A 288,358-nucleotide genomic window follows, 5' to 3' on the forward strand; every position below is an offset into this window, starting at 1 on the left:
ATATAAATGTTATTTGTAGTCGACTCAAAACAGGTAGAAATACTCGACACAGCTTTGGTTCTCTCTTTTTCTAAGCATTGTACAAATGACTTTTAAATTACGAGACAATGTATGGTTATTCTATATTTCCAGAGAGAGAGAGAGAGAGAGAGAGAGAGAGTTCATGGTTTGCCTGTCTTGCAGAGAATGTGGTAGTGGCAGAATTGTCTTCGAAAATGTTCAACCACACATTAAATAGATAAAAGTGCAATAAGTAGAGAATGATTATAATGATTATGCAAGTGTGCGCATTTCATAATAGTGAAATTTGTTGCAACTTCTAACATTTTCAAACTTTGTGTTACAGGTATGCATGTGAAAAGCTGCAACATATTTCCCTTAGTCAGTACATTGCATGTTGCATTGTGAAAACTGCTGCACCTAGCAGCTCATCAAATACAAACTGTCATCAGGATTCAGTTGGAAACACCTTTAGTTATTTCACTTACAAGTAAGCAATTATCTTATTACTATCAAGAATTTAGATTTAACAACTAAAATCTGAAACGCCTTGATAAATGATGGAAAATTAAATACAATTTCATTTAACCTTTATTTTTCGTTGAATCAATGTAATTTTAGTATTAAGTTACGATTCGTCAAATTGCCTGAAATCAATCAAATATTTACACTTGTACCTGTCTTTTTTTCGGAGATTGCAAAACATTTAATTTTCAACCGGAACCTCCACAGTTAAATTAACGACAGAGGGGAGATTTTCCCATTTTTGGCATAGTTCCTTTGGCACCATCTTAGGTATTTATATATTGCACTACTCGTTCGCTATGTGATGTTTGAGATTTTAACGAACAAAACTGGTAAATTATCGAGTCAGGGTTTTTTGACTTAGTTCTTCTACAGACATCATATTTGAAGATGAAAGATTGATTTTGAGTTCAGTTGTACATAAAGAAATGTATTTCAAACGGGAAAGCACAACCTCGTTTTAATGGAGATGTTGTTTACCTTGCCCCAGAAATTCAGAGACGATCCAAGTAAACTTATCGATCCTTTAAATAAACTTATTCTAAAAGGTGACCAATTCAACACTTTATACAGATCGTTCATTTGTATTAATGTTGATTTTGTTATCAGAAAATTTAAATTAAACTAAATATTATTGTTATATACATGATGCAGTTTCATAGATCTACAATCTGTCAACTCCTGTATATTGGCATTGCACAAGTTCATGTTTTCATCTGACTGTTTATGATGTCTTTATACTCAATTCATTGGATGCTGGATGTGTACTAGTTGATAAGTTAGTCTTATTTAAATTGTTTATTTAATCTGTTGTTATTGGCTATGAAGTTACTGCTAGTAACTGCGAGTCCTCTCAGATCTGTACTTAGATTTTTGTTTTTGTTTGGATGTAAAACTACCTGGTCACGTCAAGTCTATTTTTGTTGAATGCATTTCTATTTGTATCCTGTGATCAGTTAAGCCTTTTTCAGCTGACTTTGACAGTTCGTTCTTATGTGTATTGATACATCAATGTCCCAGGTAAGAACAACTTTGTGTATAAATGATCTCAGACATAATTTTTGTGGCTAACTTTAATTGAACAATTGGGCAGATTCAGATTCCATTGGATCGTACCACATACATAGCAAGACGCGAACATATCTTTGAAACATTTATATTCTGATTTGTAACAGCGCGAAACGCTAATAACTATTTTAAAATATCCTGGAAGATAGATGAAGTAACAGAGGCATAATATAGGTATGTTTTGCCGTTTTCTTAAATGTTTCTTGCAACACTGACAATCTAAAATAATATTTATTTTGTTTTCCCTACATTGATAAAACACTTATAATTATTCTTTATTGACATGATTCACGAATATAAGGTATATTTAGAGTAGTTTAATGAGGCAAACATTTTAACATAGACTAAACACATCACTAAAGGAATATTGAATGCGAATGTTAATTTTCTTAAATTTCCTATTTTGAATTAAGCGGGTAGACCGAGGTTTTTTATTCGTGTAACCCATTTCTTCGACGTCAGTCTATTGCTCTTACTGTAGATTATATTATTCATAAAACCATTTTCATGACGTCAGCCTGTTCATTTACCATGGTTTCTTTTTCTAGACTCTTCCTAAATCAGCCGCAGGAATGGACTCAAATTGAGTGTCAAATTTCATTATGTTTGAATTAGCTAATATTACAATAGTCTAAGTATGTAAGAAAATGACAATCCTTTACTTCATTATAAGTACTCGCTTACGCTTTCACTTTTAGGTATAATTCATGGTATATCGCCATCTTGGATTGTACTAGCTCTGTACACAATCAGTCTAGTTATTTGCTAAAATCAGTAAATTTGTAGACAGATATGCAATTTTATCGGTTAGACTGTTTATCTGTTTATTTTTATAAAGAAAACTTGCTGATTTATTGCATTATCCAAAATATTTAAACAAATATCAAACATTTGTGATTATAATTATTTTTTAACGAATTCATTTATTGGGAGATAACTCTTCAACTAAATAAAAAAATACTGGACTGCTTGGGTAATTTATATTTTTTACTCTTTGTCTGAAAACAAGTTCGGTGACACCAATTTTTACTTCTTTATATTCTTAAAACAAATTTTAAAACCTATCTTCTCACAACTTATTTCAAAATTCTATCTCATAGAATTTTTTTATGCACAAGAATGTGTTTGTTTATGATCAATGTTAAAGGGCGTAACTGTCAACGCATGTGAATAATCTGTAGTTATGTCTCACAGATAATTCGCTTTTTTTTCTAATGAAATACTTATATTATGTCTTGGTTTGTTCATGTTCTTTTCAAATTTATTTAAATTGTTTTATTTTAGGCATTTTCTTTTTTATGGAAGCCCATTCTTGATTATAGTTACATGGTAGAAATAATATATTATATAGAGAAAATTTTAATAAAACATTTGTACTTAGAATCAAAGAGAAGAGTTTTTCCCTGCTGTCAGGTTTTAACATTGGTCTATATTTAACATCGTTATAATGAACTGATGAATTGTATCCGATTGTGGCTACTAAAAACTTAAAAAATTTATTCGGGATTTCAGTTATCTTGATCTGTAATATAAATTCGAATCTAATCAGTGAACATGACCAACTTCTTGAAATAAGTTAGACCGTATCCATATGGTCCGTCCGTAGAATAAAGGAATTGTATATATTTAGTAAACTTTCGTGATATTACAACCATCGATATGACCTTTACATTAGTCATGTTTTAACGTTCAAGTATTTTTCCTTTTCATCAAAGCAAATGCTTATAAATGATCCAAATATACATCATATCAACTTTGACTCTTATTTGAATAAAGTGTAATATATAAGCTTCGACCGGAAAACTACCTCTTTGACTGTAAAATCAGAAACAAAATCAACTCCTCTATGTTATAGATAGTGCATATTTTAAAGTATTTCTTGTCGTAGAACAACCTAGGAGTGGCAGGATTGATCAAATGAAAGATCAAACGTAGGGATGTCTTTCTTTGGGCAATCCTGACACCAACTTTTTTTGTACGACGAGAAAAACCTTAAAATATGCATTATCTGACTTATAGACCGTAAACAAAATATTGTTTTCTGCAAAGATTTGCAGTATTAGTATCATATTTTACCGACCACACTAAAGTGGGTATTCCTTTCTGGTGTGTTCAAATTTTTATACGCCCGTATGCCCATTTAGAATGTGAAATAAAACTCACTTATTAATCTAGATATAAACGTTATAAATCATTATCCAAACACAATACAAATACTACTGCAACTGCACGAAGAAAGCCAAACATGAATTGTTACCGCCAAATAACGGTGTGTAAAATATACAAGTTACATTGTAAGTGATTAAGTGTACGTACTAACTTACTTTATTGCAGGGTTGCAATGTTTTGTTTGGTTAGCAGTTTTCTATTTGTAGCGAAATTTTATCGCGAAAAAGTTTTTTTTTAAACTATTTTCAACAAACGAAATATTCCGAAATTTTTTCTTTCGAATTGCAATACATTTTTTTAAAACAGAGAATGAAGATTTAACTCTTTACTCCTCCGACCCCATTGTGAGGTACGATGCTGTTATTTACAAGGATATGAACATATTTTATCAGTAGATCATTCGATAGAGAAAAGATATTTATCGATATAAAAGGTAAAGAACTGAATCTTGATACATGTATACGCAACATGAAAACAAAAATCAAATACATGTAGGTCAGAGTATGATTTCATGATCAGTGTGAAACAATAAGATTTTCAAAATCCTCAACACGAATATGTTCAATCTCGCTTGTTTTTAATAAGTGTTTAATATAAAAAGATTTACGTTAAATTTTATCTAATATATATGACAATGTCCTCTAATCGTAGCAATAAATTGACAAAACATTACGTTTTTTGTTGCCAGAGTAAAAATACGCATCAATGACTATTTATAGTTTAACCTGTCAAAGATGTAACTTCAAAACATAATTTCCTAAATTGGTTACAACAAACTATCAAAAGAATTCAATATTAGAGTAAAATATAGTTTGCATCTTTATCAAGGTAAATAATGACTTCACACAGGTCATTATGTTATGCCTTGCAGCTTTTTTCGTTGAAACTTGGTATCGTCAAGGTTAATTCTTCGAAAGAATGACCTGTCGATCAGAACGGAACACCTACATATAGATATGTACATGAAAATGAAACATAAGATACCTCTAAGATTAAAGCAATATTTTGGTAAGACTAAAGTTACGATGAGAATTTAATTCCTGGTACAAGTTTTGAACTTGTAAGTGTTAATATCACAGTTATGTCTTTTGCTACCAACGATTAAACATCTCGAATGTTAATCTAAACCATCGACATTGTACATATGTAGCAAGGACAATTCCGCTGGCGATTCAGAATGCATACCATATATAGTTCTTGTTTATTGACTAGTTGACGATGAATGCCAAAATGTAATAACGCTAAAATACTCTTAACTTAATGAAAGGGAAACATTTTAAACACAATGCATTATAAGACCTTAATCATCTCAATTAAGCAAGTATTATTACTAATTGTTTAAAGTAACTTCATATTGAGCATCATGCATATGCATAGTAGGATTGTGGTAACTTTGCTGAATTGATATATTTGATGTAGTACGGCTATATCGTTGTTGTTTTTTTGTTTTTTTAACAATTTTAGAAATTATAGAAACACTTTATTTATCCAATATGGATTTTTAGGGTTTTGAATTTCATACGAATAGTAACATTATCTTTTGTTATGACAATGAAAAAAAAATAGAATGCAATAAACACATCAGAAAACTGATTAGTTATTACATGGAAGAGAAAGATATAATTGGAGACAATCCATCAAATAGTACGACATCATTGTTGCCAGTCCGATCTGAGCAGTTAACTGTTAAAAGTTGATGAATACTATATAACTTAATTTCAAAGGTTTCTAAATTTTGGTAGTTAGAACTCTTTAACTGTTCAAGACTAGATGAATAAATAATGTTTATATAACTTTAATAATTTGTAAATTTTAAACATAATTTGAAAAAGTGTATATACAATAATGATATATTGTTTTGAATACACCCTATTTAGGTTATATTAATCTTATGTTAACTTTTCAAATGTCCAAATATAGATGTGAACCGTGTGGATATAATTCTTTCCAACTATGGAATAAAAAAGACAAAATAAGAAATTATTTTATGAAACCCCATTGATCATTAGTTTAAACATATTTATTTATAGTGGATTAGGAAACAAGTTTTGCAACTTATATTAATCCCTTCCCACTTTGCGGGTGCGAGTGCTTTGATCATTATTCACATGAGGGGCCTCGATAATTAACTTGCGACTTCATACGCTCGTTAATTATTGTTTCCGAATCGACTACTTCTCATTAATTAGGTCTTTCCACTTTTCTTTGGAAAGACCTAATGTTTTTCTTCTGATTAGGTCTTTTCACTTTTTTGTGGAAAGACCTATTGATATTCTTCTGATTATTAGGTCTTTCTACTTTTTTGTGGAAAGACCTATTGTATTTGTTCTTATTATAATAAAAACAAATTCCCGCCGCATCTTGAAATTTTTGTTTCGCAATATGTCTCTTATATATTTTTTATAAAGTATCGTACAGTTTATGCGGTTTTAAATTTCACCCTGCTAAGATGAACAATTTTCTTTGTAAGAGTAATCTCCCTATTCACTGTTTATCAAGTGAGTGCATCTCCTTCGTAACAAAAACAGATATCGATAGAATTCTTTTTCTACATTGTTCGTTACATTCTCAGGATTTTTTGGCTAATTTGGATCGAAGCAATTCGATGAAATTTTATAGGAGTTATCTACCTTTACGAAATAAATTTATCGGTTTAATTTTTTAACTCATAAACCTTTGACCGTATAACCCTGGAACCTTTTTATTTGAGATCCCTAGGTCCTAACTAAGAAAGGAAGGTCAAGGTCAAAGGTCAAGGTCAAGTTCTTAATTTGGACTTTTTCATGTTTTTGCATATTCTCCAACATTTTAAAAGATATGTATAAAAGAACAAATGCAAAATGATTGCTAGATGGTAATAAAGATATGTTACATTTAGTCTGATACCATCTAATGACATCTTACAGGAGTAAATGCCCCTGATATATCTGATTATCAGGTTATGTGAATACAACTTCAACTTGGTTCATTATAAAGCCATTTGACCTTCAACAAAAGTCGAGGTGACATATGACCTTGAAAAATGACAACCGGAAGTGACCTTGAGAAAACCGGAAGTAGCCTTTTTGAACTTGTTTCATGTAAAAGTACTGAGAATCCATATATTTTTATATTTTGTAACATCGATACATAAACCTATCCCTTAAGACTAAAAATAACTTTCGATAAACCGGAAGTGGCCAATTATCTCACGTTGTACACATACAAGTATACAGAAACTATATATATTTGGAATCAGTGTGAAAAAAGCTATCATTTGAGACCGGAAGTAATATTTCCTTAACCGGAAGTAACTCATTATCTTCTTTAGTTCACTTTAAAGCATACCAAAACTATGAGTTATAGCATCGGCTTGAGAAACTAGCTTCTTTTCAAAATTTTTTTGATGTGGAAAGACCTTCAATTGTTAGTTGTGAAATGTCGTAACACATACATTTTGATCGCAAGGGTAAGTTGAACGTAAAAGGGAGTTTTTCTCTCCTGCTTGTATTTAGAAATATGCGTATGGTGATATAATTCATTAACCAAATATAACTAAGACCTATGGTCATTTGATAAGAGGTTCTTGATTTATGACCTTGAAGTTGATCTCAAGGTCATAGTTTAATTTGACGTTCTATATTTTGACCTTTGGTTTTACCTCATATGAAAATATGATAAAGGCATTAGACTTTTGGCAAAAGTTATCAAACCATTTAACCTTGAAATAAAAACACGGAAGGAACCTTGTGTAATCCGGAAGTAGCTATTTATTGTACTTTATTAATATTAAAGTATAGAGAACCAGATATTTTTGGAATCAGTGTCAAGTAAATATTCAAATATTATCAGAAATAACATTTTTCAAACCGGAAGTAACAAATGATCTCCCTTATTTAAAGTATATTGTATAGAAACCATATATTTTTTTGGAATCAGCGTGCCATTAGCTATCACTTGACGATTGAAATGACATTCTAATATGACGTCCTTATTTCGCTTTGTAAACAAATCCGTCTTCTAATGAGCATAAAAGATATGTTTGACACATGCGCACGAACTTACTGTGTATATAAACGTTATTTCCATCGTTATCCTTTAAAATGTATACATTTAAGCAGCAGGAATAAAATTTTATTATATATTTTTCATAAAACAACATATATTTACCCTGCTTGTAGTTTTTAAACTTGAAATATGAAATGTAATGCACAGACTTCTCGGGAAAAAAAACCTTCATATTAAAATACATTGGTTTGGTGGAAAGACCTTCAATTGTTCTCTGAACAATTGGTTTTTAATTCTCTACTATGTTTATTTTTCTCTACAACTGAAATTATAGGCACTCATATATCATTTGCCGAAGACGTGTTTTTATTCAACGCTGCATAATATGTGTATATTATATCTTTCTAAAATAAAAGATGGACGAAAACACCAGTTATGCTACACAACTGTGTCTGTTTGCTCATGACCGGTAAAATGTGTAGTACTTACATGTTTTAATGTAATATTGAAATATCATGATTTGTTTTAGCTTAAATGTAAAAAAATAGTTTTAAATTTTCAAATAAAGTCAACAGTGGTGTATCAATATCCGAAAATCATAATCGATAGAGAAAAAAATCTTAAACTGAGGGAAACATCAAATATCAGCAGAAAACACCGAAACAGCAGAAACACTTGTGCAACAAAACAAAACAAACACACACAGAAACGGACTATAAAATAACAGTTGAAACTTTCCTGACTTGGTACAGGACATTTTAAGAAACAATAGTGGGTAAACTTGTTTTTTTGGCTAGCTAAAGAACTCCATAGTTATGCAAATGAAGATCAATAATCTGTTATCATTATATGATATGTCGGGTTTAAAAAGTCCTATGTCGATTTTGTAACTGCTTAAATATGTATTAATGTAATAATTTTACAACAAATACCTCAGTCTAATTTTTATTATGTTTTTGTTATGTTCCGAATAAATCAACGTCTTCTTTGTGTACACGTACACTTTCTATCTAAAAGCTGGACTTTTTGTTTTGTGTTAAATCCGTTCTTATCACAAATTTAAAGGATCTGGTTATAAACGCCTTACTGGTAATGTTAAAAGTTACATACAGTTCATGCCTAAATACCATTTTCTTTAAGTTTACCAACAGATTTTTCGTAACAAATTTTAGTAACCAAAATTCGGGCGTTTTTCATTGTTAAAGTTCTTGCGGTATATAGCTGTTAGTTTCTGAACTACAACGACGACTGAATTAAAAATTCCTGAATGGAAAATGTAAATACATAGTGTAGTGGGGTTAAACAAGTGTGTCGGTTCCAAGCCGTTCTTTTTACTAGGACAGTAGTGTAAAGAACATAACATGTAAAAGTACAGATCTGGGAAAAATCGCATCTACTGATTTATTCGATACCAATAACAATCAATAGACTTTCCATACATGTACTTGTCGGAAAATATAAAACTTATTTCTAAGTGCTTTAGAAACAAGATGAGAAGCAGTGCTTTCCTAATTCTTAGTTTGAAATTTTCCGACATTGTCGATGTATTGTTTTCATCCTGACATTAACACTCTACTCTCGAAACTTAAGTGGATGAAACAAAATCATTGTCTCCATTTTTTTCAATGCTGACTTAGTTAGAATACACAAACGATCCATAAACTGTTTCAAATAAATATCCACATTACCGATTTCTCAACAGTGAAGCAAATATACAGTGGTTCGTATAAGTAAGATGGCTGGTATAATTTGTAGAAACGAAATCCCTGACTAATAAGTCACCGGAAATACATTGATTGTGTTAATCGAATAATTCTAAAAACGTAATATAAAACACGGACATAGCGGACGAGTTGTGGTATTTAAACACCCTTACTTGATGCTAAAGGAACATTTCCATCAAGGAACTGATTAATTTAACATTTATTTTTGGAATCATGGCTCTTATTTGTAAGGTACTCCAGTTTTAATCGTGAAAAACGCTGATAAGTTAAACTGTGAAACTCCATTACTTTCTTATATTATCCCGGAGATGTGTATTTTTTCCTTGTCTCTTTGTTTCAGAAAAGTGAGGAAATGTAAGTTACAGTATCCTGTTTTATTAACTTACAGTAGATCAATATAGGAGCTAGCAATCAACTTTCTACCATTTATCTCGGAAGAAGAATGATTTTCCAAAAAAACAATTATGCAATATTCTTTTTATATGCAGTATGCGAATGTTTTGCATGTTTTGTTAATTCTGATTGAAAAACCCAAACATTTACAAGAATTAAAATTATTTCACATATTGATGTGCATGGCAATTTTTGTATTGACTTGTGTAAGCTAGGAAAATCGGCATACTATTTAAACAGGGTTTGTACCGATAAATACAAAATGAGCGATTATAAATCTGTTCTAGTTAAAAATAACACAGAAGACTGTGATATTATATTATACATATATTCAAAATATGACCCAATATGTTGGATGTCGTCTTCATCTAAAATCTTGAAACCTAACCAGCCCTACCTGCATCGTTCCGAAGATAGATTTAAATTTGAAATTAAATTAATTTGCCAAAAGAATAAGAAAACAGTGGTCGATGTTAAGAAATGGGAAAAGGATTTACACTTCACCATTTTCGATATCAACGATGTGAGAGAAAGTAATTTAGAAGACCATGCATATGAAAAATCAATTTGTATACGGAAACTGAACGTAGACAAAGAAACATCAATAGACGGGGGAAGAAATCTCTATGAAATACTAAAGCTGAATTTTGACGAAATACAAAAGATAAGCAAAGAAAAACAAGATGAGAAAATAAAGCATGCTTTCCATAGAGAAATTCGACGATGGCATTCAGACACAGCTGGTGAACTGGGTGATAATGACATGGCACACGAAGTAATTGTTGCTTACGACGTTCTCAGAGATCGCGAAAAGAGAGCTGAATATCATAACATAGCTAATTACAGTAAAGGTTGGCTTTCAACAGCTAGATGGAAATCAATATTTTTCACAGAATGTGAGACACCCGAACAAAAATCTAAGTACAAAAAGCGATTGGCCATGATGGCGTTATCAATTGGTGTAGGTATAGGTGGATTGACCCTAAGTGTATGTACCGCTGGGTTGGCAGCACCTGCGGTAGTAGGTGTTTGTGGAACTTTAGGGGCAGGCTGTCTTGGAGGAGGCATTCAAAGTTTTTTAAGAACTATTAACAAAAAGAGCATCCAGAAAGGATGTGACGTAAAGGACTTTGCCAAAAGTTTTGGACTAGGATTTGTTGGTGGAGCTATTACAGGCGGAGCTGGTGTTGGAATAACAGCTGGTGTAGTAGGCATAGGCAGTGCTGCAGCCCAGACTTCAGCTGCAACAGTTGGACAGTTGATGGGAATTGGTGCAGCCTCAGCCTCAGTTGGAGGAGTTGCATTTTCTCTTGCTGCAGACGCTGAAAAAAAATTCGTTGATAATGTCGACGTAACATTGAAGCAAGTTGTTGGCCATGCAGTTGTTGGTGCACTTATAGGTGCTGTAACAGGCACAGCTGTTGGAGCAGTGTCTGGCGCTGTTGCTGGTCTTTCATCTGAGGTATCTGCTACTAACATAGAAAGCAGGTTAGTTCCAGGGTTGAGGAGATATGGTGTATCGCTGGCAAGAAATTTGGCAAAAGGTGTCACTAATAAAAGTACAGAGTCTGTCCTAGGTTCAGTATCAGGTTTCATTGAGGAGCGATTAGACGACGATAAGGATAATCGATCATTAAGTGAACATATTAAAGAGAGTGGAACAAATCTTGCAGCAGGCGTACTGACTGATGTAGCTACCGGTGTTGTTTCAACTACGGCCGAACATGTTAGTAATGAAAGCAAAGTAAAGAGTGAAGTGACTAAAAGAAAGGAAATCAAAAAACATAGTACCAATAGAAGTGCAGAAGTAGATGCAACTAAACAAAATGTAAATTTAAATATAGTTGAAAGTTCCACTATCGATAAGCGAGATTCAAAAAGTGTAGAAAGACAAATACGACAAGGAATCAGATTTGACTTAGATCAGAAGTCAAGTTTGACAGTGGGTGAAACAAATGTTAAAGCAACATACAATCCACCGTCTAACAACGATTTAAGTAATATATATTTAGACAGTGTTGATATTATTGTCGAATTAGATAGCGATGAAGATATAACCAGCTTATTAGACAGTGGTGGCGATGAAGAGATAGTTGATTGGATTGATATTTCATGCGAAATACCAGTAACTAGTGCTCGTTTTAAATACATATCAAACGGACTCTGGATATCAAAGATGATCGTAGAATATAGAGTCAATGGAGATTTGAAGACAGAAGAAACATCTGGAAGTGGAAATTCTATAGAAATACCAATTGTTGCAGAGAATGTTAAAGTTTATTTTAAAGTAATGAGATTTATTGCTAAGTGGTGTGACGTGAAAAAGTGGGACAGATTTAGAAAACAAAGCTTTTATGAACCACATGTGTTTACCTATGCACACCCACCAGAACAGAGAACCTTCACTCTCGATGGTTCACTCTATTTTGAACGTGTTACTAACATTACAAATGAAATGCATGATGATGTTGATGACATGTGACTTCTCAAACAGGATTCAAATATTGTTTCAACACAAGTGTTTTTTGTTGCATCGAAATCGTTTATTGTAAATGAATTGTATACAAATGTATGTACATTGTATTGGATTGATTACACAATTACTTTAAATTCGTTAGGTTTTAAGGTCACTTTTCGAATTTATTGTTTGTAGTGAATTATCATGATTCCCCAGTCAAAAACAAAATCTCTAATTGACATGTGAGAAAAACAACGAATATTTCACTCCCCTGGATTTATACAATAATAGGTGTTGTTTGGACAATACATTGATGTCGGATAACAACACATTGTTGATGTGTAGTAAAATTAATTCCATTAAAAAAAAAATGCCAATGTAAAAAAACAACTTATCAGATAATTCAAATATATTCAACTCGTGGCATCATATGGTTGCATGATGATTATTTGCCCTGTGTATCACGTGAAAATTTTTAAAATGTTTGTTTTATTTAGAAGTTAGAATATTCGGTGTGAGTGTCAATGAGACAACTCTCCATCCAAGTCCCAATTTGTTAAAAGTAAACAATTATAATTCGAAATACGGCCTACAACACGACGTTTTGGCCGAAAACATACTTAAGTTTATGTTTTGTGTAGTGCACGTGAGATAACACATCATAATCAACAAGAGTAATTAAAAAGTTGGTCTTTCTAATGGATACTACATATTGTTTTACAAATTTGTGAAATGGACAAGTTTCTGATGCATGATCTTTAATTATGAATTTGTTTTTACTTTTAACTAGCTTTTAGTAACTGCGAGTATTCTCAAACATTACTGACGTGTTAATTAGACCTGTTGATACACTTTGTATTACTTTTTTTAAGTGAATGATACTTATGTAGCTTTAATTCTCATGATTCTCTATTTTTGATATATAAGAGCTATGAAATGTGTTTTTATAGCTGACTATGCGGTATGGGCTTTGCTCATTGTTGAAGGCCGTACGGTGAACTATAGTTGTTAATGTTTGTGTAATTTTTGTCTTTTGTAGATAGTTGTCTCAATGGCAATCATACCACATCTTCTTTTTTATATATTGGTATAACCATTAATTTTCCCTTCTATTCTCGTACTTTGAAAACCAAACTTTTTGTTTTGTGAAACAATATTACCGTATTCTGTAACTACATTTTGTATATACCTTTCAACATTTTTTTTATTTATCTATGAACATTATTTTAGATGGCGGCATATTGTCCAAAGTTAAAGCTGTCTAACTGATATCTTTTAAAATCTCTGCCCTTCTTTTTTTATTGATTTTGTGTTCGCATTGTGCCATTTATTAAATTTATTCGTTTAGCATTTCAGTGTATGTTCACTTGTGTGTTTTAATATTGTTTGATTGATATTTTAAGGTGTTACTTACTATTTTGTGATGTTACACTATCATAATAGGTAAGGATGAAGGTTGATAACTATTTAAACGCTTAAACGCTTGAAGCCGTAGCAATCATTTGCTTCTGTCCTAAGTCAGGTACCTGATGTTCAGTGGTTGCTGTTTGTTTATGTTGTTGATAAATATTTCTCGTTTTTTTTTATATGTTTGAATGCTGTACGGTTACCTATAGTTGTTAATGTTTGTGTCATTTTGGTCTTGTGTGAATATTTGTCTCATTGGTAATCATACCACATCTTCTTTTTTATATTGTATAGATTATATCGTTTTTTTCCGGTTTGATTTAGTTTATACTAGTAGTGTTGAGCCCGTAACTGCTTGCTGTTCGATGTGAGTCAAATCTTTGCGCTGGAGACCATACTTTCACCTGTAATGGTTTACTTTTAACAAATGTTTACCAATGATCGACTCCAACCAATTTCGCAACAGGCATGGCGCACAATATTATGCAGCAACATTAAATCATTGATAGCATCCATGCCATGAAAAGCGTAGTAGCAGTATTAGCAACGATAGTTGGTAATAAACGGTACGTACTTTAATGACATCGAAACCATGCGAAAGTAATTATAATTTTGATATAATAACTTAAATTGATCAATCTTGTGAATAAGCCATCTTCTTTTCAATTGAAACAATTTGAGTGAATATCTGAAGTTAATTATTTTAAAATTTCCATTCTTAACACATGTCCATGTATAAAATTCTTACAAATCCAACATACGTTGTGTTTTTTTGTTTGGAAAGTATAGATGACATTTGGTTTAATATCAACGTAGATGCGACCAAGCTTAACGTCAGTAATTTTGCGTGGATTTTGTTTTATTCATTTAACATAAGTTTATTAGATTTTATTTTTTATTACATCATATCCTTGGTTATTTGAAAGATTTGGATAAAGTTTCATATGCAGGCAATTGTTTCTCAATTTTTTTACACCATGTACACCTTTTCCATTTATTCGTTGTTCTGGACTATTTTCATCATTTATAAATAAAAAGCTGTTTCGAAATAAAATCTGTTCATCAAACATTCTCTATTGCATTTATTTTCATCGATTTCAACATTTATCAACAGGACTGTTCAAAATTGTTTCTTCTTATCATCAATAATTTCATAGTTAATTCTACTTTGTATCCATATTGTTACACATCTAGCGTGACACTTACTGTAAAATAAATCCCATTTTTTTTTTAAATGTCGTAAATGGAAAGATCGAAATAAATGATACAAATACGTAGGCTGTATTCATTAGTTGTATCTTCATTGGATCTTGTAACTTTTATTACTGTTAAAAACAGGATAACTGGAACTAAAGAATTACACTTTATTTGCTTTGATCCTAGCATTTTTAAAGTTTTATAATTTTCTCTAAATGGAAAAAGAGATATTGTATCGTTTAATTCATCGTAGCATTAAAAGATATGTGTTAAAAAATACTATACAATTAATGATATTGATATACATTGTTGTTGACAACTTTGCAATTCATGCACTTTCAACAAAGTATGATCTCACCTTATAAGTCTTTATACTTGTAAAACACTTGACTTTGTTTATAAAGGGAGCTATAAAAAATGCATGCCACGCGTTTTATGAATTCAATGATTGAGTATTGAACTTGGCGGGAATACCTCGCTTTAGACTTTTAACACATTTAAGGTGGTATGGGTGTCTTCTTCCGTCTTGGATTGTAAAAAAAAGAGAACCAATGGTCCAGATTTTCTATCAAGTCAGCAAAATTTGATGCTGAATAAAAAATGCATATTTTTGTGTGAAACTTATATCTTACAGAAATTTCAAATTATTTAACAAAAAACAATCTGTGTTTATCTTTTAAAACAAAAAAATATGGCTTTCTTTTGAAAGCAAAAATACGGCCACAAATCCGAACTTTAAGCAAACTTAATATACAAAATTTCGACCTCATTTAACTCAAAAAGTAGCACATGTAGGTATATTTTTTTCTGACATATTTGATTTAATCAGGCAGAAAATAGCATATATGAAAATGTTGGTCAAACTGTAAATACAGGATCAAAACTGTATCGTATGCCCTTAAATCTGATCACAGTTGTTCTGCACTGGGGACAATTTTCAATTTACGATCGTCATCTTCATTGTATATGTCCTTGGGTTGTGATATCATCGGTATTTAACTGTTTTTATTCTTATTTTGTTAAAAGAAAATTATATGCTTGTATGCATTTTATATCCGCTGATCAAAAGGTATTATAAATATTCTAGAGGTTGGACATTATTGAACTTCACATATGAAAGACAATTGTATTTATTTGGCAACAATTTCAAAAGAAATCTTGACACCTTTTAATATGTAAAGCAGTGTAATTAAAAATAAAAATGTAACATATTGAATACTGAGTATTAACTAATTAATGAAATAAACAAATGAGATTTTAACATGAGCGGAAAATTGCATGAATTAATGCTTTATCTATATATATACGTAAATTAATTGTATGAATTGACCTTTAACGACAACGGATATGTTTCTTTATTAAATATTATGTTTATATTAAAGATCAGCTATAAGTTGAAATTTGTCAGCAAATTAAAAAAAATCAAAATGGCTTTCTTTATATTAAAGTATGAATATGTACAAAAGTCAGATTAATTTTAAAATAAATTTTATATTTTTAAATGTTAAAACAGTTGCAAAAGAATTTTTGTATGATCATGATGATTTACCTGGAAATTACATGCATCCAATAATTCTGGATCTAGTTAGTGCTCCTAAAATAAATAAAATATATTGTTTATAGTAATCTTGTTCGACCTATACTTGTATTAACCTCCTCTAGGTACGATTTAAAATAACAATTTCAATGTAACCATAGCATAGGTATTTCGTAGTCTATTCTTTTAGACAATGAATTAAAATTGGAGAAATCGCACATGCTCTTTCTCACAAAGATGTTTACAGTGTAGTGTAGTACTATTGGGACACATAATTTCAAAATTATAGAAAAGTCTATCAACTCTATCTCAAAATATGCACAATTTAGTTTGACCGTATCAGACATGCTAATTTATGACCTTTTTAACGAAGCCAAATGTATACTTCAGATAAACATTCAGCTCCTTAAATTTTTCAACTTGTATTTCCATACTAAACATTTATTGCATAAAATATCAATAAATCAGTTAGGGAAAGTGTAAAAATAAATTCACCTCAGAAACTAACAAAACCTTTGAATAGACTTATTAAGAAGGGATATGATTACGAAACTGTTGTCAAGTCATTAAAGATTGCATATTTTGGCGTTAATATTGAGTCACTGATAAGGTCTTTGCGTCGGAACTAAACACATTTATTCTAAAAACAGTTGTTGGCATGGCACGGGTTACGTTCTTCTCATATATGTTATGATGGTATGATACTAAACCCCTTACGGGAAGGATTGTGGCTGATGTTCATATGATGAAATCATAATCTTTTAGTCAGTTTAATTGAAGTCTGGAGCTGGCATGTCAGTAAGCTGCTAGTAGTCTGTTGTTATTTATGTATTATTGTCATTTTGTTTATTTTCCTTGCTTACATGTTCTGACATCAGACTCGGACTTCTCTTGAACTGAATTTTAATGTGCGTATTGTTATGCGTTTACTTTTCTACATTGGTTAGAGGTATATGGGAGGGTTGAGATCTCACAAACATGTTTAACCCCGCGTCAATTTTGCGCCTTTCCCAAGTCAGGAGCCTCTGGCCTTTGTAAGTCTTGTATTATTTTAATTTTAGTTTCTTGTGTACAATTTGGAAATTAGTATGGCGTCCATTATCACTGAACTAGTATATATTTGTTTAGGGGCCAGCTGAAGGACGCCTCCGGGTGCGGGAATTTCTCGCTTCATTGAAGACCTGTTGGTGACCTTCTGCTGTTGTTTTTTATTTGGTCGGGTTGTTGTCTCTTTGACACATTCCCCATTTCCATTCTCAATTTTACTTTGTTATTGTCAAGATAAATAATATAAACAGTTCTTTGAGCCTTATTTTGGATAGAAATTTATTTGTAATGAATGCTTCGCGGATTATTCAATGTGAAGAGTCAAAAATTAGTTTTATGGTTCAATAAATTCAAAATAAATAATAATCATTCATTAAATATAATTAATATACTGTTAAAACTTTGAATTTTTCGAAAACTTAGCCGTATTTAGCACAACTTTTTTGATTTTGGATCCACAATGCTCTTCACCTTTGTACTTTTTTGGCTTTATTCATATTTTGATATGAGCGTCACTGATGTGTCTTATGTAGACGAAACGCGCGTCTGGCGTATTAAATTATAATCCTGGTACCTTTGATAACCAATTAAATCATGTATTATCATACTACCTGCTTAGCTTTTGAAAAGAATAATGTCTGAATAATCGATCGGTAAGAGTTGGATATCTTTAACATGTTTAAGCGCAACGATTTTGGCGCCTGTCCCAAAACAGGATTTTCTGGCCTTTGTTAGTCTTGCGATTGTGGCATCCATGTACTAAAGAAACATAAATGTTTTCAACTATTTTGACGTATATATAATCAATATTGTCATGATAATCAAAGACCATGTCATACGACATTAAGATAAGTGAAGGCGAAAGATAAACTAGTCACAGTGACAAGAACTACAATAAAACAAATAATATATATAATGAATATAGACATTTTTTAAGAATACAGATTTATTTGAGATAGTAGAATGTACCAGTTTTGTAAGGCCATAGAATAATAGGGTTATAAATTTGGACGTCTGAAAAAGATAATCAAATAAGATGGATTTCGAAAAGTCAACCCTAACGATCCTCTACATATGTCTAGAAGGGGTTGGGTGGTGGTTGTGATGTACTTCAATACTTAATTGATAGGAATGCCGCTGTTTTGTTACCTTACCATGTTTCATATTTCAAAAATATATACCTTTATTTTTTCCCATATTGATTTTGTTTCATGTGGTTTTATGAAGAAGAGGAATAATTAAGCGCACAAGATAAAAATTGGTTAATAAAGACACAGCGGGAACACCAAAAATATTGACAGTCAAAGAAGTTATCGGAAATGTATTGTCCTTATCATATATAGCTGATAGTTTTCACTTATTTTAAGCTTTTAAAAGTTAACTAGTTCAGAGGCACGTCCTATCACCCTGTAAATGGAAGTGCCCCCTCCAACCCAAACCCCTACCTGAAACATATATTACTACTGTAATGGAAATACATCGACATTTAAAAACACCCTTTAATGCATTTGTATCTATTTATTTTAGATAATCAATATTAAGATTTCTTAGCGCTTTGTATGTGTTCTTGTCTTTATATTATTCTTCTTGTCGCTGATAAGTGAGACATAACCCAGCACTAGATGCACAATCTCTATATATATCAGCGATATCCGGTGTTTTGTTTGTTGATGTTTCAATATTGCTTTTCCTCTTATAATTTACTTTGGAGTTTTTACAATTTGCATCTTAAATTGCCTTTTTGTTGCAACATATTTAAAATAAAATCTTGTAAAATAGAAAACAAATTGCGGTTGCCATGGGCATAGATGTGTTGATAGGGAGAAACATCAGTGAATTTGGCCAGAAATGTGCATTAAATTTTGTAATATTTAAATATTGTACAAGTGTAAAGTTTACTACATGCTGAACAGGTTTAATTTCAAATATAAATATATTAAAGCTGTGTAATAATTATATTTGATGAGTTTAACTCCGCCATTATATTGATTACTAGGCAACAGAATAAACGAGCTAGACCTAAAATTCAATTATTTTCAGAAGGTCTATGATATAGACTTACAACTTGACAAATTAAATGAGATTTGGAAGGTGGGGCCAAAAATTACCCTTTTAGGCCCTAGTCGAGACAATGCATGGTTACTTTATATTTCCGGAGAGAGAGAGTTCATGGGCTAAGTTAACTGTCTTGTTTTGCAGAGACTGTTGCAAGGTCCAAAGGGACAGTCAACCTCAGAAATCGAAAGTAAACTGACAACGCCATGGCTTAAAATGAAACAGACAAACAAACAAACAAAGGCTATACTGTGAAAGTACTTTTATTCGTGGGGTACCAATTTTCGTGGTTTTCGTGGATGACTTTATCCACGAATTTAAGTGTCCAACGAAATAAAACAACCATTGTCAAAATCAAGACATGGAAAGATCCACATCGGTATGTTTGACCACTGATATAATCTAGAGAATATATTGAATAACGCCAAATCTGAGAATACTTTAATAGCAGTCACAGAACTACAACCGCAAGCAGGATTATACCTATTTTATCTTTAATAACTTAAACTGTACAACTTTTGATCCTTTAATTCTCATAAAATATATTTTTGATCGATGAAAGTCAGATTTCCGGTAATGATATGCTAGTATGATAAAGTGTTCATTTTATATCCTCATAGTTCTCGTACACATGTTAAAAAAAAAGTTTCATGCTGGGCTTGATTTTTATAAAAATTATTTGACAATTCAAGATACGTTTATAGCATTTGTTTATGTTACTATTTTCAATAAGTGACATGTTTATGGCCACCTTTGACACCTTTGATGGTTTTTTAATCTGTTGATCACTTTATCATGGGTTAATAAGTGTTATCACTACGATTTACACGGTCAATGTTTACTTTGCAATTTCCTTCAATCCAGACTATTCGAAACCTTTGTTTCTAAAGGCTTTAATTTTTCAATTTTTTTTTTTGGGAAAACAAAAATCCACGAATTCAAAAACCCACGAACATGTAAATATTGCTCAATCCACGAAAATTGATACCCACGAATTAAAGTACTTTCACAGTAATTGAAAAAAGCTTTGAAAATATTCTCCATGTGAACTATCAGGCCATATTGGACCAATCTTAGAGAATAGATGATCCTAATATAATGAGGAGTAAATATAAAAAGAAGATGTGGTATGATTTCCAAATAGACAACTCTCAACAAGAAACCAAATGACGCATAAATTAACATTTATAGTTCCCCGTACGGCCTTCAACGATGATCACAGCCCGTACCGCATAATCAGCTATAAGAGGCCCTGAAATGACAAATGTAATAGCATTCAAACGAGAAAACAAACGGCCTCTTTTATGTACAAATATAAACGAAAAACAAATATGTAACACATCCATAAACGACAACCACTGAATTAAAGACTTGGGACAGACACACAAATTAAGAATGTGGCGGGATTAAACATGTTAGAGGGATCCAAACCTTCCTTCTTAGCATATATGAATAGTGGTTACAAGAACTTGGGGTAAAAATATTTCATAAGGCCTCAATGGGGAGGACGCTTGAAAACTTTGAAAGCATTTAAAACTAACATAGCAATGCAATTAATGTTTGCATCAAGTCTCAGTAGTACATTAAGATTCACTTGTGTACAAATGAAGTTACAGATGTCCACTGGTCTGAGCACTATAAGCTTCATTGCAAATAGTGTTCATTATTCTCTGAAAAAAGATGAATTTGTTTATGCTACAAAATTTACATTTATTGACGACCATTTTGAATTTCCTATCGCTTCAAAAGAGAAAAGTTAAACACTAAGGTTATCGTTTTTATCACATAGCGGTCAGGAGTCTGTAATTAAGTGGTTGTCGTTTGTTGTTTTTCGATTTGTGTTTGTACATAATTGAAACCGCTTTGTTTTTCGTCTGAATTGTCTGAGTTTCTGTTTTTTAATTGAAATATCTAAATCTAGAAAAAGAGAAAAAGTACCCATATGACAATGTATGAGTATCTACAAACTATCGATAAAAGTTATTGCCGAAACGTACATACATGTTGTCAAGGAGGAAATTTACATCGTTATTCATTCGGTAAGTTCATAGAGCATATTAACCTTCTTCTGAATGGACGTTGAATTCAACGAGATCTAATACCCACTTTTAAATTAAAATTCTATCAGAGGTTAAGTTTAGTTTATGGTATCCTTATGTGCAGTCGTGAATACATGGGAGGTGCATGTTTTTATTATATCATTTACACAATGCCATGTACTTTTATACCATTTATTTATGTATTTCTCTGTGCTGCGTCATTCAAATTGTATTTTTAACAGTGCCATTTTGCTAGCTATACATCCAGGTTAAACTCACCATCTTTTCTTATATTATGGCAGTTGGTATCACACTGGTAACGTTTGCTTTTGTTGAATTTTGGGGTTTCTGTTGTTCCGTTGTTTTTCTCTTAAAGGAAATGTGTTTACCTTGTTTTTATCTTGTTGTTGCTTAATCGAATTTTGACTATCTGACAGCGGAATACTGAAAAGAAACAAATCTAGCATAATATATGAATACATATTTTGAATTTCAAAATGGCATTAGGTATTTGAGCAGTCTATATTTCAGAATAGCTGTTGTTTTTGCTTTACATTAACATTTTTAATTTCAATACATGTATTCATATATTATTCTATATTGTGTCATTTTTGGGACTCTCTCTCTGGAATCTTTCCTCTCTCTTTTGTAGCTGACTAAATTAGAATTACTGACGGCATTATGATGACCTATACAGTCCTTGGATGGTGTAAACGTCCAACTTACACCATACACCATTACACCATACACCTTGTACCATTACACCATATACTCTACACATTTGCACCATACACCTTACACATTATACCATACACTATACATCATTATATCTACATGTTCTGAAATTACCCATAATGCAATTAAATTTCAAATATTAATATTATTTTTATTGTTTATGTTTACAATTCGAAAAAAAATCAAATAAAAAGAACTTCATTTTCAGCCAATGAAATGGCGTACAACATCATTCACACCATTCCCGATGGCACGTTACACAATCACACAATTAATCAAACACCATTACACCATTCCACTTACACCATACACCATAGCACAATACACCATAGCACAATACACCATAGCACCATACACCTTACACCATTGCACCCTATGCCATACATCATTACACCATAAATGTTTTGGGGAAGTTTACACCATCCAAGAGCTGTAGCTGTTAATTTCTATGTAATTTAGTTTCTTGGCAATCATAATACATATCCTTTTATAAAATTTATGGTATATATGTCGTAGTTACGTCAAAAACGATGTCGAAATTGCGACATAACGATGTAATTATAACGACATGTTATGTCAAAATGGCAACATAGTGATGTCGTTATCCCGATATGATATGTCGTTAGTACGACATATTTTTTTAATGACCCTTATTGGCTTCTGTATTTATCGATTCAAAATGAAGCATTATTTAGATTCATTTTCAATTTGTTATAACACGTCTACCTATGTATACTGAAGTGAAAGAACAAAATAACTAAAACACATGTTCCTAAAAATATAATCCAAATCCCCCTTTTAGAATATGTTTTGTTGATTGATATTTGCTTTTATCATAACATGGTCTCCGAACAGGCATTGATCATGACGTATGACGTGGCAAATTCTAACTTGACGTCAACGTAACATTCAAGTTAGTTTTTAAAAAAGGGCGTAAAATTCAAATGTTGATTTCACCATCGAAAATCATTGCCAAATAGAGAATAAACTGGCTCTGAATTCCTTATCTGCAAATGTATCATACTGATAATGTGAGAAACATTGTGTTTAATCATTGATCTTTATGTACATTGTATAAAGGATCTCAGACATGGTTTCTGTGGCTTATTTTAATTAAAAAATGGGGCAGATTTAAATTACAATGGATAGTGCTACATGCATAGCCAGACGCGAACATGTCTTTGAAACATTTATATCCTGTTGTTTTGTTAAATCGCTACACGCTAATAAAGTTACTGTATCTAATACTATTGTGTGTTTTTCCGTTTTCTTGAATGTTTCCTGCAACACTGACAATCTAAAATGATATGTTTTTGTCTGTCTTTCTTACATTGATAAAACACTTATCATCATTGTTAATTAACTTTGATTCACCAGTAAAACATATATTTAGAGAAGGTAAATGAGGCAAACATATTTAATGTAAACTAAACATATGACTAAATGAATATTGCCGGTGTATGTTTATTTTATTAAATTTCCTTTTTTGATTTAAGCGGGTAGACCGTACCACGTTTTTTATTCGTGTAACACATTTTTCTGACGTCAGTCTATTGTTGTCACTGTAGAATATATTTTTCATTTAACTATTGTCGAGACGTCACCCTATTCATTTATCTCGCATTTTTTTCTAAACGCATCTTAAATCTGTTGCTGGAATGGATTCTTCGAATGTCGAATTTCGTTATGTTTGAATTTGGCTAAATTTACATTAGTCTAAGTTTGTAAGAGAATGACAATCCCTTACTTTGTGATAAGTATTCGCTAACGCTTGTACTTAGTTATAAACAAAGGGAATATCCACGGTGGGTAAGGTTGTTCTGCGAGAAAAAAATCTGTGCTGGTGATTCGGTCCTGAAGGGTGCTGGTGATCATTGAATATATATAAACAAAGACGGTATTTATGATTTTTTTACATAAAAAATTGAAGGAAACGGATACAAAATTTCAATGTTGTTTCTTATTGGTTCATAGGGAAGCCATTTAAAATATGAACCTCAAATCTAGAACTTAAAAAATAAAACAAAATTTTCCTGGAGTGCGCTTTCTATAACCAAATCCGCACGACAACATTATTTTGTGGAAAACAGTACAATTTATTAAAATTTGGTATTTTCTCTATTTATTGATGTCCTGATACGGTCCTGGTGATTTTTGATAAAAAAGTTTGTGATGTTTGAAACAAATATTACAAAATTATTCAAATTTTGCAGATAATTGTATTCGATCGGATTTGTGACTCCTATTTTTTTTTACTTTTGTGCATCTAGATTTGAGGTTCACATTTTTAATGGTTTGCCTATGAATCCATAAGAAACAACATTGAAATTTTGTTATTATCAACAAAAATGGCAACATACATCCAATCCAATATCAGATGAAAATATATCGAAATATAATGTTTTTATCTAAGATATGAAATGCCCTTATAGTCCAGCAGCTAAGTCCAATATTTTGGGACAATTGATCACTTAATGGTAAAAGCATGAAACTTTGCACAGTGTTAGTTATGATGCTTATAAACATTTTTGGATATGGAGCCATAAAAAAAAAATCCACAATGGCCGCCAATTTCAAAATGGCTGCCAACAGTGATGAAGCTGAGTCCAAAAATATAGTATTATTTATCAATTGAAAATAAAAGCACACCACAATGCATTTTGCTAGTAATGATGGTACTTAATATTTTCTGAATATGGAAAAATAAAAAAAATAATTCTATAATGGCCGCCAATTCAAAATGGCCGCCCACAGTCAAGAGACGGAGTCCAAAAATAAGGTATAATTTATCAATTGAAAATAAAAGCACACCACAATGCATATTGCTAGTAATGATGCTTATTAATCTTTAACAAATATTGAACAATCAAAAATAATCACAAAATGGCCGACAAATTCAAAATGGTGGACAATAGTCATAAGGCAGAATAAAAAAAATTAGTTAAATTGAACATTGAAAATAAAATCACAAAACATTGTATATTGCTAAATATGATGCTAATTTATCTTTTCTGAATATGGAAAACAATTCGATAATGGCCGACAAATTTAAAATGGCCACCACAAGTCTTATTTTTAAACATTATATCGTGTATATCTGGAAAGCCATTAACAATTAACAAATAGTTGAGTTTTGCGAAAATTTCAAGATTTCAGGTCACCATCTTGAATTACATACATTTTGTTAGTCTTTTTGACTTTTTTGATTCAAGCGTCACTGTCATTTGTAGACGAAACACGCGTCTGGCATACAGAAGTTATCCCCAAGGAATATATAAACAAATTTACGATCATAGTTCTTACAACATGGCTACTGAAAAGACATTCCGGGTATCAAATGTAGAATATGACAAACCAACTAAATCAAATAATATTGATTGGGAAAATTGCATCCTATGCCAAGAAATTATATATGAAAAACTGATATGCCCATTTGATTCTAAACGTCTCAATGTTGGGGCTGGTTATCAATCTTTAGCTGACAATATTAAGAAGTTTCATCCATTGCGATTAATGCCTGAAGGCATTAATGTGTGCGTTGAAAACTTAGATGAGGGATCTGGAATAGCTCAGTCTTTTATTGATCACAAGGCATGTTGGCATAAATCTTGCAAATTAAAACTAAACAGGACAAAGTTAAATAGAGCAGAAAAACAAACATCACGTGAGAGTATAGATGAAGCCACCACATCTAAAAAAAAAGACTAGACATAGCTTTTCCGTTCAGTCTATCAGTAACCCGTCGGTGTGCTTTTTCTGTAATGAAAATGGCCAAGAAGTCCTTCATGAGTCCTCAACATTTGGACAAGATACACGTGTGAGAGAATGTGCAGTGAAATTGAACGACACATTGTTGCTTGCAAAATTAAGTGCTGGTGATCTAATTGCACAGGAGGCAAAGTACCTCTCTAAATGTTTAGTTTCCCTATATAATCGTGCATCTCGAATTGAAATGAAAAATGATAATGTCGAATCTAAGAAAGAAAGGCAAATCCATGGCATTGCATTTTCAGAACTTGTCTCTTATATAAATTAGACAAGGTCATGCGATGAGACCATAAGTGTTTACAAATTGTCAGATCTATGTAAACTGTATACGGAAAGAATCACATGTCTAGGTGCAGATGTTTCATCTAGAGTTAATAGTTCACGACTAAAAGACAGAATCGTATCTAATTTCCCAGACTTAGATGCTTACAAACAAGGCCGTGAAAACATTCTTGCTTTTCAAAGATGACATTGGTCCTGTACTGAAGAGAGTCTGCTTAGAAGACTTTGATAATGAGTTTGTCAACATATCTAAAGCAGCTACGTTTGTTCGTAAAGATATTTTCGCATTAAATTCAGAATTCAAAGGAACCTTCCCAAAGGGATGTCAGGAAGCTTCTGTACCCCAGTCATTGCTTTCTGTAATCAGTATGATTCAGTTTGGACCCAACATTCAGGACCGTTCCTATTCTCAGTCGACATTAACAATAGCACAGCTTCTGATGTATAGTTGTACAAAGAAACAATCAAACCGTCACATGAAAGATCATGAACCTCCAGTTTGTGTTTATTTGGGAGTCATGATCCACTGTAAGACTAGAAAACGTGATCTAGTAGAAACTTTCTTCAAACTTGGACTGTCTGTCTCCTACGATCGAGTGTTAGAAATTTCTACTTCAATGGCCAATGATGCTTGTCGTCTTTATGTTCAAGAAGGTATTGTTTGCCCTACCAATCTATTGCAAAATGTATTCACTTCATCTGCTGTAGACAACATTGATCACAATCCAAGCAGTATATCGTCAAAAGACTCATTACATGGTACAGGTATATCTTTATTCCAACATATTTCAGAGGATGCCCAAGGCGTTGTTCAAGCATTGGACCAATCTGAAACTATGTTGAAATGGCAGTCAAAGAGAGTTTCTCTTTTACCAGAGAGTTATTCAAACCTTCCACCAGCTGTACTAAGATTCAACGAACCAGATATTCCATTAGTTGAAGGAGAACTTTCAATTGATATGTTCTCATTCCCAGCTGCATTAAAAGGGGAATTCAAATGGCTGAAACATGTTGCAGAAAATTCAAGTGTTAGGGCTACAGTGGGTACAAATATTTCATGGTCCGCCTATCATGCTGCAGTCCTGCCAGATGGGAATAAATTACCAGCAGTGTCTGCCCTTTTACCTCTGTTTCATGAGCAAGCAAAATTTGTCGCAATGATACGACACTCATTGAACATTATTCGTAGCGCTGTTAGCAAGCTTAATCCTGGCCAAACGCCAGTTGTTGCTTTTGACCAACCCCTTTTCACCGTAGCAAAACTAATACAGTGGAACTGGCCTCAGATATATGGTGAGGATCACTTTGTTATGATGTTCGGTGGCCTACACATAGAGATGGCTGCGTTCAAAGCACTTGGTAGTTGGCTTGAAGATAGTGGATGGACTAGTGTTTTAGTAAATGCACAGGTTACATCACCAGGTACAGCTGATTCATTTCTAAAGGCTTCTCATGTTACAAAAACACGTAGAGCACACCAAGTTACAGCATGCACACTTTACCGTCTATTGTCAAATGCTTACTGTCAATACAAAGATATTGATAGTTTGAGGGATGATGAGGTTAGCTTAGAACTTAAAGAGTGGTGTTTGGAACGATATAAAGAATCTCCTCATTTTAAATTTTGGTATATAACTCTCCGATTTGAATTGACAGTATTAATATTTATAAGGTCTATACGTGAGGCTAAATTTTCATTATATATTGAAGCTCTCTCAAAGATCATTCCTTGGTTTTTTGCCTTGGATCACACCAACTATTCACGATGGCTACCAATTCATCTGCGTGATATGGTTCAGTTACCAAAAACGAACCCAGAAACTCATAGAGCATTCCTTGACGGCAACTTTGTTGTCAACAAGACAGAGGAGAAATTTTCCTGTATGGCTATTGATCAAGCCCACGAACAAAATAATGCTTGTGTTAAAGCAGATGGTGGTGCTGTTGGGTTGACGGAAAATCCAGGGGCGCTTCGTAGATGGATGGTTGCAGGGCCTGAAATGGCTAGGTTGGTAAATGAATTTGAAAATGTCACTGAATGCTTTGTGAACACTAACGCATCTAATAAACTTCATCATGAACAAACATTATCCTTTCAAGAATCTTTCCGAAATGACATTGTGTCTTTGTATGATGTAATTGATGATCTTGGAAATCCGTTTTTAGAGACAAGTAAGGATTTGCTTGTATTAGATTCGAAGAACATTGTTGACATATCAGTTGTTAAAACTGTTAACACAATAGAATCATTGGGACAAGAACAGTTTGAAAAGTATACGAAAGAACGCCTTGTTGATCGAACAACTTCTGTCGTTGATACTATCAAGAGGAATAAGTTACCACTTTTTCAAACACCACCTCCTGCAAAGAAAACGTCTACAACAGATCACAAGCTAATGGCTCTGAAAAGTAATTGCTCTTTATTTTCAAGATTGTATATTGCTTGTCAATCAAGAGATGGAAACCTTGACGATTTCTTCAGACATGAGAATCATGCTTTCCCTCCATCGCTTAGTCAAAATGGTACTATACGTCTAGGAACAAAAACTGACCTTCTTTCAAAATGTCTGGAGAGATTAACCCCTCCAACAGATGTTCAACCTGTAGTGTCTTCTGTTATTCTTGATGGATCTGCAGTTGTTAATATGCTCAAGCCTGTCAATGTCAAATCATTTAATGAATACGCTTTAAAAGTGTTTGTACCGTATATTCAGAATATTGGGAAAAATGTACAAAGAATTGAAATTGTATTTGACACATACATTGACAATAGCTTAAAGGCGTCTACTCGGGGAAAACGTGGGAAAGGTATTCGAAGACGAGTTCAAGATGAAACGAATGTACCAGGAAATTGGCAGGAATTCTTGCGTCTAGATGAAAATAAAATTTAGTTGTTTCATTTTCTCGCTGATAAAATAACCAGTGCTGGTATCGACAATGAGATCGTAGTAACTGACAAGATCAACGCCCTTGGAAATACTGCAGGACACAGCTATGAATTGTTAAGCCCATGTTCACACGAGGAAGCTGATACTAGAATTTTGCTGCATGCCTTAGATGCTTCCCTGAAAGGCCACAACAGAATACTGATCAGAACAGTTGACACAGATGTTGTTGTCTTGTCTGTCTCTTGTTTCAACAGACTGCAAATTGAACAGCTGTGGATAGGTTTTAGCACTGGAAAGAACTTCCGATATATTTCAGTTCATGAATTGTGCCTTGCTCTAGGACCATTGAAATCGAAAGTCTTTCCATGCCTTTACTGGTTGTGACACAGTCTCAGCTTTTTCCGGGAAAGGTAAGAAATCAGCTTGGAACACATGGTCCGTATATGGGGAGTTGTCAGATGCATTTCTGCAGATTATTGAGAATCCAAATGAAGTTGAAAGTTGAAAGTAATAGAACGGTATGTTGTTCTTTTGTATGATCGGTCTAGTACAGCTAATACGGTGAATGAGTTAAGTAAACAGTTATTCACACAAAAGACAAGAACAATAGACAATATTCCTCCAACAAGAGATGCACTTCTTCAACATACGAAACGTGAAGTTTACCAAGGAAGTGTTATTTGGGGAAATTGTTTAGTTGCAAATCCAGGTATGTCATCACCAGATTTATTTGGTTGGCAAAAACTTGATGGTACTTGGGTACCATTCTGGTCTGTGCTTGCTGAAGCTTCAATGTCATGCCAAGAGCTCATCCACTGTGGCTGTAAGAAAGGATGTCGAGGTGCATGTAAATGCGTAAAAGCAGCATTAAAATGCACAGCATTATGCAAATGCTCACCGGACTGTGAAAGAGAAACCGATTGAGTCTGAGCTTTGTTTTGATTTCCCTGCATTTGGATCCATTATTTTTTAATCATTTGTATATCATATTCAAAAACAAACGTCAAATTTTTACATGCTAAACGGCGCCATTTTGAATATTGCCGCCATTTTGAAAGTATTATCTTCGTACCCAGGTAAAAGTGATACATTGTAACCCTTTGTCGATATCAAATGATCAGTTTTACTGCTTTGATAACTTTCTATCACACAATAATGGTGTATAGATTCGAATAATGTAAAACTTAGACATTTTGACGCGCCATTTTGAATTTGGACGCCATTTTCTATGATTTCTGTACCATAAGGTTTAACAACATAATAAATGACATATCTGAATTTTATTTCTTTAAGTTTCTGACATCTTTTGAACTCATTAGATTTGAAAGACTTCATCAAGTGAAAAATGTTATACTTATGGCGGCCATCTTGAATTTGGCGGCCATATTGGATTTTTTTTTCGTGGCTCCATATCTGAATTTTGTTTATACCCTTTAATCTTTCAATTTGCCAAGTTTCATGCTTTTACCATAAAGTGATCAATTATTCTGATATCCGCTGGACTATTAAATTGACGATTCTCTACACAATATGTTGACTAAGGCCGTGTTCACACCAAACGCCGTGTACAGTAAACATGTTTACATTTGGTGTAATGTAATCTAAACTAGTTTCACATAAGATTTGCCCACATCTATACACCTTGTTTAGTTACCTGTACATAAGATGTGTTCACACTTGTTAACTATATGTTATTAAAATGTTCATTACGTAGAACAGAACTCAAATTTTAGATCAACTTTTCTAGCAGTAAGGGGACGAACATTTGACTTAAAAAAAGGGGGATTGATTTTTCCACAATTTGACTGAAAAATAAATCGGGTCGTATAGATGATAAGAATGAAAAAAATAGTCTGAATCCAAAGTTTCCCTATACATTATAGTGTTTAATATTGAATTGGTACCATCGAAAAAAATTGAATATTAACTTTTGCGCGAGAAAAAATGCGGACTCTAATTGTATTTTAACGGATCTGAGATTCTACACAAACAAACAATTAACCTCACCCTTTTTCAGTAACGCATTTATGAGTGAATTGTTGTTTGAGTAAAGACCAGTGGAAAATATTTCTGTCAGTGTGTAAGTCCAGTCGATTCGGGAAGACCTTTTCTAAGAAATTATGTGTTCGGCAATGATGATGGATGAGTTTTGATAAGGGGTTAAAAAGGCTACGTAAAGTGTTTTATAACAAATAAATATATCAAGTTTAGACAAATATTTCTGTAAAGAACTTATAAATTATTAAGTGTTATAAGTATCAATTTTATATAAAAATCGTTTCTTTTTTACATATAAAAAGAACATTTACAGTTCGGAATGTCTTGTTTTGTGTACACTGTTCCTACATACGGCCTACATCGACTATCGACTGCATGTAGACAAAACATAATTTAAACTACATGTAAACATTGAGTTTTATCAATGGGAACGTAATTATGTTTAGTTTACGTGTGAGTTATACTAAGGCCGTGTTCACACCAAACGCCGTGTAGAGCAAACATGTTTACAATTAGTTTAGTGTAGTGTACACTGGTTTCACATAACATTTGTTCACATCTATACACCTTGTTTAGCTACCTGTACATAAGATTTGTTCTCACTTATAAACTATATGTCATTTAAATGTTCATTATGAAGAACTGAATTAAAAAAAAATTGACAATTCTTCTAGCGGTAAGGGAACAACCATTTGACTTCAAAAGGGGTGTGAGGGTGGGAATGGAGATATTCCGATCCCCAATTTGATAAAAAAAACAAAAAAAACAATGGTCATACAGATGATAAAAAAAATATTATGAACCAAGAGTTTCCCCATACATTAAAGTGTTAAATATTGAAAAAAAAAGTATTTGATCACCAGCATCGAAAAAAAGGAATAAAAACGTACGCGCGAAAAAAAATCTGACTCAGATAAAAAAAAAAAATAACCCTCCCCCTTTTTTTAAGTTAAGTTGTTGCTACTTTATGAAAGCCATTTTTATAATTTGCAGTAGTTTGAATATACTAGAGATGTCTCGATTACGCATTAGAAAACGTTAGCTGCAGCAGCGTGCTTACAGTCGAAAAAAAGGATAGAGATATTAGGGATAACTACATTTTTATCTTTTCTGTTTGTTTTAAATGGTATTTCTTCTCCAATGAGTATTTAGTAAAAGAATAGGGTAACATTTTTTTATTTATTTTAAATGTTATTTAACGGATCTGAGATACTAGACAAACATATAATCATTTACCTCACACTTTTTTAGTCATGCATTTATGCGTGAATCGTTGTTTGAGTAAAGACCAGTGGCGAATATTTCTGTGTACGTCAAGTCGATTCGGGATGACCTTTTCAAATGAATTAGGCAGCAACTATTTTTCATTTTTTGGGGAGGGGGAGCGGGTAGGGTGTGTGGGCTATTGATTTTTTCAGGACAAATTTTGGTGACAAGTCGAAATCAATTTAAGCATTTTATATAGTGGCAGCTGAGGTTGAAACAAACAAATTTTTTTTTCAGGGCCAAAAACTGGAATTTTTTTGTTTACAAACAAAATCCATAGCTCACCATCCCCCACCCCTTGCCTTTATGTTTTATACTCATCTATAATAGCCCCCTCCCCCGAAAATCAATTAGTTGCTGTCTTATGGGTTCGGCAATGATGCTGCTTTGAGTCTTGATCAGGATTTAATAAAGTACATTAATTTTTTGTAACAAAAAAAAATCTGTAAAATTTAGACAACAATTTCTGTAAAGAACTTTACTAATAATTATCAAAAATATCAATTTTACTCAAAAATAGTTTCCTCCTTAAATATATACACGATAAAACTAATGTCCTAAATACCTAGTTTTGTGTACACTTAACCTACACAAGGCCTACATTGACTATCGACTATGTGTAGATAAAACATGATCTAAACTACATGTAAACATTGAGTTTTATCAATGGGAACGCAATTGTGTTCAGTTTACGTGTGAGTTACACTAACACAACACCGAAAATGTTAATTATTCAAGAATAAATCTGCTTATAATTTTTCCTTTCTTTTTAAGGAATATATTTATGATTGCCACGATTGGAATTTTGTACTTTTCATTGTTTAGGAGTAGTTATTTTTTTTATTAAGTTAAAAGAATATCAGAAATTTAATGGAATGTTGTTTGCATTGTTTGAAATTATTCATATTTATTGTTAAAAAAACAGCATTTATTTTTGCAATTTGTTATTTTAACGGCTTCGATTGTGACAGGAATATAGAAAGTCCGTGATTATGATTAAGTCTTTTAAAAAGAATTTTAATGATTATAAGCATACAAAAAATAAATGTGTTATAAAAAATAGACTACATTTTTTCAATAACTGATCCTTTCATTTTGTTTTTCCCCGAGTATGTTTGGAAAATAATAAAATCGCGATGTTGATACAGTTTCAGAACTCGACGGGTTTGAACATATATTACCTAAATAAAACGAAAAAGACCATTCTTTAATAAAGATATTTTAATTCAGGTTTTATCTGTACATTTATTTTCGTTTCAATTCATGAAACTTTGCACAAAAATTGTTAAACAAAATGTATCATTGAACGTTCCATTTTCACGAGTCGCCATTTTAATTAAATTAAACGAAACTAAGATTCCGTAACTTATATTAGTTTATCATGTGACGTATTCAAGTTCAATCCGTCATCAAGGTCGATCGGTACTATCCGTCCGATCAGTCCGATCAGTCAATTACGTTTCCTATAAGTCTGACGGATTGCTGACGTGAGTTTGACGCGAACTTGACTGATCGGTGACTGATCGATGACCGCTGATTGATCGCTGAAATAGTAACGCCTAAGGTTGCAAGTACTGTATACATGTGCATATTGTTCACATCGAGATATGTGGTGGCCCCTAATTCGAGGTAGGGGCAGTTCAGAATAATTAAGTGTTAGTTTTTAACTCTGAGATATTCAGAGCACGTAAACGTTGAAAATATGCCGCACAACCCTATATTTTGACCTTTGAAAAAAAATGTGGTGCATATGAACTTTCAATTCGAGGATTGGATTTTTTAACTTCATAGTAAAAGTGGTACAGTTTAAGACGTAAAGGGAAATTGCATTGTCAATATTTACAGAAATGCAACCTATAAATTTGTCAATGATAAAGCTAAGTAAATTCAAGAGAGAAAAATTTCCGGCAAAAATTTCAAGGGCTAGTATCTCAAAAACATTATTTCCCCTGAATTCTTTATAAAACCTTTTAATTTTATATAAAACCCTTTAATTCTTTATAAAACCCCTTTAGTTGTTTATAAAAAAAACTTCATTTTGGAATTATAAAAAGCAAAGCTAAAAAAATCTTAGTTCTGTTAGTAAATGTTCCCGATTTCATTTTCTTACAAATTCTATCTGATCTTCCATAACATGATGTTTTAAGTGTTTCATCGAACTTTCGAAAAAAAAATGACAACCATTTAGACAAAAAATTGATGTTGAAACAATCTTAAAGATACAGCAAGTGCTGCTTATAGCTATTACATCCGCATCAAATTATTTCAAAACTATTCCAAGCCGAGTTTCATTTTGTTGAATACAAAGAAAATCATCTACAGTTTCGTACATTTATGATATAGACACAATATTCAGGATGCTTTGGTTACACTGAATTAATTTTCCTAACTCATATATATCATATAAAGGTAAGAAGTGTGCAGGCTCACCTGATTGTTGCCTATTATCATTTTAGTTTATTTAAATATGTTATGAAGTTGAGTATAATGTCAAATCATTGAACTATTTTACATCTGGATGCGGTATTTTTTTCGCTGTGTTGAAAACCTGTTTGTTGCATTCGACTGTTGTCCGCTTTTTGGTCAGGTTGTTGTGTCTAACACATCCCTGTTTCGGTCTTATTAGAAAATTGTCCTTTGTTCTATATTTATGCTTTCTATTTTTATTCCAAAACTTTTACACTTTGCTTTTTTTGGGTCATTGTTGAATGTCGTACGATGACGTTTGGTTATTAACATATACGTCCTTGTTTGTCCTTGTTTGTCCATTGACAAACACATCACATCATCATTTTTATATAGATATTGTATATTTTACACTGTATTTTTGTGATCATGCAAAAGGATCATAATCCCGAAAATCGTTAACATATTTGTATCTTATAAGGAGAGAAGAGGGGCTCTTTTAACAAGTCAATAAATAAGATTACAGTTAACTTAACATAATGATAATCGATAACAGCGTAAAATTCATCTTAAATGAGAAAACAGAAAACAGTTTATGTAAAAATTCGGGTTTTTTCCATGATAACAGTAAACCGATTCACAACAGTGTCAATTTCAAGAAAACAGATTCACAACAGTGTCAATTTCAAAAAAACAGATAACAGCTTATTTGTCAATAACAATTTATCATCAAAGATCTTGAATATAAGCCACTTTAAACAGAAATGTATAGGCAAAGAGCCAGGATATAGGACCACAGAACCAGGACCGTTTTTTAATCACCAGCACATCGTCAGGACAATATCGTTTGGCAAATTTGCGCGAATTCTACAATAAAAAAAATGTTGTTTTATTCTTCGCATGGTACTTATGACGTATCAGAGAGAGATTAAGTAACAAAACGTTTTTTTTTTATTTCCATTCTGATACAATGTAAAAAAAAAAAACAAAAAAAAACACCAGCACAGACTCAGGACCCACGAACACCCGTCAGGACCGAATCACCAGCCCAGAACTTTCTCCCCCAGGACAACCTTACCCACCGTGTTATCATTCCCTGACATATATTTGGACACGATAGAATGGTTATTTCAACTCAATTACAATAACGCGTTCATTTATGATAAATAAACCAAATACTAAGTTTATGTTTAAAGAATTATCCATTGCTTGTGTGAAACTGAATGCACTTACCAAAAGAGGGACGAAAGATACCAAAGGGACAGTCAAACTCGTAAATCTAAAACAAACTGACAACGCAATGGCTAAAAATGAAAAAGACAAACAGAAAAACAATAGTACACATGACACAACATAGAAAACTAAAGAATAAACAACACGAACCCCACCAAAACCTAGGGGTGATCTCAGGTGCTCCGGAAGGGTAAGCAGATCCTGCTCCACATGCGGCACCCGTCGTGTTGCTTATGTGATTACAAATGCGGTAAATAGTCTAATTCGGTAGGTCAAATTCATTAAAGGGAAGGGGATTGTAGTTACGACGTTAGGAACATATCCGATATCATTTGTGAAACGGTTATTCCATAACGGTCAACCAACTCGTGATGGCGTCCGTAAAATTTACGAAGGGATGATTTCAACTTCACCATTTGGAACTCTTGGTTTAATAGCTTCCTTGTGAGCAGTAACCCTCTATCAAGAAAATCATGATAGGAAATGCAAGCACGCGAACATCGTATCAATTGGGAGATATATACCCCGTATGCAGGTGCTGCTGGAATGTTGCTACTTAGAAATGGAAAGTTCACAATTGGAAAGCTGAAATCATCTCTTTTGTCGTAAAGTTTTGTCTTCAACCGACCCTCATTGTCAATTTCTAGATGTAAGTCAAGATATGAAGCCGACTTAACTGCATCTGTAGTATCCTTTATCTCCAATTCGATGGGATAGATGCAATCCACATAGTCACCAAATTTTGAATTGTTTAGTGAAAGAACGTCATCTTTATAGCGGTAAGTGGAGTTAAAGGATATTGCTAATTTCTTATCTTTCTTCCTAAGAAGTTCCTGTATGAAGTCAGCCTCATAATAATAAAGAAACAAGTCAGCAAGTAGAGGGGCACAGTTTGTTCCCATTGGGATGCCGACAGTCTGTTGAAAAGCACGTCCTCCGAACGTAACAAATATGTTGTCAATCAAGCATCTTGATAATACCGGTTTCAGAGAATTTTTTGTTTGAATCAGAATGATTCTTTACAAAGTAGGATTTATCCCTTCCTAAGACAAGATACTTGTATCTGCGTTGGCCATTCTGTTTTATGAAGCAAAAATAATACCAACTCTTTTAATTTGTCTTTTAGTTTGGAATGTGGAATACTTGTGTAAAGAGTAGAAAAGTCAAATGTTTTAATACTGTTACAAGATGAAAGAGAGTTAGATTGTATGTACTCTCAAAGATCTTTGGAATTTTTAAGTATCCACATCTGATTCACGCCACCTCTGGAATAGGCAGTTTCACAATAACTTTGGAGCCCGTCTTTGATTGCTGATAAAAATAGATGTTAATAATTTAGAAAAGGATTTCGTGGAGCACATGGAAGACCCAGCAATATACCGTTGTTTGTAAGGACACTTATGTGGTTTAGATATCCAATACAGTGATGGAAGATCCAGTTCTTCATCTTTGGTTGAAATACCAAAGGAACAAAGACCAGACCTATGATTATCCAGGATTTCCTCTTTGGTAAGTGTCGTGAGGGTATATGTTGGGGTTTCAAGTGAATTGTCTATACCTAATTCGTTTATCAAGCAATTAATGTAATGACTTTTACAGACAAAAACGATGTTATTTGGGGCTTTGTCTGCGGGGACAACAACATATTTATCATGGAGGTCATATAGGTGTTTAGCAACATTTGGATCTTTGAAGATTGACGTAGCATGGGCATTGATGGACCCATTCAGTTTCTTGATTCTGATTTGTATTAACGACCTCACTGCCTTAATCCATTCGGATAGAGTGTCTACGTCTTGCTTCTCGCGCTTAGCCAATTGCCTGGCATAATCCTCGACCGAATCCATCAAAATTTTAAAGTTGTATTTCCAATTGATGGATTTAGGCTCACGATATTTTGGACCTTTCGATAACACGTTTCGTAGAGAATTGTTATTAACAATGTTAAGGTCACCAGTAATAACGTGGCCAGCAGGATTATATGTGAATTGGGAACTAGCACAAGTGCAATCAGGGGGTTTAGACTTGAAGTCGTCAATATCGAGATCCTGCAAAACGCGTTTGTAATTGAAAATTTTAGTTGCAATAGGTTTGGTATAGGTATAAGAAATTATTGGTACAGACTGGTCTTTGAAATAAGGAGGTATTTTCGATTGAACTAATTTATGATGAAGGATATTGCCTAGGTTGACGCCATTGAGAACTTTGTTGGCAAAGGAAAGATTTAGAAAAAATCTTTTCTCTTTTTCATCTTTTCCAATGCGAACTGGCTTGAAAAGTCTGTGACTGGCAATATCCGAAATTATAGCTTGCAGTTTGTATTGGTTTGAATGAGGGTTTGTAACAGTGGATTCCAAACATAAATTGAACAGAGAATGAAGTTTTGAAAGGGGTAATGAATAAAGTTTCGTGCGAATGTGATGAATACCTAACGGTTTTTGTATGCATGGCAGCAAGTCATTAATAGATACATCATGCAGAGAGGGTGATGTATAATGACGATGGCCATGACTACGTCTACGTCGAGGAGTCGAGTTGAAAATATTCATCACATTCACCGAGTTACAAAAAGGACTAGACAGAACACCTATACCATCAATTTTGTCATTGCAGCCATACGGTGTTGCAGTTCCCAATTGTATAATCCAGTAGTCTTCTTTTTGTCTATGGAAAGTCGTTGAAAGATTAGGATTGTTCGAGCTATGGTATTTTTTTTTCGATAATTCAAACTATCAGAAACGATGGAATGATCGGGCTGATTGAAATGCTGGTATAGAATGTCGTTAGCATTGAGGTTAATGTCTGATCTTTGACCGCACATACGTTTGTTTAGCCTTCCTTTCGTTTCACCGACGTATACCAATCCGCAAAGGTTGCATTCTAATCCGTAGACGACATTTATCGATGTACAATTCAGATCATCGCAACTTCTGGTAAAATATGACTTCTTGGTCAAAGCTAGTGAATTCAGCATCTGTAATTAAAATAGCACAAGTTTTGCAGTCTTTGGTCTCACATTTTGAAATGCGACAGTGTTGTACTGTGTCATCAAAAACCAAAATATCTTTAAGGAGAACGGGAAAAGGCTGTATATGTGTAATATTGATGTTGTCACTAGGACGATGATCTGAATGAGTCGTGTTTGGGATATTTGTCATGTCTGGTGATGAGGGGACACCTGCCGTATCAGACGACACCGTGTCCATGATGACGTCTGTTTCGGAACTTTTTATACTGAACGACGTCCGAGCCAGTTTCCTGTTAGTTCTTCGTGAGTCCATGCAATTGTAGTTTTGCTACTGGGCGGATGATGTCCTCGGGGACAAAATGTCCACCAGCAGAGACATCGACCCAGTGGTAATAAAAGAGGGACGAAAGATACCAAAGGGACAGTCAAACTCGTAAATCTAAAACAAACTGACAACGCCATGGCTAAAAATGAAAAAGACAAACAGAAAAACAATAGTACACATGACACAACATAGAAAACTAAAGAATAAACAACACGAACCCAAACAAAAACTAGGGGTGATCTCAGGTGCTCTGGAAGGGTAAGCAGATTACCAATGTTCATGGTCTCTTCAAATTTATTGAAATTGTTTTATTTTAGGCGTCAATTTAGTTCTACATTTGACCATTTTTTAGTATAGTTAATTAGCAGTATAACATATAAAAAGACTAGAGAAAAAATATTTGTCTTTAAAAAGAGTTTTACCCAGCTGTCAGGATTTCAGGATTTTAAACATCGTTAAAATGAAATGATGAATCTGTCTACAATTATGGCTACACATCAGTTTTACAAACTATAGAATCAAGGAATACTATATATTAGAAACATCGATATCTCCATTACATTTTTCACTTTTTTTAACCCACACGGATATTTTCCTTTTTATCAAAGCAAATGCTTAATTATAAATGTATGTTATTTAGTCTTATAGATTGCATTTCTGCAAATATATTTCAAAGGTCAAATTATAGGGCTGTGCAGCATATTTTCAACGTTTATATGCAATGAACTTTTTAGAGTTTAAACTAACACTTATTTTCTTAACTACCCCTATCTCGAATGAAGAGTTACCTAATATTTCTATGTAAATAATATGTCTCTATGAGATGGAACACGGAGAGCATAACTGGGAACCAGTATGTGAACAAAATAAATTTATTATAAATATTCTTAATCTCCCCAAAAAGAGGCGTGGTTTGAGAAACAGCTGTATTTACAAAGTGCAACCTATAGTGTTAGCAAACTGCACATAATGTTCCTTTGTTCGATTATAAATGATCCAAATATACATCATATCAACTTAAAACGGACCCTTATTTGAATAAAGTGTGATACACAAGCTACGACAGGAAAACTACCTTTTCGACTGTTAAATCGGAAACAAAATCAATTCTTTTCTTTTATAGATAATGCATATTGTCAGGTTCCTCTTGTCGTAGAACACACCGAAGTGTGTCAGGATTGATCAAATGAAACATCTAACGTAGTAGGGTATTTCTTTGGGCAATTCTGACACCCAGAGGTGTGTTTTACGACAAGAAAAACGTTAAAATATGCATTATCTGACTTATAAATAGTCAACAAAATATTACTTTTCTGCAAACATGTGCAGAATTAGCAGCATATTTTAACAAAAAAAAAACAAAAGCGGGATATTCCTTTCTGATGTGTCCATATTTTAATACACCCTACGCCTAATTAAAAATGTGAAATAAAACCCAGTTACTTATCTAGATATAAACGTTAGAAACCATTATTCAAACACAATAAAAATATTACTGTAACTGCACGAAGAAAGCCACAAATGAATTTTTTCGCCCGATAACGGTGTGTGCAACATACAATTTACATTGTAAGTAATTAAGTATACGTACTAACTTAGTATAGAAGGGGTGCAATGTTTGTTTTGTTTGCAGTTTTTCTTTTTGTTATGACATTTTTATCGCAAGAAAGTGATTTTTCGAAACTATTTTTAACAAGCGAACTATTCCGAACATTTTCCTTTTTAAATGGCAATACATTTTTATTAAACAGAGAATCAGGATTTAATTCTTTACGCCCCCGACTTATTGATGTAAAATTGAATCTTGATACGTGTACACGCAACACGAAAACAAATACCAATACAAGTAGGTCACAGTATGATTTCATATTCAGTGTGAAACAATAAAATTTTCAAAATCCTACACACGAGTAAGTTTAATCTGACTTGAAAGATTTACGTTAAACTCATCTCCCAGTGTTTAATATGTTAACGGGGTGCTTACATCCTATTTAATTTATATAAAGCTTATGTTCACTTGTCAGATGTCTAAATATAGATGTGAACCGTGCATAATCCTTTCCAAATGTTATGGAATAAAAAAAGAAAAATACGAAATAATTTTTATGAAATCCCATTGATCATTATTATTTCTCAAAACTTTAAACAGACAGTCGTTTAATAGAAATAGAACTGATAGTAGTGGATTCGGAAACGATAATGGGCCTCATTGTGGTGTTTTTGATTATGTGATTGCTTGTCCGTATTTAAAGTGATTTTGTTATAACCAGACCAAATAAATATATTTCATGATTATTTTATTACTTGATAATTTCGGACTGTATTTACGATTATAAGAATATCTTGTTTAAACTCAATTAATGATCGTTTGATTAAATTGGCGGAAAATGTGATTATTTGATTACTTGGACACCCACATGAGGAGCCTTGATAATCTACTTGAAACTTTATTCGCTGTTTGATTATTGTTTCCATATCCACTACTTCTCGTTAATTCTCTTCTATGGTTATTTCATATCTATATACAACTGAAAGTATAGACCTTCATATACAATTTGCGAAAGACGTGTTTTAATTAACCGCTGCATTTTATGTGTATAGTATGTCTAACCAGACTAACAGATGGCTGAAAACACAGTAAGGCTATACTTTGTTATGTTGTTCATGTCCTCATTAGGTGTATCTATGACTGATTAACTGTGTAGTAGTTACATGTTTAAATGTAATATTGAAATGTCATGATCTTATTTTTAGCTTAAATGGAAATAATTAGTTTTATATTATTGTATAAGGGCAACAGTAGTGTACCACTATTCATAAAACGTGAAAAAAAAATCCGTTTAACAAAGTTAAACCGAGGAAAACCCATAAGATATAAGAAGAAAACAACGAAACAGCAAAAACACTCGTGCAACAAAAACAAAAAAAACGACAATGCAACATACACAGACACGGACTATAAGATAACAATTGCCATTGTCCTGACTTGGTACAGGGCATTTTAAGAAAACCTAATGATTTAATCTGTTTTTTTGGCTAGAAAAACCTACCGCTAACTGAATAATTCGAAAGAGATGCACATTAATATCAATAATATGTTATCATTGTAGAATTTGTCGAGATTCTTATGCGACGAATCTCATATATTTCTTGAATAAATGCACATTAAAGAGCTATTTTTATGGTATACATGTAACATAAAAGGGATCATTCAAGAGCACTGTACATTTTTAAAGAATAAACAATCCATATATTTTTTTCTCTCACAAAATTGATTTTTTTGTTTTATGTAAGGTCAACTCCTATCACACATTGAAAGGACGTAGATTTGCAAACGCTTATTTGGGAATGTTCAAAGTCAAATACAGTTCCTTCCTAAATACAATTTTCTTTTAGTTTACCAAAAAACATGTTCGTAACAATTAAGTTCTGCAACTTAATTTGATGAAATCAAAATCATTATCTCTATTTTGTTTTCAGTCAATGTCGTTAAACACTTCCATTTGTTTGAGAGTACTCGCATGTTCTGATTAATTCGATCTCATTAACAACGAAAAGACATTCCATATATGTACATTGTCGGAAAATATAAAACTTATTTGTATGCGCTTTAGAATTAAGCTAAAACGCGCTGCACACTTGTTTCTTATTTTAAATTTTTCTGTCATTGTAAATATATAATTTTCATCCTGAAATTTACACTCAACTTTTGAAATTTATTTTGATAAAATCAAAATCATTATCTCTAATTTTTCAAATACATACTACGTTAAAACAAGGAAATTATCCATTAAATGTTACAAAAGGTTAATATCCACATTACCGCTTTCTCAACATCGAAGCAGAGATACAGGGGGCCGTAAAATAAAGGTCTGTACGATGTGTGGAAACAAAATACCTGACCATTGGGTCACCAGAAATACAAAGATTGTGTTATCCTATAATTCTAAAAACGTCACAAAAGACACATACATAGCGAACGCGTTGCGGTATTTAGACACCATTACTTGGTGCTGAAAAAAACATCACCATCAAGGAATGGATTACTTAAAAAATTATTTTTGGAATAATGGCTAATTTTTAAGGTACTTTTAGTTTTTAAAGTGAAAAACCCCGATAAGCTTAACTGTGATACTCCATGAGTTTCAATATGATGTGTATCTTTAGTCTATTTGTTTTTAGAAAAATGAAGAAATGTAAGTAACAGTGTCCTTATTTATTAACGAACATTACAGTATAACAATATAGTAGCCAGCAATCAACTAACTGCAGTTTATCTCAGAAGAAGAATGATTTTACCTAAAAGCAGTAATGCAATGTCCTATTTATGTCTTGTATGCGAATTAAATATATTAATTTGTGCATGTTTTGTTTCTTCTGATTTAAAAAAAAACAAACAAAAAAATCTATTACAAGCTTTAAAGTTTTCACGCACATATGATGAGCAAGACAATATGTGTTATGACTTATCCTTTAGCTAGGGAAAATCTGCATGCTATTCTAATAGGGTATGTATCGATAATACAAAATGAGCGATTATAAATCTGTTTTAGTTAAAAAAATAATACAGAAACTTTGATATTATATTATAAATATATTCAAACTTTGACCCAATATGTTGGATATCGTCTTCATCTAAAATCTTAAAACCTGGACAGCCCTAACAACTATAGGTCACCATACGGCCTTCAACAATGAACAAAGCCCATATCGCAAAGTCAGCTATAAAGGGCCCGAAATAACAATATAAAAAAAATTAAACGAGAAGACTGATTTATGTAGAAAAATCTGGAGTTCAAACTTTTAGCGTAGATTTTTTTCTTGTGAACAAAGTTTCAGGTTTATTTCATAAAGATTCTCATTAACAAATAATGAGTAACTAGTCAAAAATAAAATCATTTATCGCTTTTGGTATGTGGATCCTAGAACAAGGAAAACAAGGGAATGTGCATTTGAATTTGACAAATGCTTTAAGAATGATTGCTGCATAGTTTCAAAATAAATAACTTGCTATAAAACTAGTATATATTAATAGGGAATAATTGAGGAATCAAAAAAGCAAAACAAATCAAGGGGTCAATATGCCTGTTTTTGTGATAATAGCCATTGGAAATTTTACGGGAAAATGTTCTCTCTTGATTTTTAAAGCCTTATCATTGCCAGGTAAAGTTCTATATAATTTTTACAAATGGCGTATAATTATACATGTAAAAAATTAACAAAAGGAAAAATGGGGGTCCATAGGCAATTGTTTTAGGCATTCAAATGGATTAAACCAGAGGATTTCGAAAATCTGACAAAAAATCCAAAACATGACAAGCAAACACCCTAAAAACAATGACAAAAATAACTTTAAAAGTAAAATTCTTGAAAATCATTGAACATGTATGTATAGGTATTGTTATTTAGTTCAATATGTTTGTTGGGGTGGTAACACATTTATTCTTTTACTGAAATATACAAAGAAAACATGAAAGCATAGGAAATACCTGTTTAAGTCAGTTTTAATCCGTTACATGTTTAGCAATACAATATTTAGTCTTACATCTATATTTTTAACATTTTGATTAACAACACGTTTTAATACAGTAATAAAGGAATGCATCTTTATGTAAGGATATATGATATAACTCGATCCCAATAAGGTATATGTCACTCAAGAAACTATATAAGGTAGATTTTAGCGGTAATTTCTCGCTACATTGAAGACCAGTTGGTGAGCTTCTGCTGTTGTTTTTTATTTGGTCAGGTTGTTGTCTCTTTGACACATTCCCCATTTCCATTCTCAATTTCATTTAGTAGTTATATGTTACATTTCGGCCTTCAACACAGTGAAAAAACCTTAAGTTTGTATATGATAAACATATCAAGGTCCGACATGACAAAATTGACGAAAAAAAGCTTATCAATCGAGAAAACAAACGACTATTATTATTTTGAAAGCCCTTTATTGATTACATCGAAGGTTTTCTAAATATTACTGTTTGTCCATCGAAAATACATTCAGTTAATAATTTTGGACCAAGTGTCATTGTGGAAATATTGAATATTCTTAACATAACGTGTTGTAGAAAAATTAATTAAACAAGATATATCGAACTAAGTATAATATATATAACTTCAAAAGAAACAACTTCATTAAATTCAAACTCACAGTCTTTGTTTGTGATGGCGATATTTGAGGAAAATGCCGGCACCGACCATTATCCAAATACCAATTATTGCGGCCGTTGTTGATCCAGCGATGATTCCATATAAGCAATACTTTTCATTTTCCATCTGCACAGTTTTCAATTCTAAAATAAATTTCTGCAATTATTAAATTGGGAGAATTAGTAAATATACAATTATATTTATTATAACGCTTGCTGCTTAAACCATTTTAAATCAATTTCTGTTGACTTTTAACCTGCTGATGAAAATCTTTTGTTTTGATATCTTACATAGAAATTCTGGAATAAACGAAATAATTGCGAATTGAATGAAATGTGTCTACAAACCACGAATCCTAGCAAACAAAATTATTGTATTTAATCAAATACTGGTGATTAGTAAAGGGACTGAATACATTGCGATGGACATGATTTGTGTACAAAATGAAACATAATTCTGCATTCGCCTGTCTAAATTCAGGAGGAATTAATTTATCGGTTTTTGTTTACTGTATAGCACATTTGTTTTGATTTTATTGTTATAGAATGTTGTGTTTGTTTTCTCTTTTGTTGCTGTATAGCTTAATTTAATGTTGGATGAAGCATGCTTCCTTGAGTCAAACTCTCCCCTAACCTGTGAAACTAGTGCTATGAGAACAACTCCATCGTTTTGGTTGCATTACAAACTAAATAACCAAACGCATTGAATTGACATCTTATCTAATTTTACATCAATATCCCCTTTAGCTGATTTATTATAACATAAGCAACACGACGGGTGCCACATGTGAAGCAGGATCTGCTTACCCTTACGAAGCACCTGAGATCGCCCCTAGATTCTGATGAGGATCGTATTGTTTATTCTTTAGTTTTCTATGTTTTGTCATGTGTACTATAATTGTTTTTCTGTTTGTCTTTTTCATTTTTGGCCATGGTGTTGTCAGTTTATTGTAGATTTATGAGTTTGACTGTCACTTAAGTACATTTTCAAAGAGGGGCGAAAGATATCAGAGGGACAGTCAAACTAAAAGATTGAAAATAAACTGACAACGCATTGGCTTCAAATGAAACAGACAAACAGACAACTAATAGAACACATGGCACAAAATAGAAAACTGTAGACAAAGCAACACGAACCCTATCAGGTGCTCCGGAATGGTCAGCAGATCCTGCCCTACATGTGTCACCCGTCGTTTTGCTAATTTTATTACAAAACCGGTAAATAGTGTAATTCGGTAGGTCACATTCATGAAAGGATAAGGAATTGTAGGTACGACATAAGGAAAATATCCTATATCATCTATGAAACGGTTATTCTATAACGGTCAAATAACTCGTGATGGCGTCCGTGAAATTTACGAAGGGATGATTTCAACTTCACCTCTTGGTTTAAGGTGGTATGGGAGTCTAAAATAAAAATGATGGAATTTTTCCATACTTAGACAAAACGTAGTATCTATTGATATATGTTCAAAAATATAATAAAAATGATAGGTCACGGCGCATTTTCTCAAACCACAGGACGTGACAAATTGACACATTTTGTATGGATTATTCAGGAAAAAACCCTTTTTTGTGATTAGAAACTAAACAAAATGATACAATTGTAAAATACTTAGGGAAAAGATGGCTTTCAGACAATGTTTTGAGAATATCAAAAGAAAAGATATGGTCACCGTACGTTTTTTTCGGCTAAAATACAAAATAGGAAAATTTCATGAAGAATCCTCCAGAAAATGCACTTTTTTAGAGTTACCTCCCCTTAAAATGCCAATTTTGATTAAAAAAAAATTAAAAAAATACTCAACATTTGCAAAAATATGAATATTTATCATGTTTATAAGTTATAATCTTTTAAATTTGTTCTTTTAAATGAAAATTCACAATAAATATCTGCATTCCTGCAACAAAATTTGCTAGCTTGATAGAAAATATGGACCTTTGATTCTCTGTTTTTTTACAATCCAAGATGGAGGAAGACACCTATAACACCTTAATAGCTTTAATAGCTTCCTTGTGAGCAGCAACCTTCAACTTACTCATTATAGGAAAAATAACTGTAAGTTGTTCCGACACTTCAAGCGTATACTAAATTTTACTCTTATTTTTGAAGTTTTGAAGTTTTGAAGCAATACATAAGTCCCTTAATTCCAATGTTCTTCAGATTTTTGAAGTCCCATTATGAGACCAATTTCAAATATTTATTTTTGTCATTTAGTCATTTAATCACTTACACTCTTCTTTTTAACCTTTACTTTTGTATGTTCTTCAACTGCATTTTGAAAATAAGTCTCAAACAAATCTGTCGTGTTTACTATAGATGTTACACACATATGCGATATGACACCATACTACAAAAGGCTATATCAATTTCCTTCAGAGTATATTGTTAACATAAGTCAAACATATTCATTGACAAGTAGTAGAATTCAGACAAAAGAATGAAATTAATGTGTAAATTGACAAAAGATGTTTCGATCCCTAGTTCCGGTCGTATACATACAATTCAATGATCAAAAATGTTCAAATGTAGTAACGGTTGATTGAACCTTGTTTTATAGCTAGATAAACATTTCACTTGTAGGACAGTACCATCAAATTTCATTATATTTACAACGATATTTGCGTCTTAATGGAAATATCACTGTGTTTTTAAATATAAAAGACTTAACATACGTGTAGTTTGCGTTTATTATAAGTTTGCTATTTTCCAACAGCAAACTATCGATTCAGGCACACAGACAATAACTTCAAGTGACCACATAGAATGTTCTAGAAAAGATAATATCCTGTTTTTTTTCTGAATCTTAAAAATTGTCCATGAAATTAAAAAAAAATCTTTGCTTTTACCGTTTCCATTCTGCAAATTATGTATTTTAAATGTACATAAATGTGGTTTCAGTTATTCTGTGGTAATCTGTATATCTTTTTGTAGACCATTAAAATTGAGAATGGAAATGGGGAATGTGTCAAAGAGACAACAACCTGACCATAGAAAAAAACAACAGTAGAAGGTCACCAACAGGTCTTCAATGTAGCGAGAAATTCCGGCACCCGGAGGTGTCCTTCAGCTGGCCCCTAAACAAATATATACTAGTTCAGTGATTATGAACGCCATACTTATTTCCAAATTGTACACAAGAAACTAAAATTAAAATAATACAAGACTAACAAAGACCAGAGGCTCCTGACTTGGGACAGGCGCAAACATGCGGCGGGGTTAAACATGTTTGTGAGATCTCAATCCTCCCCCTATACATCTAGCCAATGTAGAAAAGTAAACGCATAACAATACGCACATTACAATTCAGTTCAAGAGAAGTCCGAGTTTGATGTCAGAAGATGTAACCAAAAAAAAATAAACAAAATGACAATAATACATAAATAACAACAGACTACTAGCAGTTAACTGACATGCCAGCTCCAGACTTCAATTAAACTGACTGAAAGCTTATGATTTCATCATACGTACATCAGGCACAATCCTTCCCGTTAGGAGTTTAGTATCATATCATCATAACATAAATAAGAAGAACATAACCCGTGTCATGCCAACAACTGTTTTTTTAATAAATGTGTTTAGTTCCGATGCAAAGACCCTATAAGTGAATCAATATTAACGCCAAAATATGCAATCTTTAATGGCCTGACAACAGTATCGTAGCTATATCCCTTCTTAATAAGTCTATTCAAAGGTTTTGTAAGTTTCTGAGGTGAATACTGACACCTCTGTGCTTTATAAAGAATATTTCCATAAAAAAATGGATGTGAAATACCTGAACGTATAAGAAGTCTGCATGTTGAACTATATTTACGAATGATGTCCTTATACCGATGATAAAATTTAGTAAATGTTTTGACTAGTTTGTGATATCGAAAACCCTGCTGTAATAATTATTCAGTTAAACACAAATGTCTCACGTTAAAATGTAAAACATTGTTACATACACGAGCGAATCGTACATGTTGAGATATATAAATACCGTAAGATGGTGACAAGGGAACGTCACCATCTAAAAATGGATAATTAACGATAGGAAATGAAAAATCATCTCTTTTATCATATATTTTAGTATTCAGCCTTCTGTTAGTGAAATAAATGTCGAGATCGAGGAAAGGACAGTGGTCATTGTTAGTATTAGCTTTATTAAAAGTAAGTTCAACAGGATAAATTTCTGTAATATACATACTGAAGTCGTCATTATTGTAAAAAATGATATGCATCAAAATATCATCCAAATATCTAAAAGTATTATTACATTTGTTTATCAGATGTTGTTTCGATGGGTCTTTGCTTATTTTTGTCTTAAATTGTAACTCAAAGCAATACAAAAACAGGTCCGCAATAAGTGGTGCACAGTTAGTCCCCATTGGAATTCCGATAATCTGACGATATACGGAATCCCCAAAGCGAACAAAAATGTTATCTAGTAAAAATTCAAGGGCATAATATATAGTATCAAAGCATGTCCAATTAACATAGTTTTTTTATTTATAGCTACTAAAAAATGACCTAAAAGAGTTTAAACATATATATTCACATTCTGACTTTTTAAATGCCCATTTAATTAGGTGTGTGATTTTTTTCTTTATGAGAATGTGAGGCAATGTGGTTTACAAGATAGAAAAATCAAAACTTTGAACAGATTCAAAATCACCAATATAAGCATGCAATTTATCAAGTACTTCCAACGAGTTCTTGACACCCAAAAATAATTAATTCCACTATTTTCGGAGGCCTGATTTGAACAATTTATTATCAGGTTTTTAATTGTACCATGTGTGCTGGTAAGAAGAATAGACAATTTAGAAGTGGAGCAATGGCTTGCAGACGAAATAAATCTGTATTTGTATGGTGTTTGTGTAGCTTCGGGAGCAAGTACATACTTGGAACTTTCATTGTATTTGGCTCTGCTTGTAAAGCGGTAGCTCAAAGGTTATGTTTGTTACAGATGTCGTTACCTGAAAATGGAGTCAGTTGGAATGTTGGTGAATTGGTGATTTCTTTTTTTAGAACTTCAATGTAAAATTTAAGTCAAACAATAATAATATTATTAACAGCTTTGTCGGCCGGGACAAAATCAAATTCCTTGGCTAGTTCTTTTAGTTTATGTTTGATACGAGAAATAGGTTTATTGTGATTATTGTTAATAGTAAAATGTTTTTTAAAATGTTGAATACGTATATCAACTATCTTCATTACTGAATTTAAAGATTTTTTGACAGCGTTTTCCCGTTTTATTCATTTCATGCAGTAAGTATGGAGTGAGTCGTGGTTGATATTTCGACACTCATTCCAATTAATAATTGACGGGGGCGATATTTAGGTCCTTTACTTAGGAATGATTTTAAATCTCGGTCTTGAACGATGTTACGATCTCCAGTTATAACATGGGAAATGGGTACATAAATATATTCGGAGGTACTACAATTACATGAAGTAGGTGTATTTTCACTAATATTAACATCTTTACACAATTGACTATAAATATAAGTATATTTATTGTCAAAATATCCAGGAATTTGTTCTTTAACAGAATGGTCGTTAAATATACCGGCAATATTTTCAAAATCAAAACCTTTATTGACATACTTTATTTTAATAAAATGTTTTTTATGATCTTCAGGGCGATCAATTTTGGGAAAAAGTTTAGAATAACAATATGCCATACTAATTTGAACAATTTCATACTTAGGACTGCTATATGGAATTGTGTTGCAATCCTCCAAAATTTTATTTAACTTGTTAACCGGTAATGAACAGAGTTTTGTTAACAGATAATGTCTGCCGTTGTTTTTTGAAAAAGAAATTAGGTCCGAAATATTGGTATGATTGGTCCGAAATTTTCCTTGATTGGTATTTGTTCTACGACCATGAGAACGTTTTTTTTTCGAACAGTTTTAGAAACTATATCCAAACTGTTAACAGAATCGGTTCTAGATATATTACCAATTCCCATGATATCATCATTAAGACCGAGAGGGTAGACTGTCTGTATTTTTTTAATCCAATTTAATTCAATTATTTTTCGTTTGAATAAGATTCACCAGGCTGCTTATTTACTACTTCTAAAGGTTGAACTGCTAAATATTTAAAAGGATGGTTGTGCTTCTTAAGGTGTTGATAAATGATACTTTTGAATGTATTGGGTCTTTTAAAACGATACAGATGTTCTTGAGTGCGTTAAGCTAAATATGGTCCAGTTTCACCTACGTACTGAATACCACATCCCGGTTTGTTTCATGTGAGTAAATAAAAAATACTGTTTGTTTTTCAAGATATATCAGTATCAAAATTCAAAGAAAATGTGCGACCATTAAACGTGGACCTTACCATTGTTGGTGGAGAGACGGGGGCATGTAAGTCATTTTTTGGCATGACACCTATATAGATAAAAGGGTTACCACGATTTTTATTGTTAAAAATGTTAGCGATTATAGTATGTTTAGATAAACGATTTTGAAGAGTGGGACGTGTAAATACCCTTTGAACACTTTTAGTATTTAATATTTTTCCATTTCTAAGCTTCATAATTGTTTTTTGTTAGTGAATTAAATAATAAAGGAGCAAAGATTAGCGTCCAGAATATGAACCAGCATACAATAATTTAAGTTATGTAAAATTGATAAATCTGTTCGGCCAAAAATGTAAAATGCTATCCGTATTAATTACCCGACTAAATAGTAGAATGGGGCTGAATATTGAAATACTACTTTTTGATAAATATTCCTAAAGTAATGAATTGGAGCAGTTCTCGCTCGGACACACACTCCATAATCTAGCATAAACCTGAAGCACTTGGAGGCACTCTACAGCCTCCACAAGGCACTAAAGACAAACTCTGTAAAAAATAAAATTGACATTGCTTGTCTTAACATTTTGTTGTCTCCCTCTCTCTTAGTCTTAGTCATAATTATGAAGTGACTATTTATATAACTTTGATTTTTAAGCAAATATTGAGATTCTTGATGCCTGGAATACGATTTCATCGTTGTATTTTGATTGTGTGTGTACTGAAAAATTCAATCTACTTGAACAATATACTTTCTTTTCTTTTTTTTTCGTTTCGAATGTCTCTTCTTTTTTTTAGACGAAGCGAGTGTCTGTCATTTATAGTTTTAATCATAGTTTCTACATGATTTTTTTTAACGATAAATTCTGTTGCTTTCATCAATTTAGTTTGAACTGTGTCGCGTTGGAAATCACAACAAATTTCCAATTTGTTATATTTATCGAAGATCTTATTACTGAAATATATAATTGTCATACTTTGACACGCAATCTTTAGTTCTTCGCCGCCATTGGGGCAGTCATCATTAGTATCACACACTACGAATTCAGGTACGCAAGTACCATCGTTACACTCAAACTCATTCTGAGATACTCAACATACTAAAGTAATAAACATAATAATACTATTACTAAGATAATAATCAGCAAGCAAAATTCCTCTCACTGAAACCATATGTCTCGCAGTATCAGCCCATCCTTCCTTAGAACAGGAGATAACCAAAGTTGTAAGTTGGGAAAGTGTTGCTTAGTCTTTTGCTTTCTATGTTGTGTTTTCTATGATCTTGTTTATCTGTTGATCTTTTATTTAAAACCACAGCGTTTTCAGTTTATTTTTGAATTATGAGTTTGAATGTCCATCTGGTATCTTTCGCCTCCTCTTTAAGTATCGGACATCACTTTGAACTCAGAACAGTTTCCGTAGATGTTGTATTCATACAACCAATACGATTTATCATTAACTAACAACTTATTTCAAAAGACTTTCATTATTAAATTTTCAAAGTAGAATTTGGGGATCATACATTTTGATATTCACACAAGTGCATTATATTAAAAAAAACGGCTTAAAAGAGACCATCTTAGATGATGGTCGGAGAAATTTGAACTGTCACTTGGACTGTAACTAGGAAAAGAGGATTAAGTTGACAGGGTACAGAAAACTTGCCTTTCAACAGGCCATCAGCGGACCACTCAAAAAGTTTTTGCATTTGGGATATTTACGTGCAAAGATCATGGCACTCTCCTAACACGAGACATTATATTTAACGTCCCCATGCTGACCGGACGTGGCTGCAAAATCATACATCCCGCACAGTCAAACAGACGTCTCATTTCGGAAAGCGTTTTACTGCCGGTCGGAAGAAAGCCAAGTGACCATATTTCGTTTCTTCAGTCACCCTTGAAATTTAAAAGAAAAATAATTATCGTACCTCTGCAAATTGGATCACGCTCGTCTCCACCATCTTGACAATCTTCATTACCGTCACATAAATAGTACTCAGATATGCAATTCCCATTGGTACACTCATACTCATGTTGAATTATGTCACACGCTAACATGGCAAAATTACAAATAGAAATAATAATATACTCAATAATTAAAAAAGAAAAACAATGCATTGGTCATGTTCAGATAAACAAATGGTCAATTGTTACAAGAATTATCTTAAAACACACAACCTTACATCTTCTTTTTGCTAAAACAGACTTGCATATTATATAACTCTTCCTCTAGCATTGTCTTGATATTGGACATAACTGTTAAGCTTAGAAAAAAATCCGGTGACGTATTTTATCTTTCAACTGTTTATAAACGTTTTATGGTTAACCAAAGATTAAGTCAACAAAATTTAATAATTTGATATTAAGAATGAACCTTGCGAACTTAACATTTTGATATCTAAACAAGCCATTTTATATCTAGAAGCCGTTTTATATATAGAAACCGTTTGGTAGACGCTTGCATTTAAACTTAATATATCAACTAATTTGTACCGCTCTAAATTGGCGCTCTGAACGTCTCATATTAAACTATGACATTGTTGATTATATGAATATGAAATTTATGAACGCTCCTTTTTTCGGATAAACGTTGAAAACTAATGTGTTTCCTTGATGAAAGCAATGTGTGAAATAAGTAGACATTACAAGGTTTGCCTGTCTTGTCAGATTGCTCTTTGACTAATTGCTGATTGACGTTTTTTTTATGGAAATAACTTATTTAGCTAGTAATAAAACCAGGTTTAATACATATTGTGTCTTGCTTTGAACACACATCGTTCTCAATATAATTACAAACGAAATGTGAACCTATTCACTACATTTACATACTTACACGTTACCAGGTAATATACTATGAATGATGTATAGAACAGTTTTACAACACCAGTTTTGTTGTCAAACTTGTCCATTTCACAATATATATATTTCAACAATATAATATTGCAATAATGATAATCATATACCCAGCATTTGTCTTCACACTTCTAGATAGTATTATCTCATGTGTATAATATAAATATTATATGAGCATGCTAAAAGGCAAATTCAAATTACATTAACTTACATCAATGATTTCTGTTATCTATAGGGACTTTTTTTTAATAATTTTTAATTGAATACAAGCTTTCACAGTATGGCTATAAAACAACATTTGTTAAATCATCTCTTAGTATCTATTTATTGTCTAGAATTAAATACTCGGGACGAAGAAAAAAGTCATTAACATTTTTTCAATATTTCAGTCTAAATGGACATTTTAATCTGATCTAATCTTAATCTACTGAACTAAAATTGCCAAAAGCAAAACCTATAAAAACGTAATGCATCCACTTTTCAGTCGCGTTTGTTTACATTGAAGACATTTGTTCAACACTTAGGAAAACCTATAGTTTAAACATATTTATTTAGAGTGGTTTGGGAAACAAGTTTTGCAACTTATATTAATCCCTTTCCACTTTGCGGGTGCGAGTGCTGCCTTGTAGCGGCATAAGCCTACTATTTTTCGAAATCGACAAGGGTGTGTTTAACGTGCAAGAGATATGGTTCTCTCTTAACACGGGTCAGCCATTTATCGTCCCCTTCCGACGGACTATCATCGTTTCCTCAAGACCATACTCGCAAATGGTGTCTAGGGAGAGCTGAAAATTAAGTTCCTGAAATTTTCATCCCGAACGGGAATCGAACCAGGAACCTTTGTGTTAGTAGTCCGATGCACTAACCACCACACCACGGCTCTCAGGAAAACCTATACCACACATAAAATGAATAAAGGTCAAACATGACAAAATGCTAAAAGAAATTTACAAACATTGTAAGCAAGCAAAGTAACGACATACAGTTACAAAAGGATCAAGTGTCTTTAAGGTAAGGTTTGCGTTCACATGGAGATAACTCGAATTCAAATAATTGAAAAAGGAGGGAACCGCCATTTTGAATTGCTTTGATAAACCAATGCAATGTTCGATAACTACAATATTATCGAAAATAAAACACCAACCTCAAAATCGGCGTGTTGATGCAATCTTATCAATATTTGAATCGTACAAGTATAAACGGTATGACCTTTACTTTGTTAGTTTTCATTTATATGACGTCACGTTTAGCCATAACGTCTTTGTGCAAAAACCATTCATGGATTTTCGCGGAGTTTTATTTTATTTCATAAATGTACATATTTATGCCCACTTCGTACCAAAGGGGGCATTGAGTTATATCCTTGTTTGTTTGTACGTCGATCCCAATGTACGTATCATAGTGTCTTCCGTTTTTACAAAATTGATTTCCATTCTCTAACTTTAGTTTTCCTCAATCAACTGATATAAAACTTATGCACAATGTTTTTTGCCACAAAAACACAGAATAGATTTGATGTCGTCACTTTTACAGTGGTAGATTCATGAGGTGTCGGACAGTGGATACCTTTCTCCATTCTCTCCGCGTCCCCTTTCTCTTGTCTCCCGCCATAAACTTAAAAAGAACCTAATGTATGGGAAGCTCATTTCAATAGAAATCAGTCTAATATCTTCTTTCTTGTCCTTTCAAAAGATAGAAATGTTGTTTATTCTGCTTCAAGAACCCCTGTAACATTTGCACTGACTGTTAAGCTGTCTCGTTTATTGAATATGTTAGTCTGATGCACACCGTTCACGATTTTTTGTACAGTATAAATACAATGCCAAATTAAAGAAACGCAGGATTGAATGAAAAACGGCATATTTTTGTGACACTTTTAGTCAATTTAGATTAAAAATTTACATAATGCGACATGTGTTTTACTTATAGAGGATGCATATATATATTCTCAGATATCTTTAATGCATTAGTTTTACGAATGACAGAATGTTGAACTTGAACTTTTCAAATATATAGTTTGTAAGGTTTGTCCGCAAATACGCACACAACCCACAAGTTTACATCATTCGAAATATATTATATTTTATCAATTACCTTTACAACTAATGGAGTGTTCTAATAGTAATTGTTATGGATGCATTACTTTATACTTTAACAGGTAAATGCATGATATGACGGGGGTTAAACTTGTTTTCTGTCGTCAAACCCTGTGAACAAATCAGCCGAGAACCAGCTTATGAACACAATACCGCGAGGCGCGATTAATGTTTAAATTTTTACGATGCAAAATAAAACAAACAAAAAACCAAAATTTGAACAAAAAGTCGACCACCTCCGAAAGAAGGTGTTCGGCATACCCGACCTAAATGCCAAATGGAACACACAGACCTCTCGGGACTCATTACTCTGCTATATGATAATATGGGTAAATTCACAACACATTCCGTTACAAAAGTTACTTTTTGGGGGTTATGTATAAGTTATCTCTCCCTATGTGGCATACAATTTAGTTATATTTGAATACAATTTTTACGTTAAATACGGCTGTAAATATGATAAAATGCATTATTTTCTGAATTTATATGAAAAATATTTCTTATTAGTTAACTACAACATTCGAAATTTGCAAAGTTCAATAAAGATCTAAAACAACTGGTATTTACTTTTTAATAATCCAAGATGGAAGCAGACATCCAAGATAACTTAGTTCTGTTGTTCCAGCAATCGTACCTAAATAAACTCGTCATAGATACCAGGTGCGGTGTTGATTTCGACACCGGAACCATTATATATACATGAGTGTTATGGCATGTTTTGTTGTTACTTCGTCCTCTGAAAAATGTGTTGTTCCTGGTCATGGAATTGTTAAGTGGTTTTTGAATTATAGGATATTAATGCAATAACTATATTTTCATTAACAGATTGTTAGGACAATACATTCAATTATATGTGAGTCAATGTTTCTGGTTGTACTTTCAAAATTAAAAAAGTATCTTAATGTTGAACTAGTGTTTATTCTTATCATGTATTTTGAGCGATACATACAATGAATGTGTAAGACATTCACAAAATACCAACCTATCAGAGTTACTTTATTACTTAAGGATGTACTTAGGTGAGGTTTTGGAAAAAAGTTAAATCACAAAAATGCTGAACTTAGAGGAAAATCTTATTGGAAAGCCCATAATCACATGGCAATCTCAAATAACAAAACACATAAAAAACGAATGGACAACAACTGTCATATGCCTGACTTGGTACAGGCATTTTCAAATGAAGAGTATAGGTGCCAAATGTTCGGACTCCTTGGTGTTTTCCATACAATTCAAGGTAACATATTTTGCCCCATAACACCTATTTGTCTATTAACATAAGACTAAATAGCATATAAAAGGTCATTAGACAAAGATTAAGTAGATTCAAGATTTTCTTTCTTTTGATTTGGTAGCCAAATAATATCAATGCAAATATAAGTCCGATTCAGCCATTTCCTGACATATTTTATAAATCAAATATCTCGATCATTAACAAATACTCTTCAAGCTTAAAATTTGAATATTGAATTATTTGATTTATTTCATTTTACCTCAGATCACCAAAGTACATCCTTTAAGACTATATATAAAAATAAATAAATATGTTTTTTACCCAACTTGCTCATTTTAAGATCACTCAGATATTTATGTCCTTAATACGTATAACTAATGTTTCTTTTTTATAGAACATTTAATCATTACGCGTTACCCCTGAAATCCCAATTTTATCAAATTTCCTGAAATGTTATAAAAGACATTTAACATTTTTTCCTTAAATAATTAGGTAATGAGGATTTTTTTCATTCACACTCATTCGTATTTTCTAATATAAACTTAATCATACACTTTAAAACAAAAACTACAAAAAAATATCCTTAGACTACATCTCAAATCATATATCTTTAAACTGCATCTTTAAAAACCAAATTTTACTAATTTGCGTTTGTTTTGCTCAATTCTCCATGTTGGTTTATGATGGCTAATTTTGAAATTGATATTCATGCGTAATATATAACTCAGGCAAATTTTAAGTAGAAAGCAGACCAAAACAATTTTATTGAAATGTGTGATTTGTAACCCTCATGTTAGAAGTTAAGACATAAATTGGAATGGTATCAACACTTTTGCATTTTAAGATTTCCCGTTTCCGTAGTAATAACCAATGACTTATAAATCACTTATTTGACCTGTATGATCGGATCGGTGCCATTTAGTTTTAGTTTAATATTTCAATATCATTTGGAACATAAAAATCAATTTTAATCTATGCATGCGGTAATACAACAGAAAACCCAATGTTTAATATTTGCTTTTGGTTTCATTTCCTTAAAACAAAACTATTATATTACACACCCTATCTTCTACTTAATTGTGTTACTGTGATATTCAATTTATTAGGTACATGTATTTCAATGGTAAGACCGTACAAAATTATTTTGGAATTGTTAACTCCGCATTTTTCACTTAAACCGCTCATTCACCCTATGCCGGGATTGTAACAGTATTACACATATATTACAGTTTACCCCTGTACATTTTTATTGGTGCAGGTATGTTTTAAACATTTATAATGCAGTATATGTTTCTGTTTATTATTTCTTAATAGTTTGAGTAATCTATTTCAATCCATCTTTTGTTACTTTTCATTTCTTTCCCGTTAATAAAATGTTTTCAGTGAAGTTTTTGTGATGTTTTGTGCTAACATGTGTGTGTGTGACTTTGTTTTTACAGCATATATATATATATATAGAAAAACTTGACCACATAAAAGTTCTAAAAAAGAAAAAAATTGTAATGTGCTGTGGTAGTAATTTAATGGTGTATGTAATAATTCTAAAGTGAGACCGCAAACAATACATTTTAGTATTTGAAGTGTAAACTGCATTATTTTGTATTAAAAATATATTTTTGACGGATGCACGTCATTATTTCCCCTCTTCTAGCCTCTGACATTCTATAGTGATCTGTAAAGCTTTTACCTACGTCATATAGTAATAGGTGTGATAATGACTTTTAATATTTCAACTGGAAATAAAATGTCGTATGGAGTAGAAATTACTTACCCTTCCGTAATATCTGCGATCAACATAAGTTTATGGTTGTTCGTGGTGCTTGGTTTCAATTTTACTATGTTGTGTTTTGTGTACTGTTGTTTGTCTGTTTGTCTTTTTGTGGTTTTTAACCATAGCGTTTTCAGTTTCCTGAATAAATATTTTACCTTTTAGCTTTTTTTGTTTCTAGCGTCACTTCTGAGTCTTATTGAAGACGAATTGCGTGTCTTGGACAAGCATTCAGTTTTACGCCAGGTATATATGATGAGTTTTGTTGGTATATACTCAACTCATACGAGCTGCTGCACAATTGTTTTATCACGCTGCTAACAAATATAGATTACTATTATTTTACAGCGAAGTAAAAAACGATAATTTTAACTATGAAAACAACTCGGTTATTTCACTTATATGACGTCACACAACAATGGATGTTGTAATTTTTTTTATCGATGACGTTGCATCAACGTAACTGTGAATGCTTGAAAAAACGATATAATTTAAATACTAAAATTTGACTAAAATTCTATGGTTAATTATTTTCATATCCCAGGAATAGATTACCTTAGCCGTATGTGGCATACTTTTTTTGGAAATTTTGGTCCTCAATGCTCTTCGTCCTTTTTTTTTTTGCTTTATAACTATTTTCATCCAACCATATCAATGATAGTTCATTCGAACACAAGTGCTGAGTACAGGACTGGTGATACCCTCGGGAGTAATAACTCCACCAGCAGTAACATCGACTCAGTGGGTAGGAATAAACTCATAATAGATACCAGGATATAAGTTTCATATTTGCGCAAGACGCTCGTTTTATCTACTTAAGACTCTGCAGTGACTCTCGAATAAAACAAGTAAAAAAGCCAAACAAAGAAGTTGAAGGCCGTCTTCGCTTTTTTTTGCAATCACAGTAAATGCGTGAAAGTATCTGTCTATCAAAATGTTAATCGAAAGAAACATTTTATTAACTGACAAATACGAATGTAAGTTTTGATGTAATATCCCTTGAGCTTGAAGTTACGACATGAATTAGGGAACTTTCAGCATTCGCATTAAATCGTATTCTTTTTGTGCATGGTAATAAAACAATAAAATATTATTAATTTAGTCTTCTTTACACAAATTGATCTGTATGATCTTATCGTTGTCATAAAAATATTATAAAGACACTAAAGGAAATCAATTATGAATAATGGTTGCGGAAATAAAACGAAATAACCAATGTTTTCTGTTTGTTTTCGGTTTTGTTTTCCGGACGATAAAAATGTTAAGTTAGTTAGAAAGTCTTCTCCTAGGTCATCCTTTTGTCGTACATCAATGCCAAGGTATATAAAAGGTAAGAACTTACAGTATTACACAAACGTCTAATTTTTGAAGTCATAATGTTGAATATGTACATTATTAACATTTAAATCACAAAAATACTGAAAATCGGGGGGAATTTTAAACGGAAAGTCCAATATCAAACGACAAAATCAAATGACAAAAGACACCAAACGAATGGATAACAACTGTCATATTCCTGACTTGGTACATGTATGGGCATAGCCAAATGTAGATTATTGTGGGTCTAACCTTGTTTTAAAGCGTTAAATCCTTTCACTAGCATGACAGTCGCATCAAGTTCCATTTTATTGACAACAATGTGTGAACATAACAAACAGACATACATTGTAATAGGTAAAAACGTAATACATTACACCGTTTTACACTGGTTCGAATGGAACGTTTATGATTAGATTGTTAACTATTGAAAAGTCTAAATTAGTCAATTATTTGACAATTCTTGGCACGTACGACATGCATACAAATTTGTGTTTTATTTAAATATCTTGTATGATGATTACAAACCAATTAAAAATAGGACTATTGGTTTTTAGAATAGAACTTCAAATTATGATGTGATTTGTTTTTTTGGTGTTTAAACGCCATTTTAGTACTGCATTTATGATATTTCGTGGCAGCCAGTTTTATTTGAAGATGAAGCCGGAGTGCCTTGTGAAAACAACCGACCTGCAATAGGAAAACTTATGATACTGGTCAATTAAAATTGGAGTCGAGTGCACACATTCGAGCGGGGTTCGAACTCACAATAGTGTTGAATGGCTACTGATTACAGTAGTAACTACTTAGAACACTCTAATTCGGAATATTATAATATCTTCAATGGCGTGAACCAAAACTGAAAGAAATAAAGTAACTCATTATCGATAATGTACTTTAAATTCATCAGACATTTTGAATTAAATGTATTTAATGCATTTTTATTTTTATGTATATTATTTGTTAACTTCTCTGTAACCTTTGTACATGCACGATTTTATGAGAATAAACTATCTATCTATGCAGGCAATATAAATACGAAGATGGGTAGCATTGGGTTTATTTTGGAAAATTTTAGTAGATAGATTATACATTATATCGTTAGAATTGCAGGTATATGGGCTATTGGTCAAAATTAATTTTACCCTTTTTTACATCTTTGTTGGTATTTTTTCATTCAGATTTTAGACTTTAGTGTTAATTAAAAATTGGTAAGTATGTAAAGACGCATAACTGTTAAAATTACTCATTTAGGTAACTTTGCATATGTGTGAATACAAAGAGGAATTTCTTGATGTCTACTTGTGCTAGGAAACTAAAATAGTTGCGCATGCCTGAAAGGAACAGACGTGTTTTGAGGCTCCGATAAAATAATGTGATTTTCACAAGAAAACAGCTTCAATATGTGACTTTAACATGTTTTAGTGCTTTTAGTTCAGTGTGTGTACGATACGGACATCAACTATATGAATTTTGAATCGCATGTAACTTAATGAACTACGATATGTGAACAGGTATAATGTTTCAATAGAACCATTCGAGTGCACCCTTTAAAAATAAACAAACAAACATTCCGTTGATGGTATAGTCTATGTTACTCGAGCGTCTGTCATTGAAAACCAAACTTGAAATAAAAAACATTTGTGTCCAACAGTTTAATGCAGGGTGATGAATGCAATACACCCGAGTCCATAAATTTAAAAAAGCGAAGACGTAGAAACTCATCCAGACCATCCCCCCAAAACACACAGATTGCCAAAAAGACAAATCTTATTAGAAGTACTGACTTTGATAGCTGTACTGATAGCATGGCTGCGACCAACCAACAAAACATTGTTAGCATTAGTGATAGTGATATCGCTAAAATAGCTATAGCAGTAAAGCAAATTTTGACTGATGATTTTAAAGCCCTTATTGAAGAAAAACAGAGGCCTATTCTATTCGAACTAGCCGAAATAAAACAAAAACAAACTGAATTAGAATTCTCATATGGAGAAGATGTCAAAAACTTCAAAAACCAGATAGACTATCTGAAAATTAAATGTGATGAGCTAGAACAGCACAGCAGGAAGCAGTGTATAAGGCTAAGCGGTGTACCATATACTTTAGGTGAAAATACTAATACACATATTTTAGAAATCGCCAATAAATTAGGTGTTGAAATGCAGCCAAATGACATACTAATTAGTCATCGTACAGGGAGAGCTAAACCTAGACAGATAATAGCTCGAATACCAAACCATGATTTAAAAAAGAAACTACTGAAGGCATCCAAACAACTAAAAGACAGACCTGACCTACAAGGTATTTCTATTAATCAAGACCTTACCGTAGCAAGAAGTGGTCTAGCTTACGAAGCACGACAGTTAGTCAGAAGGAAAAAAATCAAGTCAACTTTTGTGGTAGATGGTAAAATATATATATATGACTTATCAGAAACTAGACATGTTATACGGAATGAAATTGAATTCTCCAAGATGTTAAGTGTATGCCATATCGACACAGACATTTCCGATGATGAATCTACACCCGAAAAACAGCCTGTTAGTGTATCTGATGAAGTAGTGATGGGAAATGGGGACTGATTGTATCCTGAACGTTTTTGTTTTTAGCAAACTGCTATCTTTATATAAAAGATATTACATGTACTAAATCTCAGTCTGAAATAGTAATTTAAAACTGTTCTGAGTAGAAGAATATTATTTTTCATTTTTGAAATATCTGTAACTGTAATATTGGGTCTGTTCGAATGACTTTACTGGACTTATTGTCAAGAACTGGTTCTCTTTCTACATTTTATTATTTTAATTCGAATATGTTAATACAAGTTGTCTCCTTAGACATATGTTTCTATAAGGCAGAAATCAGAAAGTATTATGCACCATGTGCACTGCTAAAACGTTTAAAACGATATTTTCATAAAGTTCATATTATGCTACTTTAAGATGAATGAAAAAATAGACAGATTAAGCCAACATTCAGATTTTTTCTGTATTCCTTGACATTATTATTTTGATTTGAAACATACCAATTACAAGAGCTATAAAATTTCTATTTTGTTTTAAATTCCTTGGGTTTTGTTTCTTTTTATCTCCTGTTTGTTTGTTTATTTTTGTTTGTTCATTTTTGTTTGTTAATTTTTATTTTTATTTAAAAGAATTTTTTTTTTTGGGGGGGGGGGGGGTAATTGATTGCTTGTTTTTTCCCCTCTCTTTTCCATGTTATCATAGATACATCTGCATTTAATACCTTGTTCATACTGATTCAAAAATAAAACTTTTTTTTTTTATGTTTGTGTTGTCCAGTACATTAACTGAAAACATATGGAAAGATCCTATACTAATTTGGATCTTTTTAATTAAAGTCATATCGGAAGGCCTTAACCAACAACTTAACAAAATTTGTGTATATATGTTTATCTTGTTCTTTTTATTTTGTTTTGTTTTATATGCCTGTTCTGTGGTTTGCCATGCTTTATGTCTGCTTATTATTTTGTTGAAGCCCCACCCTTGAACTCTATACCATCATTTATTATTTATAACTTTATATGTCTACTGATGTAACTACTTATAGAATAAGGGTGGGGTTAAATTATACGAGGTCAACTCGACTTCATCATAAAAAATGTATTGATATGAAAACTGTTGTTATTGTATTACTTATGCTTCGATATGGTTATTTAGGGATTACAATTGCTCTATTATGTACTGTTATTTTTGAATTAGATGAACTTCCCATAACACCATTTTCAAGTACACGATTAACTACCAAAGTGTGTAAAGACGTATCAAGATGCCTTTTTGTAAAAACTGAGCTTATTTGTTATTTGATATTTCTTGTAGTTTTTATTATATTGCTTTCTGGTGATATTGAAACAAATCCTGGGCCATCATTTGCAAATGATTTAAGCCTAAATGATTCAGTTTCGAATTTAGATCTTCGCGATTTGATCACATTTACTTGCATTAATATTCAAAGTGTTAAATCAAAACTTGATATTTTGGAGGCAGAGCTTGGGGATAGAGATATAATTATGTTAACAGAATCTTGGTTAAAGCCGAATATATCCGACAATTCAGTTGCATTATCAAACTTTAAGACTCCTTATCGTAACGACAGAGAAGGTGATAAGCTTGGAGGGGGTGTCATGATTTATGTAAAACAAAATATCCCAAGTAAGAGACGAAATGATCTAGAAATCAATACACTCGAATGTTTATGGGTTGAAGTAGTAGTTAAGGATTGTAAAGTTTTGTTTGGCCTATTTTACAGACCTCCGGATTCACCATATCATATTTGGAATCATATAAATCAGTCAATCGAAAATGCAGTAAACAGCGATATAAAAAATATTGTGGTCATGGGCGATTTCAACGAAAACTTACTACTGGCAAACCGTAATAATTTAAAAAACATATTATTAGATAATGGTATGCACCAAGTAATTACCGAGCCAACATTTTATTGTGAGAATTCCTCATCACTCCTCGACCCCCTTATAGGTAATGATATCCATATCCTTGCATATCACGAAGTGAGTGAAAATATTTTAGAAGCAAACACTAGGTTCCATTGTCCAGTAAGTGGAATACTTAATTTGCACAAACCGAAATACATCCAATTTAAACGTAAGGTTTGGGACTTTGAAAAAGGGGACTACGACCGCTACTGCGATGAGTTAAGACAAGTTGACTGGGACACATTACTTGATACAAATTTAAATAATGCAGTCTCCATTGTTACAAAAAAAATTCTAGATGCTGCTAACAAGCATATACCAAGTAAACTAATTGTTGTTCGCACGAAAGATCCTCCTTGGATGACGTCACTTATAAGGAGACAAATTCGTAAACGGAAACGTTCGCACAAAAAAGCAAAAAAATACAATACTGCTGAGTCTTGGGCAAACTTTAAGAAAATTAGGAATGAATGCGTAAACTTGATTAAACTAGCAAAAACCCATTATTTTGAAAAACAATGTGAATCATTACATTCAAACGTAGATTCCATTAAGAATTGGTGGAAAAAATTGCGCAACCTGGCTGGATTTCCTTCCAAATCCTCAGACTACCCCCCTATTTTATTAAACGATATCTACTTAGACGATAATAAGGATAAAGCAAATGCATTTAATCGTTATTTTTGTGATCAATCGAGTGTTGATGACTCATCTGCAAATATCCCAGAACTAAATTTAGATGAAATCATACATACATTAGATAATATAATTATAACGCAAGAGGAAGTTTATGACCAACTTCTCTTGTTAGATGTGTCTAAGGCCACAGGCCCCGATAGCATTAGTCCAAGATTTCTTAAATATGCTGCTTTAGAATTAAGCTATCCCTTGGCTCTGTTGTTCAATAAGTCACTTCAATTATGCACTTATCCGTATGAATGGAAAATAGCAAATGTGATACCAGTTTTTAAGAGTGGTTCTCGAGAAATTTTATCAAACTATAGACCAATCTCTCTGTTATCTATTATTGGTAAAACGATGGAAAAATGTGTTTTTAAATATTTATTTAATTTCCTTTCTTGTTATAAAATTATTACAAACTTGCAATCAGGTTTTATGCCTGGAGATAGTACTGTTAATCAACTTATTTATATTACAAACGATATCGCTAGAGCCCTTGATTTTGGAAAGGAAATAAGAGTTGTGTTTTGTGATATCAGTAAAGCGTTTGACCGGGTCTGGCATGAGGGCCTCCTTCATAAACTAGAAAAATATGGAATAAGAGGAGACTTACTAAAATGGTTTAAAAGTTATTTATCTGAAAGAAGACAAAGGGTTGTCATAGGAGGACAGACCTCTGACGTGTACAGCATTAAAGCAGGTGTCCCCCAGGGCTCAATTTTAGGCCCTGTATTATTTTTATTATTCATAAACGATATTGTATGTGACATATCATGCAACATCAGACTTTTTGCTGACGATACGTCATTATATATAGTTGTTGAGGACGAGTATGCTACATCTGAATTAATGAATTCTGATATAGAAAAAATTCACCAATGGTCTCAACAATGGCTTGTTAATTTTAATCCAAGAAAAACTGAAACCATGACCATATCTAGAAAAAGAGCAAAACCCCATAATCCACCAATATACATGAATGATGCACTGATACAAGAGGTTGAAGAACATAAACACTTAGGGTTAATTTTTCAAGAAAACGGTTGTTGGGAAAGTCATGTAAACTATATTATTGATAAAGCTACGCCTCGCTTAAATCTTATGAGGAGTTTAAAGTTTAAACTATCGCGTAATAATCTACAAGTTATATATATCAGTTTTATCAGGCCTATTCTTGAATATGCGGATACTGTGTGGGATAATATACCAATTTATTTACAGGACAAACTAGAGAGCATTCAAATAGAAGCGGCTCGTATAGTCACAGGTGCCACTAAGCTTTGCTCTAAATCTAATCTTTATAATGATACTGGTTGGGTATCTCTGAGTGAAAGAAGATCCAGACATAAAATTATTAAATTTCACGAAATGTTTCATGATCAAGCTCCCAATTATCTTTGTAGTCTCGTACCTCAACAACTATATCAAGTATATAACTATAATACTAGAAGTGCATCTAATGTCCAAAATATGAACTGTAGAACTACCTTTTATCAAAATTCTTTCCTACCATCTGTTATTCGTGAATGGAACAGGCTTCCACAAGATGTTAGATGTAATCCATCAAAATTTACACTTAAAAATTACATAAATCGAGATGCTAAGAAAGTCCCTTCATATTATAATACTGGTTGTAGAAAAGGCCAAATACTTCACGCCAGACTCCGGTTGAATTGCAGTGGCTTAAATGAGCACCTATTCCAGAAAAATATTGTTCTTTCCAGCCTATGTAATTGTGGGCAAGTTGAGAGCAGCAAACACTATTTGCTAGAATGTCATAATTATAGACTCATCAGGGCACAAACCATTTCTACACTACCAATATATAATGTACAAACATTAGTATCAGGTAGTGAACTCATCAGTGATGAGGAAAACGAAAATATTTTTAAAGTTGTACAAAGATTTATCTTAGAAACAGGGAGATTTGGTCCATAACAATTTTCTTTATATTGATGTCGATTTAGATGTTGAAACTTTGATTTAATGTTATCTCTTTTTTTTTTTTTTTTTTTTTTTCGGAACATTTACATATATCTCATATACATGAACCATAATTATGATAAAAAGAGTTGATCACATTTTTCGATCAAACTGACTTCTAAGTAACTGGCAAACCACAGAATAAACATGTAAAATGTGAATTGAAAATTATATTATACGAGTTTCTCATATACTATGTTCCTAATTTTGTCATTCTTTTTAAAGGGAGACGGATTTATATAAGTTTTTCTTGTTTCCGAATCCCTGTATTTATATTGTATTATTATATTTCATGCACTTTTTCTGAATAAATATTGTTTAAACTAAAAAACTTAGGGGACAAAATGTCAAAAAAGTGCAATTTGGTTACCGTCACGCTTCAGCTATTCAAGAATGCATTTATTCTATCTGTAATCTTTTGTTGTTATTAGTATTCTTGTTTAGGTGACATCACATTTGAACACATGTATTTTATAACATGTTGTTTTACTCATTTGAAATTTTAGAAATTATGGGTTCACTTAATATATAGAAATTATTTTTCTTGTATTGCAGTCAATAGAAATGGCGACCCTTGACATTCTGTTTTTCATGGTAGTTGTAATTTTCATAGCAGATGCTGATGATCCGACTACCGGGAGTCTTCCTTGTAAATTTGATAGCCGTTGCATATGTGTGAATACAAAGAGGAATTTCTTGATGTCTACTTGTGCTAGGAAAAACATAACAACTATTCCTTTTATTCCAAATAATATAGAAAATATATCTTTCACAAATAATGAAATTGAAAACGTTCGAAAAGATGCATTTCAGTACAATTCTATACTTCTTTATTTTTGGCCCAGAGTATAACACTTTGAGAAATCTAACGAGACTAGATATGTCTGGATATTCTGGCCATTGTAAAATGAAAATTCCGACACCCCGGACGTTTGAAAATTTGCCAAATGTTGAACACTTAGATCTTAGTAAATGCCAAATAAATCTCATTTTGAATGGAACTTTCAAATTAAGTAATCTTACATATCTTGATCTCTCTGATAATCGATGCATGGGATTAAGAGCTTTTGTAAATATGACATATGACCTATTCTCAACGTCAATTAAGATTGTACGGATAAATAAAATCCGCCAAACGTTTGCCGTAAATACAGAAATATTAAAATGCCATTTACAACAGCTTCGCAACACAACGATAACTGAGCTATATATGGATAGTAATCGCTTGCAACTATTAGAACCAGGTGCTTTAAATATGCTTCCAAAAACACTGAAAAAGATATCAGCTGGAGACAATCAATTCACATATGGTAGATATATCCTACATTTATCTGTATTGTCAAATGTTCAAGAACTAAATGTATCCTATATGGGAATTTCACACGATTATTTGGATAAGGACGAGGATTGTGATATTGTTTCCTTGGATAATTCATTGTGCGACAAAGATTTTAGACACAATATCAATGACATTAACAAAATGACTATTTCCAGACACCTTCTGATGATGTACCAATACAATTAAGTGTTCCGTATAATTTGAGAATGTTTCACTACAGGCGATGCGATATGAGATATAAGTTACCAGCTATATGTTTATTAAATAATTCATTGGAATATATCGATGCTTCTTTTAATACTCTTTACGATTGGCAAGGACCATTTTATAATCTTCATAATTTGAAATATCTAGATTTATCAAATAATTTTTGCTCTAATGTTTCTAAAACATATTTCAATGGAGCGCCAAATTTGACTTCTTTATTCGTTGGCAATAATTTGCTAGGATTTGTATTGCCCAATGACCACACAGGAGAGACGTTTTCGTCGTTAAGAATATTACAAACTCTCGATTAAGCTTATAATAGAATCGGTAGTTTGCCGATTTCATTATTCAAATCTCAAAAGTATTTACGTACGTTAAATTTGAGTGGCAACATGCTTGAAAATGTAAACTTTGAAATAATGCATATGACAAATCTTTCTTTCGTTAATTTTTCTGACAATAGAATTTCTCTCTTAGACGTTTCATTTACTAACCAAATTGATCATTTGACCAAAAATTTGCCTAATTTGACAATTGATATGTCAGGAAACCCTATCACATGTACCTGCGACTCAATTGCATTTTTTGAATGGCTGTCAATTACAAACGTTCATCTAAATATGCATCAACAAGAATGTTATTCAATGAAAATGTATCAAAATAACTCAAAGGCAGTCTACGACATTCTAAGGAAGAAATGCTCATCTTATGTGACAACCGTTGTCGCCGTGGTATCTTGGATGGTCATGTTTGTAATAATAATAATTGCAGGACTTCTTTATCGCTACAGATGGAAAATTCGTTATTTATATTATATTGTAAAAAGTAAGCATCAAGGTTATATAAAACCTCTGCAAGTGGACAATGATTTTATGTATGACGTGTTTATTTCCTATGCTGACGAGGACGACACGTTTGTACACAGCAAATTTCTTAAACACGTCGAAGAGGATGGAAATATAAGTTGTTGCGTTCATAAACGTGATTTCATACCTGGAAACGATATTGCTTCTAATATAACTTCAGCTATTCATAACAGTCGCAAAACAGTCGTGATAATGTCGCAAAACTTTCTCTCGTCTGACTGGTGCCTGTTTGAATTCAATATGGCAAAAATGGAAAGCATCTATTCCCGAAGTAGTGAGAACATTATTTTTATTGTCTTCATAGTGCAAATGCCATCGAAAGATTTTTCCTTAAACATTTTAGAAATTTTCCAGTCAAAATCATACATAGAATTTCGCAACGACAAATATGGTGATGTCGTATTCTGGGAGAAGGTAAAAGACACATTATCGATGTAGATGGATAGTTCATTGGCAAACAAATGATTATTTCACGACTTCCGCTTAGGTTTAATAACATATCGGCTTATTAAAAAAAAAATCGGTGTCAACACATGTTTTGTAAAAAGTAATACATGATACTACACTCCGTATTGGAATCTTAATAAAGTATTGTTTTATTACGAATAATTTTCAAATAAACATCTGTCAAAAAACAAATACAAAAAGGCATTACCAACTGATATTAGTTCAATTAGTTATCAAAAGTACCAGGGTTAGTACGCCAGACGCGCGTTTCGTCTACATAAGACTCTCATCAGTGACGCTCATATAAAAATATTTTCTAAAGCCAAACAAGTACAAAGTTGAAAAGCATTGAGGAACCAAAATTCCAAAAAAATGTGCCAACAGTTTCCTCCTCAAATGCAGTTTTCGAACCGTTAGTTTCAGTGCAGTAACTTGACATTCAACAACCCATTTTTTTCTTAAAATGTCCTGTACCAAGTAAAGAAAATGACAGTTGTTATCGTATAGTTTGTTTCTGTGTGTATTACATTGTCGTTTGTTCTTGTTGCACTTCGGTATTTTTGTTATTTCGTTAATTTAATCGTATAGATGATGTGTTTCCATCAGAATTACATTTGTAACCCGGACTTGTTTTCTTTCAATCGATATCATTTATGATTTCAAAACAGCGGTACACTACTGATACATTTGTTTAAATTCTTTCAGCATACAGTGGTTCATCTATCTGTTTTGAACCTGCAAAAGCAAAAAGATAGATCATGCTGACGGAGAGACAAGATATAAAACCTTGATTTTTCTGGATACTATGGTTGTTGTATAAGATGTATCAAGAAAATTTAGATCTTAGTTAAATGTTCAACATTTAGATATTAGTAAATGCCGGATCAATCTTATATTTAATGGAACATTCAAAAACTTAAGTCATCTGACATATCTTGTTCTCTCTGATAATCGATGTTTAAAATTAAGACCATTTGAAAATAAGACACATGACCTGTTCTCAACTACGTCAATAAAAATACGGATAATTAAAATGCAAACGTTTACCGTAAGTACAGAAATATTTACATGCAATTTGCAGCTTCTTCTTTGGACATGTGCGACGATTTCGCGCTGTATTTCAGTCAACCACGTTCTCAACACGCTTATTCTGTGACTTCACTACGATTTTCACGATCTAACTACCAAACAAAAATCAAGTCAGAATTTGTAGTAATGTTCCTTTAAGCCAAAGTTCCACTAGACCACGATCGCACCATGCTCACCGTGATCTCAAATAAATTCAGATCGTGGTGATGTCGAAGTTAAGCGGCATGAAAATGTAAACTTTCGTTGCTTTCACGATGATACTGCGTCCTCATTACGCTTATACAACGATCCCGCTACGATTGTACCACGTTCTCACCGCGCTTATTATGCGACCTCACTACGCTTATCAAGATCTTTCTACGCTCATCACGTTCTCACTACGACCATACCCCGAGTTATCCGATTGCAACACGATCGTACAACTCTTCCCCGGCGATTATAGCACGTTCTTACCACGATTATACTACGTTCATACATATTGTACCACGTATTCAGTCATTATATCAAAATCGTGTTCCATACAGTTTCATTCCCACTATTTCTGATTATTACTTGGATTTCCCGGAAACAATAAAGTCATGCAACCAAAATCTACCAGAGCACGTGGGCCTGGTGATAGGGCCTGATTCGGCGGTAAAGAGAGCTCTGATAGTAACGAACCCTGATCTATCAAAGATGTCGGAACAACAACATGAATTACAACCTATTCCTGGGCCTTCAAGCTCAAATGTCGATATTTTTGTGAACGATAGTACAGATGACAGATATGTGTGAATATAAAAAAAGAAAATGAAGATGTGGTATAATTGCCAATGAGACAACTCATCACAAGAGACCAGAGTGACACAGAAATTAACATCTATAGGTCACTGTACGGCCTTCAACAATGAGCAAAGCCCATTCAGAATAGGCATCGAATTGACACTGTAAACTATTCAAACGAGAAAACTAACAACTTTATTTATGTTAAAAAAATGAATAAACATATATGCTACACATTAACAAACGACAAACACTGATTTCCAGGCTCCTGTCTAGGGATAGGCATATACATACACAAATTAATGTAGCATGGTTGAGCAGTTAGAGAAAATGGTCAAGAAGTTCTTATTACTAAGTACTCACAGACAAACAAAACTTTGAGAAATTTATTATATTTTATGTGAAAATGACAATAAGAATGAAAGTCGTAGTATGAACGTACCCAGACAACATGAGTATTGGCACAACGTATATCATTGCATTGGCCCATCGTTGTATTTTAACGTTGGCCCAACGTATAAGTGCAAAGTGGGCCCACGTTGGCCCAACATGATGGCTTCATGTTGGCCCAACGTTGTACGGTTATATGCAATACATAGAGCCAACGTTGGCCCATTGTATGAAAAACGAAATCCATGTTGGCACAACGTTGGACCAACGTAGAAATATATTTTCTTATGTTGGCACTATGTTGGTCCAAGGTAGGTATTTCTCATTTTTATTTTGGCAATACGTTGGTCTATTGTTTCAACCAAATTACAATTGATGCTGCATGAGGAGCTGTATATGATAAATACTCCGGAGCGTATTTGATTTTTTTTTTGTATTCCAAACTGCCAAAGTTTAAGGTAGCAATTCTGTATTTTTGTATTACCCATTGTTGTTACTGTCCTTGTGTTTTCGTGAACTTTGCCTCTTTAATTTGATTTATTGTGTGACGCTAAGATATTTCTTTGGCAATGTTTGATGGATCGACCAGATAAACTCTGTGTCATTTTGTGTCTTGTAAAGAGTTGTTTCAATAGCAATCATACCACATTTTCTTTTTTCATATCAATTTCATTTATTTCTTTAACAGAACAATTGACGTATGGCTTATGGTTAGTCGATCATAAAAATAGTTTTTTCGGAGATGTAATTTTAGTTGTATTGGTTCCAGATCCAGAATGAAAATTAAATAATTCAGAAGATGTAACTTTATTTATTTTAAATTTGATATCATTGGTCGACACCACGAGTAGTGTCCTCCTCAATTTGAACTTCAACAGTGTCATTATTATTTATATATGTTATTCTTTTTTCCCTTCTCTGTTTCTTGCCACCTTCTCTGTCAAGGCTTAAGCACCGCCAATATTTAGCTGCATCATCTATCTCCTTATCCGAAGACTCTTTTCAGCTATGTATTTTTTCTAACCGACTCTGTAATAAAGTTATAAGTAAACTTGAATTGCGTATTTGTCTAATGCATGCGTGCGTAATCCCTTCTAGATATGTAATATAAATTAATGTATATTCTAAATAGTTTAAACACTATTTAATACAAAAGAAAATCTTAAATAACCATTTTTTTGTATTGGTTATTTGTCTAATGGTCAGAAATTCATTAGTATTAAGACGGATTTGTGGGTATGTTCCGGACCATATGAGTATCTGGACCATACGCGTATGGTCATGACCATATGGTTATATACTCATATGGTCCGACCATACGCGTATGGTCGGACCGTACGCGTATGGTCGGGGTAATCAACACGTATACTTTTAAACTCTTCATTAGGTGTGACTCTACTGGATGTTACGTCACTAAAATGTCATTTTTTTACATATTAAAAAAAACTTATAAAAAACATTTTTACACAGTTAATATTACTTACTATTTGTAAGTACAAATATAAGAAGATGTCAAAACATATTGTAAAAGGAATGTTATTGTTTAAAGTAGGTGATATCATCGGCAATGTTCATTATATTTTTTAAAGATCAAGATATTTTTTAAGACATTTTTTATAAGTAAAATATTAAAATTGTATGTTTCTTTATTTTTTTCTATTCTTTATTTCTATACTTCTATTTTAATCTTAATTATAAGACTGGTAGAATATCATGTAAGTGCCATGCAATAGCTACTGCCTTTATTTAATTTGATCTGTGATATTCATTTTACGATATTGGAGATCTAAAGTTTATTAAAAACACCGTAGACACATCGGAATTGTCCGAGTCGATATCAGTGCACGCAGCCAAAACAAGCAATCTCAGAAAAGCTACATGTATGGTACCGTTTGAATGTCATTCTAAATATACAAAAGCATACACGAATACAATTAGCGATAAAAACTAAGATCAACTGGCTGTGGCATCAATATTTAATGTTTATGTAGCTTTTGAAATGTAAAATTAATACGTATTATTTCTATTGTATGTTTGAAAAAATACCTATATGGTCCAAATACTCATATGGTCCGGCCCGTTAATATCCAAACGAGTATAATACTCATATGGTCCGACCATACGCGTACGGTCGGACCATACGCGTATGGTCGGACCATATGAGTATACGCATATGGTCATGACCATACGCGTATGGTCCAAATACTCATATGGTCCGGAACAGGTATAACAAACCCTTATTACTATTATTTCAGAATTCGGTATCATACTTTATATATTCGTAATATACATGATATATAAGGAATAATTTAGATGTGTATTAATGAACAGTTATATATTTGATATATAAAAACACTGTTACATATTCAAGTGTGTATACGATCAGGTTTCACAAATATATTGTGTCTGTTTGCATGCAATTTAAAAATACAATAAAACTAACAAATTCATTTATATTTTAATGAAGTAGAAATCATTATACCACATTTTTGAAACATTACGGAATAAGGTACGTCTTAAAACAATTTTATTCCATTAACTTCAGTAATGATCATACATGTTGTGGTTATAGATTTATATAATTTACCATTTGTTTGAAGATACTAATGTTCAGTGGCAAATATTTCATGATAATTAATAGGATTGAAATGATTTGAAATCTAGAAAATATTTCGCCCGAAACGTATAAATATCAAGATCAGCATTATAAAATGATAGAAATTAATATATGTTTTGATTTTTAACAACATCCCTCAGATTAAAAAATCATATCGTATTTGTCATTCTGAATCGTATATATGTATCAGATTTTTTAAAGTTACAACTTACATGTTACTATCTTTGTCTTTGAATCTCAGATGACAGGATTTTCTCTTTTTGTTTTCTTCGTATCACTGCTTTCTTACAAATACACAACAGGAAATAATCACAAAAGTGACCATCCCATTACATTCAGATTTCCTATAAACTTAATTACCATAGCAACTATCTTTGAAATTTGTCGAACATATGGTCAATCATATCAGAATGGGATTGATTAACAGACTGGCTGTATCAAATATCACTCTGCATATAATTGTTATTATTATGTTTCACAAAGTTAAATGAATAAAGTTATTTTAAATAAGGATTGTAATAAATTTTAATTTTTAACTAGGCAATCTATGTTTACGATATACATTTTTTTTTATTACAGTAATGATATTCCAGTATAAATTTTACCTGACTTATATATAGAGTATAATATATGATCACGCAACGTTTGGCCAGCATTGGCCCAACATAGAGTTGTAAATGTAATTTCAGTTGATAAACACTTTCGGTATAACATTAACTTTATATAAAGCCTGCTGCAATCGAAATTATCCGCCTCCCAAAAGAAATAAAGCGTAAAATATTGTATAATCAATTATATTAACAAAATTTCATATCGGCCCTATGTTGCTACTAGGATACTGCCAACATTTGCCCGATTATTTATAACCAACATGAGATAATAATATGAATTTACAACAACAGACCAACGTTGGGCCAATGTTGTGCAGCCGACACCAACGTGCGACCAATGTACCGACAATTTGCCAACGTTGGGCCAATGTGATACAGCCAACATAAACTTGCGACCATCGGACCGACAATTTGCCAACGTTGGGCCAATGTTGTGAAGCCAACACCAACGGTCGACCAACGGACCGACCATTTGCCAACGTTGGCCCACTGTTAGTCTGCTGACTGGGTAGTCAGGTCGTAAGAAGAGCGTGACGAGTACGTCAATGTCGTGATAGAATCGTATTATAGTCTTTAACAGCGTGGTGTAAACGTGGTTTAGTCGTAGTGGAAGCGTAGTTGGGTCGCGTTGAGAACGTGATGGTCGTAGTGAAGTCGTAATAATGTGGCTGTGAAATCGTAGTATCTCCGAAAAGAATCACACTTTCGCTACGCTCTAGCTACGATGGTACAGCGACCTTTGTGATCTTACCACGATCTTACTGTGCTCTCACTGCGCTTCTACTTCGACCTGATTTTGCAACGACCGCACTACGATTGCTTTGAACATGTTCAAAGTTGGCCACGCTCATCACGATCACCTAGACCTCACCACGACCGCTCTACGACCTTAAGGTGGCTCTTGTGTACAAAAATTTCAGTAAAACATTAAACCTTTTTTTTTATTACAAATTTTATTTATTACACTACTAGTCATTACTTTATGATATGGTACAAAAATCAACCCAAAAACATGAGTCTATTTGGCCCCAGATGACTATTAAAATGTTTATATCATTAAAAAAGCTCCAAATTATCTCCCTTTGGTTCAAAAATGCCATTTTTTGGCATTTAATTGGAAATATCTTTTTTCTTATTGTTTTCAAATAAGCTGTACATAAACTAAATAATTCTTAAATTTAAGCGATTTCTGTCATTTGGTTATTTTTTAAATTCAATATTACCTCTAATTCTCCTATTAGTTCAACGGAAAAAAAGGAATTAATAAAAATGTATACTTCTTCCAGAGGCAGATTGTGAGCTTAAATGAACGGTGACCCCATATTGTTATTTAATTTTTCATTTTAAATATATGATAAAGTTCATTTATAAAAAACATAGCAAAATCCTATATTAGAAAAAAAATTTGATTTATACCCAGTAGCCCCCTTAATGCGATCTGCACGATCGCACTACGATTGCCAAAATTTTCATTTTTTTTCTCCGATCGTAGTGCGATCTTGGCCTATTGGGACTGTGGTATTAAGCCCCAGTCCCACTACACCACGATCGCGCCACGCTCACTGCGATCTAAAATAAATTAAGATCGTGGCGAGGTCGCAGTACAAGCGGCATGAACATGTAAATTTTCGTTGCTTCCACGTTGCTACTTCGTCCTCATTACGCTTCTACAACAATCCCGCTACGATTATAACACGTTCTCACAGCGCTTATTCTGTGACCTCACTACGCTTATCAATATCTTTCTATGCTCGTCACGTTCTCACTGTGACCATACCACGATAGCACGTTCTTACCACGATTATACTGCGATCTTACCACGCTCTCACCAATAACGTCAACATCATGTTCCATATTACAGTTCCATTTCTTCTATTTCTGATTAATACGTAGATATCTCGACAACAATACAGTCATGCCACCAAAACATACTACTACACGTAGGCGTGGTGGTAGGGGTTGATGTAGAGGCAGAGGGAGCTCTGATAGTAACGAATCTTGATTAAGTAGAGATGCCAGACCTACCAATCCGACCTAAATTAAAACCTATTACTGGTCCATAAAGCTGAAATGACGATATTTTAGTGAACGAGAGCAGAGATGACACAGAACAACAAGCTACAAAGTGTCTCTAAAATTACTAATGTAAAACCATTCAAACGAGAAAACATAATCTAAATAAAAAAAACATGGTTGATCCGTTAGGGAAAATGGACAAGAAGATCTAATTACATACAGACAAACAAAACCTGGAGATAATTAATATATTTTAATAATTTTATGTAAAAATTACAATGATAATGATGGTCGTATTATGAACGTAGTCAGGTCATAAGAAGAGCGTCATGCGGACGGCAAGTGCGTGCTAGAATCGTACTTTGTTTGTGAACAGTGTGGTATAGTCGTAGTAGAAGCGTAGTTTGGTCGCAGGGAGAACGTGATGGTCGTAGTGAGGTCGTAATAACGTCGCAATGGGATAGTAGCGCAGTTTCTCCGAATAGAATGACGGTTTCTTTAAGCTCTCGCTACGATGGCACAGCGACATTTGCGATCTTACTACGATCTTACTGCGCTCTCACTACGCTTTTACTACGATCAGATTTCGCCACGACCGCACCACGATTGCTTTGAACATGTTCAAAGTTGGCCACTCTCATCACGATCATGAAATCCTGACCACGACCATGATTCGAACTTACTGCGATCTACAAGAATGTACTGCGATCATCAAAATTTGCATTTTTTTCATAGGTCGTTTTGCGATCGTGTCCTAGTGGGACTGCGGTATTACAAGTTGAAAACACAGGAATTTTGCGGTTTTCTCTCTCTCACTTTACTTTTGCCAAAACAAATGTTATGAAACTTGTAATCAATGTTTTTTTACCCAGAAAGACACATCAAATTGGTATCAAGTTCAAAATAAATCTAATGTTTTTCACAAACTATGTAAATTTAAGCAAAAAATGTTGTAAATTCTGCATACTTTGTCACCAAACTCCCTTTTTTCCCTTTTTCGCATAAACTATGGATCCGACCCTTTTATCAGAGAAGATTGGCCCATTCAAACACCAGGTTTTGAATTGAGATAAGCAAAACATAAGAATTGAACAGATTTTGTTATATAGCATGTCTATCTCAAATTTCATATTTCAAGAAAAAAAAATGTCCTCAAAGTTATCGTTTATATATGCAGGACATTACTTTCTGTATTTTTTTTTTAAAGTAATACTTGGTATATTTACAAAGATAATATAAAAGGTATATGTTACTGATTTATAAGCAAAAACAACAAAATTCCTATAAGCTTTAGAATGTATAAATTAAACTTTGTCAGAGGAACAGGTATAATTGTGAAGGCAAAATTCAGCCTTTTATTGCTCCCCTTGGCTATGAAAAATATAAAATAAACTATCGCACCAACCTTGCACGAAAAAGAATGTTCTGCAGTTTGATACATATATGTCTTGTAAAAATACAAAAAATTTGATGCAAGCATGGTGCTGGAGAAAGGAGAAAGGAAATATTTATTAACGAAAGGATAAAGTTCTAGAACAGAAGTGAAAACGTACCGCCATTTCAATAATTAAATCCTCAATATATTAAACATATGGACATGGTATAACACTAAATAATTAAACATTGAATAACAACATAAAATCTGTTTATTATTGAAAGCCACATGATAACACATTAATATTACTGTGAGCAAGTCACTTACGTTTCCGGAATTTATTCATGTGTAACCGGTAATTTTCTATTTTTATTGTAACCGGAACCACCGTTTTGATGACGTATTAATATGCACTTATGATAACGCTGGAATGAATGAAAGAAACATCTAAAAATAAGCCTTTTTATACCATCTGCAGGTAAATTATTATTGTATTAATTATTCCCTGACCTTGATATTGTTATACATTGCTTTTATTGTTTGTGTAAAGTCTTCAACACATATATATAAACATCATAAACACATCAAAACAAACAATATTCATACGGCAAACCATTGCCGACGTATTTTCATATTTTTGTATCATTATCTGTGTATACAGCAGCACTATAAATTAATAATACTGACAAACATATCATATCATATCTTCTGTAATTATGTGACACATAATTTATGTCACGTAGAATACTATATTATAATTTAGGTTAGTTGTTTTTGTTGCATAAACATTGTATTTTTCATTGTTAAATAATTGTTTTGGTATATTAATCACATGCCTCTATAATGATGGAACAATAACCATCCGTGTTCACTTCTGCAAAGTTTAATTAACATTTATTTTGTACACAAACGAGAGCTATTTGCTATAAAAACTATGGAAAGCCTGTTTAACATTAATGTGTCATGTAATGGAACGCAGGTTTTACAATAATTTCGTTACAGATTCGGGATGCATTCATGACATTCTGCATTCTTCATTTGAGGAATATTGATTGCCTTTAAAAAAAATACTATAACTTCTTTAAAAATATTTTTTTTGATGTACTAGTATGACTATTTCTTGTTATTTTCGTCACTATTATCCAATAGTTTTATTAGTTTGTTCGATAGCTGACATAACGTTTAAGGCACTTAATGATTACCATCCAGGTGACACCGATGGAACGTTCAAGACACAACTGTACCATATCATATATATTACTATAAAGCACATCCCTCGTTTTTTTTTTTTTTTTATAGAAAACTAACATCACATTGCTCAAGTGTTCTGAACTCTATTAAGGAGTAAATTTAAGTTCACATCAGACTACCGTAAAAGAATACAAACTCACAATGACATGGAAAAAATTTAAAAATCCAAACACTCTTAAAACCAGACAAAGAACACTACACGTACCAACAAAAAATAGGTTTGATCACATTTGCTCTGTATTCCAACATCAACTGCACGCGACACAACGTTTTACCCACTTGAGTATGTAGAAGTATATCGGATAAAAAGTTATCTCTATGTATATTTAGACATATCATAGAATGATAATTTGGTAAAATTACCTCAGAATATGTAGGTACACAATAGTACATATATTGTGTACTCCTGTTGCAAAATGTACATGTACATGTATTTAACCTTTTTTAAGCTTAAGAGATATTTTCTGTGAAGGTTTTAAAATTACCATTGTGACATTTATTTGATAAGAGTATAATTTATTCGCTAACATAAAAGAAAAATCGTAAGTCGACGTGAAGCAGTCAAAGTAAGCGCAAACACCAACGAAAAACAAAAAGACTATCGACAGTCAAAAAAACACAACCGATAAATGAAATCTGAGCAACACGAACCACAAAAACACTGGGATGATATTAGGTGCTCTAGAAAATTTAAAATGGTAAGTACTCTATCAAAATCAAAAGCTCAAACAAATAAAACGAATAAAAAATAACTCTGATATTCTTGACTTGGTACAGACATTTTTAATGTAGAAAATAGAAGATGTAGAAGAATAAGAGCGTGCTTCATATATTGCCCAGTCGTGTTGCTCATTAATTATATTTGGGTATAGATATTGTGTTGGTTTGTTGTGTTACACGTTATATATTTGTAAGTTTAGCCTTACTCATCATGTTAATTTTACGCATTTTGTATATGTACCTCACAGATTATTCAAAGTAATGATTATTTAATGAACATGTCTTTGAGTGGATGCCTTTTGGGGAATATGCTTTTAATCCGAAACCAGCATATTAAAAAAACCTGAAAGCAGTGAAGGAAAGATGATATAATAGTTTTTTTTTCTAATTTTGATATAATCAATAAAAATCAAGTAAAAAGATAAGACATACAACAAGGTGAATAAAATCTCAATTTTACGAAATTATACTATTTTTGGGAACATTCCATTTGAGTAGACATTCAGATTGAAAAAAACTAGAACTAAAACCGATAACATTATTTAACAAGAAGTTTATTTTTGTAAAAAAACCATATCTAGTCGAAAGACAAAGTAAATAAGAGCATCACCATCTTTTTACTACTTATTCATGTAATCTCCAACGAAAAAAAACATTCCTAAATAATACGTTTTATCATTATTGTCGATTTTTTTAGAGAGTATCTACCATGGTCAAGTTTAGGCCATCCGCTCCAAAACATTGCCGCTTCATTTTGTGCTGGTCCAGCTAAGTAAGGTCCGTTTAGATTGACAAATGCACAGCCACCGTACCACCACCCACCATGATCTTGTACACCACAGCCGTTTCCAACATTCTTTGTAGTAAACGTTTTGCCACTGTGGTAATGTAAATGATCGGCTGGATATAAAAGGGAAAAAATCATACCATAATAAAACACAACCTTGTTTATTTTTTCCTTAGATATATAATGAACATATTTCGAAACCTAGTATGTTTTATCAAAAAACAAAAGAACTAAATTACGTACATGTATGAAAATACAATTCACACAAATGTTGGTTTCGTCCCTTCCAAAACTGCCATAGTTCAAAGATTTTGTTTAATAAGTTAGAAAGTTAGTTCGTACATGTATGTGTGACAAATATAGTTCATGATTGATTTGATGTTGATTGGAACAGCAGTCCTATCCGTACGTTTTAGTCGTAGTTAAAGTGTTAGGGTCATAAAAGGTCAATCAGTAGAAACTATAGAAAAAACGTTTTTTAGATTGTCATCAGTTAATGAGTTTGAATAATATACCATTCAGTTTCTCATAACAGAAATACGATCGTTACCTTACATGCCTTACTTATATTCTTTTTTCAATTCCTATTACAACAGAGCCGTATCTTACTTATGCATATTGAGAACTTGCCATTAGGTTTTTTACGTTTTACGATCTAACTTTTATAATTAACCGCCCCAACTCGGGTATATTGCTTTCCTTAGATAGTCTGGATATTGTTGTGAGTGGAATGACACATATCCTTTATTAGTCACTTCTGGAATTTGGAGTTTTTAATAATCTGTTCCAATCAGCAAAGACTCAAGGTTCATGTACATTGGGGTAGACATACATTAGTGTTAAGAATAATGTGCGAATTTTGACAAAATTATAAGCAACTGAGCAAAACATATGTTGACCGATTTATGCCCCCCCCCCCCCAGACCTCAATAAAACTGATTTGAAAGATTATGTCTTCATCATTTGAAAATCATAGCACAATTCCTCCCGTTAGGGGTTTAGCACCATACCATCATGAAATATAGGTGAAGAATATAATCCATATCATGCCAACAAAAACGTTCCTTCTTAATGTGTCTGTTTAAAAGTTTAAAACATTTAAACATATATATTCGTTCTCTGAAATACCACAGTCAAGTTCACATCAAAAGCATGATTTCTAAAACGTTCACCCTTCAATAACAAACAATATAAAGGCAACTTATCGTTGTAAAACATATAGATATTCAAAATGTGGATAAACACAAAAGGACATTTTATTTGAATATTTTTCCCGTTGTGACATTTACTAGCATTTGTTGAAAAAAAAATGACTGCCAAAAACAAAAGAATGTTAAAACGTTCTGTTCTTATTTCAAATATCGAATCAATTATTAATTTGCTAAAAGTTTTGACATATTACACCATGATAATAATAAAAAAAATCTCTCAAAGTTGAATACTTTTAAATAAAGTAACAAAAACAAAATATTTTTTTTAAGCAAACACAAACGTTCAATTATAAACACTTTGATAGACGATGATCATTTTTTTCATTTCTATTGATATATTTTTTATTTGAAGGAATACTTATAACTAAGATATAGAACAATATATTACAAACCTAAACCAGATGTCGCGGAAAATAACCCAATAGTTAATTGATACTTTCTATGTTCATCACCAACATGGAAATATGAATAGTTTGCATACTTGAAATCTCCATTGAAATCTTCCAAGTACACGGACAACTTGTGTCCGGTAGTAGTTGAAATAACGTGGATATTTTCATTACCTACAATACCGAATACAATAAATAAATTTCTGGAAGTTTAAAAATTTCGGTTTCAGAAATAAGCATTTGTATTAATTGATTGATTTATTGACTGTTTGATGTCACTGTATTAAAATATTTTTTTTCTTTATAAACTATTACCTCGTGTTTACGTGCTACGGGAATATAATTTTGGTCTAATTACATACTTTCCAAATGTGTGTTAAAAACAATGTGTTCCATGTTTCAATCATTTGCCATTTCGGGGCCGTTTATATCTTACGGTCAGATATGGGCTTTGCTTTTTTTAAGGTGACATATAAATGTTTATGTATGTGTCTTTTGGTCTCTTGTGGAGAGTTGTCTCATTGGCCATTATATTACATCTTATTTCTTTTATATTCTATAATGGTAATCTAAAATGGTATGTAGCGACATCAAACATAGACAAAGTAATTCAAAAGACTAGTCTTAAGATATTTTCATATCAAATGTTTTCTTACTATGAACAAAATGAATTGTACCGTGACAAGCGTTTGGGATCATCCTTAGCTATTGTGGCATTTGTATCGCCCAATCTGTAAGTGTCTAAAAGGGTTTGTTTGAATGCTGTCTTTTTGTGGTTTACTTGTTGTTTGGTTTGTTTTCGGACATAATGATGTCAGTGGCACGTTTACTGAGTATGCGTTGTGGTTGTCATTTTTTGGTATCCCGCTTTTTTTTCTATACTAGTCTTTTTTTTATTATTAAAAGTCAGTACATTGGACATTTTGTATGGATTTTTCCAATTATTGTCCCAATTTTCAAATGTTTCTTTATCTCTGGTATCGTATAATAAGTTTGTTTTGTTCCCAATATATTTTAAGTTGTTTATAAATCTTTTGTGAACTCATTCTCTTAGTTACATAACAAAAAGTGATACAATTTTCTTTTTTTAATTCTTATACCACTTCTCGTTATTTCTGATTTATATATAAGTCAAGAACATGTGCTTGAAAATTAGGCCAACGTAGTAGACTCGTTCATCATGTGAGTGTAAAAGAGATTAATACATACAAAAAAGTAGAGACAATCGATACCAGTTTAGGAGCATCAGACAATTAACAGCATGTCCATTTATATAACCCAATATTAGTACAAAATGTACCTGCTTGAAAATTTTATTTGTGAAATACATTCTACGCAAACTTCAGTTTGTTGAGCATGTTGAGTATACCATTAACACTTTTTATAGAATTATCGTACTTAATTAGAATATATTGCCTGGTCCGTTCCGATCGTTCTTCACGTCATATGCTTTTTTATGAATGAGATTTGCAACGTCAGAACACGATGACGAAATAATATAGTAATTTTACGGGAATAAACACGCTTGTAAAATCGAAAATCATCACAACAAGTAAACGTAAACAAATGGTGCTAAAATGTGTTATAAGCAATAATTAATTTAAGACATAAGTTATAAATCTATATACGTTATTGTAAATAGTTAAGCCATGACGCGAATTCAATTTGCTCCGTTCTTTTACGCCAACTTATAAGTATATTTATTTATGAGTATGGCAAATATTTGCCTCCACCTAACGCGCTTCGATCTAAAATAATTGCCATATTTGTCATATTAGAATCGAAACAATTCATGGGGGCTTTAAAACATCGTGAGTTTACCACGGGTTGGCCCTTTATGCCGTTATTTCACTCCTCGCTTCCGCTTAGGTTAAAATATTTGTCATAAAATGCCAACCCGTGGTAAAATCACGATATATATTAAAGCCCCCTTGAATTATTTCTTAAACAACTTACAAAATTCAACTGAATATATATGTCTCATATAAATATCTCACCGAGCCAGTATTCCCCAGAGGCTTGTCCGAATCCGTTTTTGTAGTTTTCCCAGTCTTGATAAAAATCGACAAATCCATTAAAACGGCGTTGTATCACCTGAATGTAGAAAATTTAGAATTATACCTGTTAATATTGAAGAATTTTTTTAACACATTATACATGTAAATTCCATATAAAAGTGGCACTATGGATAAAAGAACAAGTTGTTTTATAGCTGGAATCGAAAGCTGCTAGTGGCATGCAAGGTCTAGGCTTTATTTCTGTATATTCATAGTTTGATTTGATCGATTAGTAATTTTTATCTATGGCTTAACTTATCAATGTATTCAACAGATCGAGGAACACTTAATATAGCAAAAAATAAATAGTCTGTCAACGTTTCCAAGATATTAAATCTGCACCTCTTTGCAACTGCAACAATATTTTCAGCTGGCAGATAGAACATACCATACTTATTATATCATTTTCGGAAATATCAACTACAAAAGAGTTTCCCTGAACAACTGCATTGCTAAATAATGGATTTGTCGATTTTTTTGTTCTTTTGTCAAGTTGTTATACCCTGATCCCATGCGTGTGTTGTGTGTCTGTCCTTATTAAGAATTGGAATAAAAGTTTATCACTGATTGTTTTTTCCTACTTTGAAATACAAATCAGCCTATGCTGTTTGCTTCTCTCTTTGGTATAACCTTACACCTGTATGTCGTTGTGTTACTCTCTAAAACTTTCTCGATATTCTCAGTCGTTCAATTGCTGTTTCATAGCCATTTAGGTTATTCAGGGTTGTTATCCAACTTATTTTTGTAGATTTAACATGTACAAACACTCATATGTTTTAATTCTTTCTTTATAAATGTTTTTTTTTAACAAATCGGTAAGTTTGGTACATAGACGATTTTATTCAAAAACTCTTTCAACAGATACAGGTCACATGGAACAAACTATGATACAGTATTATTTATTTATAAATTTACTTAACGTTTGTTTATGAGTTTTAATCTATTTCTCGTGTATCACCGTTTTAAGTAACCGTGCATTTCAATAAATCAATGTCTGCTGTATGAATAAGTAAATACATTCTTCATCGATACGATAATTGAAAATCAGAATTTGCACAAGACGCGCGTTTACATTGTAGTCTACAAAAAGAAAATGAAAACATGTTAAAAAAGCAAAATGAAAGTAATATTTTGAACAGCAATAAAGACCAAAAAGATGGCCTTACTCTTTTTGTTTTACAGGGACTTTTGAATTTAAATGACATAACCAGAAATGAAATGGATATCTGTAAACATTTATTTTTTTCCATAATTCTTTTTAAAATAAAAAAGCAAAATTAATTTAAAAATTAGTCTTATAACATGTATAACTCTTTTATTTTCCTTTTGTAATGTAGTTATAATATAAGAGATAAGTTTTGTATTCAACGATACTACATACCGTCCACTTTTCGCTCTTTGTCATTATACAATATACTTGAGTTGGGCGGATACCATCTGGATAAATTGTATAAACACCTGTTGTTGTGTTGGTCAAATCATCACACTCTCTTGGTAAGGTATTATCTTTGTTTTAAAATAAGATTATTGTTTTACTAAATATTGAGATCAGAGATATTTTTTTCTGATTGAGTCACCAATTACATAACATTATCTTGTCATTTTGAATTCATTAACAAGCATTTGTAGACTTAGAAATGACATATTGATTTTCATGTAATGCACAGGTATATAGACATTCACATGTTGTTTAACATATATAACGCCACATACGAAATTAAAACAATTTATATTGTAAGTTGCGGAAATATAAAAAAGTTTAAGATAGGCTTTTAGTGCTTTAATACTCTTATCAGTAGTTCTTTTTCGTTTTGATATGCTGTTGGTCAAACAACACATTTGGTATAAAAAGTTCAAGTTCTCCACGCAGATAAATTTGTGTAACCCTCCATACTAGGTTAAATCCTAAAATGTAGTTCCAAAATAATCTATCTTAATCTCGGGTTTTACACTTTTTTAAAGCGTTACAGAGACCTCCTGTTTTTTTTTTAATTTGTGTATTTTAGTTTCTGGTTGAAAAAAGAAGTTCCCAGACCGCATAGTCAGCTATAAACGGTCCCGAAATGACAATGTAAAACAATTCAAACGAGAAAAATAACAGCCTAATTTATGTTCAAAATATGAAAGAACAACACATATGTAACGCATATGAAACAAACAACAACCACTGAATTACAGGCCCCTTCCTTTGGCCAGGATTATACATACAGAATGTGGCGGGGTTAAACATGTTCCCGAGATCCCAATCCTTAACCTGGGACTGTGGTATAACAGTACACATAAAATTCTCAAATCATCAGATGGATAAACATACAAATACTACAAATACAAGATGACAATGTCTGTTGACAAACAAATGTATTTAGCATATTTAGCAATAATTTAGTATGGCAAAGACTTGAGGGATACAATTGCTGATGATTCAATGCAAATGTGTCATGAAATATATTTTTACGATTTTGTGGTATTAAATATTTTTCTGTCAAGTTTTTTTGTTGTTAATTTTGCATTCACATTAAATAACGGTGTATTAGAATGATTGCTCAAAACATAAGTACAAAGGGATAATATAAATCATACTAGCACTTTGTTCTGTGGACGAGGAATTGGCAACGTTAGTAACGCATGAACTCTTCATATTACAGATGTCTGTGTCATTACAGCACGACTGACATACAATGTGATGACCCTCTGATAGGCTTCTTCCGAACACGGACCCGGAACTACCAGGGACGCAAAGCTACAACAAGTTATGATATTTGAGCTTCTTGTGATTTTTAATTTGTTATTTTGTTAATTCCATTGATTTTTTATTGTAGGATTTTTTTAAGCTGTAAACACTACATTAATTACAAAAACGAAATATTGTTCAACGGTCGTTTTAAATTTTTTTGTGAAAATAAGTAGTTACACATGCACCTTTTAATGAAAGATAGTTTGGTTTTAACTTTAGTTTGGCATATAGAACTTATATATATTGCTAGCAAATCATGTGGCAGGATACCACAATTGAAATGTTGTGCATGAACAACAAACACAGAAGAAAGAGAAGACCACATGCATACTCGTTAGTATTTTTCTAAATTGTAATAATTAATATACAACTAATTAAATACATATTAAAAAGGAAAACGGATGAGGTAAGCTATTCCAGTTTAAGTCAACTTAGGGCCTTATAGCTAGCTATATGCGGTATGGGCTTTGTTGAAGGCCGTACATTGACCTATACTTGTTAATGTTTGTGTCATTGTGATCTTTTGTGGATAAATGTCTCATTGGCAATCATACCACATCTTCTTTTTTATATTAGCATTAGTTACTCTGTGTATATCATTTTACAGACAAATGAGTTGCATGGATACGTGAAATAATAAGAAAGTCAATTCCATTCCGTTTTCATGAGAAATATGGGTGTACAAAATTTTTGATTAAATTTACACAATTGAATTTACAAGGACTTAAAACACAATAAAAATTCTAGTCATACGGTATCACACTTAAGTTTATAGAGATTTGTTATAGCCGATGGAACAATAATACCAAATAATTTTATTTTATAAACATTCTGAGCTGCAAAGATGATTAATTAATGTTATTATCTTATTTACCGTTTGATAAGTACATCCGAAGTCGTACAATTCCGCTTTTGATCCTGTAACATATTTATGTGCAAAGCAAATCTAAAAGAAAAGATGCACACGATTTTGATCGAAATAAAAGTTTAGGGGTCAACTGACAAAATCAAACATTACATTGTAATTATACCAAATAAGTTATAAGCGTAATAAAACCAAAACAAAATGTTTATTTGGATATCAATATGAGATCGATAATCAATAAATTGGAGTCAAAAATTGGACGGAAAAAGGGAAATCTAGAAATTGGAATCTAAATATGGGATTCTTAAAAGGAAATGCATCTGTTTATGATGCTTACCATTCAAGTATTGGGATGCCCTGATATCAAGCTTTATTGTTACGCCCAGCTTACACATCTAACATTAAAACATACAAACAGTTACCACCTAAATATGATTCTAGGTAAATGCATCGATTGTAATGCTTTTTTTTATTTGCAGCCTTACTAAATTATAACAGTTGCATGATGACATGTACTTAATATTAATAAACATTAATCAAAGAGAGATCAATACCTCATTATTCCCGCATCTTTCCAAGTGAGTACAGTCTAATACACTCTCTACACCGCTACATGACAAGCACGTGGTACCACCATCTAAAATAATACAGAGATATATTTTGAGAATGTATTCATACCTCGTTGACGTTGTTTGAGAGTTCCTGGTGAAGATAAAATTTATTCGGAAAGGTGCTTGGGAAGAATTGCCTGTATATGTTCATTTTCTATTACGCAGCTTTCTTCTGGTCTTTCATGCCATTATAATCCTAGTAGTCATTGCTTATGTGTGGGCATGCTTGTTAAGTAACCTTAATCTTAAATGTTCTGACAAAAGAAAAGTATCAACAGACTTAAATTTCCAATTCCTAAAAATAAAAGTGACCAAACATTGATGTGGATATTTGTGTTCTACTGCTTTTCAAGTAAAAAGAAAAAAACACAAAAACACTGACCTTCGAGGAAAATTCAAAAGGAAAATCAAAAATCAAAAGGCAAAATCAAAAGTCCAAACGCATCAAACGAATGGATACAACTGTCATATTCCTGACTTGGTACAGGCATTTTCTAATGTAGAAAATGGTGGATTGAACCTGGTTTTATAGCTAGCTAAACCTCTCACTTGTATGAAAGTCGCATCAAATCCCATTGCATTGTCAACGATGCATGAACAAAACAAACATACTCAAAGAGTAAAAATGTCAAAAATAGGGGTACAGCAGTCAATATTGTGTTATCATCTTAATCACTTTAAAAACAACAAATGTAACGAAGAATCACAAAAAGGCATACATTAAATTTAACATACTCATTTTGCTTATATTATACGACTTTGTTTATCTATGAAAAGTCTACCCGTAAAGGATGGACGGTTTTCAGTACTGGTGCTAACTAGCGCGATTGAAATTCGCACAGGAAGTCATAAAATTATGTTGTCGTTCAAAGTATGACGGCATACATAAATGCAGAGTCACGTAAAGTAGATATAACAAAAAACAGACTTAACAGTAAAAGTAATAATTATAAATAAAATAATTGTGTGGTTCAAAGTATGACCTGATACATAAGTAAAGTTTCACATATCATAAAAAACAGACTTAACAGAAACAGTAGTATTATTGAATAAAATAGTTTTGTCATTCAACGTATGTCAAAATCAATATGTAAAGTAATATAAATGAATAAAATATTTTTTGCGCTCACACTATGATGTTTTACATACGCACAGAGTCACGTCAAATGAATATCTAAAAAAAATGATTTATCAGTAAAAGTAATATTAATAAAGACTAATAAAAGAATACTATAATACGTTATTAAGATGATAACCAACGTCAGTATGCAAAATCTATACTTCAAGACCATCTTGTATTATTTGTGAAGTTGATACGGAATATCTATCAACAAGTTCTTGGTATCTTCCGATGAACTTTTTTAGAAAAAGGACGAGACGTTCTTTGACATACCCCTGGTTCATCAACTTTCTGCTCAGACACTGGTGACGTTTTACAAAGTCTGAAAAGGAGCTGCAAGCTCTTGAATACCGAAAAAGTTGGGAAATGTATATTCCATATGCAGGTGAAGTTGGTATATTACTACTTAGATGGGGGAAATTGATAATTTCAAAATTAAAATCGTCTCGTTTGTCATAGATTCTGGTACTAAGATGACTGTGTATGTCAAATTCGAGCTTTAAATCTAAAAATGAGGCGGAGGAAGCCGTTGGTGTAGTCTCTTTATTTTCTAGTTCTGGTGGGTAAATTAATGGAACCCAATCAGAAAAGTTCGGATTGTTAATAGAAAGAACATCATCAATATTTCTGAAAGTGAAATTAAATAACCTTGCTTCTTTGATCTTCTTGTTTTTGACTAGTGACTGGAGGAACTCCGATTTATATGAAAATAAGAAGAGGTCGGCAAGGAGAGGCACACAGTTCGTTCCCATAGGAATGCCGATAATTTTTTGAAAAAGTCTACCTCCAAATTCAACAAATATGTTTTCAATATATAAAGTAATGACGCAGCATTGTTGTTAATGTTGGCTTGCTCGTACTAATTCAAGATGATTACAGAAAAGAACGATGAATGTACCAAATTAAATACTGTTGTTTTCATATTGTATTTCGACGTGCAATTAAAATGTAGAACCGGTTATTCATTGTAGTATATAATTCTAAAAATTCATCATATTTAACACCTTTGTGACAATATAAACATCACAAACATTGCTTCAGGGAAATGTACTACACTTTCATTTTAAATGCAAGAAAGAAAACAAACATATTTACCAACTTGGTACAAATAACAGACTATCATACAAAGAAACCATAGAAAACCTGAAAAAAGTAAAAAAGAATCATGAAGGATATCCAATAAATATTTGATTAATCGAGTTTTTAATATGCACAAAATACTAGAATGATTGAAACCTTGACGTTCATTCGTTAGTGTTAACATATAATGTTAATACACACAATAGTAATGCAGCATGAACATTTATGGTGTATTATGTTGAATAGATACAACATGTACTTAGAAATGCGTAAAGCAGCATACGATACTACGGTTATATATACATTGTATTCCACTGTAGGTCATGCTCAAATATCTATCAGGTGTAAAGGTAATTATTTTCATGGCAATTTCCTTTTTGCTAATAACTAGCAGGTATATTTTGTACGAGAAATGCAACACTTTTTCAACATGTTCAAAGATGTTTAAAAAAAGAGTAGAATGTAATTCAATTTATTTTAAATTATAGAGAGCAGGACATTATGTATTCTACTGATGTTTTAATGTTCTTGTTTCTTTAAATTCCTGAAAACAAGAATCAGTCGAATATAGTACAGGTTAGATCACATCATGATAGATATTATCCTTTATGTTACCTGATATCAAATGTTATAAAATGAAATATAAGGAAATATGTATACAACACAAATCAATAACAAAATATGTATATGATAATGATCATTTAAGGAAAAACGGAAAGTTGAATAACAAAATGTTTTAAAACTTTTTATTTCATTTCAAACAATTTCATTAATTAAACTTATGAACAGTCACAGAGTTTGCAACATGTACAAGGTTCTTTAGGCAATGATCAAGTCTACCAGATTCTACTACAAATTCCATCATATAGTTTGTCAAATAGAACCTTTCATATCATTTTGATAATTTTATTCCTCGCTTGACCTCAAAAACAAGCATAATCAATCAATTATTAATACATTTTGTGGGTCAAACATAACATCAACGTTCACATTGTGATAGTAAATTTGATGATGAACAAACAACGTTATAATAGTGATTTATTAAAGATGCATCTTGAACAAGACAGACATATAAAAACGACAAGCTCTTTCAAACTTGCTTCTAAATTGGGACAGGCACATAAATCATTTGGTGGGTTGAAAAATATTTGGGAAATAAGACCTGAAATGTTTATAACTGTAATTCAATCCATAATAAAGACATAAGAATATTTGACATACGTGTCACACTATGCTATAAATTGTGACTGCATATTGAAACAATATGATCGAGTATGACGGTACATTATAATGATCGCTCGAACTCGTGTACTAGATTTGGCATTGGTTAATTACTAATTTGACACATCTTTGTGAAATTTTGGGTCATCAATGCTCTTCAACTTTGTACTTGTTTGGCTTTATAACTTTTTTGATTTGAGCGTCACTGATGAGTCTTATGTAGACGAAACGCGCGTATTGCGTACTAAATTATAAACCTGGTACTTTTGATAACTATTGACATGATTAGATTAATAAACTGATGTTTTTTTTATTTAGATACTTGTTATGTCAGATACAGTAACGTATTTGTATATATTTACATGTTGCATTTAGATTTGCTTTAAGTGATATGTATGCACTATTGGCCCTTAGTTAAAAATTAATACTACTATTGATCACAAAACCACATGTAATTCAACGTTATAATTTTATCTTTGAAGTGGATCTTTGTAACATATGATAGATAAAATCGTACACAAAGGTAATTCAGTATAACATATCATTGATGTCCCGTATATTATATTGTTGTGACGTTTTAATTAATTTCGAACAACATGAACAACTCATTTATCCATTTTGAAAAAAAATATTTTTGTTTCCGTTTGAGAAAACAAAGCGGAAACTAAGTTTGAAGAAGAATGTATTGAACAGATGATGTCTTTATAGCTTAGCGGCATTGGAAATGCATTTCTATTTGAAACGTTTAAATTCGAAAATAAAGAGTTTGTTCCTCCTTTTCGCTGATCTAAAATGATAGATGTTCTGCTAATTAAAATGTTTTCGTTTTGCTGATAGTTGTCCTGTTTGATAAATGATGATTGGTTAATAAAAAACATGGTATAACTTTTGTCAACATGGTCGATATAACTGCTTTTATGATTCACTTTAAAATTCACAATTCATTGTTATTTATTTTTTGTATTGACAAATATGTGCTAGAATTTAAAACTTATTATTACACATATTCCTACCTTTCATCTTCTTTAAATAAAATAAGGTACAAGAGAATAATACAGGTGTCTTTCTATACCACTATCTCTTAAATGATAAGGAATTCGAAAATAACTGAACTATATCATAATGACTGCACAATTCATATACTATTTCTATTAAATTTCGGACTATTTCGATATGTTTTGTATAAATTATACGCAAGAGATTGATTAATTGGGGTTTATTGTCAAGTCCGCATAATATTGTGAATATTCATTTTCATTCCTGCTTTGAACCTATGTTCGATAAATTACACGTGCTTTCTTTTAATTGCGCGGCCGTCTTTTTAGTAGTCGTGTAATTTGTGACTGGTCTGTGTGGGTGTTGTATGTTTAACTCATACAAAATAATGTTTAATGTTTATATGATAGAACATTACGTATATCCTTAGTTTTCTTATTAATTTTTAAAATATATTTTATTTTTCTTCAATATTAATATCAGTTTGTTTTCCATGAATTTCACATTTACAATTTTTATCTTTTTATAAGCTGTACTTTCATATACAAATATAGCCTTTGTATGAGGTCGATACAAGGATATATTGACCTGAAAGAAGTATATTGACTGAGGACGAAGTCCGAGGTCGATATACTTCTTTTGGTCGATATATCCTGTATTGACCTCATACAAAGGCTATATTTGTTATATTCTTAATTTCCGACCATGTTTGTATCAAAATCGTTATTTAGGTTTGTTGGAACTTTATAGATATTACATTGTCTCCTTGACAATAACAACATATAAGTTGTTATTTCATTTACTTTTTTTTTGGTTATTTTATGTATTTGAAGATTTTTTTTGTTTCAAAACGTTAAACAATATCCTGAAATTACATGACGTCACGAAGTAGATCGGTTTTTAGATATTCTAAAAATAACCGTGCAATATGCTTTTTGCAGGTCAATATGCTTTTTGCTATCCGCCGTTTTCTCTCTACCTTCGAAAATATAGTTTAACATGTGACTATCCCTAAACGAATCAAATTTTTTAAAATATACGAATTAATAATATTATGTAATATAGCATGTTTAATCATTGTCCTATTACGTTTACGCATAATTATACGGAAGACAACTTCTCTGAGACGGTCCAGTCATAATGATGTCAATGATATGTCTGGGTCAAAATCTATGAAGGTCAGTTTCAAAAATGTGTGACGACACATCGTGATATGCAATATGAATATGAGCTGCACATAGTGATAAAGGCAGTTGGAACACCGAAACAGATAGTTATTTTACCTCTTATGCATTTCTTACAAAGACAAAGCGTGAAGACCCTGTTTATTTCATATAGGATTAGTATGGGGATGTATTTCAACACACAGTAAGCATTGAAGTTACGTCCCTTTGTAAAAACCGTTAAGAAGAATCTCAATGATTTCAACAGACGAGGAAATTGATGATGAACAATTTAAATGAATTAAAAAATCACATTTAAAGCTAACAAGTAGTAAGTGTAAGCATTTGTTTTGTATAAACCAATAGAAGTAGGTTTTTAGTACTAAGATTATATGATTTGATCACTTGACTGTCCTTTGGTGTATTTCTTCCCTCTTTGATATGCCAATAGTTAATATACCACATGTTAAAATGGTCGGTAAAATAAATTCGTTACACAGTGTACAATTCATTAGTGTCCAGTTACGATATACAAAAGGGCAGTAAATTCCATCTAAGGTAAATGAACTCATCATATATACCCGGATTAGATTTTGCATTGTCGGACGCGAGTTTCGTCTAAAAGAGACTCATCAGTGACGCTCTAAGCATGAGCTTCATTTGCTCTTTAAACCAACTAATTTTCGAGAGCGTTTTATTTTTACGCCATTACAAAAATAACATCAAAATTAGTCGTCGCGAATAGGTATAAAATTGATCCATCCCTATTTGCCTACATGACACATTTGTGAAAATCGTGAAATAAAATCGACAGGGAAAGGTTAGTAAAGATTAAACGCAAAACAAAGTAAAGGAGGGTTGAAATATCGTAAGTATGTTTAACCCCGCCGCATTTTTGCGCCTGTCCCCAGTCAGAAGCCTCTGGCCTTTGTTAGTCTTGTATTATTTTTGATTTTAGTTTATTGTGTCCAATTCGGAGTTTAGTATGGCGTTCATTATCACTGAACAAGTATATATATTTGTTTAGGGGCGAGCTGAAGGACGCCTCCGTGTGCATTGAAGACCTGTTGGTGACCCTCTGCTGTTGTCTGTTCTATAGTCAGGTTGTAGTCTCGTTGACACATTCCACATTTCCATTCTCTCTTTTATCTATGAAATTAAGTTGGTTTACAGAATATCGAGTTATGTTTCTTGCACACTATGTTACTAGTAATATGATATTATATATTAAGTCAATTAGCCTATTTTTTTTCCTAAAATCACGGTGATGATCCTTTTGCTTGTTTATTTCGCAGTTTTTTTAAATTGGTAGAGGCCTCAATAACTGTTTTGCCGAATTTTACTTACAATTTACCTTCAATCAAGTGATTTATGTAAAATTTACAATAATGTTGTCTTTTTTCGGTCAGGTATGGGGATGGCGTATAAGGTAATGTCTTACTATTTCCTTTTGCTGCACATCATAATTCTACATTAATGAGGTACGGTAAATTGTATAATACGCCAAGCATTTGATGTCATAAAATAAGACAAACAACACATTAGAAAGCATATGGCACTATCATCCTAAAATTTATTCAAAAGGATATTCTTCGTACTATCATAGATAAACTTCAACATAGGAATAATTTGGTACATGACAATACGACAGATGTTACTAGCAAATCTCTTATCATCCGTCCAAAAACTTTTAAAAACCTCTCAATTATGGAATTGGTAAAATCATTTTCCGAAGATAAACATGGGGGACTAGTTTTTAATTTGTAGCTCGCTAAACGTTTTAGTTGTTTTGTGTTCCGTTGTACTGAGAAAACTATTAAGCAAACTCAAAACCGATATAATAAGTAAATGTCATTTGGATTCAACAGCCGGTACTGTTTTTACAATAATCACATTCTTACAACATATCTAATTAAAAAGATAAAACAAAGACGAAAACGGCAATTAAATTCTTGTGTATCCAATCTGTTTTTATCGAAATAATAAAATAAAAATAAAGATCATAATTAGTGATAAAAAATATCTGGATAGGACCCCTCTTTTCCCTTTGCTTTGAAACTGTCTGAAAATTAATGTACTATAATCTGCAAAAAAACAAAACAAAGTGATAGATAAAGACAAATACTAATATGAATAGATTAAAATATATATGTACATATACATAGAAAGTGCCTAGTTAAAACATTATAAATGATCTTTAACTTCATACTTTGTTTGACCTCAAAACGTAGCAGCTGTTAAACCCAGTTATTCGCATAGTATATTCGATGAGTTATCTAGACCTAATTATTACCCTGACTTTCGCACATTTGTGCACATTTAAATAATGATATAATGCGTTTAATACGTATAGTACTCAATTGAAGATACATTAACTAAGGTGTGTCGTCATGTGTATAAGAATTTTAATAGGTGCATGTAGATCTCTGAGATATTCATGTATTGATTAAAACTTACTGAGGTTAAAAGATGATGTTAAAAATACAAATGATAAGAAATTTAAACTTTGAAAATAATTTGTGAACTAGGAAGTTGATATTTATATATTTTAATTTACATTTGAAGAAGAGTTTCGAATATCAAAATAGTAGACGCGGAAGTATGTGGTGAACTATTTTTGGCAACACACAATTACTAATTAGGAATTATATACCACTGTCTGTTACAACAGAACTCCGTGTCATTGATGGATAAAATCAAAATTAAAGTATATTCTATCAATGCAAACTTTAAAATACAGTATTTCTCGTAAGTCTACGACATAGATAACTAAAACATGTATGTTATTTATAAATAGTATGGTCATTGCGTACTGCGACTTTTTGGACTTATTTGGCCTTGAACAGGAAAGAACAAATTTCATGTAGAATGTTTAATTTGATCACGTGACAATTGTTTACATTTTATAAAATGGAACAGTTATGTGATTGTGATTATGAATATGATTCAGAGGATCAGTATACAATGCCAGAGTTTCACCAGAAGTACAAAGATAAGCTGCCATTGTTAGTGGTGGTATCAGGCGGGTTCAACGGGAAAACAACTTACGACGAAGTATCTACTAACCAGGTATACTTTTTTCTTCGATTATCATGATTACTGATTATTTTTTATTTATTTTATTCATGATTCAAAAATTAAAACAATACGTACACACTCAATTATGTGTGACACAATACACGCTGTAAAAACATTTATAGATTTCAAAACCAATTCTATTCGTTGGTATTCTAAAAAGTAAAACTCCTTATGTAGAATAGGGGATAACATATACCATCTTCTCATACATTTAATATTAAATGTTAATATACGGATAAAAAAGAGGGACGAAAGATACCAGAAGGACAGTAAAAAAAGTGGTACGATTGTCAATGAGAGATCGGTCAAACAAAAACAAAAAAACAGGGGCGTTATCAACTTAATATTCCCCAATGATCATCAAAATCAATTCTTGGTAGTTCGTCAGTGCAAAAGCCGTCTACTTTTTAGTCTAATATAACGTCTGAATCTTCTATATTTGAATGTTTCTCTTCAACATCTATCTTAAATGGCCCTATTTCTATAACGCATGATTTATTTGAAATATGTTAGAAATAAAATACGACTTACTGATTTGAAAGTAGTGTGAATGATTTATTTAACAAAATGACCATTCCATCATAAATACATGCAACAAGAATTAAAAAAGTAATGAACAATAGGTCGACCACTTCTAATTATGCTACGCCGACCGAGTTTGTAATATACTAGAACCGGAATACGACTTCAGGATTTGAAAGAAAATTCGTAATTATATTTAACACAATGCTTATTCCATCATTAACACTTACAAAAATCTGAAATAATTAACTCAAGGTAAACCATATTCTTTCTTCAACGACAAATGAATTCAAAACGAATTGGGAAATAGGAAATATAATTCATGTTGAATATAAATATTTATATTCTAATTCGTCACCTTAAACGTATATAAAGTATTTATAAAATAAAAACAAACATTCGTTTCATCGAAATGCTCGCCAGCATGTGCAGCGTATTGTTATATTTTATTAAATCAAAATATTGAGTCCCGATGTCATGATATCGGCAACAACGCTGCGTAGTACACGACAGCCTAAAAAAACAAAATTAGAAATCATATATACATATAAATCTTAATAATCAAACAAACAATGTCCCACTGACAGTATAAATATCTATCAATCTATGCGTGAAAACATTTCAAATATACAACCATTTAAATCCAGATGGGGGGAGGGGGTCTTTACCTAAACTAAGCTGCCTTACTGAACGGTATATGAGCTTCGACTGACAATATATCTTAAATTACTTAAACAAGACAATTATGTGCGCTTTAAAAATCCCGTGCTATTTACATAACAAATATCATAAAAGTGTTCAATATATTTACGCAATGCGAAAAATATTAACCAATCCGATATATCAGATATTCAAACACAAACACAAACCTGTTTATGTAATATAAACACCAATAGATGACCACTATGCGGACACACAATCACTTGTGATTGTTCACATAATAGAAAACACTTGTATGCTCAACTTTAATAAATACATTTAATTTGATGTCATTTATTTAACAAGGTTATATGGTTCCATCGTGTTTGTAAACAAACAAGGGTATTGGGAAGATTATCAAACCAAGCTGTTCGTCAATATGAAGAATTCATCACTATACCAGTTCACAGCAGTCACATGTTTACTGTGTTTACGAGTTCCAGACATGGTAAGCTATCTTTATTTGTATATGGGCATAGTCCATTGTTGAATGACACACTGTGACCTTTAGTTGTAGATATATGTGTCATTTGATCTCTTGTGAAGAGTTGTCTCATACTACATCTTTTTAAATATCCAATATAAGGATAAAAAAACTACGTACTGTACAATGGTATTGTTAATTAATTATTGAGACTCTTAGAATATAAAAGTTTTGTATAAAGAGACATTGAACTATCTGTTGTATACAAAACTTTATTTTTTTTGAAAAACTAAGGATTTTCTTATCCTAGGCAAAGATTACCTTAGCCGTATTTGACAAAACGTTTTAGAATATTGGATCATCAATGCTCTTCAACTTTGTACTTGTTTGGCTTTATAATTGTTTTGATATGAGCGTCACTGGTGAGTCCTATGTAGACGAAACGCGCGTCTGGCGCACTAAATTAGAACCCTGGAACCTTTGATAACTACTTGCATTACCTCTCAATCCTCAAAATAACAAAAACATTTATTTTTTTTAAGGACATACAAGTGTCTCCGCTGAGATATATTCAGTTTAATTATATCAATATTGCCCGCAAAGTGACTTTACTGCTCTGCATTTGCTTCAATAAAAATGCTTTTACAGTAATGAGTTGTACCATAAATATTTATAATAGAAGGCAACTTACATGTTCAAAAATTTCAGATGAACAAAGCTTATAACATATTACTTGTTCTTGTCTTTTTTAGTCCTTATTCATATTCATATCTATGTTATACTTACATGAGACAAACGACGTGTACAACAATTATGGGAATTTTTAACCATTCAGGCAACCTGAGATTTATGCAGGTTTTGTGTAGTGGTCGTGGAAACAAAGTCTATATATAGTTTTTTAACTGTTTTGTCTGTTTGTCGTTTACCCTTTTTTGCCTCGGCATTAACAGTTTTTCCCCGACTTACCATAATACCTGTCTAGAGCTGTGTTAATGATGAACAATGAAGAAAAAAAAAAGGTGCCAAAAAATTTTCTTAGAACGATAAGAAGAAGTTAATATTATTCTTTAACCTCACGTTCCGCTTTGAAAAAGATTTTCTCACACATAAAATCCATGTCTTTTTTTTTTAAGTATTAATCTTTAGTTCTCTATCATGTCTTTGTAGTGTTTTAGACTTATTCGTTTTTTGTCAGTTTTCATCGACATATTATACGATGTCTCAAAAATAAACTGACAACGCCATGGCTAAAAATGAAAAGGACAAACAGACAAACAATAGTACGCATGAAACAACATAGAAAACTAAAGAATAAACAACAAGAACACCACCAAAAACTAGGTGTGCTCTCAGGTGCTCAGGAAGGGTAAGCAGATCCTGCTACACATGTATCTTATCTATAACGACGTATTATATGAAGTGTGTACATATTGTAGAATCAGATCCAGAGACTTTAGAAGACATACTGACAAAACACAAGTTACCTGTACTAGTACGACTGGCGAGCGAAGCTAACGATTACACCCTGAGAACAGTCAAACGCTACACCATTTTACTCATAAAGACATACACGGAAACATTTCTACAAGGAAACTGTCTGCAAGATGGTAGGTAGCAATTCGCCTTTTCAGAATCTAAAGGATCATGGGTAATTTCATTGTTCGTCTCCTAAAATGAAAATAACTTCACGTCATTGATCGAATTTCAATTGTTTATGATATTTCTAACCAAGCACGACGCTTTGGTGTACACTTTTGAAAATATTACCCAGGATGCATTAGATTCTGAAACGGTCAATTACAATTGTCGCAACACCGTGTGGCCATTAGTGAATTACAACAATAATTGTTAGTAGTTTGTTATATAGCTTTTTATCAGTTTTTGTTCTTTCAAATCTTTGGTTTCACAACCTTAGTTTTTCAAGTATTCAGCTATATTATTAGCGTGCTATTTTAATTTCTAAATATAAATTGCAATTTGGAAAGAGATATAAAATATTTTGAGTGTTTTAATTAATATTTGATAATATAGGCTTGATACCATAAATAAGTCAATTGGTCGAATCGATATCACAAAAAATAGATAAATAAATGTGCTATTACATAATGAAAATTCCACTTCCTTCTATCGAATCATTTCCGGACATGCAGTTATAATATTATATATATATATAAAAATAATTAAACAGGAAGAGAGCAACCCAATGTTTTGAAGCTTATTGAAAACTTGAACCAATTATATCACATGCAACCGTAGTTTTGTCATTCATTCGGTTAGTACTTTTTTTTATAATTATTGATAAAGTGTGCGTTTTCCGTCCCTTTCATACTGCACTTATTTAAAAGAAACGTGTGGGAAGTTAGATTGAGTGTTTCGTATACGTAGTAACATAAAACCATCAAGTTATCTGTCTATAAACTCATAATAGGAACAAATCTTAAAAAATTAAAAGCCAGACGCGCTTTTTACCTTATAAAATCACATCAGTAACGCCCGAAAAAAACCTTGAAGGGGTAAATGAAGTACGTCTTTGATAAGGAAGAACATTGTTCAAGAGTAACTTCGTAATTGCATATTTTCAGATTGGGCTCATGACCTGCATATTTTTGTTTTACTGCAACTTCAGACATTTTTTACAGTTTATAAGCGGTCATAGAACTATTCAAGATCATGTTTTTTCTTAGTGTTGTAAATATATGTTTTGTTATCATTAATTTAGTTCACGCTAAATCATCGCAAACTTAACGCGGCCCTTGATTTGTTACAAAAGAAATACAACTTTGTATTTAGTGTTTCTATATTATTTTTTCATGACTTTAATTTTTTTTTCATTGTATTAGTGATACAGAAACATTAATTGGTGCTACATTGAAAAAGTAGTTAACTTTATTTAATATATACGCATCACATTGATACAGGACATTCTCTTAGAACATACATAGTGGTTATATTCTACTAACCAGGAATACTTTTTTTCTTCCTATTATCCTGATTATTGACTAATTTTCATTTATTTTATCCGGGATTTAAAAATTAAAACAATACATACACACTCAATTATGTGTGACCACCATACATGCCGTAAAAAACTTATAGATTTCAAACCCAAGCGTTTTCGTGGTATTCTAAAAAGTAAAACTCGAATGGAAAACAACTGTCATATCTCTGACTTGTTACAGGGATTCCCTTATGTAGAATAGGGGATAACATATATCATCTTCTCAGTAATGTATGCATCACATTGATACAGCACATTCTCTTAGAACATATTTAGTGGTTATATAATGCAACGTCTTAATGAGACAGAAAATAAGTAACAGTTGCCCATATGAAGCTTTCATGACTATTTGAGGAAGTTCGCTTGTCATGTTTTGGGATTTTTGTCAGATTTCCAGAATCATTTGGTTTTATCCATTTGAATGCATTAAAAAATTAAATCGGTTTTCCAAAAATAAAATACTTACCACTAAGATTTATATTCATATGCAAAATCCTTCTAATTTTGAAAATTACTTAACCATTCTTGATGGATAGTTGTCTGATTATATTTTATGACACAATGCATTTTTGTTGCATAATAAAAAGAACAGCAGTAACCATGGTAACATGATAAAATTCACTCGGAAAGTATTGAATATTTGTTGAAAAGCCACAGCATGGAAATAGTTTTTTTTGGGGAACTATTCTCTTCTAAAAAATGTTCAAACTGATTATTTTCTCGTTTTAGATATACTATTGCCCCCGCCTTTACTCTTGGCAATTTCTCCTGATATATCAGTAGCAATCGCCACTGGGTATGTGAAAAAAACTAAAGACGCATTCAATAGGAAATTAAGACAAATTAGTGAATTTGTGAAGAGAAATGTTGAATTGAAAGAAAAAGAAGGATGCAAAGGTAGGAACAGTCAAAACGTAATTTAAACATTATAACCTTGAAGATTTTAATGCTTCTTTTGTCAATTTATAATAGGGTTGTAGAAGCGTCTGTAAATGTGCACATGGTCAACGCTTTTCCAACCTTGTAGATTTACTACAAGAAGCATCAAATACTTATATAAAAAAGAAGATGTGGTATGATTGCCAATGAGACAACTATCCACAAAAGACCAAAATGACAAAAACATTAACAACTATAGGTCACCGTACGGCCTTCAACAATGAGCAAAGCCCATACCGCATAGTCAGCTTTAAAATGCCCCGATAAGACAATGTAAAACAATTCAAACGAGAAAATTAAGGGCCTTATTTATGTAAAAAAAAAAATGGAAGAAACAATGATTACATTTTTTGGCTAATATCATGAACACATTGCTACCTAGTATGCTTTTTTTTTACCAATGCACTTTATTGTGAAATCGCATGTCATCATTGTTGTGACAATTCATTTTGAAAGGGAGGTTAATTTCAAAATTATCGCTCCAATTAATGTCTTGAATTCTCTAGACAATGAGATACGACCTTTCGAAAATGTCAATGATGAATTATGTTTAGATCATCATTAATAAAATGTCCAGAACGAATGTTAACATAACCTATTGTTTTCAAGACAAAACACAACGAAATAATGAATGAAGGGGGGAAATACCAAGTAAACAATACCAAGTATACATTAGAACTCATATGTTGGAATAAACTTAACACACCATGGAAGTAATTCAGACCAATAAACACTACTCAGATAATAAAAGAACGAAAATACGAACCAAACCATCAATACTAAATTATTCGATGAAAAATAACTGAAAAACACGACATTATACGTCCAACACATTGCAAATTGTAACAATACCCTTGTGTCAGTTTGCGCTTATTGGTGGTATACCTCCGCAACGTTATTTATAAGGACGGAAGTTTATTTTTGAAATGACCGTTTGTGGGGAAATTATAGTTAAAAATCAGTACAGAGTTTAAACCAATAACATAATAAGGTATTGGGATAACAATATTATTTGTTTAACTTTTTCAGAAATAACACTGTTCGATAAACAAGATTCCACAACTGGCACGGGAAATAGCATACCACCAGATCTTTTGCCAAGCTACGACGAGGACTTTATTTATCAAGATATTGTACCGGATTCAAATTGGATACCGCCAATACCACCTAACCCTGGAACGAGACCATCCTTACCGGCGCGACCACCAGACGGTTTACTGTACCAGGAGGATATACCAGTAGAATCAGATAGCCAGTCGAGAGATTTATCAACCGGTAGTGGAAACAATTTGACGGTTTATGACGATGATGAAAGTGGGTACAATTCATCGGCAGGGTCTATTAAATCGCATGTAAGTGACATGTCCGTTGAAGACATCCAGTCTCTCTTAGAAGCTTTGAATTTAACAAAGTATAAAAAGGACTTCCGAAAACATCTTATTGATGGTGCAATGCTAGAGGGCCTCGAAGAAACGATTTTGAGAGAAGATTTTAAATTTAAACATGTCGAAGTTATTAGATTGAAGAAATTCATAAGAGAAGGATACATGCCAAAACAGTAAAGAAAAACAAATATTTTGATAGTCATGTACATATTTCAGTTCGTTATAAAATATAATTGTTATGTTGTGTAAAGTAATCATTCTCACTTTTGACAGAAACACCTAAAGCCTTCTTAATTTAAAAAAAAAACAGCTTTTGGTTGCATCCTTTGGTAATTACCAACGGCTTTATATTTTAACGAAGCCCATCTAAAGTAATGAATTATGGGAACTTTGGTTGATGAATAGCACAGAATTTATAATTAGCTTAACCCAGTCGATTTTTGAACTTGTCGGTAGTGGGAATTTCATCTTTTATAAATCTTTGTAGATAATGTTAGTGAAAATATATATTCATAGGCAAACATCATATTCTTTGTTATCACTATTTTACGAAATTGTCCGTTGATTTAGCTTACTGATAATTTGCTTTCTCAGCGCAGTCGAATGATGTGAAAATTTATCGCTAGTAGCTAAGGGGGCACGTGGCGTTTTCATTGAAATTTACATAAAATTGACAACTTCGTTATAGGTAAAATAGCGATAAACATTTTTTCATTGGTCAGCTCAACTCGTACCGACTCAAGCATACCGTACCGGCTCAAGCGAGAAAATAATTTTTACACGTGTATACCCGTTTGAGAAACCAATGGTGTAAAATTTACTAGGTTTTTTTAATGTTTATCTTTCCTGAGTAGACGAACTGTTACTATTTGCACCGGGGTTCATGCCGTTCAGTCTTCTTTTATGTGTAATTTTATCAGTAACATGTTGCTGACATATTTATTCATGAATTATTTATATATGAATATAAAGTATTGTCTATTGCGAATTAAAATGTGAATATAAAAAAGAAGATGTGGTATGATTGCCAATGAGACAACTATCTACAAAAGACCAAAATGAAACAGATATTAACAACAATAGGTCATCGTATGGCCTTCAACAATGAGCAAAGCCCACACCCTTTTTTGTATAAATACTACTAAGGGAGGTGACCGATTTCAAAGAGCCCCAACTCCTCTGATACCATACAACGTCGGAAATATTTGAGATATGACGTACGATTTAATATATATTTAAGATGATCGGTTTTATCAAAATCGTGCTGTAGATTTGTCAACATTGTTTTAAAGAATGTGCCTGAGACATCTTAGTAGTTCAACTGCTATAATCACTAGTCAGTCAGCAACTAGGCTATGAGTTCGAACCAAACTGGTATTTGGGCACTCGATTCCGATTTTATTTTGACTAGGATTATCATTATTCTTACGAAGGTCGGTGGTTTCCTTGATTCCGGCACATCGGATTCCTCCAGCAATACAATCTGACTGTCATGAAATAGTACAAACAATTAATCTTTAAAGAATAATAACGGATGAGATTTATGATGTTCTCCTCTTCAGATACGTAAGCTTTAAAATATTAGGCTTCATTTCTTGTTTATTCAGATTTTTATTAAGTTTACCTTCAAGCTGTTTCGATTTGAGTGTCATTGGTGGATCTTATATATCAGAAGTGAGTATAAAAAGGGGAAACATATCAAAGAGACAGTCATCCGACCAAAGAGCAGACAAAAGAAACCGTTGTTCTCCCGTTCGAATGGTTTGACACCCGTCTTTTTCTTTGCACTGTATACCCTTCTGTTCAGTGTGAGTCAAGGCTCAGTGTTGAAGACCGTACTTTAACCTATACTGGTTACTTTTACAGATTGTGACTTGGATGGAGATTTGTCTCATTAGCACTTATAACACATTTTCGTATACCTAATTATGATTACTCAATGCGCGTCTTGCATCTACTATCATTGGTATTTTCTATGATATTTACGACCACTGGATCCTGCTCCACATGTGGCACCGTCGTGTTGCTTATGTGATTACAAATCCGGTAAAAAGTCTAATTCGGTAGGTCACATTCATGAAAGGGAAGGGGATTGAAGTTACGACGTAAGGAACATATCCGATATCATTTGCGAAACGGTTATTCCATAACGGTTAACCAACTCGTGATGGCGTCCGTAAAATTTACGAAGGGATGATTTCAACTTCACCATTTGGAACTCTTGGTTTAATAACTTCCTTGTGAGCAGTAACCCTCTATCAAGAAAATCATGATGGGAAATGCAAGCACGGGAATATCGTATCATTTGGGAGATATATACCCCGTATGCAGGTGCTGCTGGAATGTTGCCACTTAGAAATGGAAAGTTCACAATTGGAAAGCTGAAATCATCTCTTTTGTCGTAAAGTTTTATTTTCAACCGACCCTCATTGTCAATTTCTAGATGTAAGTCAAGATATGAAGCCGACTTAACTGTATCTGTAGTATCCTTTATCTCCAATTCGGTGGGATAGATGCGTTCCACATAGTCACCAAGTTTTGAATTGTTTAGTGAAAGAACGTCTTCTATATAGCGGAAAGAAGAGATAAAGGATATTGCTAACTTCTTATCTTTCTTCCTAAGAAGTTCCTGCATGAAATCAGCATCATAATAATAAAGAAACATGTCGGCAAGTACAGGGGCACAGTTTGTTCCCATTGGGATGCCGACAGTCTGTTGAAAAACACGTCCTCCGAACGTAAAAAATATGTTGTCAATCAAGAAATCAAGCATCTTGATAATATCGGTTTCAGAGATTTTTTTGTTTGAATCAGAGTGATTCTTTACAAAGTATGATTTGACCCTCACTAAGACAAGATACTTGTATCTACGTTGTCCATTCTTTTTTATGAAGCAAAGTAATGTCAACTCTTTAAGTTTTTCTTTTATTTGATTTGTCCGCCAAATGCCATTTGTTATGCTGTTGTAGAAAAAGGTAAAACGAAAAGATCAAACACACCAAACAAATGGAAAGCAACTGTCATATTCCTGACTTGGTATAGTCATAATAGTTGGTAAAAATAGTGGATTTGAGCTTGATTTATAGCTAGATTAACCTATAACTTGTATCACAGTTACATAGATATCCATTACATTTATGAGTAAAACAAACAGACATTAAAGGTAAAATTGTCAAATACAGGGACAAAGAAATCAAAATTGTTGTATATCTTAATCTTAATTACTATATTGACAAACAGATATATGAAAGGCAAAATGACATTAAGACAAAGCATATATGCAAAATTAAATGCCAAAAACAAAAATAGAAATGACAATAGGACAATTATACAATAGTGGAATTTATTAATAACAAGCCACGTCAAATGAAAATTACCTGAAAATTGACAAATAAGTAACGGCTTATATTATACAGAAAAAAAAAGTAATGCGCGTCTGTGACACATACGAGACTATAAGCCTGTTATCTTTGATGAGCTTATGAGTTTTATAAATAGTTTCAGTTGATAGAACTTTGCGATATTGTCAAGATTCTTTTGAACAAGATATATAGTTTATCATGTGTGATAATTAATTTCCAGTCACCAAAAATGAAATGGCAACAATATGTGAAAAAAACCCAGACAAAATAGACGTAATAATCCCGGTAACCAGTTTAACTCCGCAACATTCTGTATGAACGTGCCTTTCCAAGGTCAGGAAGCTGTTTTTAGTGGTTGTCGTTTGTTTATGGTTTTCATATGTGTTTTTCGTTCATTTTTTTTACATACATTAGGTCGTTAGTTTTCACGTTTGAATTGTTTTACATTTATCATTTTGAGGGTTATTATAGCTGACTATGCGGTATTGGCTTTGCTCATTGAGGAAAACAAAACGGTGACCTAAAGTTGTTTCTGTCTGTGTACTGTTGGTCACTTGTGGAAAGTTGTCTCATTTACAATTTTACTTGCGTACTAAATTATAATCCTGGTACATTTGATAACTATTTACTGCATCTTCTTTTTTATATAGTAGATAAAAAAAAATGTCACAAATATGGGAACAGGAGTCAACATTGTGTTAAAATCTTAACCAATGTGAAAGCAAACAAATGTTTCAACAAAGAAACAAAGAAAACAAAATGACATATAGACAAAGCATATACATGCATAAACTAAGCACATCAATTTCTACAATTAGCACACCATTGACTAGAATGATCGGTTATTTGAGTTTACTGATAATTATCATGACATGTATGATGTGTAATTAAAAAAAGAGTCATAAATATTTAAAAGCGTCATTACGAAAACTTAATTAGGGAAGCAATGGATCGTGTATATATATTCGACACGGTTTATTGTACAATGTATTGCTATAACATGTCGATCACAGTTGTGTTTTAATACAATATAAATGAAACAACAACCTTTTGAAAGTCGATTAGTCGATTTTAAATTTGATGATATGGAAAATTCATGTAGTTCTAAGTATGTATATGATCCCAAACATCAGTACACCTTACCAGACTTTTATCAGAAGTATGGAAATCAGTTACCATTGTTGGTCATTGTGACAGAAGGATTTAGTGGGAGGACAGCTTACGATGAACTATCTACTAACCAGGTATAATAATATCTCTCTCTCTCTCTCTCTCTCTCTCTCTCTCTCTCTCTGTCTGTCTCTCTCTCTCTCTCTCTCTCTCTCTCTCTCTCTCTCTCTCTCTCTCTCTCTCTCTCTCTCTCTCTCTCTCTCTCTCTCTCTCTCTCTCTCTCTCTCTCTCTCTCTCTCTCTCTTTTGTTGGGTCATTTCCCCACCTGTTTACACTCATATCGTCAATTTTTTGTCAAATTGGTCAATATAATGTGACTGTTGGGAGACTATATCGTAGTAGTTTCGTTTAGATTCTAACCTATCTGGTAATTACAAGTAGATCATTTAATTATTAGATTTAAATATATTTGTTTCACCTATATGTACTCTTTTATAAAGTTTTAATATTTAGTGGTCTAGTCTTTGTTCTTATGTAATCTTGTTTTAAACTAAATATCTGATTAAATGTGTCTGTGTTAATTCTTTCTATTCATTATGATTGCGAATAATGATATTCTCTATGCAAGACCTTTGAAGCGTTATAATCATAATCCAAATGTTAAGCAATACCTATCTTAAATGTAGATGTTAACCTGTAACATTCTGAATAATTATTAAACATTCAACAATGAATCGTATTTTAAAAATTGATATAAATAATGGCGTAAAATGTGTAGATTGTGCCAAATGTATTTAACTACCCTTTAACAAATACTGATTGACACATACTCGCTAAAATATTCCTTCATAAACATATTCTCTGTCATTGTGTGTTGTGTGATTGTTACAAATAGCTAATGCGAACATTATCCTTTCAAGGGAGAACACAAACCTTATTTCTTCATCTGTAGATTTTTTTTTATACAGTAGCACTTTTATTTTTTACTGTTATCTCACACTCAATAAATACTACAGACTTGATCACTGAAGAGTAAGGCTTCCATCCAATTTTTATAAGTCAAAGGGGACTGATCAACTAAGTTTTATTCGCTTGAAAACAACTTTTTTTACTACTACTGCACGACCGTATTTTTGCAGAGTCAATAGTTTTCTGTTTTAATATTCACTTATCTACTAGCTATAATGAGAAAAAAAGACAACAACAGAAGCACTATTACAAAACATACACAAACGTGCATAGAAACGGCCTATAAGATACCAAGCATGTACATTTTTCTGATAGTCAAACTTAAAAAAATTAAATAATAGTTTACCTCCACATGTAAGATTTCTAAAAATGACAACAAAAACAAAAAGAATATTTTATAACTGAATTCAAAGGTGCACGTCTTTGTAATTAGAGGATACGGGAAAATATATACACATATGTAGAGTACTAACTAAACTGAACAAAGAAATAACACGACGGGTGCTGTATACGGTACAGGAAAAGCTTAACTTTCCGGAACACCTGATTTCACCTAAATTTAGAATACAGAAGATATAAATACTAGTGCCGGAGGAATTGCACAGATAGACAGTATCACAGGTCTACCGATTCACGAAAAAAATATAGACCGAATTTGAAGATTAAAAAAAAACACAAAAAGGTATATAGAACTATACCGAACCCTCGTCCAATCTAATTTATCCGCATGTTGAGTAATAACTGGCGATTGTCCGCTAGTGGTTAATATCAAAAACGTAACGCTCGATTATTCATTAAGCATTTATCTATTCTATGTTATATGTTTTATCAAATTCCATCATCTTCACGATAACATGGATAAATCAAAATTTGGTTCTTTTTCAATTATCACTATGAAGGCCATGTATGGTCAACCTCGGCAGGACTGGCATATAAGTGAAAAGTTTCGCTAGCTACAGAACCAGGTACGACAATTAATGTTAATGCAACTTGCAATTTGTCAGGGGACTTTCTGATTTAATTTTCCTCGAAGTTCGATATTTTTGTTATTGTTTAAAGATAAAGGAAGATGTGGAATGAGTGTAAATGAAATAACTCTTCATCCAAGAAACAATTTATTAAAGTTATCCATTATAGGTTACGGCACGGTCTTTAACTTGAAACATTGGCTCATACCGAACAAAAATATGTAAATGGTCCCAAAATTACTAGACATAAGTGTAAAACCATTCAAACGGGAAAACCAACGCTTTTATCTATATAAAAACGAGATTTGCTTTTAAATTTACTAGGTTATATGGTTACATCGTGTCGTTCACCAAATAAGAGCAATAGGACGACTTGCCAACCAAGCCAATCGTAAACACGAAGAATTTGTTAGTATTCCAGTTTGTAGCAGTCATATGTTTTCTGTCGTAAAGAATTTTAGAAACGGTAGGCTTTTTTTATTAAAGTTATTTCAGAATAATATAAGATATATCAATTGTATTTAAAATAACACAATACCAACCTTTTCGATTAGCTTTCATTGAATTAATAAAGTGTGTATTGAGAATCAATTTTGCAACTGTCATACAAGTGACACAACATAAAGAAATGGCTGTATCATGTCAAGTATGATGTGTTTCAGTTTTAGATTTTGCCATTTGATAAGTGACCTACAGTTTCGAATTTTGGAGTATTTTCTTTTTATATGATAGTTATCAAAAGTACCAGGAATATAATTTAGTACGCCAGACGCGCGTTTCGTCTACATATGACTCATCAGTGACGCTCATAACAATTGTATGACAGTTTTTAAATTGATTATAATAACTAACTTCATAATGATCTCGTGTTTATCTTATTCGTACAACATATATATAGTTACTACATGTAATCAGTAATGTCTCTCTACGTCGACAAATTGTAAAAATGTTTTATATAGATACTTCTATTCTGTTTTAAGTATTTTATTTTTCATTTTTTCCAAGTAGAATCATACCCCGAAACGTTGGAACTAATACTGAGTAGAAACAAATTACCCGTTCAAGTAAGACTTGTGACTGGGGATGATGAATTCACAATGAGAACCTTACGGCGCTACAACATGTTAATTCTAAATAAATATACTGAAACTTATTTAAAAGGAAACTGTCTACAAGATGGTAAGTTAAATGCACATTTTTTGTGCTTATATATAGTACATGTAACAACACCGGAACTCAAGTCTATTGGTGAAGTTTACATATGCGTATGTTCATTTACGCGGACTATTAACAAACATTAACTTCTATGTAAACAATAGTGTTTAATTTTTTTTTTTATTATTCGTTATTTTACTTTATGTCCAATTATTCTTTATGACATTCTTTTTCCCCTCTACTTGGTGTTTATGTTCCGGACCATATGAGTATTTGGACCATACGCGTATGTTCATGACCATATGGGTATATACTCATATGGTCCGACCATACGCGTATGGTCCGACCGTACGCGTATGGTCGGGGTGATTAACACTCTGTAACAGTTTACTTTTAATACTACTAATCTCTCATTAAAAAGACGCTATCATATATAAGTAATTTTATTATTATAGACAGACAATATTATAATAAAAAGATGAGCTAAAAAAAATAAGAAGTTTCACATAGTTGATTTTAGTTAATTGTCAAATTTATAAACACATTTTGTACCGATGGTCATTACCGATTTGTTTAATATTACGAGTGAATGGAAATATGTCGACTAAAAAAAATGAATTCCAAAAATTCTTAATGAACTGTTACATAAGAAGTCACTTTAAAGTAACATAATTTTACTTTATTTAAGTTGTGTTGTGAATGTGGTGTATTGCAGTAATTTTTCGATATTTGAGATCTAGAGCATAGACATCAGAATGGCCAAAGACATCGGTATCACTGTACGCAGCTGCAAAAAAGTCATGTTTTTCACTCGCAAACAAAATGTGTAAATGGAAAGGATCGTGCACAAAATTCTTGCAAATGCAAATAAGCTATGATACCGTGTGGAAGTGAATGTCATCCAAGCCTACATGCACAAATGTAACTAGCGATGAAAACTAACTATGGCATCAATATTTAAATTTTAAGCAGTTTTTGGATTATAAAATTTAAAAAAATGTCATGTTTTAAACCATCACTGTTATTTATATAAAGTTTTTGTATCATTAAAACGTTTATATAAATTTAATTTAAAAAAAAATATATACCAATATGGTCCCAATACTCATATGGTCCGGTCCGTTAATAACCAAACGAGTATTATACTCATATGGTCCGACCATACGCGTACGGTCGGACCATACGCGTATGGTCGGACCATATGAGTATACGCATATGGTAATGACCATACGCGTATGGTCCAAATACTCATATGGTCCGGAACATTTATTTTACGGAACATGACAAATAAGCATTACATGGTTAGGTAAACGTCTGTAGTAGCTCATAGTTATAATTCCGTAACATAGCAAAATTTAATCTATTCGTTTGGAAATTGAAATGATAACGTCCCTGCGTTTGGTTCACATTTAATTAACTGCAACGGTGCATTGGGACGCTTAAATGCGCTAAATATATAACTTTAACTTGTGAAAGATAAACGAAAAACGTCAATATGGTTATGCCTCGTGCTTCTGAATCATTGTTATTCCTCCAGATATTTTGACATTAGGTAATATCAGTTACTCGGAGTTTTGTATTTTGTTACTTTACGTTTTGCTAGTTTTTTTTATCGAAAGGCATGTCTTAACTGTTCGTATTCATTGCTATTTCCCTGTTTCTAATTAGAGATCATTATATTCAAAGACGTGGTCCATATTTCACGAAACTCATGCCAATACAATTACCAACGAAAAGATATATATGGAGTCACATAATTAACTCTACCAACATAGTACCTGCGAATATTGTCTTTTAAATTCTCGTATTGTAAAAAGTTTACATGGAACAAATGGTTTTTTAACATAGAATTTCTTCCATTTATGTTTCTTTTATATTTGTAGATATACTGTTGCCTCTTCCGTTACTCTTAGCACTTTCTCCAAATATATCAATTGCTATTGTAACTGGATATAGAGATGGGTCTAAAGAGAATTTCAAGAGAAAAATAGAAAGTTTAAATGCATTTGTAAATACAAATGTTGGGTTAAAAGTAAATGAAGGATGCAAAGGTAAGCAACAAATAGATAAAACTGCACACAACCTATTATATATGAGATCCTAAACATATAGTCCAAAATGTTACTCGTGTACGTCTTTGTATGGAACTTAAGTCGGTTTTATGAACATCTTTTAGAAAATAACTCGCTATTTCAAATATGTTCCGGCATTGCAGTTATGATAGTGGTAGAAATATTGAAACGAGAGTAGTATAAAACACAAGTTCCTTTCGAAACTGGAAAAATTTACATTTAACATGTCTCAAGAAAAAATAATGTGTTAAGATACATCAATGAGTTTTGAATTTGCTTTGACATGTTCAGGTCGATGAGATGTCTCTAGAAATAACCATTCGACTGTCCATGTAAATAACAATAAAAATGTCATGTAACGATTTTGTTCAATTTAAAGCAATGAAAACGGAAACAAGTTACTGTTTCGCGAAATTCAAGATAACATGAAGAAGTTATACAAGTTTATACAAATTATCAAAGGCTATAGTAGTTAAACTATGTTCGATTTAGAAGAGAAAATAATGCTGGCTCGTATTAAAAAAAAGTGTAGTACAAAATAAAATGTATTTCAATTAAAATGTATAGATCATTGTTTTATCAGTCTGTTTTTTGTTGTTGGTGCTGCATCTCTTTTCACTGTCATGCATGACTTTTTTTCAAATATGCAGAAACCGCAAATTAAAAAAAAAACGTACCGTTTCTCATATTAAGTTAAAATATTAAAAATTCCATTAATTATTTAATCTCGATCATATTGAATGTGGGTTTTTTTCTTCAGAAATTACACTTTTTGATAAACAATATTCAACAACTGGCACTGGAAATTGTGTACCAATCCATCTATTGCCAAACTTAGACGAAGTCATTTATCATGAAATTGAAACAGATCCATATTGGATACCGCCAAAACCATGCAAGCGTAGATTGAAACCGCCACTTCCGGCACGACGACCAGAGGGTTGGCCTGACCTAGTTAGATCTCAGAACGAGTCAGAAAAACAATTATCGGAATCAAAAACAATGGGTAACAATGCTGAAAGCGGGCAAAGCTCATCTGCATGTTCAATACAATCATATGTCAGTGACATGTCTGTTAATGACATTCAGCATCTTTTAGAGGCGTTCAATTTATCAAAGTATCAACAAGATTTCAAGAAACATTTAATAGATGGTGCAATGCTAGAGGGACTTGGTGAAGATATACTAAGAGATGACTTTAAATTTAAGCAAGTGGAAGTTGTTAGATTAATGAAATTCATACGGGAAGGTCATATCCCAAAACAACGAAATTAATGAAATTATTGAAAAATGATTTTAACAACTTCGTGCGGTCCCTATAAGAGTTAAAAATAACCTTTGCTTTGTTTTCTTTTTTCTTTTTCTTTTTGCTGTATGCATGGTTGTCTTTTAGTTATAAGAAATCACTTTTATTGTATAACAATTTGATAACAATTTGAAACTGGGTTGTGCTTAGAAAACAGTTTTAGTTGTTTGTTGCAAATAACTTATTACAGATTACAGGACTGTAATTGTGTATTCTATATCGCGTTTTGTCTTCAAGAGATTCATCAGTAATGTTCAAATTGCAAGAGTTAAAACAACGGATTCTCTTACAATTTGTCATCTCACCTAATGAGTACGCTTCCAGTATCTTTTCAATATGATATTATATTGCTAATACAGCAAAGCTAATAGTATAATGATATATATTTGCTGTGTTCAAACAACCACGCCAAAAATTATTTCGACCGGATAGCGTCTTATTTCCAGTACGTATACGTAGACGAACGACCAGATTCAGCTAATATTGTTGATGTACTTTTTATTTGTATGAATTTGTAGAATACAAATGCACACATAACAAGTTTTGATTGTGAGGCATATTTTTTTTACAACCGTTGTAGATTTTATGGAGAAATAAGTTATAACCCAAGGAAAATTATTAACCTTGCCTTGTTTTTGTCTTTACTTCTCATTTAGATGTGCAAACTGTGCAGTAAGAAACGTATAGAAAGAAGGATATATCAATGGAAATTGACAGATTATACACTACGTCGAAAGATTCATAAAAAGATGTATTTCCCATTTTCCTAACTGTTCTGAAATTGAATAAGAAGTTAAAAGAAGGACGAAAGATACCAAAGGGACAGTTACAAGGTGCGATATCATGACATTTTTCTTTTCAAACCTTAATATTTGTATCTCTATTTCATGGACAAATTTTTTTTGATATTGCTTTACGCGTTCAACTTATTCCTATTTTTTCTTAACGGTAAAGAACTGGTTAACTGTATGTCGAACTATCGGACTGCTTGATAGACAGTTTGGATTATTAATTTGGCAACAGATTTAAATGAACTTTTCGTGCAGACAAACATATTTACTTTGAGGACAACAGAAGAAGATAACTTAAGAATAAGAACCAACTATAATTCTTGATGATTTAGATATTTATCTCTTTATTCAATTCCTTACTGATACTCGTTTTTCCTATGATTCATATTTGGTTTCTTCAGCGATGCTCACAAGTACTTCTGTAAAATATAAATGAAAAAATGTAAATGTCATATAACATAGTGTTTAACAAAAATGACTGAGATGAAGTCTTATATAAATATTTACAGATTTGATATTAATACAAAAACAGAAACGTGTCATCAAATATAATAGTCAAAAGATCATATTTGTCGACGTATGTGCTGTACTTTTCAATTCAGAAATAAACTTTTTTTCTTCAAATTAACATCCAAATAAATAGGCAGATGATTATTTTGGGACCTATAAGCAGACGACCTAATCTGCAAGTAGTATTGTCGACACACAGCCCTCGCTGGAACGGCAGTAAAACCAAAAAATGAACTGGTTATCGGTTTGTCACGTTCTGACGTTTCAATGTTTGGCAATAATAAATAGCAATCAAAATGTTTACTCTCTCTCCTTATGGATTCATTGTTGGAACCTTCCAGTTTACAATATTGTATTTAGCTTGTTCTGAATATGAACGAAGTATTATTTGTCTAGTCAGTAGTGAAGGTTAACAAATAGTTAAACTAGTTAAATGTATAAAAAAAAAGGTTTGAGAGATTTTTATATTTACGCAGTCAAATTGCAATAACACGATATTTAGATGTTATATACAGTTGATCATGTTAATCCATAGACGGTTGCAAAATGTGTATGTCATCCGCTTCAAATTCAAAACTAATGGTTTCACCCAAAACACTTTACTTGGAACAGAGTTGTAGTGTAGTGTGTTGTAAAAACAACGATAAATTGTCTCAAAATATAGAATTTACTTAAAATGAGTTCGAAAAAGGATAGAAATATTCTGCATGGTCATGCATTCTACTAGTCAACAACAAAAGCTTTTTTGAGACTATGTATAATTTAGTTATTTGTAAATATCAATGTGTCAACATTACCTTTTCTGGCACACATAATTATTAGAATAATAACATGGTCTATCGTTCCATTTCCAATGACAGATTCGACAATTCTGCATTTCCAAACAGTCCTCCCGTCCGTGTGCATTATCAGGTTGGTTAGGACTAGACCAAGGCTTATACCAGATCTTTTTCCCAGAATTCCATCTCCAGACACCTTCTATTACATCGCGTCCTCCTAGCCAGTAATGAACGCCTACAAAATATGATGCATTACAAAAGAGCTAGTGATTCATTAATATTGCGGCGAAGTATACACCACATAGAAAGTTATAGAATGAGCAACACGAATCCCAACAAAAAACTTAGGATGTTATTATGTGCTCCCGAATATGAGCAGTTTTAGTCTGCTCAACATGTGGCAACCATCTTGTTGCTCGCGATCGTGTGGTTCAAACTCTGTTATAAATCTAATTAGGTAGGACATATTCGTGGCAGAGGGGACTTGGTTTCAGGTACGATAATGTGACAAATTGAACGTTGTCAGTTGTGAAATGGTTATGTGCAGATAGTGTAAATGAATCGTTATGATTACTAAGGGATCAACTATTTAACTTTAAGGGGTGTATGTTGGTTTTTGTTCGTCTAAGTCAGAATTATTTTTTTTTGTTTAAGCTTTTGCAAAATTTAACACTTTAAGGTATGGGGAAAATATTGAATCACAATTTTTTTCATCAAATTGGGGATCAGAATATATTTTTGGGTAAATAAACCATAACCCGGTTGATTTATGTGTGTGAAGTTAGCAGCCGGTTCGTTATTCGATATTCGATATTCAATATCCAACCGGCTGCTAGCAGTCGGTTGAATATTCAAAATTAAGTTAAAAATAAAAAAAGAATAATACTTAATAACATTAAAAGCATGATGATTTTTATAGTAAAAAGAACTGATAAGACACGTAGGAAATAGTTTCATGACCTCTTCAAGCTGTCGCAAATTCTCGTTGTTCTCGAATATTAACCCTTTTCTAATTTGCATATTTGTCTAAATGTAATATAGATTGTTGTCAATAAAAAAAAATCAAAGAGGTACAGTACTTTTACACAGGATTTTTCTTAAAAACAACAACAAAAACCGATTACTCTAGAAAACAATTAGGATTATAAATAGAAATATTTATGGAAAGCCCATAAAAGAAATATACAGTGAAAAGCTACCTGAGACCGCTTAAATGAGGGTGGAACCCCCCTGGTCTTTCAATGTCCACAAAATTTAAGAAAATCATAGACTCCGTATATATAAAGGTTGTATCAGAAGGATTGCCAAGAATAATGTCATATTCGATATCTATGGAGGGCTTGTATTGTCACTTTTCAGCTAAAAATTATCAAAATTTTAGGACAAAGAGTACAGGGCAATAGTGAGAGCCCTCTAATTGCTCAATCTGTCTAATATTTTGCAGACATTTAGTCAATAGGTAAATACACACGTGACTAAAAGGAATTTGGGTAAATTTCCTGTCTTTTATGTTTACGGAGCGCCCAAAGTGCCAGTTGGATATTCAAAATATATAGTGAAAAGCTACCTGAGACCGCTTAAATGAGGGTGAGACCCCCTGGTCTTTCAATGTCCACAAAATTTAAGAAAATCATAGACTCTGTATATATTAAGGTTGTATCAGAATGATTGTCCAGAATAATGTCATATTCGATATCTATGGATGGCTTGTATTGTCACTTTTCAGCTAAAAATTATCAAATCTTTTGGACAAAGGGCACAGGGCAATGGTGAGAACCCCCTAATTGCTCAATCTTTCTAATATTATGCAGACATTTAGTCAATAGGTAGATACACACGTGACTTAAAGGAATTTGGGTAGACTTTCTGTCTTTTATGTTTACGGAGCGCCAAAAGTGCCAGTTTGATATTCAAAATATACAGTGAAAAGCTACCTGAGACCGCTTAAATGAGGATGAGACCCCCCTGGTCTTTCAATGTCCACAAAATTCAAGAAAATCATAGACTCTGTATATATGAAGGTTGTGTCAGAAGGATTGCCAAGAATAATGTCATATTCGATATCTATGGAGGGCTTGTATTGTCACTTTTCAGCTAAAAATTATCAAAATTTTAGGACAAAGGGCACAGGGCAATGGTGAGAGCCCCCTAATTGCTCAATCTTTCTAATATTATGCAGACATTTAGTCAATAGGTAGATACACACGTGACTAAAAGGAATTTGGGTAGACTTCCTGTCTTTTATGTTTACGGAGCGCCCAAAGTGCCAGTTGGATATTCAAAATATATAGTTAAAAGCTACCTGAGACCGCTTAAATGAGGGTGAGATCCCCTGGTCTTTCAATGTCCACATATGTTGGTAAATCATAGACTCTGTATATATAAAGGTTGTATCAGAAGGATTGCCCAGAATAATGTCATATCTATGGAGGGGTTGTATTGTCACTTTTCAGCTAAAAATTTTCAAAATTTTAGGACAAAGGGCACAGGGCAATGGTGAGAGCCCCCTTATTGCTCAATCTTTCTAATATTATGCAGACATTTAGTCAATAGGTAGATACACACGTGACTAAAGGAATTTGGGTAGACTTTCTGTCTTTTATGTTTACGGAGCGCCCAAAGTGCCAGTTGGATATTCAAAATATTTAGTGAAAAGCTACTTGAGACCGCTTTAATGAGGGTGAGACCCCCCTGGTCTTTCAATCTCCATTAAATTCAACCAAAGTATAGATTTTATATATATAAATGATTGTATCAAAAGTGGAATGTTCTTGAACGGACTGTTTGCTACCGATCAGATCAGACCAGAACCCTAGGCCTAGTAGAATCGATGACCTAGTTTCAAATACAAACCGTCACTATAGGTTGAAGGAAAAATATACAGACCTTTATCACGCACCTTCACACAGCTCACACAACCACCCCTTTTGATGTAAAATCCAGGTCCAAATGCATTGTTGATCTCTATTTCACACAGACAACTTAGGGCTCCAACACCTCATGCTGACATGAATTGTGTTCGCCAACATAGGAAGGGCTCGCATTGCCCTTTCCGCTAACATGGATAGGAATCCACTTTCTTTTTGAATGTTTTTCTTCAATTGGTTAGTGCTTTTTCCACTAGAATAATTTTGTAGGAGCTTGGTGATCTTTTCAATCAATCGCGGGGTAAGCAACATCTTGTGTTCACCTTGCAGGTTTGTGTGTGATAAACGAATGGTGACCGGGAAACCTTTTTTGTCTGCTCTCTGTAATATTTAGATTGACCTTTTATAAAGTTCAAACCGTATTTCGATAGACTATTTATTCATGCCTCGCGAAGATGGAAGCGGATGGTGAAATGTTCTCTGCGGAGATTGTGGAGGATCGCCGTCTGGATCGGTGAGGTATGTCTGCATGCGATTGGTGGTTCTCAAGATCACGGGTAAGTACACCATATTTTTGGGGGGTTGTTTGAATGATCTTTACCCCAGGATCGATTGCGGGGCTTCAGATAGTGGACTGTTGGGTGCCGTGTATGTAGCTGCTATTGATGATGCCACTGTTCACCAGGATGATGTTGATTCTTCTGATGCTAACAATGTATTCACCCTCTTTGTAACATGTGTTGCCCGATCAAATGTGTAGAGCTGTCTCTTAAATCCCAATGTGGTGTTCGATTCCTTAAATTGTAGTTGGGGGAGGGGGGTTGAACCGAGTACAAATGCGACTGTCGTTTCCAGAGACAAGGTTGAAAAACCCTTGTTTTTGGTCTGTGTTGTGGACGATTTGCTGCAACAGTGTGGTGTCCATTTATTCATTAAAACACGACGTTCAACTACTGACCGACCGATTCGAACTGGAGGCCTAGGACTCCTACGGAGATTGGAAGTGCAAATGCTTCGGTGTTGGCGGGAACATAACGCTCGAATTCCGCTCGAATCTGGATGTCCGCTCGGACTGATGACTTACATCGATGACAAACAGCGGCTATATGTCAATGAAATCAGAGGGGTTGACACCACCGTTACTGAGGAGGGTGTCAATGTTGTAGAATTTCTTTCTGGAGTCTACATCCTCCTTGAACACTCTGGCAACCTTGTTTTGTGAAAAAAACGGCATTAAAGTCGACGGCTGAGTAGCGTTCACCTTTGAGGGTGACATGGATATTTTGCAATCGACAGCGATTGAACACGGAAGCATTATGGGTTTTGTCATTATCTCTGTCGGTTTGAAAGGCAACGATAATATATCTTGGCTTTTCTTGACCACTATTGGCAGCTAGGCGGCAGTTAAACTGTGAGGCTTGGGGAACGGCTATGAAATCACACTGTCTCATGCAAAATCCACAGAGGATCGGGGATTTTTTCTGGATGGTTTTGTACAGTTGCATCTTGTTTTCGTCTGCAGGAGTGACACTCAAGAGTTGGTAAGTTGGGCGCCGGCTTAAGGTTCGAATTCGTGAAGCTAGTATTAATATTTTTGAAGACTTTCATCGAAGGTCAACCCTTCTGTGATTGTAAGGATGTCAGACATTATGTATTTATTTATAGCATTGGAGGAAGTTGGGATGGTACCGATGCCACGACCAGAGATGAGATTGTTTAACTGGGTTTGGTTGTTGGGCTTTCTGCATTTAACACTGGGCTTGCTGCGTTGGTCAATGGGTTTTCGAGTGCGGGTCACTTTGTCAACGACATGGTTGACGACTACCACCTACCACTCCTATCATGGCTGCATTGGTGGCAGTGCTCATAGGCCTGCTTTTCAATGTCTTGGCAGCAGAGGAGGTGAACATGCGACCAGCGATACCAGCGTCAAAAAAACTTCTACCACCGTATGCATACTTTCGAGCAAAACCTTTCTTAATTGAGGATATTTCGATGGAGTTGCTTATATTCCTTGATGCTGATGTGTTCCCCTTTCTTTATGGCATCGTGGATCGCCATAATCGGGTTGCGCACACCATTGTTTCCAGCACGGTATGCAGTGTTGCACAGATACAAGCGATAGAGGAGCTGGTCAAAGTCGGAGGGTAGAAACACGGTTTGAAGTCCGCTACAATGCTTATTTTGCTGCTTTAGTTGTGAGACACAATCTTCGTCCACTTTTAGATCTTTATCGCCTTAGGGTTCTCGAGAGGGTTAATTGCCTTGATACATGGCACCGGAACTGGGACAACATCCCTAATGCGCCTTGAAATGAGGAACTCAAAAGTCACGTGTAAAGCAAAAATCTCCGTGTAGTGATATTGGACATGTTTCTATTTTTAGCAAGTGACTGAACTTAATTATTTGTGGTGATTAGAAAAGTAGAGGAACATAGAATAAATGTATAAATACTATGGAGCTATTGAATGTGTTCAAAGTATTAAATTTTCAAAGAACTTATTGTGTTAAAAATGGGATATTTTACCACAAGGAGCCGCATCACAAAAGGATGTTCGGGGTTTGCTAATTTACGGAAAAAGTAATCTCACTTCGTACCCCGAAAATTTAACCACATGTGTGAAAATGTCACAGCTTCGAAACGAGCTATCATACATATCCAATTGCAAGTTAATGGATATGGACTGAGCTACAGGAAAAAACGTTACCATTACCGCCTATGTAAAAACAATTTAAGATTTTGACCCAACTGTTCAGGATCTCTGGATAGTCGACAAGGTCTTTACGAGGCGATGCTGCATGTTATTGGCTTGAATCTTCCGCTTGATCTCTTGCAACTCCCAGGCGAGCGCCTCACACTGTTTAGGGTCTGTAATCTTTATAAACGTTCATTTATTCAAAGCGTTGACGTGAACCTTCCTAAGTGAAGGGTTGAATACCTGTAAGCGTTTGTTTGAACGCCCCTAAGCGTTGGTTTGAACAGTTGTACCTTTCCTGAAATTATAGGCATATATCTATCGAAAGGTTAAAAAAACACACATGCATTTTTGCTCGTTTTTCCATAAATTGAATTGAAAAGGTCGAGCGATAAATATTTGTTGATAAACACTACAATAATTTATGGACCTATGGGTGGTACGGATAGAAAAAATACGGACTGTCAAACAGATAAATACCATATAAAACATGCTAAAAACAATCTAAATGTTCATATAACCCCACTAAGGATGCTATATTATTCTTCAATTATCTAAAAATCTACTAAGTATTTCATTGTACAAAAACTTTCATATTTAAAAAAGTCACCATGGCCATAATGCGACACTAAACTTCTAACTGTGTATTACTACAGAACCTTATCGTTTTTTGTTTCAACCTTATCTGTAAATCAAAGCACTCAAAGTCCGCGTACACTACGAAAGGGACTCTCATCGGGTGGGTGTTGTTGACAAAAGTCAGCTGGTATGTCCCTTCTTTTGGCAGCTCTGATTATGACTGCCTTGTGGTTGACGCAACACTCTTTGTTGGTTTCCAGAACTTCCTTGCTATAAACGTGGTTCAAGCACATGCAGCCTTCGATCAGCAGTAAGTTGGGTTCTCTATCCCTCTGTTCACCAACGTTTGAAATGTGCAGCGGGTATACTTCACTATCATCTATTCTAAATACACTAACCGCCAGGGTGGAATTGGTCTTCTCAACTTAATTAATATCCTTAAGGCTTACCAGATTGAGCTCTGTGTAACACTGTCCGTTTTCTTTTTTGGTCTACCTGCAAGGCCGAAAGTATGGCCCACTTGAAACACTCCTCGTCGTTATTTTTCACATTGATTACAGCCTTCTTGGATTTGATCCATGCTGGCTAATCAATGTACTGTGACCTACCCAGCGGTCGTTGGTAATATTGACTTGAAATTTTACAAATGTCCAGTCACTTTTTTCAGAGGTCCACTGTGCAATCTTCTCTCCGATATTTTCATCCATCTTCTCAGGGTTTCAAGCAAGTCCGTGGTTGAGGGGAAAATCTGGTTTCCCGAGTGAAATATCCCACGTTCTCATCATTCATCTTACCTGTTGGGTTAATCTTCACAGTGCAGCATCACATTGACTTGTTATCCTTTCAATGACCAATCGTCTATAAGTTCCACCCTTGACATCTGACAGACCTCAAGGAAGGTCTGCACATCCATCTTTCAGGTAGTAAATACATCTTTAAAGGCTTTATTCAGTTGATGTACCTCAATTTTATCCCCAATGATTTCCTATCTTCTCTGATCTGTTCCTGTAACTTCTCCAGTAGTCGATCTTTCGACATCCTGCTAACCTCTATCAACTCATGCTGTTTGGATTGGGTGATAATATCCTTCTTAGTATAGGGTTGGGACAACGCTAAAAAAATGTTGGTCTTCGTGACGATCAACTGATCCAACTGATCCTTCCTCATCCGGGAGTACCATCGGCGGTGGTTCATTTTGACAATACCACTCAGGGCTTTGACGTTTTCAACAACTAATTCCAGCTGTTAATAGCTATTGGATCGATGTCTTAATCTTTATAACAATCCAAAATAAAATCAATTTGTTTCACCCAAAACTAATATCCACGATTAAATGGTTTTTAGTCCCAGCTTTTGATCTTTCGATCCTATCGTCCATATCAAAATATATAAAATTCGTGGTAATCATAACCGGTGCGCCTGGTTTTTTTCATCCCATAGCTCACAATTTGCCGAGCTCAATCGGTCTCTCTTTTTGTCAAGACGGTGGTCAGCTGCTTGTTTAATCTCTCACAACCTCAAGTGGGGATAGTTGCCCCCTTCCAACATCAGGTTATAATGTCTGCCTACCTATTTACTAAATGTCTGCTTAGTAATACAATGATTGAGAGATTATAGGGCCATCACCATTGCCCTGTGCCCTTTGTCCTAAAATTCTGATTATTTCGGCTAAAAAGTGACAATATAAGCCCTCCATATATATCGAATATGAGAATATTCTGGGAAATCCTTCTAATACAACCTTCATATATACATAGTCTATGATTTAATTAAATTTTATAGACATTGAAAGACCAGGGGGTCTCAACCTCATTTTAGCGGTCTCGGGTAGGTTTTCGCTATATATTTTGAATACGTTTGTATCTACCTATTGACTAAATGTCTGTTAAATATTAGAAAGATTGAGAGATCAGGGGGCTCTCACCATCACCCTGTGCCCTTTGTCCTAAAATTTTGACATTTTTTGACTGAAAAGTGACAATCTTAGCCCTCCGTAGATATTGAAGATGACGTTTTTCTAAAAAATCCATCGAATACAATCTTTATATATACAGGGTCAATGATTTGGTTGAGTTTTATGGACATTAAAAGACTAAGGGGGTCTCAACCTCATTTTAGCGGTCTCGGGTAGGTTTTCGCTATATATTTTGAATATCCAACTGGCACTTTGGGCGCTCCGTAAACATAGAAGACCGGAAGTGTACCTAAAGTCCTTTTAGTCACGTTTGTATCTACCTATTGACTAAATGTCTGTTAAATATTAGAAAGATTGAGAGATCAGGGGGCTCTCACCATCACCCTGTGCCCTTTGTCCTAAAATTTTGACATTTTTTGACTGAAAAGTGACAATCTTAGCCCTCAGTAGATATTGAAGATGACGTTTTTCTGAAAAATCCATCGAATACAATCTTTATATATACAGGGTCAATGATTTGGTTGAGTTTTATGGACATTAAAAGACCAAGGGGGTCTCAACCTCATTTTAGCGGTCTCGGGTAGGTTTTCGCTATATATTTTGAATATCCAACTGGCACTTTGGGCGCTCCGTAAACATAGAAGACCGGAAGTGTACCTAAAGTCCTTTTAGTCACGTTTGTATCTACCTATTGACTAAATGTCTGTTAAATATTAGAAAGATTGAGAGATCAGGGGGCTCTCACCATCACCCTGTGCCCTTTGTCCTAAATTTTGACATTTTTTGACTGAAAAGTGACAATCTTAGCCCTCCGTAGATATTGAAGATGACGTTTTTCTGAAAAAATCCATCTAATACAATCTTTATATATACAGGGTCAATGATTTGATTGAGTTTTATGGACATTAAAAGACCAAGGGAGTCTCAAAACTTCATTTTAGCGGTCTCGGGTAGGTTTTCGCTATATATTTTGAATATCCAACTGGCACTTTGGGCGCTCCGTAAACATAGAAGACCGGAAGTGTACCTAAAGTACTTTTAGTCACGTTTGTATCTACCTATTGACTAAATGTCTGTTAAATATTAGAAAGATTGAGAGATCAGGGGGCTCTCACCATCACCCTGTGCCCTTTGGCATAAAATTTTGACATTTTTTGACTGAAAAGTGACAATCTTAGCCCTCCGTAGATATTGAAGATGACGTTTTTCTGAAAAATCCATCTAATACAATCTTTATATATACAAGGTCAATGATTTGGTTGAGTTTTATGGACATTAAAAGACCAAGGGGGTATCAACCTCATTTTAGCGGTCTCGGTTAGGTTTTCGCTATATATTTTGAATATCCAACTGGCACTTTGGGCGCTCCGTAAACATAGAAGACCGGAAGTGTACCTAAAGTACTTTTAGTCACGTTTGTATCTACCTATTGACTAAATGTCTGTTAAATATTAGAAAGATTGAGAGATCAGGGGGCTCTCACCATCACCCTGTGCCCTTTGGCCTAAAATTTTGACATTTTTTGACTGAAAAGTGACAATCTTAGCCCTCCGTAGATATTGAAGATGACGTTTTTCTGAAAAATCCATCTAATACAATCTTTATATATACAGGGTCAATGATTTGATTGAGTTTTATGGACATTAAAAGACCAAGGGAGTCTCAACCTCATTTTAGCGGTCTCGGGTAGGTTTTCGCTATATATTTTGAATATCCAACTGGCACTTTGGGCGCTCCGTAAACATAGAAGACCGAAAGTGTACCTAAAGTACTTTTAGTCACGTTTGTATCTACCTATTGACTAAATGTCTGTTAAATATTAGAAAGATTGAGAGATCAGGGGGCTCTCACCATCACCCTGTGCCCTTTGGCATAAAATTTTGACATTTTTTGACTGAAAAGTGACAATCTTAGCCCTCCGTAGATATTGAAGATGACGTTTTTCTGAAAAATCCATCTAATACAATCTTTATATATACAAGGTCAATGATTTGGTTGAGTTTTATGGACATTAAAAGACCAAGGGGGTATCAACCTCATTTTAGCGGTCTCGGGTAGGTTTTCGCTATATATTTTGAATATCCAACTGGCACTTTGGGCGCTCCGTAAACATAGAAGACCGGAAGTGTACCTAAAGTACTTTTGGTCACGTTTGTATCTACCTATTGACTAAATGTCTGTTAAATATTAGAAAGATTGAGAGATCAGGGGGCTCTCACCATCACCTTGTGCCCTTTGGCCTAAAATTTTGACATTTTTTGACTGAAAAGTGACAATCTTAGCCCTCCGTAGATATTGAAGATGACGTTTTTCTGAAAAATCCATCTAATACAATCTTTATATATACAAGGTCAATAATTTGGTTGAGTTTTATGGACATTAAAAGACCAAGGGGGTCTCAACCTCATTTTAGCGGTCTCGGGTAGGTTTTCGCTATATATTTTGAATATCCAACTGGCACTTTGGGCGCTCCGTAAACATAGAAGACCGGAAGTGTACCTAAAGTCCTTTTAGTCACGTTTGTATCTACCTATTGACTAAATGTCTGTTAAATATTAGAAAGATTGAGAGATCAGGGGGCTCTCACCATCACCCTGTGCCCTTTGAAATTTTGTTTTTTTGGCTTTCCATATATATTTCTATTTATAGTTATAAATATTTCTGGAGTTATTGGTTTTTCTTTTTGTCGTAAGAAATATTATACACAAAAGTACATCTTTGAAGTCGTTTTTGTGACAAAACTCTATGATACATACAGACAAATAAGTCGCACGGAAAAGGGTTTATATACAACGAGAAATTACGACAGCTTGAAAAGGTCATTTTATGATTCCTACGTATCTAATCAGTCCTTTTTACTATGAAAATCATGCGTTTTATGATATCAAGTATTTAATTTTCTTATGATTTTTCACTTAATTTTGAATATCAAACTGGCTGCTAGCAGCCGGTTGGATATTGAATATCGAATAACGAATAACGAACCGGCTGCTAACTTCACATACATGGTTGAAGTGCACACATAGAAATCAAAACTTAAATATTCTCAGGTTTGATTGTTTTAGATTCTGTGTGTCATGTATTTGTGTGTGGAACAAAATTCTTTGTGACAACAGATTTTCTCTGTGTATGTGAGTGTTACAAGAAACAATAACTGCTTAGTGTGCATTAGTTTGTGACAAGAGACTGTTTTCTAGACTCTATGTATCTACTGGAGACAAGAATTGAGTTTTGCGGAATGAAAAGCATAGCAACACATGAAAATAAATAGTCAATTTGAATAATAATCCTTCAACACCCCCTCACCCTTGGCCAATATGATATTGTAGTCCCTTTCAATGGGTAATACTGCAAAAACGAATCAAACATTTGGCATTAGTGGATGCTGTTTTCTTTTTTACACCTATAGTCAGTATTGTTAACATTATTGACACTGACGAAGCCTATTTGTTCAGCCGACATATTTTTCACCACGATTTAATAACAACATGTTTGTATAATGCCATCTTATTATTTTCATTGAAGTACCGTTTTGCAAAAATTGTTTCCTATACCTTTGTTAATTTTATTGGCCATCTTGATCAAGTAGTCCGTGTGATCTTTATTAATAGGTTCAGCAAGTTTTGCATTATATCCTCTGCATTCTCTCTGAAAATTTGAAAACGTCGTTAGAAACAAGACAGAACAAATATAGTCCATTTTAACTGAACTATAAACTAAAGTACACATTTTTGCATGGGCCAGCTGAAAACACATTTGTGTGCGGGATAAAATCATTGTATCGCTATGACGAAGACCCATTGGTGAACTTTGGTTGTTTCTTTATTTGGTCGGTTTGTTATTCTTTTACACATTATCCATTCCCCGTTTCAAATTTTTCTATTAGATTTACAGGTAATGTGATTCTAACTCGAGTGGCAAACAAGTCTAGCTAACCGATACAAATAAGTCTAGCTAACCGATACAAACAAGTCTAGCTAACCGATGAAAGATTTACTAGATTAATTAAACCGCAAGTTATTTTAAGAACGTCTATCGTAAGTACCTCACAGTTTGTGATTATCGTCAAGATTGAAAAGCAAACACGGCCGTCTTGTATAAAATACGAGATCTGTTCTTTTGCTGTGCCTTTTTAGTATTTAAAAATTTGAGACAATCTGACAAAACAGAAATTGTCAGTACAATATTACTGTACATACCCTGGCTGTCTCCCAATTACCTCTACCAGAACTGAACAGGTAACAGTAGTCGTCGTAATAAAGCCATCCAGATGGACACTCACGTTTTCTTTCTGAAATATATATGAAACAATATCTGAAAAAGTCTAATTTTTGGCAATAAGAAAAAAAAATTATTTTAGACCCGGTATTTAAATAGCACAAATCGAAGATCACACATTGAGGATCTAGAAATTGCTGTCTGTAATTCAAACAATTATTTGATGTGGGAACAATGTTTTTAAAAATGCCACAAAAAAATTTAGTTCTTTCCTGTTACCAAAGTGAATCAATTTTAGAAAGTTTTTAATGGGAATGAGGAAAACTTGAAGGCACTATTTTTGATTTACTAGTATATACTGCAGTAGTTTATCAAATGCCAAATATTAGTTTAGCATGTGCAAAACGAATGGTTTAGAAATATACTAAAAGATGTGTCGGTAACATGAAAGAATCTTGAGTAACAGGACAGAGTTGGTAACAGAAAGGATTTTTGTTCTCAAAATATATATGTATATGTATGTGTGTGTGTTTAAACGTATTGTACTAGTTGATCACTATGAGAATATGATCATGTTTTTCAATATCAATTGATCAAACAATAAACAAACGTGTTCACTTTCACTTTAGACTTGAATATAAAATACTTGCCACTAAACGTTAAGCAACTAGCAATCAATTAAAGTTAAGAAAATGAGTACAATTTTGTTATGCTTTCTATAGACTGCCTTATTATCGAGGTTCATTATTTGTCCTTTATTTACCATTTTTCTTCGACTGAACGTTTTTAATTGTGCCTTCGGTATCCTCTGTCTTTACGGGTTTGTCTTCTCGTATAGTTTTACTTTTAGTATGTTACAGATGCTTGTATTATTTGACTTATGGTTACTGTATTGTCCACATGGTTTCGCATCTTTCTTTTTGTATTTAAGGTAGCAGCTACGAAAGAGCTTCGTAACTTGTTTATATCACGGCAAGACGTGAAATTTTGCATGGAAACTCGCTCTTGGGAAATGTACATGAATCACGATAACTTTTTATACTTTCTAGTATAAGTTCAGCAATTTGAAAAATGAATAAATTTGTTGTACAGTAAAACCTGACTAAACCGAAACATATTCTTAAGCACTGGCATATCAAAATGTATGAGCTGGTAACCTGATAAAACCAAACATCGGCAAATACCGAACACAATATTAAGTCAAAGAGAGGTTCCGTTTAAACAGGTTTCACTGTATATATGTATTCACCATTTCTTTCATATTCTGTTCCTTCGATGTTTCCCATATGTGATTTACATAATTTTGTCAATAGATCTTTTTGTTCTATTCCAAGTGTTGAACACTCGTCCCTTCCTACAGCAATTTCAAAGGTCAAGCTGATAACTATTAACAGGTACAATGATTGTATAAACATTTTCCCTATAATAAAAGTTATACAATGTCATAACATGTCTTCTCTCTTTTAACTCAACAAATGTTGATATGAATAACACATACACTTTTAGAAAGGGGCGACGGATATCAGAGGGACAGTCAAACTCACAGATCGAAAATAAACTGACAAAGCCATGGCTAAAGAAAAAAAGACAAACAGACAATTACTAGTACACAAGACACAACAAAGAAAACTAGACTTTTAAGAATAAGCAACACGAACCCCATCAAAAACAAAGGGTGGTATCAGGTGCTTTTAAATATACAATATACAATTTTGAAATAATATCAGTAGCAAAAAAAGGATCGTTACCTACTCCTTTAAAAGATAGCAAAAAAGATATATTTCTGTTATGATATTTGCTTTATACAATGTATTCACCCATTTTGCATGGCAGATAGTGCCCGGAATTAATTTATAACTGAAGCTGTGTAAATTCTCCTGTCCAGAAAAGGAGGCTGATGAAACAAAGGATTGATGTCAATAAGGAATGGGAGTTTCTATAAAAGGCCTTATGATAACCTGTGGTATCTTACCGACCGTGCAACGGCTGTATAGGTCAAGGTCGTTAAAAACTTCCACTTGTTGTGGTATCTTACATCCATGTCAATCAGAATTGATGCTAATGTTATCGAGTTTTGCAATTTTGCTACATTTCCTTAATTTTTAAATGAAGTCTTTCTTTTGATCTTTTTTTTTATTAACTACTTCATTCAATAATATCAACATTTTATCATTTAATTTTTGTTTTTAGAATATATGAATTACTTACCGTTGTATTCATTAGTTAACTTTTAAAGTTCTCTCAAAGTATTGATTTCCAAAAAGATCAGCTGATGTCGATCGTTTTGTTTCTAAACGTTCTGAAACACCGAAGCATGTGATATTGAAATTTAAGTATACTGACTTTTAGAAAAAAATCGGTTTTGAAATATACCACAAGGTAACACGTGTTGATGGTAAAAATATCAAAAAATGTTTATTATATATTTACTCATTATTTTTTTTACATTTCTGATTTTTTTTAAATTTATTTTGTTTGGGGGGATGCCAAGGGTGCTTGGGGAAGGTGTTTATCAAGGGTACTAGGGGAGAAGAGATACCAATGAATAGTCTTTCTGGAAGGGAATCAAACAAGGTACATGTGGAAAGTGAGATACCAATTTAAATACAAACCCATATTTATGATATGTTAAAATGCAACAGTTAAACTGAGAATAAGCATGCCGGCGAGGAATTGAAACTAACACTAGATAAGGTAAAATTGAGGAAGAAAATGGGGAATGTGTCAAAGCGACAACAACAGTCGAAGGCCACCAACGGGTCTTCAATGTAGCGAGAATCCCACGCACCCAGAGGCGTCCTTCAGCTGGTCCCTTAAAAAATATGAATACTAGTTAAGTGATAATTGACGTCATACAAAAGTTGTATGTTTCGGAAGCACTTTTCTGGATTAACCTACATGCATCGAACACTCTCAATACCAAATATTTGAATCTAAAGATGCATAACACAAAAACACGTAAAGAGCTATATTGACAAACGGAACCAGTACATAATAGCCAAAGCCATAAAAATGAAAACGTAATACAATACGCGAATTTTAATAGTCATAAGCTACACCATTTGTACCACTAGTTTGTTTTTTAGGCTTATGCTGCTTAATCGCATGGTTCTTTGTTATTATTTTTATTCAAATTTCACTAAATTGTTCTCTAATTGTGGTCTTAGATTTTTTGTAAATTGTGTAGTTTTTATGATATCTTATGTATGGTACCTGTATCTTCGTCCTGTTGTTTTCGATTGATGAAATTGGTCGGCATCGGTTTTAGTTTGGGTACATGTTGCTCTGCAATTAGCTTTTTGTGTTTAGTTTTATTTACTATTATATGTCTTCTGATCTTTTTTTTTATTTAACATGGAATTTTCATTCTTTTTCCGATTTATAAGTTTGAAACCCTCGTTGATAACTGATCACACCTACGTCCCTTTTACAATAGATATAACAATACAATTGAGAATTGAAATAAGAAATGTGTCAAAGAGACAACAACCCCACCAAAGACCAAAAATCAGCCGAATGCAAACAAACGGGTCTTCAATACAGCTCAAAAATCCTGCACCAGAAGGAGTACTTCAGCTTGATCCTAAACAAAAAGCATCTTTTGTATTGTTAGCTTATATACATATAGTGTATGGTTAAAGCTCTTTAAAAATATTAGAAATTGTTTATAAAGATCAGTGTATGAGAAGTTGATTGTGGCGTACATTCAATGTTTAAGAGGTATCCGTTTGGATGAGTGGAATGATATCAACCGTGGTCGAAACTGGACTTTAATTTTCAAAATGTCTATCAGTTACCAACATAAACAATGTTCCTTCTATTCCAATAGCAGTTTTAGATATCCGACCTTGATCTGATTTAATCATTATAATTATTCTCTACTGTATATTAATAAATCAAATAGTGGTCACTGGACATAAGGCCAACAATAAGCAGTTTATTATATCATGTTGCTGAATTATATTATGAAAAACAGATAATGACAAGTAATATAGAAGTTCTACATTCAATGTTCAATATAGATAAAACCAATGTTTTATTTTCTTTTCTTTTTTACCGATAACATTTGTATTTCCTTCAAACAAAGTATAACTAAGGCGAGTTATTGCTCTTTCAACATTTTAATATTCATATCAGAAAAAACGAAACTGAATGAAATTATTCAAAATAGATCACCATTTTTAGTATTAGATAAATGTAGTATATGCGGTAAAAATCGTGTGTTGTGACGATGCACACGTACCTGTTGAGTTGTTTTTAAGCGGGGAAAATGCTTGACGAGAGTGCAACACGCTTTCTGCTATGCAAATGATTGATTGGTTGATTGATTGATTTATGCTAAACGTTTAATAAAAAATAGTTCATGGATATTGAGAGCGAAATCTGTAATCAGATAATTTTTCCATAAAATATTAAAAGTATCATCGGGGGAAAGCGGCCATCCGTATTTTTTTGTTACGGACAGCCCAATGACCGTACCGATTATATTTTATATTCCCCTTAAACTGTTAAAAACTTTATTGGTTTAGAAAATTGGTAATTGTATATATAATAGGTTGTACAAAATGAATGCCAAGCCGTTACGGTATGTAACTTTGAAGGTACAATGTAGCTGTTCTTAACGTGTATTATTTATCTCAGATGGTGCCATTAAAACAAAATACATATATGGTTTGGCGATATCTGGCCACAGCTTTTATTCATATTAATATATAATATATATACATGTAGATAGATTTGTTGTAGATAGATAGCTAGACCATAGACCATGTACATGTATATGTAGATAGATCTATGGTCGGTTACCCGAAGAAAATACGGCAACCAGGTAGATAGATAGATATATGTGAAGATAGATATATATGAAATGCACCGTGGGATACACTGGTGCTCAAAATTTAAAAAACACCGTGGGATACACAAGTGTAGTCTGTATTATCCAAAAACCTAAAATTTCATAGTTAACATTAAGATTCCATGCAGCGAATTCTGCCATTTACGGGAATATATTTATGATGCTCAAAGTTAAAATAAAAAAAAAAGTCAGTTTTCTCAACAGCAAACGAGTTAACATCATCAGTCAAATCTGTATCACCACTATAACCGACAAAACTTGAAAAATAAAACAAAAGAGCAGTATCTTGTTCAATAAAAAGGAGTTGGAGGGCGGGTTTTCAAGTTTACCGCTTACAATATTTGCTTGCTGCGATGAAATTCTAAAAAGGAATAAATGACGTCACAGAATATAACGTCACTCATGTCGGGTAAATCTAAAACATGAAACACGATCCGTGAGTGGCCCCGGCGATAACCGAATTTAAGTCTATTAACTTAAATTCTATTATATAAAACGGCTGTTTGTAACGTTCAAAGAACAAAACCAAGCACATCAAGTACATGTATTTTGAGGAGAAAAAAAAAATGAAACTGACTTTTTACTACATCAACATAATGAACCGAATCAAAACGTTGAATTGTTATTTGACAAGTACCAAAAGGACATTTTACTAAATAAAACCAGAGTATTGAGAGATCACAGTTGGATTTGGAAAAAAGTTACATAAAACTAAAATGCAAAATATACAGAATCGTCTTTTATTCATATAATAACTTTTCTTATCATCAAGAAATAAATTAGAATAATCCTGCATCTTTTGCTTTTAACTCTTATAAATATTGCTTTTGTTTGAAACATTCGGATACTAGTGGGGCGGCTTAGTACCGAAATTTCACAATATCATGCAAATTGTGATACAAGCAAGGGATTTTGCGTAGACGTTCATTAGGAAGTACTTTATCATATTAGAGGGGTAGCCAACATGTTTTCGATTTTTTTCACGGCGGCCATCTTAAATTCAAAATTAACATAATTTTGCTCCATCGTGGCGAATAAAAAACTGCCCTGTAAAATGATATAAAAATATGTCAAACAGACAATAATTGTAAAAAAAAACCACCACTTCCGGTTTAGGTCGAAAAGTTCGTACACTCGAGTGAAATAATAGAGGTATAGATATACGATAAAAATGTCCGTTTGATATATCGGTAATTATGTTAGACATGCTAGAGGATTGATCAGTGAAAAATCTACGATATTTACGATGTATTCCGTTTTAACAGCTACAGGAACACAATGTTGTACAGGTCAAGTCAGCCTTGTAACACTTACATCTACCAGAACAAGTTTTTTTGGCAGGCAAAACTCCTGGAAAGATGCAGAAATTGCTGCTTATTGTTCAATGAGGAATCTACGTTCCATCTGCGTTCTCCTTAACCCATCCCCAATCACCAGGACTAGGTAGATGTTGATCATGTATGACTGCCTGTCCCCATACATGGCCAAGAGCATGATTAATTTCGTGAATCGGAAGCCATCTCAGGAATTTTACATTTCCAAGGCAACCTAAAGATTTTCTACTTGAAGTGTTTTGAAAAGAGACACCGCAAAAAACCACTGCATCAGTGTCTGAGCTGATTATCAGTGGAGACTATCACCTTTTTTTAGCTGCACTTTTAATATGAACAACTATCTTTGTGTCTGCTTCTTCGTGATTACACGGACTGAGATCATTGTGTTCATCATCAGAATTTATCAGATTGAATCGAGCAAATGTTGTCGCCGAGGAAATAAAACAAATCCGTTTTGTGTTTGTCCACTCGAAGGAAGCTTGACCACACTTTCGGAGTCCTACTGGTGCCGACAACTTTCCTCCTGGATCCAGCATCCCTCGCTTTACGTGTTTTAGACTGTTTTCTATTTAAATATCATAGATAATATCTACTCTGGCATGTTTTGAAGTAAGGTGGATAATTTACGGCAAAATCACACCTTTTGCGTATTCATCAAAAGTGTATGATCAACGCGGTGGTCTTGAATTGACCATAGCCGCACTATGAACAACTACCATGTCTGTCGGAGGTTCTTCTCTTGGTTAATCTCCCTTAGCTTCTAGGATTTTCATTAGCTGTAATTTGACACCAATATTGATTTTTACAATTTGAGATAAAGATGGAGGAAATTTCTGATTTTTGTGGTTGAAAAATTCTTCTAAGTCGCATTGTCTGCTTTGACAGAATATGAAAAGCCTTGAAAACAAACTGCAATCTTCTTGGGCGAGATCAAGCTTGTTTTTGTTTCATGAACATGTCTTTGGTTGGCGAATTAACAACAAAAACTTAATTTTCTTGATAGGCTCATAGATGCTTGCCGTGGTCTGCATTCTGTTTCTGAAGTCAGCATACTGATTGCATACAATTTGTTTAATTTGTTACAGTTTCCCTGTGCCTGCTTGTACAACATCGTTACTGTCTAATTTTGTAAATATCTTCAGAATCCTCAACAAATGGATTTCCATAATCATTCATGACAGTCTTACAACTTCTAACTTTTTCAATGAAATCTTTTTGCATTGACATAGAATTGTTATGATGTCTATCACCTGTTGTCTTTCTTCTTGACGAATATTCCTTCGAACTGGCTTATCAGTCTACTGATTTCTTGCCTGGCTACCATCCACCGTCGCAAAGCGGCGGGAACCTCAACGTATTTAACCACTCATACTCATGAATAGATAATCGTGGTTAAGTATATTAGTAATATCGTTAGGCAGAATGAGAGGTTCGGGTTTTGTTTTAAGATATGCAAATTTCATATTCATACAAGCAGCAGGGAGTTCAGGTGCCTATTTAGATTTTGGTATATGTGTAGGTAATATTAACCCATCCCTTCTTACGCCGATATTATCTTTCATTGGATGTTGAAAAATAAAGATGCCGGTCCCATGAAAAGATGGTTTTGATGTTGTTGAGCTTGGGTTGTGATCTATATTGTCGACTGCAGCAGAGGTAAACACTTTCTGTATAATAAAGGCAGGCATACCACACCTTCATTTAAATAACGTTCAACAACAGCTTCACCAAGTTGAGTTGATATTTCCAGTACCTGATCGTAAGAGATACATAACCCATGTTGAAATAATGTATCTATTAGCTGTCTTTTCCTGGTTCTTGTAAAGAGTAAGAGTCCTAGATACACACAAAATGGTGTCTCACGATCAGCAGAATGTCTTTGATCTACTGTGACCTTTTGGCTGTTTGGGTGATAATTAAACATTAAAAGTTGGGTCAGAGCTAAGTCAGACTTTGTAGAAACGTTGTCTAACTGCGATTTGATATCAGGTCCATGTTCTATCATTTTCACCAACTGTAACAATGGAGGGGGTATGCTATCATTGATATCTTCAGAGACAAAGGATCCAGGAAATGTTGTCTTCGTTGTAGCTAATTGGCAGCAAATTTCGGTCATTATAAGCAAACGCTATAGCTGGTCCTTTATCTTTTTCAAACATCAAAAGTACATCTCTGCACTTTGTGTGTGCTTCTTATTCTGGCATCTTTTGCAATAGTTTATCCTTGAGTCGAGTAGAATGTACATGCGCAGAAGAAGAACCAAGCTGTGCCAATCGTTCTTCGTACATGTTTGCCAGGTCTGCTAATCGAAACACAACCGACTCTTCAGTGTGCCTTTGAGTTTCAAAAATGTATGTCACCAGCGTAGCTAATGCAGTTTCTTTCTTTATAGTTTCTTTCTGTGTGCAACTACTTTCGATCTCTGTTTGTCTCTTCTTTTATCTCTCTCTGTTTTATACAGCTGCGAGACAAGACGGGTGATACTTCATTTCTTGTGCTATAACATCTCCACGACTCAGCTTTGCCAACAGTTGTTTATCCTGAGGAGCTGTTGCACAATCCACTAGCCATTGGTTTAGTTTCATTGTCATTGCCTCTCTTACGACAGATAAAGGTGACTCTTAGTCACAAATGAAACATATATGCACATTTTCTAATGGATTTTTTTGTTTATCTTTAGAACGAGTAGTACAATTAAAAAGTTTAGGATACGTACAATCACTAGGACTTCCAGATGGTATCGGTGATATATTGTGTTTCTGGGCTATCTCAAGTTTAGTATTATTGAACTTTATCATACACAAATTATGGTACATGTCATTTTCTTTTTTCAATACCCTCTCCGTAGTTTAATCGCCGAATATCAAGAAGGATAAGGAGGGCATTTAATTCATAAAAAAGAGGGATATTTTTGCCTGACGTTGTATATCCTCTGTCTGACGATTTCAATAGGTCTGTTGTGACCTCCTGCCACAAACAACATTTTGTCCAATCAGTTTCCCAACTATCTGCTGAAGAAGATGATAATGCGAATTCTTTTCGCAATTTCAAAACCTAAGTAACTATTTTATAAACAAAAGTTATCAACAATGAACTTATAGGACAATAACGCAAATATTATATCAGCAATGAATAAATGCAACAGCAAACAAGGACCGAGTGAAACAAATCAATTATTAGAGAAGTGCACGAAGAGTGTGTGTCTGTAACATGAACAAATTTACGAAACATAGAGAAACGTCACAGGAAAAAATCTAGAAATTGTATAAAATTCAAGATAACTTTCTAATTATGTTATTTGATGTATTAACAACATTTTTATTATAGAATTGTGTTAGTAATAGGGAAATAATTCCTTCAAATCAATATCCATTCAGAATTGCAAGTAAAACTTCGTAACTAAAAATATGAACAGTGGATAGACAAGTACCGAGCCACGTCTTTTAACAATGAGAACACACACTCTCGAAAAAGGTTAACTAGAATAAAATTGCGCCCTCTATTGGCCTATACTTATCGAACCTAATGTAGCAATCGAAGATAAGTCGTAGATTTGTGGAATATAACGAATGACATTATTCGGATTATAAAACAGTCATATTCTGGATATTAATTTAACCAGGAGTGGGTTATCGACCGAAATTTGACCGAAAGTGATACTTTATATTATGTAACAATGATTTACTCCATTTTGTAACATTTTGGATACAATACAAGTAAAATGGGCAATTCATATGAAGTCTTTTTCCTGTGAAGACGTCATTTCGAAAATCCAAGATGGCCGCCATGATTGGATGATTATTTTTCGCGGCTACCCCCCTAATTTGATTACATACACCTAAAGGCATGTTCTCACAAAGTTTCATGCTTGTATCACCATTTGCATGATTTGTGTGGTAAGCTGCTTAACTATACCGAAAATCTTCAATTTTACCTGCGATATCTAGAATATAATGCATATTCTTATGTTAAAACTATGTTAAACTATACTAAATTATGAATTGAATGGTATGGGCTTTCTCATTTTTGAATACGATTACCTATAATTGTTAATTTCTGTGTTATTTGGTCTTTTGTGGAGAGTTGTCTCATTGGCCATCATACAACATCTTTTTTTTTAATATATTTTGCTTGATGTGATTTCGTTTTTGCCTTTTATTTCAATTTCATACACGTTCTCTGTGATGAGGGTGTAAAATTGACGTTTTCCGTGAACAATTTTGATTTTTTTTTTGTGGTATTAAAATAGAAACCTATTTTTTGTTGTCCTTAAACTCTATTTATGAAGGACTGGTACTATTTGAAGCAATGTACGGAAACAAGTCAAGTTTAAAAAGCGAGGAGCTAGTTCCTTGAAGTTTTATCAGGTTTAAGAGTATTATTCTGACTCCGATGTTGCATATGAACATGGATATATGGGACCTTTTTTGACACTCCTATATATAAAAGAAGTTATAGGTAGCGGATGCGGTTACCGAAATAGATGCCTCGGTAACAATAATAAAAAATAAAAACATTTTTTTTGTTTTGCTTCACGGAGTCAAAAAGCGAGACAAAGGTATGCTGTTTCCGACGTCGGCGGCATCAACACTGTATTAGTTTGTGATTATGTCTTGTTTATTGGGAACAACTAGTGGTAGGTCAATGATATTTGGTATGCAGTTGTATTAATATTGTCACATCTCATTACTAAGGAAATAATTTGGTTCTGCACCCTCAATTATGGTCTATTGACTTTGAAATGTTTGCTTAGTTTTTATGTATAAGTTTGTGATTATGTCAGTTTATGGGGAGCCACTAGTGATAATTTGATGACAATTGGTATGCAGTTGTATAAGCTTTGTCATATCTCATTTCCATGGAGATTATTTGGTTCCGTCCCTCAGTTATAGTCTATTGACTTTGAAACTTTTGCTTAGTTTAGATAAAAAAAAAATATAATTTAGTAAGGATTCTCAAAATATCAACACATTTAAATTGAAATCACAATATGAAGTTCCAAAGTTAGAACAGAACATTCAAATAAGTCTATCAAAAAATTGCATTGTAAAATAATGTAAAAGTCATAAAAAAAAATGTAAAATGAATATTAACGGCTTCTTCACAAACTGAATTCTACCGTTAACACCCTACACTATATAACTTTATCGTAATCTCATTTCAATATTAAATTCAAAACCCCAAAATACAAAAACTCTTTAACTCAATTATTACTAGAGCACGCTGTGTGGAATTATACTCTATATTTAGTGGGGCTTTGTATAAAACAGGACACAATAAAGTAAAGAAGAATTATCCTGGGAAATGAAGCATATCGGTTTTACTCAAAACAAGCTGCAGTGTCTTAAAGACATCGTGGTATAATAAACCCGTAAGCCCTTAATAATATGAAATTACTACTGCAGACTTATATATAGACCTTGGTATAATTAATCAAACGATTATCTCTATAGCCCTTGATTTTGGAAAGGAAATAAGAGTGTTTTGTGATATCAGTATCGCGTTTGACTTGGCCTCCTTTATTAACTAGAAACATATCGAATGAGAGGAGACTTATTAAAATGGTTCAAAAGTTTTTTATTTGAAAGAATACAAAGAGTTGTCATAGGAGGACAGACCTCTGATGTGTATAGCATTGAAGCAGGTGTCCCCCATGGCTCAATTTTAGGCCCTGTATTATTTTTAATTTTCATAAACGATATTGTATGTAACATATATCATGCAACATCAGACTTTTTGCTGACGATACGTGATTATATATAGCTGTTGAGGACGAGTATGCTACATCTGATAGAATTGATGAATTCTGATATAGAAAAATTTCACCAATGGTCTCAACAATGGCTTGTTAATTTTAATCCGAGAAAAACTGAAACCATGATCATATCTAGAAAAAGAGCAACACCCCATAATCCACCAATATATATGAATGATACACTGATACAAGAGGTTGAAGAACATAAACATTTAGGGTTAATTTATCAAGAAAACAGTTGTTGGGAAAGTCATGTAAACTATATTATTGATAAAGCTACGCCTCGCTTAAATCTTATGAGAAGTTTAAAGTTTAAGCTATCGCGTAATAATCTACAAGTTATATATATCAGTTTTATCAGGTCTATTCTTGAATATGCGGATACTGTGTGGAATAATATATCAATTTATTTAAAGGACAAACTAGAGAGCATTCAAATAGAAGCGGCTCGTATAGTCACATGTGCCACTAAGCTTTGCTCTAAATCTAATCTTTATAATGATACTGGTTGGGTATCTCTGAGTGAAAGAAGATCCAGACATAAAATTATTAAATTTCACGAAATGTTTCACGATCAAGCTCCTAATTATCTTTGTAGTCTCGTACCTCAACAACTATATCAAGTCTATAACTATAATACTAGAAGTGCATTTAATGTCCAAAATATGAACTGTAGAACTACCTTCTATCAAAACTCTTTCCTACCATCTGTTATTCGTGAATGGAACAGGCTTCCACAAGACGTTAGATGTAATCCATCAAAATTTACACTTAAACATTACATAAATCAAAATACTTAGCAAGTCCCTACATATTATAATATTGGTTGTAAAAAAGGCCAAATACTTCACGCCAAACTCCGGTAGAACTCCAGTGGCTTTAATGAACACCTTTTCCAGAAAAAAATATTGTTTTTCCAGCCTCTGTAAATGTGGGCAAGTTGAGAGCAGCAAACATTATTTGCTAGAATGTCATAATTATAGACTCATCAGGGCACAAACCATTTCTACACTACCAATATATAATGTACAAACATTAGTACCAGGTAGTGAACTCATCAGTGATGAGGAAAACGAAAATATTTTTAAAGTTGTACAAAGATTTATTTTAGAAACAGGGAGATTTGGTCCATAACAAGTATCTTTATGTCGATGTTGCAACTTTGATTTAATGTTACCTTTTTTTCGGAACATTTACATATTTCTCAGATACATGAACCATAATTATAATAAATAGAGTTGATCACATTTTTCGATCAAACTGAAATTCTGAGTAACGGGCAAACCACAGAATAAACATGTTAAATGTGAACTGAAAATTAGATTATACGAGTTTCTTATATACTATGTTCCTAATTTTGTAAAAAAAAATTAAAGGGAGACGGATTTATATAAGTGTTTCTTGTTTCCGAATCCCTGTATTTATATTGTATATTTATATTTCATGCACTTTTTGAATAATTATTGTTTAAACTAAGCGGCAATGATAAAAATAACTGCTTTATATATTTATTAGAAGGCAAAGAAATAACAACTTTAATCAACCGCGTACATCGACACAAACTGGTATATATAAAGGTGCACTCAAAAATGATTTAATCTAAACAGTCATATAATTGATTACTACCCAGAAGCTTTTAAAAAAGTGTTTGAAAAAGGAACGAGATTCACATTCAAATAAGATAGCATATCGTTACTTGAAAACGAAAGTAATTTAAAAATTATAGTTTCCAATAATAATGCTGAGTAACTCTTTAAAACAATGCGTGTACACAAAGAAATTACAAAATGACGATTTCACCTGGTTTGGGCTCTGTCATGTTGGGATAAGTTAACCGTAACATCCCGAATTTTTCAACGGCAATTTTAAAAGCGCTTAGACAATTCCAGTTTACCGTTACGATTCAAATATGATGTTATGGTATACATAGAAAAACCTTGCAGCTGAGTAACTAGTGACAAAAACATGCTACATTTGAGAAAAATGACTGTAAAGATTTTACCTATATCTGCCGTCGCCATATTGAGATAATCGTAATTCAAGTTACGATTACCTCTTTAATACCAGTGAATATGTATACATTGAGCCTGTATTTAAATATCTCCTTGTTTTCCCGCCTTTTTTCAAATTGTCGTATTGCATGAAGGTACAAATTCATAATTGTGTAGGCAAAGATATAAAAAATAAGACAGGCATCCATGATATATAGGCCTAGTTGCTAGTTGAGTTTAAAACAAATGAAGTAATACACATCATTGATATTCATAATCTATGAAATCCACGAAATACTTTAGTACAAACTGTTAATTCATGTGGACTGTCTGTCCGACAATGGTGTACTTTACTCTATTTTATTGTTGTTTTAATGGTAAAATATGACGTGAAATAAAAAGTCAATAATGTCAACCATTGTACAAGGCTCTTAGATTGCCAAATGAAGGTTTTTTTTGTTTTTGTTTTTGTGCTGGTGTTTATACCTTAAAATTTAAAAACATATATGTGACCTTGTTTTCCTGCAATATATTTAACATTGTCTTGTAACATGAAACTGTATATTCATATCTTTCAGGTATATGAGTAGAAATTACGCTTATTAAAACATGCATCACATTTTATAAATGTATGCTATTTTTAATAAGTAAGTTTTAAACGTTTAAACTAATTCACATTCATTGATAATCATATGTATTTATAAACATGTAAGTCATACTATGGAAAATCCAGACAGAAATAATTTCCACTTCTCAAGCTTTCATGTGAAAATGTTATGTATGTCCTATTACTAATAGGTCACGATACTATGAACGTTAAAAGTAATTCACACTCATAAGTAGTCATATCTATTGTTAGTCGTATTTATTGAAAACTTCCGACAGGAAAAACTTTCACTTTTCAAGTGTTCATGTTAAAATGCTATTTATATCCTATTTTTCTAGGGAACTTTAATATTTTAAACGTTTAAAATAATTCACACTCATAAATAGGCGTATGAATAATTATGTATATGTTCCGGACCATATGAGTATTTGGACCATACGCGTATGGTCATGACCATATGGGTATATACTCATATGGTCCGACCATACGCGTACGGTCGGACCATACGCGTATGGTCGGGGTAATTAACACTCTGTAACACTCTATTTCAATTTACTTTTTAAACTTATAAAATATTCATGGTATTACAGTTTGATAAAAAGAAGCTATCATATAGATGATTTTATTATTATATTATAATAAAAAAAAAAAAAGCTAAATAAGAATTAGATGTTACACATAGTTAATTTTATTTTTATATACTATGCGAAAACTAAGATAAACACATTTTATACCAATGGTCATTACCGATTTTTTTTTATTACGCGTGACTTAAAAAAAATATTCTTGAACTGTTACACAAGATTTGATGGCACTGGAAAGTTTTGTGAATATTGTGCATTGCAGTCATGTTACCATATGTTTAAGATTTTTAGCTTTTTTAAAAACACCGTAGACATATCGGAATGACCACCCCAATCCTACATACAAGAATGTAATTAGAGATGAAAGCTAACTATGGCATCAATGTTTAATTTTTACGTAGTATTTGAATTATAACAATAATATACTGTACATGTCATGTAACCATCATTCTTTTTTTAGATAAAGTATTTGCATTATTTAAAATTTTAAATGTAATTAAAAACAATACCTATATGGTCAAAATACTCATATGGTCCGGCCCGTTAATAACCAAACGAGTATTATACTCATATGGTCCGACCATACGCGTACGGTCGGACCATACGCGTATGGTCGGACCATATGAGTATACGCATATGGTCATGACCATACGCGTATGGTCCAAATACTCATATGGTCCGGAACATATATATGGTCGTTAAACAAAGCCATCATCATTAAAGTGTCTGGGTGCATTTAGAGAGGTATGATATTTTTTTTTAATACAACTAGTAAAACTATAGGCTGTTACTAACACTTATTATTTTTTTTTTATTGTAATGTCAGAATAATTCAATTCACCATTTGCATCAAGTCCACCTTGATATTACAATTTTATTTCTCGTGCTTCGTTTTGACCGATTTTTATTTTTCGTGCAACGTTTTTTCGATTTTTATTTCAAATGTTTCAGTGTTCATAGCCCCCTATCGCACCCTCAACTATGTATGATGAATACATTTATTTGAATTATTAATAATGTGTTATGTATATATTTGAATAGATAATCTATTTTATGCATAATCATTATTTTATAATTAGAACTTAAAATGTTCATATTTTGATTCTGTTTTTCTCCGCTTGTTTCATTTGTAATGCCTTTTTAGGTTGATTCACATCTTCACAAATATTGCATATGCCATTACTACATTATATCAATAATGATTAATATTTAAAGAAAATATTCAAAATCTAATCGTGATCGTTTCTACGAAAGCGTATTCAGGTATTAGGGACGTATTTATTTAAAACATAAAATCGACATTGAACATTTTTTGACATTACAAATAATTTTTTATCATTAATTGCGATGATGTCTGGGTTCATTTCACATTTGATTTCCGATCAGATGAAATTTTATTATAAACCGCATGCGGACACGCGCAGAAACTGCCTTTAGATCGACTAGTGTGGATCTAGCCGACGTTAATATTCATGAGGCTAGCCGTCAAAAATATTCATGAGATGAAAACCGCGTTCGAAAAAATGTTTTGGATAGTTATTAGATTGTGACAATAAAATAGCATTTTGCTGTTAATATCCAATATGGTTATGCTATTTATAGCAATATACAGTAATTGAAAAATATTAAGCCAATATGTGTCTTCTGCAAGGTCCGCGTCATTTAAAATGAAAGTAAATGAAAAGTTTAATTGCCTCAGTACACACAAAACAAAACAATAACGATTCATTAAAATTTTGTTATTACTATGTCAATGTAAACTATAATAATTAAAAAAAAATGATTAAATATAGAGGAATTAAAGGGAATTAATTATAATATGGGCGTTCCATATTTAGTTCGTTGTCTACAAATACAAATGTATAGTTCAATCCTAAAACTAAAATATACAAAACATACGATAGTATCATCCATTTAAAAAGATCAGAAAAAAAAACAGAGTTAATTGAAGGAATATAAAAACAGAAAAAAATAGAAACTGTCAATCACTATTTCAATGATAAAATTCTTCAAAATTATGGAGATCAATCAGAGTCTTTAATCTCAACATTACCATTCCATATTCACTGTGTATCATCGCCACCGGAAATTGGGTACTAACGAAGCGGAGAGAAATAGAAAAAAAAGTAAACAAGTTAAGAATTCATTCAATTGAAAGCATTTCCATTCATTTGGTGAGGGTGCTGCTTAAGAAATGATTTTCTGATATATAATTCTTTAAAGTATTAGGGCGATAAGTACAAAATTAATATAAAAATTTGTGTAATACTCCAAAACTTGCCACTTAGTACCTGAAAATTTTGAGGTCGATCGTCCTCTGTCGCCCAATTCTCAAGATATTGAACTGTTTTTCATTATTTTTTCAGACACGTTTTTATATAATAATAGTGTGCATCATATTTACTGAAATTTGTTGTCAAAAACATGTTTTTAAAAGAATATGGACAAAAACATTGTTTGTTTGTTGTACGGCGAATTGCAGGACGTAGTACGGCGAATTGCAAAATAACAACTTTTGTCTGTACGGCATCTTGCAATTTATTATAATGTTATGAGGAAATTAATCACTGTTTGGATGATATCAGGTGACGATATTTAGTTGATATCAAAGCTTTAAAGGCTTACAAATATACAAAATGTCGTAATTATCAAATATTATTAAATATATGCCGTTAACTCAGTTCAGAAGTCCTCATTGCGTACCACTTTTCGATTTTCAACACTGAAAACTCGTACCTTATACATGTTATAGTCGGCTATAAAATTCACCTACCGAAAAATGTGGCAGGACTCAACAAGAAAACTAACGAACCAACTCATAACAATACAATTTATGAAAACAACAAATAAGATAGAGATGAAGCAACGACAACCACCGAAACACAAGAGGGTCCGTTAATATGTTAACAACACCTCGATTTGACAAAAACAGTTAACAACAAATTTTAAATACTGATAAGAGTTAACAGCAACTTTAATTTACCCTTTTTTCCAAACGAACACAAGAGCAATGAAAAGGGGAAGTGCATATCTTCAATGTATTCAAAAGTTTGAAAGCCACTGCACAAAGTCGCAGAAATGCCAAGCACCATAAGGAATCTTTTTATAAAGCTGACTAATTTTCAGAATACACACGCATGTATCATATTTTTTTTATTGACACATGGACAGACAATTGAACGGATGGAAAAACAGACGGAGTGATTGATTCCAAGAAAAAGGACACTACATGTATTTTATAAATAATCGAAAATGCTCCAAACAGCAAAATTTAAGGGATTCTTCTTCTGGTTATGTATATTGTTGAGTAAATGTTTTATGTCAATCAGTCGTAGCCAACTTGGGTTATCGTCAAGACCTAGGAAAGAGTACCAAACAGATAGAATGAGTGAATACTATAGGGCGTGAACGTTATATTTTTTTTTATGGCGGGGGCTCTTATAAATTATGGTTACATCTCAGTTAGGGTATTCATACGACTCATGCTTACATAATTTTATTAAAAGGAATTGCGAAGGTTTACTGATTTTTTTATTTTAACTCATTAAAACTAGTGTATAAATCAGAAAGTAACATGCAAGGTGTCACAAGTTGAAGCACTCTTTCATCTAGATCTCCAAGTCCTAATTAACAACTCTGAGTTGATATATAAAAAGCCTTGGCCCATCTTTACATTTCTGAAGTCTTAGACTAGCAAATTTGACATCAATTTGAGAACCAAGTCCTCATTTTTCGGCCTCTTCTACCAGGCCAAACTGTTCAGTTATTTTACGAATTGCAAATTGAAAAGGTACTTTATTTTTCACAATTCCGTCCAGGTACTCTGGGTCAATATAACTTCTCAAATTTTCCATATACTAAGTACATCTAAATTATTTTCATCATAGGACTGACAAGGGTTTTAGCTGGATAAGAAGTGGCCTTTCCTTTTAGCGTTTTGGATATATTACAAATAGAAGTCAGAAATAACTACATTGGTTAGAGATGTAAAGAGGGGCATGATATATCCCTACGTGTTTAACGCTGCCGCATTTGTTGCACCTGCGTGACCCAACTTGAGTCCGCAACCTTTGCTATATAGTCTTTGTATTTATTTCATTTTTTTAAATTTTGGTTCATTTATATGTTTCAAGAAACAAACATTGAACTTCTACCCCCTTTTTGTAGTTAAATGATTATTCACTTAGGAGACAGCTTCAGGTATACCAATACACAGTTACAAGTTTAGTTTCGCATTATAGCCATGGTAAATTTTCTAAATATGAAAGTTTTTGTACAATTGAATTGATTTTTTAGCATGTTTTATAAGTCATTTTGTATTGTTTTTCAACAAAGATTTGACGCTCGATCTTTTCAATTCAATTTTATGGAAAAAACAGCAAAAATACATATGATTGTGTTTACCTCTTGATAGATATAGAATCATATTCAAAACAGTGTGGTCCTGGCCATTGATTGACGACCTAAATTATCCCATTGACTGTGACAGATTAGGTGAACGTTTGTCGGTTACAATCACTGCTCACTATGTACTTGTTAAAGACACTGAATCTGTGGGATCACCAAAGGTTCTCAACACCTAAATAAAGCAATTCGAAAAACGAATCAGGAATAATACGATGTGTTGATTTATATCAATAATATAAATCAAAACATAAAGGTTATTCCTGAATAATTTTTCGAATTATTTTATTATTAAAGGCGTTAAAAACCTTTGGTGACCCCACAGTTTAAATTCTATAATAAGTAAGAAGTGAGCAATGGTCGTGACAGACAAACGTTCACCTTATCTGTCCCAGTCAATGGGATAATTTAGGTCGTCAATCAATTGTCAGGACCACACTGTTTTGAATATGATTCTATGTCTATGGTTTCAGGAAAGGTATCACTCTTATTGATTAAAATGTTCCTTTAGACCAAGTTTTTGAGATCATTGTGACATGTTCAACCCCCTTTTTTGTCATATTTGGTATCAAATAAATGCTGAATGTTGCCATGGTTACACACAATAAAAAGAGATTATATTTCACCATTATAACTATTGGAAATCAAATCTATGGACGATTCTCTTTCCATAAAAGGACAAAAACGGTTTAACATAAAAGGGACCCCCCCCCCCCTCTTAAATATTTGAACTTAATACTTTATTTTCTTTGAAAGTAAGGTAAATAACTGTTCTAAAATTAGCAAGTTGCCATACAGATAAAAACAAGTTGCCATACAGTAAATTTGTCAACACAAGCAAGTTGCCTTACCCTAGACTTTATTTTTTATGGTCTATATTCTTTAAAATACATCTTTTTGACAACAAATTTCCGTAAATATGATGCCTAAATTTGATAATCTAAAAAATGTGTCTGGAAAAATAATGAAAAAGAGTTTAATATCTTGAGAATGGGGCGACAGAGGACGATAGACCTCGAAATTTTCCGGTACTAAGTGGCAAGTTTTAGAGTATTACACAAAATATTGTATTAATTTTGTACTTATCGGCCTAAAACTTTAAAGAATTATATATCAGAAAATCATTTCTTAGGCGGCACCCTCATCAAATGAATGGAAATGCTTTAAATTGAATGAATTCTTAACTTGTTTACTTTTTTTTTTATTTTTCTCCGCTTCGTTAGTACCCAATTTCCGGTGGCGATATTATTGCCTCTGAAATGGCCCATAGCACGTATGCCCTAGACCCGTACGAGTTGGTCAGGAAAAGAAAAGGGGGTACCCTGGTATATCACAAATTCGAAAATGAACTATTGCCGGCTGGCCAAACGAAGAGATTCTCCACGTGGGCAATGATACCAGAGGAATAGGTACTTATTGCCTTTAACATGGCCCATAGCACTTATACCCTAGACACGTACGAGTTTGTCAGTATAAGGTTAAATGAGGGGATATGGTATCCCGGTATACAACTAATACGAACTAAACTATTGCCGGCTGGCCAAACTAAGAGATTCTCCACATCGACCATAATACCAGAGGTAGGATTTTGGTATTGCCTAAAAAATAGTCCATAGCACTTATGCCCTAGACCCGTACGAGTTAGTCAGGAAATGTTAAGGGGAGGAGGGGTACCCTAGTATATCACACATTCAAAAATGAACTATTGCCGGCTGGCCAAACTAAGATATTCTCCCCGTGGGCAATGATACCAGAGGAAGAGGTACTTATTGCCTTTAAAATGGCCCATAGCACTTATACCCTAGACCCGTACAAGTTCGTCAGTAGAGGGTTAAAAGGGGGTATGGTATCCCGGTATACAACAAATTCGATCTGAACTATTGCCGGCTGGCCAAACTAAGAGATTCTCCACATCGACCATTATACCAGAGGTAGAGGTTGGTATTGATTTTAAAATGGCCTATAGCACTTATAGCCCTAGACCCGTACGATTTTGTCAGGAAAGGATAATGGGGGGGGGGTACCCTGGTATATCGCAAATTCGAAAATGAACTATTGCCGGCCGGGCAAACGAAGAGATTCTCCACACGGGCAATGATACCAGAGGAAGAGATACTTATTGCCTTTAAAATGGCCCATGGCACTTATACCCTAGACCCGTACGAGTTTGTCAGTAGAAGGTTAAAAGGTGTGATATGGTATCCCGGTATGCAACGAATTCGAAATGAACTATTGCCGGCTGGCCAAACTAAGAGATTCTCCACATCGACCATTATACCAGAGGTAGAGGTTGGTATTGCCTAAAAAATGGCCCATAGCACTGATACCCTAGACCCGTACGAGTAAGTCAGGAAAAGTTAAGGGGGTTACCCTAGAATATCACAAATTCGAAAATGAACTTTTGAAGGCTAAGCAAAGGAAGAGATTCTCCCCGTGGGGAATGATACCAGAGGAAGAGGTACTTATTGCCTTTAAAATGGCTCATAGCACTAACACCTAAGACCTGTACGAGTTTGTCAGTAGAGGTTTAAAAGGAGGATATAGTATCCCGGTATACAACGAATTCGAACTGGACTATTGCCGGCTGGCCAAACTAAGATATTTTCCACATCGACCATTAAACCAGAGGTAGAGTTTGGTATTGCCTCTAAAAGTGTCCATGACACTTATGCCCTAGACCCGTAAGAGTTTGCCAGGAAAGGATAAGGGGAGGGGGGTACCCTGGTATATCACAAATTCGAAAATAAACTATTGCCGGCTGGCCAAACGAAGAGATTCTCCACGTGGGCAATGATACCAGAGGAAGAGGTACTTATTGCCTTTAAATAGCCCATAGCACTTATACCCTAGACCCGTTCGAGTTTGTCAGTAGAAGGTTAAAGGGGAGATGTGGGATCCCGGTATACAACGAATTCGAACTGAACTATTGCCGGCTGGCCAAACTAAGATATTCTTGACATCGACCATTATACCAGAGGTAGAGGTTGGTATTGGTTCTAAAATGGCTCACAGCACTTATACCCTAGACCCGTGCGAGTTTGTCAGTAGAGGGTTAAAAGGGGGGATATGGGATCCCGGTATACAACGAATTCGAACTGAACTATTGCCGGCTGGCCAAACTAAGAGATTCTTGACATCGACCATTTAAATAGAGGTAGAGGTTGGTATTGGTTCTAAAATGGCTCAGAGCACTTATGCCCTAGACCCGTACGAGTTTGTCAGTAGAGGGTTAAAAGGGGGGATATGGTATCCCGGTATACAACTAATTCGAACTGAACTATTGCCTGCTGGCCAAATGAAGAGATTCTCAACATGGGCAATGATACCAGAGTAAGAGGTAATTATTGCCTTTAAAATGGTCCATAGCACTTATAGCCTAGACCCGTACGAGATTGTCAGTAGAGGGATTAAACGGGGGATATGGTATTCCGGTATACAACGAATTCGAACTAAACTATTGCCGGCTGGCCAAACTAAGAGATTCTCCTCATCGACCATTATACCAGAGGTAGAATTTGGTATTGCCTCTAAAAGTGTCACTTTAGAGTCCGTACGAGTTAGTCAGGAAAGGATAAGGGAGGGTAACCTGGTATATCACAAATTCGAAAATGAACTATTTGCGGCTGGCCAAACGAAGTGATTCTCCACGAGAGCAATGATACCAGAAGAAGAGGTACTTATTGCCTTTAAAATTGCCCATGGCTCTTATACCTTAGACCCGTACGAGATTGTCAGTAGAGGGATAAAACGGGGGATATGGTATCGCGGAATACAACGAATTCGAACTAAACTACTGCCGGCTGGCCAAACTAAGAGATTCTCCACATCGACCATTATACCAGAGGTAGAGGTTGGTATTGTCTGTAAAATGGCGCATAGCACTTATGCCCTAGACTCGTACCAGTTAGTCAGAAAAGGATAAGAGGGGGTACCCTGGTATATCACAAATTCAAAAATGAACTACTGCCGACTGACCAAACGCAGAGATTGTCCACGTAGGCAATGATACCAGAGGAAGAGGTACTTATTGCCTTCAAAATGGCCCATAGCACTTAAACCTAGACCCGTACGAGTTTGTAAGTAGACGGTTAAAACGGGGGATATGGTATCCCGGTATACAACGAATTTGAACTGAACTATTGCCGGCTGGCCAAACAAAGATATTCTCAACATCGACCATTATACAAGAGGAGAAGGTTGGTATTGCCTCTAAAATGGTTCATAGCACTTATACCCTAGACCCGTACCAGCTAGTCAGGAGAGGATAAGAGGGGGGGGGTGTACCCTGGTGAATAACAAATTCGAAAATCAACTGTTGCCCGCTGGCCAAACGAAGAGATTCTCCACATCGACCATTTAACCAGAGGTAGAAGTTGGTGCCTCTTAAATGGCGCATAGCACTTATGCTCTAGACCCGTACGAGTTAGTCAGGAAAGGATAAGAGGGGGTTCCCTGGTATATCACAAATTCGAAAATGAACTATATATAATTGCTGACTGGCCAAATGCAGAGATTCTCCACGTGGGCATTGATACCAGAAGAAGAGGAACTTATTGCCTTCAAATTGGCTTATAGCACTTATACCCTAGACCCGTACGAGTGTGTTGGTAGAAGGTTAAAACGGGGGATATGGTATCCCGGTATGCAACGAATTCGAACTGAACTATTGCCGGCTGGCAAAACTAAGGGATACTCCACATCGACCATTATACCAGAGGTAGAGATTGGTACTTCTAAAATGGCGCATAGCACTTATGCCCTAGACTCGTACGAGTTAGTCAGGAAAGGATAAGAGAGGGTATCCTGGTATATCACAAATTCGAAAATGAACTATTGCCGGCTGGGCAAACGAAGAGATTCTCCCCGTGGGCAATGATACCAGAGGAAGAGGTACTTATTGTCTTTAAAATGGCTCATAGCACTAACACCTAAGACCTGTACGAGTTTGTCAGTAGAGGTTTAAAAGGAGGATATAGTATCCCGGTACACAACGAATTTGAACTGGACTATTGCCGGCTGGCCAAACTAAGATATTTTCCACATCGACCGTTATACCAGAGGTAGAGTTTGGTATAACCTCTAAAAGTGTCCATGACACTTATGCCCTAGACCCGTACGAGTTTGCCAGGAAAGGATAAGGGGAGGGGGGGGTACCCTGGTATATCACAAATTCGAAAATAAACTATTGCTGGCTGGCCAAACGAAGAGATTCTCCACGTGGGCAATGATACCAGAGGAAGAGGTACTTATTGCCTTTAAATATCCCATAGCACTTATACCCTAGACCCGTTCGAGTTTGTCAGTAGAAGGTTAAAGGGGAGATATGGGATCCCGGTATACAACGAATTCGAACTGAACTATTGCCGGCTGGCCAAACTAAGATATTCTTGACATCGACCATTATACCAGAGGTAGAGGTTGGTATTGCTTCTAAAATGGCTCACAGCACTTATACCCTAGACCCGTTCGAGTTTGTCAGTAGAGGGTTAAAAGGGGGGATATGGGATCCCGATATACAACGAATTCGAACTGAACTATTGCCGGCTGGCCAAACGAAGAGATTCTTGACATCGACCATTAAAATAGAGGTAGAGGTTGGTATTGGTTCTAAAATGGCTCAGAGCACTTATGCCCTAGACCCGTGCGAGTTAGTCAGGAAAGGATAAGAGGGGGTACCCTGGTATATCACAAATTCGAAAATGAACTATTGCCGACTGGCCAAACGAAGAGATTCTCAACGTGGGAAATGATACCAGAGGAAGTGGTAGTTATTGCCTTTAAAATGGTCCATAGCACTTATACCCTAGACCCGTACGAGTTTGTAAGTAGACGGTTAAAACGGGGGATATGGTATCCCGGTATACAACGAATTTGAACTGAACTATTGCCGGCTGGCCAAACTAAGATATTCTCCTCATCGACAATTATACCAGAGGAGGAGGTTGGTATTGCCTCTAAAATGGTCTATAGCACTTATACCCTAGACCCGTACCAGCTAGTCAGGAAAGGATAAGAGGGGGGTGTACCCTGGTGAATAACAAATTCGAAAATGAACTGTTGCCCGCTGGCCAAACGAAGAGATTCTCCACATCGACCATTTAACCAGAGGTAGAAGTTGGTGCTTCTAAAATGGCGCATAGCACTTATGCTCTAGACCCGTACGAGTTAGTCAGGAAAGGATAAGAGGGGGTTCCCTGGTATATCACAAATTCGAAAATGAACTATTGCTGACTGGCCAAATGCAGAGATTCTCCACGTGGGCATTGATACCAGAAGAAGAGGAACTTATTGCCTTCAAATTAGCTTATAGCACTTATACCCTAGACCCGTACGAGTGTGTTGGTAGAAGGTTAAAACGGGGGATATGGTATCCCGGTATACAACGAATTCGAACTGAACTATTGCCGGCTGGCCAAACTAAGAGATACTCCACATCGACCATTATACCAGAGGTAGAGATTGGTACTTCTAAAATGGCGCATAGCACAAATGCCCTAGACTCGTACGAGTTAGTCAGGAAAGGATAAGAGAGGGTATCCTGGTATATCACAAATTCGAAAATGAACTATTGCCGGCTGGGCAAACGAAGAGATTCTCCACGTGGGCAATTATACCAAAGGAAAAGGTACTTATTGCCTTTAAAATGGCCAAAAGCACTTATACCCTAGACCCGTACGAGTTTGTCAGTAGAGGGTTCAAAGGGGGATATGGTCTCCCGGTATACAACGAATTCGATCTGAACTATTGCCGGCTGGCCTAACTAAGAGATTCTCCACATCGACCATTATACCAGAGGTAAAGGTTGATATTGCCTAAAAAATGGCCCATAGCACTTATGCGCTAGACCCTTACGAGTTTGTCAGTAGAGAGTTCAAAGGAGGGATATGGTATTCTCGTTTACAAAGTATGTATTCTCCACATCGACCATTATACCAGAGGAGGAGGTTGGTATTGCCTCTAAAATGGTCTATAGCACTTATACCCTAGACCCGTACCAGCTAGTCAGGAAAGGATAAGGGGGATACCATGGGATATCACAAATTGGACCAGAGGCTCTCAAAAGTCTGTGTCGCACACCTTTGTTTATGTGCATATTAAACAATGGACACAGATAAATGCATAACAAAATTGTGTTTTGATGATGGTGATGTGTTTGTAGATCTTACTTTACTGAACATTCTTGTTGTCACAATTATCTATATCTATAATAAACTTGGCCAAGAAATTACAGTGGAAAATATTTTTTAAAAGTCTACAAAAATTTATGAAAAATGTAAAAAATTGACTATAAAGGGCAATAACTCCTAAAGGGGTCAACTGACCATATCGGTCGTGATGACTTATTTGTAAATCTTATTTTACTGAACATTAATTATTGCTGTTTATTGTTTATCTTTATCTATATTATTATTCAAGATAATAACCCAAAACAGCTATATTTTTTTTAAGTTACCAATTCAGAGGCAGCAAACCAACAACAGGTTATTCGATTCATCTGAAATTTTCAGGGCAGATAGATCTCGACCTGATAAACAAAATAACCTCAGTCAGATTTGCTCTAAATGCTTTGTTTTTTGAGTTATAAGCCAAAAACTGCATTAAAACCTTATGTTCTATTTTTAGCCATGGCGTCCATGCATCTTGAATGGTTGACCGGGTCACCGAACACAATTTGTAAACTAGATACCCCAATAATGATTGTGGCCAAGTTTTGTTGAATTTAACCCAGTAGTTTCAGAGGAGAAGATTTTTGTAAAAGTTAACCGCGACGGACGACGACGACGAAGACGACAGACGCCGTACGCAAAGTGATGGGAAAAGCTCACTTGACCCAAAGCACTCGTGCCCTAGACCCGTACGATTTTGTTAGCAAGGGATTAAAAAGGGGATGTGGTACCTTGTTTACAACGAAGTCGAACTGAACTATGGCCAGCTGGCCAAACTAAGGGCTTCTCCACGTGTGTCATTATACCAGTGGTAGAGGTAGGCATTGCCTCTAAAATGGCCCATGACACTTATACCCTAGATCCGTACGAGTTAGTCAGCAAAATGAACTGTTGCCGGCTGGCAAAATTAAGAGATTCCCCACGTGGACCATTATACCAGATAGAGAAGTGGACCTAGCCCTTAAAATGACATATAGCTTTTATGCCCTAGACCCGTACTATTTTGTCAGCACGGGTTTGAAAGGGGGAGGTGGTACCTCTGTTTACAACGAAGTCGAAATAAGCTATTGCCGGCTGACCAAACTAAGAGATTCTCCATGTGGGCCATTATACCAGTGGTAGAGGTGGGCATTTCCTCTAAAATGGCCCGTAACACTCGTGCCCTAGACCCGTACAAATTTGTCAGCAGACGGTTTAAAGGGGGATATAGTATCACGGTGTACAACGAAGTCAAAATGAAATACTGCCAGCTGACCGAATAAGATATTCTAAACGTGGACCATTTTAGCAGAGGTAGATGTAGTCATTGCCTTTAAGATGGGCCATAGCACTAACCCTGATGGCGTTGTCAAACATATCAGATGTATGGAATAATGTTGCCTCGAAAATTACCCATGGTTTTTATGTCCTAGACCCGTACCTGTCGAACAGCAAAGGGAAGTACTCTTGTATATCACAAAGACCAAAATAAGAGTTTCTCCTTGTGGGCTAATAAAAAGATTAGCGTAGGTGTTTTTTCTAAAAAGGCCCATGTATCGTATATCATAGATCCGTACGTATTGGTAGGAACAGGGCAAGGGAAGTACTCTTGTATATTAAAATATTCAAACATACTTTTACTTGCTGGCCATTTTAAAGGTAATTATTACCTTAACCTCTGTATCATGGTCCATGAGGAGAATCTTTTAGAAAATCTTCTCCTCTGAAACTCCTCGGCCAAATTCAACCAAAGTTGGCCATAATCATCATTGGGGTATCTTGTTTAAAAAATGTGTGCGGTAAATCGGCCAAGAAACCAAGATGAACGCCATGGCTTAAAATAGAACATGGGGGTAAAATGCAGTTTTTGGCTTATAACTCAAAAACAAAAGCATGAAGAGCAAATCTGACAGGAAGTAAAATTGTTGATCAGGTCAAGATCTATCTGCCCTGGAATTTTCAGATGAATCGGATAGTCAGTTGTTAGGTTGCTGCCCCCGAATTGATAATTTTGAAGAAATTTGGCTGTTTTTTTGTTATTATCTTGAATATTATTATAGATAGAGATAAACTGTTAACAGCAATAATGTACAGCTAAGTAAGAACTAAAAATAATTCAACATGACCAACATAATCAATTGAACCCCTAAGGAGTTATTTGCCATTCATAGTTAATTTTTAACAATTTTAATAAAATATGTAGATTTTCACTAACATTTTCCACAGAAGCTACTGCTAACAGGATATCATTTGAACTTGGAATTTTTTTTAATTATAGAATTTGCTTAATTTCTTGTTATTGAAATTTTTAATGAATACAATGTTTATTCTGTACTCTAATGTTCTGTGCTGCGCACAACACTTTTTATTACAAAGAAAATAGTATATTTTCAATAGAATGTACTGTGCCGCGCACAACACTAACTTACCACAATACATTGTATCGAAAGTGTTATGAACCGCTCAAAACATCATAATACCAAATATTGCAAAATAAACATTGAATTTATTGAAAAAAAATAACACAAGAAATTATGCAAAATTATTAACTAAAAATAATTCCAAGTTCAAATAATAGCCTGTTAGTTATAGATAGAGATAATTGTAAGCAGCAAGAATGTTTGGAAAAGTAAGATCTACAAACACATCACCATCACCAAAACACAATTTTGTCATGCATTCATCTGTATCCATTGTTTAATATTCACATAGACCAAGGTGAGCGACACAGGCTCTTTAGAGCCTCTAGTTTTCTGTATTTGTCAATACCGTTAACTAGTTCTGTCTTTTTTAAAGGACACTATCGATGTATTGATCGACGTCAATTCCTCGTGTTAAGAGATTAGTTGGGTTGCATTCGTTTGGGCAATATCTCCATTAATGTTGATTTTGCAGATTTTTTTATTTCTCGCGCTCGATTCACAATAAATCGTTTAAACAGTTTCGATGATTTTAACCAGTGCAATACTATACAGCTATCCGACCAGAAAGCCACGTTTTTACATTCAAAGGTCGATTTTACATGAAAAGCTAGTCTAGTTCCAATAACCGCGGCCATAAGTTCTAGTTGCGGTTATGTAAGGTGTTTCACTTGCGCTAAACTGCTTTTCGCATTCACTAACGTAATTTCGGTTCCGTTGTTCAGATAGTCAGTCGCAAAATACGTGTAGTTCAAGATATTCCGAAGATTAGATGAAGCAAAGAAGAATACAAATGTCGATCAAGTATAAGGCATTGCAACACTAGGAAAAGTTGTGCAAAAACAAACATTGTTTTAGGACTTGAATGAACAAATTCTAAAGTTAACGGAACCGGAATATGCTGTAAATAAGATTATTTCATTCAGATTAAATTTCAGTAAATATGGTAACGAAGATTCGACACGTACGTAAGTTCATACAAAATGTCTAAAATCCTGCAGTCCCGTCACATTGAATCAAATACTAAAGTACTAGAACGCAAACTTTAAATCCAAACACTATACCGTTTGTTTCAACGCACAACATAGCATAGCCACACAACGCACTGTCGTTTGAAAACCAGTTTGCCCAAGCCATTCTCACAATCAACACGCAATAAAGTACATTTCCTGCAGCTTTTAATCAGAGTCACGGCCTACCAAAACTTACGCTTCCAACTTTCGAAGGCACGATTTCAGAATGGCAAACCTTCTAGGAATCACGTGAGTCGGCCGTACATCTGAACTAGTTACTTACAAATATACAAAAGTGTAACTGCTTGAAAGCTCATGAGCTAGAACACGAAGCACTAGATTTAGAAATTCCTTCGCCTTTAAATCAGTAAACAAGCTTACGAAGTTTTTTACGATCAAATTGGAGGTAGCGTCAAGGTCTAGAAACTTTGGGTAAGACACATGAAACATACGGCACACTTCTTCTTCCCATTATGTCAACAAATTACCCGTTGAAGTCAGCAAATATCTCACGCGAGAACATAGAACAAAAACGTTGGTATAACGGACCTCCCTGAAAGCATATTTAAGAATTGAATGCTTCTTTTTGTAAATTTATTGGGGTGTAAAAGCGTTGACCGAAGTACATTTTGTCGGAAGCGCTTCATTCTAAAAATGTACGCACGGTCAACGCTTTTACAACCCTATAAAGTTATAAAAAGAAGCATTCAATACTTATAATTACATTTTTTAGCTAGGATTATAAAAACACGATTTTCATGAAGTTAAATGTTTAAATTCACCTGTGCACTTTATTGTGGGACTTCGTGTCATCATGAATGAAATGTTATTGTCTCAGGCAACTGCTTACGGAATAACATGTGATGTGCAATTAGCCAATCAGAATAACGTATTATAATGAAACATACATCTAATGTAATTATTAGAAGATATCGCTATACCGGACACTGGACAAAAGAGTCGACATCCGAAATTGGTGAAATCTAAATCTTACAAGAATATTGAGACTAGACCTAGCGTTTTCTGTCACGAAATACATCCACCAACTCATTGCAGTAAAATAGCCGACACAGAATACTGTATGAACAAATTTGTTATCTTTAACTACCTTGGTATACACAGACTAAACGAATGTAAATCTAAACACACATTGTAATGAGAAACACCACACAAACTTATGTAATGCACCTCCAAGAAACAACCTAAAACAAGGGAACGAGGTTAGCCATAGAAACAAGGGCAGTAACTCAGCGCATATGAATTTTCGCGCAAAAGATAATCAGAGCAGCAACCCGTTAAAACCACTATCTTCGAATTCGACCAACGTTCAACTCGTGAATGTCATTTATGATACGGAACATAATGCTACTATTTTGTATTCTCAACGGACAGAATTGCAATCAAATATACTCTTGAAAACTTTCGTGGCACAAGTAGGTTCAAAACAGTTCTTTACCGATACGGATATTCTTTTTGACGAAGGAGGGCAAACATCTTTTGAAACGCAGAACTTAGCTAAATTTACAGATAGCGGGAACATAAATATTAATTTATCGGCATTTGGAGGTGCAGAGAAAAACGCGAGACACATAGAAAAGTCAACAATCTATCTGAAAACCGATGCAGGACACTTATTGTCAATCAAAGTACTGATAGTATAGATGATCGGCATGCCTCTACAGAATCACATACGTAATATTGATACACAGAACGGTTATTTGCGTGGTTTAAAGATAGCGCACACGGTGACAAAGCAAGATTCATTCGAGATATCGTTGCTGGTAGGCGCATATCACTACGGGGACATTGTTAAAGATTATATAGTCTTTGTAAACGATCCGACGGCCGTGAAATCCAAGATCGGATAAATGCTTTCGATACTTACATACGGTAAGAAAACAAACACATCGAAGACTAGTATGTTCAATGTTCTAGTATCACACACAGTTGAAAAATACAATCTAGAGAGATTTTGGAATTTAGATTCAATAGGAATAAATAGAAGGGAGATATACGAAGACGACAATGCATATATTTAAGTCTATCAGGACAGATCAATTGAGTTCTGAGAAAACAAATATTTCGCTATGTTACCTTTGAAACGTGATGAATTGCCTATAAATTAAGCAGTCACGAACAGAAGGACAAAAACGTCCTTCAAAGACTTACTCTAAACTCAGATATGTTAAAGAACTACGGAAACATTATACAAGAACAGGAACGAAGAAGATTCATAGAGAAGGTAGATGAAACAGATGAACTTGAGAAAAGTATCACTGCATTCCTAATCATCCTGTACAGAAGGATTCAAGCACTATGCCTATCAGAATTGTTTACGACTGTAGTTGTCGACATCGCATAATTCGCAAAGTTTGAATGACTGATTGGTATGTGGACAAAATTCTGTTAAGTTTACAGAACGAGGATGGGCTGACTATAAGGAAGGGAGAGCAATGATGGAGGAAAGCGGATTCCATCTTCGGTCCTGGACGTCAAACTGTGTGGATATACGTAAGCTAGCTAAAACGGAAAAAGTACTATATGCGGACAAAACACAAAAGTACTTGGTATGTTATGGAATAGCTGATTCGATGATCTGATGTACCAGAAATTAAAACGGCCGCTTTGTGAAAATTGTGCAAATCATGCTACAGGAATAAAATTTGGCATAGACTCAGCTCAGTTGTTACTCTTTTATTTAAGAAAGGGAGGTATTTGAAAAAAAAATGTCTCACATCCGGTAAAAAACTTAAATGGCCGACATCATACTTAAATCATTCAAATATCAGAGGCTAGTGTAAGTGTGTGAAAAGCGGTTTTTATCATGCTGATATAATAATATTTGGTACAAAACTTTGTCATGTACTACTTTTGGATATATTATACAGATTATATGTCTTTTAAAACCCTACTTTCGGTAAAATCCGACATGGCGGACATTGTACTAAAATAAGCTTATTTTTAAGGGAGGGTATTGCTACTGTCATTAAATTGTTCAGGAACCTTTCTTTGATGCTGCTAATGGATACAATAAATAAGACATATGTCTTTAAAAGCATTACTTCCGGTTATATTCAAACTGGCGGACATAAAATATCATTATTTTACTTTAATATTCAACTTTATTTCAAAATGTAAAGAAACTGACTTTTTTTGTGCTGGTCAGTTACCATTTGGTTTTGGCTTTAAGTCATCTTCTAAACCACCTATTGTATTCTATAGATAATGATTCAATACAAAGCTAACACTTCCGGTATATAAAATCAATTTGGAGTAAATTTCAAGGATGAATCCTCAGTCTATATCTTCGATATAGAGTTTTGGATAGATTGATGAAAATAAGATAAAATCACTGTAGTACTTAAACATCCTTAGAATACCAGATTTATGGCCGCAAATATTCACAATCGGAGAGCTGATTTTCCTCATTTACTAAGACAGCGACTGTATTGTTTTTTACATCAATAATGTACAAGCTCCTGATAAGGTGAAGAGGCCTTACAAAGAGTTGTCCAAAAGGGTTCCAATGGTTCATTTTCCCCCGCCATTCATAAGCGTCTGGAACAGTAAGCATAGAAACCAAATCTCAAGCTTGTTACTCATCCATAACCGCCATGGTATATTGCACGTTTTACATGCTGAAAAACATTAGACCGAGTCGTTCAAATATCACCAATAAGTCACATCTTCAAACGCCATCCATGTCAACAACGAAGTTCCCTTTCAAGTAAACGTGCACTTGAAAGGTCATGGATAGATTATATCTAAAGCTTTTCCCACTTCCAACTGCAAGCCAAAGTTCGTCTGCCTCTATGCCACGGAATAACGAAACAGCAATGACAGCAGCATCAGTATCGACTGTTCAAGTCATGAGTCAGTTAAGTCTGTGTATCACTGCATCAGACACATGTTTTTTTGAATATTGATTCTATAGTATAAGCTTATTCATTTTAACTGAGGGCTCATCATGTTGTCAGAAGCTTGCACATTGTGGATGTAAGAAAGGTTGTCGCGGTTGTTTTTATGGGGAAAATCAAGTCTCCCGTGACCTGCGTCGTGTGCATGTGGTGGTAACTCGGAATTTACAAGGTTTTTTTTCCAAATAGTGGTTATTCTTAAAATGTTTAGTACTTAAGTGATTTTATTGTGTTTAAATCAATCTATCCAAAGCTCTACATCGAACATATGGAGTGAGGACTCATCTTTGACATTTACGCCATATTTTTTTTTACCGGAAGTGTTAACTTTGTATTTAAATATCAACTACAGAATATGATAAGTGGTTTAGAGGATAAATTAAAGTCTAAAGTTAATGACCACCACAAAAAAAACACTTTCTTCACATTTTGAAAAGAAGTTAACTATCAAAATGAAAAAATGATATATGTATGTCCTCCATTTTGAATATTACCGGAGGAAAAGGTTTTTAAGACATATATCTTATACATTGTATCCCTTGTAAGCATCAAAGAAAGGTTCCTGTACAATTTATTGATAGTAACAATACGTTAAAACACATTTTAATCACCCTCCCTAAAACATAAGCTTATTTTAGTCAATGTCCGCCATATTGGATTCTACCGAAAGTAGGGTTTTTAAAGACATTTTATCTATAAAATATATCCAAAAGTATTACATAACAAAGGTTTGTACCAAATATTATTATAGCAGCATGATACTAGATCCTTTTCACATACTGTGGATTGATTTTTATTCGTGGGACTAATTTTTCGTGGATTTCGTTGGTACAGGCAAACCACGAAATTTGATGTTCAACGAATGACAAATTTTACAAAGGCTTGTATGCAGACTTCTGTAAAACCACGAAATTAAATATCCACGAATATGTAAGTTTCCCTGAATCAACGAAAATTGGTACCCACGAACATAAATGAATCCGGTTACAATACATGTACCAACAAAGAAGCTCATACAGGATCTATGGAATAGTGGATTGAATTGGGATAAACACGTTTTGAAAAACTTTAAGGATTACTGTAGCAAGCGACTAAGAGAAAGCGACACACAACGTAATTCCGAGATATTATTTCTCCGGTAATTCTACTTCGGAATAGTCTGGTAACAGCGCTTCTATTCTTTAATGGTCGATGTGGAGAATCTCTTAGTTTGGCCAGCCGGCAATAGTTTAGTTCGAGTTCGTTATATACAGGGATACCAAATCCCCCTTTTACCCTCTACTGAGAAACTCGTACGGGTCTATGGTATAAGTGCTATGTGCCATTTCAAAGGCAATAACTACCTCTTCCTCTGGTTTCATTGCCCACGTGGAGAATCTCGTCGTTTGGCCAGCCGGCAAAAGTTCATTTTCGAATTTGTGATATACCAGGGTACCCTCCTTATCCTTTTCTGAATAACACGTACGGGTCTAGGGCATAAGTGCTATGAGCCATTTTAAAGGCAATACCAACCTCTACCTCTTGTATAATGGTCAATGTGGAGAATCTCTTAGTTTGGCCAGCCGGCAATAGTTCATTTTCGAATTTGTGATAGACCAGGGTACCCCCCATTATCCTTTCCTGACTTACTCGAACGGGTCTAGGGCATAAGTTCTATACGCCATTTTAGAGGCAATACCAACCTCTACCTCTGGTATAATATTCGATGTGGAGAATCTCTTAGTTTGTCCAGCCGGCAATAGTTCAGTTCGAATTCGTTGTATACCATATCCCCCCTTTTAACCCTCTACTGACAAACTCGTAAGGGTCTAGGGTATAAGTGCTATGGGCCATTTTAAAAGCAATAAGTACATCTTCCTCTGGTATCATTACCCTCGTAGAGAATCTATTCGTTTGGCCAGCCGGCAATAGTTCAGTTCGAATTCGTTGTATACCATATCCCCCCTTTTTACCCTCTACTGAGAAACTCGTACGGGTCAATGGTATAAGTGCTATGTGCCATTTCAAAGGCAATAACTACCTCTTCCTCTGGTTTCATTGCCCACGTGGAGAATCTCGTCGTTTGGCCAGCCGGCAAAAGTTCATTTTCGAATTTGTGATATACCAGGGTACCCTCCTTATCCTTTTCTGACTAACACGTACGGGTCTAGGGCATAAGCGCTATGAGCCATTTTAAAGGCAATACCAACCTCTACCTCTTGTATAATGGTCAATGTGGAGAATCTCTTAGTTTGGCCAGCCGGCAATAGTTCATTTTCGAATTTGTGATAGACCAGGGTACCCCCCATTATCCTTTCCTGACTTACTCGTACGGGTCTAGGGCATAAGTTCTATACGCCATTTTAGAGGCAATACCAACCTCTACCTCTGGTATAATATTCGATGTGGAGAATCTCTTAGTTTGTCCAGCCGGCAATAGTTCAGTTCGAATTCGTTGTATACCATATCCCCTCTTTTAACCCTCTACTGACAAAATCGTAAGGGTCTAGGGTATAAGTGCTATGGGCCATTTTAAAAGCAATAAGTACATCTTCCTCTGGTATCATTACCCTCGTAGAGAATCTATTCGTTTGGCCAGCCGGCAATAGTTCATTTTCGAATTTGTGATATACCAGGGTACCCTCCTTATCCTTTTCTGACTAACTCGTACAGGTCTAAGGCATAAGTGCCTATGAGCCGTTTTAGAGGCAATTCCAACCTCTACCTCTGGTAGAATGGTCGATGTGGAGAATCTCTCAGTTTGGCCAGCAGGCAATAGTTTATTTTCGAATTTATGATAGACCAGGGTACCTACCCCCTTATCCTGTCCTGACTAACTCGTACGGGTCTAGGGCATGAGTGCTGTGTGCAATTTTAGAGAAAATACCGACCTCTACCTCTGGTATAAGGGTCGATCTGGAGAATCTACTAGTTTGGCCAGCCGGCAATATTTCAGTTCGAATTCGTTGTATACCGGGATACTATATCCCCCTTATAACCCACTAATAACAAACTCGTACGAGTCTAGGGCATAAGTTTTATGAGCTATTTTAGAGGCATTAACAACTTCTACCTCTGGTATAATGGTCGATGTGGAGAATCTCTTAGTTTGGCCAGCCGGCAATAGTTCAGTTCGAATTCCTTGTATACCGAAATTTATTTTTTTAAAACACCCGTTGATTATAGAAAGGGTAACTTTTGCTTTAATGAATTAACTTCCAAAGAAAAAAAATGACAGCCAATCAAAATCGATTTTACAATTGACTAGCATTTCCGGTTTCATCTAGAATTATCGAATTTACGATTTGTGGTTTAATTCACTTGGTCGAGGTTAACTATCATTATTTTCTAAATTCTGTTCGTTCAAACGAACATAAATTATTTATGTACTAGACTATAAAATTTCTATATACATCGGCCCAATCTTTTTCTTATCTCATTCATATATAAATAACTAAAACACTAGTTTTAGAACATGTCAGGCACGATGACCATTCTCGTTTATATTATACCAAATCATTACAATACATGTTTATCAAATGAACAACAAATTACAAATGTTTGTAATTTTGCAAATACAGTCCACATCACAGAATATATATACGTCCTCAATTTAAATAAATTTATAAAGGTTGTCTCAACAATCTACAAAAAAACAAACAAAAATGTTACAAAAAGTACATTTAATACTGTTTTCGAATATATATGTGCTTGGGTTTAACTAACAAAAACTACGTGTGTACATGCAAATGGTCAACGCCCTTATCGATAATTTCAATTCGAGTCCACCGTATTTAAATACACTCGGGTTCATAAAACATGTTACACTTCTATTGTTATATTAATAGAATTATCATACGATAAAATTCTTCCGCCACGTACATAAATATATTTGTCGAAACAATTCACTTTATCAACTGTTAATGCATTATCAAAGAAGTAACTATCATTTTCTGCGCACGAGTCACATTAATTAGACCATCTGTGACGGTCGACCGTAAAGTATACTTTACGCCGTACATCTATAATGGTCGACCGATAATCTATCATTGACCCCGATAAATTGTGATTATCTATTTATGTGGTTCCCGCGTGCCATATTTACGTTATCGCGTCTTTGCGGGGAGGTTCATGGAAGAGCCAACACAATCGCTTTATCCTTATACACATCGGACATAGAAATTACCTTTATTGTCCCAATCAAAATCGAAATAATTGATGCAAGCTGTACTTTATTGTAGTTCACTATAGCTCGGGCAAAAATAATCACGATGCTATTACCTACCCATGTTTAAACTACAATAACGTATAGCTTGCATCAATTATTTCTTAAATAATTTCCCATAATTAATGCATATTGATGGTTTTTCTTTTAAACGAATCGCCCACAGATTTCCCAGTTAATCCAAAAACATCTAGGACATAACCTTTCTTAGTGGGATACTTTAAAACGCCCGTCTGTCCCTTGTTACCAACAATTAGAGCATCTTGTATAAATTCGTAAAATTTTGGAACCCATGCAGCTATTACTCCATCGAAACACAGTGTCACAGTACGATTGAACCTAATCTCCATGGTAATGATAATGCAAAAGGATGAAATGCATAACAGTTAAACATTTTAAGTTAGTTAAACATGTTGTTTAAAGTCATAAGAAACCACAAATTAAAAAAAAAAAAGGTTAAAAAAAATATGTTTTTTTTTAAACTCAATTGATAGTTTTCATTATAAAACTTATGTACATATACTTTTTTCTGAAAAAAAATCTTTAATCTGTTCATATTTAGAAGAAGTTTATTTTATTGTAGTTGCATCCTTTCAGCAATTTCCCGACATATATTGTCCGTAAGCACATTGACCTTAGTGTGACCCATCTCGTAAAAATCCGGTGATTGCAATACGCATGTATGTCCTTAGAATAAACTATTATCCGATTGCACATGTTAAACACGTGCTCAATAATCATGCTTTTTTGGTTGATTGTTGACAAACAGGTGACATTCGTTAAACTTCGGCTTCAAAACACGAACTTTAATTACCTGCCATATTTTCACAACAACACTCACCGATTGAAAAATAAATTGACGATTATACGAAATGTACAAATGATAAAATCGTACACAAAAGACTAAGTTTATGATGTTTGTATGCATTGGTTCAAGAAATGGAATGACATAATTTTTCACCGGTCACTCGTTTCTTATGACTTTAACGTAGACATATTACAATGTATAATGAAAATACAATAATCGATATACGGTGCAATTGAATAGTCAGTCACTGTTGTCATTTAAGGTAGCACAGTACAAAGATTTTTCATTCCCAATCAGACATCTCTAAACTGACGTAACCCCACTCATCTTTCTTTAAATTTTAACTAGAGGCTCAAAAGAGCCTGTGTCGCTCACCTTGGTATATGTATATTAAACAAAGGAAGCAGACAGTTCATGACAAAATTGTGTTTAGGTGATTGTGATGTGTTTGTACATCTTACTTTTCTGAACATTCTTGCTGCTTACAATTATCTCTATCTATAATGAACTTGTCCGTGTAGTTTCAGTGGAAAATGTTAGTAAAATTTTACAAATTTTATGAAAATTGTTAAAGATTGATTATAAAGGACAATAACTTCTTAGGGGGTCAATTGACCATTTTGGTCATTTGACTTATTTTTGAGTCTTAAATTGCTGTACATTATTGCTGTTTACAGTTTATCTCTATCTATAATAATATTCAAGATAATAACCCAAAACAGAAAAAATTCCTTAAAATTACCAATTTAGGGGCAGCAACCTAACAACCAGTTGTCTGATTCATCTGAAAATTTCAGGGCAGATTGATCTTGACCTGATAATCAATTGTACGCCTGTCAGATTTGCTCTAAATGCATGGTTTTTAAGAAATAAGCCAAAACTGCATTTTACCCCTATGTTCTATTTTTAGCCGTAGCAGCCATCTTGGTTGGTTTGCTCAGTCACAAAACACAATTTTTAAACTAGATAGCTTATAATGATTCTGGCTATGTTTGGTAAAATTTGGCCCAGTAGTTTCAGAGAAGAAGTTTTTTGTAAAAGTTAACTAAGATTTACAAAAAAATGGTTAAAAATTGACTATAAAGGGCAATAACTCATAAAGGGGTCAACTGACCATTTTGGTCCTGTTGACTTATTTGTAAATCTTACTTTGCTGAACATTATTGCTGTTTACCAATTCAGGGGCAGCAACCTAACAACGGGTTGTCCCTTTCATCTTAAAATTTCAGGGCAGACAGATCTTGACCAGATAAACAATTTTACCCCTTGTCAGATTTGCTCTAAATGCTTTGGTTTTTGAGTAATAACCAAAAACTGCATTTAACCTCAATGTTCTATTTTTAGCCATGGCGGTCATCTTGGTTGGTTGGCCGGGTAAAAAAACACAAATTTTAAACAAAATACATCAATGATGAGTGTGGCCAAGTTTGGTTCAATTTGGCTCAGCAGTTTCAGAGGAGAAGATTTATGTTAAAGATCATGGAGATTTACGAAAAATGGTTAAAAATTTACTATAAAGGGCAATTACTCCTAAAGGGGTCAACTGACCATTTTGGTCATGTTGACTTATTTGTAAATCTTACTTTGCTGAACAGTATTGCTGTTTACAGTTTATGTTTATCTATAATAATATTCAAGATAATTACCAAAAACAGTAAAATTTCCTTAAAATTACCAATTGAGGGGCAGCAACCCAACAATGGTTCGTCTGATTCATCTGAAAATTTCAGGGCAGATAGATCTTGACCTGATAATCAATTCTACCCCGTCAGATTTGCTCTAAATGCTTTGGTTTTTGAGTTATAAGCCAAACACGCCCGGTGAGCTAAAAATGAGATGCCAAAAGAAAGAAGAAGAATCAATCTTTCTAATTGTGATACTTTCATTATGACATAATCATTCCATAGTTAATGGTTATGTAATAAGTTGCAAAATTGTGAAGTCCATACTTTTGTTTAGTCTTAGAGGCATGATTTTTTTTATACGTTGTTAGTGGTTTTGAACTAGCTGTCAGATAACTGCGAGTACTCTCAGATCTGTTCATTGTGTCTTTTTTTGTCGGGATGTATAAGTACCCGGCCACGTACAAAATGTACACTTGTAATTTTTGTCTATCTGATGAGTTAAGCCTTTTTCAACTAATTTTTATAGTTCGTTATTGTGTTGTTCTGTTATACCACTGTCCCAGGTTAAGGGGAGCATTGTTTAACCCCGCCACATTATTCATGTATGTGCCTGTTCCAATTCAGGAGCCTGTAGTTCAGTGGTTGTCGTTTGTTTATGTGTTACATATTTGTTTTTCGTTCATTTTTTTTACATAAATAAGGCCGTTAGTTTTCTCGTTTAAATTGTTTTACATTGTCTTATCGGGGCCTTTTATAGCTCACTATGCAGTATGGGCTTTGCTCATTGTTGAAGGCCGTATGGTAACTTATAGTTGTTAATGTTTGTGTCATTTTGGTCTTGTGTGGATAGTTGTCTCATTGGCAATCATACCACATCTTCTTTTTTATATTTAATGAATTTAGCTTCTTTGTTATTCATTGCATCCCAAAATATTTTACAGATTGTTGCATCTATATCTATATTTGAAATGTTTATCATAACTAATTATCCCATTTAAAAAATCAATTTTCTCATTTTTAAAAGAATATAAAAGAAAAAAAACAATTATGGTAGATAATATGTTTATGTTTGCATTAAATTATATGTAAAAAACATTCATTCAATTGTTCAGGTTGTGTACTAGTATATCAATAGCTGAAAATTTAGTTTCTTATACACATGTTAATCTTTACAATTAAATGTCGAGATTCTACAGTTGAGACATATAAATAAAGAATATTATACATTTATAGGTCTTTCTAAACCTAGGAGTATGATTGTATTTCTCGAAGTATAAATGTTAAATTCATCTTTTTTTGTTATCTTCACGTGCAACTAGAGCACATCCGCCGTGACTTAATTAACGTACCCAAGCTTTGATTTTAGCCATGACTGTTATATATACTCGTAGTTGGGATATGATCAAGTCTTGATGTTTATAAGACAAATGTAAGATGCAGAGTTTTCTCTGAGTTCAAAATATATAACCGGAAACCAGATGTGACATATATTACTGGAATCACTTTCGGATTTGACCTATAACTTTTTTTATTATTTGTGACATGCATAATGTAGAAAACAACAGAGCCTGGGATGGTCTAAATTTTAAACAACACCATTTGCATATAAATGTTATAAATGAAGTTGAATTCTTTGATCTTCGGTTTTTTTTTTACTTCATGCAGGCTTACAAATTTGTTTTAAAAAATCACTAGCATTCATAAATGTCGTATACCTAGCACTAATCAGTAACTGACACATTGGTTGATCATCAAATGTACCCACGAAACCCACGAAAATTGGTATCTAACGAATAATAATGAATCCACAGCAGTTTGTTTATACAAAGGTTAGACTTGAACTATATTTTTTTGCGAAAGAAAGGTCTAAGATAACAAGATAGACCTGCTTCATCCATTCTAGAATTTTTTTGCCAGTGTGGTTAATGCTTAATTGAATTTTTCATGTGTCACGGTGAATTTTCGAAATATGCCTCAAAGATTGTATCGATGTCTAGGAGTTATGTTATGTTCTTTGGGTGAAGACATGAAACAGAATATAAAGCATTCATTTTAGAAATGTGGCTCTTTTTGTGAAAGATACTTGAGGATTAAATTATGTACAAAAATACGTCTACTTAGTCGACGGAACAAAGGCATGAAGTTGAAACCAGTTGTAGAAGCCTTAGAAGTTTAACAAATATATGTTTTTGTTTTGTTTTTTAATATTTATTTTCTATCTTTATCATTATTATTTGTTCACCTCAATTCATAAAACAAATGATTTGTTTCTCTTTTTTCACAGAAATTTTAGGAAACCTTCAATTCAGTATCCTAGATTATCAACTCATATTGCATTTGTGAAGATTCGTTTTCTTTATACGGATTTATTGATCTTAATTCTGCATACAGTGTGTGTATCAAAGCACAACAAAATGAGCGATTTTAAATCTGTTCTAGTAAAGAATAATACCAACGACTATGATGTTATATTATACTTATATTCAATACATGACCTACTGTGTTGGATATCGTATTCATCTAAGATCGTGAAGGCTGGACAGACCTACCTGTATCGTTCCGTAAACAGATTTCAATTTGAGATTCAAGTAAACTACCAACAAAGTAAAAAAAACAGTGGTCGATGTAAGGAAATGGGAAAAAGATGTACATTTCACTATTTTTGATATTAACGATGTGAAGGAAAGTGATTTAGAAGACCACGAATTGGAAAAAAACATATGTATTCGGAAACTGAACATTGGAAAAGAAGGAGAAATAAACGGGGGGAGAAATCTATATGAGATACTAAATTTGAACTTCAATGAAATACGTAGGTTAAGCAAGGAAGAACAAGATAAAACAATAAAACAGGCTTTCCAAAGAGAAATTCGACGTTGGCATTCAGACACCGCTGGGAATCTTGGTGATCATGACATGGCACGCAAAGTGATACTTGCTTTCGATATCCTTAGAGATCGTGAAAAGAGAGCTGATTATCATAACACAGCTAACTATAGTGAAGGGTGGCTTTCTAAATCTAGGTGGAAATCAATTTTTAAAAGTGAATGTGAGACTGAAGAACAAAAATTAAACTATAAAAAACGAATGAGCATGATGGCACTTTCCTTTAGTATATCTGTTGGTGGATTGCTTCTAAGTGTATTGACTGCTGGGGCAGCAGCACCTATTTTTGGTATATGTGGAACTTTAGGGTCTGGTCTTCTTTTTGGAGGGATTCAAAGTTTTTTGAGAACTATCAAACAAAAGAGTATCGAGGAAGGATGTGACTGGGGGGACTATGGTAAAAGTTTCGGACTTGGATTTATTGGTGGAGCCATTACAGGTGGAGCTGGTGTTGGAATTACTGCTGGCATCGTAGGCATAGGCAGTGCTGCAACTCAAGCTTCTGCTGCAACGATAGGACAACTTATAGGAAATGGTGCAAGTTCAGCTGCTGTAGGAGGGGTTTCATTGTCTCTTGCTGCCGACGCTGAAAAAAAAATCATTGATGGTGTTGACTTAACATGGAAACAAGTCGTTGGCCATGCAGTTGTTGGTGCAGTTATAGGTGCCGCAGCAGGAACAGTTGTTGGGGCAGTTTCTGGAGGTGTAGCTGGTATATCGGCAGAAGTATCTTCTACTAATATAGAAGACAAGTTAGTTCCAGGTTTAAGGAAATATGGTGTGTCGCTATCAAAAGGTTTAGCAAAGGCTGTAACTAACAAAAGTACAGTTTCTGTACTTGGGGCAGTCACAGGTATCATTGAAGAGCGATTGGACGACGATCTGGAAAATCGACCAATAAGTGAGCACATTACGGGGATCGGAACTAATCTAGTAGTAAACGTCTTGAGGGATGTAGCTTCTGGTGTTATGTCAATTACAGCCGATCACGTTGATACTGAAATGGAAGTCAATCGAAAAGTAGACAGCAACGATATAGATATTGTTGATAGTACTGCCGATGTAGAAACATTCAATGGAACAGTCAATGAACAAGATGTAGATAAAGTTGGGAGATTGGATTCCAACAAGATCGAGACGGAATCGAAACAACATAAACGACAAAGAATCAGATGTGAAATAGACGAAATGTCAAGATTGACATTGGCTGACACAACTGTTAAAGTAAAAAACAATCAACTTCCTGACCACTGTGTTAGTACTGATAGTAATGGAGATGTTTATTTTGATGCAAACAGTGTAAAAGGTGATTCAAATACAGAGATATCTGAAAGCGAAGATAGTAGTTGCATATACGCAGAACCAAGTGCTCGATTCAAATATATATCAGAAGGGTTATGGAAATCTAAGATGATTGTAGAATATAGATGCAATAACAAACCAATGCAAAAAGAAACATCTGGCAGTGGAACTGCTATAGAAATTCCAATTGATGCAGAGGATGTTAAAGTTTATTTCAAAGTAATGAGATTCATCATTATGTGGTGCGACTTGAAGAAGTGGGATAGATTTGAAAACCAATGGTTTAACGAACCTCATATATTTACATATAAATGCCCTCCGGAACAGAGAACCTTCACTATTAGTGGCTCACTTTATTTTGAACGTGTCACTCACATTTCAAATGAAATGCAATTCAATTCAATTCAATGTTTTATTAAAGTCTCATCTCTCAACAAGTACAATCAATCTTTATACAATAGTAACATTGTAAAATAACACTAAATAAAATGAGAGCCATTCTATACAGAATTATAAGAGACTATTAAAATGCATAGATAATAATAATACATAATATGAAATAAAATACTATGTACAATATATAAAATTCCTACGTCTTTTTAAAATTAAATGACAGGTTTTGGCACACACACGAATCATATTTACATCTGAGAATAAAAACACTAACTTTTGATTATCATCTAAAGTATTAAAATTATCATTAAAAGTTTCAGCAACATGATATAAATGGTTTCTAAAATCGTCATAAAGAGGACATCTTAATAAAACATGCGCTTCATCTTCAATAAAAACGTCACATATATGGCACACTCTATTTTCTAAAACAATATTTTCATACCTCCCTGTTTCAATTCTAAGGGGAGCAACACCACATCTAAATTTGGCGAAAGCACTTCTGTGACTGAAGGGTAAAGCTATTTTGCAGTATTCCTCTGGTTCAAAATTTTCCTTAAACAGTCTGTAAGTTCGTAGCTTATTGCCACCTCTACCCGATATAGATTTATCAAAATGCAAAACAGCATGCCAATTATCGACATGTTTTCTATGTAATTTTGGTATAACATTTTTTATAACATAGTTAGTGTCCATATTTTCAGGACACGATAAATGACTTAAATTTAGTTCACAGAAGGTTTTCTTTACTACAAAATTCCAGTTTTTAACACACTTATGCTTAATACTCATACTATCAGCCCACTTGTGAACTTTCGCATTTAAACGGTTTGAGCTGATGTTATTTAATCTACACCACAAACGAATAATACTTTTCCACTGCTTATCAAAAATAGGTGTTATACCTAAGTCTCCAGTAACTGCAGCATTTGGTGCATATTTTCCTACACCGAGAAAAAATCTACAAGCCCTATTATGAATGGAGTTAATACAAGAATATGATTTTACACCCCATATACCTGCTCCATATTCTATTATAGGACAAACTAAACTTTCATATAATTTTACAAATACATCGAAACAAACACCACCTAAAAGTTTACACTTGGCTATTACCAACCCTAAAGCCCTATTTGCTGAAGATGCAACGGCTTTTGCAGTAACATTATAGTCTAAATGCTCGTTTAAAACGAGACCAAGATAAGTATAATTACTAGAAAACTTAATAGTATGACCATTACAATTAAAAATTACATCAGATCTAGGAATAGATGGCGGTCTAAAATGTACAACGTTACTCTTGTTTGCATTAATTTTCATACAATTGTCTTTACACCATGTAGATAAAGCATTTAACATAAGTTGAAGTTCTTTTTCATCGTTTGCTATAATTACAACGTCATCAGCATATAACAAAATACATAGTTTTTCATCACCTATTTCTATTCCGCAGTCAAAGGACTTAAGAAATGTAACTAAATCATTAATATACAAGTTGAACAAAATGGGCGACAAGGGACATCCTTGTTTCAAGCCACAGTTAACATCAAACCAGTCTGTGAAATGACCGTTTATTCTTACAGAACATAAAACATTTGTATAAATTGACTTAATAGCAGAACAAAAAGTCTGTGCAACACCCATTTTATTTAATTTATACCATAAAATATCCCTTTGACGATGTAAATGAAATATGACCTCTCAAAATATTTTTTAAAACAAATGTTCTTGTTGGCTAAAATTAATGGATGAGTGGATACATAATGCATTTAATACGTTAATCTGAATTGCTTAACAATGACTTTAATATTTTGTTTTATATTTTTTTAAATATAAATGCTTTTAATGGAATGAAAAATATCACACATAGCTTATATCAACTTTATATGAATATCATCTTTAAGAACAAAATAATTTATTCAATTTATCCACAAAAAAAATATTCTTTTAGAAAGTGTGTGAAAGTATTTCAAAGTTTGATATTTCCATTTAAGTTATCCTGTCAGAGAGAATACTGAATGTTCAATAAATAATAATTTCGCTAATAATGCTAAATGAATAAAATATATATAATACTGTTATTTATTATGGTAAATTATGAGGTTAATTAATAATTTACGGATTAGTGACCCATCCAATGGCGATTAGTGAATTAATTTTTATCACAACGTGTAACACCTGTTGCAAATGTTAATTACCTGGAGGTCATACAGTTGTCAAAATCATAAAGACGGGTAGATTTATAGTATTTTAATGCGACAATATTTATACACTTTCAAAATGTAAGTGACGAAATTGATTTTAATAGATTTTAATTACAAATTGACTTGGAAATACTTTCGTCAATAAAGAAACCGGTTCGTAAATTACTAAAGTGACGAGCGCTAGTAAATTCACCGAATTATACATAGTGTCAAATGCAGATGATCATTACGCTTCACATCCATCTCAGAAGAGTATTTATCGACTGGATCCCGAGCCAGTATCGGCGTTGGATCAATATTGTGAGATACTGGATTAAACTCATTCGATTTGACAGCTATCGCATCACCAAATTAGCATTAAGTATTATTTGACTATGATCGCTGTAAAAGTAATTGGTGTAGTGAAGTTAAGGGTTAAGGACATATTAGAAACTGTGTAGAAGAAAGACTGAGCATATTTGTAAAAATCAGCTGGACACTGAAAGTGAGCTCCATTTTAAGTTTGATTGCCCCTTATATATTGGATGTCGAATTAGTCTTTTTGGTATTTGTTTAGTTGAAGAAAACTTCACTCATTTGAATCATGCTGACAAATTGAGCTTTTTAATGACTTTCCACATAAGCGAATAACCACAACAAATAAATTGTACATTTTCTTAAGACGCCAGTTGCTGTATAACACTTGACTTTTTATAATATTTGCATACAACAAAGCCCGTAACGGATAAGTGATCGAATTGATGTTTCTTTACCGTCAAAATCAGCTACGTTATCGACAAACTTTATTGAGTAGTGACCGAACTATTGGTACTTTAACGTTAAAAAGATTGACAATGCTGACAAACTTTCATGTGTCGATAATCAAGTTTAATACCGATAGTATTGAAAATAATTCTAATAATATGAAACAAAATATGTCCATGCACCATTTCGATAAGGCGAAAAGTAGTCATTTCTTCAAAGTCAGAACAGAAAAAAAGATTTATGGAAGGACGTCTTGATAGAATTATGTCCTTTACAATTTTACCCAAAACTAAAAGAAATATACTGGTAAACAATTAAAAAGGTGTTTGATAGGAATGAAGTCCTTTATTTTTTCGGACTACAGTGTGTACCGTATGTGAGATGGATTTGAATTCAATCAATAACTTAGATATGTTTTCTCATATGTATACACAAAAGGGAGGACTTGTGTTTGTACTTATGTTAGCATATGTCCGTTTCACATGCCAAACTTTTTTCTAGTACAGTTTAAACGGGAAATTTTTTTTGAGAATTTTTTTTAATATAACAAAATAACGAGCAAAACTATTTCTTGCAATGGCACACACAGAGAATATTTTTTTGTAGTAAAAATCAGTAAGAAAAATTTTCTCAAAAATATACCATGGCCAGGACCTGACAGTTTTTAGCAGTATACAAATGAAAATCGTCGGTAAAACTGCACTTGCTGTCATTTTTGAGGGATCATGCAACATTTCACCTATTACCCATAAACAACATAGGTTCTCAATTACTAAAAAAAGTTCTAAAAATAATTTCAATTCAGAGTAAACATATTAACTTCCTTATATACAGTCGAATTTGTCTCATAGGTTACACAAAGCTGGTTCTTAAAACGTTTGTATCAGGGAAACATTTTTATTTGACTTTTAAAACATGTAGGGGAAACGGATTTCCTAACCATTCACATATATATAATATTCCGTATTTCTGGTTTTTTGTTCGATAACGTAAATTATACGTCTTTTTTATGACTACGTGAACTTGTGGCATTTATTTTTGCTGGTCTTTAGGAAGACAATTTACAATTGTGCACTTATAAAGGCTTATAATTCTGTTTGGAAACAAAAATAAATTCCCAATATATAAATATACATGTATGAATATACATGTATGAATATACATGTATGAATATACATGTATGAATATACATGTATTATATGTCGTGTACATGATTGGATTTTTATATATATAACTACCGCACAGAAAAAGTATCATGGATTTCGAGGCTTTCATATTCAAGGTTTTGAATTCTACCCTTGTTGAAAACCTGTGGAGACCTCTGCAGTTTCTTAAAACATCAATTATTTTTTTGTAAATTGAGTGCCGTCTCCCTGAACATGCTGTTTTAAACACTTAAGTCATATCTTTTCATTTTCCTATTTTTTTTCCCTGTTTGTCTCTGTTGTCTTGATTGTTGGAACGATTAGTGGTATCTAACAATATTTACGAAAACTTTCTGAGAATTATGAATATTTCTTCTTTGTCAGATATGGAGCATTACCAATGATAAAATGAAATGCCGTACATCACATCTTATGGAGGTTTAAATTTCAAATATTCGTCAATAACTTAAGATATAGAGCAGTTTTGTCTTCAACATTTCAAATTTTAAAGGGTACATTTGTATTTTTTACTTCGATTTGAAGGAAATTTATTTCTGTTCTTCTGTGACAAAGTACAAGCATGTCAGTATTGCAACAATGTATGATTGCCATAATCCCGGGGACATAATAAACAGATAGGTATGATATGATATGGGGTATTCTGTATCGGACGAAAGAAAAACTATTACAGTGTTGAATCCCATAACTATTCACAGTGCAAGCAGTATAAAATTCCTACATTGAGAAAATCGATGAGGTCATGTTTATTGTAGAAACGATGGATGCGACTCCGATTTTATCGAGGTCGCATCAACTGTTTCTACAGCTAAGATCAGTTACATGTAACATGATCTCGTCGATTCGCACGACGAAGCCATTGTTTATGACAGAACACACATTCTAGATTATGTATTATTGTTTCCGTCAGTTCGAAAGTATTTGATCATTTCAACTCCTTTGTATTTCCTAATATGTGTCATGAATAATGATTTCCTCGTAACAAATGATAGATATTTCGTATTTGATCCTTTACCGTTAAAATGAAAATGCCAATGACAGAGGTTGATTATAAAAAATGTTTTACTGTGTTAAAAAAACTTCGACCTAAACAATGAAAACTTACACGTTGGACATGAAATATTTTGTCGATGAAGAAAATTAAATCATGTCACTAGTTTGTTTGTCGATAACGTAGCTTATTTTGACAGTAAAGAAACGCGAATTCGATCACTACTCTGTTACGGGCTGTATCTAACGCTTCAATTTTTGTTTAAAAATATTTAATGTTTATTTATTTTTGAAATTTCCTTTCGTCAACAAAAGGTCCATTAGGCCAGGTGTATAAATATTTATCATATATCTGTACATATTTACTCATGTAACTATAATAAACAATTGACTTACTAACTTATTTTATAGAATTCTGACATCATAATGCATTTGCATAGTTACTAGTTTCCAAAATTTAAAAGTTTTACATGCACCTTATTAACCGAATGTATGATCCACTTCGCAGAGTTTAAAATCGCTAATGAAAACGTATAATCTTGTAGAAAAGTTAAATTTTCTTCATGTCTTGAAATATAACTATATTTTAATATATATCCAAAATTATCAGGCAACTTGGACAAACACTACATTTTAAAGCATATAGCCTATATCGATATGTTTCGGTCAGAACTTCGAAAACATAAATACTTATGTCTAGTCTGTAAAAGAGATACATTTGTATACGTGAGTCCAAAAAGTTTGAATGGTTTTACACTAGTAGTGTTGGGGTCCTTCATAGCTTGTTGTTTATTTTGAGCCAAGGCTCCGTGTTGAAGGCCGCACATTGACCTATAATGGTTTACTTTTATTAATTGTTATTTGGATGGAGAATTGTCTCATTGGCACTCACACCACATCTTCCTATATCTATAATGGTTTACTTTTATTAATTGTTATTTGGATGGAGAGTTGTCTCATTGGCACTCAGACCACATCTTCCTTTATCTATAATGGTTTACATTTTTTAATTGTTATTTGGATGAAGAGTTGTCTCATTGGCACTCACACCACATCTCCTTATATCTATAATGATTTACTTTTTTTAATTGTCATTTGGATGGAGAGTTGTCTCATTGGCACTCACACCACATCTTCCTTTATCTTTTAATTAAATAAAAGACCATGTTGATTTTTCTATTGAGAAACTATTAGTACATTTTATTAAGATCGGCAAATGTTTAAAACATGATTATGTGTGAAAACAACCATTGAAATTACATTTTAAAGACAAATACAAAACTAGAACTTTTTGAAATTGTTGATGAAAATATTAATATTTTATTTTGAGAACGAAAGAAAAGTTTTGTGTTAGAAACAAAATTCAAAGAAACTGAATTATGCTAAAATCAATCTGCTTGTAATACGAAAATTATTGCATTAATCTAACTGGCATTTTGAAATTTTTATAAGAATTAAGCAGATTTTTTCTCAATATTGCAACAATTAAAATTGCATTTAAGTCAAAAATAACAAAACCGCATTAATAATTGCTCGCAATTATTTCTGTATTCAAAGTTATTTGGTTTTGCTTCGAGTATTTCAAAGGATATTTATGGAAGACAGACACATGTAATTATAAATTTAGCATAGAACATAAAAACACTTTTTATGATGGTCAGTTAAGCTAAACACAAATGGTGAAAAAGTCAGATGCATTGTCCTTTGTCAATCTATTATAAAATTTGTGTATGTCTGTAGAAAAGACATTTAAAATGCAACTCAGCGAATCCATGATATGGTGAAGTTATATTGTATTAGTGACTGATCTTCATAACTGAGCTTTCTTTAATAAAATATTTTGTATGAAGTGCGACTCTTCTTCATATCAAATAAACATGTTTTGGACCTGATATCAAGTAACTTTAATTATAATCATTACTTCAAGGCTGGAATAAGGGGTACCACCAGTCCAGTAGTCAGCACTGCGGTGGTGACATGCAAATCAATTGTATATCAAAAAGAAGATGTGGTATGATTGCCTATGATACAACTCTCCACAAGAGACCAAAATGACACAGCAATTATAAACTAGGTCATACGGCTTTCAACAATGAGCAAAGCCCACACCGCATAGTCAGCTATATAGTACCCCGAAAGACAAATAAAGAAACGAAGTTTTGTATGATTAATACGGAAGCCGATAAGGGCCATTCAAAAAAAAAATTATGTCGTAATTACGACATAGCATGTCGTAATTTCGACATAACATGTCGTTATTACGACATCACTATGTCGTAATATCGACATAACATGTCGTTATAACGACATCGCTAAGTCGTAATTTCGACATATCATGTCGTAATAACGACATTACTATGTCGTTATAACGACATCGCTATGTCGTAATAACGACATCGCTATATATAAAATAATATGTATTATGATTGCCAGTGAATAAATGACACAGATATTAACAACTATACGTCTTCATAATGCCCCCAATAATTAGAAAATCCCCCGCATAGTCAGCTATCAAAGAGGGAGGAAAGATACCAGAGGGAGAGTCCCCGAAATGCTGTGTTGCAGACAGTGTTATTATTCAATTATAAGCTTCCTTGGTAAAACTCCAAATTTCATATTTAATGCATTTTATTGTTAAATAATTTACATGAAGCTTAATAAGTATATATTTTTTAACTGCATAGCTTTTGCTATTTGAATTCATTGGTTAAAGATATTTATTTATATTGTAAAGTTTAATATTTGCATCGTCGCAAAATCTTTGGATACCTTCTTTGAATACCTTCAGTGAGAAACCTCTATATTTTATAAACAACAATCTAGTTATATAAATATACGTGTGTCAAATGGCTATACAGACAGATTAGGTAGATAATACTATGAGAATATGCGAGCCTAACTTGCCAACTAAGCATCCCATCTCCCTCAAAATGAGCGCATATAACATGGCTTATTGTAATAAGGGTGAATTAAAGTATGAATTTCTCTAATGCTACTTTCAAACGTTGGGCACGATATACATACAACACCTTACACTTAAAATGCGACGTCGAAGAGGGTCTTTGACTTCCGATTAATTTTTGCAAGTTTTATTCGGTTTTTTATATTGCTGGTTCTGTTCGTTTTGTGATGTCATTTTATCAAAAAATTACCTCGAGTTGTGGAAATCGATATAATAATGTTTACCCTTTGAGTTATTTCAACTTAAAATGCAGTACTGTCGCAAGTAATGTAGGAAGGAAAGATGGGACGGAAGTACATGTATACGGTTTTCATATTTTTTTTTTATCATAGGATGTTTAACTTTCAAGTTGCATATCATCTGTCATTGTAACATTTCTATATCTTAATTCATCCCCAATACAAATATATCTGACACTCTGCAAGTAAATCGAACATGTTTACCCTTGGTTAAATTTGAATAGAATTGTATTTTCCCTGACACATAAGTTGTCGAAATACACCCCTTCAATTACTTGAACCTTGGCTTGAGAATTATTTCCCAAGTCATCTTCAGATATATACATTTTGAAATATAGTAATCTACTCCTGGGTCGTCCGCGAAAACGGCAAACAAAAATATAATCCCGTTTTTTTCAATTCGATGAAACGGTTTTCGTTGCTGTTTGGGATTCGTCTTTCAATGACCTCCATTTCATGCACAAGTTTATATTGACAAAAAGTTCCGGCTTCGCTGGTACAGGAATTACTTTCATCACGAAATAGCAGGACAAATCGCGAAGTAAAACATTCCGTTAACTAGTATTAAGTGTTTTGATATTGGTGATTGCACCTAACTGAAGTGACGACTTTAAATGATCTATTTCGGAGTACTTCCGTAACATAAATTTCAATTTATTTTACAAAATGGGATTTTCCCCCCATTTCCAAATTCTTTTAAATAAATCGTTAAAAGCTATACAATTAATAAAAGTTGCAAAATTTAACCTGTGTCGAACCTATTTCCCCGGGCGGAGTCTTTAGCAACATGCACTATATTTTTTTTCGGCAGCAATCATTAACATCTTTCTCCAAATTTCAAAACACGATTTGTTTAAATTATCATAAACATTTAATTGAAACTTTAGCACATTTAACGTCGGAAATTAGCGTCTTTAGGATTTTGAAAAGACGTATTCAGACATTTGGCAAAATTGGCTACCGTTTTGTAATGTATGGAAGCATTTTATTCCTTTAAGACCCAAATATGTAGTTAAAAAGGAAAGAATCTTGGCATTTGTTACTCTTCGTATATCTAACTTTTGTTTTGATCAATTATAAAAAAAAAACCGCCTTAACTGCTTTGAAAAATGAAATATCAACCTGGACAAAATGGTTACCGTTTGAAAAACGACTGTGTAGAGAAGATTTTATTGAATCAGCAATATTTGAACTCACATGAGGCAAATATTTGTACTTTTGTTAGATATTATTATTGTCATATTATTATTGTCATATTATTTTTATTCATTTTCTACTATAATATGCAGTCAAGTCAAATGAAATTTGGTAAAATAACGGCTTTAACGCCAGAAAGAACCAACACATGCCGTTGTTCCTGTCAAGAATCAAGAAGATCATAGAATAAGAAATAGGATCACTATACATAAGAGTTAAAACATTTTTTCATAAATGTAACGTTGGAAGGGGACATCCGTTTTTTTCACATAGCTTTCTTTTTTCAATCCTCAAATATACTAGATATTACTTATATGATCAAGAGCTGTAAAAACATAATTCAAAACATATATTGAATTTGTTTTAATATTGGTTCGTGTTTTCTAACATTTTTATTTTGTTTTGCGGATGAAATTTCGAAGATTCTGTTTTAAATCCTAGGGGTTGTAGGAACATCGCGCGTGCCTAACGTTTGAAAGTAGAAATAGAGCTATCAATACTTCAATACACCCATATACCATGAAGCCATGTTGTTTGCGCTTTTTTAAAGGGAGATGGAAAGATTGGCTTGACTTGGTTGTACAATTTCAGTCCTGTAGTAATTCCACATTTCATTCTTCCAAATTGTGTGACTGCATAGCTATTTGCGACCGGTAACTTGTTAATTTAAACGTCTTTCTTTGACTGTACTTTTTTTTTTTTTTTATCTTTACATTCTTTGACTGTACTGCCCTAGCACTCTTGACCCTGTTAAACTAAATTGGTATCTATAACATATATAACTTTGTCACTGAAGGTATCCAAAGAAGGTAACCAAAGATTTTGCGACGATGCAAATGTTAAACTTTACAATATAAATAAATATCTTTAACCAATGAATTCAAATAGCAAAAGCTATGCAATTAACAAATATATACTTATTAAGCTTCATGTAAATTATTTAACAATAGAATTACATTAAATATGAAATTTGGAGTTTTACCAAGGGAGCTAATAATTGAATAATAACACTGTCCGCCACACAGCATTTCGGGGACTCTCCCTTTGGTAGCTTTCTTCCCTCTTTTATAGCTGACCATGCGGGGGCTTTTATAATTATCGGGGACATTATGATGACGTATAATTGTTAATTTCTTTGTCATTTAGTCTCTTGCCAATCATAATACATATTCTTTTAAATATAGCGATGTCGGTATTACGACATAGTGATGTCGTTAAAACGACATAGTGATGTCGTTATTACGACATGATATGTCGAAATTACATAGCGATGTCGTTATAACGACATATTATGTCGAAATTACGACATAGCGATGTCGTAATAACGACATGTTATGTCGAAATTACGACATGCTATGTCGTAATAACGACATAATTTTTTTTTTGAATGGCCCTTATCGGCTTCCGTAGATTAATATAAGAAGTAAAATCACAAAAATATTGGAAGAAAAATTCAAAAAGGAAAATCCATAATCAAATGGCAAAATCAAATTTTCAAATACAGCAATCGAGTGGATATCATATTCCTGACTTGGTACAGACATTGTGTAGAAAATGGTGGATTGAACCTGGTCCTATAGCTAGCTACGCCTCTCACTTCGATAATTGCACCAATTCCATTATATTTACAACGATGCGTGAACATAACAAACAGACAATAGGTAAAAATATCAAAAATTATGGGTACAGCAGTCACATATTGTTATCTGCTTTTAAATCACTGTAACAAAGAATCACAAAAAGGTATAGATCAAATTTAACAATATCATTCATTGCTGTTTTATAATTAAGAAATAATTCATGGGGGCTTGAATATATCGTGATTTTACCACGGGTTGGCCTTTTATGACAAATATTTTACCCTGAGCGATAGCGATATTCGTGTCTGGAGAAACATGTTCTTATTAATTTTATTTGTTTGTGCTATATGATGTTTTTTTTTCTGAAATGATTTATATAAACATGATAAGGATGTAGCAAAATGGAAAATCACAAAAATACTGAACTCCGAGGGATAGTCTTCAATCAAACGACAAAATCAAAAGCTCAAGCACTTAAACCGAATGGATAACAAAGGTCATATTCCTAATACAAGCATTTTCTTGTGTGGTGAACGTTGAATAAAATCGGGTTATAAAGCTAGCTGAGCCTCTCATTCGTATGACAGTCGTATCAAATTAAATTATATCGACAACGATGTGTGAACAAAACAAACACAATAGGTGCATGTTTGTGAAAATGTCAAAAATATAGTTACAGCAGTCAATTTTGTGTTATAATCTGTATAACTATAAAAACAAACCAATGTATGTAACAGTGAAGCACAATATTGCATTTGAATGGTTTTACACTATTAATTTTTGGAACTCTTTATGTCTTGCTGATCGGTGTGAGCCATGGCTCCGTGTTGAGGGCCGTACCTTGACCTATAATGGTTAACTTTTTATAAAATGTTACTTGAATTGAGAGTTTTCTCATTGGTACTCATACCACATCTTCCTATATCTATATAGACCAACCAAAAAAGTAAAGATGTTGATAGACAAATTTACCATAGAATGCCACCGACAGACACATTCTATTACATCACATCTTCCTTGCCAGCATCAAAATGGAGCATTACAAAAGAATTAGTGATTTTTTAAAAATGAGGCAAAGGATACACAACATAGAAAAGCATAGACTGAGCAACACAAACCAAACCAAAATACTGAGGGTGATCGACTGTGCTCGTGAAGGGTGAGCATGCCCCGCTCCACATGACCACGTGTGGCACCCGCCTTGTTGCTCATGTAAGTTCAAACCCGGTGATAAATCTCATTCGGAAGGATGTCACTTGGTTTCGACGTTTCGCAGGTTTTTTTTTGCTTTTAGGATGAGGTCCATTAGGTATGGGACTTTCTATAAAAGGCCATATGCTTTCCTGTCTACCGGTCATATGCTGACCTGTGGTATTTTACCGACCGTGCAAGGGCTGTATAGACAGTCAAGGTCGTTAAAAACTTCCATTTGTTGTGGTACATTATGTTACCAACCGTGCAAGGGCTGTATAGACAGTCAAGGTCGTTAGAAACTTCCATTTGTTGTGGTATCTTACTGACCGTGCAAGGGCTGTATAGACAGCCAATGTCGTTAAAAACTTCCATTTGTTGTGGTATCTTACTGACCGTGCAGGGGCTGTACAGACAGTCAAGGTCGTTAGAAACTTCCGTTTGTTGTGGTATGTTACCGACCGTGCAAGGGCTGTATAGACAGTCAAGGTCGTTAGAAACTTCCATTTGTTGTGGTATCTTACATTCATGTCAATCAAATTTGGGACTAATATTATCGCGTTTTGCAATTTGCTATATCTCCTTAATTTTTAATCACTCAATACTTCATTCAATAATATTTACGTTCTATCATTTAAAAAAAAAGATTATATGATTTACTTACTGTTATATTCATTAGATGAATTTGAAAGTTCTCTCAAAATGTTGATCTCCGAAAAAGAACAGCTGATGTCGATCGTTTTGTTTCCAATCGTTCTGGAACACCGAAGCATGCGATATTGAAATTTAAGTATACTGACGTTTAGAAAAAAATCGGTTTTGAAATATACCGCAAGGTAACATATGTTGCTTAAAAATATAAAAAAATGTGTATTATATTTGTACTCGTTATTAGTTTTTGAGGGGAGGGGATATACCAAAGGTGGTTGGGAAGGGGAGATAACAATATAGCTTGGGGATGGAAAGAGAACATAGTAGCGCTTGGTGAAGTGGACATAATGATGGTGGTTAGGATAGGATGTTTGGGAAGGGGAGATAACAACATAGCCTGGGGATTAAGAGAGAACATAGGGGCGCTAGGTGAAGTGGAGATAATGATTGTGGTTAGGATAGGATGCGTTGGGAAGGGGAGATAACAATATAGCCTGGGGATTAAGAGAGAACATAGGGGCGCTAGGTGAAGTGGAGATAATGATGGTGGTTAGGATAGGATGCGTTGGGAAGGGGAGATAACAATATAGATTGGGGATGGAAAGATAACATAGTATAGCGCTTGGTAAAGTGGAGATAATGATAGGATGCTTTGGAAAAGTAGATAAAATGGGTGCCTGGGAAAAGGAAACCGCAATAAAGGATTTTGGGGAAAAGGAGATAGCAATTAAGGGTGCTTTGGAAAATGAGAAAGCAAGGAAATAGCAAATAGCTTAGGGAAGGGGAGATAACCAGCGTGATAATAGAAGAGGAGATGCCAAGCCTGAAAGGTGATAGGGAGAGGGGATATAACCAGGGTGCTTGTGGAAGGGGAGAAAACAAGGGTAATTGGGAAAAGTGAGATAACAAGGGTGCAATAAAAATGTAATTTGAATCATGATACAAACGGTTTTTTTTTATATTAAAATGCAACAGTTATACAGAGAATGAGTATGCCGTAAAAAAAATGAAAGTAACACTTGATAAGTTGTATGCTTATAAGACCCGAAACACATTACAGGCTACATGGTCAAACGGGCCAAAATATAATAGACAAAACCATGAAAATGGAAATGTATCCCCGAATTCTAAATTGCCACGATTGCTAAAATGCTATTCCTTCGCAACTGCAAGCTGTCCGGTTTGTTGTTGAAGTTTCTGCTGCTCAATTGTATGGTTGTTATGCTACTTATTTAACCGCCACTAAATTGTTGTCTAGTTGTCGTCTCCAAATGTTTGCTATTGTGTGGTTGTTATTATCTCTTATGTATGGTATCTGCGTTCTGTCGTTTTCGATAGATGACATTGGTCGCCACCGGTTTTTCTTTGAGATCGTGTTGCTCTGTCATTAGCGTTTTGTGTTTTGTTTTATGTTCTGTTTTTTTGTCTTTTTTGTCTTTTTTTAAATGTCATTAGTTTTTAAACTTATGATTTTTGATATCCCTTTGTTATCTGATCATACCTTCGTTCCCTTTTTTATAGATATTTTCAATAAAATGGAGAATTTGTCAAAAAGACAACAACCCGACCAAAGAGTAAAAAACAGCCGAAGGCCATCAATGGGTCTCAAACTGGACAGTATATTTCAAAATGTATTTCTGTTACCAGCATAACCAATATTCCCTCTATTCCAGTTGCAGTCTAAATTATCCGACCTTGATCTTGATTTAATTCTTATGATTTACTCTCGACTGAATATGCATAAATTAAATAGTTGCCACTGGACGTAAAGCAAACAACAATCAATTTATAATATCATGTAACTTAAATACGGTATGAATATCAAATAATGATAAAGAATATAGAAAGTTCTACATTCAATGTTCGAAACATTCAATCTAAAGAAACTTCTTTTTTTTGTTAAACCGATATCATTAGTATTTACATTAAACAAAATCGTATGAATAAGGCAAGTTATTGCTCTTTTGACGGTTTAATATTTAAGTTAGAAACTTTATTATATATGTATTTAAACACATTAGATTTATTATTATAGATAACATACAAGTTGAGTGATATGCCAATACACACGTACAAGTTGGATCGTTTTAAAACGGGAGAATGTTTGACGAGAATGCATCACGATTTCTGCTATTGAATGATTCCTACTAAAAAAAAGTTCCATGGATATTGAAATCAATATAAAGAGGGGGATGTAGAAAACTGATTGTACATAGCACCATGTGTGGCTTAAAAATTCAAGATATGTTGGTGAAATATTTTCGTAATATAAAAAAAAATGTGGTATGATTGACAATGAGACAACTATCCACAAAAGACCAAAATTACACAAACATTAACAACTATAAGAGGTCACCATACGGCCTTCAACAATGAGCAAAGCCCATACCGCAAAGTCTTATTTTACGGGTGAGGCAGGTGCTGTCTGTTAACGTTGTCTATGGTCCAATATTTCCCCAATTGTGTGGTAATTCGTGAAAGTCGTTCTATCTATAAATATATATAGTTTGTGGTTTTCCTACCGTCACCCCAACCATTTAATTTGATTTGTTATATATTTTACTCTAACTACTTCTATTTTTTTTATTTTCAACAACTTCATGCAAGACGGCATAATTAATTTGTAATAAAGTTTTTATGTCGTATCATCTTATTGTATAATTAATACCGGTTTATCTCCACTGCATCCGTTCGTTCCTGATCTTCAATTAACCCGATACTTTTTTTATTGTTTAATATTCTTTTTTTGTCCTGGGTGTTAATCGGTTAAATCACTAATGAACGTCGTCATATGGAGATCCCGTACTGTATCATAGACTATCACTAAATCTCAAAATAATCGGAAAACAGAATATCTAGCCACCCGTAACAACAACAATTAAAATGTTTAAAATACAGGTACGGAATCCGGAAATATTTCAAACCATTTAACTCTAACGTAATTCAATGTTCGTCTTTCAAGTCGTGGTGTTTTTTTATAGAAAGAAAGAAATTTAAAGGCGTAAAATCAAGAATAACACACAATTTGTTTGAATATTTACATAATTGTGAAGTACTGCGCAATGTTGTCGTTTCGATAATGATGACAATGGATGGGAAATATTACGTTTAATTGTTCAACTAATTGAAATGTAAGTAAGATTATAGAGTTATAATAAATAAACATGTGCATTATATTATACCTACTAATCGTCAATGATAGTATTATAGGGTTATTGCATGAATATTGGGGAATATTGTCCCGAGTAGAATTTTATATTGCACGAGCTTGTGAGTGCAATATATGTTCTACGAGGGACAATATTCCCCAATATTCATGCAATAACCCTTTTATTGTATAGCAATATAATATTTGAAAGTTAAAATTGGTATAAAGTGACGTTTTGTCGTTGATGACGTCATGAATTTTGAAGATTTATTGCACTAGTGCAATAATAGAATTTATTGCACGCTAACCTTTGGTTACTTTCTGTGGGAAATATTATATTGCTATACAATAATATGTTATATACTCTAATAATTACATTAGATGTAAGTTTCATTATAATACGTTATTCTGATTGGCTAACATGTTATTCCGTAAACAATTGCATCAGACAATAACATTTATCATGCATGATGACACGAGGTCCCACAAAAAAGTGCACAGGTGAATTAAATAAAACTGGATAAAAATCGTGTTTTCATGATTTTAGCTAAAAAAATGTAATTATAAGTATTGAATACTTCTTTTTGAAACTTTATAGGGTTGTAAAAGCGTTGACCGTGCGTACATTTTTAGAATGAAGCGCTTCCGCGCTTCATACAAAATGTACTTCGGTCAACGCTTTTACCACCCAATAAATTTACAAAAAGAAGCATTCAATTCTTAAATGTTTTCAGTTAATTAGACAATTATATTTTGATGGTGGAACTTTAATGGTTTCTTTTGTACATTCACAACTTCGCTGGAAATTGGTAGAAATTAGAGTTTTACAGAGTTGTATGCACACTGGTTACCGGGGCAGAGCCAGCCATTTTCAAAAGGGGGTCCAAAACCAGGAGATATGGGGATTCCAATAATATGTGCCTATTCAAATGGGACTTTTGTATGCCGACTTTTATCAAACAACGAAATCGAATTTGTCAGAATATACACAATGGTTTCTTATAACCACGAATCTTAGCCTACGCACAAAAATTAATTAATCCACAGTTCTTCTGGGTTCTTTACTAGTAGTGGCAATCGACCAAGTTTTTTTTTACTTAACGCCCAGTGGCAAATAGTTCATATGTATTGTGTATACAGAATGAGAACCATATTATACATTTAACACTTGTAAGGGGTCAACAGAAGGAAATTCAGGATATTAGACTATAATTGCATTCAACATATTAAGAATGTTAGACAGGGGTAACAAATTTTCGACGTGAAAATTTGGGCACATACATGTACGAACCATTAATAAAAGTTGTTGTAATTGTTCGCTGACTTGCAGAGAGCGTGGTACAATCATTACAAGAGGTTCCTACGTTTACGACATCATCCTGGTATTACTGTCTCAGACAGACACCCCTCTTTAACATGGTTAAAACTGCCGGATGAGAGAGTAAAGATTACCATATTTCTACACCCCATTTAACCGTACGGCTTTTACTGTATATCAAGTCAAAAAGTCATGACAATGTGGCATATCGTCTTACATCGAACTACCACATTCCGAATCCGACTCCGTGTCACGTGGTTCAAAACAGCTAGATGTATTCATGACACGTTAACTTTTGATCTTTGGAGTGTGTATGATATATTAGAAGATGAATGTCAAGATACAATCGAGTAATCCTTTATCGCAAGGTCAATCGTATTACGGGTATATAATAGTCAAATTTATTTTTAATTGTATGTATGATACAACACTGTCTAACATGAGAGGGTGACTAGGGAGGTTCTTATTTACCAAATCCAATATTTGTTTACATTTTCCCCACTACCCACTGTTTTCCTTTTTTACCGCCGAGATACCATTTTTCTCCCTGTTATATCCAATAACGTCACGATTTTTTTACCATTAAACCTCACTTTAAAAGCAATGTATCCCTCCTCTGACATAAGTTGTACAGAATATTTTGATATTTTTCTACATTTTGATGGACAGCAACCCGACACAACTTGTTCACAAGTATACAGGCATAGAAGGAAGTTTATAAACATGCAATTTATATATGAATTCATATGTGTAGTACCTGGTTTGTCGTATAATATAACATTAAGTAAATTTATCGTAATTAATGGATTGACACTAAAATACATAAACTATATGCACACGAGTAGGTATTTAGGAAAAGAATCTATTTAAATAGTAAATTCAAATCTAATCTTATGCGTATCAAGCTAAGCACAGTGATTTTTTTTTATTACATTTGGTTAAATGTTAACTTTATTTTCCGATTTCGGATGACTGAAACTATATAATTGCATTTATATTAAAAAGCACTTTCAATAAACAGTACTATTTGAATATGCTTTCTGAACACGTCAATAATCCATATATATATATATGTATCATGCTCAAATACACAAATTTTATATATTTCTAAAATTATAAAGTTGCAGCGGATCTCGCATATTTCAATTTTTTATAGTCCGAAGTATACTATACTTTTCGGTTCGGTTCTCTTTTTAAGTTGTTGTATTCTTCTTCATATTAGTTCCTTTTTATTTGCTTTATTTCTGAAAAAAAAGAAGATGTGTTATGATTGCCAATGATACATCAGACCAAATGACATAAATGTAGCTATAGGTCAGTGTACTGCCATGAACGAACCCCACCCCCCTCCCCCATGAACAATACTTCCCCTATACTTTTCTTAGGCTATGCGCTGTATTTGCTGACGAAATGAAGAATCATTATTATACGCCTATTGTTCTGCATCTTCTTCCTGACTTTTACTAGACCCTGTTGAGTGCCGAAAACATCCATACAAAAATGTATGATACAATCATAATTGGCGTTCATTATCACTGAACCTGTATATATTTGTTTAGGGGTCACCTGAAGGACGCCTCCGGATGCGGGGATTTCTCGCTACATTGAAGACCTGTTGGTGACCTTCTGCTGATGTTTTTTGTTTATGGTCGGGTTGTTGTCTCTTTGACACTTTACCCATTTCCATTCTCAATTTTATTTAATATCTAAATTCTAAAAACAAAACACATTTTTAGCTTCTAATTCTTGAAAATGAAGAAAGGTGTAACACTAATGCGTTAGTTTGTTGTAAAAGAGGGACAAAAGATACCAGAGGGACAGTCAAACTCATAAATCGAAAATAAACTGACAACGCCGTGGCTAAAAATTAAAAAGACAAACAGACAAACAATAGTACACATGACACAACATAGAAAACTAAATTAACAACACCAACCACACCAACAAAAAGGGGTGATCTCAGGTGCTCCAGAGGGTTAAGCAGATCCTGCTCCACATCAGACACCCGTCGTGTTGCTTATTTGATTACAAATCCAGTAAATGTTGTACAATAAAAATAAAAGTTAATACAAATAGGAAGATCCTATATGAGTGCCAATGAGACAACTCATTATCAAAGTCACAATGTGTAAAACGTAAACCATTATGGGTCAAAGTACGACATACAACAAGGAGCCTTGGCTCACATGATATATAAAGGGTCCCAGAATTACTTGACGTGTAAAATAATTCAAACAGGGAAAACATACGGCCTACTCTATAAAAAAAAACACTAAACGAGAAACACAAGTTAATGAACCACAACAACAAACGATATAACCACTAAACAACAGGTTACTGACTTGAGACAGGTTGAAACGAACGCAGCGGGTTAAATCGTTTTGACGAGCGCCAACCTTCACCCTAGTAACTTCAAATCTGTATTATCAAACGCATTATTATAACTTTTTCTTTACTAATGTCTGCTTGTAATCATTATATGTAACATAGTCGAAAGTTATTGTACTTAATATATGGGATGGTATGAATTTTAAGAGATTTCAAAGAAAGCAAATAATTTTTTTTTGCAACGCAAAAAAAATTTAAGTATTGAATGGTGCTAAACAAATAAATATACTCTGTTTTCAAAATTATTTTTAATTACCCAATAATACAAGTAATCTATCATATTTTAAAGCGCACATTGTTTGCTTAATTTTAAAGATTTCAAGGACATTCAGAACAAAACAAAAATTTGAAAATATAGTTAGAGTTAGACGTAAAATTAAGACGGTAACGACTTTAAAAAGAATAGCTTTGTTTCTGGTGATATCATATCTCCCTATCTTTGAATAGAAAAAAAGTGACTTCTTTAAATGTAGTTGACTTAAAAATATACCTACGAAATATACTTTAATTCATACTTTGAAGATATATCGTTTTGTTGTAATGCGATATTAAGATGTTATAAAAAAGAAGATCATTGCCAGTGAGACAACAACTATCCACAAAAGACCAAAATGACACAAACATTAACAACTATAGGTAACCGTACGGCGTTCAACAATGAGCAAAGCCCATACCGCATAGTCAGATATAAAAGGCCCCGATAAGACAATGTAAATCAATTCAAACGAGAAAACTAACGGTCTTATTTATGTAAAAAATGAACTTTTTTCGAAGCATGTCACAGACAAAATACCAACATTCAATACGACATGAATTTGGTAAGGGGGGGGGGGGGGGTATTTTCCAGCAGCATTCTGTACCAATTTTAACCGAAAACCGAAGTTATCCTTCCACCCTTTTTATGTTAAAATTAAAGTTAAAAAAGGAAAAGTGAGAGTTTAACTCCTCAAGGATTACGAATTTAAAACTTCAAAATAAATTATTATTATGAAATGTTATTTCAAGGTCGTTTCCTGTTTGCAGTCTGCAGTTGTAAACCACCAAGTGCATGTAATATGCATGTAAAGTTTGAAATTTCATCTTTTTAAAAAAAATTGCATTCATAAATTTAAAGAATGAATTCAAAAGAATAATTATATAAAAATTCTATTTTTTAAAGAAATAAAGTACTGCATTGTGATTAGGTAACAATTTCTAAAAATAAAACTTGTATACAATATTTTTACTTTTAAATGATTTTTAAAATTTATCATTTAAATGGATACGTTGCACAATCAAAGACCGGTACAAACAGACATAGACTAGGAAGACATTAGTTCTTAGAACTTATTTATATAAATAGTTCATGGACATTTAAAAATCACACTCTGAGAAAATGACTGATTCGGTTTTTCAAAGTTAAATAAAACGTTGTTGTCACATTGATAATACAGCCCAACATGTAAGTAAATAATTCTTAAATTTCTTCAACTATTAAAAATAGTAATAACTTTTTTCAACATTAGTGTTTAGGTTTGATAGTTTCTGTTTGTCGAAATTGATCATCACTTAATGTCTTTAATTTCATAGTAGTCGACATGGTAAACACGTACAAATGATTTAAAACATGATTGCTTATACTATAGGTATTACCTAGGTACTTGGGGGCAGAACAATTTGTTTTGCCCTTTCCCTTTTTTCCAAAATCCGTTTATTTTAACGTTTTCTATTATTTTCAATTACTTTCGAGTTTTTTACAGGTTTACTATCCACAGCAGTCACTCATAGAATAACGGGATTTTGGAAACATGAGGGAGGGCCAAAAAAATTGTCCTGTCCTCAAGTCATTATGGTATATATAATACAATACTGAATAAAGTTTTGATGAAAAACATCGATATTAATAGACTTCCTAGTAATAAATAAAAACCTATGTTGACCGTATATTAGTCAAGAATTCTGTAGTTACAGACAAATTTGAAACTTGATAAAAGTTTTAATTTTCACTTTTACTTGTTATGTTATATCGACCCGAAATGACAAATGTAAAATAATTCAAACGAGAAAACTGCCTGCCTTATTTATGTATAAAAATAAGAACGAACAAGAATGTGTTCAAATTACACGGATGCCCCACTCGCACTATCAGTTTCCATGATCCATGGACCGTAAAATTGGGTAAAAAAATTATTTAGCATTAAAATTAGAAAGATTATACTAAAGGGAACATGTGTACTAAGTTTCAAGTTGATTGGAATTCAATTTCATCAAAAACTTCCTTGACCAAAAACTTTAACCTAAAACTCCCATTTTCATTTTCTAAGTTCAGAGGACAGTAAAATTGTGGTCAAAATTCTAATTTGACTTTAAAATTAAAAAGATCATATCATAAGCAACAAGTGTACTAAGTGTTCAAGTTGATTGGACCAATTTCATCAAAAACTACCTTGACGAAAACCTTTAATCTGAAGTGGGAGGAACGGACGCACGGTACGATGAACGAACAGAGCCACAGACCAGAAAACATAATGCCCCTCTACTATTGTAGGTGGGGCATAAGAACTAATATGTAACATATCACCAAGCGAAAACCATGCACTGAATTGCAGACTCCTGACTTGCGAGTCGACAGACACATACATACAGAGTGTGGCGGAGTTAAACATGTCAGCGGGATCCCAACCCTCCAGAGGCAGTGGTGTAAAATTACAGCATAAGAACGAACTATCAAAATCATTTGAAAAGGCTTATCTCATGAGATGGATGCAATTAAAAATATTTCAAAGAGACTATACATTGGAATCGAGGATCGTCACCATTACACTCTCAAAGATCAAACTGTAATGTCGGCCGTCTACGATTTTAGTTGAATTATAAAACAAAATAGTCAAGGATGAAAAAAAGCATTCATCGTGGTTTGATATGAGGCCATGTGTAAAACATAATTTCAGTGTAATGATAACAAGCATCTCCGTTCATTATTGAAATAGTTTGTTTATAGGTTTGCTTTAGGTTGGGGTTTTGATTTAGACTTAAAGGGGATTTTGGTGATAAGTTTCCTTTTTTCAAAAACAAATATACTGTAAGTGTGTTGGCCATGGTTTGTCAAGGGAGAGTGACCTTACAATAGTTTTTTAGGTGGGCAATGGTGGCCAGTTGCAAACTGTTGCGAGGCACAATGTCTGTCCCTATCCAACATTCTACTGTCTGTTTACTTTGCTTTATATCAAGATTGCCTACAGCTAAAAATCATCGTGATATTTATAGAACAATTATTTGGTAATTTATTAACTCTAAGTGCAATAAATAAACATTCATGATGCACTTAGCTGTAAGAGAAGAAAACAATTTCACAACGATAAGTGCTTTCCCTTTTTTACAACATGACTTCCGTTTTATGCATGGATGTACTGTATGACACTCAGAAGAAATATTTTAAGTGAATTTCGTTTGATTATTAATTTGCATTTCATTTTAGAATGGATATAAACATATTTCGTTTTTGAAAGAAGGCAGCAAGGTCACTTTCGGTAAAGAAAAAGGTAAGAAATTTGAAATACTTCGATTTGTTACATGTACAGTAATTAGTTCTTATATAGTGGTACGCAAATTTAGATTCAGTAAGTTATTAAAGGTTTTCGCTTCTTTAAAATATTAAACATTCGACTACATATATATAAAACATACTATATATCTTTATTACGAAAGTCTATATAAACTATAGGTATACAATTATATAAACATCAATAATACATATAATACATACATAAACACAGACTATGTGACAGCAGAAGGTGTTGTAGTAATAAACACACATTATTTTAACATTTCAGAGCTAAGCTTAAAAGATCTAATTATAGATTTACCTAAATTACACAACTCTTTTACATTGTTAGTACTCATTAGTTTAATAAATTTGTACATCGACGGTTTTTTTTCTCTCCATAAAATGGCTTAATATAAATTGTTATAAAACCTTGAAAACGTGGATATTTGAGGATGAAATGAAACTCATCCTCTATATCATTTTTACAAAAAGTACATGATTGTTCTATTATTTCTTGTTATACCATAAAATCTTCCATTTTCTATATATAAGCTAAGTTGATTTGTGGCTACTTAATCTTATTTTCGTTATAAATTTTGTTGTAAACATTTGGAATTGGTTTGCATAAATAAAATGGCAGACAAAAAATATCTAACATATATCTATAATTAGAACATTAGGGTATGTCAAAACTACAAAAATCTGTAGGTTAAATTAGCTTTTTATCATTTTTTTTAGCCTCGAAGATTTAAAATTTGACATAACGTATATACAGACATTTGACCTTCGAGAAATAACGTAATTTCAAATTTCAAAGCAAAACTCTTTTCGTCAAGTTTATAACTTTTCTAAAGGACATTTTAGCATGCAATAATGAATAGAAGAGTTTTTGGAAACACATTTCCTTTGAAAGTTACGAATTATAAGAATTTTTTTTAAATCTATGTTTACAGAACTGTATTATTTAAAACTATAGGCCATCAAAGGTTATCGAAATGATTTAGAATTGATTTACTATGAATGGATCGAACTTTCTATCGTACTTTATTTAACTATATTTTGTTTTTACAAAATTTCTAAATATAGTAAACTTTAAGTACTTGAGACCAAATATCGAGATTAAAATATTGCGTACTGTTTTGCGAAATGAATACACTAGGTATCGAAAAGGTAACATTGAAGCCAATGAGTTGTAACGCTAAAGGATGCATTCAAATGTTGTGCAAATGGATATCTCCACATTTCTTGAGATTAACCAACATTAAGACCAATACGAACATGACGAAGGAAATTGATAAATCAAGTTAATACAATTTGTTTAAATAAAATTAATGCTTGACTTATAGGTTGTCCTGATAGTTCATAATTTGAGTGTGATTCCCATTGCTATAGTGTATTTGTGGAAGAGAAAAAAGTGTTGATTTGTGTTCTTTAGACCGAAAACCGAATCCAAGGGGAGGGTGTGGGACAAATTTGGTTGATGATTAAATAGGGAATGACTGTAGCATGACTTGAGCGCTCCCCTCCCCCTTTTTATATCAGCCATTACAATTATTTGTAAATGTATGTGAATTTGTCGCTCCTGTTACGCAGGAAATCTGCGTCTGAGTGTATTTTGAATAAACAGTTAAACAGTCAATCACAATCAGTTATGGATCCGCCACTGGTGCTTCTAAATAAATTAAAATTAATCGTTTTGTCAGTAATGACTCAGAACACCAAGCAACTACTTTACATAACCGCCTATACACCAACAAATTATTTAGCGATTCGCACTATCCGTACACTGTAGTGAGGCATATGTTTTCACTTTTACAATATACAATTTTAGAAAGAAGGATCTAGCAAAAAAAAATACTGTGGCAGGATAAATGTAATATGTAATTATCTAGTTTTAATTACTTTTAAAACAAACTAGGATTGTTTACAAAAGTACATCACTTAAACTGCCATACAGATTGCAATGCAGTTTTTACTATGACGTAATTAGTTTTTTCCTGAATACTACACCAACATGTTATTTTAAACATGTACAATGAAAGTTTCAAGATTTTGCGTATATGCAGCAATTCAATTAATTGGCTTTCAATTCAATTCTAAGGTTGCATAGCCAATTAACAGGATATATTTTAAACCGAAACTGCAAAGTAGTTTTCTTCAGAATCAGATTCAAAATTAGATTCTAAAGTTAGCATATTTTGATTTTAAACAAACTTGTACAGTACTGTACCTGAGTCATTCTATTTGTATGTGTCATTTGGGCATTTATTAAAGGCGATCTCATTTTAAAAGCGGGATTATATAGGGCAAAACTTGAGGGATGGTAACAAAAACATTTAAATGAAAACAAATTAAGATTAGATGCAGAAACAGAAACGGTTATACAGTGGGTTTTAATTTGAGATCCTGTGTTCTTGAGCTCGGTAGGGGTTTCCATCTTTCTTGCATTGTGTCCGAAATGAAAGACATGCAATACATTTTTATTTGTTGTTTAAAAAAAAATATTTTAAAAGTACATTATCACTGAACTAGTATATATTTGTTTAGGGGCCAGCTGAAGGACGCCTCCGGGTGCGGGAATTTCTCGCTACATTGAAGACCTGTTGGTGACCTTCTGCTGTTGTGTTTTTTTATTTTGGTCGGGTAGTTGTCTCTTTGACACATTCCCCATTTCCATTCTCAATTTTATTACGTAATATCCAAACCCTATGGACACTTTGTTTCGAATATGAAATCAAGGCATCACATTTTAGCGCACCTGTTCAAATATCAAATTATTCTAAACAATAAATTACGGCATTATATTTTAATATACGTGTCGTAATATCACAATATATACTAGTAATTGCATCTGTTACTAGGTTTTACTTCGATATGTCATTTATTAGATTTCTATAGAACTCTCTAATTTTTTTATTTTTTTTTTATTTTACTTCATAAATTTGATACGTATATGTTCACCAATAACAAAGTATATGACAATAAGTATTACGACAAGAACACGTAAAGATAACACAAAATCGAATTTAATAAACCAAGATGATTTCGAAACATTCAACAATTATCTTCTTTTTTTTCAATGATAATTTGTGTATTAGTCTAAAGTTAACGTTGATTCTATAATCTTATTGGTTACGCTGTAACGAACAATTTTCTCTGATATAAAGATAAAACTTCCCTTTTTTTTTAACAAATTAAATACTAAGTGCAACAGACGTACGGTACATGAACACAAACATATGACAAGGATGTTGCCATTTCCGCATGCAATTGTATGGAAGCCAGCACGGGACTTAAGTAAATAATATCATATCGTTATTATAATGTTTATATCGTTATTTCTATATATTTTAATCGTTATAAACATCGAGATAACGATGAAGATATATTAACATGACGATATCACAATTTAGTTATATCGAAATAAGAGATGCATGTGTATATATTGAGATAAAGATATAAATGTTATTTGTTTAGGTCCCTGTGAACTTCCGTTTGATTTAAAGATATTTGCTACCTACATCCACGAGGGTCTTTTATTCATTTTAAAAAATCAAATGAAGATTTACGTGGAAAATACAGACAAAACTAATTAGATCAGATTATGCATAAATAACGTCCCACAATCACTTACGGATTTTTTTATGATGTTAGCGGTAATTAACTATTGAGTAGCCTGCTTTCATTCTGATGTATTGAAAATTTCAAAAGAAGCTGAAGTTGGAAAATATATTTATTAATTCTAACCTTAACGCCCTCTAAAGTATTATCTAATTAGGTAAAACATCTGCTTTTAATAAGATGCTGGAGATTTCTATTTAAAGCCACCTACATCAGCTCTGAGAACTTTGATCAGAGTCTTACAAACAATTTGTGTTTTGCTAGTCTAAATGAAGTAATGGAGATACCGTTATTGACCACATGAGTCTGTCCATCCTTTGTTTGTGTTTTATCAGTAGTAAACACAGTTTTTTTATATATTTCGTTTGGGTTTTAACGCCACCTTAATGCACCGGTATGGGCTATTTCGTATCGCAAGTTTTTATAGGTGGAGGAAGCCGGAGTACCCGGAGGACAACTGCCAATCCTAGTCGATAAGATTGAAGTCGAGAGCACCCGCATGAGCGGCGTTCTACCTCACAACCTCAGTGTTGACTGTCTATAGTGACTACTTAGACCACTTGGCCACTGAGGCTCCTGAATATAAAGAGTAATACGCTCTTGTCCACTCGTACTCAAAACAGTGTGTATAAGTTTATAAGGGATAAAAATATTAATCATTTTAATTTTTTAATAACTATAAGAAACATATCATTTCAGCCCAATATTAATAACACCAAAAGTCTTCGTCTAATGAATGCTTATGAAATGGGCTAAGTATGGTCACATTCTGGATGTGTCTATCTCAACCCAAGGACTTTTAATTTAGTGGATCGGACGTTGATTTCTTTCTGTTACATTGTTTTATGCATAAATCAGACAGATGTTGTCGTTTTTTAGGTTTTTTTGGGGTCTTATTGTCGGGCTTTTATTTTTGTCATGCCGAGATCTTATATATCTTGCTATATACGATATGGTATTTGCTCATTGTTCAAGGTCGTACGAGGACATATAGTTGCTACATTGTACGTCATTAGATATATGTCGTAAAGTATACTTGTCTCACTGGCAATCATACTACTGTAACATTTTGTTATTTTTATATCAAAACAATAATTTCAAATTTTGAAAAAAAACGTTTAATTACGGTAATTCAAAGAAACTTGCATTTAGTGTTAGTTTCATTTTAAATAGTGTATGCATGTGATCATTGGAAGTTTACAAAAAATTAATAACAAATTATAAAAAAGTAAAGTTATTAAGTACATCGTATAAATAAAATACCCTTTTACTTGCAATTGGTTTTAAAAAAAATGCTTATTCATTTTAAGAAATTCATTCACCGCTGAAGAGGACTGTTTTGGGAACTTAAAGGAAGAGATTTAAATATGAAACTATTTTCGTAAGACGACACAAATTAAATTATGATTTATATAGAAATTAAATATTTTGAATAAATCAACCATATCTGACTTGTATTAAGATATTCAACGTTGGTCTTGATGGGGAAAAGGGGGGGGGGGCTATCAAATAGATATTAATGGGCAAACTTATTCAGCATAAATGGCAATATAATTAAAGAAGAGAGAAAAAGAAGTAATAAATTAAAAATAGAGAAAAACAGGGGGTGCTTAAATTTAGTAGAGAACAAAATGGACTGAGACTCCTATAACAGTATAATTTAATTTTGGATGTAACGCGTCTTGTGATTGGCTGACGTTATTTTGTTATGACCTATAGACATAATTTAGTCGCGTTATTCAGTGTGCACCAAATTTTTTATGTTATTTCGTCTTAGACAGAAAAAATATTACAGTCATTCCTTAAATAGTACCAGAAAAAGTTAAAAAAAAAAATTAAAAAAAAATAATTAAAAAATATGAGGTCCCATCCAGACCCTCTTTAGTCATATTTTACGGTGTCATTATGCAGCGATGATATGCAACATAAACTTATTTATAAACGTGTTCATAATTTTAAGTGCAGTCACAAAAGGTTTAAACCGAATGTGACGATAAAGTTTGTAATTTCATCCAAATATGAAGATACTCAGTATTGTTAAATATACAGTGTGACACTGTGAATGTTTAATATGATACTAAAAATCACACCTAATATCTAATTTACTCAGAGATTTATTGCTGAGTAATTATACATATTGATATTCAGAATACTGGGAGATCTAAACAGTTGTTTGTTTTGAATATATTTATTTATAGTGTATTGGGAAAACAAGTTGCATTACTACTAATACCAAACCCTTTCCACTTTTCGGGTGCTGCCTTGTAACAGCATATTAGCAGAAAACAACTATTTCAAAAATGATGTGAAAGGAGGAAAGAAAATATCATAAAAAAATGGCATGATTGTAAGATGGTATTAGAAGTTTCTGGTCTGCAAATCGTAGAGAAGTGTTCCAATTAAAGCAACATTTTAAAATTGCAAATCTATTTTCTCCGCTTAAAATCCTATTCTTACGTTATTTTCTGCTCTTTGCTCGATCTGTTGTGACTTTGAAACATTTCCAATTTCATTTTCTATTGTATTAGTAAACAATGTAAAATTAAAAGGTTCGTCTAAGGACCTATAGTTTAAAGACTGATTATCATCATCGACCTTTTATCAAATAATCAAAATCAATCTGACACGATTATTAAAATACTATACATGTTATTGTATACATGATTCACGACAACAGATGGACAGTGACCACGAAGTAACATGTAAGTAAATAGACTGCTCTTTATAGCTTGTTGTTCGGTGTGTGCTAAGGCTCCGTGTTGAAGGCCATACATTGCCCTATAATGGTTTACTTTTATAAGTTGTTATTTGTATGGAGAGTTGTCTCATTGGCACTCACACCACATCTTCCTATATCTATGAACACTTCTATAATTTAGAATCATTCATGATAAGAAAATGCAGCATTTTGTATTTCGTGATAAAGAGTTTGGGGGAAAAGGAAGAGACTTTGAGAGAAGGGGAAAATCAAAGAGATTTATTTAGATTTAAAAAAAATCATATATTTTTTATACCTTTGTAATATTATCCTCTCAGCCGATACTTGAAATACGAGTAGACTTATACTCTGCTAATCACGACAACGCGTGCAACTTCTTGTTCTTAACCATAATTAGTCAGTTGTAATAGACCACTTTCGAGTTCATCCGTCACCGGCAAAAACTCGTCAATTATGCACGCCTTTATGACGTCATTTACCAGATAGAGGGGCTCGCCTGTATCCCTGCACTATTTACGTTGATCAAGCGTCTTGGTGATCGTCTTTGTGCAGAACTAGAAATAATGGTTGCTCTGTAGGTACTTACTGACAATTCCCTAATGACAGCAGTGTTGATTGTCAATTTTGAGAATTCAATTTGCCGAATAATTCGTACAATATAGAATTATAGTTTTCCAACCACTCGCTCAACATTGGAAGGAAGTGACGACGCCCCTAAACGCACAAATGACGGTGACAAAGGCGCGTATAATTGACGAGTTTTTTCCTGTGACGGATGAACTCGAAAGTGGTCTATTGCACTTACGTTACGACAATAACGGTTGATGATTCAAATGCGGAAATCATGTAAAAGTGGGTTGACATTGTATAAGAATGCATACTAGTAAAAAAATTAAATTCCGTCCGGCACATGTCTGTTTGATCCGTAATGAGGAAACATTTAGCGTGCACTTGTGTGACAGGAGCCTATAATTCAGTGGTTGTCGTTTGTTTACATTGTACTAGAACACACCCGTGATATCGCGGGTCCGTGACTGAATTAAAGTATATAACTATGCGCAAGCCTTATTTTAGTATTAGTATTGTCATCTGATAAAGTCATGCCGATTAATAAGATACACAGTTTTCTCTGCTTTCAAATCTTATTGTTTGAACCCGTCGAACTGGAACTTATCAATTGATCCTGGAATGTAGTATTTTTTAATCAACAGCATTGTCCTATATTAGTTATAAATAAAGTTGAATTGTTTGATTCTCTGTTTTACGTCATGCCCGCTAACAAATTGAAAACTGTACCTATACGCCTTATTTTTCAATCCAGATTTTTAGTATTCCTATGGTTATCTTAGAAAGTCTTACTGATTAACATACTACAATAGACCTGTAACAATTTGATAATTTAGTAGTGTCAACCCTGTGATTATGACCCGTGTATATAGCATATCAATCCTGAATAAGCATATTAATCCTGAATACACCGTTTGTTGGTGCGCCTGTCAGATGCGGAACATACAGATAAGGTAATAGGTAACAGGTGAATATACTATTGGTATCGGTATCGGACTCGACCCGGAACTTCTTAATTATTGGCAATATTAATTACGTGGAAAACAAAAGGGCCTGGAGTGGTGTAATTTTTAATCTACACCTTTGTACTATATTAGTTATATATAAAGTTGAATTCTTTGATTCGTCGTTTTAACGTGATGACGGCTGAAAAAATTGGACCTCGTAATTTTAGTATTATAGATGTGTTACATATTTGTTATTCGTTCATTTTTTTATATATAAATAAGGCTGTTAGTTTTCTCTTTGAATTGTTTTACATTGTCATTTCGGGGCCTTTTATACTGAGTGACTTTGCGGTATGGCTTTGCTCATTGTTGAAGGCCGTACGTTGACCTATAGTTGTATGATTTTTTTTTAGCCATGGCATTGTCAGTTTATTTTCGATCTATGAGTTTTGAATGTCCCTCTAATATCTTTCTCTTCTCTTTCGCATTCGAACTTAAAAGGTAACAGATTTAAAAGATGGTCCATTGAAATTATATTGTGCTGTATATTGCTATTGACAAAAGAAAAAATCGATAACTTAAATTTGATGAAAACGCGAAAAAGACGTAAAACTGAAACATATGTAAACGAGTAGGAACCCATTTTTATAGTTGCAACACTCACAAACTTAGCAGTTTAAACATCACAAGTCATTCAATGCGTTAGAAATTTATTTCTCTACAGCATGCTATGCCTTGAAACCTTTCCAGTTGCACAATTTTGTCTGTACTCACAGAAAATTTTGAGGTGAAAATGCAGCCATTTTAGACGATGGGTCCACATGAACCTTAATGTTTGGGGGTACACGGAAAATATTATCTAATTACTAGTAGTATATGGTTTCTAATCTGTTATTAATTCGCTTAATATGAAGTATTAGCTATTTTGTCTGTTCCTAATATTTTTCTCCCATCATTTTCTATTCTGTATCTCCCATTCAGACCCTCAAATGTGAAATACAATGTACTATGATTTTCATTTTATGAAACAAAACTCTCCATTGAATAAAACATTTGTACTTTTTGTATAGAATTATAAATACAAAATGTATATATAAAAGAATAAAATCATGAGAGGGAATTATTTAACTTCGTCCTAGTACCCTATTTCATATATTTTTTCTATTATTCAATATTTATTACAAAAAAAGTAATCTGTAATTGAATCTTTTAAAGTTGGAATTGTTTTTCTATTTTAACTTTTTATTTCTACTCGGTAATTTGAGCTCTGATTGCGATATCATTGTTTTCTCTTAGATTTAATGAGATGCACTGATATTATTCGTTTCCAAACATAATTGAAACAATTATACTAAAAAATGTATGTGTCTCGAAGGGATTTATCATTATGTCTGTAAAAAGTGAAATATGAATACCATTTAAAATTCTGTAAAGTAGAACAAAATTTGAAAGCTGAAAATTGTTTTTAACACACAAATCTTTTAAACATTTAAGAGATAATTGAGTGACTTAAGCTTTGCATTGAAAATGAAATCTATACACCAATACTTTGCAGTACATTTCACCTATTGTTTACTCCGTAATAACAAATTGCACTGCATTCGATTCATAAAACACATTGTGTTTGACTTCAATGTTCAAATTTATAAAAAAAATAGTTAAAGCTGCAATTAAATTGAGTAGATTTTTTTTTTAATTTTAACGTACCCTAAATAATTGCTCCCATTATTATTGTTAACTATTCTATGTACGAAATGTACTACGTTTTGTCATGCAGAATGTATAATTGCTCGTACTTGTTTGGCTTTATAAATATTTTGATATGAGCGTCACTGATGAGTCTTATGTAGACGAAACGCGCGTCTGGCGTACTAAATTATAATCCTGGTACATTGTTTCACCTTTGATAACTATTATTGCACTGCAATAAAGTACAAACAAGTATTTGGTGTAGTTTGACCGGTTACCATGGTCACCGAAGTACCCAGGATATCAACAGCTCAGAAGTACCGAAGTACTGACTTGATTTACCAAAAAACTTTTCTTCAATAGTCAGATAATAATTATAATCGATAAAGGAGCAACAATTAACTTCACGTAGGGGTGGGGTGTTTTTTTTCTTAAAACAGTATTCTGATCTTAAATCTGATGAAAACAATATTGTTGCCAAGCTGATAATAACACAAAATCGGATTCTAGATTTCCCCAATATCTAATAGTGTTTAATATTGAAAAAGGTAATTTGATTGGTAGCCTTGAAAAACTAAAAAAAAGTTCGCGAAAAAAACATTTTCTGACTCGGACAAATAACCATACATACCCCGCCTTTTTGAATTTTAATGGTTGCTCTCTAAGATTCAATAACTATTAGCAACACGTATTTTTCTGATTATTTATTTTTGTAACCTTGAAACCCTTAACCCGATTTTTACATAAATGAAAAGCATACCTATATATCGTATTTCGTGCCAATTTATTATAATAACATCTAAATAGATATATATTTTTGCTAATTGCAAATCACGTAATTTTCTTGTTATACATGTAGCAAAAGTTTATTTGTATTGAAAACATGTAAATTTCAAATTAATCTAAATTGTGTGTTCCAACGTCAGGTAAAATGCTCATGATGATTCATTATAATCAGCAAATTCTCTGAAAGTACTTTTTATCTCTGTATAGATTTTTCCACGAAACATGTAACCTTGTAATCATCCATTTTTTTTAGTGACTTGATTATTTGTATTGTTACGTGTACTCTATATATACACTTCTGCTAGAAATGTCTATCTTGTCCATGGTTGTCTAGTAATACAACCGACCTCTTCATTCGTCACAACTCGGTCGATTCCGTACCTCTATCGCGAGAAGCAGAAACAACTGCTATGTGCTACTTCAAAATCTAAGATGGAGGAAGACACCCAAGCCACCTTAACGTCATTTCCGTTTGAGCTATATATGTCCGTCGTTAAGTTGAAACACATTTTGCCTTTTATAGTTGTGACTGTTTGTTAAGTAATTGTAGTATCCCACACACAATTGAGAACTGCAGAAGTGCAAGATTCTTTCGATATGCCACGAAACATTTTTATGGCATAACACATTAAACAGCTTTATGTTACAACTCTTCAAATAGCCAACGAAGAAAGGCATTCGCCAATTAACGAAATCTTTGTTTTAATATAGCCTAGTTGGTCAAACGGTATATGGAGCTGTAGCCACAATATCATAGAGGTATGGGTTCAAATCTATGAAAATAAACAACATTTTAAAATTTTTACTTTTATCTAAACTGAAACATTACATATAAGAATAAAAAAGACTGCTCATACTTTCGTTCTTAAATATGTTTATTTCAAAGACCTTAATGAGATGTAAAGGGAATATCGTAAAGTGTTATAACGATTGTGCTCCACAGACAACACATTGATTTATATTAAGATATATTATCGAATACTAAAATTTAAAGATTTATTCTACTTTAAAACTCCAGAAAATCTTTCTAGCCAAAGTGTTCTAGATGTTACCAAGTTGGGGTTTAATTCACAGACACGGCAATTTTCCGGGTTGGGAAATCCACAATTTATGACATTTTTTTTTCTATTAGAAAAATGTCATACATTGTGAGTTAAAATTTTGACTGGTGAGTGAATCGGGAACTTTGACCTTTTAAATTCGTTTTCTACTAGTATCAGCAAAGCTGCAAATCTAAAATTGTGAGCTACACTTATGTTATTTTGGTTGCTAGCTTTGTATGTCCAGGAGAACGTCTGTCGTAAATCCGTTTCCTATCTTGATGCATATATACGAATACAATAGCCGTTAGAATGTTATACAATACACAAGTTAGTGTTGCCATGGTAGTCACGACTGTAGATGACCTACTTTGTTCACTGGGCCATCGAGAAACCAAAGAATTTCTTGAACTTTTGTAAATCATGACTAATTTAGATTTCAAAGAATTCTTATTAATTCAGGACCTACATTTCTTGGAAGGTATTAAACCTTCATTTCTGTTATCAATATACTTAATCATAGATATTTATAATGGACCGTATGGTAAAGATCTGTCGAAGTTAAACAATTGTCTTAAGAAACGTAGGCGGGGTTACAAAGAAGTATAAAATGTATGTTGTCAAGGATTGTGTTAAGTTTTGTCAGGTTAACATTGATTTTTCTCGTATGACCTAACGGGCTGACACATTGTCTAATTTTCTAGTCTGAAAGTCCCAAAGACTTCAAATTCGTTTCGGCTTATTGCTTATCTTTTGTTCGTTTCGATACATCTCTTATGAAGCTGTACTGATCCAATCTCTCATGCAGAGTTATCGGTCCTTGCTGATTACTCTTTATAATATTGGTACTGTTTATCTGATCTCTCTGGATATAAATCCTTAAAATCCAAGCATATAAACGTCCATAGTAATTATAAAGTTTATCTATTTTGTATACAAAATGACGTGGATCCTATTTTGTACAGTGACTAAATTATCGATACAATGGTATTTAACAATGTGCAGATGGGATCAATTCTATGAATGTTCAAAACTATAAATATACATTTGGAAGTCCTGAACTACAGAAAATATTTAGGTGACTAAAGATATATAGATTACTGTATGGATTTTTTTAATGAAATGCACGATTTACTATTTCTAAATATCATTTTAATTTGGTACGTTTTACATACTGTCTTTGATTTCTGTAAGTATATTTATATTATTTTTTAAAAATCAATTCGAAATGATAAAACATGTTTTAGTTGTATTATTCAATCATAATGATGTTCCTAATGAAAAAGAAATCTGGCAATTTTGTTTAAGATACATTTTTTGTAATCGATTCACAGAACTGACTTGTTACTAAATGTAAGGGAGCAAACAGTGTTTACTTACTATAATGTATATACAGATACACATTTACATTTAAAGATAAAATTGAGAATGAAAATGGGGAATGTGTTGAAGAGACAACAACCCGACCAAATAAAAAAAAACAACAGCAGAAGGTCACCAAAAGGTCTTCAATGTAGCTAGAAATTCCCGCACCCGGAGGCGTCCTTCAGCTGGCCCCTAAACAAATATATACTAGTTCAGTGATAATGAACGCCATACTAATTTCCAAAGTGTACACAAGAAACTAAAATTAAAATAATACAAGACTAACAAAGGCCAGAGGCTCCTGACTTGGGACAGGCGCAAAAAATGCGGCGGGGTTAAACATGTTTGTGAGATGTCAACCCTCCGCCTATCCCTCTAACCAATGTAGAAAAGTAAACATTTGGATGGGTTCATGTTGCCTATTCTTTAGTTTTATATGTTGTGTCATGTGTTCTATTGATTGTCTGTTTGTCTTCTTTCATTTTTAGCCAGGCGTTGTCAGTTTGTTTTTGATTGATGAGTTTGACTGTCCCTTTGGTTTCTTTCGTCCGTCTTTTATAACAGAGAAAAATTATTACGTGAAACAGAATCCTGAACGTCCGGAAACATTTATATGCTACCAACAATATCATATTGAGATTATTGTCTTACCTTTGTAGCCTGTTGGTTAATATCTCACTATTATACGTGGCAAAAAATTGATTCTAAACCTGAATAACCATTTTTGCTAGAATTTGTCAATTATTTATTTTAAGAATGAATGAAATAGCTTAGCAATGCTACTCCAAAATTGTTTCCTGGGGGCATGTTAGTGTAAGGCCCTTGTCTCCTCCAATGAGCATAGACCATTGACGAATTGAACTCCCTCCAACTCTATTAATCGCTAATGTTACTAAAGACATCTAAATTGTTCTCGTTGTACACTGTATCTCTGTTTAATATGGCGTTGAACGAACTCAAAATGAATATATAATTCTTTATTTGCCAAAACAAACCCAAACAAACATAATGAAAACTCGACAAAATTATAATACGCATGTTAAAAACAGTTATTGTTCTCGTTTCCTCAGTTCTAATGACTCTTTAATAAAAGACAAAACTGCTCATCATTTGGTGTTCAATAACACGAGTTTATCAGTAAAAGTAAGTGCATTAAAATTGACATATTTTTGTATACAATATTTTAGAAAGATTTCTCTTTTATTTTGATTATTTTTTCAGTTAAAGAAAATGAATAACATTGTCCACTACATCACGAAAATTAGTACTTCTTCAAAATAACCGAACTAGCAAAAGGTGAAATAAATTGAGGTCCGAATCAAATCACCTTGTTCCTCAACCCCAAAGAACATTAACCCTTAAACATGGAAACCAACAACAAAGCATACTCATCATATACAATCTTGTACATGCATATGAGACTGTGTTGTGGATGCTTTTTGCCGATTAATATATTCCCCCCTTTTCGTAATACCTGTAAGGCTGTTTTGTAATCACGATGTTGAATTATAAATAAAGCAATTGCGCCGATTGAAAAAAACAATCGTGTATTAAATAATGCCGAACATCTTGAAACTATAATAGTGTAACTATCCTTCATTCCGAATCAAATTGTACTTTAACAAATTTTTGATGGAATTACGAACTTCAAGAAATGAGATCTATATTTCAATTTAGAAATGTGGTATGCATATGTAATTAAAGTGTTAAACCAATAATAAAGTGATGCCTTGATTTATTAAGACATAATAGTTTCAAGTTGCATTTCTGAACGAGTTTGAAATTAACGTGCATCTACTCGTGCACGTGTTTACGTTACGTTCTTATTTTTTATAAATTGTTATTTTAAATTACTGAAAACAGAGTAATGAAAAAAATTGTTCGCTTTAGATTTTTTTCCTGTCTTTTTGGTGTTCTTTGTTTCGCTTAATATCATTGTTTAATTAAGTCTTTAAAAGGATTGACAGATACCAAAGGGACATTCCTAAAACTGGGAGTGATCTCAGGTGCTCTGGAATGGTAAGCAGGTCCTGCTCCACATGTGTCACCCTTATTACAAGGAACTATATATATAGACTAAGGCATATCAATTTCTACAAATGAATAAATCTTTATGCTACAATTGTTTGCAAGGTGGATAGCATGACCAGTTTCGAAGCTTTGAAAGACGTTCAAAAATCATGATACACATATATATATGTCTTCCGGAGCACCTGAGATCACCCCTAGTTTTTGGTGGGGTTCGTGTTGTTTATTCTTTAGTTTTCTATGTTGTGTCATGTGTACTATTGTTTTTCTGTTTGTCTTTTTCATTTTTAGCCATGGCGTTGTCAGTTTGTTTTAGATTTACGAGTTTGGCTGTCCCTTTGGTATCTTTCGTCCCTCTTTTGTCATACTTATTTTTCGAACGGAAATCTTATCATATAAGAAAAAAACAACCTTGGGAACATTATTTCACACATTCTATTATGTTTATGATTTAAAACGCAATTTCGCGAGTATTTCTGCTTAAAATACGACTGTTACTTTTTATCTATTATTTATTTGATTGTTAATTCAAGTTGTAATTGTAATAATTCACCGACTCCTCTTGTGAAGCTAAATGATTGCTTCCTAAAAGATTTGAAATCAATCAGCAACACGTTTGTTTTCGGATTATTTACTTTCGTACTGCCTCTTGAAACCATTATCTCCACTTAAAATTAAAATATACTTATGTATCGTATTTCGTGGCAATCTATAATTAATTGATAATAGAGCATTGTATTACTAACGGTTAATAGTATTAGGACAAATGTACTTTTCAAGCTTTCAACATTTTGAACGATCCGCGTATTACATTTTTGTCATATATAATTACGTATACTTTTATTAATATATCTTTAAATGCTTGTGTTAATTGAAAAATAAATAATTTATACTATTTTTTATTACGCAATATCACAAAAAAATATATCTGGAAGTTCATAACAAAAAATATCCTTTTTGCTAAATGCAAAGTCATATATAATGTTCATGCTATAAGTTTGTTTGAATTTAAAGCATGTAAATTTCAAATTAATCTAAAGCTCATAATGACACATGGAAAGTGCTTTTTATATCTGTACAGATTTTTCCACGAAACCTGTAACCTTGTATTAATCCATTTTTTCTCGTGACATAATTATTTGTCTTTTTACATGTACTCTAATTTGATGTATACAGACCTGCTAGACATGTCTATCTTATCCATGGCTGTCTAGTAAAACAAAAGTCTTTTTCATTCGTCACAACTCGCGACTGATTCAATCAAAGAAAGCTGAGATCAATCGAGGTTAGTTGATTGACCACTTCTCGAATCTCGTCTTACTAACGTTATGTCCATTTTAACCATTATTAGAATATCGGTCATAAAGTTGAAACACAATTTACCGTTTATAGTTGTGACTATTTATTAAATGTAGTATCCTACAGGTACACACAATTGAGAACTGCTGAAAGATAAGATTCTTTCCGATATGCCACGGAACATTTTGATGGCATAAAACATCAAACAGCTTTATGTACTATGTTAAAACTCTTAATAAAGTCGACGAAGAAAGGCATTCGTCAATTAACGACATCTATGTTTTAATAGAGCCTAGTGGGTTAACGGTATATGGCACTGTAGCAACCATGTGACAGAGGCATGGGTTTAAATCACTCTGAGGATCTAACACAATGTGTAAAGGTTTACTTTTATTTAAACGCAAACATTTAATATAAAATTAGCCGGACCGTTCATACTTTCGTTCTAAAATATGCTTATTTCCTTATTGTTAAGACCTTAATGAGATGTATAGGAAACACATTGATTCAAATTAAGATATATTATCGAAATACTAAAAGTTAAAGATTTATTATACTTTATAACTTCAGAATTCTTTTTTAGCCAAAATGTTCTAGATGTTACCAAGTCGGGGTTTAATTCACAGACACGGAAATTTTCCGGGTCAGATGTTAAATTGGGGCCAAAGTTATCTATCAAAAAACTGTCCTAACTTGTTAGAGAAAATTTGACTGGTGGAAAGGGAACTTTTGATCCTTAAATTCGAGTTTTACTAGTATCAGCAAACCTGCCATTCTAACATTGTGAGCTACATTTATGTTTGTTTTGTTGTTGTTGTTGATACTTTGTATAACCGGGAGAACCTCTGTCGTAAATCTGTTACATATCAAGACGCATAGACGAATAAAATAGCTGTTAGAATGTTATACAATATACAATTTAGGATAGATATGTGTACAGGTACATTGGCGCAAATAAGGTCCAAATATTGGTGCAATTGATACATTTGCAAAACAAAATTTGGCGCAAATAATACTCCTGAAAAACAATAATTGGCGCAAATGGATTGCTGTCATTTAGTGTTGACATGTAGTGATTACTGCAGATGACCTACTTAGATCACTGGGTCATCGAGACCCAAAGAATTACTTGAACTTTTTGTAAATTATAACTAATTTCACGGTGGGTATGGTTGTCCTGCGAGAGAACGTACTGTGCTGGTGATTTGGTCCTGACGGGTGCTGGTGATCAATCAAAAAATGTAAACAAAGTCGAAGATGATGATTTTTGACGTTTTCACTCATAAAAAATTAAAGAAAACAGTTGAGATTTTTCAATTTTGTTTCTTATGGGTTCATATGTAAACCATTAAAAAGTTGACCCTCTAAACTGTTTCAGTAAGCGTAACACAAAAATGCTCATTTTCAGAAAATCTCGAACTGAAAAAATAAAATAAAAATGCTCATAGAGTCTGCTTTATACACCGCAATCCACACGACAAAACTATTTTGTGAAAAACATTGCAATTTATTAAAATTTAGCATTTTCTCAATTTACTTATGTCCTGATACTGTGCTGGTGGGTCCTGATACGGTGCTGGTGATTTTGGATAAGAAGTTGGTCATATTTGAAACAAATGTTACAAAATCAATCAAATTGGACAGATAATTGTTGTCAATAGGATCTATGACTCCTATTTTAGCTTTTGTGCATCCATATGACTGTTTAATATGTGTTTTCAAATGATCGTAACTTGTATTAAATAATTACATAAAAGGGCAACATCTTTCGTCCAATATCAGATAACAATATATAGTATCTAAAATAAGAATAGTTTTATTAAGATATTAAATGCCCCTTACATTGATGCTTCAACAATGATCAAAGCCCATGCCGCATAGACATGTATGTTAGCGTTCCACATACCCCTCCCCACTACCACCCAACCAACCCTCATCATTTCCCCCTTCATTGCTACAGTGGTGTACCAACACAACAATTTATTACATAAAATAATAACACAAAGACACACATTATTGAAAAACAAATGTTGATGAATATTGTTTTTCCTAGATTCACTCTTGAAAAATCATTTGGTAACATTTGGTCTTGTAAATTGTAATATGGACACCAGGACAATAACTGAACCTCACACGACCCCTCGACACAGATGAGCTTATAAATTATATGATCTTATAGCGATTCGGGTTGATAATCAGTTGAAATTAAGCCAGTTGTTTTTGTGTGTAGATTTGTATATTGTTTTAAACTGTTATGACTTTTTAAAGTTAAATCTAGGTGTTTAATCTAAGAATTTCTTTTTTAAACTTATATACTTGTTTTTTACTCATTTGGAAGTATGAAGTTACGAGATATTTTAATTTTTGAAATTGAAGGCACAATTAACAAAGCAAACCTTAGTTTCAAATACTTTTAAAAAGATTTTTAAGGATAATGTACCCTTGTGTTGATCCAGTGCTAAACATAACAAAAATCTCTGTACAAAGGTCTGTGAATTTTCTACAAAAATAGTGATTTTATTTTCACCAAATTCTCTTTTTCTACTAAATACAATAATGAACTATAAATAATAATGCTTTGCAAGAAGTTTCTCCTTGATACATGTATATGTACAAAATTATATCTCTATTATTCATTGTCTGTGCTGTTTTGATACTATTGCAGTTTGCACATTTTCGTTACTGACAGGACACAGGAAGGGGTCATAAACCATACACGAAAAGATAAAATATTGATCTAAGTACTTAATTTGCATCTCTGAACCCCATCCCCGGCTTGTTTTTTAGGGGGGGGGGGGTGTCTAAAAATGGTCGATTACAGACAGCCGAGTACGCATTTTACTTTCCAGGCGTGTTTACGTTGATTGTTAAAGTCCTGAAAACGGATAGATGGAAACAAAAATGTTTGATTTAACTGGCTTTAGATTCAGTTTTTTTAAATATAAATTAAGGCTACATTTTAATATAATAATACTAATAATTCACAATATAAAAAAATGCTGAAACAAAAATGGAGAAGTGAAATATCTTAGTAAGGAGTCATTACTACAGAGATGGTGTGTTTGACACACAAAACTTAAAAGCTTAGTGATATTACCAATATTAAAATAAAAGTGTATTGTTGTTGGGTATTTTTTCCATTTACTAATTTTCAATTATAATTAAGGCACATTTGATTTTTATTCATAAAAATATTTAAATATAGAAGTAGGACACATTGTTCACTTCCTCCCCTGTAATTCTTTATCAAAAATATTTATTTATTTTGGAATTTTGAAATGAAAAAACTAATAAAATCTTAGTTTTGTTAGTGTTCTCTATGTTATCTCGTCTTCATTCTATATTCTAGTCTGCCCTTTCATAAAATAGTGATTTTTTTTAGTGTTCTTTCGAAGAAAAAAAAACTGATAACCGTTCAGACAAAAAAGATATGTTGAAAAAATCTTACAGATACAGCAAGTGCTTCTTAATAGCTGTAAGATACATTTTTCTATTATAAAAATACAACTTTTAAATCTTACGGGAAACTATTCCAAGCTTAAAACTTTCACTGTAACCTCGCTCTAACTTATCCTCCATCCCCCACAAAAAAACAACAAACAAACCCGCAATACTATTGTCATTCTTATAGTCAGCACTCAATTGTTCACAAACAAATGTGTTCTAAGACATATGATTCAAACGCTCAGAAAGTCCTCGGTTCTATATTTTTGCTCTCCATTTTTATGCAAAACCTTTTACATTTTTATTTTATGGGTTATTGTTGAAGTTCGTACAATGACGTATGGTTCTTAACACATACTTCCTTTGGTTTCTTATGGAAATTTGTCCATTGACAACAAACATACCACATCATCTAATTTATATAAGTATTGTATAAATTACAACGTATTTTGGTGATCTTGCAAAATGATCGTAATCCCGAAAATCGTAAACATATTTTCTTATCTTAAAAAGGGGCAAGAAGGGTTCCATTAACAGCCAATAAATAAAATTACAGTTAATTTTTAAAAGAATAAAAAATAGGGGTATTTTTTCTCTCATAATAACAGTAAACAGATTCATAACAATGGTAATTTCAAAGTCAATAACAGTACAGCATCAATGATCTTGAATATATGCCACTTTTAACTAGAATATAAAGACACAGAACCAGGAATTTTCTGTCCTTGTGGAATTTTTAACTTATTTTAGAAACCATATATTAATTGTTATCTGATATTGGACGAAACATGTTGCCCTTTTATGTTATTATGTAATACAAGTTCAGATCATTTGAAAACACATATTAAACAGCCAAATGGATGCACAAGAGCTAAAATATGAGTCATAGATCCTGTTGGCAACAATTATCTGGCTAATTTTATTGATTTTGTAACATTTGTTTCAAATATGACCAACTTCTTATCCAAAATCACCAGCACCGTATCAGGACCCACCAGCACAATGACAGGACCCACCAGCACAGTATCAGGACATGAATAAATTGAGAAAATGCTAAATTTTAATAAATTGCAATGTTTTTTCACAAAATTGTTTTATCGTGTGGATTGCGGTACAGAAAGCGGACTCTGTGAGCATTTTTGTTTTATTTTTTCAGTTCGAGATTTTCTGAAAATAAGCATTTTTGTGTTACGCTTACTGAAACAGTTTAGAGGGTCAATTGTTTAATGGTTCATATATGAACCCCTAAGAAACGAAATGGAAAAATCTCAACTGTTTTCTTCCATTTATTATGAGTGAAAACGTCAAAAATCATCATTTTCGTCTTTGTTTACATTTTTTCATTGATCACCAGCACCCGTCAGGACCAAATCACCAGCACAGTACGTTCTCTCGCAGGACAACCATACCCACCGTGATTAAGTCCATAGTAATTATAAAGTTTATCTATTTTGTATACAAAATGACGTGGATCCTATTTTGTACAGTGACTAAATTATCGATACAATGGTATTTAACAATGTTTAGATGGAATCACTTCTATGAATGTTCAAAACTATATATATACATTTGGAAGTCCTGAACTTAAGAAAATATTTAGGTGACAAAAGATATAAAGATTACTGTATGGATTTATTGAATGAATCGAACGATTTGTTATTTCTAAATATCATTTTAATTGGGTGTGTTTTACATGTTGTATTCTATTTCTGTAAGTATAATTAAGTTAATTTTTAAAAATCTATTCGAAATCATTAATTGACAATTTTTGATTCATTTTAACGATATTTAAGTTTAGAAAGAAATCTGGCAATTTTGTTTAAGATAAACGATTATCAGAAAAGTTTTCGAACTGCATTGTTTGAAAATGTGTGAATCCACATTCACTGTGTTACTAGAATATGTATTTTACACATACAATGAAAGCTTAAGGATATTTTTATTATATGTAAAAACATCACAAAATTATTTTATTATATGAAATGTACCAGGATTATAATTTAGTACGCCAAACGCGCGTTTCGTCTACATAAGACTCATCAGTGACGCTCATATCAAAATATTTATAAAGCCAAACAAGTACAAAGTTGAAGAGCATTGAGGACCCAAAATAAAAACATCACAAAAGAGTACAACGACAAATAATTGACTGATACCAAAGCCATAGACTGTTTCTGAATGCATGTACTACAAAGAACATCACATTTGATTCTTTAAAAAATACGACATTCAGCAAAGTTCGAGTATAATAACATTTAAGTGTAAACTGCAATCATACGTTGATTTTTTCCCTTGTGGGTTACTGTCACACTATAATGCAATGCGGCAACCAATACCGTTCAGAAATTAAAGTTTTTTTTCAATTTTACAAGCTTTTGCTTTTTTATTTCAAAATGTTTCCGCAATTAGGGGGGGGGGGGTAGTATCTGACTCGATTGTGCATCAGTTTTTTCAAGACTTCGAAAGTGTTCTTGTGACTGTGTTGTGGGTGTTTTTTGCCGATTTTTATATTCTTCCCTCTTTTTTCGTAAAACCTGTAAGGCTGTTTTGAAATCACGTTGTTGAATTATAAACAAAGCAAAGGTGCCGATTGAAAAAATCAATCGTGTATTAAATAATGCCGAACATCTGGAAACCATATCCTTTAGTCAGAATCAAATTGTACTTTAACAGGTTTTTTTTACGGAATTACGAAGTTTAAGATATAAAATGAGAATATAGATATTTCAATTTAGAAATGTGGTATGCATATGTAATTTAAGAGTTTAACCAGTATTAAAGTGATGTCTTGATTTATTAAGACAGAATAGTTTCAATTCGCACTTCTGAAAGAGTTTGAAATGCCACTCCTCGTGCACTTATTTACGTTACGTTCTTACTTTCTTATAAATTGTTATTTTCAACTGAAAACAGAGTAATGTTACAAATAGTTCTCTTAGTGTGTTTTTCTTCTTTCTTTTTTGTGTTCTTCGTTTCGCTATTTCGTTATTTTTATTGTTAGTTTAGTTTAAACATATTTATTTATTATAGTGGATTGGGAAACAAGTTTTGCAACTTATATTAATCCCTTTCCACTTTGCGGGTGCGAGTGCTGCCTTGTAGCGGCATTAGCCTGCTCTTTTTCGAAATATACAAGGGTGTCTTTAACGTGCAAGAGATATGGCTCTCTCTTAACACGGGTCAGCCATTTATCGTCCCCTTCCGACGGACTATCATCGTTTCCTCAAGACCATACTCGCAAATGGTGTCAAGGGAGAGCCGAAAATTGAGTTCCTGAAATTTTCATCCCAAACGGGAATCGAACTTTTTATTGTTCAATAAGTCCTAAAAAGGTGTGACAGATACAAAGGGACATTCAAACTCGAATAGCAGCTACGTTACGTCAAATATAACAGACCACGTGATGGCTACAAAAGAATAAGACAAACAAACAGAAAAGCAGACAAACAATAACTATTACACAAAACAAGAAACAACAGAAAACTAAAGACTGAGCAACACGAACCGAACCTAAAACTTGGGGTAATCTCAGATGCTCTGGAATGGTAAGCAGGTCCTGCTCCACAGGTGTCACCCTTAATTACAAGGAACTATAGATATAGACTAAAGCATATCAAATTCTAAAAAAATAAATAAATCTTTCTGCTACAATTGTTTGCAAGGTGGATAGCATGACCAGTTTCGAAGCTTTTAAAGACGTTCAAAAATCATGATACACATATTTATACCGAGAGCCAGGAATAGGTTCAAAATAATAAACCTGTCGTTTTTCGCAATTTTGTAAATTGTTGTCATACTTATTTTTTAGAATGAAACTCTTATCATTTAAAAAAATACACCTTGGGAACATTCTTTTACGCATAATTAGGTCTTTCCACTTTTCCGTGGAAAGACCTATTGGTTTTCTTCTGATTATTATTATTATTTTTTTTCTTCCGCCAACTTTTTGTTTCTTCGTAATTTTTTTGTTTCGCAAGATGTCGCTAAGACATATGGTATATGATATCGAACAGTTATTATGCTTTTGTAACTGACACCGCGTAACCAAAATCTTTTCAATGTAAGAGTTATCTCCCCGAACACTGTTTTTCTTGTGATCGCTTAATATTCGCAACCGTATAAGAAACCGACAAATTTATTTTACCAAATTGCTCGTTAAATACTCAGGGTGATTTGATTCATTTTGACCGAAGCTGTCCGGAGACTCCATATGAGAGTTATTTCCCCTTTTATATTTGATATAAGTGATATGCATTTTTAACTGGAAAACCAAAAGTGTTAGAGGCCTAGGGTCATTTGATTTGAGGTCCTTGGTCCAAAAAAATGAAAATGAAGTCAAGGTCAAAGGTCAAGGTCATGATGAAATTTTTGATTTTGGCTTGTTATCTCTTATTTTCAGAAATCTTATAAGATATCGACAAAATATTTTCACATAATTGTTAGTCGCGACATGTAGTTACACATAAATTTTAGTCGAAAGGGTACGTAAACATTTGCTGCGAGTTTTCCCCCCTACTATATCTAATATCAGTCGTATGGTAATATAACTTATTAACAATATAAAATAAAGACCTAGAGTCTTTTGATTTGAGGTCCTTGGTTCATGACCTTGAAATTGAGCTCAAGGTCATATGTTAATTTAACGTTCTAGATTTTGACCTTTGCTTTTACCTTATATGTATTCATGTTAAAGCTATTAGACTTTTTGCATTAGGTTGCAAGCAGTATGACGTTGAAAAAGCTAACCGGAAGTGACCTTTGTAAACCGGAAGTAGCTATTTTTTGTAATAAATTATTGTACAAGTATGTAAATCCATATATTTTTGGAATCAGCGTCAAATAAACTCTAAGACAGTACCGGAAGTAACATATTTTGAACCGGAAGTAAAAAAATTATCTCCCTTGTTTATATCTTATTGTATAGAAACCTTATAATTTTGGAATCAGCGTACAATAAGTTGTCATTTGACGCTGAATTGACGTTTAAAATCAAATTTTAATATTTTCATATAAAAAAAATCATTACTGGTGGAAAGACCATCAATGGTTCTCTGAACAATTGGTTTTTAATATTGTTCTTACATCTCTTCTGAAAAAAAAATCCACCTCCTTGTTATCACTTAAACTCTGAAACTACAAGTCCAATCGATCCCAAAATTTACAGTCAGCAGGGCATACATGTACTAAAGGTTCATAAAACGTGGTGCCGATATCTCTCAAGACTTTTCCTAGAGAAAAAGAATGGCAATGCCGTAAAAATCGCTTGCTAGGTCCGTAATTCTCAATGAAATCCTACAATAAAAATGTCCGCTCCTGGATTGAAAAACTTATCTGTTACAAACTGGTGCTGAAAAATATACATTTTAAGAAAATAATCCTTAAACGTGTTTTAAAGTTGCACCGGATCAATTAAATCCAAATCATGCACTGCTGGTGAACTGTGATCAAAATGTCAATTTCCTATAATGACCAAAGAAATTACATTGTGTACATTCCATCTCTATAGATGTTGTCTGTCCAACGTCCCGACCTAAAGAGAAATAAAAAGACTAAGTTTTTCTTAATATAAACACGCGTCACGTGGTGTCTCCTCAATCTGGCGCGCGCGCTGGACCTAAAATGAAATAAAAACTTTCCAAACTAAACATGAAACTTCTCCGGTAACACAATACTAGACCCCTTACAGAAACAAACAAACAAACAAACAAAACAAACAAACCCCCCCCCCCCAAATCAATCTATGTTTCAAAGGGGGAAAGACCGTTTACAATTGCTTTTTGAAAGCAATTGATTTATATTTATTATTATTATTCTTCCGCCAAACTTTGACGCAGTTAGCCTCCGTAACCGTAAGACGTGTCGCTTTCTTGTTCACACTTTGTATCGGTGTCATGAATATCTATGAAGAACTCACCCTATTAGTCGAAATATTTTGTCGGTTCGGAGTTATCCCTCCGAAACCAAAAAACCTTGTTATCGTTCCAACACCGTAACCGTAATAGGTAGAAAAAAAACAAAGGGTGAAATTTGTTCAGGACCAGATCCCGGTTCTTCGTTACATTTGGATCGAAAAGATTCAACGACTCATTGGTAGGGTTATGCCCCTATGAAAATTAACCGGTGTCGGTGGACCACCAAAACTCAGAAACCGTAAGTCGTTGAGACCTAGGATCTTCACCAATCATCATCAATTCATGTATCTTTGAAAAAAACCTCAAGGTCAAATTTGTATGTTGACCTTGACCTTTGACCTTACACCTTGTTATGGGATAATCTCAGAAACCATTATACTTACAGAAGTTTTAAATAGTGGAAAATGTTTGAGTCATTATGGCGCAACTTTGTTACATTTTGACCAAAGAGATTTGACCTTTTATATAAGGGGCATAACCCCTGTTTTAGGTTTCTGGAAAGACAAAATCAGCTTTTACTATATAACCAAAGGTCCTAGACCCTTGGGGTCTTCAGTAATGGCATTGGGGACTGATGACCTTGACAAAGGTCAAAAGGTCAAAGGTCAAGGTCATGTCCCAGATAGCGAATTTAGTGTTTTTAACCTTATATAAAGCATTTTTAGTGTGTTTTTGAGCTTTTTAAGGTTGACCTTGACCTTTTCAATACATTCTACGTCTGTTGGAACGTGTATTTTACATTACAAAAGGAAAGACCTCTCAATTGTTCAAGAACAATTGACAGTTTATTAAGGTCTTTCCTTTTACAAAAGGGAAAGACCTTACTGTATTTCTTCTGTTTATTATTAAGGTCTTTCCTTTTACTAAAGGGAAAGACCTTACTGTATTTCTTCTGTTTATTATTATTAGGTCTTTCCACTTTTCGTGGAAAGACCTTTTGTTTTTCTTCTGATTTTTTTTTTTTTTTTTTCTTCTGCCGTCTGAGATGCTTTTTTGTTTTACAACATATCGAATGGATGTTTTGCCAATGATGTTGTTCAGTAATGGAGGTTTCAAAACTCACCCTGTGTGAACGAACACTTATTCTTATAGGAGTTATCTCCCCGCGTCCCCTTTTTCTTGTTATCGCTATATCTCTAAAACCGTAAAAGATTTTTACAAACTGTTTTCACCAAATTGTTCGTCTCTTCTTAAGAATGATTTGTTTTATTTTGACTGAGGTGATCAGAAGACATTTTATGGGAGTTATTTCCCTTTGAAAATTTAAAATAAACGATATGTTGGGTTTATTCATACGGTATAAGTTGTAGAGGCCTACATGCTTTTGATATGAAGTCCTTGGTCCATAGAAAGTAAATTGAGGTCAAGGTCAAAGGTCAAGGTCATGTTATAAATTTTGAATTTTGCTTGTTATCGTTATTCAAAAGAAACTGTAACAGTTAATGATATGATATGTTTGCAAAATCACTGTTTACAACAAGGCGCAACTTCAACTTATTCAGTCGAAGTGTTTTGGTTAACCCTTATAGGAGTTTTCTCCCCTTATGTATTTGAAATCATTAATTCTCCACAACCATACAAGTGATTGACATCGGACCTTCTAATTTGAGTTTACTGACCCATGACCTTGAAATTGAGGTCAAGGTCAAAGGTCAAGGTCATGTCATAAATTTTGAATTTTGCTTGTTATCTTTATTCAAAAGAAACTGTAACAGTTAATGATATGATGTGTTTGCCAAATTACTGTTTACAATAAGGCGCAACTTCAACCTATTTAAGTCGAAGTGTTTTGGTTAACCCTTTTCGGAGTTTTCTCCCCTTTTGTATTTGAAATCATTATTTCTCCACAACCATACAAGACTTAGTGATTTACCTGGGGCCTTCTTATTTGAGTTCACTGACCTATGACCTTGAATTTGAGGTCAAGGTTGAAGGTCAAGGTCATATTCTAAATTTTGGAATTTGCTTGTAATCTATATTCAAAAGAAACTGTAACAGTTAATGATACGATGTGTTTGCCAAATTACTGTTTACAACAAGGGGCAACTTAAACCCATTTAAGTCGAAGTGTTTTGGTCAACCCTTTTAGGAGTTTTCTCCCCTTTTGTATTTGAAATCGACATTTCTCTACAATCATACAAGTGATTGACCTGGGGTCTTTTGATTTGAGATCACTGACCTATGACCTTGAAATTGAGGTCAAGGTCAAAGGTCAACTTGACGTTCTAGATTTTAACCTTTGCTTTAAATTTGTTTTTGTTCATTATAAAACAATTAAGTCTTCTGCATATACCTATTAATCTTATTTTTCTATATCAGTTGAGGTACCAAATAACATCAACAAGGAGTGACCCTTTCTAACATCTTTTTTTGAATTTCATTCTAATTATCGAGGTGGAAAGACCTTCAATTGTTCTCTGAAGAATTGGTTTTTAATTATAATATTATGTTTGTTATTTTTAAACGCAATTTCAAGAGAATTTCTGCTTGAAGTACGACTGTTTTTATTTATATCATAATTGATTATTAATTCAAGTTGTAATTGTAATATACGTTATGAAATATGTTTATGAAATTGGACAAACAAGATTCATATCGTCTTTCAATTCATAATTAATTAATTAATCGACTGAATGATACCTTGAACAGAAGACTTCCGTGTTGTTCGCCAATCGAGCAAGGTATTAAATATATACGTAGATAAAACATGTATTAAATTCAATACCTGTTAGTTGTTTATTCTTTATTCGAACAATGCATGTGTCGATCATTGCCTATGTTTTCTTTACATGTAGAGTGGGGATTGGCCGTGTTCCTCAATATATGCTTTTTGTTTATGTAATATATACGTGTTTCTCGTTTCTCGTTTTTGTTTATATAGATTAGACCGTTGGTTTTCCCGTTTGAATGGTTTTACACTAGTAATTTTGGGGTCCTTTATAGCTTGTTGTTCGGTGTGAGCCAAGGCTCCGTGTTGAAGGCCGTACTTTAACCTATAATGGTTAACTTTTTAAATTGTTATTTGGATGGAGAGTTGTCTAATTGGCACTCACACCTCATCTTCCTATATCTATTTAGAGAATGGTTAGCCTCTTGTACTTAGGAAACTCATTGTGTATATTCACTATGTGCATAACAGGCACGACATTCGGTATTGCATTGTGTTATTTTTTTTAGAATATAGCAATGTTTTTTTTATTACATCTTATTGTTAAACTAACTAACAAAAAATACACTTATAGTGTACTAATATTCCAGTTTGATTTAGGATTTTCAGCTGGATAAATTGCTGGTTCAATATTTATTTTTTTCCTTGCCACACAAGTACAGTGTTCTATAGTTCTGTATTTGCGTTTGTCAAGTAAGATGTATGTTACTCAGTGGACCTTTTATAGAAATAGCTTACTGTGTGTATTGCTATGCGTTTGTATTTTCTACACATTTGTTAGAGGTATGAAAGGAAGATTGAGATCTCATGTTTTAGACATTAGTAGACACGTTTAACCCGCCGCATTTTAGCGCCTGTCCCAAGTTAGGAGCCTGTTCTTTGTAGGTAGTGTATGATTTTTTATTTTAGCTCTCTTATATATAATTTGGAGTTTATTAGTATGACGTCCATTTTCACTGAACACAATTTTGTTTATATGTGCGGGATTTTCCGGCTGTGTTGAAGACTCATAGCTAGTTTTCGGCTGTTTTCAGCTTTTTGGTCGAATTGTTGTCTAAATAGTCTAAATCATAAACTTCTACTATTTAGGAATCTAATTGTGTATATTCACTATGTGCACAACAGGCACGACATTTGGTATGGCATTGTGTTATTTTTTTTAGAATATAGCAATGTTTTTTTATTACATCTTATTGTGAAACTAACTAACAAAAAAATACACTTATAGTGTACTAATATTCCAGTTTGATTTAGGATTTTCAGCTGGATAAATTGCTGGTTCAAGTACAGTGTTCTATAGTTCTGTATTTGCGTTTGTCAAGTAAGATGTAACTCAGTGGACCTTTTATTGTAATACCTTATTGTGTGTATTGTAATGCGTTTGTATTTTCTACACATATGCTAGAGGTATGAAAGGAAGATTGAGATCTCATGTTTGAGACATTAGAAAACACGTTTAACCCCACCTCATTGTAGCGCCTGTTTCAAGTAAGAAGCCTGTTCTTTGTAGGTCGTGTATGATTTTTGATTTTAGTTCTCTAATATATAATGTGGAGTTTTTTAGTATGACGTTCATTTTCACTTAACACATTTTTGTTAATATGCGCGGTATTTTCCAGCTGTGTTGAAGACTCATAGCTGGTTTTCGGCTGTTTTCAGCTTTTTGGTCGAATTGTTGTCTCTTTGACACATTCCCATTTCCATTCTCAATTTTACTATGTGGGGTATTAGTGTTGCTCATTGATGAATGCCATTCTTTCAAAATAAGTTCAACTTGTTAACTTTTGCAACAGTTGGTATCGTGTGAAGATTTTTCTCAATCATTGGCAAACAGTAGAAAGTAGATAAAACAAAAAAATATTTTTCGAACAGTTTTGATACTGTATTGTTTTATTACAGTTGGCATGGTTACTGTTTCTCAAGTTCAGTGGTCATCGTCACACCGTTTAGAATTGTTGCCTGAAACAGGAATACGATATTTGTTAATGTCATCAAAGATATACATGTACACATTTACTAACGAGCCTTCAAAAAGCGTTCGGAATTCGGTGTTGACAGGGTTCGGTTTTTTCAGGTTAGATTAACGTTAATTGATAGAATTTGTGGGACTTTGAAAATTGTTCGGTGTAAACTGAAATCGGGTTTATCAGGGTTCGGTTTACCATGGTTTCACTGTATTATTCGAAATAAAAAAAAACAAATCACGCCTCAACTTGAATCTATATGTGGAATTTTTATTTCAGAACTTTAAGAATACATAATGTACCAATACTGTCTTTTGTATAATACCTAAAATACAATACCATCAAGGATGTTCAAATGTGTTTAAAGATCACGAAATTCATTTGTCATTGAATAAGATCGCGATTTTGTGCACTGCTGTTCTAGTTGCTGTATGATTTGTTTTTGTAAAAAGAGAGAATGACGAATGATATTAACAAATAAGAGCCCACCGTTTCTGTTTCGTCATATATTGTATAACAGTAATACGTTTGATCATGCTTGCGTACATTATTACAAAAAAGGTCAATATAATATTTTATTTATAATCAATTTTCACTCCGCTTTCCATTTATATATAACAGTGTGCTGATTTGAATACACACGTAACCACTGAACATTGAAAAGGGTAAGTTTCACTCCCTAAACGCTTTTATTTTCGGAAGCATTTATATAAAAACAAATAAAAAATGAATACTTAGCAATTCGCTGTTTCAGAATCTTACACATTCTGCGGAATGTTGTAAAAAGTGTGCACCAATTTTTGATTGGTTAAAACGTCATAATAAATGAAAATTCAATTTTGATGTAAAAACATAAGAAATGTCCATAGTCCTTTAGATTCTGAAACGACTACTGGTCATTAAATTTCGTTCTTCCAAATAATGTTAAATATATTAAAAATAACGTACAGCAATCATTTTATTTCCTTCAATTCTTTTTGTGGTGATTGTTTCTTTCCATCCTGTCAACTCGTGACTAGATTTGTCAGTCCATACGCCGTCTGCACCTATAGTAGCTGTAAACTGCAATATTAAAAGTTGTTAAAGTCATATTACAAAAAATCTTATTAATCTTATGTACATGTACATATACTTTTTTCTGAAGAAAATTCTTTAATTTGTCCATATTTAGAAGAAGTTTACTCATTTTTAATTGCTTGCTTCAAGGAAGCAATTCGCCGACATATTTTCCGTATTCTAAGTGAGCGTGACCCTCCTGGCAAAACGCATGGATTTGTCACTAAAATAAACTTTTATCTGATTGTACATGTTATACACGTGCTCAATATCCATGCTTCTTTATTCATTGTTTACTATAAGGTGAAAAAACTACGGCTTCATAACAGGACAAATATATATATATAATGCATTTCCATGGCGTTGTCAGTTTATTTTCGATTTATGAGTTTGACTGTCCGTCTGGTATCTTTCATCCCTCTTCCATTCTCTTTTTTATACGTACCTTTTCACCTTTGCTTTTGGGATCTGTTGTAACTAGTTCTTGTCCCAGTTTCAATTCCTTAGCCATGGGTGGCCCTAGACCTGTGTCATAAGTAATTATCCATTCGTCCTGTGCCTATTATGAAGAGTCACATGCTATATATATATACATACCTTTACACCTTTGCCTTCGGTATCTGTTGTAACTAGTTCTTTTCCCAGTGTAAATTCGTAAGACATTGGTGGACCTAGACCAGTATCATACGTGATTATCCATTCGTCTCCTCCTTTGTTTTCCAGACCTATAACTGTGACGGCATCTCTGTACTTGTCTATTAGATCTTGTGTAAGACCTTGAAGAAATAAAATGTCAATTTTCATTTTTTTTTAATTAATCTAAATGCATAAGGCCACACTTAAATTTATTTTGGTTTTCCCAAACCCTGCCCTAAGGTAGATGCAATGGGTATATACGTAGAAATAGAAAAAAAGGACCAAAGCAAACAAAAAAAGAGAATGTTGGGGTGATAACGTATAACAAATAAGTTTTTAAATATTTCAAGTAATTACAAAGCACAAAATTTCAGAATGGAAATTGACTCAGAAAAGTGACAAAAGGTGCATGTGTTGACGTGCTTATTCTGTATATATACAAAAAAAAGACAAAACTGTTACGAAGTTGAACTACAATGTAAAAGTGCATATGTAACTATATCGTAAACACAAGTGATTAACTATTTCTATGCAGTAAATCGCCTTCTATTCCACCGTACTTCTTTTTTCAACCTCTTCTTTTTTTTTTGTCTGGCCAATGAAATATTACCTGATTTTGAACAGAACTCGTCATAATTTGTCCTTGTTGAATTATTAGCTTTCCAATTTCCAACGAATTGTGCCATGATTATTTTCTTTGTCGCTGCGTCTATTATGCTTATACCATTAAATAACAAGTCTACGATTTGGACAAATCTTTAACGCTAAATTAAACCCTATTAAACCGATAATAGTTCACGGTCTTGCACAATAAATAATACTAAGCTTCAGTCTTAATTTCAATAATCTTATTGTCTTTTATATACTTACTACTATACTTGAACATGTCATATTTATAAGAAGTCTACTCAAATCGATTAAATGCCAATTATATCAATACATGTATATGCAATGCTATATACATATTATATGCAATAAATACACAAAATTAAAATTTACATTCATAAGCATAAATTCAACATACAGTTATGACGTTTATAGTTAAGAAAATATCAAGATAGGATTTTTTGGGGAGAGGGAGGTGGTGACTCCGACATTATTAGCAGCTGAAACATGTAAACCATATCATTTCCATACATTTTAAATGTCAAAATACATACCCCTCATATATTTATATGACAAGAAAATGTATAAATCGCTACATTGTACATCATGTACATTGTATAATGATAACTTTATTTCACGGAGATATTTCTTGTAAATCGATATATTATATATCGTCTTCTGATTAGATTAAGATAATTCTGATTCAATCATCATGTCATATATTTCATCTTAATAAGTTACGTAACATAAAAAAAACATCCCTGCCATGTCCAATCTGTGACGAGCTCTCCTGGAAAGGGAGAGAAACAAACATGCACAAATGTATGTGCAACAAGAAGGGGTATTGAAACTCTTTATTATTATTCAAATTCTTTCCGCGTCAACTTGCAATGAATACGTTAATAATAAATCACTCTAAGGTTAATTCATCTACGTGAATTTTACGGACACCATCACGGGTTGTTTGACCATTATGGAATATCCGTTTCCATAAAAATGATAGCAGATACGTTTACGTTTACTGATGTCGCAACTACAATCCCGCCCCTTCTCCCGAATGTGAGAATTATTACCAGGTTTGTTCTAACATGAGCAACACGAAGGGTGTATAAATAGAACTGGATCAGTTTATCCTTCCGTAACACATGCAACTTGTTGCTTACTATTCTTTAGTTTTATATTTAGTTTTTTTATGTTCTGTTGTTCGTCTTCGTCTTTAATTTCTTTCTATTTTTCCGACGTAGTCGATATAGTTTCGGTTTGTGCCCTTTGAACTTAAGGACGCTTAACTATGGCAACAGAATACGCATGCTCGAAAATCCTTTCTGTGATTGGACAAACTGCTGTCATGGTAGGTGATTTGGTTGTGTTTGAAAAAACGTCTCGTAAATTATATCGTGATGGAAAGCAAGTGAAAAACTATAAATATTTGAACTAGATCTTACAAAGATTTATATTTTTATTAAGATAATTGTTTCTCCGATAGCTCTTTTCATTCATGACAGCTTTTTATTCTGGACAATTGTATAATTTTTAATGTAAACTTTGTTGTACGAACGTACATGACATTTAGAACGCACCTACTCATGTGAGATTTCCGCGAGGTTTTGGTGAAAATACTCAAATTTGAATACGTCGGATATCTTTTTTAAAGATAGTTCTTGTTTAGCTTCGGTGTTGTCAGTTTAGTTTGAACTTATGAATTTGAATGTCCCTCTGGTATCTCACGAGGCGTAATTAAAATATTAAAATACCTCGATAACAGGAATGTTCCAGTCGTTATATGACGATCACTTCGATCACTCCATTTACGTCTGGAGGACAATGACCGTAAAGGGGCGCTGTAATTATTCGAGTTACTACCTCGACAGCGCGATTGACGATTTGACGAAGTGAACTTTTTTTGATAATTGTTGAAAATAATAAATAAATCATTAAGACAATTCACAGTTAAAATTATATCGTGTTATATGTGAAATAAGTTAACTTTGAGAGTACAAATGAGGGGTTATCTAGTTTCTATTCTCTAAATAATTTAATTCCCACGTGTGCCAAATTTACTATATAATATGTCAAAATATTATTGATCATGACTAGCCCTCCTGGTTAATCTAGCATTGATAAGTTACAAGTTCGAAGAAACCAACCTCAATATTCTTCATAGTAATATATATCTTTTGATGTCTTTTTAAACACACTTTTTAACCTTGTTATCATACGTCGGAGCAAAAGCGTAAACTTTCAGAAAAGTACAAAACCACGGTACCTCGTTACCGAACTTTACATACATTTTATTCAGCTACAAGACTATTTTTATATCGTTAGGAACGTTTTCCGGTAATAAAGAGCACGAAGTAATAATTTCACATTAAACAACTCACTTGAAAGCAGCTAAACTTTGGAATTATTTATTTTTGCATGTATGGTATGTGTTTTAATACGTATTATTTGAATGAACAGCATATTTTTGAAAGGAATATTTAAATTTGTTTATTGATTTTGGCTTATTAGTTCCAACATGTTGGATTGTTCTTTTAATTACCTTCATATTGCATACATACAAGTTGTCTCATTCAATTTGTTAGCTTAACTATAATTTTTGATTGGCAATACAATATATAATAGTAAGTAGCACGGTAACCTGTGTTTAGAGAAAGCTACCATTATTAAAACGTTTACAACGTTTTTTACCATTTTTTATACGTAAGTTGCTTATAATTTAAAAAAAATACAATTCCTTCTTTCGGTCATTTTGGTGTCGCGGTAGCTGGGTGGCCTAAGCAACTAATCTACAGTATCACTGACCTGCAGTCTACACTGAGGTTTTGAGTTCTGACTAATCCTGACCTTTAGGAGGAAGGTGCATTAAACTTCAATCTTAATTTACAAAGGGATAGTCAGTTGTCCTGCCGAATTTCGGTGTTTTAATTAGGGCGCCGGTTTCCTCCGCCAATAAAAGCGAAATAGCCGAAAGTGCAGAAAGCTTAGTGGGTGGCGTTAAACAAAAAAAAATCCATCCATCTTTATCAGTCAAGTTCATTAAGTTTCTTATTACGCAAGAAAGTACGGGAAAAGTCGTTAAAGTGATCAATTTATTCGTCAATAATTATATAACGAAAATACAAACAGCTAGAGGTATCATTATAATCCAAAATATTATTTCAAGATACAACAGAAGTAAATCTTAACTTATGTAAACACACGAAGGGAAAGTTTAATAATGTTTTTTAAGGAAGATGAATTTAAATCAATCTTTAATAAACATGATAAATGCATACAATGTACTTACACAATCACATACGGGTCATTTATCACCATTTTATCTAAAGGATTTTTTTAATATTAAAGACCTTGACAGTCTATTGGCTTATTGGTTATCTTATTTGAATTATGTAATAGTTTGTAACCCGGATGTACTGTCTCGCTGCGTCTATAAGTTCGTTAAACCTCTTCAAAGAAAACAGAAATACAAATTAATAGGATTACAATGTAACCGTACATAATTTTTATACACGTATTGGATACAAATACACTTATATAAGTATACTTATATAATGTTTTGATACAATTTTTGATACAATTTACTGACTGAGATTTTCGTACGCATTATTCTTTTTCAAAGAAAACTGAAAATCAATAGGTTATATAATTATGATGTAACCTCAATCCTAAATGTTCGTGCTTCTGATACATGTATGACTTTATTTGATTGTTGGGTACATGTATGTTGACTTCAATAATTAAAAGGCGATCTGACACAATAGACTACAAACGTAAGCATTATTTTTGTTACCGAATTTTATTTATAATATTATTTTTTTTTTGGTTTATTTATCTATTAATTTTTTTATTTATTTATTTTTGTTTGTTAATTTATTTTTAGATGACATTTCTCAAAACATACATAAACACATGAATTATAAGTTTAACTTAATCAAATCATGAAACTTTTAAAATATTGACAATTATGGTAAAATAATCATTAAGGAACTATTTGATACAGGCATTAATATTTTTTCATGTTAGAGTTTTATTGGCCATTATTATGCAGAGTATCCTATTTCATGTGCCTTGTTTTTACATAAATGTTGCTGTTTCAAAGGAGTAGTTATTCTTTGGTATTAAAGACAAACGCGAAAATCGATTACATATTGGGCAAGAACTATTGCGGTAAAATAGGGTGGACTGGGACATACAAATATTTACCACTGTGCATTATGAAATAGTTGCCACTGTATTTAGAACATATTTCCTATTGGATGTAAGGACATATTTGGCCTTGTACATTATGAAATATGTGCCACTATACTTTAGGAAATATATGCAAAACTGAATGATATGCAAACCACAAGCAATCAATAACGGTAGCGTCGCCATTGCTGAGTTTGTAACGTAGGGACTTCGGGAGGAGTATTTCGTAAAAGAATATAATCTAGCATACAAATTAATTGTAGAGAATTGAAAAGGGCTTGAGGAGTATTAAATCTAAGTTCGTCTGTGAATTAAAGTAGCATAAGTATCCGAAAATGTTAGCCTTATATGTATATGTGCGAATTTTCAGTTGTTTGGACTTGAATTTCTATGTTCACCATACAAATGTACTAAATATTAAAATTGCATACGATACAGTTACAGTGGAGGTAATGTGTCGTTGTTAACGTTAATTGTTATTTTCGCGACGTCAAACTATGACTCTTCGGGAAAAGATGCAGTTTTCGACTGATTTGTATCATTCAAACTGATTTATCTTGAAAACGAGTTCATGGACCCCTCTTTTAAAACGACAATTTGTTTCATTTTGCACGGAGATTATGTGACCCAAAATTTTTAAAACTGTAAATAGTGGAATTTTTTTAATTTTGATAAACATGCAGCAAAAAATTACGTTTTTTCCTCAATTCATGAACATTTGATAAATATGAGTTATGTCTGTATAGGAATTGCATACTTTTTTTATGATACTTATAAAATACAGAAATTATCGATTATTTAACAAAAAACAATTAGTGTTTATCTTTGAAATAAAAAAGTTATGTCTTTCTTTCGAAAACGGAAATTCGTCCAGAAATCTGAATTTTAAGCAAATAAACAAAATTTCGACCTCAATTTACTCAAAGTAGCACATGAAGGTATATTTTTTATTACATATTTGATTTAATCAGGTGAAACATAGCATATATGCAAATTTTCATCAACTTGTAAATACAGGATCAAAACTGTATCGTATGCCCTTAAGTTTGCTTCAACCACAGGTCATAAAACTTGTACACAATGAGTATTACCACAAAACACGGATCAAATATCAAATTGTGCAGCGTAACTTTTACCGTTCTTGAGTTATAAAAGAAGATGTGGTATGATTGCCAATGAGACAACTGTCCACAAAAGACCAAAATGACACAAACATTAACAATTATTGGTCACCGTACGGCCTTCAACAATAAACAAAGCCCATACCGCATATAGTCAGCTCTAAAAGGCCCCGATAAGACAATGTAAAACAATTCAAGTGAGAAAACTAACGGCCTTATTTATGTGAAAAAGTGAACGAAAAAAATATGTCCCTTTTTATATAGAAATAAATGCTAAATCTGTCGTTTTCGTACCCGAACTTTCAAGTGCTATAATTTGTCGCAACCAAATGCTAGGAAACTTAAACACAACGCTTATCATCACAACACGGTATAACCTACCTCAATCTTGCATCTGTACATGGATATGGAAGTTGCCTCAAGCAAAGTTACAATAATACATTGAAAACGGCAAAAACACAAACCAACACAACACAACAGATTATGTCAATCGTCAGCACGCGATCATATAGAAATCAAACTTCAAAACAAACACAAACAGCAATGGACAACATATTGTTCTCGTAGCTTGCATGTTTTGGTACACTTACACGATGCGATTAAACCAGTTTTTTTGTCATACATCACATAATTAAAGGAGTATGTTCGATAAGGTCCTAAAATGGCCCCCTTTTTTAGAGTGAATGTCAAATTTGGATTTATCGACCAATATCACGATAAAGTATAGCTAATACATTGACTAGCTACGATATAAACCATTTTGTTGAAAATTTTATGTTTCTGCGTTTCATTTTGACGTCACAAGTTGTAATCATATTGATTTTTCCCGAAAAAATCTATGAAAATGGGTATATTTTCATAGATTATTGGACAGGAAACATAGAGCGCATACGTCGACAACAAAGATTTTTTTAAATAATGTTTGTGAAGACGTTTCACATGTCTTATTTGAATCTTAAGCTTGTCGACGCCTGCGCTCTATGTTTCCTGGTCCTTTGTTTGGTTAAAATCTAGCTGATTTTGTCAAGTTTCACCAAAATCCCTTATCTTGATCTTTTTTGGATGTAAAAAGTAACGTGTTAGAATTCAATATTTGACAAAAACAGTGTAGTTTAACTTTCTAACATGTCTTTAAGGCAACTTAAAACATTTATTGTCTTGTAACTATGAACTTTATAATTGGCTCATAATTTGGGCCAAATATGGCCCTTACCGAACTTACTCCTTTTCATTAACCTTTTCTACATCCACTGTTTTTAACCTGGCTGACTTTACGATAGCTTTAAAGCGACTCGAACATAAAAATAGAGAGAACCGAACGGCTTCTGATCATGCCATTTTTTTGCGTTTTTTGCTTTGTTGTAAACTTTTGTTTATTTTCTGTTTACAGATTGAATACAAAGATTAATGGAAACTGCAACAGTTATCAATATGATAAACAACAATTGTTCGAACTGTGAAAATATATCAGCTCCCGTTGCCAACAAGTGCTATCCTTGGGTGGAGGATGAATTCCTTGGTCGCAATTATACGCTGGATGACGTGAACAGTGTTGTGATGCGAAGAAATTACGCCGGAATTACTTTTCTAGGAATCGTTATAGTGTTAGGCCTAATTGGTAATGGCCATGTGTTATATGTATTCAGCAAAAGAACATACAAATCAAATTCAATCAAGGATAGCATTCACGTCAATTACAGAATTTTTATTCTATGGCTTTCAGTTCTCGGTGTTATTCAATGTGCCGTTGTTTCGCCATTGCTAATCGTATACCTAGTATACCCCGTGACTTATCCATCAAACGTATTGTGTAAAATATTCCGATTCATTGTATACTTCGTACCGGAAGCTATAAGTCTAACGTTAATTGCAATAGCAATCGACCGGTACCTAGTCATTTGTCGTACATTCGAAAATAAACTGACAGAAAAGCATTCCAAATTGATGTGCCTTGCGACTATGATTGTTTCTCTTGTATTTTCATGGCCAGCACCGATTGTTTTCGGAAATGGCGAAACAGAAACAGGAATTCCTGGTTTGACTGGACACCGATGTTATCTTGAAGATGAATCGATCACCAAGATTCAGCAGCTATATCAAGTCATTTTAGTTATGTTTTTCTTCGTTATTTTGTTTGTTTTGTTGATACTGTATACCAAAGTTCGAAGAGATTACAAAGAGCTTTTACAGTTTAGGCGTACTTCAAGACGATATTCTACAACAACACCAAAGGCTTTTAAACAGAGGCTAGAAAATCAAGAACAGCAGCGTGTTTGGATTTACGCGTCCGTTACCATTGGTTACGTTGTGAGTGCATTACCGTATCATATTCTAGCAATTCTATTTTTTGCAGGAGTAATTGTTGACTGTGATATGAGTCTCCCGGAATCTGAATTGTTTTATCTATTTATTTGGTCGTACTTTTTCAGTCCGGTGATTAATCCTATATTCTATGGTTTCCAAGATGACGGGTTTAGATTGTCAGTTCTAGCAATTTACAAACGTTCAAAAAAGTCTGTAAGGCTGCGTCTATATGACAGAAAAAGTTCGAATGGACATATTTCAAATGGAAATGAGGACTTTGACAAATCTCGTGAACTCAGTAAAAGCGGAAGTCAAATTCTAACAGAATTGTCAACAGAGGATGATTTTTGTGCCGACATCAAGCCTCAATCTGAGCTCAAAAATATCATGAGAAACATTGCAGCATTTACTGTTGATAGTAGTACCGTTATATTGGAAGAAGATGAGAACAAAAATTCAGTTCATATCTAATATGGATGATGCTAGTTTTCACAATCTAGCCGATTTTAACCCCCCAATATGTCAGTTTTTACAATCTAGCCGATTTTAACCCCCCAATATGTCAGTTTTTACAATCTAGCCGATTTTAACCCCCAATCTAGCCGATTTTAACCCCCCAATCTGTCAGTTTTTACAATCTAGCCGATTTTAACCCCCAATCTGTTAGTTTTTACAATCTAGCCGATTTTAACCCTCCAATCTGTCAGTTTTTACAATGTAGCCGATTTTAACCCCCCAATCTGTCAGTTTTTACAATCTAGCCGATTTTAACCCCCCAATCTGTCAGTTTTTACAATGTAGCCGATTTTAACCCCCCAATCTGTCAGTTTTTACAATGTAGCCGATTTTAACCCCCCAATCTGTCAGTTTTTACAATGTAGCACCCCCCAATCTGTCAGTTTTTACAATCTAGCCGATTTTAACCCCCCAATCTGTCAGTTTTTACAATCTAGCCGATTTTAACCCCCCAATCTGTCAGTTTTTACAATCTAGCCGATTTTAACCCCCCAATCTGTCAGTGTTTACAATCTAGCCGATTTTAACCCCCCAATCTGTCAGTTTTCACAATCTAGCCGATTTTAACCCCCCAAATCCCACACAATCTGTCAGTTTTTACAATCTAGCCGATTTTAACCACACAATCTGTCAGTTTTTACAATCTAGCCGATTTTACCCCCCAATCTGTTAGTTTTTAGAATCTAGCCGATTTTAACCCCCAAAATCCCACACAATCTGTCAGTTTTCACAATCTAGCCGATTTTACCCCCCCCCCACCCCAATCCATCACAATCTGTCAGTTTTGGAAAGTAATAAGTGGTGAAGTCTTATATTATTGTGTTTGATCGTTTGATCGTCAGTGCGTTTTATCAAATGCAGATGTTGTAAATAACGGTTATGATAGCGAAAGATAAAATGAATCAATGATTTCGATGAAATTAAATGTCAGATTCTAGTAGATCGCGTTACCTTCGCGTTTAAGGGGTTTGCACAAAAAGACGTCTCTCAGTGGCGGATCCAGAGGGGGGTTCCGGGGGGTGCGCATCCCACCTTTATTTTGGCCGATCAATGCATTTGAATCGGGACATATGTTTTGCACCCCCCCCCCCTTTGCCCTGGGCTAGCACCCCCCTTTCGAAAATTCCTGCATCCGCCACTGTCTCTATAATAAGGACGGAATCTGATTACAAAAAAATCATCTCATATATTTTAACCTAATTTTTGTAGTTTTTAAACATATGAAATTATTTCTACTGATTCATTAAATGTAAAATGCTTTTACAATAGATTTTTCTTTAATATAACTTATTTTTTAATTCTTTTTCTTTTGGCTATGTTTCGAACAACCAATATGTCGTTCCCATCTTTTCGTTTCTTTTCCTGATCACGTGAATACTTCTCCTATTTAAGTCATGTTATTAAAATCAAATCGTTTTGATTTTGTTTTTCACATAAAGTGTTACGGGTTATTTCAAAGCGTTGCCATTTTTTCACGACATTTTTCTTTAATGTCCCTTTGGTGTCTTCAGTCTCTTTTTGTGATTAATATCTTTTTTTACAATTATAAGTTTTATATTCGTACAATTTAGACAGGTTGAGTACCTTCATTTTGATTCTTGACAAAGATCCAGAACTTTAACTTTAGGGGGCCCGCTGACTGACCTAAGGGGGGAGGGGCTCCAGTCATGCTTCAGTGATTCCCTATATAATCAACCAATGTTTTCCAACGAAAAAGGGGGCATTATCAATCACTCCCTCTTTTTCAGATGCAATGATAAGCCACACTGCTAACGTTTATCGAATTTATTTTTTAATTAAGATAATTATATATATTTAATGATTGCTCATGAAAAAAAATGCAGAACGAATATCCGAAATGAAGCAAGTTTCTGTATGTTAAACATTGCATAAATACATGTCATTTCAAATAGAAATCGAAATCTACTTATATTCATGGGGATTTAATTATAAAGATTATGAAACATAATTATTTATAATATATTATTGCTATTGTGTATTATTATGAGTATTATTGGAAAGAGGTATAAAAGAATCATTACAAATTAATGTGTTACCTCATTGTGCCAAATATTACATGATAAAAATACATAATCAAGAAATTATGAGATCGAAGTTTACAGAGGCATGCGTTCTCATTCTTACATGACCCCCCCCCTCCCCCCACCCCCTCTTCTAACATCTTGCTGAGCTTGATACAAGTCAACAGTTTGTGTCGTATTCCTTATTTTCTCTTAAGTTTTTTGACTGTCTTGGTACATTGTACGCATGGTGGGACTTGGTACATGTACATACATTAATATAGCAGAAGACGTCGACAAGTATCACATAAACTCCCATCAGTCAATTCGAAGCCCTCGGTTTTGTTGCTGGACTATTGCTTGTTTTTATTTTATTTTGATTCTGTTTTTTGTTTGGTTTGTGTTTTTTTCTCCGTCAATTTCAGTCGATACAAAGCCCTCGGTTTTGCTGCTGGATTGTTGGTTGTTTTAAGTTTATTTTATTTGTTTAATTTTTAATGTTTCTGTTTTTTTGTTTAGTTTCTATTTTTTTTGTGGGGAAGGGAAAGGGGGTCGATTTTAAGTTCTAAATTTGCCAATTCTGTCCTGTTCCTTGTTTGCTCCTTCATTTTTGACTTTAGAAAAAGATCCTTACCCTGTCGACAAACATTACAGAGTCTCGCGTCAATTCACCGTTTCAGAATCCAAAGAATCTTGAGTAATATTTTTCAAAATTGCACACCAAAACGTCCTAATTGGTGAAAAATGTCATAAACAATTGAAATTTAACCAATGACGTGACGTTATTTTTTTTGGAAAAGGGGGGGGGGGGGTACGAACAATGAAGTTACCCATGATTCTTTAGATTCTGAAACGGCCAATTGCACATGTACTTCATTTAAAGTCATCAGGTTTGCAATTTTTATTTGTTTTTCTTGTGACGGTTGTGGTCATCATGTATAGATATTACAGAAGATGTGGTATAAGTGCTAATGAGAAACTCTCCTGGTTCTGACATACATGTTATTTTTCTGGCGGGATTCAAAATCTCCCCCCTCTTCTATCTTTCACGTTAAAATTTGAAATCTTCCGCTTTTTGAAAATGTCTACCTCGAAAAAGTCTCCATCAAAGTCACAATTAGTAAAATGTTAACTTTCATAAGAAAAACAAGAATGTGTCCAAAGTACACGGATGCCCCACTTGCACTATTATTTCAATGTTCCATGGACCATGAAATTGATTAATAATCTAATTTGGCATTAAAATTAGAAAGATCATACTATAGGGAACATATGTACTAAGTTTCAAGTTGATTGGACTTCAGCTTCATCAAAAACTACCTTGACTAAAAACTTTAACCTGAAACTCCCACTTTCATTTTCTATGTTCAGTGGACCATGAAATTGGAGTCAAAAGTCTAATTTGGCTTTAAAATTAGAAAGATTATATCATAAGCAACAAGTGTACTAAGTTTCAAGTTGATTGGACTTCAGCTTCATTAAAAACTACCTTGACCAAAAACTTTAACCTGAACGGACGAACGGACGCACAGACGGACGGACGAACGGAGCCACAGACCAGAAAACATAATGCCCCTCTACTATCGTAGGTGGGGCAAAAAAACATAAGTTTTTCTACTATCATCAACACATCAAGGTTTCGTATGTTGCTTTAACTTTAAGCCCCTATTGAGTATAATGATGTTCAAATTTTATGGAATACCGGCTGCGTTCACCATGAATTGGCTCAAGTAATCAATATTACACATTCTTTTGACGGGCCATTCAGGTATAATTTTTTTCTTCTTTTAAGATGAATTGGACAATATCGTTGTGAAGTTCTATTGCCCAAAATACGATTAAAGTCAATGTTATACTGATTTTAATCATGACAATGATATTAAGCTCAGTAACATCTGTTATCCAAGTTGATCAAACGCTAAGATTTTCTCTTTTGATTTCCAGAGATTTGCATTATGGAAATTAGAAATCAAGTTATCAACTGGTTTTTGATATCACTATCTACCAATTTAAAAATAAGTCACCTAAGTTATTCATATGTTATATACTGTCTTGTGGGTGGTGGCGCATGTATAAACAAGGATCTGTGCTTAAGGCCGTATTCGTATGACCTGAACGGTTTCCTTTTACGAATTTCGACTTGTATAGAGAGTTGTCTCATACCACATCTTATATACATTTAATCAATACAACATTAGACAACTGACATTGAGAATATTATTGGTTGGTGTTTACCTCACGTCCAGTAGCATATATTTGACGAGAAAGAAACATACATGCATGAAAGAATTAGGTCCTGTAATCCGTGTCGATTTTTTATATGTTCCTGAGGAAAAAAGAATATCCGGTTTTTTTCTTTTTCTGCCGAACAGAACGAGATGACCTTATCGTATTCAAGTGAAATAAGAAAGATATTCTATACACTGCAATTAAATATACCAGTGAAATTGCATCATCATAATCGGCATTATTTAGGACACCGCGACATCATGACACATTGCTTTTTATTCCTTAATTTCAAGTAGTCACAACTCTGGTGTCTTACGATTAAAGAAAGTTCAATCTTTGCATGTTAAAGTGACCTCTTATGGCGTCTTTGAGTTTATGAATCTATATCATTTGTATTACATTTAAGAGAAAAGCCGTGCTTCTGATTTACCAAAAACAGGTACTTCAGATCTGACAGCCAACATGTATCCCCCTCTAATTTCATGCACTTTGTTTATTATTCAAAAGTAGAGGTTAAAAGTGTGCTTCATTGATCGGCAGTTATCAAGCATTAATTTTATTTGATATCAAAAACACAAATTACTTTCTAAATAATTTGAAAGTTAATTCACTGCGTATAGGAACTATACTTCCATTTAAGGGCATACGATACAGTTTTGATCCTGTATTTACAAGTTCGTGAAAATTTGCATATAGGCTATTTTTTGCCTGATTAAATCAAATATGTAATAAAAAATATACCTTCATGTGCTACTTTTTGAATAAAAAGAGGTCGAAATTTTGTATATTTGCTCAAAATTCAGATTTGTGGCCGGAATTTCTTTTTCGAAAGAAAGACATAACTTTTTTGTTATTAAAGATAAACACAAATTGTTTTTTGTTAAATAATTACTATAATAATTAATATTAATTATTACATATTTGATTTAATCAGGTAAAAAATAGCCTATATGCAAATGTTCACGAACTTGTAAATACAGGATCAAAACTGTATCGTATGTCCTTTTAAAAATACAAGAATGTACTATTTTCAGATCTATTCAGTTTATTGGTTTTTCACCCTATAAGACTCTTTTTTGAAACATTGCTTACCATGGGGATTACATGTTATTAAAAATAACATCTTCTGACATCAGACTCGGACTTCTCTTGAATTGAATTTTAAATGTACGTATTGTTATGCGTTTACTTTTCTACATTGGCTAGAGGTATAAGGGGGGGGGGGTTTGAGATCTCATAAACATGTTTAACTCCGTCGCATTTTTGCGCCTGTCCCAAGTCAGGAGCCTCTGGTCTTTGTTAGTCTTGTATTATTTTAATTTTAGTTTCTTGTGTACAATTTTGAAATGAGTATGGCGTTCATTATCACTGAACTAGTATATATTTGTTTAAGGGGCAGCTGAAGGACGCCTCCGGGTGCGGGAATTTCTCCTTACATTGAAGATCTGTTGGTGACCTTCTGCTGTTGTTTTTTCTATGCTCGGGTTGTTGTCTCTTTGATACATTTCCCATTTCCATTCTCAATTTTATGTACCACCATAAAATGGCCTTTGACCTTAAAGTCTGTAATTAGATACAATCTTAAATATTTGTTTTTTTGTGCTGAAAAATCGTTGTTGTTTTGTACATAAATCACCAGGCTGTTAGTTTCTCATTTCAACCTTGCTATGCAGAACGGGTTTTAATAATTGTTGAAGGCCGGTATGGCGGTCTATGGTTGATAGCATCTAAGTCATTTGATTTCTGGTGGATAGATGTCTCATTAGCAATCATATCAGATGTCCTTATAATCTATATATTAAATAGTACTTATCCACGCATACCCAAATGTTAAAGAGACTGTAGAGCTTAACAAGGATATTATGATCTTTAGCAAAGGAAAAAAAATAATTTGTCGATGGGAAGACAAGGTGGCAAGAAGAAATTCGTGTATACATGTAACTTTCCAATCTTAAACTTCCTATTTTAATGAAGCGGTATTCCAGCAACAAAGCTTGCGTTTCTTGTCATGATTTTCTCGATAGATGTTAATTGCTTATAAGAAAGCTATTGATCCAATGATCGGGCTAGTGATAAAGTTGAAATAGTTTCTTCGGAAGTTTTTCAAACGTCAACTTTAGTTGGATGACCGTTATATAATTATGACAGATGACCAGCAATATATTTAAATCGCGTTTTCAGAATGTAATTGCATTCTGGGTAATATTTCCAAAGCGTATACAAGTTTGTTTGTAGATGCACTTTCATAAGTACCATACACACGTAGTACCGTATGATTTTTGTATTAGTTGTTAGTGGCTTTGAACTAGCTGTCAGATAACTGCGAGCACTCTCAGATCTGTTAATTGTGTCTTTTTGTGTCGGGATGTATAAGTACCCGGCCACGTCCACTTGTATTTTTTGTCCATCTGATGAAGCCTTTTTCGACTGATTTGTATAGTTCGTTCTTATGTTGTACTGATATACCACTGTCCCAGGTTAGGGGGAGGGTTGGGATCCCGCTTACATGTTTGACCCCGTCACATTATTTATGTATATGCCTGTCCCAAGTCAGGAGCCTGTAATTCAGTGGTTGTCGTTTATAAATATAAATAAGGCCGTTAGTGTTCACGTTTGAATTGTTTTACATTGTCTTATCGGGGCCTTTTATAGCTGACTATGCGGTATGGGCTTGCTCATTGTTGAAGGCCGTTCGGTGACCTATAGTTGTTCATGTTTGTGTCATTTTGGTCTTTTGTGGATAGTTGTGTCATTGGCAATCATACCACATCTTCTTTTTTATATATTCAAGATTACTAAAAAAAAAAAAGATGACACACAACTAAATCCACGTAAATGTCAAATTAAAGGAAACTCAACAATCAAGAATAATAATTTTCATCAGTTGTATTTTTAACCTGATTTGTATCTTCATGTTTGTTATTTTAACATCGGTAAAATAATGTTTCCGCTACTTAAATCTATTATCCGATAATTGTTAAAATTGATGTGTAAAGGAATAATGTACCATGATATCGAGTATGTATCAGAAGATTCTATAACAAAGAAGACAACCTGTTAGTATGCATTGTCACGATAGGAGTGTATTTAAACAGGAAGATAACCATCTAAGATCACATGACTAGAAGGAATGACGGTCTGGATGGGGGTCCTTCAGATTGAAATAAACAATTGATTTCCCCATAGGCGACAATGGTAGCCTTTTTTTGAGATACAAACTTTAGAAAGTTATTTTTTTAACGAAACCTTGCTAGAATCAAAGAATTTATTAGGACAAAAAATATAGGTTCGCGTTGGTTTTCTTAGAGAATTTTGTACTTATCTCCCATGCCTATCAATTTTGCCCTTAAAAATACGTGTCTTGTCCTAGCGTTGAACAGTCATCTAAGTGCCGTTAGGGCTACGCATTTCTTTTTTTTTTTGTGCTGCCTTTTGTATAAAGCAGAGTGCACGAAGTCTGTAATAATAAAAAAATAACGGGCGCACATATCGACCAATCAGGATTAGTCTTACTTTTAATTCTGAATACCATGTCTCATAAAATGGCTGCGCCCACAAAATCTTATTGTACATTGTAACCTTCATTTCTGTATTCTTTACTTTATTTGCCATTATTCTCTGTTCTTTATTGTTTTTGTCTATTTTTCTTTATTCTGTTTGGCCATTATTCTCTCTATTTTTGTGTCCTTTTTTTTCTCTATTCTTTTTTTTTGTGTCCATTTTTCTCTATTCTTTGTAATGTTTTCCCATTAATTCCCCATTCTTTTTATGTTAGCATCTCATCATTCTGTATTCCCTATTCTATTTTTGGCTCATGTTTATCTTTTTTTAAACTGTTTGGTCAATTTCTCTGTATGGTATTTCTCTGTATGGTATTTTTCTATACATTTTTCTCTATTCTTTATTTTTTGGTCCATTTTTTGTATTGAATTTCTTTATTATATCGGTCTGTGATTATTCTCTCTTTGTTTGTTTGTTTGTTGGTCCATTTACTCTATGGCTTTTTAAAACACCTCATGATTCTCTATTATCGTTTATCCATTTTTAATTTATCTATTTTTTATATTATTTTCCCCTTCATTCAATTTTCCCTATACCCCCATCCACACCCTAATGAATGTCTAGACCTTGACATGGCTTTTTTTAAATGGTTATTTAAATCCATATAAACATGCACGGTGTTGAATGGCAATTATGCAGAATCTTTGTTATTTAAAACGTGTATTTTAAAAACACTCCGTTATACGTATATCTCCTTCGGATTGAGAACAATACACCATAACACAAAACGATTAAAATTTGAAGATAATGCAGTGCTTGTTTTTCATAATAAATGTCCAGTCTTATCCTAATGTATTGAACTTTTTATTAGTAAAATACCCGTATGTCAGAGATTTTATTGTTCATTTTACGTATCATATGTGTGAATGGAACCTAATGGTTAAAAAAATACCCGGATGTTGAAGTTTGCATTGCTTGCCAAATATTTGAAAAGATCACTAACATACAGTTTAGCAATATTTACACGATTTGTATACATCTATTATACAGTCGTTCATTTGTTGTATTTTAATTCTTATCTAACCCAAAGGTGCCTCGTTCGATTCCCGTTCTGCGATAAAAATTTCAGGAACTGAATTTTCGGCTCTGCCTTGACACCCTTTGCAAGTATGGTCTTGAGGAAACGATGGTTGTCCGTCGGATGGGGACGACACATGGTTGCCCCGTGTTAGGAGAGAGCCATATATCTTGCACGTACATGTACATGTATAAGAAACCCTTGTAGATTTCGAAAAAGAGCAGGCTAATGCCGCTACAAGGCAGGCTGAGCACTCGCACCCACAAATGGATTAATATAAGTTGCAAAACTTATTTCTAAATCTGTTATAAATAAATATGTTTAAATTAAAATTATGGAATTACTAATGTTCCTTGGAATATATATTTTACCGCTTTCTTTTCCATTTCTAAATGTCAGAGATGTGTTTTTTTGACAGATTATCTTAACAATGGGCTCACACTGCTTAATCCATAGTCATAGTGCCATTGATTGTTCCCCACTGTACTTTCAGCAATAGCCATTGTGCTATTTTGTGGCGTGATGGTTTTATTGGTACACGAAGCCGGTATTTTTGGAGAGAGCCTCCGACCTTTGGTGGGAAAACGGCCATTTCTAAAGTCAAAACAGATAGAAGTTGAGAAAACAGATTGAAGTTGAGCGCACATGTCATGTACATGATACGATCTTTCGACCTCCTTGTTGAAGGGCAAGTGATTCAAAGCAGTTCAACTACTAAACCCGGTCGGCCACCTAGGCCCCCTCTTTATTCAATGACCTGTTTATACTGGATGTAATATGTTTGCATAATTGTGCTCTTTGCTATAAATAACAAACTGTTTCAATAAGTAATTATACAAAGTCATATTTATCGTGTCACGGTACGATCGCACTTTCTTGAGCATGTATATCGAATGAATATTGAAACATTGTTCACTATTTAACACATAATGCATTTTTTTTCTTCCTACAGAATATGAAACGCTTCAAATATTTAAAGTTTGTTATGTAACTTAGATATAGAAAATGAAAACTTTTCTTGTCATCAATTTTTAAATTAAATACACGCGATGCAAGACATTTAAAATGACATAAAGACTCAACATGTTTAAATTTTTAATCTAAAGTGCCAAAAATCAACAAAAAAATACACTCACATTATTATTGCAAATTCGTATTCTGTTTACAAAAAAGGAGCTATACATAGAATTTATTTTTGTTATAGTAATATTAAAACATGACTTTTTGTTGTGCCAGTGTTAGTTTAACACTTTAAAAAGATATGAACGAGGCAAATCTTTTATACATTGTTTATAATTCAAAGCTGAAAAAAATTGACATGTTAACGTACAAGTAACTGTAGTTAATTATATACAACTCGATTGCACTGAATACATTTTGTATTTGAACACGCCCAGGATTTGATGTTGGAGGAGTAGGCATTCCTGTAAATTAAACAAAAAGATGTCAATATGTTGACCCGAAAAAAATGTTGTAGTTTTACTCGTAAAAAAGTTTTTTTTTGTAGTGTGTACAATGAAAACGGATGACAATCGAAGCAGAATATCAACTTAAAGTTTTAAAAAAATAAGTATAACGGTACATAAAACTTTACTTGGCATTTTAACTGAATCGATTCGCACATCATCAAATTGAATTAAATGAGTCTTTTGTAGACGAAACGAACACATTGCATAAATAAGCCAAGGCTCCGTGTTGAAGGCCGTACTTTAACCTATAATGGTTTACTTTTTTAAATTGTTAATTGGATGGAGAGTTGTCTCATTGGCACTCACATCACATCTTCCTATATCTATCAACGTATAAGGCGACAATAAAAAAGGAAAATAACCAACAAGGAACATATTCCTTTTGTATTAAAAGGTTGGGTCGAATTTCTGTTGTTAAAAAGAAAAATAGTTGTGCTACATTTATAGTTAGGTCTTGTTCAGTTTATTTTCGACTTAAGATCGAGGGGTTTTGCCTCTGTTTTATAATTGAACATATCAATGTCAATGATTATCATCTAAGTTTCAGAGTAAATAGGCAATGACATTATGTAGTTATTGCAGAAGGATCAACGCTATTAAGAACTGAACTTGATAAAGATTTTTAAATTAACATACGTGATTGTTATCCGAGGGTTTAGATGGGGTTTACCGTATGAGGTATAATGACCAAAACATGCATAATAAAATTCTTACCTTGGACTTGGACATCCTTTGAACAGCGTATTGCTGTGTGTTTGTCTATTGGCTAGAGGTATATTTTTTCTTATTTTTTTATTGAATTTATTATATTTTTTTTTTGGGGGGGGGGGGGGGGCGGTTATGATCTCACAAAACATGTTTAACACCGCCGAAGTTTGCACCTGTCTCACGTCAGGAGCATTGGGCGTTTTTTAGTCTTGAATGATTTTTAATTTTAGTTCATTTATTCATTTCTGAGTTAAATATGGCATTTATTTTATCTCTGAACTAGTTCACATTTTTGTTTAGGGGCCAGCTGAAGCACGCCTCAATAAGCGGGATTTTCTCGCTTTATTGAAGACCCATTGGTTGCCTTCAGCTGTTTTCTGCTCTTTGTTCGGGTCATTGTCTTTTTGACAGATAAGCCGTTTCCATTCTCAATTTTATTTTATTTTAAAAAAGTCAATCATGGAATATATCAGCTTAACAATAAATTTATAAAGGCCAATGGAGTGCTTATTAAAAAGAAATGGTAAAAATATAGATGAAGAACTGACTTGACTGAATATTAAAAAAATAAAGGAAAAAAGGATCCGTTATCAAGACCTTCTTATACTGTAACTGTTTTAGAAAAATCAGACACTCAGGTATTTGGTTCTTCTAATTATGAAACTAACCAATCTTAATGTTAAAAAATACTCTCATAAGATCAACATGATCAAAGAACAATAACTCAAAAAAGTAAAATACAACCAGCAAAAGACATCCATGGTTTTGTTTGTTAAATGTATTTTGTGTATGTTTATATTATTTGTCACAAACTTATTGTTCAGAGTTTATAAGACAATAAATATTTGAATTGAATTCAATTGAATTGATATAAATAATAAAGATCCGTTCGTTAACATCACTAGGATCACTGTCTAAGACATAAATGTTTATTTTCATTAACCAAAACTACAACGATCGATAGAATATTTGATATCAATAAATAACTTTGCGTTTAAAAATACGATTGAAAGTTCATCATTGAAATAGCAATCAGCACAGTCACACGTGTCAACAATTCCCTCTTGATGAACTAATTAAGAAATCATTATACAATTTAACATGTTTAGGTCATATAACTCTCTCAGGCAAAATTGTCATACGATACATATAATAGCGTTTCCATTTAGTTTCATTTGGTTAAAAGTTTGTTTCATGTTAACGTTTTTATACATCCCTGGCAAGTGTTAAGTTTTCAGCGTGTCTTTTGAATATCAACCAAGAAAAACGCTAACCCTCTGACACACGTTATAGTGACTTTCATATTAACACATGCTTATAATAGTTGAGTCATTACAAATTCTAATGTATCTGGTACAAGGTTCCAATTTAACAGTTACAGCCAAACAAAATTACAACAATAATACAAACAAGGCCGTTTGTATCTTATAAATATATTATGCAGAATTATAACAACGGTGGTTATTTTATGACCACACAATGTGTTTATTTAATGAGCATACAACTACATATGTATCATACACATTTTGATTTAACTTTAACATATCGGATTGAAGTCGCCTAACATTCAAACAATATATTTTTATCAATTAATTTGGATATAATGTTCAATTACTTGATGTATATATAACCTAAGTAAACAACAATTATTTTGGTTGAGTATCATCAAGAGAAAACGTCTATTTGTAATTAGTGTAAACACTGGGCAGCTGAATTAAAAAAAAAAATGTATTAAATCCTATACTATTCATAAATGATTATACTTCTTTTTTTTAATAAATAAAATGGAAAAGAACATTATAACATTGTGTTGTCAAAGTTGTGAAAACGTGTTTATCCTGTGTTGTCAAAGATGTGAAAACGTGTTGATCCTGTGTTGTCAAAGATGTGAAAACGTGTTTATCCTGTGTTGTCAAAGATGTGAAAACGTGTTGATCCTGTGTTGTCAAAGACGTGAAAACGTGTTTATCCTGTGTTGTCAAAGACAAGAAATTTGTATTGACATAATTGCCTTTATGGTACACTGCATGTACATTTTTTTTATTCAAATTTCAAGCTTAATGACCTAATTTTACAGTATCATCATTTAAATATTGAGAGGATATGCAAATCCTGTCATCATATTCGAATATCCCGCGTCAATCAGTGTTTCGAAACAACCCTCTTTTTCACATGATTGATATAAAAGTTATAAATTTAAGATTAACAATTTTACATGTGATTGTTATAAGATGGTGTGTTCGACTTGTTGATTGATGACGACAGAGGAGTCATATAACCATTAGTATCACCGTCAATTGTGCATGCACGAATGTACCCTTCTGCAGTAGGTGCATTTGATTGGCTATTGTATGTTGACTTCCGTTCTGGAAATGGGCTATATCTACCATTAACATGATTAACGTCTACAACATCTAAGTAATCCGGAGGTGGAAGGTCTGACTCTGGCCATTTACTGTATCTATGAGAGGAACTTGATTCACTTAATGCTTTTGCAGTTTGCATTTTCTCGGTAAACATTTTATCTTCAACAATTTCATCGTATACTTCTACGTCTGCAGCTGTAGTAGTTTCTGTGGTATAAGAATACCCACTAGTAGAGCTATTATAGTCCCTCTGGTATGCTACTTGTAGTTCTTCTTTCATTTTCTGACTATCCTTTCTCATTCTAAAAATGTAAGATACTTCATTCATAGCCTATCAAATATAATTGTCACAGATATCGACATGTTTTTCCTAGAAATTTTTCCCAAGATGCAACTGAACGAGTTTCAGCTCACCGTGATTGCTCACGTGATCAGAAAGATCGACTTTCGTAACGGTATATTATCCTTTGCTAGGACTCAACGAATTTGTCTATTGTTGGTTCCTATTGACGTAGCTGAAGTGATTCGTCCTGCCGTGTTCGTTGCCACCAACCAGTTTGTTTAACGAGATAAGATTTCAAGTGATTTCCAATGAGTTCAAGTGAACATCAGATAGTACACATTCAATTTAGGTGACAAGAATGTTAAATGCTTGCATCAGCGACTTGCTATATTAACATTCATTAAATACATTGTAAAAGAATATTCATATGAAATTTTCTATTACCCGTTTTTTTTTACTGGAAATATCTGCACCTTGAAATGGATTTTGAAAAGCGACCTCCTGGTAGTTTTCTCTCTATTAAAACACAATCGCCAAGTTTCTTCACAATATAAAATCGCTTGAATAAATTGTGTTTTTACAAAAACTGCCTATCACTTTTTCAGAACCAAATTCGATGAAAATATTAAAAAAAGTGCTACAGAAAAGTACACACAATCACCAATGATTAAGATCAATAAGGTAGAACTGAACAAATTGAAAATAAGTAAAATATATTACCTTTGTAGCTGGCATGTGACAATTGCTGCTACAGCTATTACTACGAGTACTATACCACCACAAGCTAAACCAATAATTGCCCCGGTACTGAGCCCGTCATCACTTGTCTCAGTATTACCTACAAGCCAATTTATTGTTAAAGAAAGTATTTGCATATGAAAAAAATGATATTACAAGAATTAACAGCGTTTAAAACTGTTCTTGTATAATCAGATTTGATAATCCTTTCAAAACTAAACAGAATATTAAGGACGTCTAAAGACGATATAAGCCAACACACATTTAAAACTCTTTCATTTTTTATAACACTATATGATGCTCTGTGACCTTAAAGACTTTGACGCGCCAAATATAAATTGGTGGTTTTTTTCTTCATATTAGTTTGTTTTATAGTGATTAAAATTATAACACAATGTTGACTCCTGTTCCCCCGTTTTTAACATTTCTAATTATTGTGTCTGTTTATTTTGTTCACATATCGTTATAAATAACTAAAAATGTATGAACTGTCATATAAGTGAGAGGTTTAGACAGTTATAAAACCAGGTTCGATCTTCCATTTTTGAATTATAACATGCCTGTACCAAGTCATGGATATGATAGTTGTTTTTCATTCGTTTGGTGTGTTTGTCGTTTCATTACGGACTTTCCGTTTTGAATTTTCTTCAGAGTTCGGCATTTCTCTTATTTTATTTTTAACTTGAACTAGGTTTTGAACTTGCGTCTTAAAATTTCACCGATTCTTCAAATGATCTTTCCGTTTGATGGTGAAACGGAGAAAAAATATTGGATTATCATGAAAAACTCTCAAATACGATCCATTTTTTTATAACGGTATTGTGAAATATTAACTGCTTGACAAAATATGAGATTCTTTTTTGCGTTCTCTGTCCATTTGACAAAACCAATTCCGTTACAATGAAAATAGTATTAACACCTTATATATTTATGAATAAACTAATAGCTAAAAACTGCATTACCTAACTTGCATACAGACGTTGTATCTTCGCTCCACTGGCCATTAGCAAGACATTCCATTGTTGTCACTACTTTGTCATAACCATCACCACAGGTAAAACTACATTTTGTTCCAGTAAACCGGTTACATGTGCTTGATAGGTTACCGTTGGTTATTGAAGTCAGGCAGAGAATTCCTACAAAACATATATTTAGCTACATTTAAAATTTTTATACGGTTTCATGTGTAAGACCAGATATGAAAACAATGATGTTTCTTACACCAATAAACACCATAACAACAGAATATAACAAACGAAAGTTGTAAAAAACATAAAAGAGGTAATAAAAACACAATGTTATCGAGCACAACTGAAAAATTGATAATAACTTACAATTCTTGTGCTTTCCGGTTTTACCTTCAAATTGAAATCGAAATTCATGTAATATTGTTTCCCCCACACATATGACAATAACTATTACAAGTATTTACAATGGCCACATAAACAGTGATGATGTATTTAATTTTAATTGTGTTACAAAAAAAGGGGGGGGGGGGGTCGATAGGGTCCTGATCCCGAAATCCCGGTCTTAAAAGCATGAAATCCTGAGGTCCCGAATTTAAAAAAAAATTAAATTCCGACATCCCGAAATTCGATAAGAGAATTCCCGGATCCCGAAAGGATCAATCCTGAAATCCCGAGCTTAAAAACACCCGATCCCGACGTCACGAAAAAGGTCCTGCCGCCCCTCTTACAACAATTACTAAAAATTTATAAACAAAGGCAACACATGGCTGTTCAAAGTTCATAAATCGAATGAGAGAAAAGAAAATAGCAGGAAATAAAATATTAACTGAAATAACTAGGTTGTTCATTTTAGTATGAATCTTTACGAGTAAGTTCTGTGTCTCCTTTAAAATAATGTTGATCTCATAGAAAAGAACTTACGGGTACACAGAGGGTTACTTTCTATCTCCCACGAACCATGAGGCAAACACTTAATCTCTGTTACATTAGGGTTCTTCTTAAATCCAGGCTTGCATTCGTATTTACAGGAAACATCAGGATAACGAGTGCACTGGTTATCAATGTAAACATCAATATAACTATCTGGACATTGTATATCTGAACGATAAAATGAGATTTTTTACAAATATAATTACAATTTTTTGAGCAACTGTAAATTCTCCGCTTGTTGATAAGTCTCGTGTTCCTCAGTTCTTAGTTTTTTATATTGTGTTTTTAAAGCTTTGTTTGTGTTTGATCGTTTTTCCTTAATGGTCTTGTCAGTTCGTTTTTGACTAATGAGTCGGAATATCTCTTTGGTATTTTTCGTGTCTTTTTGTAGTCATGAATAAATACATGTTAAAGTTTTAAACAACCAAAATTAGAAGTGAGAGCCGTTTAAATTCGACAAAACTTCAGATAATGCTGTAGCCTTGGGTTTAGTTAATACAAATATGTAATTCATGAATATCGTTTTTTTTTTATTTGATTGCTTCACATTAATTTTTCATAACTTCAATTTATTAACTGCGGATTTGTTATGCCCCACGTAGTTACGGTTATTGCTATTCATTAAATAGTCATTACAGCCGAAATTTTTCATGATCGTAAAGCACTTTATGCAAATTTTATCTGAAGTGGAACAGAGGGACGCTATTATTAAGAGCTAACATATCATATCTTGATTGTCTTGCTAGAGCGCTGCTGCTTCTAAGGAAGCCATTAATTCAAGATTTCAAGTGGTAAAGTTGAAATCCTCCCTTCTAATCTTACGGACGTCACACGTTGGTTGACCGTTATTGAATATCTGTTTGAATATCACAGATGACGACGGATATGCTCCAATTACCGTAACGTCGTGGGGCATAAAAAAAACATAAATAAAATGAAGTTATGAAATATAAATATATTGAATGCAATCTTACCCCCAGTACAAATTTTTCCGTCCGGTGATATACTAACGCCTTCCCGACATTGACATGTTCTCGTATTTTGTCCACTTGGTAAACACAGTTTACTGCACTGACCGTTGTTGGTCTTACATAATTCATGTTCTACAACAATAAAGAAATGAAGATAGGTATATAATAGTGTTTTATTTTGGAAGCTTGAAGTACCATATGTCAAAGCTAGCATATTTAATCATTATTTCATTGGTAGAGGGTTGCTGCTTCTAAGGAACATATAAATTCAAGAATTCCAGTGGAAAAGTTGAAATCATACCTTCTGATTTTACGGACGCCACCGCAAGTTTGTTGACCTTTAAGGAATATCTGTTTGAATATGAAGCCTCGGTCACACCTTAACAGATAGCTCGAATGGATGCCTAAAGCCTCGGTCACACCTTCACAGATAGCTCGAACGGATGCCTAACTTTTTTTCAATCCGTTCATATAAAAAAGAAGATGTGGTATGATTGCCAATGAGAAACTATCCACAAAAAACCAAAATGACACAAACATTAACAACCATAGGTCACCGTACGGCCTTCAACATTGAGCAAAGCCCATACCGCACAGTCAGCTATAAAAGGCCCCCATAAAACAATGTAAAACAATTCAAACGAGAAAACTAACGGCCTCATTTATGTAAAAAAATGAACGAAAAACAAATATGTAACACATAAACAAACGACAACCACTGAATTACAGGCTCCTGACTTGGGACAGGCACATACATAAATAATGTGGCGGGGTTAAACATGTTAGCGGGATCCCAACCCTAAAATCATACCTTCTTAGTTAATAAAATCAACGGTACCAATTTTGTTGCACCAGATGCGCAACATCGTAGTTAACATAGTTAACGGACGTCACGTTAGACGTCCGTTCTTATCCGTTAGCCGGCCGTTCATATCCGTTGCATGTCCGTTAAGCGTACGTTTTATCCGTCGACGTCCGTTTGTCCGGTGGAAAATTTTATGCATGTTCAAAACTTTGACCGGACGTCCAACCGATGAAATGTCCGTTGAACGTCCGGTAGGCGTTCGTTTTGTACGGTACTCGTCCGTTTCATTTCCGCTATGTATTCGTTACGTGTCCGTTATACATCCGTTTGAAATCTGGCAGATAAATTCACCAACGGACTTCTAACGGATAAAACGGATGATGAACGGATCTGAAACGGATAAATGCCAATCAAAAATTTCGAGTAAAAAATGCCAATTAAATTTTTTAAGGTTCATGAATTCTTATTATTCATAATCGCTTTTAGAGTAAGGGCACGTCTTCACAATCAAGCAGCTCTTATTCAGGCCAGATACATTCCTTTAACGGCATTTTGAAGAACAAACCAAAACCAGTTACACAGAAACATTTTGAATATTTATGCAATTTACATGTATTATCATTATCGCCTTTAATTTTTCCCGTATATCTTTTTTATCCGTTTTATCCGGTACGCTTCCGTTAGATATCCGTTTTAAACGTTACTCGTCCGTTGGATGTACGTTCGACATCCGTTCTGTCCGTTACGTTTCCGTTTCTCGTACGTTGCATATCCGGTGTGTGTCCGTTATGCATTCGTTACGCTTCCGTTTTATTTGCTCAATACATCAACGGACTCCCAACGGATAACAATTTTGTCAACGGACAACTTTTATCCGTTAGGCATCCGTATGTGCTATCCAGTAAGATGTGACCGAGGCTTGACGCCGGATATGCTTCAATTACCGTAAATACAATCATGTCCGTTTTTCGCAAATGTAATCCACCGAATTAGAATCAATAACGGGGCTGTTTTGACACGATAGACAATATAGTTACCAATAGTGACGCAGGATCTGATTACTCATCCGAATCACGCGAGACTTTTTCCTAGCTATAAACCCAGTTGGTGAAACCCACAATTTTATCATAGGGAATTGCCATGTACCATGTCAGAAATATGACAGTGGTTTTCATTTCATTTGATTTGTTTGAATTGTTGATTTTGATGGTTGACAAGTGATTTTTCCTTTTGATGTTTCCTTAGAGTTCGTTATTTTTTTATTTTAATATAATACGTATTATGATGGGTTTTTTATTATTAATTTCTTATGTTGATTGATCATACCTGATATTCGTGTTTCTGTCATCTTATGTATTGTGACTAATCGTCCAAACAAAATAGAATGAAATACCACCTGAGAATTAGTTCCATCTTTGTTTATTCTTGTTACAGACCTAAGAAAGTTCAAAATATTTAAAATGATAATAGGCATCTTAATATGCTGTTGTTTAGTTCATGAAAAATTGTATTGTGCAATCATAGTATGATACTTAAGGTAGACTTCATTCATTCAATTATTCGTTCATTCTCTTTTGGTCATCAGATTCGCCTGGTGAATGTACGACATTGCATTCAGAAATTAAATAAATAATCTTTAATACCGATACAGTTGACAGTTTTTATCTTATAGTTCGTTTTTGTGTGTGTTGAATTGTCGTTTGTTTTTTGTTGCACTAAAGTGTTTTTGTTGTTTTGTTGTTGATGTGTTTCCATCGGTTTTTTTTAACCCAGATTTGTTTTCTATCAATCGATGTATGACTTTCAACACAGGTATACTACTGTTGCCTTTATCCTTTACAGATACACAATCTATTAATGAATAATTGTTGTTGTCAATGTTTTTTCAAGTAAATACAAGATAAGTTGAAAAACACTTTTAACAAACTTCACTTACCTTTGGCCTTGACCAATGAAGTAAATATACTGCTGGTCAACATCTACAGCTACAGGACGTTCTGCCGTGGTAGACAAAATTATTCTGGCATCATTTCTGTTACTCAAGCTAATACTTTCTACTCTATCAGTTCCAGCATCACTCCAGATTAGCCTGTCATCTGGACAAAAATAGAAAATAGATATAACAACGGAACAGTTATTATTGTAAAACAAACAGCTGACCTATTGAACTATGAAGTGTGTGCGTTTAAGTTTATTTTATTTATTTGGAAAAACAAGCAGTTATTCCTTTTAAGACAAATAGTGAATGGAGTAAAAATTGATAAATATTTTGATATATTGCCAAAATATAATTGAGCTCTTTTGTATATGATAAAAAATCTATGGGATATGGAACTATTCTCAACAAAAATGTATATAGATGCGTTAATTTAGATCATTGTATTAAAATCTAACCTGTGCAAAACTAACTTACCAGTCATGTCAATTACAATGTCAGTTGGAGATTTCATTTTATCCTCAGTGTACCTTGCAAATTCTTCTTCACTTGATCCATCCATGGGTGCTTGCTTGATCACCGATTGACCATTACTTTTCTCTGTCCAAAACATTTGTCTGAAAATATAAAATCCCAGTTTTATCAAAAATTCACAAATGTATTTTTTTAAAGTTAAGAAATGTTACATGCTTAAAAGGAATTTTAAACATAAGAAATATTTGAAATATCTGTTGAATGATTTTAACAAATACATTTTAAATGTAACAAAATCTAAAACAGGAATTATCTTCACAATAAAAGGGCAAATAGATCAACATGCTTCGAGATGAAGAATTTCAAAAATGTATAAGTTGGACAAGATGATCAGTAGAACACTTTGACTATCATCCTTAAACGAAGGCTTGTAAAAAGGATATACAACGTTTACCTCTAAATAGGTCACCTACACATAATTCAACCTAAAGACGTACAGTGAACGTAGAAGCATTTCAATGTATTGATTATTTCTTATGTAACAAACACCGGGGTATTATAAACGATGAAACGAAAAATTGTAAAACATCATGAAAAAGAATATATAAAGAAAAATAAAGAAATTTAAAATTACATACCCCTTTGCTGGGTATAGCGCTATGTGATCTGGTTGTGATAAGCCAGGGAGTAATGATCTTTTTGTTGAATCTTTTGGAGAAAACACTTTAATGGAACTAGATGTTGTATAAAAAATATTGCTTGTTGATGAATCCACATCAACACTTGTAATTCTAGAAGATTCTAAGAAAACAAATGTTTCAGTTATAGCAATATTATGCATGAATTGAGAGACAACTAAGATTCGACAATAAATGATAATTGCGTTTTGCATACATTAAGTGGATGCATATACATGGCTTAATAGCAAAGCTGAAGCTTTATAATAATTTAAATTTATCGACATAATGATTGTATAGTCAGAATAAATTGAAAGGTAAGTTTGGGAAAGAATGTAGAACAGCCGGAATAATCAGAAACGTTTCGCATAGACAGCATATGAAGAATATACAAATTAAATGCAGAAAATACATTAAGGCCAACAAATTAATGATATTGCTATTTGTTTCGCTCTTATCCCATATGAAATTTATTGACCCTGTATATATCGTCCTAAGTCACTAGAACACGTATAACTTATAACACGCAGAGTTGATAAGTGGTATTACATCGCAGAGAAAGAGAAGTCAAAGAAGTCAAATATTAATGTGTTAAAAATATTCATCGTCAAATTATGGTAAACTTGTCTTCCTGAATGCAAATTTGGCCAGATATTCATTTATTATTTTGTATTCAATACTAAGCAACAATAATGTACAGATGTTGAAATCCATCAATTAGGAAGTAAATAGCTTAACTAGATAAGGAATGGCGTGTAATCAAAAAGGAGGGAGACCGGAATAGTCAGGAATATATATATCAGTCGACTCTAAAAAAAAATAAAATATAAAAAACACACACACGCACAAAAAGTATTAAATTTACAATGAAATATCAAATACCTGAAGTTATTGTCGTTTCGGAAGTACCGTCCATCTTGATAGATTTGATTGAATCCCCAGAAGATGATTCAATCCAAACAATGGAATCAGTTTTGTAATCAACAGCAACATCAGCGGGGCTTATAACACCTGTATCAACTGACGATATCACTGTTGAGTTGTAAACCTTATACAGTCTGTTACTCAGCTTATCGATAGTCAGGAAGGATGTTGTATCAATGTTTTCTACAATAGACAAATACTCTTTCCTTTAATCGATCACAGTAAAATTAAAAGAACAAGAACGTTATGCTACAATTAAAGTGAATACAACTAAATCATTTTATATCTAAACAAATAAAATTCCAAACTCCAAAGAAAATTCATAACGGATAAATCCTGTATCAAATTGAAAATAAAAGCTCAAACATATACGAAAATACGAAAATGTATTGCAACTGTAAAAAAAGTTTAGCCGTAAAATTTGAACATTGTTGTAATTTGAATATCATGAAATTATTATTAACCTCAAAATTCTTATGATGTAATCAGTGTATGATTTTTTTGGATATTGTAAAGTCATTACAAAATGATCTCTTAATATAATTGGTACTCGTGTTTGTATATATGTTGTATGAGTTCTGTGAGTCATGGAGTGATCGGACTAGTAACACAGCATGTGTATCTAAAAGTTTTCCTTTGATACAAACATGTTTATCAAGTACTTACGTGTTTCGCTTTTGAACTAATCGATGTCTGTTTTTATCATTTAATCGCTCATCAGCAATTATTATTTAGAAGTTAAAACCCAGTGGCTTCAAATTAACTTATTTTTAAATGCTTCGAAAATCAACCAATTAATAAAAGGAATGAATAGGTTACAGATGCTGACATCTCCTTAATATTTTTATATTAACAAAATAACTAAAAGAACCCCAAAAAGGGACGATACCAAATTAGTCATAACAAATTATACAGTCATGTTATTTCATATTTACCTGGAATGCATGATTTTTCATCTGCTTGCAGTTGGTATCCTAAATGGCAATCACATTTCGCAAAATAACCATGTACAAAACAGATCTGCTGACAACCACCGTTATTTTTTACACATGGAACTAAAAAAAGAAAGTGAACACGAAGAAAATAAGAGAAATCATAGATAAGCAAAAGTTTAGTGCTAGATTTGCTGTCTTGAAATAAATATAAAAAACTAGGTGTATATATGTTAACAAAGTACAAATAGTCATAAAATAGCACAATGACATGGTGGATAAATACAGAGCTACACCATTTGCATCAAAGAAACACAGAAAGGCATATACATCTGTAGACAACACACATTAGCACTGAAGAAAAACAAGAATATAAAATTTATCATAGAACAACATGAACAATAACACAATGAGAAGTACAGAGCCACGTCATATGTATCAATCATACAGTAAAAATAATGTTCATAAAGACAAACAGATGAATACAATAAAACGTTATGAAAAAGCTAAACAACGTAGGTATCCAGGATTTATATTTTGAGACCATTGTGTAACATGGGTGTAGTCGATGCGGAAAATTAATTAACTTGGTCCTGGTATATTCAGATGAACCTTTCTAGGAAAAGAACGAGAAGTTCTTCGACAAAACCCTGTTTTATCAACTTTCTCACAAGGATTTGGTTTATAAAGTCAGCTTAGAAGCTGTAAGCTCTTGAATGTTGAATATTGAATACGTTTGGAAATGCATATCCAATATGCAGGTGAAGTTGGTGTATTTCTCCTTTATAATTTTCTTTTTCTTTTTCTTCAGCTGATAAAAATTAAAAGTTCATATGCAGCACAATTTTTTTCAAAGGTCAAAATATAGGGTTGTGTGCCATATTTTCAACCGTTATCATTACCATTTCCTTGTGGTTGAATATTTTTATCATAGAACACAAACATAGATGGAGATGATAGATCTTCCAACGCGAAACTGTATATTGGATCTTCGGAATTTAGTTCATCGACGTACATACTGGTGCTGCCTCCTGTCGATTGTAACCAAAGAAGATAATCCTTAAAAAGAAATTGTAAACTTTTTTAGTAGTTCTTTGTGGAAATTGAAGGAAACAAATATAGGGTCTGGATATACAAAAGCGAATTATCTGAATAAGTAAAATAAAAATGTAAAGGCGCAATACAGGGAAGCCAACATTATTGTAACTGCGATATTCAGTAAATCTTTGTTGCAATCTTTACACAATTTGATACTACTTTTGTGTGACAAGAACCATGTTAATCCTTAAACAATAAATTTATTGCAAATATCAAATGTAATTTATTGGCTGCGTTGTCATAAGCAAATGGCTAGAATACAAAAATATCTATTTACTTTATATACACCAATACCATGTTTAGTGTGCACGTGAATACCACCAATGGACATTATTTTAAAGTCATTCCCAGCAGATGTAATTGAACCGAGTTTCTTTCCATCTGTCCAATAGAGCCTGAAACATAAAAGAAGTATTTTTAACTTCTTGGATATATGAGAGAGAAAAATGGATAGCGAATAGTATTATATAGTGTGAAATTGTCCCATATGTAATGTTAAATATATTTCATCAATTCAAAAGTAGGGTATATGATTGAACGCATATTGTATTGGTATCATTTTTAACGCAAAAGCTTTTCTACAATGATATGTTTATGTTAAATGTTAAATCACAGAAATAACTGAACTCCGAGGACAATTCAAAACGGGAAGTTCCGAATCAAATGGCAAAATCAAAAGCTCAAACACATGAAACAAATGGAAACATCTGTCATATTCCTGACTTGGTACAGACAAAATTCTTATGTTCACAATAGTGGATTATTTATGGTTTTATAAGTATAACCTCTCACTTGTATGGAAGTTGAATCAAATTGTATTATATTGATAGCAAAATGTGATCACAACAAACATATATAATGGGTAAAAATGTCAAAAGGGGGCAATGATGTAAACAATACGGGAACATCAGTCAAAATTGAGTAATAATCTTAATCACTATAAAAACAAACAAACATGTAACAAAAAAGCATAAATAAGCCACAATCAAAGACAAGAATACAAAAATTTACCATAGCACAATACTACAATGCCACGGCAAATATATATCAAAGAAATACAAAAAGGCATTCAGACAAAGCACACTAGCGAAAATGAAAGTCAAGTTATAATAGAAAATTAACACAATGATAGGTTGCACTGATACAGAGCAACATGTGCATATTTACTAAATTATTTTGGAACTTGGTTAACAGAATTTGACACTTAAATTTAATAAACTGCAACATGTTTTTACCTGTCTTTGGGACTGTTATATGTCAGCCATTTTGGATTTATCAAACCAGTTTTCTGTAAACTGTTAGAAGATGAATTGCTCAGATTAACTATCTCAATCTGTTTGCTATTTTCCCCTGTGACGGCAAATATGACACTGTAAAATTAAGACAATTGATATCTTGAAAAAATTCTTATACAACATTAATTATGCATAAAATTATGTTAGAGCTATACATGTTTTTCCTTATTTGCAATAGTTGACAATCATTAAATCATACGATTTTATCTTCGTACAATCTCAAAGAGAAAGTTTTTTTTTCAGCAGACAGTTTGTGTTCATTGGTGTCTTATTGTGCATCACTCCTTATGTTTGTACTCATATGAAGCAGAATGGAAAATGAACCATTATTAAGACAGAAAGATAATTTACTTAATAATTAAAGCTTTTAAAAGCATGTTACAAGTTTGCAATGTCACTTTAATATATTCATATATATTTGTCAATTAGGAATCTGTAATTGAAAAGACAAGGTTCGTGAAGTGGGGTTCGTGTTGCTTAGTATTTATTTTTCTTTGTTGTGTCATATGTACTATTATTTGTATGCATGTCTTTTTCATTTCAGCGATGGCGTTGTCAGTTTATTTTCGATTTATGAGTTTGACTTTGATATATTTCGCCACTTTTTAACTTATGGCACAAAATGGCCTTAAATACCAACTGTATCATAAAACACCATAAAGGTGACAATTTGGTTCGTAAATTGGACTATTGCACAAGTCTTAATTCTAAATAAATCAGTTCCTTATATTGAAGTACATAATATTGGCACATTTGTCAAAATATGATGATTTTGTGCAATTTTCAGACCTAAACGCTTTATTAACACCTTGGATACTACCTACGATCCATAATCTGTTGTAAACAAAAGATTCCAATTCTGATATAGAGTTCATCAATATAAACACTCTTTGGATCATGAATAGCGGCCAAGGTTAATTATGCCGAAAACAATTAAAATTCTGGATTTTGTTTAACCCAAGTTGACCTTAAAATACAAATAATGCTCATTTAAGGAGTCATAGCTTAATAAATTTTAAAGGAAGATTCCAGAAAAATATATGTTCGTCTTATTAGTATTATCCCAAGTATTTCTATATGAAATTTGAAATTTTTTGTCCCAATTTAAAAAACATCAAATATTTAGGACCAATTTTAATCCTCCTCCTTTATGTGTTCTGGAGTCAAAGTCGGTAATATGTAAAAAGTATAGGTCTTACCTTTCCAACGAACTTATTGTTATATATGTTGGTTTTTGTAGAGTTATTACTGCTGATGGAGTAGAAATTGTCTGAGTTGTTCCGGAAATAGCTCCTTTATAAATCACATTAGACCCTGATAGTGTCCAGTAAATGTTATTGGTCGCCCAATCATAGGTAAGACCTTTTGATAAAAAAAACCAACAGTTTTGCTAAATATATCTTTCATATATAACAAAAATAATTTTAAATATATTTTATGTATGCATTTTTTAGTCATAAATTCTTTTACTGATCTGAAATTAATTTTACTATTTCAACCATAACCAATCTCCAATCCCTCACTTGACACTTGACCTCATATGGTCTTTATCGTGCTGATCTCGGCCTTTTTTTTAAAGTTTAATTTAATCACTTATAAGTCGATTTTCTTACACCGAATTCGGAATGATTTGTCATTTTCAAATAACATAAATACAAAATGCTGACGCTATTTGCTAAACAAGATGAGAAAATAGTCTTTTCCATGCACTACTCGTTTACCACTATTATTCCTCGGGTACGGACCATTACGATAAATGTGAATGAAATGTATTCCAAAAATATAAAAAAAAGTTATATGGTATCCATCCATAATACACAATTAGTACACGTACAGCAAAATACACACAAAAAGCAAAGGATCAGTGCTTTGGTATTGATGTTCTTCATCTCAAAGTATGTCTATATAACAGTCATAAATAGATTTTAACAGAAATATTTCAACAGAGGTCTCAGTCGTCAGTCATATGTACTTAGTCGTGTCCTTGTTTGATATGTGTAAAAATAATGTACACTATCTTAATAAGGCAGGTCGAAATTTCTAAATTTAAAAATTGTATCGTGCCATGCAGTTTAAATACAATTACCTGTTATTTGGCTGGAAGCTGTATATATCGATGATGCAGTTTGATAAAATTTTTGACTGTATATTGTTGTGTCGACTGTAAAGTAAATTTCATCTCCGGCAACGTTAATCGCTAAATGAGTTATCGTTCCTGATGAGACACCTCCTACATCACAATCTGCTTCTATCTTTAATAGCTGGTTTATGTTAATGTAGGTTATAGGAAGGGCACAGATTCTAGAGTTGTTTACAAACACAATACTTCTCTCCAGTACGTGAGTTTCAGCTAAAACACATGTAAAACAGTTGTACAAGACAAATACAGTTGTATTAATTGTAGGTAAAAGCAACGTCCACGTTTCAAATTGATGGCAATGTCAAAACGACGTTAAATGTAACATTAGCTACAAACACATCTACAGTCAGATATTTATAGAGCGCGACCAGCTCTAGAAATCAGTATACACGTAAATAGTTATCGAAGGTACCAGGATTATAATTTAATACGCCAGATGCGTAATTCACGAAGTCAAAAATAGTCATAACATACGCTGTAATTACAAAGGAGAACAGAGATGACCTAAGTGATTCAAACTATATATTTTTCAATTAAACGAGTATATTCTTAACGTCTTAGAAATAGTAAATTTTGGTTTAAGAGTCCATAATAATGTTCCTCATTTATTAATTGTAACTCTAAAATCAGTTATGTTAGATTTTGTTCAGATTAGAAAATAAAAAGATTCACTTTGGATTGTTTCTTACAAGTATTCATCTGTTGGTACCCTTCTGCTGTTGTTTGTCTTATGGTCGGGTTTTTGTCTCTTTGACACATTCCCCAGTTTCATTCTCAATTTTATTTGTTCTTTCTGATTAAATCTATTAGTTAATCGTATTATAATTTCTAACCTGTACATTGTAATCCGTCAGTATGAAGTGTGTAGCCATCTTGACAAGTGCATGTTGCTGCGGAGTCAGATCCTATGATGCAGATATGTTCACAACCTTTGGTTGCACAAGCAGCTGTCGAAATATAAGGTTAATCAGAGTTAAAATTATTCATACTTTAAATGTTTTCTTATTTCTTGTACAGCCTGTTATTCCGTATTTAAAACAATAATACTGTTACGACATTTAATGCGTATTTTATTCAATGTTTAATGGTTACTGAGCAAAATCAAATTTCTTTTTTTTAGCAAATTTGAAGCTGAAACAAAACCTTTCTAAAAAACGATAAAGTTATATTAAGGATGTATTATTCTGATGTTTCAGTCTCGTTGAAATCTCGTTCTGGATCTATTTCCAAAACCTATGATACAACTGGAAAATATCATTGATTTTTTAAAATATTATAACCACACATAACTCTGTGAAAAAAATGTGTATTTGCAATCAATAATTTTTGAGTAATCCAGTTTTCAAATTTTTAAACCAATCAAGTCACTCTTTCTAGCCAAATTTTGAGAAAATGTGTGAGGGGTGCAAAATAAATATTTTTCAAGAATCATGTACATCCCATATCGTTTCAAATTTCTTAGATATGTATTTTGTCAATCTTTTATGACCAAACAGTTTAAATAAAATGCATTTTGTTCTTAAAACAGAGAAAAATCACAAATTTACAAAATTCGCAGCATGGTAATTTTTTCATAAAAAAGCATCAAAATATGATAAACTGTCATTTATTAACACTTACCTATATTTTTTTTTAAAGTTAAATTTATTCAGATTGGTCCACTTCATCTTTATTGAAAGTATGAAAAAAAAGTTTAATTGTGGAACTGTTATTTTTCTCCGGATAAAAGCCAAAAATAGGTAAAAATTGATGAAAAACGGGTAAATCATCAAAATTGGGCATTTTCAAAGGGCCGTAGCAAAAGAAGAAGTGCATTACCATATGATTTTTTTCTTCACCAATTATTTTGTTACAGTCTTATAACCCAAAAATCAGGTTAAGACGAATATTTAATTCTAGAAATTTTTGACTTTTCAGAGGTGTACATCCTTAAACATTTATTCATTCATATCATTCAAAATGTTTCTTTTTTAAATTCATTGCATTAAGATGTCAATGTAACCATTAATTTAATCAGACACTTTAAGAAATGATGTAATCATTAATTTATTGTAATCGTACAAATGACACAGTAATTGTAATTTAATCAATACCATTGAAAGTTATCAGACCCATCTCTGCTCGTGTATGAGCGGTCGATGTATAATAAATATTTGAAGTACATGTTTATACTGTAAATCCCAAAATAAAAATCGTTGAATGAACGTTTAAAATAGTTTAAGATTGCAATGGCATCATGTGAGTAAGAGAGGAAGATGTGGTATTTACTCCAATGAGACAAAATTTAACAAAAGACCAAACGAACCTAAATTCACCACATAGTATGAGATTCTTGCAAGGATATTGACTAATTTACTTTTTTTTTTAAATGTATGCCTAGCCGAAAAGCAATTTTATACGGAAAAAATTAAAAATTTAAAGAAAATTACTCATCGAAGGATACTAGGCTTATCCTAAAGCATTTAGTTCTCTCTAATATAACTTCATTCATAAATAATTTCATGTCAAAATATATACTTGATGAACAACAATTTTTCATAAAATATCCCTTATATATTGATTTCTAGTCTTGAAGAAAAAAATATATAGTTTTCATGAAACTGAATTTACAGCAAATCGTACGAACCATTGCTGACAACCTGGTTTTCATTTGTATAGTAGCCTATAGATGACACTTTCACACCAGGTCCATATGGGTCACTAACTGGACTGCCATCAGTGTCAGAAAACACTAAGATTTCGTTTTTACTTGTTTCCGACACAAAAACGAAATTCTGAAAGAAATACGAAGCATGCAAAATTAAGTTAGAAAATTGTTAATAGTAATTTTAATTACGTTAAAAAAACACCTTGAATTTTGCATTTCAAATAGGAAGCACATTAGCCCGTCTATATGGACGTTGATTCATAATGAATATATTGTTGCATAGCCATGCGATACTCCACTATTAGTCAATTGTTTTTTTCTTTTAATATGTTTTGAAAATTATGAGTTATCTATTTTGCTTTACACATTAATCAATTACAATCAAACCACTTTAAAAATCGCATACACTCGTAGTTAACCATGTTAACATCTCTAAATGTCAATTATTTGCAACTCCTGTCTTATTACCGATACATTTTGAGCCTCAATTACAACGGTAATATAAAAAAAAGATGTGATATGATTGCCAATGAGACATCTATCCACAAAAGACCAAAATGACAAAAACATTAACAACTATAGGTCACCGTGCGGCCTTCAACAAAGAGCAAAGCACATACCGCATAACCAGCTATAAAAGGCCCCGATAAGAAAGACTTGCTAACAAAGTATGTTTTCTCTTGTTCTACGGATGACTTTTACAGACGGAATGTATTTTATTCTGGACGATTATCAATCTTTTATGAATCTTCAATCACATATGGTCTTCACGTATCGTTTTTACTTCACTACTTGATTTATTCATCTGTACAAAGGCTTAATTATTAAAAAAAAAATAACACATATATATATACAGAGCGTAATATTTTTGAAAATCTTACTTTATAAACTTCTATCCCATAATACTGTGCATTGGTGTCCGTTCGGAGGACTTTTCTATCATTGCCATAAAAATCACATGACTCGATAGTACCACGGATTGGGTCTGTCCAGTAAATTCTATTGCTGGTTGTGTCAACAGTAATGGACACTGGCCGAATAAGGCCATGTAAGACCAATACATTTCGCTCTTTTCCTTCCAAACTAGAACGTTCTATTTTTGGTTGTTTACCAACATCAGTCCAAAATATCCATCTATCCAAATGAAGAGAGAGAAAAAACACTGTCGATTAAAAAGCTAAAGTTTCACATTGCATTTAAATCTAGATGATTACCCAATCGCTACGGGCCGCCGAATAAGACTCTTGTGGTTTTGTACACGAAATTCAATTTTGTACGGACAAAAGTGACTTTTGTTCAACAAAAATAAGTTCAGTTTAACAAAATTTGTAACATACTACAAGTTTAAAATTTTGTGCTACAAAATTATCTTTCAATGGACAAAAGTCACTTTCGTTATGACAAAATTCATTTTTGTTACACAGACTTGACTTTTGTTACCTAATTTGAAAATTGGGCGACAAAAGTCAATTTTGTATGCAAATTAGTTAAGTTTAGATTCTGTGAACTAATTTGCATACAAAATCGACTTTTGTGAGACAAAATTGACAAAATTGAATCTTGTCTGACAAAAGTAACAAAATTGACTTTTGTGTGACAAAATTGAATTTTGTGTCACAAATTGAGACGAAATTCAATTTTGTAAATTTTGTCTCACAAAGTCAATTTTGTCTCACTAAAGTCAATTTTGTCTCACAAAAGTCAATTTTGTCTCACAAAGGTCAATTTTGATTCACATAAGTCAATTTTGTCTCACAAAACTCAATTTTGTCTCACACAATTGACTTTCGTGTTTTAATTTCCATAATAGGTAACAAAAGTCAATTTTGTATGCAAATAAGTTTATATTTGCATACCTTTTTGACAAAATTCATTTTTGTCATGACAAATGACAAAATGAATTGTGTCTGCAAAAATGAATTTTGGAACACAAAATTGAAGTTCTCATTAAAGCAGTCTGTATCACATAGTTTCGTAAAAACACAAGAGTCCCATTCGGCGCCCCGTAATCGTTGCACCTAGGATTATCACACATTTTTAGTGTTTATAATTTAGACAAGTCGTGCTATATTGCCAATCTCCTATGCAGAGTTATCGGTCCCCCCCCTCTCTCTCTCTCTCTCTCTCTCTCTCTCTCTCTCTCTCTCTCTCTCTCTCTCTCTCTCTCTCTCTCTCTCTCTTTCTCTCTCTCTCTCTCTCTCTCTCTCTCTCTCTCAAAAGAAATAGAGAAAGGATCGATAACTCTGCATGGGAGATAGCTATATCTATATTGCGAGTATATCTTTATATTTCCCTACTATCATCATGATCATTTGTCAGTTATTTAAAATATTTCCCCAGCATATCAAGAATCCAAATTGAATATTTTATATGATGTACAGATTTATTTTGAAAAATTAATACAAAGTAATTAACGGACTTCAGTTGAAAAGTTTTGTAATTTTATATAAAAAAAAGGTACAATATTTTATTACAAGTTGAATTACATAATGTTGTGTTTAAACAACTTTGTCAGATTCGAAACCTTCAATACACCTGTCCGTGCTTTAAATAAACCAAATAGTAATACATGTGGTAGTCAAAATTGGCATTATTCACCAAACTTGTTTATTATATAACACAATGATTGCGAAAACATTTTCATTTTAACTTTTAACCCCTGTGCAAACATTGGCAAACATAAATTCAGAATAAGATATAAACTAAATTTTCTTCGACAAAAAGTATTTAAATCTATGACTTTAATAGCTCTTAAAACACGTATAACTAGATGCAATACATGTTGCATGTCGTATAATATATACACTTGATTGTCGAGCAATCATTAATTTTTATTCAGATAGTTTGTTTTACATCTATTGATATATACTGGTCCAATAAATAAAGTAAAATAATTACAGTGGCATAAAAACTGTCTAGCATATTAAACTGTATTAAACTACTACATGTGTTATTCCGTCATGCAAAAACAAAAACATTTAGTAAACTGAAAAGGCTCTTTTTTTTTTTATTTTTGTCTACTTTAAAATCGATCATTAAAACTCTATAAAATTGAGAATGGAAATGGGGAATGTGTCAAAGAGACAACAACCCGACCATTGAAAAAAAAAACAGCAGAAAATCACAAACAGGTCTTCAATGTAGCGAGAAATTCCCGCACTCGGAGGCGTCCTTCAGCTGGACCCTAAATTTGTGTCCTTTTCACTGGTTTACAGTAACAGCGTAATGTGCCCAATTCGTCTAGTATTTGATAATATTTTCATGAAAGATTTAATGATAAAAGTAATCATTATAGATATTTGTTTTATGATCTTTCTGTTTTGCAGTTTCAAGTTAAAATACGACCTATTATCATATGTGAAATAAATAAAAATGAGTGTGTGAAAACAGTAAATGAAGTTTTCTTGGTAACCTATCTTTATTCAAACTCGATACGTGACGAACTAATGGACAGACTCACGTACTCAAGCACATAAATATTTCCTCTTATAGTGTTTCCCTTGGTTTCCCTTTAATTTCTCACAATCTATTTATATTTCTTAAACAGTGGTATACTACTGTTACCTTATAATTTCTATCATTTTATTTGGTAATCAGGTCTAAAAAGCAATTTGTTTTGTTTCTTCAGAAAATGATGTTCCAATGAAACATGTGCTCTTACAACAAAAATCTGTTTTTACACTTAGTGTCGGTTGGCGGGTTGCTATATATGAATGTAAAGTAAAATAATAATAGAGAATAAAGTATACGTACTGGTGTGAAGGTTCAACAGCTATCCCGGTTGGGATATCTAAATACTTATCAACGACAACTTTGAATTTATCATTAATGGTCGCTCTTTCAACAGACGCAGGAAGTGGTAGCATCCCAATCCAGCCGAACGTACCATCACACCAGTAAACATTTCCACTTAACCAATCAACTGCTACGTGTCCAACAGTAGTGGAGGTTCCAATATAAGAATACACATTTATTTTGCTGGTAATATCTGATAAAAAGATTGATTTTGTTCCTTTATAACTAAAAACCAAGTAATTCCGAGCATGAAAATAAGACGTGCCGTGAAGTCCTTGGAACTTTTGCGTGAAGTTGATGCCAGTACTGGTCGGCTTTTTATTCGAATCTGTCCATTCTTTTGTACCATTCAGAAACCATACTACATTACTTCTTGTTGTACCGAATAGAAAGTTGTCCGATGGAACTGAAAACAAAATAAAATATGAATTAAGGTTTATTTATTAATTGTTTACAAAACTTTGAAATTTTGAAATGCTAAGGCTTGTCTCGCTCAGAAATAGATTACCTAAGTTGTATTTTGCAAACTTTTAGAAACCTTTGGTCCTCGATAATTTCCAACTTCGTACTTTATTTGGCCTTTTTAACTATCCTATATTCGATCGTCATTGAGCAGTCTTTTGTAGACAAATCGCACGTCTTGCGGAAATACAAAATTTTAGTCCTGATATCTATGACGAGTTTATTCACAGAACATGATCAAAAGCCAACGGTTTAATGTAAAAATGTAAAGGCAATGCGAAGAGATCAGTACATGCTGAACAAAAAGAATTAAGATGAACCAGACTACGTAGGTAAAAATTAAATTTTAAAACCAAATCATGCATGTTAATAAACAATTTCTTATAAACTAGGAAGTGTTGTTTTTAATTAATACAAGAGTTTGTTGCAGGAAGTGAGGGAAACTAAAAATGGGTTTAATATTTTGACTGTTTCGATACAACTATAGGGAGATAACGCTGTAAAAATTAGCTTAAGGTGGTACCTAACACTACAGGGAGATAACTCTGTAAAATCAGCAGAACGTTTTGATTACGTTGTGTTGTTAAGGTTGCAGTCTTGTAATTGACTGCTCCATAGGCTTACATGTTAAACAGCTGATCTTTGAAAATAAAAAAATATAAAATGCTACATAGAAAAAAAATTTCATGATCATATCATGCATGTACTAATGTGAAATTGTGATTTAATCGAAAAAAAAGAGGGTGTTGCCACGAAGAATAAAAAGTTACGCAATCCTGAAGTCAAAACATTTTTTTTCTACTTTCTGTTTGCTATTTTTACTAGGCCGCACCACTTCCAGTAAACATGATATCCTTCCACTTTCCTGGATTGATATCCCCAAAAGATGCAAGATTTTTTTTAAAGTCTATATATATGTTTCAATTCAGCATAAACCTATAATCATGATAATCAAACAGAAAAAATTGAGTTCAGAAAAAAATTCAGAAAAAAATGCACTATTTTGTTTCCCTCCATGTTTTGACATGCACCGGAAATTGGAGTTGTAATACAAGACTGGTACCTATAACATTCATGAAATGTCTTAAAAAAATAATTCATTTACTTAGTTTCATTAAGTAGCCATATTTGAACATAAAAAGTGCCATTATTAGAACTGTTTGGCTATATTAATGAAAATAACCCCACTATTTAAGCAGTACCCCTTTCTGAAAACAGGCAAAATTTGGAAATCAGTCATGTCTTCTAAATGATCTGTAAATCTCATTCTAGTCTATCTTCATGAATGTTTTTCTATTATTTGGATACTGTGGAGCTAGAAAAGTATTCTAATCTATTATTTTTATTTTTTTCCTCCTGTTTAAATGAACCACATTCAATAGTTTACCCCTCCCCCTTTTTTCAATGAAATCTACCCAAGTGGGCCTCTTCTTTAAGTCAAAATTGAAAAACTACCCAAAACTTTTTCATATTGAAGAATTTGCTACAATACAACTATCTGGACACAAGAAAGACCATACCTTTCTCTTGTTTGACTATACTGGTCTTTATACATGCCTACTATATCATGGTTTTTAGACTGTACTTGACCCACCAATGCATATAAAATTTGAAATAAAATTCAAGAAAAAACAAAATGAATACTCATGTGAGTGTTTTTGGTTAGAATATTGATTACTTGTCACACCTAATCACAAAAATCCATGTCATGATGAATAGTTTTAGAAAAATTCTACTTTTTAAACAAATGTTTAACCCAAATATGGAAATTTCAATTAACCATGCAGTTCCGCAGACAGGAAAAGAAGTATAGACTCATGAAAAATGAACATTTTATGAAAATCTTTTCACCAAAAGTTCATTTTATACATATTCTACCTAAATGTCAACAATTGAGCCATGAAAATAATAACCCTAAAGAAAAAACAGTACTTTTGTATGTAGCTGTCTCTTCAACTTTGCTCTTATTTTGAATAAAACTGTGCTACTAAAAATTGCATCATAAGAAGAAGATTTCATTGAGAAAAAAATCTTTCTATGTTCTTTTTAATTGAAAATCATGTATGTAATACCATCAAAATCTCAATTTGCCTCAAACTGTTGTGCTTTATATCTATTAATACTTTTGAATGGTGTCTAGTATGAAAATGCATAATTATTACATAATTACAGTTTTTTCAGTGTAACTTGATACCCCATAATTTTTTTCTCTTAAAAAGTTCTTAAATCATGATGTTTTATCATTCTGGGCACACATAAGTCCACATGAACTACTTCCTTGCAGTGAACATATGAAAAAATTACCCTATGCAGGGAATGTTAAGCTTCTCAATGATCAAAATAAATGTTTGTCAAACTGCTATATAACCAGTGTATTTTTTTTTAATAAACGGTTGGTTAAAAGTTTTTGATTTTTCTATATTTTTGTCAAAGGGTCAAAAGTAAATACTTTGTCAAAGTTTTAAGAAAATTAAACGAGCCAAATTAATTTTAGTTCAAGTGTTAGGTACCACCTTAACGTTTTACTCAGGTTCCATTGTTCAGAAAATACAAAAGCTTATCAATGATCAAAATTGATGTTACATGTAGTTATACACTTCTGTGTGTCTAATGGAAACTATAGCAGAAAATCAAACAGATCTGTACTAATATAATGACAAGTGTTCATTATATTCTGTACTTATATATATAGCGGGTTATATGATCGCCAACTGTCTTCTGATTTCATCTCGATAGCTAATTGGTGTGACAATACACACAAAATGCTAATACATATGATCGAGTCCATTCATAACTATTTATTTTTATTTAGACTTCTTGTAATTTGGATATACATTTACTTAATAGTATATGTTCATGTTATAAATCAGAAAGGCCACTTAAGTCCGATTCAATGAACATTAATTTGACTAACTAATGATTAAAGTACCTTATTCAAATAGAGATAAAACAAATTCATTATTACATTAATTATAATGGTATACACTATAGTGTATTTGAACATGACATGTTGCGATAAGATATAGAGAATCAATGTGTTGCAATCGATCTTTTTGTAAACTGTTTGATTTTGAAAAGAAAATTTAAGTTTACTTTAGTTTAACCGATCAATTACAGTGTCGTGCTTTTGTAAACACACAATGTTGAAAAAAATAAATTTTGTAAAAAAGATTTCATACGGCTATTTAAAATATCGGTATCAAATACATGTCGTATATTATGTCATAATTGCAAGTTTTATATATAGCAGATAATATCAAATTACAGGTTTTACTTATTATCTATAGTTATCAAAACAGTTGGTATCGGATTTGAATCCCCTTCCTTATGAACTGTCAAGATAGTATGTCAGAAAACGAAATATCTTGAACTAGACTAAGATGTAAAACGGATAAAATTGCATATTGTGTTGAAAAAAAATCATCATACCTTCAATTGCAAATACGAGCGTACGGAATCCCGGAAAGTCAAAGCTACCTCTCTTTTTTAAATTTAATAGCAATGATTATAGTTCTCAACAATATGAGTCAAAAAGATATCTACAATGATCAACAGCGATTCTGATTTCCTTTGATACCAACATTACCAAAGTATTCTTTACATTGTAAAATTTACACGTATGCGTATATGAAGGAACTTTTAAAATTTTAAAAATCAAATGTTTTACTTGCTGGTATTTCCGTTAGACAGACCCCGTATTACTGTGTTACAACGTTAGAGTAACACTGTCCTAGATGTTCTACGAATGAGCTCGTACGATTTGTTTAGAAAAATTTCGAAATATATTACATAAGAGAGCTGCCAAAATTGTCTTCGTTAGTCCTGTTCAGAAGAGCTGTTCTATATATAAAAAAAAATACTGTGGATTCATTAATATTCGTTGGATATCAATGTTCGTGATTTCGTGGGTACAAGGGAACCACGAATTTAAATGTTCAATGAAATAAATATATTCAAAAGAAATGTATGCAGACTTTCCCAAAACCACGAAAGTATATATCCACAATTATACAAGATTTCCTCAATCTACGAAAATTGATATCCACGAAATGAAATGAATCCACAGTATATGGGTTTGTTTCAACCCTGGATAAAACCGTTGAATGATGATTCAACTCTTTATCGTCGTGTTGTGTTTTGCTCGACACACGTCTGTTTCTACATACTGGATAGTATACACTTTTGTTTCTGATTAGGTAATTTGAGTAGTTCGATAATATTGGCGAACCCATGCATGTAGTGCTAATGTACTAATAACCCTGTAGGTTGACGTCGGAAGTTGCCTAGGGTATGATGTTGTGAACATTGAAGTCTTTCAAAAGGTAAGTCGTTCCATTCCAAGGTCGGATCCAGGATTTATGAAAGAATCAGAATTCTATGACAGGACTCTCTTCAGTAAGAAACATTATGGTTCATTTTATGATTTGCGATCAAATAAATCTTTAAAAAAAAACATTATGTGAAATGAAATTGTTTGGCGTTCAGATCGATTGGTAGGGCGTATGCTCTCTACGCCATCCCCTGCACACCCCTGTCTCCGCCACTACGTTAAAGTGTCATTGTTTTGAAGAGAAAAAATAGTATTTTCTAAAAATTTATAAAAACAATTACAAAATATGTTGTCAAATATTTTGATATATTTTAATACATTATGATTGCATGTTTCAGTATTTCCTTAAACATTTTAAAAGTAAAATTATTGCAATAATTCAGAAATAAACTTTTGATTTAAATACCAAAGCATACAACTGTTTTAGCATCATGATGCGACATGACATGATCAACATAATTGGCCATTCAACATTAAATTTGCTTTTTAGATAATCATTAATGAAAAAACGTACCTGGTGCATAGCATGTTTCAACAAGTAAAACAAATACATGTTATTTAAGAAAAATACCTAATATTCATGTCTCAATGGCGTGTTTGGTGGATAATTCAAAAACACCATTAATAGAATAAACGAGATATCCAGTTATAAATAACCCATTCATCTTGGTTTTTTTTTGGGGGGGGGGGGGGGGGGGGCAAGGATAATGATTCTTTTTTTCTTGCGATCTTTTACGAAGAACATAAGTCCATTTAAAAAAAAATAAAATCTGTCTTTCTTTCAAAATATTTAACATCAGTAAAGTTGATGCGTTTTTCATTATTTCATCCTGCAGTCAACCTTTTTACTATATGTATACAGATGTACAGAAAACACCAAGCTATGTACATACAATAGACTCCTGGTATCCTCCTTCTGCATCGTGCTTTCTGTTAAGAGCTAACGTTATGGCATGTAAATGATTAAGTCACGTCAATTTCATGAAAAACGAAATTCAATGATTACTGTATATGAAAAAAAATAATACAAAATCAATTGCAGAATAAAGGCGATATCTGTTTAGCATCTTTCCATATCAACTGTATTTGTGCTGGGATCGAAACGTGAGCAATAGTTCACTGAAGATTGCTTTACACACAGCAGAAGACACTGAACAGTTATTTTGTATATTAATACCTCTGCAGAAAGATAGAAGCGTTAAACTTTCTAACATTATTCACCATCAGCTCAGAAACTCAGGTAATGCCACGACATCACGATGAATTACAAATGGTGCTACATGTAGTTAAAAGATTTGCGAAAGTTTTAAAGAACTATAAAAAGCACCATTGTACAAACAGGCTTACTGGCAGTGATAATTGGTTGGAGTGTCACCAATATTTGTAAATATTCTACAGAACAGGATGGCAAATCGTAATTTAAAATGAAAGCGTTCAAAGGTGAAGAAATGTGTGAGAATCTGCATCATCTTATTATCCGTCTTATATCCAACTTTTAACAACGGCAAGACATTAATGCATGCCACAACTTCAGAATGAAAAAGGCGAAGATGAAAAGGTGAATGCATAGACAATAGAGATTTACTGACTAACTTGAAAATTAGACTCTAAAACCAGGTGCCTCCTATGATTCAATAAACTGTTTTTATGTTATGGACCCGAAACGACAACTGTAAAAAAAAAACAAGCAAGAAATCAAACGGCATGATTTATATACAAAATACTGATGGAAACAAGATTTATGCACAAAATACCAAGGGAAAAAATTAAAACAGCAATAAACGTCAAATCAATGAAATACAGACTGCCAACTTGAGAATGGGGCGGATTTACACTAGTTTGAAGTCGCGAACACTCCCCATAACCTGGGACAATATCACAGTGTCACTGTGAAAACTGACCAATTTGAAAAAAAGAAAGGATTGCAGGCAGATGAAACATACATAAATGAAAAGATAAATGAAAATAAACAAATTACTGACATTATAGCCCTATTTAAATGAATTCAAGACAACCAGTCTGCTACACAAGCAAAAAAAAAAGATAACCCTTGATAACAAAAACTGAAAACTTGATCTCTTCAGTTTGAAACCTTTTCAACAAGGACGCTACTGATCATACATGTACAATAAAAAAGGATCTGCTTACTAGACATAACAAAAGTAAATTGAAATCGAAACAAATTATAATATCTTGTTATAACTTCCCTCTTCTTCAAAACGCGACAAGAAAGGTAGACTGTAGGAGTTTCAAGCGAAGTACATGTGACCTACCGAATTAGACGCATTACAATTACAAAAATCGAGACAACTTGTTTTTTTAACTATTTGAAAAAAATCAGTGTATTTAAACTATTTTCAATTATACAAAGAAGTTTTCGCACTTTAATTTTGAGAAGTTATATAACGTTCTATCTCAAATAAGTGATGTAACGGTGTTTTATTGCATTGTATTTTTCTTTTGAATCATTTCATTTTCTTGTTACTTGAGAGTTTGTAAGTCTGAGTATTGAATTGCCGTAACTAAAAACTTATCCTCATTCACCCAAATGTGACCTAACGAAGTAGACTAATCACCGACTTTGTAATAACATTAGCAACACAACAAATGCAACATATGGAGCAGGATCTGCTTACCCTTCCAACGCACATGGGATCACTTTCGATTTTGGTTGGGTTGATGCTAAGTATTCATTCTTTCGTTTTACATGTTGTGTATTGTTTGTTTTGTACTCTTTGTGTCTTTTTTTGCTGTTTTTTTTTGCAATTTCGTGTTCAGTTTGTTTTACATAAATGCGTTTGATTATCTTTTATGTATATTAACCTCTGTCAGAACTATTAAACATTGTCAAACAAATGAAACATAATATCTACCATCTTTTTAACGACTTCTTTTTCCACCTTACAATAAGGCATTTGAATTAAGCTTTTGTAACTCCAGCCTCTCCGTTTTCAGTAACGCAACATGTTGCAACATTAAAGAACTTCGACATCATTTCTAGTTAATGTTACTATTTCATTCGTTTTCATATCTAAAAAAGGCTGTAATAATTGGTGTAGCCCAAATAATTATGACGTATTGAAAGGCTCACAGGAAGGCGTCAATGCAATATCAAAAAAGCTTTTCAAGACGTCGTAATTTTTGGACTATGACAAGTGAAGCTTTAAACTACAACCCTATATAGTTATCAAAGATTCCAGGCTTTTAATTTGAAACCCAGACGCGCGTTTCGTCCGAATATTAAGACTTATCGCCGAAGCTCATATCAAAATAGATATAAAGCCAAACAAGTATAGAATTGAAGAGGATTGGGGACCCAAAATACCAAACATTTGCGCAAAATACGGCTAAGGCAATTTCATACTTTAATAAAATAACCATATAGTTGCTGTTCATATCAACACCGAAGTGTTGACTACTGGGCTTGTGAGCTCTAGTACGAAACTTCCACCAGCAGTTGCATCGACCCAGTGGTGTAAATAGTTTTCAAAGATGTCAGGCTTTTAGTTTGATATGCCAGACACGCGTTTCGTTTACACGAGACTCGTCAGTGACGCTCAGAATAAAGTAGTTATAAAACCAAACAAGTATATAATTGAAGAGCATTAAAGCCAAAAATCTCTAAAATTTGTTGCAAATACGGCTGAGGTATGCCTGAATTCGATAAATAATATTATTAGAAATAGTCCAATTTACATGTATGTAGCACCACTTTACCAATAAGAGTGTTCAATGACTTTATCCGATTAAAGCGCAACTTTACAATTCCACTTCATTTTAACTATTTACTTACAAGTCATTGTATGAAAAATGCATTTCTTAAAAAAGTTTTGTTATTGATATAAATTAAACGGAGTACATTTTCTTAAATAGAATCATAAAACATATGCAAACAAAAAATAAACTCAATGAAAATACTTACTTTGACATTTGACGAACAATATCTCACATAGAACAACAAATATATGAATAATCCTCATTGAAGGGTTTCCAGCAAGATATCCAATACAAAGCTTCTAAAGTAAGTTTCACAAATCACACTTTCTTCCAAGTCATTGACAGCTTGATTAAAACGTACCGTTCACCGAGATTTATGTTTTGTGATCGAGGTACTTCCTGGTCAAATGTACCGATATACATGTAGTCCTTGAATCATTTATCATTTTATGTTAAACTCTCTTATTTCAAATAAACTACATGGATGATCTGGTCCAGGGTATTTATTTTCAATACTCTACCACAATTTTATGAGATGTGATTACTATTGTAAGCATTTAAATTGTGTGTGCATTTTAATTTTAAGTTTTTCTCTAGAGCAAATTGGAAAAGATATTCAACATACCTTTAATGATCTTTTATCAAATGATTAATTTATCTTATTTGTGTATATCTTTGTTATATATTGTAAAATTGATATGTGGTTTGGTGGATTCTTTCCCTGCGAATCACGTCCTGCCAAAACAAAAAATATCTTTAATATTAGTTTTTGTGTTTCAGATATATATTATATTCGCCACTGGAATTGAAATAACCAATTTGTCACCTGGTAAATTGTTCCCACATAGTCCTTCAATTGGATCAGTTATCATTTTAGTTAAACTATCTCTTTGTTATTAAAATCCACGGATGATCTGTTCCAGGGCATTTATTTTCAATACTTCAACACACTTTAAAGAGATGCAATTATTATTGTATGCATTTAAATTTTAGGTTTTTTTAAAGAGCAATTTGAAACACTATATTCAACATACCTTTAATGATCTTTTATCAAATGAGTAATTTATCGTGTGTGTGTATATCTTTGTTAAATATTAAAAAATGAGTCTATGTTTTGATGGATGCTCTTTGCATGGAGATCACGTGCTTTATTTTTTTTTTAAATAAATGTTTGTTCTATATGTTATATTTGCCACTGGAATAGATATAATCGAAATACTTCTTAGTCAATTGTACCCATATAGTCCTATAATAAAATGTGTAATTTATCTTGTACATGTATATCTATGTTATAAGTATTATAAAATTGATATGTGTTTTGATGGATTCTTTGCATGCAAATCACGTGCTCCGAAAAAATAATTGACCTATTATGTCAGTTTGCCTATCAAAGGTCGGTGGTGTTCTCCGGGTTCTCCGGTTTCCCCCACCAATAAACAAAAATGGGTCCACGAAATACCACAAAAGCGGTGCTTTAAAGTGGAGTTAAAACACAGAATATCATATTATATATTATATTCGCCACTGGAATTGAAAGAATCCAAATACTTCCTAGTCAATTGTACCCATATAGTCCTTGGATCATGTCTCATCTTAGTTGTATCATTTATTCAAAATAAATCCCATGGATGATCTGGTCGAATGTTTAAATGTTCAAAACTTCACAACAATTTAGTGAGATGCGATTATTATTGTATGCATTTGATTTTAGTATCCATTTAAATTTTAGGTATATCTATATAGCAAATTGGTACAGATAATCTGTTTTCAACAAAACCTTTAATGATTTTTAATCAAATGTGTAATTTATCTTGTCTGTGTATATATCTTTGTTAAATATTGTAAAATGGATCTATGTTTTAATAGTTTCTGTGCATGCAAATCGCGCGCTGCGAAGAATATTTTCTTTTTATAAATTTTTGTTTTAGATATATGTTGACTAATTGACTGGGATTGTCAGTTTTCCTATCGAAGGTCGGTGGTTTTATCCTGAAATTCAAGCCTCCTCCACCAATAAATAATGGCCACCACGAAATAGCACAAAAGTGGCGCTTTTAAGTGGTTTTTAAACACAGAATATCATATTATTTATTATATTCGTCACTGGAATTGAAATAATTGAAATACTTCCTAGTCAATTGTACCCAATAAGTCATTGAATCATTTATCATTTTAGTTTAACTATCTTATTATAAATATACACGGATGATCTGTTCGAGGGTATTTATTTTCAATACTTCACCTGAACTATATAAGATGCGATTATCATACATGCATTTTAATTGTGAATGCTCCTTGTTCTCTATTCAGTTATATGGAGGCAACCGAAATAGAAAACATGCGAGTAGCATTTCTTCCTGGTCTTGCTATTCGTAGCGATTCAGTATATATTTTAAATAATGTAAACCTGCTTAGATAAGTAGATGCTTTAATTAAAGAGCAGGATTTAAATGATACTTATATTGTAGTACAATATATATACAAATTTAATCATGGGTATCGGATTTCGTACAAATTACAAATGACAAAACGCCACTCGATTATTGTACTTTATGTCTGACATTGTAAAGATCTACTACAGTAAAAGTTGTAAAATGCAGTTTTTTGTACAAAAAACACTTCATTTTTGTTTTAAAATTGTGGTTAGATAAATCATTTTCTTTTCAAACATTTTATGTTCGTTAAAATGCCAATGTAATCATAAACTATGTTTCAATATTATGTTACAAATATTTTATATTCCATCCAAAATAAAAGGCTGATTTTTCAAGTTTTAAAAAATCAAGGTGTTGCAATACTTTTTTCCATGTGTAAATTTGTTATAAATATTGTAAAATTGATATTACTTGTGTTTTGATGGATTCTTTGCATGCAAATCACGTGCCGCGAAAAATATTTGTTGATATAAAGTTTTGTTCTAGATATATATTGTCTTAATTGACTAATAATGTCAGTTTTCCTATCAAAGGTCGGTGGTGTACTCCGGGTTCTCCGGTTTCCCCCACCAATAAAAAAAGGCCGCCACGAAATAGCACAAAACTTAAAGCGGTGCTTTAAAGTGGAGTTGAAACACAGAATATCATATTATATATTATATTCGCCACTGTAACTGAAATAATCCAAATACTTCCTAGTCAATTGTACCAATATAGTCCTTGAATCAATGTATCATTTTAATTTTATTACTTATACGAAATAAATCCTATGGATGATTTATTCGAATGTATAAATGTTCAAATCTTCAAAACAATTAAATGAGATGCGATTATTATTGTATGCATTTGATTTTAGTATCCATTTAAATGTTAGGTATATCTATAGAGCAAATTAGAACAGATAAACTGTGTTGAACAAAACCTTAAATGATTTTTAATCAAATGTGTATTTTATCTTGCTTGTGTATATCTTTGTTAAATATTATAAAATTAATCTGTGTTTTAACGAGGCTTTGCATGCAAATCACAAGCTGCTGAAACAATCTTAATATAAATTTATGTGCTAGACATTTATAGTATAACTAATCGCCGTATTTGAATATAAAAAATAAGACAACACGTGACCGAACGACGCATGGATTAAACGAGTGCGCAGCAAGTTGTCTTATTTTTTATATTGAGTTACATACCTTGACAATGACGTCACAGACGTAAATAAACAAGATGGCAGCGTCACGGTACACTGACAGCCCATCGAGAGATGAAGAAATAAGTCTTTGGAAATAGAGTGCCAGCAACCGATGATATCTCTTATACACGGTACTTTTCAGGGCCATTAATGTTTTACAAAAAGATTCTAGCTTTGTTGTACATCCGAGAAATTCTTGAACACAAACATGAAAAATGTATTTTCTTGAGCTATTTTTGTGTTTGTTATGTAAAAAATATGATAAGTGTTCAAAAGACCCTTCCACTGTTAGTTCGATTTTATAAAAACAATTGTGGCCCCTTAGAATCGATGAATATCAAAAATTGTCAACCCTTAAAAGTTGTTTCACTTTGGGCTGCGCCCTCATTGAAATAACCTTCTCGTATTGACAATTTTAGATATTCACCTTTTCAACGGGCCATAATTGAATATTATTTCACATGTGAAATTATCGGTTTTTATCCAACTTGGAAATCAATGTAATTTATTGCAACCAATGTAATAAATATATTTAATTCGGCACTGGAATTGAAACATTCGAAACTCGTCCTAGTCAATTGTACCCATATAGTCCTTAAATATTTTTTTTCAATATAGTTAAACCATCTTATTTTAAATAAACTGCATGCTCGATATTTTTTATTTTCAATACTTCGCCAAACTTTATGAGATGCGGTTATTGTTTTATGCATTGAAATGCATAATGCCATTTAAATTTTAGATTTTCCTTTAGAGCAAATTTATTTAAATACTTCCTTGTCAATTTTACCCATTAAGTCATTGAATCATTTATCATTTGAGTTTAACTATCTTATTATAAATAAACTACACGGATGATCTGTTCGAGGGTATTTATTTTCAATACTTCACCTGAACTATATGAGATGCGATTATCATTTCCTGCATTTTAATTGTGAATGATCCTTGTAATCTATTCAGTTATATGGAGGCAACCAAAAGAGAAAACCTAAGAGTAGCAATTCTTCCTGGTCCTGTTATTCGTAGCGATTTAGTATATAATTTAAATAATATCAACCTGTTTAGATAAATACATGTAGATGCTTTGATTATAGAGCAGGATTTAAATAATATTTATATTGTAGTACAATATATATACAAATGTAAAGAAGGGTGTCGGATTTCGACAAATGACATAACGCGACTCGACTATTGTACTTAATGTCCGTAGACATTTAATAAACATGTGTATATATCAATAAAAGTATATAAGTATATATAGGGTAATTTGAAACATCAGTAGTACAATCACATCACATTTGTAGACCAACATTTACATTTAAGTAAAATATAAAAATTGAGAATGGAAATGGGGAATGTGTCAAAGAGACAACAACCCGACCATATAAAAAAAAAAACAGCAGAAAGTCACCAACAGGTCTTCAATGTAGCGAGAAATTCCCGCACCGGAGGCGTCCTTCAGCTGGCCCCTAAACAAACATATACTAATAGAAATCGAAATGGCAAATGAAAAACTGTTTGAACGAGAACAGATACGGCTTAATTTATGTAGAAAACAATGAATACAAACAAATATAGTCTATCGTAACAAACGACAATCACTGAATTACATGCTTCTGGCTTAGGACAGGCTTATAC

The 288,358-nt window shown here is 33.0% G+C and overlaps 5 protein-coding genes across 7 annotated transcripts; 2 read left to right on the plus strand and 3 right to left on the minus strand.

Annotated features, from left to right (window-relative positions):
* Positions 1–98,657: 98,657 nt before the first annotated feature.
* LOC134690177 (uncharacterized) lies at positions 98,658–117,251 on the plus strand. The gene is made up of 10 exons (XM_063550154.1): positions 98,658–99,303; positions 100,840–100,981; positions 102,394–102,564; positions 104,685–104,852; positions 105,924–106,452; positions 110,699–110,885; positions 113,013–113,154; positions 113,697–113,867; positions 115,727–115,894; positions 116,676–117,251. Exons 1-10 carry the CDS (start codon positions 99,145–99,147, stop codon positions 117,188–117,190), a joined length of 2,352 nt encoding a protein of 783 aa, XP_063406224.1. The 5' UTR covers positions 98,658–99,144; the 3' UTR covers positions 117,191–117,251.
* A 1,078-nt stretch (positions 117,252–118,329) lies between these two features.
* LOC134690474 (perlucin-like) lies at positions 118,330–189,825 on the minus strand. The gene is made up of 6 exons (XM_063550445.1): positions 189,757–189,825; positions 132,826–132,996; positions 131,558–131,649; positions 130,913–131,006; positions 119,320–119,536; positions 118,330–118,431 (listed from the first exon to the last, which is right to left on the minus strand). The coding sequence occupies exons 2-6, from the start codon at positions 132,989–132,991 to the stop codon at positions 118,410–118,412; spliced, it is 591 nt and encodes a 196-aa protein (XP_063406515.1). The 5' UTR covers positions 132,992–132,996; positions 189,757–189,825; the 3' UTR covers positions 118,330–118,409.
* A 2,860-nt stretch (positions 189,826–192,685) lies between these two features.
* Positions 192,686–240,675, plus strand: LOC134691325 (neuropeptide Y receptor type 6-like). 3 transcript variants are annotated; one of them, XM_063551780.1, is made up of 2 exons: positions 192,686–192,874; positions 239,173–240,675. In XM_063551780.1, exon 2 carries the CDS (start codon positions 239,190–239,192, stop codon positions 240,555–240,557), a length of 1,368 nt encoding a protein of 455 aa, XP_063407850.1. In that variant the 5' UTR covers positions 192,686–192,874; positions 239,173–239,189; the 3' UTR covers positions 240,558–240,675. The 3 variants fall into 3 exon arrangements, with proteins under 3 accessions (XP_063407850.1, XP_063407849.1, XP_063407848.1); XM_063551779.1 differs by lacking the exon at positions 192,686–192,874 and adding an exon at positions 199,990–200,118; XM_063551778.1 differs by lacking the exon at positions 192,686–192,874 and adding an exon at positions 235,910–236,243.
* Positions 230,067–232,699, minus strand: LOC134690475 (uncharacterized). The gene is made up of 4 exons (XM_063550446.1): positions 232,475–232,699; positions 231,826–232,004; positions 231,121–231,234; positions 230,067–230,167 (listed from the first exon to the last, which is right to left on the minus strand). The coding sequence occupies exons 1-4, from the start codon at positions 232,548–232,550 to the stop codon at positions 230,117–230,119; spliced, it is 420 nt and encodes a 139-aa protein (XP_063406516.1). The 5' UTR covers positions 232,551–232,699; the 3' UTR covers positions 230,067–230,116.
* Positions 240,676–253,068: 12,393 nt separating the features above from the next.
* Positions 253,069–283,598, minus strand: LOC134690178 (low-density lipoprotein receptor-related protein 6-like). The gene is made up of 21 exons (XM_063550156.1): positions 283,302–283,598; positions 274,546–274,993; positions 271,674–271,926; positions 270,772–270,919; positions 268,979–269,092; positions 268,092–268,355; positions 267,205–267,367; positions 265,946–266,080; positions 264,988–265,105; positions 264,515–264,671; positions 263,616–263,735; positions 262,639–262,863; positions 261,718–261,880; positions 261,083–261,222; positions 260,606–260,765; positions 259,996–260,105; positions 257,868–257,996; positions 256,885–257,061; positions 255,958–256,131; positions 254,978–255,095; positions 253,069–254,276 (listed from the first exon to the last, which is right to left on the minus strand). The coding sequence occupies exons 1-21, from the start codon at positions 283,357–283,359 to the stop codon at positions 253,820–253,822; spliced, it is 3,831 nt and encodes a 1,276-aa protein (XP_063406226.1). The 5' UTR covers positions 283,360–283,598; the 3' UTR covers positions 253,069–253,819.
* Positions 283,599–288,358: the final 4,760 nt, after the last annotated feature.

Source organism: Mytilus trossulus, chromosome 11, assembly GCF_036588685.1.
Source record: "Mytilus trossulus isolate FHL-02 chromosome 11, PNRI_Mtr1.1.1.hap1, whole genome shotgun sequence".
NCBI classification, from domain to species: domain Eukaryota; kingdom Metazoa; phylum Mollusca; class Bivalvia; order Mytilida; family Mytilidae; genus Mytilus; species Mytilus trossulus.

What these genes read in the sequence shown, in the direction of transcription:
- LOC134691325 (XM_063551780.1), top strand. Translation starts at nt 239,190, where the DNA reads ATGGAAACTGCAACAGTTATCAATATGATAAACAACAATTGTTCGAAC.
- LOC134690178 (XM_063550156.1), bottom strand. Translation starts at nt 283,359, where the DNA reads ATGAGGATTATTCATATATTTGTTGTTCTATGTGAGATATTGTTCGTC. An exon ending in ATGGGATAGAAGTTTATAAA is followed by an intron (nt 270,920 to 271,673) that starts GTAAGATTTTCA and finishes TATTTCTTTCAG; the next exon opens with AATTTCGTTTTTGTGTCGGA. An exon ending in TGAAAAATCATGCATTCCAG is followed by an intron (nt 262,864 to 263,615) that starts GTAAATATGAAA and finishes TGTCTATTGTAG; the next exon opens with AAAACATTGATACAACATCC.
- LOC134690475 (XM_063550446.1), bottom strand. Translation starts at nt 232,550, where the DNA reads ATGGCACAATTCGTTGGAAATTGGAAAGCTAATAATTCAACAAGGACA. An exon ending in CGAGTTCTGTTCAAAATCAG is followed by an intron (nt 232,005 to 232,474) that starts GTAATATTTCAT and finishes TATTTCTTCAAG; the next exon opens with GTCTTACACAAGATCTAATA. An exon ending in CCGAAGGCAAAGGTGTAAAG is followed by an intron (nt 231,235 to 231,825) that starts GTATGTATATAT and finishes TTAATATTGCAG; the next exon opens with TTTACAGCTACTATAGGTGC.
- LOC134690177 (XM_063550154.1), top strand. Translation starts at nt 99,145, where the DNA reads ATGGAACAGTTATGTGATTGTGATTATGAATATGATTCAGAGGATCAG. An exon ending in AGAAAAAGAAGGATGCAAAG is followed by an intron (nt 104,853 to 105,923) that starts GTAGGAACAGTC and finishes TAACTTTTTCAG; the next exon opens with AAATAACACTGTTCGATAAA. An exon ending in AGGAAACTGTCTACAAGATG is followed by an intron (nt 113,868 to 115,726) that starts GTAAGTTAAATG and finishes TTATATTTGTAG; the next exon opens with ATATACTGTTGCCTCTTCCG.
- LOC134690474 (XM_063550445.1), bottom strand. Translation starts at nt 132,991, where the DNA reads ATGTTTATACAATCATTGTACCTGTTAATAGTTATCAGCTTGACCTTT. An exon ending in AACAGAATATGAAAGAAATG is followed by an intron (nt 131,650 to 132,825) that starts GTGAATACATAT and finishes TATATATTTCAG; the next exon opens with AAAGAAAACGTGAGTGTCCA. An exon ending in GTAATTGGGAGACAGCCAGG is followed by an intron (nt 131,007 to 131,557) that starts GTATGTACAGTA and finishes TCAAATTTTCAG; the next exon opens with AGAGAATGCAGAGGATATAA.